The sequence below is a fragment of the Typopeltis vanoorti genome, chromosome 11, assembly GCF_054136105.1.
Source record: "Typopeltis vanoorti isolate ZY-2024b chromosome 11, IOZ_Tvanoo_1.0, whole genome shotgun sequence".
NCBI lineage: Eukaryota > Metazoa > Arthropoda > Arachnida > Uropygi > Thelyphonidae > Typopeltis > Typopeltis vanoorti.
The window spans coordinates 98,393,987-98,682,344 of record NC_143559.1 but is presented as its reverse complement, the minus strand read 5'-3'; the positions used below and the strand labels follow the sequence as shown (position 1 = coordinate 98,682,344).

At 35.2% G+C, this 288,358-nt stretch overlaps 1 protein-coding gene across 2 annotated transcripts; it reads left to right on the top strand.

The window, feature by feature from the left end:
- Positions 1-65,900: 65,900 nt before the first annotated feature.
- On the top strand, positions 65,901-281,492 carry Elp1 (elongator complex protein 1). Of its 2 annotated transcripts, none has more exons than XM_090400177.1 (34): positions 65,901-65,926; positions 67,849-68,050; positions 70,994-71,140; positions 73,654-73,735; positions 79,846-79,926; positions 82,642-82,727; positions 86,462-86,561; positions 96,330-96,420; positions 98,598-98,721; positions 99,937-100,024; positions 107,870-108,100; positions 111,814-111,981; positions 113,224-113,323; positions 121,239-121,400; positions 126,348-126,451; positions 129,583-129,680; positions 136,414-136,570; positions 139,383-139,566; positions 155,224-155,302; positions 162,932-163,011; positions 174,677-174,817; positions 181,398-181,483; positions 189,158-189,312; positions 203,832-203,955; positions 204,273-204,367; positions 216,100-216,301; positions 219,763-219,824; positions 236,400-236,462; positions 241,909-242,086; positions 246,090-246,180; positions 252,691-252,833; positions 266,972-267,120; positions 280,500-280,572; positions 281,351-281,492. In XM_090400177.1, the coding sequence occupies exons 2-34, from the start codon at positions 67,904-67,906 to the stop codon at positions 281,413-281,415; spliced, it is 3,936 nt and encodes a 1,311-aa protein (XP_090256303.1). In that variant the 5' UTR covers positions 65,901-65,926; positions 67,849-67,903; the 3' UTR covers positions 281,416-281,492. The 2 variants fall into 2 exon arrangements, with proteins under 2 accessions (XP_090256303.1, XP_090256302.1); XM_090400176.1 differs by having other exon boundaries at positions 86,462-86,570.
- The last annotated feature ends 6,866 nt before the right edge of the window (positions 281,493-288,358 follow it).

The window sequence follows — 288,358 nt, the reverse complement described above, 5'->3', positions numbered from 1 at the left end:
TTGATAATGTATTTTTAAGTTTCAATAAAAAAAAACAAATTAAATTGCTTATTTTGGGTGGCTGAGAACAGTACTCTACGTTAATTATCTACATCCTGGGTATCTATTTTTTCTTTCTTTAATTTTAGTAAAACATGCAACTGTTAGTGAATGCATTATAAATTTTCAATGAATATATAATTTTTTCCTTGTATTGGGTCGGTGAGAATAGTATTGAACATTAATTATCCAAATGGAGAACTCGATTTTTTTTTAAATTTTACTGAAGCTGTAGTAGTCTTTTGGTAACACACGTAACTGTTTGAAATTTACAATATGTTTTTCTTTTTTTTTCTTTTCTTTTTTTTTTTCATAGATCGGATGTTCAGGAAAATGTCTGTAAATGTCAGCAGGATGTTATTATCAGCAACAAATTTAATTTCAATAAAGTGAATCCCATAGGCTGTGTTAAATTTGTTGAAAATTATTGATATTTCTCATAATGGATATAAATAACAATCGATAACTCATTTATCAAATAATAAATGAGTCGATATTCACTCATCATTTTCGCATTATCTGTGGATATAATGAAAAATCGATGAATTAAAGAAGATTGTTGGATTCCTTCGTAAAGAAAAATCAGATTATGATTTGAAAACAGAACTTTTAATGTACACATAAAATGGAGCGTAGTTATTATGGAATAATGGTGAAAATTCTCTTGCGTTTCCTGTTTTTATTACGTATTTCCGCATACAAAGTCGTCTAGCCTCTTCAGTGGTACCTATAGAATCGCCTACATGTGAAATATGGGGAAAATTCCAAATAGAATGCTATCTGAACGATGAAAGTAATAAAAGTAATATACCGAAATGTCGAGCAACCTGTGCGATTGATTTCACGACAATTAAGTATCATAAATTACCAGGAAAGACGATGATATCAGGACATAGCCCTTGTCGCTAAAATGAAAAGATAACGGCAGAAAAGTAAAAGGAAAAGTCTTCGAAATTCCACCGGGTTCTTTGCATTAGCTTTAGTTTTAATGTGATGGTTTCAGTTTATTTTATTTCATAATCTTCAGTGATATTTGCACTCACATTTCTAAAACCACATAACATTCTTGATATATTAATAGTTTAATAACCCATCTTCTATGATTGTTCGGTAATATAGATACGTAGAAAGGATTAAAATATTATTTAATTCTTTCAGTATTTTATCTCAATCACGGAAACGTCGTTAGAGGGTACAATATGAAACTTATAGCGCACGCTCACACACACACAAAGGCAACGCAAGTGAAACGCTTGGACGAAAGCCTAGAGTCCTAACACTAGGGGGGGGTCGTCCTCTATGGACACCTGTTGGAGCCTAGGATGTAAATTAAGATTTCGAAGTATTAGTCAAAACACATACGAAGAGACTCATCAAAATTCTATCAAATCAGTGATCTTATTCCCTTCCGAAATTTTTATTCAAGTAGCTGCAGCTGTAGTTTATTCGAGATGAAAACATTCGGGCTGGTGATGTTTCTCATATTTCTAGAAGTTTAATGCAATTCTGTTTATTTAAATTACGCTGATTTCTGAGAACAGCTGTAGATTCCAAAAACAATCTTTTCCTTCTAAATTTACTGCGATGGATTACGGTGGTCATTTCCAATGGGTTCTATGAGCCGTATCCAAAGCATGTGCCGCAAGACCCGATTGACCATAGTCATGACCACAAATATATTTTTTGTGTTCCATGCGAATGTTGGATAATCTTCCTGTCTGTTCATAGTAGGACAACCTTTATATGTGCATATAAAGTTGCCTGGTGCATATGACTGGGCACTTTATATGTTCCAGGCACAGAGAGAGAGAGAGAGAGAGAGAGAGAGAAGACGAAGGTGATCTTTAGTAGAACGTATAAGGGTAGCAAGCTTTAGGTGGGGCTTGAAAGTCTACTGTTATTCTTAATACCAGTGAATACAATAACAAATAGACATCATTCTCAGAGACCGTTCCACCTATCGGCATTCAGATTATGATCTCATTAAATCTCAGATCAAAAAATTGAAACGTCTGCTCAAAAAAGTTTCTTCCATGCCTCCTGAAATCACAAAAAACTCAAACCCTTCAGTTTTCGTTCCCTCCAGATATACGGATTACTACAAATTCACAACTTTTGGTAATCCCCCCCCAAAAAAATGACTATAGTAGTGCCACAGAATCCCCATGCTATAAATTAGCAAAACAGTTAGCAAGCACTGGTAATACCACTTCCTATATAAAAAAAAAAAATTATCCATTTTAAAATTTCTTTGAGAATTTAACGTTAAACAATACAGATAAAAAAATTCTCTATAAGTGATAAGTGTCATGTAAAGGAATACTGATGAGGTGATATATCAAAACCAACAGCTTATCACTTATAAAGAATTTTTTTTGATATTACTGATTTGTTTTCTTTTGCTATCCATTATATATATATTTCCCCAGAAGCACAAAATTTATAAACAGTTATAGGGTACTATGAGTTTTTCCCCCCTCTCACTCCCTTGCCAATTTTAATGGAATGAGTGAGAGGGGAGGGGGAGAACTCATAGTACCCTCTGTTTATGATGTGGACTTACAGTGCCTTCTAACTGTAAATGTTCTCCATTTGATCTCATAGCCCAGAAAGATTTTAATTATGCTATCATTATCATCCTCTATGTCCGAGTTATTTCAGAAAAAAGCCAGTATTAAAAAAAAAAATAATTTTTTTAATACTTTTTTTTAATACCACTTCTGAAGAATTGAATAATTCTTCAGAAGTGTGTGTGTGTGTGTGTGTGTGTGTGTGTGTGTGTGTGTGTGTGTGTGTGTGTGTGTGTGTGTGTGTGTGTGTGTGTGTGTGTGTGTGTGTGTGTGTGTGTGCCTGAAGTGTATAAAGTGTCCTCTGTTGGTGCAAATTGACCCACTGCGAACAGACAGGAAGATCAGCCAACATTCGCATGGAAGAACACACACAAAAAATATCATGGCTATGGTCAATTAAACCTTGCGAACCGTGCTTTAAATACGGCTCTTAGAATCAGTTGAAAAAGACCTCCATGTTCCATCGAAGTAAATTTAGAAGAGAAAGATTATTTTGGGAATCTGCATGTGCCCTCAGAAATCACCCTAATTTAAATAAATATGATTGCTATTAAACTTCCCGAAATACGGGAAGCAATAATACTTTTAGATCCCAGTTTAAATCCTACACCGCCAAAAGAGGACGTCTCACTTAGTGTTAGGACTCTAGTTTTGCGTGCACGTGCTTTACTTAGTTTTGTGTTGCCTTTGTATGTGTTACAAGACTCATATTGTACTTCCTGATGATGCAATGTCTCAGTGATTGAAATGAAATATTGAAAGAATTAAATAACATTGTAATTCTTTCTCGGTGCTGTTTCCACTCTATTAAACCTCTAACATGAGTTTTTCCCAGCACTTAACACACGAATTATTTTATTAAAAACATCAAGTGAGTGTAATTGTCTATTATCTCATTTAAAAATGACATAGCTAGTAAGGAGCTTTCCTTACTGAGCACATGAAATAAAGAAAAAAGATTGTATTAGCATTGCATACCTTTCTATGAAAAGATCTATACGATGATTTCATTGCTGTTTTCAATATATTCATATATTCTAGTGGAATAGTCCTAAGTAAATAACAAGGGTTATTTGTACCCAAGAACATTCAAATCCTAATCCTTCTCAAAAAAACTTACCCCCAGTTGAAAATCGTTTACTATAACTTGATGCTTCATGCATCTTAAGTTTATACCCATAAATTCCCTTAAGCTGCTATTCAAGAGAGCAACACAATCGCTGCTCGCCTTTTATATGGATAATCGATAATACACAAAGTCCTTAAAAAGACTGATTTAAAAGGGCAAAGCAAGAATGTTTTTCATATTCCCCGATATCTGTGGAGGACAGTGCAGGGATAAGGTGTTATTGAGCTATAAAGCTCTGATCATGGCAGGAGGGTAACAGCAATAGCCGAGCCTCAGTTAGAACTTGATTGGCTACAGCATTACCCTCCAAGCGTATTAATCACCGCATCTCACGGTCGACTATAACTCATTTCGATAATACACACGCAGAACGAAGAACTATACTGACTTGATGGGTGAAGCATAAATGCTTTTCATATTCCCCTTTGTCTGAAAAGGAAAGTTCTTTGAGTGGAGAATTATTGAGCTTTAAGCTCGCCCTGAAATGGTAGTGAGATTAACTGTGTTCAGCTGAGCATAGAATTGATTTGGGTTTCTTGTATTTGCAGAAATCTGTTTCATTATAGTCTGAAGCTTGCTGGATCAGTGGGTTCGGATGATTAATTGCCTTGATGAAGAACTTTTCACCTAGGTCGTGAAGGAGGGATATGATGTAGGGAATGTTGACTTCTCTATAAATCTGGGAGTTTCTGATAAACCATGGGGCATCCAAACTCATTCTCAGACATTTGTTCTGTATTCTCTGCAGCTTTTGAATATTTGCGTTCGAGGTATGACTCCATGCAGGAGATGCGTACGTGATGACTGGGCGTATTACCATCTTGTATATGAGTAGTTTGTTCTGAGTATCCAATTTACTTTTTCTGTTGATCATGGGGTAGAGCTGCGCTATTATTTGGATGTCTTTGAACTTATGTGTTTTATATGATTGGTGAATTGTAGATTTTTATCGAGAATTACGCCGAGATATTTGACTGTATTCTGCCATGGGATTTTAACTCCTAGTAAATGTATATCTTTCTTGATTTGAGGCTTTTTTCTAGTGAACAGTATGGCTGAACTCTTCTGTGGGTTAACTTGGATTCTCCAGTCCATCAACCATTTCTCTAGTGTGTGAATACTGTTTTGGAGTCTTTGGATAGCTAGTTTGGGGCTGAGAGATCTTGCTAATAATGCAGTATCATCAGCATATAATGCAGTGATTGGTGAGCTTGGGTTTTGAGGGATATCAGCAATATAGATAGAAAACAGCAAGGGGGCCAAGAGTGAGCCCTGCGGCACTCCCGCCAGAACCTTGCGTCTGGTTGAAACAGTTTCATTTATTTTGATTTGCATATATCTGTCTCTGAGGTATGAGTGAATTATTTTAACTAGATTAGTAGGCATATTGAATATGATAAGCTTGTAGAGAAGACCCTGATGCCACACCTTATCAAAAGCCTTTGCAGCATCTAAAAAGACTGCAGCTGTGTGAAGGTTCCGGTTGAAGCTTTCGGAGATGAATTCGATCAGCCTGTGGATCTCCTGAACGGTGGAGTGGTTTTTTCTAAATCCAAATTGCTCATTTGGGATTATACCTAGTTTATCCGTTTCTGATTGACGTCTTGTAAGGATTACTTTTTTTGCGATATTTCCAAGGTTAGACAGAAGACTGATGGGCCTGTAGCTTTCAGGGAGCTGGATTTTTTTTCCAATCTTTTTGATTGGTGTGACATCTGCTATGTTCCATGTTAAAGGGAAATACTTGAGTCTGAGGATGGCATTAATTATGTTGACTAGATGTCCAATGACTTTTCTGAGGAGTAGTTTGATTATTTTGTTTGTAATTCCATCTGCACCTGTTGCTTTATTGTTGTTCAGGTGGGTTATGATATTTATAACTTCTGTTGGAGAAGTGGGTGTGACAGGTTCTAGGTCATCCTTTTGTTGTGTTATAGCCTGCCTGACTCGGCGGTGAATCTTTTAGATGAGATTGATGTTCAAAATTTCATAAGAGGGGTTGCATTGAATTTCCAAGATGTCTGCCAGAGCCTCTGCCTTTTCCTTGTCAGTATGGGCTATTCCCTTCGTGGTCTGAATTTGGGGCTAAAAGTTGTCTTTTAGTGCGGAAAGTTCTCAGGAACTTCCAAATGGAGTTATCTTCTAGGTTTAATTTCGTTAGCTTAGATTCCCATTCTTGGTTTCGATCTTTTTGGAGGGACTCTCGGACTTGTCTGTTTAATTTATTCAAATTTGTTTTATCTTGAGGGGCGCTTGTGTTATGGTACCTCTTTCTGGTTTTGTTTTTCAGTCTGAATAAATCCATGATTTCCTCGGGGATCCGACCACTTGGGTGAAAGACTGTAGTTTGGGTAAATGACTTTATTGCTTTTTTTATTTGAGTGGTAAGGTTGTTTGCAGCCAATTCTATCTTCTCTTTAGTGTGAATAGCAGGTACTGGGCCAATGTGATCAGGGAGGATTCTGGAGAGTTTGTCCCAACATATGAAAGAGTGGGGAGAGGAGAATTGTTCTTGTGTACCGAGTTGAAGCAGAATAGGGTTGTGATCAGACGAAAGTTCATTTAATGTTTCCAGCTGATATTGGTATCTGATGTTTTTGAGGATGACTATGTGAAGTACATCTGAACTTCCAGCTGAGCTGTGATGGGTGGGCTCCGTGGGTCCGGTTACAACAATAGAATGTTGTGATGAAGGGGATACAAATCCTGTGATGTTTATCTGCCAGTAAGCGAAACTCTAAGAAGTAGGACTAAGATCTATGAGTTTCATACCGAATAACTATCGGCAAATGCAAGTGTAAGTAACCACTTGGTAGTACAAAGTATCATTATTATTAAGGTTGCCAGAAAAATAACCTTTTGGTAGAAATGTTGTGTTGAGTAATGGTTTAGAGTTCGACCTTTGTCGTTGATTGTGGAGCTATGCCAGACTGTATGTTTGGCGTTAAAGTCACCAGCCATGATGATGGAGTCTGTGAAGCCGAGAATGGTGTCCAAGTCAGATACCAGTAATGTAATGCTGGGTGAATTATATACAGCATAGATTTTGATACTGCCAGCATTGTTGGTATGAACTTCAATGCCTGTTATCTCTAGGTTCTTGATTTGCGGATTGGTCAGAACATTGTAGCTTAGGTAGTTTTTAATGTATATGGCTGTTCCTCCTCCACTGCTGGTGAGTCTATCTGTTTTGTACATAATATAGTTCCGTAATTTGGGGTTATTAGCTGGCCTGAGATGTGTTTCATTTACTAGTATTATGTCACGATTGTGTCTGTGAGTGAACTCTTGTAGTTCTAGGATTTTGTTATTCAGTCTATTGGCGTTCTATGCAGTGATCATGAGAGAGTTGGGATGGAATTTTCTTTTATTCATTATTGAGGGCTGTCAGAATTGAGTGGGTACTTTGTAGGAATCTTTTTGTGGAGGAATGCGAAGGATTTGTCATGCTGAATTCTTGTAACATAGTAGCTAGCAAGGCAGTTAGTACTGATGTTAGATTTCAGCTTATTTGATCATCAGATGGAGCAGCCTTTTTTCGTGCTGCCTTTGCATACGTTTTGGGCATTTGTTTCCTTTCTTGAGATGTCAAGCTGATAATTTGGACCGGGTGCGACTTGCGCGGCTGTCTTGAGCATCGCTGAAATGTGTTGGAAGGGTAGTTTTTGCTGGTCCTCGTCGCATTTTAAACACGTGTAATTTACTTGGCAAAGTTTTTGGGCATGCCAAACCTATGGCACTGTCCAGCTGACGACTTTTTCCTTAGTGGTTCGGTAGAAATTCTGAGGCCACAGATCGTAATCAGTTCATATATCTCTTTCTGTGCCTTATCAATTTCTACGAGTACCAGTAGCATTGGCCGTTTATCTGACCTGAGCATCCTGCTCACTTTCACTGGTGTTAGGCTCCGACTCATAAGGTCAGCAGTGATTTCTTCACAGGTGACACCTTCGGTTACTCCGCGAAGTACTATTTTGAGATTCTTTTCACTGGGTAAAGCAAAAGTGTGATATGGAAGATTTTGTTATCCATTAATCCTGTCAACTGTCTGTAGTCAGTGAATGGGGCTGGCTGGATTTTGACTCCATCTTTCGCCCAGGAATATGAGATTTTATCTTCCCTAAGAGCTGATGTGACAGTGGTCCATTTGTCCTTGTCCCTTAGTATAACAGGTGGAACCTTTTCCGTGTTCCTCGGTACATCTGATGTTGGTATGTCTTCATCCATCTGGTCTTCAATAGTTCTTCTTTTGTTAGAGCGCTCTCCCTGAGAGTTGTTTTGACATGGGCATTTTGGTGACAGAGCAGTAATGAGATCATCTTGTGATATCTCATTCTCCTCCTCATCTCTATCCTGATAATTAGAGTGAATGTTCTAAGAGTGAATGTTTTATAAATCCTGGCCAGTCAGATTCTGTCTTGCCTATTATGAGTTTCAGTACCTCTAGGGACTGCTGGTTATTAAGGATCTGGATTTGTTCTTTGATGTTTTTCATGTCAAAGTGGCGATTTCCTGCCAGCAGAAATTGGTTGACAGCACTATAAATAATCCCGCAGGGCTAGGGGCCTGCCAGCAAAATGTCCTGTAGACCTAGATGGACTACTAGCAGTATATAATCCCGCAGGGCTTGAAGCCTGCCAACAAATGTCCTGTAGACTGAGTTGGTCTACTAGCAAATTAGGTCTTGTTGCAACCTACTAATTGGGGAAAAGTAGTACCAATATCTCACTTGGCAATTGTTTAGAAACTTTGCTCCCTATAAAACCTTAAATCCACCCCTGGTCCTCATTGCGGGTGGGGCCTGCCGCCTGACCTCTAGCATGTTTCCTGCAGAGGGGGGACAGTAGGAATCTAACTGTGTCAGCGCCAGTGCAATGTGAGATTACTGAGAAACCTTGTAAACAAATTAATCAGGCTCAGTCTACAATAATACGTCAGTTCTCATCAAAAGCCAGAAGCAGAATCTCGATAATACACGCAAGACGTTGCTGACTATAAGGGTGAAGCAAAATGCTTTTATAATCCCTGCTATCTGATAAGGTTGCTGTGTAGTGAAAAGTTTATGAGCTAAGTGCTCTGCCTGAGTGGGTGCGATTTAAAGATCTTCATTTGGAAGTAGGATGGCCTTGGGTCTCCTATATTTAGAGAAGTCTGTTTCATAATAATTTGCTGCTTGTTTTACTAATTCATTTGGATGTGAAGAGGATTCTGAGAAGAACTTTACTGCTGAAGACTGCTGGAAAGAGTAGATGTAGGGGATATTTGTATCCCGGTGGAGTTTGGCATTTCTGATATACCATGGTGCGTTTAAGATCATGCAGAGACATTTATTTTGCACTCTCTGCAGTTTGAGAATATTTGTACTTGAGGTGTGGCTCCAGGCTGGGGATGCCTAAGTAATAATTGGTCGAATCATCAACTGATAAAGGAGCAGTTTTATTTTGAGTGAGTGTGATTTAAAGATCTTCATTTGGAAGTAGGATGGCCTTGGGTCCCTATATTTGGAGAAGTCTATTTCATCATAATTTGCTGCTTGTTTTACTAATTCATTTGGATGTGAAGAGGATTCTGAGAAGAACTTTACTGCTGAAGACTGCAGGAAAGAGTAGATGTAGGGGATATTTGTATCCCGGTGGAGTTTGACATTTCTGATATACCATGGTGCGTTTAAGATCATGCGGAGACATTTGTTTTGCACTCTCTGTAGTTTGAGGATATTTGTACTTGAGGTGTGGCTCCAGGCTGTGGATGCCTAAGTAATAATGGGTCGAATCATCAACTGATAAAGGAGCAGTTTTATTTTGGTATCCAGCTTGCTATTCCTATTGATAAGAGGGTAAAGCTGTGCAATTATTTTTGATGCTTTTGTACATGAGGCTTTTATATAGACTGAAGGTTAGTTTTTTGTCCAGCATTACACCCAGATATTTGGCTTCTGCTTTCCAGGGAATCTTGTTATTAAATAGGAAGATGTCATCTTTGGGAGATATTGAGTTTTAAGTGAAGAGCATGGCGATACTCTTTTGAGGGTTTACTTGCAATCTCCATTCCGAGAACCAGTGCTCTAAGCTCTGCAGGTTTTCTTGCAGTTTCTTGGTGACAAGGTGCGGTTTAATAGATCTGGTTAGAATAGCTGTGTCGTCTGCGCATAGGGCAATGATAGATGACATTGGATTTTGCGGAATGTCCGCCATGTAAATCGTGAAAAGTATCGGTGCCAGCAGTGACCCTTGAGGCATTCCTGCCAGGATTCTTTGCTGGGTAGATAATATATCATTTAGTTTGACTTGCTTTCGTCTGCCACTAAGAAATGACTTTATAATTTGGACCAGATCTAATGGAATGCCAGCTAAAATCAACTTGTATAGTAGTCCAAAGTGCCATAATTTGTCGAATGCCTTTCCTAAGTCAAGAAAAACTGCTCCGGTGTATTGGTGCCAATTGTGACTTGTGGTAATTAATTCAATTAGTCTATGAATTTGTTGGGTGGCACTGTGAAACTGGCGAAAACCAAACTGTTCTGAAGGAAGGATGTTTAATTTTTTTACTGAAAGTTGAATTCTGGAAAGGATAGCTTTTTCTGCTATTTTGCCCAAATTAGAAATCAGACTTATGGGACGATATGGGATTTGAGGCTGCTGAGGATCCTTGCCAGGCTTGTATATAAGAACTACGTCTGCCAGCTTCCATGCAGAGGGAAAGTACTTAAACCTGAACATAGCATTTATTATTGTTGTAAGATGTACGATGGCCTTTCGGGGTAGCAGTTCAATAATTTTGTTGGATATGCCGTCAGGCCCTGGAGCTTTTTTATTCTTTAAGTTCTTTATAACGTCATAAATTTCAGCTGGAGGAGTAGGTGTGAGTTGGCTGGTACAGGTATCAGGCCGTTTTAACACGTGTCTGACGTGGCGGTGAATTTTATAAATATGATTGAAGTTTATGTTATCGAATGAAGGACCACACTGTTTTTCTAAATTTTTAGCTGTAGTTTCGGCTTTTTCTGCATCTATGTAAACAATGTTCAGGTCTGATTTGAGAGGAGGAGAAGATTTGTTTTTGTTTTTGATGTTTCTCACGAACGTCCAGACGGTTTGATCACCAGGTGATATGGAGGCTAATTTGTCTTCCCATAGTTTGTTTCTGTGGGCTTTAAGTGCATCTCTCACTGCACTGTTCATTTTGTTGGGATATTTTTTGTCTTGGGGTGCTCTGGTGTTGTCGTATCTTTTTCTCGCTTTATTTTTTTCCCTGATTAAGTGCATTATGTCATCTGGTAGTCGTTTAGGCTTAAAAGCAATTGAATTTGAGTTGATAGATGCTATGGCTGTGTTGATTTGATTAGTAAGTTTATTGACTGCAGAATGAGTTTCTTCCTTGGAATTAATATGAGGACGGAATCAATGTAGTTTGAAATCATTTTGGATAGTTTTTCCCAAGGAATTAAGGTGTGAAGCGAAGGGGGAAGTCCTGTTTGATAACCCAGTTGGAGCAGAATATGATTGTGGTCTAATAATAATTCATTCAATGATTCCAGGGTGTACTGCAGGTTGACATTCTGAAGGACAGCTATATCCAAGACATCGGATCAGCCAGTCGGACTATGGTGAGTTGGCACTGAGGGGCCAGCCACAGCTGCGAAATTTGAGCTTGTAGTTAAAGAGGATGGGATGCGGCTATTCCTATTTATAGACCTGCTGCTTCAGGCGTGATGCTTTGCGTTTAAATCTCCGGCGATAATAACCGGTAGTTTAACTCATAGATTGCATCCAGATCTATGGTCAGCAATGTTTTTGATGGTAGGTTATAAGCAGCATAGATTTTTATGTTTCCGACAGAGTTTGTGATGACATTGATACCTGTGACTTCGAGATTAGTGGTTGTAGGAAGGGCTACAGCATGATGGTTGATGAGCAACCATCCTCATCGTTTTTGATTAGGATGGCTATACCACCACCTCTGTAATCCAGCCTATCATTCCTGGAAAGTTGATATCCTTTGAATTTAGGATTGTCAGCAGGTCTCAGGTGAGTTTCATTAATTAATAATATATCCGGATTATATCTGTCATTGAATTCCTGCACTTCTAGTATTTTATTTTTAAGGCCGTTGGCATTCCATGCAATAATCATTAGAGAATCTGGGGTGAATTTTTCCCTATGCATTGGAGAGTGCAGATAAAATGGACTGTGTTTGCCGCAAGAAAATGTTTTGTAGTGCTTAGTGATGGATTTGCGTTACTGAAAACCTGTAACATATTTACAAGAGAAGAGGTGATGATGCTGTTATATTTGAATGTGGATTTAGCATATTCGGGTCATGGACTGCTTTTTTGGGGCGGGCCACGTCAGCATATGTTCTTGTTTGGTGTTGAAGATTTATTTTTTTTTGGGGGGGGGGGCTCAGTTGATGGTGAGTGAGCACCTGTCATCTTGTTCAAACTAATAGGAGCCTGATGAACTTGAGCTTCTGGGCTCTCGTTTCTGATAATGAGGTAGATTTACTGATTAACTCAGTTTGCCTGTTTTTTGGGTGACAAATGCACCCTCTGTAATTTGCAGGTGGTTTTGGGCTTGGAGCAGGTATGTGTGGGGTGGGTGTCATCACATTTTAAACATCTGTATTGAGCTTTGCACAACTTCTGGGCATGACCAAATTTTTGGCATTTATGGGACTTCCCAGAAAGGCCCTCTTCCTAAGTGGCTCCGGTGAGACCTTAAGCCCACAGATTGTCTTCAAGTTATAAATATTTTATAGATATTGTGTATTTCCACCAATACCAGAGGCACAGGGGTCTTGTTTGATCTGTACATTCTGCTGACCTTTATGGGAGGCAGATCTTGCATGTTGAGGTCAGCAGCTATTTCAGCTGTTTCAATGTCTTCTGATACTCCTCGGAGTACCACTTTTAAATTTTTTTCCGAGGTAAGTATGAAGGTATGGTATTGTATACCTCTTACATCCAACTCCTTGGAAATTTCTATAGTCAGTCACCGTAGCGGGCTGAATTTTGATCCCCTCCTCTGTGTTCTTGGCAGTGGAGTAATTTATCTGCAGGTTGGCCACGGTGGTTCATAACGCTGTCCATCTCTGCTTTTCCCTAAGAATGACTGGAGGCACCTTTTCATTGGTGGAGGCAGAGGAATCTGTGTTGGGGACATCTTCATCCATGCCATTTTCGTTTGCTGACTCCGAGGCGAGAGTTTTGCGCGCATGCGTCTCTCCTTGATCTGAATGAGTAGAGTCCGAGATTACTAGATTTAATTTTTCCTCCATTTCAGGAGCGTCTTCATTTTGATCTTCATCAGTCTCGGATAAAGAGTAAAAATTTAGGAAGCCGGGCCATTCAAGCTCGAACTTCTTTAGGAGTTTCTTTATGAAGCTGAAAGCCAGCCCTTTATCTAGAGAGTTTATAATGATGTCAGGATCCATCATGTTTGATGGCCATTTGAGCTTAAACTTCCTTTGAAGTTTATTTACAAGAATAAGCGCTGGCTCTGCATCCAGAGAATCTGTGAGCGCGTCCAAATCGAACACATTCATCATTAACGATTTGCGTATAAACGCAAGTAAATCCTGGAAATATATGGATCTGAAATAGATGTGCTAACAATGGCGATTCTAGCGGCTGTTAGGCCTAACGAATCGCCCTCGTTGCAATTACAGTCCACTTACCTGTGCTGCTGTTCTTAAATACAGTATAATCCGCAAATTAATAACTTTACTCACGTCTCTGCTAGTTAATCTAGCAGCTACACTACAAAACCAGAGTTTCTCATATTTGATTAACACGTTCTACCGAGAAGAAAATCCACAACACGCGCCCTAAATCACAAGCCATCTTAGTTACCTTGCCCTTTAAAGTCCTTAAAAGGACTGGTTAAAGGGGTGAAGCAAGAATGCTTTTCATATTCCCCGTTATCTGTAGAGGACAGTGTAGGGATAAGGTGTTATTGAGCTATATAAAGCTCTGATCATGGCAGGAGGATAACAGCAGTAGCCGAGCCTCAGTAAAACTTCATTGGCTACAGCACTGCCATCCACTACCCTCCAGGGATATTAATCACCGCATCTCTCGGTCGATTCTAACTTACCTAGTTACCTTTCCCATCCTTATAAGAACTGGCTAAAAGTCCTTATAAGGACTGTCTAAAGGGGCGAAGCAGGAATGCTTTTCATCTTCCCCGTTATCTGTACAGGACAGTGTAGGGATAAGGTGTTATTGAGCTATTAACACTTTCATTGCCAAGCTGAAAATTGGAATTTCGTGTGGTAGCCAAATTTTTTTTATTTTTTTATTTAGTTAGCGACGTCCACGCGATGACGCGTGATCGGCCGTTTGGTGAGCACTCGCATCGCGTGATATCGTTCATTGCCAAGCTGAAAATTGGAATTTCGTGTGGTGGCCAAATTTGTTTTATTTTTTTATTTAGTTAGCGACGTCAACGCGATAACGCGTGATCGGCCGTTTGGTGAGAGGCCGATATCGCGTGATTGGCAATGAACGTGTTAAAGCTATGATCATGGCAAGAGGATAACAACAATAGCCAAGCCTCAGTTAGAACTAGATTGGCTACAACATTGCCATCCATTACCCTCCAATCACCGCATCTCACGGTTGATTAAATTTCCCATCCCGACGCAGGACGCCCATATATGGCGCAGAGGGTGAAGCTTGACTCTTTTCATATTCCCTGTTGTCTGTTTCGGGAGCAGTGATGGGAGAGATTTGTGAGCTATTTTAGCTCGCCCTGAGTGGGCAGAAGTGGTTATTCGTCGTTGAGTGTTAGGATGGCTTTCGGTCTTTTATGTTTCCAGTGGTCATTACCGTCATAGTTTCCGGCTTGCTGTATTAGTTGGTTTGGATGCGTAGATATTTTCATAAAGAATTTTTCTGCTAAGGAGCGTAGTAGTGCAGAGATGTAGGGGATATTTATGCCCCGGTGGATCTGGGCGTTCCTGATGAACTATGGGGGGTCCAGTATCATTCGCAGGCACTTGTTCTGTAGTCTTTGTAGATTGAGGATGTTTGTCTTGCAGGTATGGCTCCATGCTGGGGAGGCGTATATTTTAATAGTGGGACGGATCACTGTCTTGTACAGTAGAATTTTGTTTCTTGAGCTTAGTTTGCTGTGTCTGTTGATCAAGGAGTATAGCTGGGCGATAACTTTTGAAGCTTTGGTGCATGTGCTCTTGATGTGGCTGTTGAAGCATAATCGCTTATCGAGAAGTATTCCGAGGTACTTTGCTTCAGTTTTCCAGGGAATTTTATAGTTGAACAGGGTGATGTTTCCTTTGGGGGATGCTAGTCTTCTTGTGAAGAGTATCGTGGTGCTTGCTTTTCTGGGGGTTTAATTGTAGTCGCCAGTCTGTAAACCATTTTTCTAGATTCAGGATGGTGTCTTGTAGTTTTTTGGTTATGAGATGAGGTTGGCGGGATCTGGATAGTATAGCCGTGTCATCTGAATAAAGGGCAATGGTGGATGTGAGAGGATTTTGAGGGATGTCTACCATATAGATGTTGAACAGGATCAGGGCTAGCAGTGATCCTTGAGGAACTCCAGCGAGGATTTTTCGTTGGGTTGAGACTATTTCATTGATTTTGACTTGCATCCTCCTGTTGGAGAGGTATGATTTGATCAGGTATCATGTTTAGTGGAAGGTTAGCGATGATAAGTTTGTAGAGGAGGCCTTGGTGCCAGATCTTATCGAAGGCCTTTGAGATGTCTAGGAAGACGGCTCCAGTGTGCTGATTCCAATTAAATCCTGTGGTGATGTATTCTACCAGTCTATAGATCTGTTGGGTGATGCTGTGATTTTGGCGGAAGCCAAATTGTTCTTGTGGAATGATATTTAGTTGGTCGACATGATCTTGGAGTCTGATGAGGATGATTTTCTCAGTCATTTTCCCTAAATTGGACAGCAGGCTGATGGGACGGTAATTTTCAGGTAGGTGTGGGTCTTTGCCTGGTTTGTGAATTGGGATGATGTCAGCTATTTTCCATGAATGGGGGAAGTGCTGCCATTTGAGGATGGAGTTTATGATGTATGCCAATTGTGCTATGGCTTTGCGTGGTAGTGCCTTGATGGCTTTGCGTGGTAGTGCCTTGATGACTTTCTTAGTGATGCCGTCAGGAGCTGGGAATTTTTTGATCTTGAGTTGGTTGATGATGCCGATTATTTCGATAGGTGAGGTAGGCATTATAGGGCTTGGATTGACATCGGAACGATTTACTGTGAACCTGACTTTACGATGGATCTTGTATACATGGCTGATGTTTAGGTTCTCATATGGGACTGCATTGTTTCTCTAGGTTTCTTGCTATGGCTTCAGCTTTGTCAGCATCTATGTATGCAAGGTGCTGTTCTGCTTGCAGAGGGGGGAGAGGGATTTGCGCTTGTTCCTGAGGTTGTTTAGGAATTTCCATATGGAATGATCTGCTGTGGAGATGGAGGTGAGTTTGTTGTCCCATTGTTGATTCCTGTGGTTCTGGAGAGCTTCTCGGACAGATTTGTTTAATCTATTGAGGGCTGTTTTGTCCTGGGGAGCACGAGTGTTGTGATAACTTTTTCTTTGTCTGTTTTTTCCCTTATTAAGTCCATGATTTCTTCCGGGAGACGGTTTTGATTGTGGGTAATCGTGGATACTGTGGCTGCTGTTATGGCTTTATTGATGTGATTGGTGATATTCTTTATTGCCGTGTCTATTTCTTTCTTGGCTTTTATATGGGGAACCGGACCAATGTGTTCTGGTAGCACTGTCCTAAGTTTTTCTCCCAGACAATGAAGGTTTGGGGGTGAGGTGACTGGTCTTTGTTCCCTAAGTGAAGTAGGATTGGGTTGTGGTCTGATGATAATTAGTTCAGTGCTTGAATGCTGTGCTGGTATTTGATGTTGTGTAGGCTGTGCCAGTTGGGCTGTGGTAGGTTGGTTCCATGGGTCCTGTTACAACAGCGTTGTTTAATCCTGTGTAGCTGAAGAGGATACGGCCATTTTTATTTCTGGTTCTGCTGTTCCAGGAGGGATGTTTGGAGTTTAAGTCCCCAGCGACGATGATGGCTTCATTTATGCCTAGTACAGCATCCAAGTCAGAAAATAGCAGGGTCTTAGCGGGGGAGTTGTAGATTTTAAGCCTTCCAGTTGAGTTTGTGTGGACTTTGACACCGGTGAGTTGGGGGGAGGGGGGGAGTATTCCATTGTGCCTGATGCAGTTCCTGATAAATATGGCTGTACCACCGTCTCTGTAGTCTAGTCGGTTATTTCTATATAGTGTGTAGCCGCTCAGTTTTGGATTGTCTGCAGGTCTTAGAAAAGTTTCATTAATTAGGATTTCCCATCCTTATATCCTTATAAGGACTGGCTTAAAGGGGCAAAGCAAGAGTGCTTTTCATCTTCTCCATTATCTGTAGAGGACAGTGTAGGGATAAGGTGTTATTGAGCTATTAAAGCCTCTGAGCATGGCAGGAGGGTAACAGCAATAGCCGAGCCTCGGTTAGAACTTCATTGGCTACAGCACTGCCATCCATTACCCTCCAAGGGTATTAATCACCGCATCTCACGGTGATTCAGATCCCTCGATTTCCCATCCATAATAAGGCCCCTATAAGGACTGGCTTAAAGGGGCGATGCAAGAATGCTTTTCATCTTCCCCGTTATCTGTAGAGGACAGTGTAGGAATAAGGTGTTATTGAGCTATTAAAGCTCTCATCATGGCAAGAGGGTAACAGCAATAGCTGAGCGTCAGTTAGAACTTCATTGGCTAGCATTGCCATCCATTACCCTCCAAGGTTATTAATCACCACCGCATTTCACGGTCGATTCAATCCAGATTTGGTCAATCACGATTTCCCATCCTTATATAGTCCTTATAAGGACTGGCTTAAAGGGGCGAAGCAAGAATGCTTTTTATCTTTCCCGTTATCTGCCGAGGACAGTGTGGGATAAGGTGTTATTGAGCTATTAAAGCTCTGATCATGAGGGTAAGCGAGCCTCAGTTAGAACTTCATTGGCTACAGAATTCCCATCCATTACCCTTCAAGGGTATTGGATTCAATGAATCAATCACCGCATCTCACGGTCGATATTCCCCCTCCTATTTCCCATGAAATAATCAATCACCGACTATGTAAGTAAAGGTGAAATCTCAAAAAATCGGACGATCTCTAGGCCACTCCATAGTGGGCGAAAGACCGTCTATATCTCAGCGTTGGTTCCACTCAATGACGGGCTCCCCCACCACCGAGCAGAACCACTCAAATTCCGAAGAAAATAATTCACCGACAAAGCCCCTCAGCGGGCCGTGCCGGAGAACACCTTTCCCGGAGACTCATATTGCTCCCTTAAGGCAAAAACCTTAAGAGAGCGAACTCAAAAACTCATCGCCCAAGGGGGTAACAGCAACAGCCGAACCTCAGTTAAACTTCATTGGTACAGCATTAGCATTGCCATCCATTACCTCCAAGGGCAGTAATGAATCAATTACCGCATCTCACGGTCGATTGTCTCAAAATCCAATTTCCCATCAAGTCCTTATAAGGACTGGCTTAAAGGGGCGAAGCAATAATGCTTTTCATATTCCCCGTTATCTGTAGAGGACAATGTAGGGATGAGGTGTTATTGAACTATTAAAGCCCTGATCATGGCAGGAGGGTAACAGCAATAGCCGAGCCTCAGTTAGAACTTCATTAGCTACAGCATTGCCATCCATTACCCTCCAAGAGTATGGTGTCAATGTTGTATATCTTTTCTCCGATTTCCCATCAAGTTCTTAAAAGAACTGGGCGATGGACTGAGTCCTTGACTCTTTATCCCGTCATCTGAATGAAGTAAATCTGTGTGGATTGAGTGTTGTTGAGCTAAAAAGCTCTAGTCATGGCTGGGTAACGGCAATAGCCAAGCCTCAGTTAAAACTTCATTGGCTACAACATTGCCATGTGTTACCCTGAAAGTCCTAAAAAGGACTATTCCTTCTCATCTCCTCTCCCATCGATTTCCCATCAAATTTTCTGAAAACTAAATTATAAGCTAATTCTCTAAGATTAATTATGGTGTTTTAATATTTTATTAATTATAAGAGACATTGTCTAAGAAATTTGATTTAAGATTATTTTACTCAACTAATAATTTTAATTTATATCACTAAGTATAATTAATATATTTTTAAAATTTAAACTATTTTAATGAAATATTTATTTTTAACACTGTAATTAATGGAGTTTTTTGAAATATAATGTCGCCATCATTAATAAATTAATAATGGCGCCTCCACAGCTCATTCGGTAATCACGATGCCCTCTGGTTGGAAAAACTTAAAGCAAATGAAGAGCAATTAACCGATCTTGTATGGGGTTTGCATAAATATTCCTCCGGAGAACGCAATTGTTTTATCCAACAAGACAGACAAACTGGCCAGAGGAAAAACATGTTACTGTTGAAAGGAGACTGAAGATAGGATTTACTGTGTCAGAATGGTAATTAGATTTCTATGAAACCACGTGATTTAGCTGATAGGTCACTGAAGTATATAAGCGGGAAATGCAAAAATACAATTAATTTGAAATACATATTTTATTTATATCGCGTAATTTTATAAATAAAATGTATTTAAATATAAATAAACTTAATTTAATTATTTTTGAATTAGAAATATTAAAATCGGAAATTGTCTTGTACCTCAATATATGCAGTTTCTTTACTCAGTTGAAATCGTTAATTTACTATTCCTTAAGAGAGAGAGATTTAAAGAATTAAATTTGCGACACTGTAATGCAGATTACTAGTGGATAATGTATCAAGAATCTGTTTTGTTTTGTTTTTACTTCGCAGGTCTATCTATATACAGTATATACATTGAACGTTTACCGTTTTCATTGCCATGGAAACGTACTTTACGTTTCTATGGCAATAACACAATTAGCATGAATGTAATGTAGTCAATGTAATGTTAGTTTTTTTTTTTTTTTTTTTTTGAAAGGAATCATAGAAATGTATTCTAGTATCATTATGTATGAATTTATACCTATAAGTACGCAGTTCTGTGTTTAATAAATGAAATTAAATTTAAATTTAATAAAAATAAATTTAATAAAAAGAAATGTATTCTAGTATCATTATGTATGAATTTATACCTATAAGTACGCAGTTCTGTGTTTAATAAATGACTAATTTCAGTGAAGAAACTTCTTGCATTGCTAAAGCATACGTTTGGAATTATGTTTCACTTATCAACAGAATATTTAAAAAACATTTGCATTTTTTAGCTAGCGATAAATCTCTGGAACGGAGACTATTTAGCGATATTTAGTAACTTTTGAGGACCTAGAGATATTTTCAATTTAGAAAAGTAGAAATCTTCAACCTATTTTTTTTTTCTATGATTCAAATGAAAAAAACAATTTAATCTCATACTGAAGCCTATCAGAAATGTCGGTGAATTTTTCTTCTCTTCTCGAATAAAAGTTAATTTAACGAGTCCTCTTTTAATGAGGCAGCTGAACATTTCTCAATAATTAAGTTCATGATTAAGGTTCATAAGGACTTTTCAACTGAAGGTGAGTTTGTAGGATTCCTTCGGATGAGGATGGGCTTTTCATCTCGTAAAACAGACATGACGGACAGAAGAACACACGTAATTAACAGACACCATACACAAGCTTCGTAACCTCAGTTTCTTCCAGATAACAACAATCACAACAGCGAAAATTAAGAAAAGTTTCTGAGTGACATCAAACTTCATTTTATAATCTTTATTACCCTGGTAGGACTCCTTACAGCAATATTGTTGCATAGGCGTAAACTGTTGTAGCTGTTTGTTAACCTGCCTTCGTATGCAAAATTGATTTTCAACTTGAATATCAACGGAATTTTATGAAATGAAAAAAGTTTATATATTCTTTCAGTGGTTGAAGCTTAAAGAAGACTGGAAACATCTTAAAGATGATATCTTTATCAGAAATAACATCAAGTCATATATTATTTGAATTTTAGATAAGGAGTAATGATTTGTGATTACACACACACACACACACACACACACACACACACACACAATGTGTGTCATAACTACTGTACGCCCACAGATGCGAGACCCTTCGACACTTCTGCGCATGTGAAAAGAAGGAGAATCCATTCCGATAATAGGGTAATTAATCAGTCTTGTGGGATGAGTTGTTTATTATTACACGTCGGAAAGTTAACTTTTCTTTTATGAACATTGTAGTTTTTAAAATGGTAACTATTTTGTTTGTATAACAGTTTGTATAACTGATCATGGCAGAAGGGTTACAGCAATATCCGAGCCTCAGTTAGAACTTCATTGGCTACAGCATTGCCATCCATTACCCTCCAAGGGTATTAATCACCGCCTACCTCAACCAGCCTATTTATATTTATAACTCTTAAGTTCTTAAAAGAACTGGGAGATGGACAGAGTCCTTGACTCTTTATTCGGTCATCTGAATGAAGAAAATCTGTGTAGATTGAGTGTTATTGAGCGAAAAAGCTCTAGTCATGGCTGGGTAACGGCAATAGCCGAGCCACAGTTAAAACTTCATTGGCTACAGCATTGCCATTTGTTACCCTGGAAGTCCTAAAAAGGACTTTTGTCTTGTCTCTCCAAATTTCCTCCCGGCATTTATAACTCTAGCTGCAACCAGGATATAATATAATATTTTTAATTAATAAAAAAAAAAATTTAAAAATGAAAAAAAGTGTCTAATGATTTTTTTACTTTTAGAATACATAACAGAATATATGTCACATAAATGGTCATTTTGATAACAGAAATTTAATATAACACATTATATATATTTTTTAATATTTTATTGTACTTATTAACTTTTCTTCTTTGAATGTTTCTCACATAGACGAGTTCAACAATCACTTTATCCAACTCCTATTGACTTATTGAGACTTATTAAAAATGGGGAGAGGTAATATGGCGAATAGGGATTTTGCATAGCGGAAAGGATTTTTGGTGGGATGTATGTTCACCTGAGTCTGAAAATCGTCGACTATACATGACTATTTCCCTTTGAGAACGGTAGATTATTAACTAATTTAACTAAATAGGTTTTCTGAATATTAAAAAGGGAAGGCAGAATTAGTTAAGTTTGTAAAAAAAAAAAGAGAGTGAACTGTTCCAAATATTAAATATTCATCTTGCATTTTTGATCCAGAGTACAGACCATCTTGCGGACTCGGACACATTCCTTAGAAAGTTGGTTTAGAGTTTAAGATGCACTTGATTATTTCATAGAAAGCTCAAGAACTATGGCTGATACCATTGACTTCGAAATGCTTCACTTCCAAGTTTCATAAGATGTTAACAGACGTAAATCTTTATTTCTTTGTCTTTTCAAAGAAGATTAAGCTGGTGTATTCTAATTTAGTAGGGGGAAAAAATAAACTTCGGTGGTCATAGTCTGACAATGTAGAGATAATTGTCTTAATCTAAGTAGGGTGGGCAACAGAATTGTTGTTATTGAAAAAAACTGCTAAAGTTTCCTTTGGTTTATATAAACTAGTATACCACATAATATCAGAACTAAAACCACATAATATCAGAGTAGCATTCAAGCCAGTCAACACTATTCGGAAATTTTTAAGATCACCGAAAGACCCTCATCCATTCTATAAGTACTCTGGAGTATATAATATACCTTGTTCATGTGGTATTAGTTAGGTAGGTCAGACCTCTAGAAGCTTCGAAACGAGAAAGAAAGAAAGAACACATAGGGTATGTCAGAAACAACAGACAATACATTTCAGCCCTTTCTTGCCACTTTGCCTCTACCAACCATCACATTGAGTGGGATAAGAGCCTTATGCCCTATATAGAAGAGAACTACCATTCAAGAACCTTCAAGGAAGCAGCTACAGTCGCCCGCACAACTGAAAACCTAAACAGGAATCAAGGTCTAACCTTACCAGAAATTTGGAAAGCTTTAATCAGATCATTAAACATCAAAGAAATGAACTTTCATAACAATTACATCATGAGTCATAACAAATAAATCACGTTCCCGAGACACGCGCATTGTCTCGCACAATACTAATTTTTGTATGAATTAGAACCATCAGTTATAACCTAGTCTGTTACCTTCATATAGCTTACTAATTTTGTATTCCCTGAAGATGCCGATAGAAAAATTGGCGAAACATGTAGGACGATAAATTAAAAGCAACTTGACTAACATTATAAAAAAAGTGTAATAGTTTATATACATAATAGTCAAGAAAAAAATGCCACACAATTTCCTTTGGTTTATTTGTTTGCTTTTGAGTACAGTGATATCATTTATGTGGTAAGAGTCCCAATATACAGTAAAGTTTTTTTTTATTTCATTACACTAATAACTTTAAAAAAATTCATTGATTATGTTTCAAAAAGGAATTAAACAAGTTCTTATTAATAAAATCATTGGTGAATCAAAATAGTACTATGACATTGTATTAGACAATATTTGAATTTTTTTACGTTTTGCTACAACAAACAATTTTTTCCACATTCCAATTCGACTCTAAATTATCTTTGAAAGTCCGACATTACGCTTTGTTTATTAGTACTCTGATGAACTGTAACAGACAATATTTGATTTTTTCTTTGTCTTTTGGTACAACAACAACAAAAACAAAATTCACTTTCCTACTCTCGCTGCAGTAAAAAGCACCTTCCAAAGCCTTTGAAAACCCGACACAGCACTTTGTTGATATTTAGATATATATATTTAGATGGAGACACGAACACAAAAACGGAAAAAGAAGATACCTAATATTTGGAAACTGGCAACATGGGCTGTTAGAAGTATGTACCATAAAATACTAGAATTAGACCAAATCCTGTAAAAACAATATAAATAAACAAAAAAAATAAATAAAGATAGCTACAATTACAGAATCAAAGAAAAAGGAACAGATGAAACCGAGAATTATATCTATCTTTATAGCGGAGTAAAGATGTAAGAAAGGACAAAGTCAGGCGTATTGATGTTCATACATAAAACTTTAAGGAGAAATACATTACAACTACTGGAACTATAGAATCAGAGACTCACAGACCTTATAACACACTTTGAACAAATAAATATAATACTTTTTGAAACTCGTGAACATAATATTCGACACAGGCATTATTCCACAACAACTAAAAACTGCAGTAATTACGCCAATATACAAACACTACAAAAGAAACGATACTCAGAACTACAGACCAATAGCTACACTACCAGTCATCTCAAAAATTCTAGAAAAAATAACACACACCAGACTACAGAACTATTTACAGAAGTACAACATCATCTCACAAAACCAATACGGCTTTCAGAAAACAAAAAGCACCATTTCTTTATTAGAAGACATCGCCGACACAATAAACAAAGCTCTCGACAAAAACAAGTACGCCGTCCTTATACTGTTGGACTTAACCAAAGCATTTAACACACTTAAACATGACATACTACTCACCAAACTATACTCAATAGGTATAAGAGGAACACTGCATACATGATTCAAGAACTACCTCTCAAACAGAACACAAGTAACAAAAATAGGTACATGTCACAGTCGGAGTATACAAGTAAAACACGGTGTACCTCAAGGTGCCATATTATCACCCACTCTATTCAACATATACATTAACGATGTTCATAACATATCCATAAGAAGTCAAATATTTCAATACGAGATGACACTGCACTACTAGCAATCCACACAGACTCCCTGCAAAGCGCAACAAGACCTAAACGACACAACATACTTCCATCAAAACGCAATTCTAATCAACGGCACCAAAACACAGATGTTGATAATACACAACCCAAGAATCATACTCCCTGCATATCTATCGATACATTATCACACATACCGCTGCATTAACAACAAAAATACCTGCCAATGTTCCGAAATCAAGCCTGTAACACACGCAAAATACCTCGGTCTCTATATCGATTCCCACCTTAAATGGACAAAACATATAGAATACCTACACACCAAACTCCGGATCATCGCAGCAAAACTCTTCCAAGTTAAAGACATTATTCCACCCAACATAAAAAAATCCTATATCACAGTACCTGCGAATCCCTGCTCAGATACAGAATAACAGTCTATGCAAATACATGAAACAGCTACCTAACAAAATTAGAAACACTACACAGGAAAATCGTGTCAACAGTGATCTGGACACCTTACATGCGACAAGCACATGGCGATTCACAGAATTCTGAGCATTAAAAACCTGAAACACTACATGACATTAACAAGGAATTACTTCAACATTACCTATCGAAACAACAGAGACACATATCGTATAACACGACCTACAACAACTCTCTACATCCCAACACCCTTCAACAACTCATACGGTTCTTTTGTGAGATCGCATGAGATACCCACGGAACTCAACAACCTACCAAGAAAGTTAAAACACGTAGATAACTAGAGAACTTTAAAAAAAAAAAACTCTGGAAAATATACCAACAAAGTTAAGAAACCATTAACACTAATATACACATCACAAATCACTAGCATCCAATGCCAACATCCCATACATAAACAGTAGCAACAACACAAATAGTGAAGGCTAAATCCCACTCTCTTCATAAAAGCTAACCCAAGCTTCGAAGTAGGTGGGATTAACTTGCCTCACTCATCTACAAGTAATCCTTATAAGCAAATACAGAAATTTGTATGTATAATCACTCTTTCTCAAACTTTAAAAAAAATAAAAATAAAATAAAAATAAAAAATTTAAAAAAATTAAAAATTATACAAAAAATTTTGTATAATCTTCATTGTTAATATTAGAGAACATGTGTTGTAAATACAAAATATAAAGGCAAAAAAGTATGATTAAAATTTTTAATTGAAATCCAATGTAGGAATTGCAGCACTTAGTGCTGAACTCTGTAAAATTATAAGGTGCAATGTCACACAAGATGTTTATTGTATGTATAAATATTTTAGCAATCAACAAAAAAAATATTATTAAAAAAATTATTATTATTATTATTATTATATTATAGCTTGCATATAAGCTTCGAGGTTGAAAATAGAGAATTTAGTTCTCATCCAAGATGTATTATATGTAACCAAATGCATGTAATGTACGTATCACATGTAAACCAAAGTATGTATGTATTATATGTAAACAAATGTATGTAATGTAAGTAACACATGTAAACAAATGTAAGTAATGTATATAATAACTGTAACAAAAGTATGCAATATATAGTGATTATATCCATTGATATTGTATATATTGAGTGAAAAATTGCAAAGAACCATTGGAAAGAAAAAAAGAAACTACACAGGCTTGGAGCCTGTGTAGCTCAGTGGATGTGGCCTTTGCATACCACGGCGCTTGGCCGCACGAAGGAAGACTTGGTTTCGAGTCTAGTCGGCGACTAGAGGAAATTTTTCTAAGCCTTTTTTTCGACCGGTTCCCGAGTTAGTCGATCTCTGGCACGGGCAAGCGGGTTTTTCCTCCGGAAACTCGGGTTTTTCGTCCCGTAAACTCAATAAAATCGACCGTAGAACCCACATTATTTCAGACATTAAAATATATTGTGTTAGGGTTAGGGACCACGAGATGGCGGCACATTTGAGCCGTCTCTCTTCACTGTGTACCGCTTAATTAGCGATAGCCTTGGGCCATCTATCTCTGATTGGTACCAGTAGAGATTGAACTGCCCACTCAGTCTCCAAAAGTTAGATAGGGCTAAATCTCCTCGCCTACTCCCCATATACGGGAATAAAAAGGCGTTAGCTGATTTTTTTTAACGTTGTAAACAGTTATTGTTATTATTATTATTTAAAAAACTTTATGTACGAGAAAATATTTGTTATGCATAATTGTGTTCCTATAATGTATGTAATTTATCTGAGAAATAATAATAAAAAAAAAGACACCAGAGTATACATAAGAGAAGAGATAGAGTCAGACCACTACTTGCTGGTCCGGAAAATTAAATGGAAACCAAGATGGGAGGGAAGCAAAAAGCAAAAGAAAATGGAAACACTATACAAGATTAAACTATATAAGATTAAACTCTTAGATGATGAGAATATCAGAGGCTTGTATCAGAATAGAATTAGGGATTCGGTGAGTAAAATCGAGGAAAGTAGGACAGTGGAAGAAAAATGGTCAGACATCAAATGTATATTAGAAAATGCTGCAAGAGAGAGTTTGGGAACAAAAAGAATATCAAAAAGATAATTGAAGAAAAAAAGATAGCATATAAACAATGGCTAAATTTAAAGACAGATGAATCATTGATTGAATATAAAAGGAAAATAGCAATAGCAAAGAAAGACTGTAGAAAAAAAAATAAAGAAACATATGAAACTTTTATAGCAAAATTAGAACGGGACTGTACATTAAAAATACCTAAAACATATAGAATCCTCAAACAAATGAATAACGATTTAAAAGAAAGAACAAAAACACGATATATTAAACCAGAAACCTGGCAGGAGTATTTCCAGAAGTTATGGCATGATACAATAATTCCCCTTGAAATACATCAGTAATATAGATGAGTTTACATGCGAAGAACTACAAAACACCCTCAAACAAACCAGAACAGGCAAGTCACCAGGAGAAGATAATATAAACACAGAACTTATTAAATTTGCAGGTACAGAATTTAAGAGCAGATTTCTAAAACTTACAAACCAAATATACGAAGTGGGATAATCCCCAAAAAGCTGGGGTAGAGCTCTAGTGATCCCAATTTATAAAACAAGGACAAAAAAAAAAGCACGCAATAACTATCGTGGCCCAGCCTCCTCAACACAGATTATAAAATCCATGCAAAGATGTTAACAAATAAATTAATATCCTATATAGAATCACAGCTGGGAGAAGAACAGAACGGTTTCCGTAAGGGAAGATCATGTATAGACTCGGCTTTTATTTTAAAAATAATTATAGGAAAACATAGAGAATACAATATCGAAACACATAAAGCTTTCATTGATTATATAAAAGCATTTGACAATATTTTGGGAAATAAACTATGGGAAACTCTAAAGGAATATTACATTCCAAACCAACTATGCAATGCTCTATACCACAATAATGAAATATCAGTAAAGCAAAACGATACTATATCTACTTGGAAACCAATAAATAGAGGAGTCCGTCAAGGCTGTCCTTTATCACCCATATTATTTAACATATATATGGACAATATTATCAAACAATGGAGAAAAGTAATACATGTGGCTTCCAAATTAATCGACATACAAAAATAAACACGCTACTCTATGCTGATGATCAGATCATCTTTGGAAAGACTGAAGACGAACTGCAGAAATCAATCTATAATTTAAATAATATTATACAACAATATGGCCTGGAAATATCAACGGAGAAAACTAAAGTCATGGCTTTTCATGGAGATAACCCTGTCAGGAGTAAAATAGTAATAAATAATAAAATAATTGAGCAAGTTAATAATTTCAAATACCTAGGCTGTAAACTATCTTACAGAAATGAAATAGATATTGATTTTAAGATGACAAGCTTTATAAAAATCACTGGAGTAATTAGCAGAACCTTTAAACCTAATTACGCACAGAAACACACGACTTAGAGTCTACAAAACAATAGCCAAACTTACACTGTTATATGGAAGTGAAATCTTGACCTTTTGGAGAAAGAGATATACAGAGAATACAGGCAGCAGAAATGAAATTCCTTAGAAAAACAGAAAACCTAACCCTATTAGATAAACAAAAATAGTGAAATAATTAAAAATCTTAAAATTGATTCCATAACAGACTCGGTGATTAAATATAGAAAAAACTGGCTAGACCATATATCAATAATGCAGAGAGAAAGATTACCAAAAAAAAAGATCTTAACATATAAGCCTAGAAGAATAAGAAATAGGGGACGACCAAGAAGAAATGGTTCTAATCCACTTGGCTTAAAACCTGGATAGGAAGAAGAAGAAGAAGAAGATGTATTGAAAATTATTCAAATCTATGAAATTTGAATAATCTGTTAAGATCAATGGAATCCGAATTGCTAATGCAATTCGAGGTCTCTTAGAATACCCACCTAATATAGACATACGAAGAATACGAGAGAAGAAAATAGATGATTGCTATATTCTTAATTAAATCAAGAGGATTTTTTTGTTTATATACTAATAAATATATTCTCACATTATCTACAAATAATGTTCATTGTAATAATATTTAAACAATTATTTTTTATATAATGAAAAGTATTTAATCGTAAACTAGTCTTATTTTAAAATGATTTCGTTCACAAATATTCTGAGCTCAGGTAGGGACAGCGCTTTAGAATAGTTTTCATCGTTTGGGAAATTTAAAATTAAAAACATATCACTTTTCCGTACAAAGTGCAAAGACACCCATGCACTTCCTGTTATTCCTTTGTTTGTAACCTAGCTATGTTTTTCTTTCGTGGAAAATGTGAACATACAAATATAGTTCCGGAAAGAATTTTGTTCTCTCTCCTCCTCCCCCCTACTCCTAGCTTTTCATGCCTTATGTCTCTTAGCGTTAAAGTGAAATGGCGAGAGTAAACTAAAATCAAAAAAATATCCTATTACATGTCACTCATTGCTACAGTTTATATCTATTACATTTTATAGATATAAAACCAGCTTTAGCAATAAGGCAAATTTTAATACATCTCTCAACTTAACAGACGAATTCGCTGATATTTCTATGTGACCAAGCATGATGGTGAGGTTACAATATTTACTATTTGCTTGGAAAAACCTGAGTTCGAATCGCGAATGAAAAGGAAGAAGACTTCATAAAAACATAGATTTTTTTAAGAACGAAAAATAAGTACACCCGAGAACACACGAAATTCAGACTCAGTTTTAAGTGTATTATGTCTTAATTGATCCGGTCATAATTCCAAATAATCCAACTTATCTCTGTTTTAAAGAATGAAAAACTCCATCACCTTTGTCTAAAAGTAGATGCTGAGATAAACGTATAAATTGTATATAGTAATTCCTTGTTTCCTTGATGGACTTCGAATTGGGATTTTTTTCAGACCACGTGGTGTTTTCACTACCAAAATAACTAATGCTTTGGGACCAGAATATTATATCCTAATTGCATTTATTCTTCTTACTAGTCCACCTCTGTTAATGGATGAAAAACCCTGCTACAGGATGAGACTGGCTAACTCACCTTCAAATGAAAAGTCCTTAGATGGAATTCGAATTCAGGTGTTGATAGGTAGCAAGCTACCTATCGTTATTCCCTACCTAACACCGTGCTAGGTAGGGAATAACGACACCAACATTGAGTATTGGCGCATCGTCGTGTTTCAATAGCCAATCATGTAATGTGTTTCCTGACAACTTGCACGTGAAATACTAAACGGGATCATAATACATCAAAGTCCTCTATCATTCTACTTGTACTACGTAAATTATAACAATATATATTAAGTTGCAAAATAATTATACCGACAACCCATTTTTATAGAATACTGCTTACCCATAAAAAAAATAAAAATAATGTAATAAATGTGAAGAAACAAAGTATGATTTTTACATCGATCCCATACACAAGACCATATTGCACATCATTTCGGAAGGTACAAATGACGGTTGGGGGAAAAAAGCTTATTGCATTTTTTTCTTGAAGAGTTGGAGGTTATAGTTGAGACACACTTCGTGAGGAGGGCTGGAATGAAAGAGGAGAAGCAGGGTCGGTGTATTGGAAGTTGTGTATAATACCTGCCATTTCAGTAAAGTAGTGAACCATGAAAGTATCTCCAGAAACGTCACAAAGCTGAAGTTGTGTCTGTAAGATAGAGGTCGAAGTGAATCCATGAGGAAGGATCATCTATGAGCCGAATTACTCTTCGTTGGACATCATCAAAATATTTAGGGAGGTTTTAGGTACGCCACTCCAAACATAGTGAGTAGCCAACATTCTAAGGATGGGAAGATTTGAGATTTGTGTAGAATTATTAGCTGGATAAGCAAAAAATAGCATCTTGAGCTTGACGAGTCACTGTGTGTGTGTGTGTGTGTGTGTGTGTGTGTGTGTGTGTGTGTGTGTGTGTGTGTGTGTGTGTGTGTGTGTGTGTGTGTGTGTGTGTGTGTGTGTGTGTGTGTGTGTGTGTGTGTGTGTGTGTGTGTGTGTGTGTGTGTGTGTGTGTGTGTGAAAGAGAGAGAGAGAGGAGGAGGAGGAGGAGACATCTGTAATTACAAGCAAATAGCTGCACCCTGTTTGCTAATGTTTAGGAAATTAAAGTGTTTGTGAAAACACTCAACGGTCCGCATAATTTTTACAATGTAGTATATATGTAAATATTTCGAATGAAATTTTATTTACTGTTCGGATGGCGTTACAATCAGCGCAAAGAGACTTTAACAAATGGATCACATGACACATACGTTGCGTCTAACGTTTGTCAACAATTAAAAAATAAACTCGAAGTAGAGAGAACTTTGCTAAGTGGCTTCTCTCATTTCCCTTGCTTGATTAACTACTAAATTACATAACGTTTCGCCATTTGGGACGAAATTAATCAGTCTACATCTATTTGCACTCACGTGCAAGTTTAACACGGGTATTAAGTAATGGAGACAACTTAATTAATTGGATGTGTCTTGTGCGTTCGTTGTTACAAAATGAAATGGATATCGCAAGTTAAGCGAGGGGATTCATACCCGGTTTCAACAATGTTCAAGTTGTAACAAACTTGCTGACATCGAAAAGCAAATAAACTTTCTTGGAAAGTGATTCGTCTCGTTCATTAGAATAACAAGATAATATTGATAAAAGATTTTTTTTCCGGAATAATAAGTCTTAATACTGTGTCCATAGAAGGAGATTACATACAGGATGGACAAACCTGAGATATTTTGCACAGAGAGGATATAGAATTAATCTAATATGCCATGACTTGCTGTCCATCATTATAAGGGTGGTTTATAATTCGTCGCCATGTCCTGTGTGACTTCCATCTCACCGTGGCAAATTTAATTAATGCAAATGAAGTGTGGACAGCATCTTTTGGTCCATTAAAGCAATGCCCATACATGCTCTGCTTGATATAAATCCACAAGGAATTGCCATTATGTCCATAATTCTGAGCTTCTTGGAGGTCGCCGTAGCTGTGGTGAAGGAGCTTTTAGTGTTCATCAATCAATACAGTGCTTAGAAAATGCAATTTGGCGTAATATGAAGAAGAATTGCCTCTTATGCCCAAAGTATCAAGATAGGAACAAGTCAGCTGGCTGGTATCCGCGTATGAGTACTGACTCTCAGCTGCCACACATGAAGTTTTGTTCAATCATCTTAGCATAATAGTCATTTTATTGGGGATAAAAAAATATATTTTGCGAATGATATCGTACATTCGTCTGGCTTTTTAACAGAATTGCAGTGCTAAACGATTAATAAGTATCTCCTGACAACAATTCTGATTTTTGTTCCAATCTGTAAGTTCGCTGAGGAAATGTGAGGGGGTTGCAAATTTTTCTTTCTTGTGGGGGTTAAATCATGGTTACAGCTTTCGCACTTTTATATCAAAATATCCCTGACATAAAATAGATGTCTCCTGTCTCATCCTATAATTAGTGAACGCCCGCTACCAACTCACTTTGAATCCAGATACCACGATATTGATATCTAATACTGCAATTTGTTATTTCGATTTCGCTTATATATTCCTTCTTCTTTTATTATTTTTCGATTAAGCATAGTACGATAAAAAAAAAAAGTATCGTGAGTGTTTTGTTTCTCGAATCAACCACATTTGTTGTTGTTAACTGGCACTCTTTTTGATAACTCCTTCACTTTCATAATGCTAGATTGCCATAGGAAAAAATGTTATAGTTTTGATTCTAGTCTCTGACTAGAGGAACTTTTCCCTAGTCATTTATTCAGCCTGTTCCCGAACTAGATTATCTTTGGCGAAGGCAGGTTCCCTCTCCCCTTTGGAAACTCAGGTTTTAAACCCCGCAACTGAGAAAATCGACTGTACAGCTCCACGCTGCTTCAGTTAATAATATGTCACTTAGGTTGAATGAAATACAGGATATTAAAGATCCAACCTTATTTCAAAACCGAATAAATATAGAAATTTTGAAAGTTTCAAAATTTTGACTAGCGAGTTTATGAGAATACAATCCTCGGTATCAGAGTTGCCTTATTGTACTCTTAATAGACACAAGCGCTGCCCAAACGTCCGTATATTCGCGTTTTTATTAGTGCTTTTCATAAAGGTTTCACTGGCCTGAGAGCTGTTTCGAACTGGTTAGTTCTCTTCAGAGACCAGCAGAAACTTTTAATAAAAGGTGAATAAACAGAAGGCTCGAGTGTATTTTAAGTAGTGCAAGCTAAGGCAATTCCGATGCAGATGATTTTATTATTTTGATAAATACGAGTTAGGGTTTAGGAACACGAAATAGCTGCAATGCTAGCCGTCCTTTCGTCTTGGTGTCTTAAAATCATCGGTTATCCTGAACTCAACTACCGGCAATAATTAAGGGTGGAGACCGATTCCCTTCAGTTTTCCAAAAGGTTATTTTGGACTTTAAAAAAAGACCTTTTCTTCTCTTTGCAAATAAAAAGCATTAGAAGATTTAGATAAGTTATATTGCCCGCTTGGCGCAATTCAGATATCGATCGGTGGATCAGTAATATTACTGCATGCAAGGACAAGTTTCACTAGTTTATTGTCAGCATTGTAATCCAGTGCATTGTATTGCACTTATCATGTTAATAATTGGTAATCAGAAAAAAATGTATGCATCCTTGTGTAATTTATTAACTTGGTAATGAAACACATCAGTTTTGAAGGTGCCTTACACCTCCAGCCTGTCCTGATATAAACACATAACAATCATTGCTTCTTCAGCCTTCAAAAAAACTTGTATTCTTCCTTTCAAAGGACTATTTCTCGCTTGTGCAACTTCTAATGCTGTATAAATCCCAAATCCGTCCAGCCCTGGAGTTCTGCTCACAAGTTTGGTGTGACTTACCCGAGAGTTCTCTAAGACTGTTCGTTATTATACAAAACAGAGCAATCCTATTAATCAATGACACCCCCTCCCCCATCTTTTAAAGATTCGCTGCGGTAACCTCTCTTTCATAGACTTTCGATTTCTTCACTATGTCTCTTCTGTAGGTATCTTCATCGTCAACGCCTTTCTGCTACCATTTCGAAGACCGTAATAACAAGAATAGCTGCAAGTCAACATTAATTTTCCGAATCAACGTCTCTTTCTTCTCTTTCATTATCTCTGTTCTTTGGAATAATCACTCACTCTGTCTTCCCAAAATAATACAAACTTCTCAAGTTCAAGAAAAACATCAACAGGTCCCTTCTTATCCCATATACGGTACTGTGGTGCTATAGGTCTTGTGGCCATTCGTGGGTGGTCTGACATAAAATTGCATACATAAAAAAAAGACATCATATTAATACAGCAATGGTTTAAATCTCAAAAGATGGGAAGCAATACATTTCTCTGTAACTCTAGCATATTGTGCAGACATTTGAGGCGTAAAGCGTTTGTGGAAGTCTAGTCATAACAGCGCAGTAAAAATGATAGATTCCATAAGCGTGGAAGTCAAAACGAACCCCCATGTGTTTCGGAAATAGAAGAGAGACAAAGCTAGAGATATGACTGATTCTTTTGGTTAGTGGTATTAGAAATTAATGACAGATGAAGCGAGAGTTTATCGTGGAATGTTTGTGATTCCAGATGGCAGTCGGGAGATAGTGAAGGACGTCATTAAATATATTCTGGGTGTTCGTATTTGTTCGTAGGTGTTTTTCGACTACTAGAAAGGAAGAAACAACGTTGAGGTTGTGTTGCGTAATTTAGCTTCAAATTATCATACAATAAAAAAATATTTCCATTGAAATCACCATGACAACGCTCTTTTGCACTTAACTTGTGTTGCAGTTTTTGATCAACTACAAAACAACTTATTTGTTTAGCAAGTCGTGTGTTCTAGTCGACACAGCTACCATTGAGTTTTTTCCTTCAATTTAAGAGACCCAGAAAGACAGATAGTTTTAAAATTTTAAAAGAAATTCCTTAAAATTGCTCTAAAATACATATATTTATGTTATTTTCAACATTCTGCTTAGTGCTAGAAGGGCAACAAGTGGATAGAGAGAGAGAGAGAGAGAGAGAGAGAGAGAGAGAGAGAGATTATACAAGTACATTTTCCCCCTAATGTTATCAATCAACAGTCAGGCTTCTTTGCTGCATTGATTATAACATTTAAGATCGTTAAGAGATTGGTGTTATTCGCGCAGAACAAACAACTACTAATTTCTAAGCCTGTGTTTTTATAAATGACTGTAATTTGCATCTCATTATACATTTAAGCCTGATTAAATCAAGACTCCTTAAAATTAGCTGGCTAAACGAAAAACAACCAAACTTGAAAACAAGCACTCCCCAGATAAAATACGAGTCTATCCTAAAATTCAGATTTTTTTTTTTCAAGTAAACATCTCGTTTTATTTTTAATAACGCATTAGTCCCAATGGCTTGTTATCTCCAAGTAACTCTCCTCTAATATAATCATGTTTTAATAGAAGATGGTTGAACCAATATTTATAATGAGCTATGTTTGCCATTATAAATATTGTTATTATAAATATTATAGGTTTGTAAAAGTCCTGCCATCTCTGTTTATGTTGAACAGATCTTATAAAGGTTCCTTGAGTTCCTACACGGAATTCAAACTCAGTTCTTTCCATCCTGGAATAAACTATTTGTTATAATTCTTCAAAATGTACAGAAATGCTTTCAAGTATACGCGTTAAGCTAATAATCGCTCACTTTTTTTTTGTTTATCTTAATATTTGTAAATAATTAAGAAAGAAAAATCATTGAACCAACAGATGCATTTAGCATTACTTTCTATAATACAAAAATGTGAAAACTCAGGCTGGAAAATAAAAGACGTAACTCTTGGAAGTGTGATGGCAAAAATAAATAAATAATAATAATAAAATAATTTAAGAAACTTAAATATAAAGAGCCAATAGGCTCTTTATATTTAAGTACCTTAAGTAACTTTAAGTATAATACCTTTTGGAATTAATTTGGTCTAGCTACTCACTGATGAAGCCCCAATAAAGGCTGAAACCGGTCTGGGTAGTGACTTCCCACCATAATGTAATAACAGCATACATTTCCTAGGAAATGTGTTTTTACATTATGGAAAATACCAAGAATAGCGATCAGAACTTTACCACCTTTGCTGCGAGTTTCCCGAGATTGTACTACGTACTATGACTACTTGCATTAGCTCACGCTAGTAATCGCCGATACTTTTATAGTTTATTATACTATATTCGGCATGAAACTCTCTGATTCCAATCTTTGAGTTTCTTATTCGGTTTTAAAACAATGTGGGATTTAATATCCCCTTAATTTAAATAATTTAAGAAAGTTGCCTATCCCTTTTTTTAAGGGAATGGTAACTTTATTAATCAAAATCCGTAACTCCTCCTAGGATGATTCGGTTTATACCACTCGAGCCATTCCATTCTAGGAATATTCTGTTTACATTATTGGCAAAAGTTATTGCTTGTATCTGTCCTCAATATCAGCTTCTTCACAGCAAATTCAGAAGAAACTGCCGAAAGGCCTAGTGTTTGTTGTTATTTAGGATTACGGCCGAAGCAACTAGGGAGAGCTCACTATGTCTGCGTGTTAAGTGTAGTTACATGATGAAAAATCTTACTTTCTGAGAGTAAATAAACCCTATTACCTTCGTATGAAACCGGAGAAACTAAACTTTAGTTTGATTAGTCTGTATTAAGAGACCCGAATAGAAGAAAATGATATGCAAATGTACACCAGTAATGGAAACGACGTATAGAAGCCCATGTTGTTCCATATTCCTGTAGCGCATTTGATTCAACAGTACAAGCGCGATATTGTAATATCTTCTTCAATGATCCAATAATATAACAAGTCTATAGAAAATAGACTTACACGTCTTAACTGGACAATGTCTCATATCACAAACCTGTTGTGTGTGTGAGAATTTGGTATTTAAAGAGAGTTCGAAGATGGCAGCAATGGATCTATCTGAACGTTTTTTGGAATTAATGGTAGTAATATGAACAACGACTAGAGCAACAGCTGTCCAACATCCTTCTTACAATCGAACTGCTTACTCACCAAACTTGCTGCTCCCAGTCGTCTTTCATTCCACCTTAGTTCTGTGGAACAGTCTTCCCCATGAAATATTTCCAAAGGATTACAACTTTCAACTGTTTAAGAAGAATATCAACAGATCGCTCTGCTTCCGTTTATACCCTGTGATTATTTGCTATAGGCCCTTCTGCCTCTCGTATATGGGAGCGATTGGTGAGAACATATCACAATGTACTGTATTCACAATGTATAAATTCAGGCTTACTCCATATTAAAATGTGTTTGTAATCATGTTTGAATTTCTCTGTTCTTTTAGTTTTAGAATAGTGTTAAATAAAATATACTTTCCTCATATAAATTTTTTAAGTTGGTTGAAATTCTTGTATGAACTTCCGACCTTGATAATTTTAGACGCGGTAAAGAATTAAGTTGCTAAAATGAAACTATGTTGTAGCAGAGATAACCTGTGAGTCAGTCATTGTTTTAACAGCTAACGAAACGGTTTAATCATCTACCATGTTTATTAGCAGAATAATCTAATTTACAGTTTTGTTACTTTTTCTTTGTCGTAGTAAACCAAATATTGAGTAGGCAGCGCCCCCATTTTAATAAGCTGTTGCTGTAAAGTTTTCTAAACAAGTAGAGGAAAGAGAAACGTAAACAAGCGAAACGAGTTTGAAACAGCATGGGAGATTTAAAATCATGCAAATGCAAAATCATGGGAGATTTAAAATCATTAAATATAACTGACAAATTGCAGAATTTGTCAGTTATATTTAATGGGTTCAGTTTTGAAAATTTGGTACTTCAAGTAATTATCATCTCCCCAAGAAAAGTATAAAAATATTTCTTGTATATTTTAATGAGAAAAAAAAAAAAAAAAAGAATGGCAGTTGACGTTTAGCACGTACTCACGCATTTCCGGTTTGTGGAACATCTGCCAAACGAAGTTTATCTGCATTAAATCATGTGGTATTCTAACTACAACATAATATCCCTCGAGGCTTAGCTAGTTAATTTTAATGCATATAAACAGAAAGTTTGATATGAATATCTGCAATATTATTAATACATTTGGGCAATCCAAAATCAGAATCCTAAAATTAATTTTTGTTGTTCATATATTGTAAATTTATTTTTACATTAAGAGTTTCACTTAATTTAACTAAGAAAACTGGATTTATCCTTGTTTAACTGATTCAAATAATGCTTCCTGAGAAGTATAGCTAATACTAATATTTTAAATAAGAAAAAATGAAATTTGTTAAATTACTAATTCACTGATACTTTAATAATAAAAATAAATTTCATCATTAAAGTTTATAATTGAAAATCATAATATATTTATATGATACTAGAAGAAATTTTCATGGAATTGCTGCAAATTTCAAAAACGTATCCTCTTTTTTTAAGTAATTAACTATGAATAGTTTATATCAGCTATAAATGTTTACCAGGTTGACTCATAGAGCTTTATTCATTAAAAACTTTTGAATGTTACCCTAACAGGTTTCCATCTTTATGATTAACAGCACCTTCAAGAAGATATTTAACACAAAAAAATAATAAGAAAGAAAGAAAGAAAAAAATAAAAGCCATCGAAACATATTAGAGTAATATTCAGTTTTTAATGAATAAATGTCTACGAATCAAACCTGGTTAATCATTTATAATTAAGATATCCTGCTGTTTAAAACGATTGCCTCTGATTTTTCTCTATTTCTCTCTATATTTTTCTATTGACAGCTCATATGTTGTTGTTGCCTGCCATTGAAAGTATTAATTAAAATTCATACATTGTTTACAAAGGAACGCAATAATATTAACGGTATGAAATTTAAAAAAATGAACATTTCTAATTAAACCTTTGCAATGATTTGTGTTTTATTCATATGTTTTTCAAACTTCAGGACTCTGCCTTCACATAGGAAATAACTCGAATCTGGGTTAAGAACTGGAAGTAATCTTCCTCCAAGTGACAACCTCCGGTACAACATTTGAGGGGAAGTACAATGTACTAATTTAAGATCTAAAGAGTAAAAGGAACCAATTTAGCCTGAGATAATTACTATGTTTAAGTGAAGTTATAACGTCAAAGTAGCGATTGAGCCTTCACTCCCACTCACTTCTTTTATTGGCGTTTCTTGGAAGACATTTTATTAACATGAATAGGAAAACAGGGAAGGAAGTTACATTATTTTCTAAAGATTTTATACATTGGTTTGAAGATTAAAATGACTGTGCAATCACAGGCATCAACATTTCTTTTTATCTTTACGCTATTTAAAACCTCTAGAAAATAAAGTGCTAAGGCACTTTATTTTGCTACTTTCCGCCTTCTCTCTCTCTCTCTCTCTCTCTCTCTCTCTCTAACTGTTCACCTTTGGTGAGTTTCTTTCATCACAATAGTGGAGTAATTATGTATCCATCAGATCAATCAGACTTTTCATGAAAAAAAGAATGTCAAGCCCTGTTTCTCGGGCTAAAAGTTCCCTTGTCACACTTTATCTAAACACTTTTAGTGTTCACAACTCATACTCCTCCCTATCTGGCTCTTTTTTTTTCTCTTAGCAGTGACTTAACACGAGTATTCCATCTGTCCACTTTTATTTTTCCCATCCTGCCAATACTCGTGACCTTTTCTGCCTAGCTTTCCTTCAAAATGCATTATACGAGGGGCGCGAGAAAATTTCTGATAAACATCTAAAATAAAAATAATGCTAAAGCAACTGATATAACCACAAGAAAGAACATATCTTCAAACTCTTTAAACCTCATGTTTCATCAAATTGCAATAATTTGTTCTTTTTCTTTTAGGATATATAAAAAGACTTGTCAGACATGTCAATTCCTTCATGGTGATTATCACAACATTTCAACACACCCTCGTAGATGTTATTAGTTACTCAAACCATAATCTCTGCTAAGTTTCCTCTAGCACAGGGCATCCTTAACTAAACCATTCCTATTCCTAGTCTTGTGTCCTTTATTATTACAGTGGTATTAAAAGAATTCGGTGACTGACGTGTACTCCGTTGGCTGATTATTGTTTTTTTTTTCTCCTGATCCAACAGATGTCCAGGCCAAATAACACAAATCATCTAACTGAAATAGTCTCCATCCGCCATTCTACCTTAAATAGCAGGTTCTTATCCATGTAGTTTCTCCAATAAGTGTGCTAATGCAGTTCAATAAATAAATAAATAAAACTCAGCATATCATAAATTGCTTAAGAAGAAAACTTCAGCTTCTTACTTAATATACACTAAAACTCACAAAAATTGTCAAATATATATATATATATACATTCCATTGCCTCATCTATTCTTGGCATTTAATCAGTTTTAAGAAACTAGCATAAATGGACTAAAAACATTAGTCTATAGTACCACCCGAAAACCTTTCAAGAGATCATTGAGCGAATTTGCAAGACCGACATAAATATAAGATTTTAATTTTATATTATCCATTATATTACTTATTATGGGACTCTGAATGAACAGCTTTCCATTAGAATTTGGAAGATTGCAATAATTTGTTGATCCATCAAATTTTTCAATCAGTGGACATTTGCATGGGCACAAAGGAACAAAATGTAGTCAAATTATATATTGCAAAATCTCCATTCTATGTAAATAGAATTTAATCAGATTTTCTACTCGGGATCGCATTAAAATTTCATTTGGTAGCTATTCAATTTTGGTTTTTCAATTATCTTGTTTTTAGCAACAACATTAGAGAAAACAGTACCATTATATCTAGATTACATTTACAAAATAATGACTTAAACTCCTTATAACTTTCGACAGGTTTGTCGGATTTTTTTTTAAAGTATCACTACTTGATAGCATTATCTCAATAACATAACTTTTAAGATTTTAAAGTGTGTTCCAGATAGTGGCGGCTCGTGGCTTGAAATCGTGAGGGGGGTGGGAGGGGCTGCAACTTTCGAAATACAAATTAAACATGAAAAAAAAATTAAAAAAATTAAACATGAAAAAATATTGTTTATTATCGATAAAATTATACAGTTTGGTATAATTCAAAATTACTTAAAATAAAATCCATTCCTTTAATTGTAATTAGAGGAATGAATTTACAATTTTTGGACATTACAATTAAATCCTTTGATTGTAATGTCCAAATATTTAAAGAGACGGAGTAAACACGATAAGCACTACGAACACTCTACTACTGGCGCAAACTCCATATAAACAACAGTGGAACTGCCCGACGGACAGTGCCGCATTACGCTAATAGCTCGCATGTCACTATGACGTGCATATGTTTGCGCGAGTAGCAATATGACACTGTGGTAAGCATAGTGCTACTAGCGTCGTTCGCCCTCCGAAGTGCTACAAGATGGATTTTTATTATTTTTTATACAAAATAAGAGAAGTGTATAGGATTGTTGATAATAAAAGTAAATATTACAAGCAAATATAAATAAATTAATAAATATATTTATATATCGAGAAAAATTGGGAGTGCTGCAGTTCCGCAGTGCCTATGAACGAGCCGTCCCTGGTTCCAGATAATATTTATGCAATCATACCTGAGAGGAAGTTAAGGAGAAACGTGGAAAAGAAATCTAGAGAAGTGCAAGCTGGGTTCAGATCAAATATGGCTTGTTAGGATTACATTTTCACTTTATGGCAAATAGTTGAAAAATCGTAAGAATATAACAAGGATCTGTACTTAAGTTTCGTAGATCTGGAAAAGGCATATAACAAGGATCAAAAAGAACAGCAGTTCAAAAGGCTACAATTATATGCTATAAATTGAACATTGTATAGAGCAGTGATGGCGAACCTTTTTACCTAGGTGTGTCAAACTTTTTCTTTTTTTAATATTGACGTTGTTGATGTGCCACTTGCATACATGCATTATAAATGTAACTACATAATCATAGATGGTGAATTATACATATCAGGCTATTTATTTAATAGGACATTGATATAAAATCTATGAATTCATATTATACAATTAATTTAATAAACTGAAATTACAAACTTACATTACATTTAATGACTTTTCTGTTGCTGACTACCGGTAGAAAGTTCTTTCAATGAACAAACCTACCTTCGCCTTAACTGAGAGCGATCTTATACGATTTATCGCAGTTTTTTCATCAGAATACCAATATTTTTCAACATCCAAGGTGTGTCACCTGAAACCCTCAAGTGTGTCAGTGCTGACACGCGTGTCATTGGTTCGTCATCACTGGTATAGAGCAATACATTGTCTATACTACTATAAAGAGCCTATAGAAAGTAAAACATTTCTGTATTTACCACAGTTTTAGTGAATATGAGAAATTAATTGTGGAAATAGGCAACAGAATAAGCCAAGCTAATATAATGGATAGCTAACTGAATAAATTTATATATAATAAAAATGAAATTAGCCAAAACACTAAACTAACTGCATACGCAGTGACGTTCGAACCAGTTTGAGGTTAGGAGTAAAATAATCAATCAAAGACTAAAGAATACAGGTATGCCAGTTCTTTCTGAAAAAAATAAAAATAAAATTAGAGTACTGAACAGATGGTCAATGGCAGAATAATATTAAAAATAAAGATATAAAACCACTTGATATTATTAACATTGAGTAATGTGTCAGCAGAGCTAGTCTCAGTCTCGCTTCAATTTTCCTTACAATGAATTTAAACCTTTTTCACAAAGGATGTAGTAGTCGATTTTTTACTAAGTGTGGAAAATAGAATTAAGGGTAGTTGAGATCTAATTCAGTCGGCTTACTAATTATCACCATCCATTTACAGTGAAATTTACTTGGTTATGGTTCATCCGCGATCTTCTTTTAAAATGAAATCCGAAAACAATTCAACATTTTTGGGATTTTATTTAAAAATGCACATTTGTTTTATTTTATTTTATTATAGAATTCATAATACGTTTGTAAAGAACTTCTGGAAAGGCCAAGAATCTTATCAGGCATAAAAAGGATTTCCCTGTCACCTGTGTTCATAAAACTCCCCTGTAAACAAATAGACACATCGTAGACTTCACAACTGGACGTCATTTTTTCATCCCTATTTGGAACTGGGTAGGAATAAGAACAGCCAGTGATATAAAAAACTTGGCCTTTTATTCCCTATAGGGATTAGGCGAACCGGTTTAGACTTATCAGTAGCCAATTGAAGAAATCTGGATCAATACTATCACTAATCATAAACGGCATCCGATGAAAACATGCTGACAAATGTCGCCATTTCGTGATATCTAATAACCTGATATATTATTTGTCTGAAATAGTGTGGGTTCCACGGTCGTTTTTCCTGAGTTTAAAGTGCAGAAAACCCGAGTTTCCGGGGGGGAAGTGCTTGCCTTCCCCGAGATCGACTAGCTGGAGGACTAGGCGAAGAAAGCGTTAGAAATAGTTCATCTAGTTCACGACTAGATTCGCACTGACAACGGTTTTCTTTGGTCGACCTAGCGCTATGGATTATATGGATAAAAACGTCACTTCTACTGGTTTACACAGGCTCTAACGAAGAAGTTAAAGTGCAAACCTTTCAATAGCTACCAGTAAAAATCTCAAAGAAAAATCACAGGATCAGAAAGTAAAACTAGCAGTGATAAAAGTCTATACAGATTTCACAACAGATCAAAGATCCAAAATTCCTACAACCAGTTTCTAACTCACATCAGCGGGTGCCTCTCTACCTTTCCTACCTAACAACTACAGGAAACTCCACCGCTCTTTGGGGTCACTGGATCCAGTCCTCCCATCTGCACCACCTCTTCACAACTACGCGTGCCATCCAACTTCCAATGAAACCTTCCTTACAAGCATCAAAGCTGAAGCAGAAATCAAGTGAAGGCTGTGGCACAACACACTACCAACCCCAACCACGCTGCCAGATTTTGCTGTGCAGCGTGGAACACACTTGGAATGCTGAATACAACTATGATTAGATATTCCCTGGAGACTGCCATCACTACCTACATCAATCAATCACACAATCTATAAGACTACTAGCATCAGTTTCACATATAAGCAGAGATAGAATTTGCAACTATCCCTTCATCGCTGCAAAAGCCATTATCTACAGTTTCCAATTAAACCACAAGAAACAAGGATCATTTATCACTCACCTAATCCAGGGAAAATTTTCAAGTGAAGCCTACGTCGAAACAGACTACTCATAGAATACCACTACCACAGAGAATGAACATGTTTATCGCACTTCACGGAAGAATGAAGCTAACCAGCATCCTATTCAACATGAAAGAGGTGACATGAATGACATGAATATTCTCATATAGCGTGTTCACTTTAATCACATCCAAAAGCAGTGGAAAATGCTCTCTCTCTCTCTCTCTCTCTCTCTCTCTCTCTCTCTCTCTCTCTCTCTCTCTCTCTCTCTCTCTCCTAGAGCAATAACGAACTCTAGGTTTCGTATTATGAATTTATGAATGAGACACAACCGAAAACTGTAGAGTGTTCTCGGCATCAAGAGACCTCATCCTTCCTTTCTTCTTGATTTTTTTTTTTTTTGAGTTCAAGTATTTTATCATTGGCCTTTAGAGTATAAAAGAAGTGCTGAGGTCTAACAGAGTCAAAAGGAGATGGGAGGAAGAAAAAAGATAAAGGAAGATAGCAAAAGAGGAGAGTCTTCAGTTGGCAAGTGTAGCTGTTTGCCCACGGGATGGTTTACTAAAAATCTTAAATAGCAAAAATTAAATAAATATAAAAATGGATATGAAAATGTAAATAAAACGTAAAATGTGATAAATGAAATATTTTAAGAAATTATAAAATTGAGAAATCAAGAGAAACGAAGTCAAGGAAGACCTGGCCCGGGTAGTCCCGCCCCTCAAGAAGCTAGGGACCGCTCAATGTTAGTATTTTTGCTGTCTACATTGATTTCAAACCAATCTCCAACTACCTCCATAGAAAACTCAAATGAAATGAATAATGCACTAAGATTAAAAAAAAAACATAAAATACATGATGATTATAAAAAGAATCTCAATTTTGATTTTCTTCTGTTCAATTCTATATGTCAGTGGTATGTGCTATTTACTTAAGCACTGTTCTTCTCCTAATAGTAGATTTTTTTGTACCGAGAAACACATTCCTATCCTATCGGTGGTCCTAACAGACACTTAAGCACCCATCACCTTTTCAAGCATTCTTGGACTTCGCAACCGCAATCGTAACTCGAGGATAAGGTGGTTAGCCCTATGCCTCCCGATGTGTCCCATGTCTGTAGATGCGTGTGTTCAAGAGGCCGTTTTCCTGTTCTGGGGAACGAAATCGCGGGTTTCCAGATGGAAAAAAAAAAACCTACATACGTATGAGACCGGCTAACTCACCTTTGTCGAAAGAGACCAGATAAAGGTTCCTCACGTCACTGACGGGAATCGAATCCAGGTCTTTCTGACCAAAGGGCTTCGTCTATACCGCCTGAGCTACGAAGGCTCACCAAGAAACCCAGTAAATAGGCGAATAACTAGTTCTTTATCATATGGTAAATTTCGTTTTTGTCTATAAGCAGATTTTTTTTTTTTCGTTTTTGTTCATGCTTGAATAGTTTTATGAGGAAGATTAGGTATTTTTGTTTCCTCACCGGGAGAGGAAACTGGTTGCCACGAACTATTTCTAATGCTTGTAATGGGAACCTTCTTGTTTGTAGCCAAATCTGGAGTTTCATGACTGAAGCGGTCAAAAAAATTCCCGTATATTTGTTTTGAGGTCAGCTAATGCACCTGCTCCCCCTCTTCCTGAAATCGTCTTAGAGTGCTACATGTAAAATAGCTCTCTCGTACCACATGCACACACACTGCGCAGCACAACCAGTAATACCAAAACAGGGCAGGAAAGATTCCAAAGGAGTATTTAATTGAAATACTAAATTGTATTATTTGAAACCAATCGTTCCGTATGGGTCGAATCGTGTTATTAAAATAGAAATGATTTAATATTGGAAGAGTAACTCTCCCTTGCTTGTGTCGAAGATTGAAAAGCCCTTTCGCGTTTCATGTTTCCAATGATTTTTAAAAAAAAAATTGTTAGCGTCTTTTCCTGTGCTTCCAGTACGTTTGTTATATCTGCAAATACTATTGTTTTAATTACTGTTACTTTTCTGAAAATTTACTCACACATCTCATCTTGAAAGGTGTCAGTTTCTTGACACAACAGCTCACTAATTTGTATATAGTCATTACTTAGTTCTCAAGGCAAGGTGTTCTTGTTACTATTAAAGGACCCCTCCTCAACGACGTCTAACAAACCGAAAGCTTGTCTGAGTTGAATTTTCCCAAGGGTTTGATGGTTATTTGTTGGATTAGAGCAAAGACCTCTGACTACATTGAATTACAGCAATATGTTGAAAAAAATATGGATGGAGTAGAAATCCAAAATACAGGGGACATCTTCAGCATACGCGATTGTCATGCTCTACTTGGAGACTATGAGCAGCGGAACACCTCTCATTCCACGAAGCACGAAAGATCAGAGCAGGAACGACGAGGACCAAAGCTTGTAATCTCACGTTGCCTCAAAAATTAAGTTATCTGCACACACACACACAAAAAAAATAAATAAATAAAATAAAATAAGATATTAATAATTTAAAAGAAAAGTATAATATACAGTATAATATAAATATAAATAATAGACGTTTCTCAATGTAAAATCTCTCGATCTTACAGTGCAGGCTGCCAGATACCCGAGTGCATTATTTCACGTAGTTTCAAAAATTATAAATAATATACATAAACAAATAAATAACAATAATAATAAACATTTCTTCAATTATTATTATTATTATTATTATTATTATTATTATTATTATTATTATTATTATTATTATTATTATTATTATTATTATTTCGGGCGACTCCAGGAGTCCTTAGACTCATCGAGGGAGGTCCTAAACATCATGTCCACACAACTATGCGATTACATTCTCACAGTATCTATCATACCTTGTCTTGAACTCATTCACCGTCATAGCACCCACAACAGACTCTGGCAGCTTATTCCACTCATTTACCACTCTAAAAGTAAAGAACCCAGCTCTAACACCCCTGCTAACCACACTCTTGCCCAGCTTCCATAGGTGTCCCCTAGTTCTCTCACCACCAGTCCTGATCTCAAAAATATCCTCTGAATTAATCCTATAGAATCCCTTTAGCAATATGAATGTCTCAATCATATCTCCCCTCCTCCGCCTATCAACTAGTTTCTGCAACCCACAAATCTTCAACCTGTTCTCATATGGTTCATTCCATAGACCTGTTATCATCTTAGTCACTCGCCTCTGGATCCTCTCCACCTCCTCCCCATCAAGAAGGAACCGAGGTGACCAAATCTGGGCACAGTAGTCGAGATGAGGTCTTATCAAGGCTTGGTACAGAGGTACAATAACTTGCTTGTCTCTGCTCGTCAAGGTATTTTTCAACAACCAAGTGAGTTGATGAGTTGATTTAGCTACTTTTGCAGTGTGCCCCCTAAACTTCATCTCCCTATCCACCAACACTCCCAAGTCACTGGCCTCATCAATCTCTTGGAGTACAGTTCCACCAATGTGGTATACTGCTGCTAATCTTTTCACCCCAAAATGCATAACCTTACATTTTGTCACATTAAATTGATATCCATTCTCCTTAGCCCAGAACTCCAATCTATCTAAGTCATCCTGCAAGACTTTGACATCTTCTGCATTCACTATTGCCCTACCCAACTTTGCATCATCAGCGAACAAATGAATTGTTCCACTTAGATCCTTCCCTATATCGTTAATGAACAGATTAAACAGCAGTGGTCCAAGAACAGAACCCTGCGGCACACCACTAGTCACAGGCAGTCTTTTGGACTCTACTCCTGAATAAACTACTCTTTGATATCTCTCCATCAACCAACCACCTATCCATCTCACCAACCCTATATCCATTCCCATATGTTGTGGTCTGCGGATTAGTATTCCATGTGGTATCCTGTCAAACGCCTTTGCCAGGTCCAGCAGTATCACTGTAAACCCATTTCCCTTATCCAGTTCAGCCGTCACCTTGTTATAAAACTTGAGCAAGTTACTGAAGCATGATCTACCCTTCACAAAGCCATGCTGTCCCCTGTACAGTATCTCGTTTTCATCAATCCATTCCTGTATTTTTCCCTTGACTACTTTCTCTAAGACCTTGACAACGACTCCTGATATGCTGATCGGTCGGTAATTTGCAACCGTAGTCATGGATCCTCCTTTATGCAGTGAAACTATTTTCCCCTCTTTCCACACCTTCGGGACTAAGCCAGACCTGAGACTCAGATTAAACAACATGGTCAAGGGCACTGATAATTCTTTAGCCGCTTCACGCAAGACCCGTGCCGGTATACCATCCAATCCCACAGATGTGTTCACATTAAGGTTCTGTAATAGACTAGTCACCTCCACTTCATTCATCACTATTCCCGTATAAACTAATGGTTCCTTCATTTTTTCAATGTCACCACCTGGATGATATGCTTTTGCAAAGTGCGCGCTCAGTAATTCCACTATATCGACTGATTCAGTGACCTCCTTACCATCGTCATTCCTTAAAATCATTTTGCCGTGTACAGTTTTTTACTTGCTTGCAGCATATTGAAAGCACTGTTTTGGATTCTCTTTTGCTTGCAAAGCTAGTTTCCTTTCATAATCCGCTTTTGCTTTTTTTACCACACTCGTTACCTTTCTGGCCTGCACTTTGTACCGTTCGTGTGCCTGCAGGTCACCTCTTTCTTTAAATTCCCTCCACAGTTGTTTCTTTTTTTGCAGCTCAAGCTTAATGGTGTTATTCATCCATTTAACCCCTCCTTGTTTTACTATTCGGACCCTAGGTATACAATCAGCCATTACTCCTGTAAATGCTCCTTGACCACTTCCCATGCTCTATCGACGTCCAGCCCTTGCAGTTGTACATGCTATGGCACTGATCCAAGCAATCTCCTACGCTTGTCATACTTGCCAGCACGGTAATTCCACATATACCCTGTCTTAATCGAAAATTCCACACCTTTAGCCACCTCCCAGGTCAAGACCTTATGATCACTCTCACCAATAGGTGGCAACATGGTCATATTCATTACAGTCAAATTCTCAGATGCTATTACCAGGTCAAGCACTCTCACACCCCTAGTATTTTCAATTACATGCTGTCTCAGATAGTTATCCCTTAATAATTGAATAAAATCCTTTTCCTTCCTCACATGTGTCCTCTCCTCCTTCCAATCAATGTTACCATAGTTGAAATCCCCCATAATAATTACCCTCCTTCCACTCATTTCATCAATTTCCCTATGCATACTATCTCCACCATCTATTCCATCACCTGGTCTATAGCAGCACCCAACTGTATATTTTATTCTGCCAGTCTCAATCTCACACCAAATAGCCTCAAATGAGCTCCTTTCACTATCCTGCGATACAACTTCAATTCTCCTTGGCTGCAGTTCATCAGCTATCATCAATAATACCCCTCCCCCATTTTATTCTCTCTTTCCCTCCGAAACATTATTAATGACATATATAAACAAATAAATAACAATAATAATAAAAGTTTCTTCGGAGATTATAAATAACATATGTAAGCAAATAAATAACAATAATACATAAATAAATAACAATAATATATGAAGAAATAAATATAAACAAACAAATAACATTCATAAAATATTTATAAATTTAATCTTATTACTCTTACATACAAACAGATACAGAGATGGCCGCACGTGACCACCATACCCTTGGAGGATAATGGATCGCAATGCTGTAGCCAATGAAGTTCTAACTGAGGCTCGGCTATTGCTGTTACCCTCCTGCCATGATCAGAGCTTTAATAATAGCTCAATAACCTTATCCCTACACTGTCCGCTACAGATAACGGGGAAGATGAAAAGCATTCTTGCTTCGCCCCTTTAAGCCTTATAAGGTCAGTCCTTATAAGGTCAGTCACATACAAACATCTCTATGGAGTCCGTAGATTCATCATGGGAGGTCCATTTCCAAAAACATTAATCGACAATAATTAATAACTTAATCATTCACTGTCAAAGCACACACATCTGAATCTGGAAGTCTGTTTGTTCCACTCATTCTCTAAGCAAAAAATCCTGTTCGTGTAGTTGTTGGCTTTCCCTCTTTACCGTTGATATAATGAATTTTGGTAAAAGACCCAAACGACCCAACATGTTAATATTCACAATCATACGTGACTGTAAATATTAAAATATATATCTTATTAATAATAAAATATATTAAATTACTTTCTGGTTTCAATTTTAATAGTTTAATTATTATTATTAAATAATTATAATATTCATTAATAATGATTAAAGTGTTAAATTATAAATTATAAAATAATTATATCTTTTATTATTAGTAAAATAAACGAAAAACTGCTTCGTTTTCTTCACAAAACATAGCAAGCAATAAATAAGATTTTTTGTTATTATTCAAATAGTAAGTAAGGATTAGTAGTAATAATACCTTTTCGATAAAGACTTCCAAGTGTACTAATTTTGAAATATCTCTATATTTTACCAATTCAATACCATTAGTTACAAAACGATTTTTGAGAAATATTCGAAGTGATACTTTACTTATTGTTCGAGTGAATGTCAGGATAATTTGCTCAGAGAACAGCGCGAAACTTCGGTGTTAAATTACAGATTAAATCGCATCCACTTTAACGTTATGACGCAACTAGTTTACAGTTGATAGACAGAACTCCTAACCGAAAATTAGTCATCAGAGAAAATAATACGTGAGCGAAATGATGATCGCTTGTAATTATTGAACAGCGCTCCCGGTTGAAGTTATTTCAACTGGCGAAATGCACTATAGCGGTTCGTAGATTATTGCCTGAGATTTGTTTTGTCTGGAATGAACTTTGTGATCGAATGTACTGGTCGAAGACCTGGAAAGACATATGATACTTGCTGTTAAGTTTTATTCTCGTGTTTCTGTCAACAGCAACTGGAAATATTCCACACAACAACTCATTTATCATAAATAATGTATGTTAGCATATGTGTATTACTATCGTTCTGTTTATTTATTTATCAACTGTAATATATGTTAAACAACTTGACGCTTATTGATCAAATATTACAACTATTAAATTAGTAATTCTACGTTCGTTTTTAAAGTATTTATTGTTTACCTGAAGTTTAGCAATAATTATAAAGAGATTTTTATTTCTTTACTTGTCTTCTTATTCTTCCGGATAAGGATATTGATCCGTCTGTTGGCCTGGCAATTGACGTAATAAAATTAATTCTTCTCATTAAGTTGAAATTATAAGAATCAGTATTACCAGAAAAAATTCAACAGTAAAATTCTCTGACATTTAGCTTATTCTTTCCTTTCTACATTCTCACACATATAAAAAAAGTATATAATTCTTTCTTTCTTATCCGTTCATATACGGGTCGAGTCCTCTGTGTAAGAATCTTCTCCATCTAGTTCTGTCTTTTGCTAACTCGGTCATCATAGTTAACTGTAGTCAATTCTCATTCTTACTGTATAGACGGTTTATTGTTTTCTCTAATTGTATCTTGGTTTCAACCAAAATGATAATAATATCTGCATATTTAATATGGATTATGTTAGTTCCATTTATTTGTAGTCCTGGTTCTTCATCATTGCATATTTCTTCTAGCATTATTTATGAATACGTAAGGAGGTGAGAGTGGGCATCCTTGCATGACTTCTTTTTCTACTTTAAATACATCGGTCTTTATTCTATCAGTTTTAATAAATGCTTTGGTGATTTTGATGAATGTTAAGATTTCTGAGTCTAGTCTTTTGTATCCTCAAAGATTGTGAAGCAGTTTTTTTTCTGTCTATTGAATCGAAGGCCTTTGAAGTCTATAAAGCAGTAGTATATAGGCATATTGTGTTCCCAGTATTTTTCACCTATGTTATTAACAGATGTGATTTATTGTTGATCTGCTGGCTCTCTAAAGCCTGCTTGGTCCACTCTTATGATTTCTTCTTTTATGTTATGAATTCTGTTTTGAACGATATGTGTGCAAATCTTATAGCTATGGTTTAAAAGAGTTTTAGCATTGCATACATGTTCTCACCAACATTCCACACCCATTTGTAGATACTTATACTGTACTTATACGGCTAACACATGCAGAAAAAAATATAGAATTATATCCAAAAATTCACATATATTTCAAATTAAAGATGCTAAAAAATTATATTTTTGGTTTGGTCCTTTATCCAAGTGTGAGCAAATGTTTGCGTGTTCAATGTTCACACATACCACAACCATGGTATGTGTGACTTCCTGAGTGTGTGCATGAGCTGTGTTTGATTTTGTTTGTTTTCAGTGGTGGCTTATGGATAATAGTTCCAGAATGGAATTCTGGGTGATGGTTAGAGTATGGAATCCTTGGAATTTTCGTGGGGACCCATCCATCACTGACATCACGTTATGTCTTTGTTTTGAGTGTGGAATTGTGGGTAAAGGTACAAGTATGGAATTCTGGGTGATAGTTAGAGTATGGAATCGTGAATAATGGTTAGAGTATGGAATTCTGACAAGATTGATGTTGATAAGATAAGAATTAGATAAGTGACATCATGTTGTGCCTTTGGTTCAAGTGTGGAATTTTGGATATGGAATTCTGAAAAGTGAGATGAGTTTTTTGTTCGCGTGTGGCATTATGGTTTTTTTCCCATTTACAGCATTAATTTCACAGTAGTGATATTTTTTTAATTCAGTTATTATGTTACGTATTTTTTCCAACACAACTGAATATTAGGTCTGGTACTATAATTTTCAACTTAATTCCTCTGGTACCACTTCCAAAGATTATATGTTAGAACTGCCATATTTTTCTTTAGCATTAGTACGTTTTAACTCTCTGAGCAATTCACAATTGAATTCACTTATTTGAAGGAGGTGATTAGTGTTTTCAGCTTAAAAGCAAAATAATTAATTTCTAGATATCTGTTTTCCCCACTTTTTTTCCTTTCGTTCCCTGCATTAATTTCACAGTAGCGATGACACATGGCAGTACGATTTGGTGATTTTAGTGTGTGTGTGTGTGTGTGATATTTCACACACACACACACTAAATCACATATCTACATCTGATAAGAACAGACAGGGAATGACAGTGACATTTCATCCCCACTCCTTTACCCTTACTCCTATTTGATTTTTAGTGCCAGAATTGTATTAAGGGATAAAATTATGAATTGATATATCAACTTCTAATAATAGTTAATTATTATTATTTCAACTGAATATTAGCTCTGTAGTATACATTGTTAATTTCTATGTTACAAAGTTCCAACATTTAAAAATGTAGACTATAGTGTTATCTTTATGTGAGTGTAAAAGTCAATGCTGTCTAATTGATTCACATCCTCCCTTTTGATATTTATGTGCAGTCCTTCTGTTATGCTAATGACACCAACATTCTAATTGAGATTATCAGTTCTGATAGAGTATATGGACGAAATGTTTACAGTAGGGTACCACAGACAACCAATATCGATTTTTAATGAATAGATTTGCGTATAAATTTTGATTTTTATCCTTACCTTTTTATCCTTATCCTTTTATATGGTTCTTAGTGACAGGCGTTTATTAAGGGATAAAATTATGAAATGATATATCAACATTTAAGCAGAATAACAGAGTAAAAAAAAATTAAATATTTTTGCATGCATAAATAAGCAGAAATCTATGTTTCCAATAATCTTTTTACATATATAACTCAAACAATGTCATTAGGTAGCATGAGACATTTTTTCTAAAATAATTAATTACAGGATATTTGTGTTCCCCACTTTTTCTGTTCCCTGCATTAATTTCACAGTAGTGATATTTTTTTACATTTAGGTTTTCTTGTATTATGATGTATTATGAACTGTGTTAATAATTCTGCTTAAAGATTTCATTGTCACCGATTTTTACACATATGGTCTTCATATAGATGCCATTTCTAGATCTTAAAAGTTCATTACGTTTTCCTAAAGTCATGTTAACTTTTTTTACAATAATTAAACAGAATTGCATTATCTCGAACTGATAAGCACAGAGGTTATCAGTTTAAGATAAGTGACATCACTAACAGATATCCACAAATGGAGAGGTCAATCATCTCCCCTTTATTGATCAGACATCTTCTGGAGGAAGGAAGGGTAGGCAGGTCATTTTGGGAAGACTGCCTTCACCTTCTTGACTACCCTGCCCTCTCTCCACCACCTAATGCTATATTTTTTTTCCATCCCAACAATTGCAGACATATGAGTGACAGAACTAGTCATTTGCTCTTACATCAAAAACGTGGTTTGAGCAAGTAATATTAGTAACTCTCGATGGTGTTTTCAAAACTAAAGAAGACACATTTTCTTTTCTTTTCATGCAGTTGTACATGATGGAAGTTTAAAATCATGTGGCTGACAGTCAAAACTTATTTCAAAACTTGACAACCCTACAATTCTACAGGCAGAACAAAAAAGACAGAGCTGGCAAATAACGTAATTGTGGGTTTTAATGGATAAAGTACAAAATGAATTAAATAGTGATAATATTGTTACTATATTAGATGTATCCAAACAGATTACAATAGAAAAACCAAAAGAAATTTGTGAGTTTGCAGACAAATCTTGTGAAATTTCTTCCCGCAAACTAATTGGAAACATTTTTGAAAATCCATTCAGTGAATTATTAGTCTTTTTTGTTCATGCCAACCTTCAAATATTTCAAGAAACTCTGTCAACTTTTTTGGGGGAAAAATCAGCTACAGAAGCTTGGAAGCACAAGGAATTGGATTTAAAATTAATAGCCAGAATTTTTAGTGCAGAAGATTTAACATGAAAAGTATAGTATCAGACCTATTGTTCAGTTGAAACAATAATAACAATAATAAATAATTACTTTAGTTGTGTTGGAGTAAAATAGTTAGCATAATAACGATAAATAATATAGAAAACCATTCGAGGCATGGAGATAAGTTTTGCCCTAAGATAAAATCACATCAACATCATATCCACCAGCATACGAAAATATGTCCAAGAGTCATCTGTGCAGATGTTACATTTTTGAAGAAACGGTCAGGGTAAACAGTATAGAAATAACAGTCAAATCAAGTGCCTTTTCAATTACAGCAATCGTTCATACAGTGTAGCTATCATATTGTGTTCTGGTGTTTTGTCTCCAGTAAAGTAAAATAATGGGTGAGCCAGAAAAGTCTTTGAAATTTTTCTTTCTTCAGGAAAATAGCACGAGACAAAACTCTCCACATACCTCTAAAAGGATGGAAACCGATTATTATTTTAGAGATACGTACATTGTGATGTGTTTATTCAGGGCCACTTCGGAAAAGTTACACAGGAAGTGGTCTGATATCCTTGTCTACTTGCAAAGAAGAGTTGACTACGAAATTGACCTCGGTGAGTGTTATATTCTGAAATGCCAAGCTGGGAAACTAATACTTGATGATACAGGAGCTGATGGAAGTAAAGTTTTCTCTATTAGTTGGGAAGAAACTGAGAGATTTTCACCAAAAATGTACAACATTGATAACCATTTACTATTTTTGGAACTGAATTACCAGCTATTTGTATCATGGGAAGAATTATCGCTATCCATTTAAATTTATTGATGATTAAATTAGACCTTCAAGACTTCATTCAATTCGATAGAGATTCTTTATTTTGGTACATTTACAAACACTATATGGAGACTGCTTGTGTATATCTAGTGACAAAAGAATAGATGGAAAGTTAAGGGAGGTACGGTGTCACATCCAGACTAACACCTTATCAGATGTATGGAGCTATGCTTCTTATGGTATCCGATCTTAAGACTCTTTTGTGTGACCAGCTATTTTGATGTAATGTAACCAAGAAACAGTGAGTAACGAATATCTTCTTTATTGAACTCATTGGAATATGTTAAGAGTGCAAACTAAATCTTGTGAAATATTTCTAGGTAATTACATGTTCGAATTTTTCTCTATGAATATAAAAAAAAAAAAAAATCAGCTAACGCCTTTTTATTCCCGTATATACGGGAGTAGGCGAGGCCATTTAGCCCTATCTAACTTTTGGAGACTGAGTGGGAAGTTCAATCTCCACTGGTACCAATCAGAGATATCTGGCCGAAGGCTATCACTAATTAAGCGGCAAGGAGTGAAGAGAATGGCTCAATAAATGCCTCCATCCTTGAAAAGAGAAGCAATGCTGATGGATACATTGCCAATGGGTGAAATGGTGATCAAATATCTAAATGGAACGTTCTGGTTATGAAGAAAGGGAAGGTTTGAAAACAAAATCTTTCCAAATGTTTTTGGAATAACTAATAAATAGTAACTAATAAATTTTAGTGGGCTTGAAGTTCTTTCTTAAGTTGATCTTCATTTTGTAAAACTGAACAAACTCTATTCTGGAGGGTTAGATGGTTCAAAGATGATTCAAAGAATGAAACATAAAGATAGCGTTCCTTGTGAATAGGCTTACGAGACGACTCCAGAGAGACACCAGTATCAGTTTCTATATGATGAGGACATCCAGGAATGGGAGTTTTCCATCCTTTTCTCTTGAATTTCGAAAGGGTTTTAAGTTTCGAATTCATAAGTCGGTGTTTTACAATAAAAAATGAGTTCAAGTTTACAGAATTGGCTGATATGTACATATATTACAGATGTGCCAACAGAAATATACATGAAAAATCTAGGACTTTATCAATTGGCTTTCCGTGAGTATCAACTTCCATGCTGTAAAATGTTCATTCTTCTTTATCACTCCTTTTGTGAACATGACACAGTTGTTGTACAGCAAATGAAGGAGGAACATAAGGTTACAGAAACTGAGGATTTTATTATATATATAATAAAGGTCTGTACACCACTGTTTGAAGTTATGGAATATTCCAGGTTTACTAATAACATAAAAACGGGTGTACAGATAGTTAGAAGCAGTATTTCATTGTAGCAGTTGAATACAAGTGGTATGGCAACACGACGTTAACTCATTGACTTCGAGAGACATGTCATCGTGGGCTGTCATATTTATGGCATCTCCAAACATGGCATTTCAACATGCCACCATCATCGCCAACCGTTAATTTTGGATGCTAACAACAAATGGAGACGTTCTGGCATCACCAGTGCAGAAAAACATCTGGTTCAAAGAGCATGTGAAGTGGATAACTGACCAGTGGAAAACGGTACTCTGGAGCGATTAATCAACGTTCACTCGTTTCCAGTTCAAGTTGTGTGTGTGTGTGTGTGTGTGTGTGTGTGTGTGTGTGTGTGTGTGTGTGTGTGTGTGTGTGTGTGTGTGTGCGTGCGTGCGTGCGTGCGTGCGTGCGTGCGTGCGTGCGTGCGTGCGTGCGTGCGTGCGTGCGTGCGTGTGTGTGTGTGTGTGTGTGTGTGTGTGTGTGTGTGTGTGTGTGTGTGTGTGTGTGTGTGTGTGTGCGTGCGTGCGTGCGTGCGCGCGTGCGTGTGTGTGTGTGTGCGTGCGTGTGTGTGTGTGTATGCGTGCGTGCGTGCGGGCGTGCGTGCTGCATCTGGTATCACAGAATCCACACACTGGAATAGTGTTTCCTAAACAATGGTATAGTTGATCATATAAGAAAATCGTCTTTACAGTATCAGTTCGAAGTGGGGTTGATGCTTTTACTAGACGGTCATTATCAGCAATTGGTATTTTGTCAATGGTTTGTACGACAGTTTACTTGGGACCAACGATGTTCACTTGAGATGGTATCTGCAGTTATCACAATAATCATATATGAGCCATTCAAAATCGACATGCAGTTATTTAGTCAAGACATCAGCAGTAATTTTCAATCAATTTGTAGGATGTCTTTCGAGACATACACGTCTTTTTGCTAACTAGACTTAAACGAAATTTTTACCGTGTCTTTTTGCAAAGTGTTACAAACATCTTTCCTGATGTGCTCGTTGATATTCTCTCACCGTGGAGGAGAAACACGCAGTTCATATATGACAGAGCACTACCAATTTTATTCTCCTACTCGGATCAATCTTGATCAAGAGTTTCCTGAAAGTCGAATTGGTGGACTAGGACCAATTTCATGGCCTCTTTGATCATATGCCTAAATCCTGCAGATTTTTATTTATGGTACTCTTTGAAATCTACAGAGAAATGACTAGGGCATAAATGCGGCATTTTGGAGTGGTTTTTCCATTTCGTGTCTGGGGTTCGCCTAAGACATTTCTAATAACAGAAGAAGGTTTGATTGTTCTGTGCATACTTCGTACTGTGTTACTGTTGTTTTTATTTCCCTACTGACCCAGTGTTTGAGTTTTGTGTATTACGTACTTTGGCACTGGTAGGGGTAAGAGGTATTCCCACCAGCGAGAGATTACTTTAGCTACAGAGCTAATTTCCTATTCTTTCTTGCCTTTATTTGCTAGTAGCTTCTCATGCCAAGATCTTGCGTAAAGTCTTAGGACGTACTTCAGATTTAACACAGAGTAAAAACCATAGTAACAATAAAATGGTCCCGGAAGAGAGTGTCCACGGCTCAGTACAATTAGCATAGACATTCTAGAGTGTGATCAGCCCAGTGCTATCATAAAGATACTCAAAGTGACTATTGGAACTTAAAAGATCTATTCCTTCACCTCATACAGCAGAAATTAAGTGCTTTGTCGCTGTCATATATTTGGATTAGAGAGAAACTGTTTGAGGGTTTCTGCTTCCATGCTAATCAAATAACACCAGTAAGGGTAGAGAGAAAGTAAGAACTGCTAAAATAGAGAGGTTGCCCATTGAGTATTTAGAAGTTGGTTACATCTTAATCCTGACGTTTTCAAAATGGGGAAAAGTGAACAACGTGAAGAAAAGAATCTCCAGTGAAGACCCTTCCTGGTACTCCAAAGAAATCTCGTTTATAGTGGACATGAAAACACTAGTGTTGTCAAATTTAATTATTATAGGAACCTGCAGAGTTATGGTAAATTACTGGAGTGCAGAGACAATATCTACGTTGTGGGTCTACCGACCATCTGGGCAAATAATTTCCTCAGAGCCAAGTGCCTTAACCGTGTGAACATCGGGCACATTTCCAGCCATTGTCAGAATGCCAGTAGGAAGTGTAATAGCATGGATCCCAAAATCACCACCTATCCGTTGATTACCTTCGGCGCACGCGCAGATGATGCAGTTGAACCAATCAAGACGCAGTCTACCATCAACAGCAATGAATTTCCTGACACCCATCAGAAAAAGTGGAGAAAAACATTTGTACAAACTGTCCTCAGATATGTAAAGAAAGTAGCCTCATCCACCACTTCTTTAGTTACCTATTCTCCATCCACTTTCCCGTTAGCGGCATCTATCAAGCAACCTGGGTACACAGTTGTCCCTATATTAGTTATATTTGACAATATCAAAAATTAGTATATGGGATAACTCACCTCATACAACTACAGAATATCCAAAGATAAAATCACAGAGATTTAAAGTAAAGAACAATAGGCACTAGTTTGTGTTCTATGAAGCCTGTACATCAAGCTATAAGCAGATTTGCAGGGGGATGATATTCTGCTTTCCCCTACGTGTAGAGTCCATAATCATGTTGATCAAGCAGTTTAAAATCAAGAGCCGATCGGAAATAACATCCTAAACTTCTTCACTCTCTTTGCATTGCTTCCCTCAACATTGTAGGGCTCCGTTCTCCATCAAAACAAGAAGTGTGGAAACTGATTCTAACTTTTAACGCCTGGCTTTGTTCCCTGCAAAAACCCACTTTTGTCACTTCAGAGATATGCAAGAACTAGATCAAAAGTACCCAATAACATCTACAAACGTTTTGGTTCTTCCCACCGCACTAGTGTTGGAGTAATACAACAGATAGACCAGTATACTTCGAGATCTCTAACTATCTCAATGGCATCCATCATTTTGATGGGAGACTTCAACTATTTGGTGGATCCGATCTTAGGCAAGATAGAGACTCTACCCACATCTTGAATACATGGCTACTAAAGCCTAAATATCCAACTCACTGAAATCTGAAGAGCTCATAACCCCCTCCCGCTCAAGAATACATATGATGAGGCTGAGGAGTTGCTTCAAGGCTCAACCGGTTCCATGTAAAACCGTCCCTTCTTTCGAAACTCAAGAAGATTAAACCCATAAATTTCAGCAATAACATGACAGCTCACAAGTTAGTTGTGCTCTCGTTTCATTGCCTTGATAAAACAAAATTTCGTTCCTGCTCCTGGAAGTTACTACCAGACTCCCCATCCGTCTTCGGTGTCAAACTTCATCCTCTGCTCCGGATGGAGTAGCATTGACTTAGATTGGGACATGTGGGCACAGCTAAAATCCACCATTAAACAATACATGATATACAGCAGTACAATAACGAGGGAATGAAGAGCCTGTGACAAGTGTCTAACTTGTGCCCCCCGACCCAAAAATGGCAAAAAGTTTGAAAATTTTAAATGTAACAAGTTAAATTTTACTAAATGCAATATGTTAAATACTTACTATTAGCCCCCTTCAAAAGGAGTTGCAGTGTGTTGCAGAATTTGTGTGTCTAAAGCGGCGTATTGTCAAAATTTAAAAATACAATATAAAATAGCGGACTTTTATATCTATCTATATATTTTTATTTTTTATGTTTTCCGCCCAAATCCTAGATGCGCTCCTGGCGGGCGCCTCTTTCGCCATGCCCTCGTTGCGGCACTCTGATACAGTGAGACCAAAAGCGTGCTTACTGTTATCTATCTTGACTGAGATATCTACATAACAAAAGAAGCTGGTTCTTAGCCAGCCAGGATCAATACGTATCCTGTGACTTCATTATCAGGGGCTTAATCTCCAGATTGATGCCAAAAAAAAAGTATGCGGAAGAAAATAATCCCATGATCATGCTCCAATTATGCTCAGAGGAAAAACCTGAGCTATTTTTACAACAGTTTTTTTTGTCAACTTTCTAGAGGAAACAATATTCACCAACATCCAAGAAGGATGACAAAAGAAGATAATATCACCTGACATCACAGGGTTCTACAATGTCAAGTGAGATATTACGTGGCATGAGGTTAGCGTTCGACAACCTTCCAGTAAATATCAACATATGGAAGTTTAATGACATCCAGAACCTATTCTGTGAACTGTGCTGAGATATGGACAGCATGCCTTTTATGAGTGTCTGTTCTCCTACGAGGTGTGTGGTAAAGCTTACAGATGCACTTCACATTCCCTTCTCTGACAAGAACAAATTTCCCATCTCCAGTTCCCAAGGCACATTGGACAACAGGTGAACTACTCATAATCATTATCAACTAATTAAAATTCCACATCCGGAGGGCCAGGAAGAAAAATATTATCACCAACAATCCTTTTATAACTTCTATGGCTCTGTATGTTGCTTGGTTAGAGAAAACGGATCTGGGCAACACCAAATTTAAGAAAACGATAAAGAACGAGGCCATCAAATTCTGCTTGTTATTTCTGTAATACATTTAATTTAGCAATCTAACATCCCTTTTGACATGTACTTAGGTTTAAGGTCTCCCACAGAGGTGACTCAGAGATGAAACCAAGGTCAACTCTAGGCAGTTCACATGTAACGAGCTGACACTTGGGAACAGACTACCTTTGTGTTTCACTTTCCATCAGACAGACCCTTGCTAGCTTTGAAGAGCGATAATGTGATAGCACTGAGATAGAAAGATTAAACCAACTCTTATTCTACTTCTTCTTCTTCTCTTTCCACCTCTTCCACTTATGTTTCAAAAATATGATACAATAAACGTATCATATGGAGCTGACTCGCTACAAGGAAATTCAGATGATTAATGGAAGTAATGATCAACGTGTTTGTCTCTGTGCAGGACTAATAGCTGATACTATTAGTCCTGCACATGGAAGCCGGATTAGCTACATTCCTGTGTAGCCAATCCGGCTTCCATGCCGCACTGGCTACACAGGAATGCAACTGCTCTGTTGACAGGTTTCGCACAAGATGTGCGTTTGTCTTTCAAATCTGCCAGATGAAGAACTTCGCCCTACCATTCTTTCGAGGTAATCCCAAAGCCGAAAGTCACAAGGGTTAAGGTCTAGTGAGTGCGGTGGCCATTTCATAAAAAAAAACGTCAGTCTCGCTCCTCTATTTATACTACCTTTCGGCTCGTGTGATATGTAAAATTCGCTATTTTTTTAACCTCCGATCGCCATATTTCTCCTATTTGTAATTTTTCAACTGATTTTTTTTTTATTGCTTAAATTTCTTCTCTATAAGCTGGTTAGCTGAGTGCCCATCAAATTTGCGAGGATATTTCGTCTACTAGCTTTCTCTACAGAACACTCTGGATATGAATATTTTAATTTATAGATCCTGTATATAGCAGAGCAATAAATCTTTTCATTTTTTTTACATTTAACTTACCAGACTCTTTAGTTAGTCGAAGATCTAGAAATGACACTGAACCATTACATCCTAACTTATATGTAAATCTTAGGATGTTGGCTATCATCGACACACCTTTTTTCATAATTTTGGTTTAGTGGTAATTCTTCTATGACCTTATTTGGAAATGTTTTCATATAAAAATTTCATATTTCTCTTTGGCAGATTTCGTCTTCTAATTAGTGCAGTCCCAACACAACTCAAGCGGAGCGTTATTTTCTATGCGTCAGTCACTTTGAAAATTTTAATTTCAGAGCTAAACATAATAATAATAATTTTTTTTTTTTTTTAGTTTGTAAACCACATTTTTTTTTTTTAATAATAATAATTTTTTTTATTTATTGTTCTTTCAAATATTTACATATGTACAATAGTAATGATGATAACAGTTTTTTTTTATGTAACAATCATAATAATAATTTACAATTATATTGTTCAGAGTTACATAAGTTGTATAATATTACATGTTGTGGTTTACTATTTTTTTTTCAAGTTTGAAAAGGTGTGATTACACAACAGTATTTACAGATATGCAATCTGAATATTATGTGTCCTTATTTTCACAAACATACGGTGTAAACTCATGATTTACTTTTAAAATATATATATATATATACAGGGTGTTCGGGATAAATTTGACATATTTATAATTAATTATATTTTTCCGTAAGTTACATGTATTAACACACACTTCTCTTCATTTAAAAGTTTGGACCCTTCTTCATTCATATACAAGATGTCAGAAAGGATGGATAGCTGGAACCCACCTGAATCATGGAAGAGAATAACTTGTATCATGATGATTCGTGCCCGCCATCAAAATAAGGATATTACGACTGCTGCCCAATGCTCCCTGAATACAGTAAAAACAATCAGGCATGAACTAGAGACTTGCAATGGTGACTACGAGGATGTAGCAAGAAGAAAGATCCCTAGCAGACGATCTGATTGCGTTCGTACAGCAGAATTCCTCGCAAATCTGCAGGAACAGGTGTTGAAGAACCCTGGCATTGGAATTCGGGCTTTGTTCGTGGAGTTGCTAACTGTAGTCAAGCCCTGGATAACAAGGGTAGCCAATGGTAGGCCGTATGTATGGCAGCAGGATTCGGCCCCTTGCCACACCTCTGGGAAAAGTCAAAAATGGTTGTCTGAAAATTTCTACGACTTCACCAGTCCAAATGTTTGGCCTCCAAACTCCCCAGACCTTAACCCCATGGATTATTTTGTATGGGGCGCAGTTGAAAAAGACACCAATCGCACTTCCAGTAATACAAAAGCCCAGTTAATGGATAAAATTAAAACAGTTTTTGCGGCCCTTCCCAAGGAGACTGTAGCATCACTTGTTCGAGGTTCCGAAGCAGAATTGAAGCTGTGATCGATGCTAATGGTGGTTATTTTGAGTAAATCTTGTTGATAGTATTGTAATTAACTCTGCCTGTAATGTTTATTAAATTAAATTTAATAGATACAAAGAAGATTTTCTTTTTCCTTACGAAACTGTCAAATTTATCCCGAACACCCTGTATATATTTTTTTACATTGCATACATTTGTTACAGTTATTATATACATTACATACATTTGTTATAATTATTATATACATTACATTTTTTTTTGCTGTGTTAGGATGCTACGGAATCTATGATTGAGAAATTCGCGCGCGCGCACTCACATGCACGCACGCACCCCCCCCACACACACACACAATAAATTGGAATGTGCTGATGCGTCGCTGAACTGGAAGCCTGAGCGGATATATTGTGTTTCATTAAGTTTGTATGGTATTTTGAGGTGCGTGTTTCTTGTTAGTAGTATGTCCTTAGAGCTCTTTTCAGGCTATCGTAGTTTGTAAGGTTTCTGTATTCAAAAAGTGATTTGTTTATCATGTCTGGGATGTAGAAGTTTCGCGTGGCCTTTCCGTAGTGATTATTGTATTTATATGTGATATAATTAGTAGTCTGAGGTCTTGTTATACGGTATGTATTTCTGACTGTCCTGTAGTTGGCATCAAAATAATGTTTTAGCAAGGCTGCATAGTGACATAAATGTTTTGCTGTCAGTATTTTGTGTTCTGCCATTGCAATGTTTATAAGGTCGTGATTTTCTCTTTGTTCCCAAAAGATCAGTTTTGTCATTTTGTACTGTAGCGACATTAATCTATTTAATTTGTAGGGTGCACAGAAAGCATACGTTGTTATAGCGTATCTTAGTATATTTTGGCATAGTGCTTTGCATATTAGTGTTTTTAGGCATATGGGAATTATGTCTTTTAATCTGTAGAGTTTGCCACTTATTGTTCGGAGTTTGTTGTGTAGATGTTTTATGTGGCTATTCCAGTTCATATCTGCATCGAGGTAAATTCCAAGGTATTGTATTGTTTCAACCTGAGTGATTGTAGTGGTTTTGCTGTTCTGTGTGTTTTTTGTGTTGGAAAGTGGATGTTGGATAGTTATATGTTTGTTATCAACTGGTCGAGTCAGTGGAGTTCTGAATATCATTAATTTTGTCTTTTCTGAGTTTAGGTGTATCGAGTTTTCGTGAACCAGTCTATAATCAGATTTATATCATATTGCATATTTGTTTGGGGTATGCTTGCGTTATTATGGATGGATATTATTGCTGTATCGTCTGCGTACTGGAATATCTTACCTTTGAGTGGTAACTGATTAATATCGTGAGTGTAAATGTTGAATAGAGTTGGGGAGAGTACAGCTCCCTGTGACACTCCACAGGTTACTGGTAGCTCTCTGCTTCGGTTTGATCCGATACGTGTGATATGCTGTCTATTTTGGAGTTTGAGAATAATAATAATAATAATAATAAAATCAGCTAACGCTTTTTATTCACTTATAGGGAGTAGGCGAGGCCTTTATACCCTATCTAGCTTTTGGAGACTGAGTGGGCAGTTCAATCTCCATCGGTAGCTAATCAGAAATAGCTGGCCCATGTCTATCACTAATTATAGCAGCCACCAATGAAGAGGCTGACAAACAAGTGCTGCCATCTCTTGGTACCTAACCCTAACAAGATATGTTTACTGTCTGAAATAATGTGGGTACTCCGGTCGATTTTCTTGAGTTTACAGGATAAAAAACCCGAGTTTACGGGAGGAAAAACCCGCTTGCCCATGCCAGAGATCGACTAACTCGGGAATCGGTCGAAGAAAGTCTTAGAAAAAGTTCCTCCAGTCAGCAACTAGACTTGAACTTAAGTCTGACTTCAAGCGACCAAGCACAGGGGACACAAGTGCCACTTCCACTGAGCTGCACAGGCCTTACTACTACTAATAATAATAATATTCCACTGAGCTGCACAGGCCTTACTACTACTACTACTACTACTACTAATAATAATAATAATAATAATAATAATAATAATAATAATAATAATAATAATAATAATAATAATAATAATAATAATAATACGCAGCTGTAAAATTACAAAAAATAATAATAATAACGCCAATGGACATTTATTCATCCATTTGTTTCGTAATTAGGCGATTTATTTTCTCTTTAAAGTAATAAGTCGTATTTCCACCAAACGAGGGCGCTGTGTAACCATGTGTACATGGAGTCCGTTCCATGTGTTGTGTTAAAAGTAGGTAAGTGTTGTAAATATACCTCTGCTGTATTGCCCCGTGCAATACATTTATATCTGTGTGTGCTTGTATTGTAGTTCTCTTGTTTTCACGAACTGTGCGCATTTACGATCTCAGATTTTGACACATTTAAACTTAAATATGTCAAAATTGTAACTGTTGTTTCTGTCTGCGCAGATAACCGTAGAAGAGTCTGTCTCTCTCACACATACACACACAAAATATTCACTCGTGTGGAATTATAGTATACTAGCTAGAAAACATGGTAGTTGGCATCTTAGATTATTCTAAAAATCAGTAGTAAGCTTTGATCCAGCCGATGGCTGGTGTATATAAAAAAAAAAAAAACTATTCTATTAATCAGTTTAATTTTTCTTACTAGTCACTGCGAAGATTAGTGAATGCTGCAGAAAATCGCCGTTCTTTCTGTCTCGGATATGCTTTTAACACCCAGTGTTATTAATATTCATGATGTTGCATGGAAATCTGCCAATAAGGATGCTTTGTTTATTCCATTAAAAAATCAAGAGTTCTTGAAAAAAAAAATTCGTTTGTTTCCATGTTATTCTGTAGGCCCAAGGATGACAGATGCTGCAGCATCTGTCAAAAGATAGTTTGTGCTTAGGAGAATAGATGAAAATTAGTAGTTGAATGTGTGGTTTCGAAGTGATATGAAGATTATATAGTTCTTTAGCATTCTTTTCAAGTATACCTGAAATATAGCATTTGGGATGGTTTTGCAGTGATCTTGTATCACAAGGAGTACAGGTAGTGCATATGGTATTTTATTAGTTTTATGGTGATTTTAGCAAAAGTGTTGCTTACATAATTGAATTCTGTGGCAACAGTTTTGTCATGGAACAAATAGTCCTGGGTCTGTGCCACTATTTTAAGGATACCATATTGTTCAGATGATTAGTCAGTTCACACCATGTAATTATTGTGTGATTGCTCAATTGCTTTCTTATCTGAGACTTCTCTAAGACACTCATAATATATATATATATATATGTTAAGGATACTAAGAAATATTTTATACTTGGTTTTAATCCTTTTTCCAAGTAATCAAAACAAAGTTTTGTGTGTGAAATATATTCACGTCTGAGCTACTTGTATATAGAGGCAAATGACTTCATTTCACTTGCCTTAGTATGCATCCCATAATGCAAAGCACACTCCTTTCAGACATGTATAATGCAATCATAATGGGAAGGGCCACTACCCAGACCGGTTTCAACCTTTATTGAGGTCTCTTCAGTGCGAGCCAGACCAAGGTTGAACTAATGCAGAAGTCATATATATCTTATGTACAAGTAGACAAAAGGTGCTTGACTAATGATTCTGAGCATTTGTTGGAAATGCCTACAGTTGTATCAGGATCTTGGCAAGCTTTAGCCTGATAGATCCATGATTCCAGATCAGCCATGAAAGTAGCCCTAGCACAATACACACACACACACACACACACACACTCATGCACACATAGCTCTCTCAATTATCAATCATGTGAAGAAATTGATTTGCTGACTAGTTTGACTGAGAGTATAGTAAACAATGTATGGTTTCATAGTGCTATTCCTAAAATTATTTGACATGCTAATTCATTTAAAGACTGGCTAACTAATGTTATGGTTGAGGATCAGATAATTTATTGATCACTGCCTAGGTTGAAGTAATCTCAGAGGAAATCATTGGAATAGTTATAATTCTTCCATATGTGAAATTCAGTATCCAGTATTAGAGTACATATTTTTGTTACATAAGTGTGCACTAAATGACTCTGAGACATATAACTTTTTCCATTATTATTGATCCATTGAAATTTGTAGTGGTTATTAGTAATCATGCTAACATCATCATGCAGTATATGATAACTGTGAAGGCATAGTATATATGTTATTTAATAATATAATTTATTTTTGCAGATTCATTTTCCCAAGTTTTGTATGTATATACTGAAAATAGGTAGTAATCTTAAAGATGCGGAATCTGAAGTTGCTGACAACTTTCTCTCTCCATGAAGAAAGTTTGCAAGAAGTTACACATCTTTGTGTGGATAGTGATACAGAAAATATTTTTGTTGCTTCTCTGAATTCCATATACTCTATAGATGTGCCTACACAGAAGGTATTTTGCCATTGACCTGTTAATGAGTATTTATGAATGTTTTTGAGATTATATATATACACACACACATATATACAAATTATATAAATAATTTATATTATTTGTATACAAATTATGTATTTGGTTTAATTCATAGCATAACCAAGTCGGAAAAAACTTTTATCATCTATATATATATATATATATATATGTAGAAAGTTTTTTTAACTTGGGTACATGATATGCCCAAGTTAAAAAACTTTCTACATCTATCTCTCATCCTGAGATTTTATTTAATAAGATCAAAGCACCTTGTGGCAACTTGTTTAGGTAAAATTCATATAAACTCTGCATTACTTCAACCTTAGCATTGTCTGGTCTGGCTCCCACCAACTAGACCTCAATAAAGGTTGAAACCGGTATGGGTAGTGACCATTGCCTTTAATGCATAGCATCATACATCTCTGCAAGGGGATGTGCTTTACATTAAGGGAAAAATACTAAGGAAAGTGATCAGAGCGTAATCCACCTTTACCATGAGTTGCCTCAGACTTGCAATACGTGCAGGCACAAACTTGACTTAATTGTCTGTTTGCTCACTTGGGAAATAGGATTTAAAAACCAAGTTTATATAAAATTGGTATCTTGAATATACACACACACACACACACACACACACTGAGATTAAATATATATATTTATTCTGCAGTAGGTAAAATTCATCACAGAAGTTTAGACTATATAATGAAAGTCACTGTTTTTTGAAGTACTTGTGTAAAGTCTGTTGTAAATGCATAGGCAGCAGCTAAACGGATAGTAATTATGGATGCTCCCAACTGCTACAGCTTATTTAGGTGATAATTACTCAAGGTAGTAGGATTTGGTAGACCCAAATCCTACTACCATCCATTTGTTATTGTCAGTTAAAATAAAAATAATAAAAAATAAAATAAAATAAATAAAAAATATTAAAACATAAAATAAAATAAATAACATCCATAAACAAATAAATAATAAATAACATTCGTAATCTTTATGAATACTCATGCAAATATACATCTGCACACAGCAACAAACACTGATAATTGATTAAAAAAAAAAAAAATGTGCATTAACAATGCAGCACAATTTTTCTTCTCCTTAGTCAAATTTTTTGTGATACCTAACAAGTTTCGAGGAATTTATTGATATAGGATCTTTTGTTAAGGCAGTCACTCCTGTGTTCATGCACGTATTTCTGGTAACCTTGTTATCTTCTTTTTGAGAATTAAAACATGGGTTCCAAGAAGATGAAGTCCAGATGAGATCCACATCTCATCTGGACTGCTTTAAAAACTTGAGTACTATTGGCAGTGAACATGGTGAAACATATCACACACACATATATTAACAAAAAGTAAATGCAAGTTTAGACTTGTATATTGTTTTACACATGACTTTGAAGGTTTAAAGGCTTATCACGAGAATAAAGGCTGCCAAGAAGGTGTGAGGGCTAGACAATTCTATCAGAGGATGGTGCATGATTGGAATGGATTGCCTTTGGATGTTGTGAGTGAAAGCAGTTTGAATGAATTCAAGAATAAGTATGATAGCTGGTGTGTGTAGTATGTGGCCTCCCTCGATGAGTCTCTGACTGCCTGGAGATCTGTCTTAATAATAATAATAATAATCACAACACAACAGCTAAAAGAAGCAAATACTTTAGTTCCACAGTAACTTGAGTATTTCATCTCCAGTTACTGTTGAATTCTTAAGGTTTGAGTAAGCAAAGTGTAATCACAAAGGCACATGATGCAGAAATGAGTAAGAGTACAAAATCAAGTTAGTGTCTTAATGCCCTGAGTGCAATAAAGAATAGCTAGTTTTGTTGTTGGCAGAAGATGGTCTCTCAAATCTTTGGCAGTTTCTTGCAGCCAGATTTATTTACATTAGCAGAATGATGTAAAAACCTTGTATAGAGACCACACGTAACTATCCCAACTATCCCAGCCACTTCATGCCCCTGTGGAGTAGTGATCTCATGCCAAGGCAGAGAAATTTGTCTTCCTGAAGACTTTGCAAATATCCATGCTACAATTCAGTTTGAATCCATAGTCAGTTGGATGGAATGTAGATGTCTGTCTTCTGTTTTCTAGCTTCATCCCACAACCTTATTTGATATTTTTATAGATAAACTGCTGTCTCTGATGAGGTATGTAAACATGCAAAATCAGACATATATTGTTCCATCTCATTTTCTTTTATGTATTGAGAATTAAAACATGGGTTCCTAGAAGAAAAAAATTGCTCTCTTTCATCTAGCTAATTTAACCTAGTCTGAAAAATACCTAATAACAGTCTTTCTGTGACAGTTTTAACCTGAATCCACATCTCATCTGGACTTCTTTAAAAACTTGAGTACTATCGGCAGTGAACATGGTGAAAGATATTATGTTATTAACAAAAAGTAAATGCAAGTTTAGACTTGTATGTTGTTTTACATATGACTTGGTAGGTTTAAAGGCTTATCAGGAGAATGAAGGCTGCCAAGATGGTCTTATACCCTGTATAAGACCATTCAACTCACCTTCTGTTGAGTTGTCCCCTTATAAATGCTCTTCACATCCTAGATTAGATTTGAATCTGAGTCTTTTCAAAACAAGGGAATTCTTGTTATAGAAACTTTAAGTTAAACTGATTAAATAATTTTTTTACTATTTCATCTGCTGATTTTGTCTTGAATAATTTCTATACTACGAATAAATTGTATGTTCATCAACATGTTCCTGACTTCTAGCTCACTTTTTATGTGAATCTCATAGTATGTTGTTGGAGACCAGTGATATTACCTACTCAGCCAACAAGGTGGGTAGATAACTTACTGATGTAATGTAAATATAAAAAAAAAAAAATTTGTAAATTGTATTCATTAATATCATAAAATATTTCTAAAGCTTCAGTTTAGAATTCTCTCATCAATTTTAGGTGAACTTCTGCACATCATTAAATTTGTCAGAATCTACAGATGAAGCAGGCACTATTGTAGGAATTGCTTATCTGTCAGAAAAGCATTCAGTTTGTATTGGATTCAGCTGTGGAAACATTCTTTTGTATGATATAGATTCTAGCAAAGTAAGTTGAATCTCACAGTTGATATTACATGTAATTTCATTATATGTTTTATATATATATATATATAAAAAAACTGCATAACAGTTGTCACCTTTGTTAGTCACCTGAAGAAATCATGTGCAATTAGGATGAAATATCGTGTTGTCAATTTGCTTTTACTTAAGTTAAATTTCAGCAACCCTGAATTGTTATACAGCCATAGTAAGGTTTTACTTCTGAAATCTCCAATTTTTCATGCAAACTTGCCAGAGAATATGCATAATTTATATTATAATAAGATGTTTCTTATATCTTTAGTTGCTTTAATTTAATCTAAACAATCAACATTTGGAGAATTCAGGAACAGTTTGCAGCCAAATGTGTATTAATACTGTTAATTAATGTGTGACTACTATTTAGATGGATTTAGAGGAATGTCATTTATAAAAATTCTTTGCCTTTCTGCTGAGATAAAGGCAAAAAAAAATTATATGCATTACTCATGATAAAGAGCTTCTTGGTTGTGAACCAAGCATTCCTTTGCTGCTGAACTAATCTCTAAGTTGGGTTACTCCTTCATTTCTTTAAGAAAATAATGAGATGTTTAGGCTGCTGTTTTTACTTGATATTTTCGCCTAAACATCATAGGCATCCTCCGTACAATAACAATAATGAAACAAAAATTAAGTTATAATAAAAGAATCAATTTCAAAAAGCACCACTACAGCATCAATAAGACAACAGATGTCCAGTAAATTCTCAATTATTAAAAAAAATTGCAATAATACAAGAAATAGGAATTTACATAAAAATGAAATAATAACATTTTCCATAAAGGGAATAACCGAAGTCCATCAGATCTGTTTAAGTTCAGCCAGTATAGAAATGTCTCACACCAGTCTTTATATAACTACTCTATAAGGAATCTGCTTTTATGTAAAAGCTTAGTTTTCTTCCAAAAGGCTATGCTTAGTTGAGATGGCATGTTCTGCTATGCTAGACTGCTCAGGTTTCAGAATATTGGATATAAGATTTATGTTCTTCATGAAGGATAGCTGCAGATCATGCTAAAGTAAGACAAACCATAGGAGCATGGGATCTGGTAGACACCTGGAAAGCTGAGTTGAGAAAGCTTGTCTTTAGGTGTGGAGAAAGTAGCAATCTCCTTGATGATGAAAGGGTGCTGCAATATTAAGAGGTTTCAGAACTTTAGCAACATGTTCAGAAACTCCTTTAATGTATGGGAGTGGAATCTGATTGATAAAGGATTCATATAATCATTTTCATAAGAGCAGATTTGATATTATTCAACTCTTGCTGTAAAAGGCCTTCAGTGAAATTAATATTATAAGCAAGATATAATAAGGTTTTAATGATTCCAACCTTTTGACTAGGATGATGAGAACTAGCATGGATATAATGATTACTATGAGTTTCTTTTCTAAACACTGAAAATTGTAAACTACTATCTGGTTGACATATTCAAATATCTAAAAAAAGACTAGTTGATTTTTTTTTTCCTCTTTTAAGATAAACTGAATTCTCAGATGAATAATATTTATTTTTGAAATGAATAGCTTTAAATCTGATGGTGAACCTTTCCATATAGCAAAAATATCATCTTCATATCTGCACCACACTGTAGGTTTAGGAGAAATATCTTTAAAGAGATGATCCTCAAATGCTCCATGTAGTAATTGGCCAGAGTAGTAGAGATAAGACTATCCATAGCTATTGCTTGAATTTGTTCATATAAGTTGTCTTGTACACTGAAATGTGGTTGCATAACTTTTTGACTCTAGATTACAATGTCAAAAAGTTTGATAATATCAGGAGGAAAATCTTGTTTAAGTAAATTAATAGTATCTGTCATAGGAATGTTTGTGAAAAGAGATATGATATTAAGACTAAACAAAACTGAATTGTCTAAATGTAAATTACAAACTTTCCCTTTAAAATCTATGGAGTTCTATGAAGTAGATTTTTCTGTAAATGAAGTTAATAATATAGACTAGTATTTAGAAATTTTATATGTGGGGCAGCAGATACAATCTACTTTAAAATCTGTAGATTTTAAAGCAAAAGTTTGGTTATTCTAGTGTGCAAGGAAAATTGTATCGACAAGTTGAAAGAACAGCTATGATTGTCCTGTAGTGGTACCTTTTGAAATTGATTCTTTAATTTTATTTTTGTTTCATTATTGTTATTGTACTGAGGATGCCTATGATGCTTAGGCAAAAATTTTACAGCTAATAAAATTATTTCACATAAGTTTAACTTTCTGTCTTTAATTTTCTGTACAACCCTAACTACCAGACATCTAATATTTGTACCACAGTGGAATTTGAACATATAGACTATTGCTTGGAAAATTGCTAGCTTAGCCCAACTAGACTGGCAATCTTGTCCTAAATTTCATTAACATTTATTAACATTAAAATTGACATTTTTAATTTTTTAAAAAATTATTTTTAAATGAGTACCTCTATTTTGAATATGTTAATTTTTCATTTTACATGGTTTCATTTTTATAGGTTGAATGTGTTGGATTTGTTTCTTGTGGATTACATTCCTTGAGCTGGAGTCCTGATGAAGATCTTTTAGTTCTTTTAACAGGTAACATCCGAATATCCTCTTTGACATAAAACATAAGTCAGTTAAAGTTAGCAAAATCACAGCACTGGCTCTTAAGCCAGTATACCACAAATGTAAATAAATAATATTAAAATAAAATCTTAGCCCACTCATGATGCTATCATCTTATAAGTTATAACATTAGTCTAAGAATGAGTATGTAAGCTGTCCTGATTGTTTAAAATTGAGATGGAAATAACTTATGTGAAAATTATTTTAACGATGTAAAAATTTCGCCTTAGTATCAAAGGCATCTTTCAGTACAATGACAGTGGAACCAAGAAGCATTTTAAAAAAAAGCACCATCGTGGCATAAGTAAGACAATCAGTCAATAAAATTCCTAATTAATTAATTTAAAAAAAATGATGCATGTGTGTGTGTGTATATATATAGGTTATCAAAAAATAGTTATTAAAAAAGTTATAACTATTTTTATAATTAATATCGCATAATGTAATAAGTGATTGTTATAATAAGAGTAGTCAGTAACCTTATAAAAGAAAAGTACTTCAGCAGGTCACTGACTACTCTTATTATAACAATGATGAAGGCCCAAATTTTTCCTACTCTGACTCTAGTTCTGAGTTGATCATTATAATTTTTTGCCATTTATTTGATAGAACATATCTTGCAAAATTTGAACCATTATATCTAATTAATAAAAAAAAATGAGAGTACTTTGAAAATAGTCAAATATGCCAAAAAATACAATATTTTCTCCTCCTCTGTAGACAACATTACAGGTCACATCATTCAGTCAGAACTATATCTAAAACATTTTTCGATATAGTTCCTTATGTTGCTAAAGATCTCCTGAAAAATGCCACAGTCTCGATAATTTGAAAATGAATAAAGAATCAAAATAGTTTGCAAATAATCTGTGGTAGAATTACATCATCCATCATTAAATTCCTGATATGTATTATTCATGGGGGGGACAGCATATTATAATAGTACTATGTGAAAAGTTAACATCATTACTAACTTCCTGTTAACAATTTCCCATCAAATTAATTTATTTGTGAGGACTCAAATATTGTCAGATGTTATATTTTGGTCTTCTAAACGTGCTTCCCAAACTTCTGGATGTCAGGGCCCCCTTTGGAAAAATTAAAATATTTCATGGCCCCCCTTGAAAAAAAAATCTTAATATAGACATGTTACGATTGCAAAACATACACAGCGGATATTACAAAAATCAAATCAAATATTACATTTTTAGCATCTTACATACACATTTGACATGGCACATTATCTCATATTTTTATATAGATAGATATATTGTTATTGTACATTTGCAGTACACAAGCACATGAAATGTAAAACGATTAGTAATAAAGAAAGAATTAAAAACATAAAAGAATTTTAATAACAATTTAATGTGATGGATTTCAATACTGCTATGCTAAAAGTCAATATCAAGTGAAATATTTGAAACTGCAATTCTTAGATTTCTGCTTTGAAATTTAACTTATATGAATAAGCATATATTTACTAATATTCATTAAGCGCCAAAATATGTAGGAAGCAAAATTTGTAAACCAACACCAATGTGGGATTTTTTTTTCCATTAAAACATAAAAAATAACAAAAAAGAAATAATAAATAAAAATTAAATGGGTTTCTTTTAAGATAAAAAAAAAACTACTTAGTCTTAAAACATTTTAAATTTGTTTTCATTATTTTATGGCCCCCTCAACAAAACCCATTATTCCCAAAGGGGTTGTGGCTCACAGTTTGGAAAATGCTGTTCTAAACCATTTCTTATTGTATGAATTCATTGAGATCTTGGTCCTCCTCAGGATCTTTTTCCTACTATTTTAGGTAAAGAAAAAAAAATGTTATTTTTCTAACATTTGCTCTCCCATTTTGTTTAAGTGACCATACCACCCGAGATTAATTCTGCTCAGACATTCCTGAATGCCTAGTAATGGAGAGTTCCTTCCTAATAGCCTCATTTTAAATATGATTTTGCCAATTGATGTTATCTATTGTCATCTTGAGATTATAATCACTCAAAATCAAGTGCTTTATTTATTTTATTATTTTTTTAATATGATTTTGCCAATTGATGCCATCTGTTCAATCCCAATCATTCCCAGAATTCTCATGTGTGGTCCTTGATGAAGTATTTTATTTCTTATCCTGCTTTCAGATCCATAAATTAAATGCTAATAGCCAAAACCTTATTATTATTATTATTATTTAAGAGAGACCTCCACGGAGTCAGAGACTCTTCTTAGCAGCCTTCATTCTCAGCTTCCAAAGATGCCCTCTTGTTCCTTTCCCCATCCTCCATAAATTGAAAATTTTCATCAACTGAAATCCTGTATGACCCTTTCAGAAGTTTGTAAGTCTCAATCATATCACCCCCCCCCTCTTTCTCCTGTTTGCTAGTGTCTGCAGTCTACAAATTTTCAATCTGTCTTCATAATCAGTATTCCACAATCCTGATATCATTTTTAACACTCTCCTTTGTACTCTCACCAATATATCAGAATCACAACGGAGACCAGACCTGCACACAATAGTCCACGTGAGGCTTATCAAGGCCTTGTAAATAGTCAATAACATCCTTATCTTTACATGTGAACATTCGTTTCAGCATTGCAATTATCTTTTGAGTTGTATTTGCAATCTTTGCCACATGGCCCCTAAACTTCAATTCCTATCTATTAACACTCCAAGATCCCTAGCCTCATCGGTTTCTTCTAGCCTAATCCCACCAATATAATACGACTTTGGATATCTAATCATGCCGAAGTGAATGTCTTTACATTTACTGACATTGAACTGACACCCATTTTCCCATGCCCACAATTCCAGCCTATTCAGATCATTCTGCAAAGACTGCATATCAGCAGCATTTCTGATTACTCTACCTATCTTTGCATCATCAGCAAATAACTGTATGTCACTTGTAAAATCCTTCCCAATAATGTGCAGATTGAATAACAGTGGACCAAGCACTGATCCTTGTGGTACACCACTTGTTACCTTAAACCTTGCAAACTCAGATTCCCCCATATACCACTTTTTGATATCTGTCAGTCAATCATTCTCTTATCCATGCTAATATTGTATAACCCAAATCCATTTTCTCCAATTTATGCAGCAGTCTGCCATGCTTTATTCTGTCAAAAGCCTTAGCAAAATCCAAAAGTATTATGGTGTATCCATTCCTCTTGTCTAGTTCAATGGTAACATTGTGATAGAATGTGAGCAAGTTGCTAAAACATGACCTTTCCTTAGTAAACCCATGTTGTTCATTATAAAGTAGGGATTCACTGTCAAATCCATTAGCAGTCTGGAAACAAAAGATTGGGAGGGGGGGGTTAGCTTAGAAAAGAATTTTGGCACTCTCAAAGTGAATTCTGTAATGAACAGAACAGGAGTCTCTAATACATAACAGGGAGTACATGAATGACAAGTTCTTAGAAGAAATGATGTAATCATGACTTAGATTATACAAAAATTTCATCTTGAAAACAGTGAACCAAATATATTAATGACTTATCAAGGTCAATGTAATGCTAGAAGCAGGGGGGGGGTTTCTGAAACGGATGACAAATAATTCAGATTTCTGTTTGAGATTGCATGATTGGTATTAAAAACATGTTTGTAAGATACTGACTAAAGTATTTGTTTTTATTTTTGAAATTAGGAATTGGTTGATTGTTTATGACTTTACTAAAGCTATTTTTTTAGTTGTACTGAAATTTAACATTAAAATTATTTTATTTGGCATAAATTGTCCATTCTTTTATTTCTAGGAATATTTGAAAATGTATTAAATGAAAATTCTACCACCCTGCCATCAGACAAATTGACAGCAGTCTGTAGTATCTTCCTGTGTTGTACTTTCAAACACACATTACCTAGTCTTGAAAGTGCTAACCCTTGGCCTTTGAACTTTGCATGTCCATGGACAACAAATGGTGTTTATGCCCTTTCTTTAGAAATACCTAGGTTGTTCATTTCCTATTATAAGTATAAAAGGAACCCTTATAAGGGCTTTTCGACTAAAGGTAATATTCTAATAAATCAGATAGCTTCAAATGGAAGTGATATTTTTTTGTTCTGGAATCTTGAGTTTTGCATCTTGCAGAATGACTTGAAAATACACAATTAAAAAGACAACATTTTGCTCATAATTTTGAGGAAACTAGTCTTAATGATTATTGATAATGAATAATAATAAATCCTTTATCATGGAAGTCAATTATCTGAACCATAACATAAGCATATGTTTCAGTTTTGCAGGATTTTTAATAACACTGTCAATGCCCATATGATGGGCTAAGCAAGTTTCGCATCAGCAATAAGTCTTAAAAATCTGGCACTGATGTTACTTACTTATTACACAAATTACTAGCAGACAACAAAAGATTGTTATTGAATTATAAGCTTTCAGAAGTTGCTATGATTGCATGTATGATAAAAAAAAAAAAATTTAATGCTTGTGGAATAGCATTAAATTTAATAATGTTTAATATCTTCAATTCAGATTGTTGCACCCATGTCACAGATGTTAAAAGATTTGAAAAAGGCCTTTATTAATCAGTAAAACGTTATTGTAGTGCACACACACAGTGTGTCCCATAATTCTTAGTGCAGTTTGATCTTTAACTACTTCAAAAATATCACAGTTACAGAGTTGCAATAAATATCATTTGAAAGTATAACTATTAGAACTGGTGTGATTGAAGATGGGAAATGTTGATGAAAAAGTCAATTGTCCTCTGGCTTGCTGAACTCAAGTCCATAACAGCAGTAAGAAGAAAATTCTCTGCCCATTATAACAAGGAGGCTCTCCACAGAAATTTAATATTAATAACTGGATGAAAAAATTCAAAGAAACTGGATCAATTCGGGACAAACCCATATCAGGGAGGCGTCCATCAAGGGAAGCGAATGTGGTTGAAATTGAAAGGACATTTGATAAGAGTCCCAAGAAATCAGTGCAACATGCTGCTACTGAGTTAAATATACCAAAAACCACAGTGCACAAAATTCTAACTAAACAACTCCATAAACATGCTTACAAAATTACGACTGTTCAAATGCTACAAGAAGAGGATTATCATGCCAGGTTGGATTTCTGTCAACTGATGAAGACACAAATGGAAAATGGCAGAGATGTTATTGATATGTTGACTTTTTCAGCTACAGCAACGTTCCACATAAGTGGGAAAGTTAAGCATCATAATTGCCATATTTGGGGTACAGAGAAGCCTCAGGAAATGTGGCAACACTAAAGAGACTCACCAAAAGTTAATGTGTGGTGCGCGGTTAGGAGGTGTTGCATTATCAGGCCATTCTTTTTCGATAAGCCCGCTGTCAGGGTGAATCTTATTTAGAAATGCTTCAGAATTTTTTTATTCTCGAATTAAAGAGATTAAATCTTATGAATAAAACCATTTTCCAACAGGATGGGGCACCCTGTCACTATGCGATACAGGTACGAAAGTTTCTGGATGATACTTTCGCAGACAGGTGGACTAGTAGAGGAGATACTCTTTCGTGGCCACCCTGGTCACCAGACCTGACTCCATTAGACTTTTTCTTATGGGATCGCATCAAAACAGTAGTGTTTCTCTCGATGACCTTAAGATTAAAATTACAAATGCATCAATGCAGTTACTGCTCAGCAACTGTTAAACGTTTTCTGGAACTTTGAAAATCACCTAGTTACATGCATTGCACAAGATGACGGTCATGTTTAGCACTAATATGAAACAAATCATTGTAGATAAAACTTAATTACATACTTTTTAAGCTATTATATACTATAAATCTGTAACTTTTATAATGTTGGACCTATTAAAATTTAAAACTGCACTAAGAATTATGGGACACTCTGTGTGTGTGTTATTATTTTGTTATGGAACCAGATCAGTTTGATTAAAGATTGATGAGAAATAAAACTGCATCCTCTGTAAATTGGAAATGCAACTCAACAAGAAATTAAATGCAGAGCACATTATATTATATTCTTAATGAAGACAGCAGTTCCTTTTATATTTTACATCTCTGAATTTGTTATGTTATTAAAATTTATTTTCTAATTTGTTTATTACTTATATTTCAGAAGAAAACATGCTGATTCTAATGACTAAAGATTTCGATCCTATAACAGAAAAGCATCTTGAGCCTACAGAATTTGGAGAAAGTAAGCCTTTTTGTGTCATGTAAATGTGTAACAGACTTTTTATTTTCAAATATCATTTTTCATTGTATAAATTGCACTTTTTTATAGCAATTACACAAATTTCTTAACTTTTTTAATGTCATTCAGATTTTGAGTTTTTAGTAATTTCATAAACAACTCACATTAAAACTCTTCATTGGAACCAGAATATTATATTCACTAGTTAAGATTTCAATTAGTATATGCATGAGCTTCATTAAAGGCAGAAGATAAACACCTCAAATATATCATCTGATCTCATAGAGCGGGCAGCATTTTCATCCTTAGAACAAACTGGCCCCTCGCACGGTTAGCCTAGTGGCTATGCACTTCGCAACCATATGCCTGGGGAAGGGGTGTCCTAGGTTCGATTCCCACCGGTGACGTGAGTAGCTGAAGGATCTTCCTCAGCCATAGCCAAGTTAGCCGGTTAAGGCAGTAGGTTTTTTTTCCCCAGTTTATCCTGGGGTTTTTCATCCTGCATCAGGCAAACCGGCCTTGAGAACTCAACACTACAGACATAGGATACACTGGGGCATAGGGCTGACCACCTTATCCTGTGAACAGTTTGAGGTCTGATGATTAACTAACCCTCTACATCACAAGGTAAAAGAGAGAAATATGAAGATGAGATGAGAACAAACTGACCAGAAAAATCCACAGTACATTAAACCTTATAGATTTTGTTGGTTTGGCTGGTTGGATGTTATAGCTTGTTTTATTACAATATCTGTTAGCTAAATAATGTTGATTTTTGAATGTCAGATCTTTCTATAATATCCAAAGGATATATTGACTTCAATGGACACTTTGTATCCATGTTATTATGGACATATATATCATGGTCAGGTATGGTGGTTAAATCCTTGAGATTTAAAGAATCGTCATCTGATAACCATCTTGATGGAATATTACTAAATATAGATATATATATGTGAGTGATTATGTAAGAAAGCGAAGCACTGTGTAAAACTATCCTGTGGTTCCTGTGAGATTACCATAGTGAGAGTTGAAGTAATAGAGATAAACTTTTATTTTCATTTTAAATTTGAGTAATTCATGATTCTCTATCTAGCTAACCAACTAACCCCTGAAACATTTCCATTCAAATTATATTTGCTATATATGGATCACATTATGAAGGAAAGTGGTATTAAACCTGATATCAAAATTGGAAATGTTAATCTCAGCCCTTTGCTTCATGTAGATGATGTTATACTTCTAAATAAGTCCAGTATAAGTCTACATATATTGTAAAAAAAAAAATTGGTATGTGAATCAGCAATAAAAAAAACAAGGACAGTGAAAATATAAAGTGGTTCTGGAATGGGTACAAAGAAAAGTTACAAAGATTATATCAAGATTATGGAATGCAAATTATGAGGGTAGATTGAGCGTATGTGTACTGCTGATCCTGTGAACAGCAGAAAGAGGGATGATATGATAGAAGTCTATAAACTTCTGAATGGGTGACAGGATATCATCTGATGGATGGTTGGGAGAGGACACAGGCATCCATAGAAGTTAAGAGCTATACTCTTCTCTCACAGAGCAGAACGAGTGGAACAATTTGTCTGTTGAAGTAGTCAGTACATCTAGTATGAATGAGTTGAAGGGAAGGTATGGCAGCTGGTATGAGTGATGTATAGCCTCCCTCAATGAATCTGTGACTCCCTAGAGGTCTCAGGTAACACAATAAGAATAATTTTTTAACAGGAACAATGGTATACACAAGTTGGTAGTTTCTCGGGATTTTTGAGATTGGTTTAGAAGTGCCAATAATTTAGGGGATTAGAACTTTGTCTTCAATGTTTAGTTGTGAGAAGTTGGATTATAAGCATCTATAATGTTTTGGATTTTCTGGCGGATGAAAATCTTTTAGTTGAATAATCCATTTTAATCTTATTCAGTTCTTGTTGTAGATTATTGTGAATTGAAATGAGCCCTATTCAGAAGAGTTTTCACTTTATTTGAAGGATAATGCATAGAATCTTGTTGGATATATCAACCAATAAAGGTTAAATCATTATGACCCATACTCTCACTGTCAGTTATTTTTTGCTTTATGATATACAGAAATATTTAGGATGCTTGATGGAAAGCAGATTGTTGTCAAGGAAGGCTAATTGTCCATCTTTTCTCTGTCATCAACATAGTGTACCCAATATGAAGACTAAGGCTATATTGAAAGAATAAGATTTGGTAAATATAGCTGTATAGGAACAGCTTACAGTTTACAATAGAGATAAAAACTTTCTCCAGTTAAACTGGGTTTATTGTCATTAAGTAATGTATAACAGATATTACCAACACGTCACAGTAAATTGCTAAGAAAAATAAAATTCACACTGAATTTTATTTTCTGAATGAAATACACTGAAATAAATATATTTTGATCATCATTCATCACTATTAATAAAGTCAGACATACCCATATCAAACATACCCAACCTATTATTCTTAATATTCTTAGGAATTCCACAATGAAATATATTTAATTAAAATAATAGCTGAATAATTTCCATGAATGGAACCCACCCAGCTTATCTTCAGTTATATATACTGGTTATGTTTTTGCATATTTCTGATGGGTAATGGTGATATCTTGAAAGTTTTTGGCACATTCATTATATCTTTACTTATTTAGATATTGCTATATAAAGATTTTCATTTTTTTGCTGAAAATTTTCATTTTAGATAAATTAATTACTGTTGGTTGGGGATCCAAAGAAACACAGTTCCATGGATCTGAAGGAAAAGGAGCTGCAAAAATAAAGAAAAAGGTGATATTTTGTCATTGGTGATTCTTATCTCTTTTAGTCAACTTTTATTTAAAAAAAAAATTGCTATCATTTGTAAATGAATAGATAAATAATAAATCATCTAACCTTATTTCATTTACTATAGGAAGTAGGCAGCACTCATTTAGCCCTAACTTTTTTTTAAATCTTTTGGCATTATTTTGCTAAATTGAATGGAATAATTGGATTATGCCAATGCATTTAACTGTGCCAAGTGGGAGGATCTGTGGAAAATACTAAGTAAAATGGCATCCCAGAACATTTGAAACACCTTTTAAAACAACTCTACAAGATGAATCAGGCTGTGTTGAAGATGGATGGAAAAACATCTCAGTGGTTCAACGTCGAGAAAGGTGTGAAACAAGGATGCAATACTCTCCCCTGATCTGCACAATCTTTACAGAGAATACATTATGAGAAAGGCACTTAACAGATACAATAGTGGTTTCTCAGTTGGTGGCAAGAAGATAAATAACCTTAGGCTGATGATACCATTCCTGTTGCCAGCAGCAAAGGAGAACTGCAGTCCCTCATGAAAAGAGTTGAATGGGAAAGCCTGAAATATGGTTTAAGAATTAATCGTGATAAAACAAAATACATGGCCATAGATGAAAATGACAATTTTGCCTACAAAATTGACTTCAAAAAGGTGGATCAATTCATTTACTTGGACTCTAATAAGTACTAAGAGTAGATGTCAACCAGAAATTAAAAGATGCAATGGTGCAATTGCAGAAAATATGGAAAGACAGAAACATTTCTATTACCACTGAATCAAGACTGGTCAGTAGCTTGGTGTTTTTGATTTTCATTTATGGCACAGAATCTTGGACACTCAGCAAAAAATATATGGACAAGATAAATAGCTTTGAGATCTGGTATACTGGAAAAGGATGTTGAGAATCACCTGGTTGGATAAAAGGGCTAACAAAAGTAATAAATCAACTAAAAATCAAGAGGTGGCTATATGACATTGTAAATTGAAGACTTCGCAAATATTTAAGCCATGTTTCAAGACGTGAAAATGACAACCTGAAAAAAAAAAAACTTATCATCCAGGGAAAAGTGAAAGGACAAAGAAAATAATGATGCTAAGGCCACGATGGTTGGACCAGATTAAAAAGATCACCAGACTTACTTTGGAGTTGGCCACTGGCGCAACAAAAGACAGAAAGAAATGGGGAGACATTGTGGCTCGTGACCCTAGCCACAATGTCTCCCCATTGTGGCTAGGGTCACAAATTCTCAGGCATGAAGAGACAGAGTAATAGAGAGAGAGAGTGGAATAAAACTTGAGTTATTAAACGTCATTAAAACATTAAAAAATATAACTTGAAGAAATTGAATTTTTTTTTTAACTATTTGCATTTTATTCTGTTGTTTATTGCAATATACAGTTTGTATACTTAACATTGGAAGTGCTTTTATTCTGATATCTGTTTTAATTTATAGTATTTCATTCTGATATCTGCTTTAATTTATAGTATTTCATTCTGATATCTGCTTTAATTTATAGTATTTCAGAGAGAAATTAAAAGTCCCTGAAAATTGAAGAATGAATGGGAAGAGTGGGATTGGAAACTGTATGCTTAATAATGGTGTCTTATTGTTATGGTGTTAAACTTGAGCTAGTTGGTTGGAAGAGTGTAGTAATGATCTGTACTGTAATATAATTTTAAAAATCAAATCATGCTCATTTTGCATATCAATTTCATTACCCTAGAAACTTTTCATTTTTGCTTTTTTCTGTATGCTAAATAATTCCTTGGCTTCCATAATTGAGTTGTGAGAAAATGTTACGATGTTTTATTCTTGAGTAGGAAATACCCAAGTTCTTGAATGATGTGAAAGACCTTAATTCAAATGTGAAAGCTTTTTAATTGAAAAGTCAATTTCATATGGAGGGTGGCAAGAGTTTCCTTCCTGGAAATTCAGATTTTTCTTTCTGCTTAATGTGCAAAACTACCCAGAGAACATAAACACATATTTATACAAACAGCAGATAGAAAAGTTGTCACTGTGGTGCCTGAATGATGACAAGCACATCCATTCCATTACTTCACTATGAGGATACTTGTAGCTATAGCTTGAACAGATCAAAGAGAATAAGGAAAAAGAAGAAATGATAGTCTTTCATGCTTTATAATGTATGATATCATTCTCTCTTCTCTTCTACTTTCTTTAAACCAACAAATACACAAATATACCAAAAATTGAACAGAGTCATAACTCAGTCATATGACACACTAGGTTCAAAACCACCATCATATGGCAAATCATTACTTTTTTTTTTTTTTTTTTTTTTTGCATTTGTAGATGCCCATAATGGTTTAATAATATTTTTAAGCAATCATAAATGTGTATAAATGTTGTAAACATTTATTTATGTCAGATATGCAAAGAATTTTATTTATTTATTTTTTTGAATAGCTTAGCAACCAGTTTGGTCATCGCTCCACAGTGTGATGACCAAACTCTTAATTTCTTCTTTTCACTTTTAATCTCTCTCAATCCTGTCTTCCACTATGCCATCACACACATTTGCACATGTATTCTCTGTTATGCCTATTACTTCAATCTCTCGACCTGACCTGCACTTCTAATGTGCTTGCTTTTGTGACATTTTCGACACACTCTTATCACCATTAGCTTTCGAACCAAAGTCCATTCACCTGAGTACATTTCACAGACATTGCATTAAACAAAGTCTCTCTGGTTGAATTCCTCGAACAGTGATTCATTGGATGCCATTGTTCTGTTTTGCATTGTGCCATGTGCCACTCTATGTAACTTACTATACATATAGTATTGCTCTGATATGTTACTTGTTTAAGAAACTGTACATTTAATAAAAGAAGATTTCCATATAATAAGTAGCCTCTGACTTACTGTATGGTACTGATGGCCTGAGTAACTTGCCTTTTCCTAATTGTCATTTTGATTTGGTAGTATTGATCTTAGTCAAATGATCTCACGATCACCAAGTTTTATTTCTGTTGAAGTCGGGTTCAGCCACCCAAGATGCCCAAGTGCATGGATCAATGAATTTTCCAGAGATGCCGATCTTTTAAAAAGTTTTTTTTTTTTAATATTCATTTTAAATATGAATTTTCCTTGATACTCTAGATCAGGGGTTCCCAACCTTTTTCCACTTGTGTACCATTTTAAACCCATTTCTATAAATTGTACCCCTCGTTTATAAAATAGCTGTTTTTAAATACTGACATTTATTGTTCCATAACTAACGTTTTGCATTTTGTTTACTTTACTTGTTTTTTGGCCATTACTGATTATTTTTCATGTACCTGAGGGGGTACATGTACCACCGGTCAGGAACCGATGCTCTAGATTCATGTGAAAGAAATTTCTTTAAAATTAATTTTTCATTCCCTTGCAATACAAAATGGAAAAATGTCTTGAGTATCCACCCCTTTAATATCTACCAGTTGCATGTATTCCAAATAGTTTGCCTATTTCATAACAAATAAATTCTAGGGTAGCTTAATGAATTTAATGGAAAAATAGTAGAGTGCATGTAATGACACCTCTCCCACCCCTTTGAACGATTCAACTGGCACATTCTGGTATAAGAATATTTAAATGCTATTACTAGCTGTGTAAGATACCCATATCATCTTAGACTGTTGGAGAGTTAACACAGAATAACTGATAAATAATAACTTCGCTTCATTTCTTTGTGTAATTTTGTTTTTCAGCCTGCTCAAAAGGCTTCCTCTTGGGATGATAAGAAACACAGAATATGTTGGAGAGGAGATGGAGAGTTTTTTGCCACATCTTCTGTTGATTCTCAACAAGGTAAGAATGGTAAGATGTGAAAGGTTAATTTGAAATTACCTAAAGTGTTTTATACACTGAAGTATATAATACTCTTAAGCTCACAACGTTTATCAGTTATCTCATGTTAGAGTAACAAAAAATTAGGTGTCTGTCTTGTTCACTTCATTATTATATGTTTAAATTTAAAGCCAAAAATGATGCTTCGTTCTTGTTTTATATTCTTCATAATAAGGAAATAAATGTCCATTTTTGGTTTATTTATGTTTCAAGTTCTTAACATTTTTTTCCTCCCTTTTGATGAGTTGCGGTTAACTGAATTTTAGTTTATTTGTGGTTGAGCTGAAAATTTTGAATTTATCCATAATAAAGCTTAATGATATAACTGACACCAAGAGAGAAAAAATACATTTATTAAACTCACTATTATTTTGCTGGTTTTCTACCCAGCATCATCAGAGCATAATGAAACTGTGACAGGCACACATTACTAATCCAAGTAATTGTAGAAACAATTTAAATTCTAGCTGATACCTGATGTCCTGTCAAAGATACATTAGCTTAAAGTGAGATGATATCAAAATTGACTATGATGTCAAATCTGATATCACCTCACTTAAATTGTCTATTAATGTTTTAAAGCATAGTTCAGAAAGCCTGGACAGAGGGACGAATTCCCGATGATTGGAGTAGAGCTCTCATAGTACCCATATATAAAAAGGGAAATAAAACTGCATGTGAGAATTACAGAGGTATTTCCCTACTGAGTGTTCCTGGCAAGATCTATGCAAGTATACTTGAGAAACGGTTGAGAAGAATTGTGGAAGAAAAGCTTGGTGAAGAACAAGCTGGATTCAGGCCAAATAGAGGCTGTCAGGATCAGATCTTCACTTTACGACAAATAGTCGAGAAAGCATGGGAATATAACAAAGATCTGTATTTAAGTTTTGTCGATCTGGAAAAGGCATATGACAAGGTGCCAAGAGAGAAGCTATTCAATACGCTGCAGTTATATGGTGTCAATGGGACATTATATCAAGCAATACTTAGTCTTTATTTGAGTTGTAAGTCAGCAGTTAGAATTGAAGGAAGTACAGGAAGATGGTTTAATGTTAAATCTGGTGTGAGACAAGGATGTACGTTATCCCCTCTGTTATTCATTATCTATATGGATCACATTATGAAGGAAAATGGTATTAAACATGATATCAAAATTGGAGATGTTAATGTCAGCTCTTTGCTTTATGCGGATGATGTTATACTTCTAAATAAATCCGCTACAAGTCTGCAAGATTCTCTGACTAAATTGAATAGCTCTTGTAATAGATATGGTATGAAGGTCAGCAATAAAAAGACAAAGACAATGAAAATAGGCAGAATCATTGAAAATGTCAACTGTGTTGTGAATGGAGAACCTGTGGAACAAGTAAAACATTTCAGCTATTTAGGCACGATTTTTACTGAAGATGGTAAATTAAATATAGAAATAGACAACAGAATCAACAAAGGTGGGAAGTCAATTGAATAAATTCATATGGAATAAGAGAGAAATTAGTCGGAACACTAAATTAGCTGTATACAAGACTGTGTTCAAACCAGTTTTAACTTATGGATCTGAGAGCTGGGTCAGAAGTAAAACATTTGATGAAAGACTAGAGACCACAGATATGAGAGTCCTGAGAAAGATTATAGGCGTGAACAGATGGCATCAATGGCAGTATTATATTAAAAACGAGGATATTAGGAAAGAACTTGACATTGTCAGCATCCAGGAATGCGTTAGCAGAGCTAATCTCAGGTGGTATGGTCACTTAAACAGAATGGGCGAGGAAAGATTAGCAAAACAAGTGTTCTCTGCCAGGTTGGCAGGAAAACGACCGAGAGGAAGACCAAGATATAGGTGGATTGATACGGTACAAAGTGCTTTAGACGATAGAAATATAAGATCTGATAATATTGGAATGTTGACAAGTAACAGGCTGATTTGGAGGAAAATTGTAGATAGGAAATTAATAATGATGTAATTTTTTTCATGTAGTACTATCATATCCTGTACACCCCTTGAGGGTACATGGCAGGAATTTGATGATGATGATGTTTTAAAGTGCAAAGAATTTTTAATAGATGAGGGGGGAGTTGCCTAAAAGAGGAAAGTGATTTGGATAAATGCTTAGCCAATTTGTAGGTGGGGCTGTCTATGCTATGCATTCTGACATCATGGTCAGTTTTGATATCAGCTCACTTTTCACTAATGTACTTTTGACAGAGACCCTTGACCTTTATCAAGTCACATTTTTCCCCTGATATATTCAGATTCCCCATACAGTGTTTGAATAGTCCTACAGTGTCAGTGGGAAAAGATTTACAAGTAGATCCACTGTGTCATTTCTGTAAGGGAGTTGCAGAATCATTTGTAAAAAATAGTTTACATTTTATTGAAAAGGTAAAGGATATAAATATAGAACATTCAGACATCTTAGCAAGTTTAGATGTAATCAGTCTCATCACCAATGTACTCAGAAATAACACATTGGATCTACTTGTAAATCTTTTCCCACTGGACACTGTAGGACTATTTAAACACTGTATGGAAAACACTTATTTCATATTTCAAGACAAATATTGGGAACAAAAAGGACCTGCCATGGATTCTTGCCTTAGCCAACCTGTTTATGGAAATTTTGAAAATAATGCATTAAAAAACTATCAGAAGAAACCAAAAATTTGGTTATATTACATCAATGATATTTTTGTCATTTGGTCAGGAATGGTGGATCAGTTGATTGCTTTCAAAGATTATCTGAATGACTTGATATCCTTGTTGAAGTTAATGAAGAGGGAAAAAGGTTATCCTTTTCTGTATACAGAAAACTTACACAACGGGAAGATTTTCAAATGCTGCTTCACACCACCCATTACAAAAGATAGGCATAATTAAAACTTTACAAGACAGGGCATACAATATAAGAAGCTTGTCAATTAAAAGGAATGAAGAACTGGACTACGTGAAACAGAATCTCGCATTTAATTGTTATGAACCCCAAGACAGTCAGAAAAATTCTTAAAACACCTCCTGCAATTCCCTTACTTAAACAAGATTTCAAGAATGCAATCACACTTCTTTACATGAAGAATGTCACAGACAATGTGGTTGTGTTGCTCTGCAAGTACACATAACTGTGTTTTTTTTTTTTTATCTTTACAAAAAATATTAAGATTCCTACATCCACCAAAACCTCCACATCGCCCCATGAAAAACAGGTGTCTATGAGATTCATTGCTCTTGTGGCATATGTTATGTAGGCCAGACAAGAAAGTGAGGAGAGATTGGCATGTCTGAACACGTAAATGATGCCAAAAAAAGAAGAGAGCATAAATCAGGCCTGGCATGCCATACAACCACTACTGGCCATCAAATACTTTGGCAACAAACAAAAATGTCATATATTGATTGTAACTGTTTTACAAGAAAATTTAAAAAATCCCTTTTTTTGCAAATGTTAGGACCTCTACACAATGCAATAAAAATCAAAGCTTACATTTTACATTAAGTGTGGTATGCTTTCATCAAAAATTTAACTGCCGCAGACCTAGGATATAACATGCATGATACCACAGGACATGATAGCAACAACTAGCAATGTTCCAACACGCATGCAGTAACAAATTTACCATTTGTATTCTGGTTTATCAGTTATATGTAGTAGTTGTGAAGTTAAACATCTAATATGTGTAATTAATTGTTAATAGGTTTTTGTTGTGTAAAGCTTTTGTGTACCAGTACCCCTGATGATGTAAGTCTTATGACTTATGAAACTTGTTGGGTTTTAATTGCTCATTTTTATTAAACTCTTTATTAACATCATAATGTGGTCTCAATACTGAAAACTTCCCACAGAACCACTAAACCACAGAAACTTATGTTTGTAGTTTTCATGCTTGTTAAATATTCTCTAGGTTTAATAAATTCAGACAAAATTTGTACAGTAGACCTTCGATTTAATGGACAAAAAATTTCTGTTCCTAAAGGAAAAATTTAGAACCTTGTTTTTTATTCGTGAATAGAACATACTAAAATGTTGGGTCGATGAGTTCAGCATTATCTTATCATGCATGTGGTTTGGGCTTTGGGTATTATGTCATCTAGGTGAGGAAGGAGGTAAATAGTGAACAGGGATTGATTAGATGTGTAATAATATTATTTTATTCATAATTATACATCATAATAATATTTTAATATATTCTGTACATTGTAAGTTTATTGTTAATATGTTTTTAAAATACATTTCATTTAATGGACTTTCAGCAATATTGGACACCCCCTTTCCCCAATTAGTCCATTAAATTGAGAACTGTATTTATAACCAAAGCAAAGACAAAATATTTCCACCTACAGAAAGTTTCTAATATTAATTGTATAACTAGCTTACCAGAATCATCTCATAATATGTACTACTTTACATTAAAAATGTGATTCCTGTTGGAACATATTTTATTTTACATACAGTTGACTCACTGTAAAAAATTACAAAAAAAAAAAAAGTCCCAATTGAACCCAGTCAGCCACTGTTATAAAGAATCTCACTGTAACAAACTATTTGTGTGATCTGACAAGTTTGTCAATGATGGCATATAAGATTTCATTGTCTGATTATCATTGTAAATCTTATTGACTTCTGTTCAAAACTACTGATAAAACACACAGTATGCTTCCGAGGATTTCATATTATTACTATTATTATTATTTACATCAGACCTCCATTGAGTCAAAATACTCATTGCAAGAAGTCCACACTCGCATGTAAAAGATTAAACTTAGCCTTAAACCCATTCACAGTTTCTGCACTGACCACACTTTCAGACAATGTATTCCACTCACTACCACTCTCCATTCAAAGAACCTGCTTGCTCATGCCCTCATACAGCTTCTATGGATGGCCCCTTGTTCTACCCTTGTCTTCCTTTACTCTATGAAAAATCTCCTTTACATTAATCTGGTAATAATCCTTCGCCAACTTATATATCAATCACATCCCTTCTCCTTCTTCTACTTGCAAGGCTCTGCAAGTTCATCATCATCATCATCAAATTCCTGCCATGTACCCTCAAGGGGTGTACAGGATATGACAGTACTACATGAAAAAATTACATCATCACTAACTTCCTATCTACAATTTTCCTCCAAATCAGTCTGTTACTTGTCAAGACTCCAACATTATCAGATCTTATATTTCTATCGACTAAGGCACTTTGTACCGTATCAATCCACCTATATCTTGGTCTTCCTCTGGGTCGTTTTCCTGCCAACCTGGCAGAGAACACTTGTTTTGCTAATCTTTCCTCTTCCATTCTATTTAATTGACCATACCATCTGAGATTAGCTCTGCTAACGCATTCCTGGATGCTGACAATGTCAAGTTCTTTCCTAATATCCTCATTTTTAATATGATATTGCCATTGATGCCATCTGTTCACGCCTCTAATCTTTCTCAGGACTCTCATATCTGCGGTCTCTAGTCTTTGGTCAAGTGTTTTACTTCTGACCCAGCTCTCAGATCCATAAGTTAAAATTGGTTTGAACACAGTCTTGTATACAGCTAATTTAGTGTTCCGACTAATTTCTTTCTTATTCCATATGAATTTATTCACTTGACTTCCCACGATACCAGCTTTGCTGATTCTGTTGTCTATTTCTATATTTAGTTTACCATCTTCAGTAAAAATTGTGCCTAAGTAGCTGAAATGTTTTACTTGTTCCACCGGTTCTCCATTCACAACACAGTTGACATTTTCAATGATTCTGCCTATTTTCATTGTCTTTGTCTTTTTATTGCTGACCTTCATACCATATCTATTACAACAGCTATTCAATTTAGTCAGAGAATCTTGCAGACTTGTAGCGGATTTATTTAGAAGTATAACATCATCCGCATAAAGCAAAGAGCTGACATTAACATCTCCAATTTTGATATCAGGTTTAATACCACATTCCTTCATAATGTGATCCATATAGATAATGAATAACAGAGGGGATAATGTACATCCTTGTCTCACACCAGATTTAACATTAAACCATCTTCCTGTACTTCCTTCAATTCTAACTGCTGACTCACAACTCAAATAAAGACTAAGTATTGCTTGATATAATGCCCCATTGACACCATATAACTGCAGCGTATTGAATAGCTTCTCTCTTGGCACCTTGTCATATGCCTTTTCCAAATCGACAAAACTTAAATACAGATCTGCAAGTTACATTCCCTCAATCTGTCCTATCCCATTCTCCATTGACCTGAAACTGACTTAGTGAACCTTCTGAACTTTCTCTACTTGAAAACCATACAACCAAATCTGTGCACAGTAGTCCATATGTGGCCTGATCAAGAAACATAACTATAATATTGTGATTATGTTTCTTCTCTTTGACATCTCTTTGCTTCTACATGTTAAGGTTCCTATTCAAAACAATCCTAATGATTGTTTTGAGATATCAATTCCCCATGCACAACCCAATGATACCTACCTAACTGCCAATTACATATCCAATTCACTAATCTCTTATCCAATCCATTTCAATTTAGTTACCAGCTTGTTGTGTGGCAATCTGTCAGATACCTTTGAAAAATCCAAGTATTAAATATGGAACAGAAAATAGAATTAGCAAAGTGAGTATGGTAGGGAGCGAGTTGAATAAATTTCTATGGAATAAGAGGGAAATCAGTCAAAACACTAAAAACTAACTGTATACAAGATGGTGTTCAAACCAGTTTTAACTGGGTTAGAAATAAAACACTTCGAAGATTGGAGACAAAAGATATGAGAGTTCTGAGAAAGATTAGGGGAATGAACAGATGGCATCAATGGCAGTATTGTATTAAAAATAGAGATATTAGGAAGGAACATGACATTGTTAGCATTCAAGAATGTGTTGGCATTGCTAATCTCAGGTGGTATGGTCACTTAAACAGAATGGGTGATAGAAAGAGGTTAGGAAAACAAGTATTATTTTCCAGAATGGCAGGAAAAAAATCCAGAGAAAGACTAAAATCTAGGTGGATTGATACAGTAAAAAGTACTGTAAAAGAGAGATATATAAAATATGATAATATTGAAGTCTTGACAGATAACAGATTAATTTGGAGGAAAATTGTCAATAGGAAGTTAGTAATGATGTAACTTTTTCATGTGGTACTACCATACTATCCTGTATACCCCTTGAGGGTACTAGTCAGGAATTTGATAATGATGATGAAGTATACCACTGTATGTGCATCTCCCCTATACAGTGAATTTATCACCTTGTTGTATTACACAAGCAGATTGCAAAAAAATTATCTCCTGATTACGATCCCCCATAGCTTACTCGGTTTGGACAATGCCCTTTTGTTGGAAAGACCTGGGTTTGAATCTCATCTAGGACATGAAGAACTTTTATCTGGGCTTTTCAGTTGAAGATGAGTTAGCCAGTCTCATATGCAGGTAGCATGCAAGCAGGCGAGCCAGCCATTAGACTATGCACAATTAACAGACATAATAACACTTTCCTTATAGCTTGAGTTGCTTCAGTCATAAATCCAAATGAACCAAACCTCACTTTAACAAACCCATTCTGACCATGGAGAATACTGCTATCATCAACACAGTTCTGAATCCTAATCCTCACCAATTTCTCTAATGCCTTAACGACATCTCCAGACACAAGATTGGGCTATAATTTGTTGCCTCGGTCTTATCCCTCCACTTTTGTGAAGTAGAACAATTTTTCCCACTTTCCACTCTTTTGGGATTTACCCTGCTTCAAGATTCATGTGACAAGGTTGCTGTTAGTTCCCTGGAGCATTTCTTCCAAATGCACAGTGATATATTGTTAAGTTCTACTGTTTATTAACATCAAGTTTACTTAATTTCTCGCATACCTTCAGCTCACTTGCCATCTGTCTCTCCTCCACCCTGATAAACAGCTCATTAAATACTTTGATTATATCCTCTGCATCAGTTACCAATCTACTGTTGTCATCAACTAACATCATCTTGTGATTTCCATTCTTTCTTGTCTTGGCTGGCTAATTTCTGCTCATACTGCAAAAGTTCAGTATGAGCAAAAATTAGCCAAGTCACCTTCCTGGCCTGTTCCATGCAACTGGGCTATACCAACATTCATCTTGTGTTGCTTCTAGAGTGCATTCTTTGATTTCACCCTTGCTGTTTATCACCCTTGGAATGCACTGAGACATTACTGCTGTTAAATAGTTCTTGATCAATGTCTAAGCAACATCTGTCTCCTTTCCACTCAACTTCCCTTTTCATGTTATAGCTCTTAGCAACCACTGACCCTATAATTCCACATTATATCCCTTTTCACAGAAGTTCTCATATGACTGGCAACAGCCTAGGTGATTACTTCATGGTCATGTTCACCAACTAGGAGGAAGATTAGACACCCATTCACAAGCACATCAGATCTATGACTCAACCCTTGTGTGCCTCCATTGCATATTGCATTACATGTTCCTTAAGAACTCAAGAAATTCATTCTCCTTATGCCCTGATGCTAGCTCTTCATTCCTGTCAATATTGCCATAATGATGACCTTTCTCTTGCTCACCAAGCCAAGCTGTCTATATTTTTCTGTCTGCACCCTCAGCATTCCCAGGTCTGTAGCAACACCAACTAAATATCTTATCCTGTCAACCTCCACCTCACATCATACTGCTTTAAAACCACTGCCACTATTTGCTCCTTTTATATGTCTACTGGAGACATAATTCCTCTTCTATCATCAGAGTACTCTCCTCAAGCAAAACCAAGCCATTCCTGTCAGGATATCATTCTCATCCAAGCATGGTTTACTTATTCCAGCTATTTGTGGGTAAATAAACTCAATCATCTCAACAATTCCATTTCCTTTATTTCTAATACTCCTGGCATTCACAAATAAGCATAGCAATTTATTTCTTGGTCTATAACTAGCTCTACCCCATGCAACCCCTCATCTGTGACCATATATCTTCCCCATCTGAACTACTTTCCATGCATCTCAGGCCATCCCATGCTTATGCTGACAATCCCCATATATGCTATATTTATACAGAGCAGTTTTTCCCACACTTTCACTACCCACATATCCTTTTTGAAATTTTAGTAACACTGGTATATCCTCCCTCCCCTAGGCAAAGGCAGTTTGAGAGAATTTATACATATATTTCATTTTTAAAAAATTATTAAATACACTGCAATAAATACAAACATGATTAAATATGTATAGATGCATGTAGGGGTGGTGAAACAATCACCGAGGACTGTTATAATTTAAGATACGAATTATTCCAAAAGTTAGCAGAGAGCTTTGGCTATGTTATTCAAACTGTTTAGATCTAAGCTTTTAAAGCAAATAAATAAAGCAAAATAACATTCCATGTGGTTGGAATGTTATTTTGCAATCAACCAGAAGCTGCTCTAATGGAGGTCTGTTGATACATGTCAAGACATATTTTATTTAAAACTTCCTTTAAATTTTTTAATTATTGAAAAATTAACAATGAAATAGATGACATGCTCTAATATGTGAAAATATGGCCATAAATATATAGAACTAAAGAAAGTGCTGCAAACCTCCAGGGATGCACATCCCACACTTTGGGAAACACTGATATAAAGAAAATTAAAATTAATTTCTTTATTTTTAATTTAGCTCATCTGCATTTTTGGATAGTGTACCATTCTTTGAATCTTTGTTATGGAAGTAGTGAAATAAATTTGAATAAAATGTAAATTCGAATACTATTATAGGTTGCAGAAGGATAAGAATATGGAATAGAGAAGCTGTATTGTTGTGCACTGGAGAGGAAGTGGATGGTTTAGAGCAGACTTTAAATTGGAGGTAGTTTTTGCATTTCATTATGCATATACCTAACTATTTTAGTAAAGTTAGATCTTTGTATAGTTGATTCTCAGTATAGCAGACTAATGGAGGACCATGGGAATAGTTTTACTGTGTAGTTTGCTATAGTGAAATTTTTTTTAGCGTAACATTGTACCTGTGGAGCTTTGGTGTAGACTTTTCAGTAGTTTGTTATAGTGAGAGTCAACTGTACTTCTAAATATCTTAAAATTTGGACAATTTTAAGATATTTAATTATTTATTGAACTTTAAGTTTTGAAATTCTGTAATAGAAACATGATTAGGTAAAGCACTATATATACACCTGTGATGAATTCCAACAGATGATCATAGTAAGCATTTTGAAATATACTATAACTACACATTGTTAAAATAAATAAAGATACACACAAGCTATTGTTTCAGAACATAAATAATATAATCAATTCTCACTATAAGCAAGCTCATAGAGACCACAAGAATAGTTTGTTTAATTATAATGTATTATCCCATTTTCTCTTGCATGTTAGGCCCAGTCACCTGTTGTGGCCAAGCAACTTGGCTTGTTTGAAACCTAATTAATGGTCTTATAAGGTGGTTAATCCTATTTGCTTAGTATATCATGTCTGTCAATTACATGTGTTTTTCTACCTGGTTTGCCTGTTTTGTGGGAGGAAATCCTGCCATCCCAATATGAGACCATCTGACTCACCTTCAGTTGAAAAGCTCTGATACAGGTTCTTTGCATCCTAGAGTGGATTCAACTGGTCTTTCCTTCCAAATGGTATTATCAAAACTGTTTGAGCTATGCAGTCTCTGTAGTTTATTATAGTGAATTTCTTTTAGCACAGTATTATACACAGAGAGATCTTTGGGTCTAGGATATCTTGGTCATTTTCTATAGTGAGAGTTACTGGTTACTGTATTTTGCATCAAAGCAATATTAATTTTGTTATTCGTCATAAACATATTATTAACCTCATTATTTCATTAGAAATACTGACACAGTAAAAGCTATTTATATTAAAAGAATGAGTAGGTTTTAATTTAATTTAGAAAGAATCCATTAAGCTGCATAATATTAAGATACCATCCTAGCTTTACATTGAACTAATGCCAACATCATAAGGGAACAAGGAAAAAAAAAACAAAAAAAAACTAATTACTGATAGAAAGCAAAAAGTAGTTACTTTAAAATATGTGTAAAAGACAGACCTGTGACCTAAACCATTACTACCAGCTGTATGTTCATTTATAGTGTAAACTAGGGGGCTCTGACGCCTATGGTACCTCCCCCCCGAGTTCCGGACTGGTAGACCGGTTCTCCTTGAATTCTGATGACTCGAAGGCCCCCCGACTTCTGGACTGGTAGGCTGGTTCTTCTTGAATTCTGATGACTCGAATTTTGAAAACTTGAAAGGGGATATCCTCCAATTCCCCCCCCCCCCCAAGTTCCAGACTGGTAGGCCGGTTCTCCTTGAATTCTGATGACTCGAAAGCGTCCTCAGTACCTACGCCACCCAACTCCCTGAGTTCCAGACTGGTAGGCCAGTTCTCCTTGAATTGTGATAACTCAAATTTTGAAGACTCGACACTCAGGGTAGCCCTGTGTTTCAAATAACTTGACAAAAAACATGACACAAAAACATTACAAAAAAATCTTATCATTTTATATTATAGAGTAGATTCTGAGCTGATTCCCAAAATGTATATAATTGGAAACAGCAAATCATAATGAAAGAGTTCTCTAGTTTGTGTATATAGAAAAGTTGTGCCTTTGACCACTGGATTTTGTTTTTTGCTCTAAATTCATTTTATTCGTGATAGAAAATTCAGTCATATTCTGATCTTAGAGAATATGAATGACTGTTGATTTGATTTGGATTTGTGCCAAAGGAATTCTTTTGCACACTCCAAATTAAATTATGTTCACCATGCGTAATACCATTATAGTCTCCTCACTGTTTATTAATTTCAGTAGTGGGTTAAGATTTATTAATGAAATGAGACTCATGAAATAATTTTTTGGTGATTCATAATTATTTAAACGACGTTTCAATTATTTGATTTAAAATCGATGTGTAATTTAAATGTGTAAAAGCTACTTTTATATTCAGTGAGTTTATTTCAGAAATGGAATTTAATAATGAGTTTTTATTTTACATTTGTATTTCCAGGCCCTCAGGAAACCTTATTACGTCAACGCAGCAATTGCCAAATAAACATGAAGTAATATTTTTTGAAAAGAATGGCTTAAGACATGGAGAGTTTACTTTACCTTTCCCTCCTCAAACATTCTGTGTGAGTTTTTATTTCTTGTATGATATAATGTTTTAAATATAGTAAATTGCAGTTTGGATGCATTATCCAAATTTCATGAAGAAGGGAAAGGAAATGTTTATTGGTATAATTTTTACCTATATATCACAGACATTATCAGTACAAGAAAAGGAGGGGGGGGGGCAACATACCAGACAACTTCAGAGAAAATAACTTTAACAAAGCACATACTACCTTACCATTAGTAAGGTAGCAAATGATCAATAAATTCTTATAGTTAAACTAAGAAATGTTAGTTTTCTATTCACTTCTTTCTGCAAGAACATAGATCATCTACATTTCCACCCTGGTTGGCTAAGTGGTCGATGCATCTGCTCTCGAAGGTCACAAGTTCAAATTCCATCATGGGCATAATGATGGAATTTAATGTTTCTGATTGTCTTTAGGTGGAAGGTGAATTTCATTGCCTTGTGTGAAACCACTGCCCTGCTTATTGGAGACCTGAAGTGGCTTGAGAGGTTCCATGTTTGGTTTCTAGAGTAGGGTTTCTTGCTTATGTAGAAAATAAATTAAGAAAATTATGAAAATTAATAAATATAGAATAAAAAATTCATAGCCCACACACGGTGCTAATGTACTATAGGCTTAGAATGTTTCATGAGTGAAAATCACATAAAAATAATAATAATATAACAATGCAGATGCTCTTCTGTGGCAAATCCTGATTTTTTTTCATATTCACAAGTTATTCTCAGATGACCAAAAGAAGTTATTTTATGTTTCAGCTATAACAGTTGATTCTAATGATTTACAGGAGTGGAATAATCCCCAGATCATAAAACAACTACATTTCATAATTGAATAAAAATTGTCTGATTTAAACAATATATTTTTTAAATGTTAATAAATTTAACATCAAAATTTCTCAGTGTCCTGTCACAGCCAAGTAACTTGGCTTCTTAGATATCCCAGTTACTAAATATCTGTCCAGTCAGTGCAGTTTGTTTTATATGGATGGGAGAAAATGCATCGATGCTAGTTTTTTTTTTTTTTTTTTTTTTTTTTAACAGTACAAAATTCATTTACAACTGAATTCCTTCATATTTCTTTTGAACATTTATATATTCCTAAAATTAGATTGTTCGAGACACTTACCTTTCATAATTATGAATTAAACTGTTTTTAAGGAAATTAAAAATAATAGTATGGTTAATGTTCATCTTATTTTTATTTCAGATAAAAGATATATTATGGAATAGTGATTCTTCTGTTCTTCTAGTGTGGGGTTACAACATTTTGTCAGTTGAGAAATCAACATCTTCTGGTAACTTGTTTTACGTAATTGAAACTGACCTTGTGTATTATTATTAAAATAAATAAATTAAAGTTGCTTAACTTAACCGAGTGCATACTGTTGTATTATAATCAAAATAATAATCTGCTTGTAGTAATAACAATTATGTAACTAAATAATAATTCACTTAATTATAACAATTTATCAATGCTATAACATTGCTTAATTGTTATGATGATAATCAAGTGTCATAACATTCAGTTTATTATAACACTGAATAATTCTTGGATCAGTAATATTTTGATATATAGCTTATAATATTTGGTCTATAATCCATGTAGTAATTTTTCTTTCATTTCTTTTTTTCCATTAATTATGTTATTGTGCTGATTTAATCTAAAGACCCTTTATGAATATAGCCAACAATGCTCTTTGGTTTGGAAAGACCCGGGTTCAAATCCTATCTAGAATGTAAAAACCTTTGTCATGATTTTTCAGCTGAAGGTGAATTAGCTGGTCTCATACAGAGGTAGCAGGGTTTTCCCCTCCCAGAAACTCAGATTTTTCATCCCACAAAGCAGACAATGTTTATAGCAGGTTTGTCTTTCTAGCAGCTAGCAATAAACAGTTTGTTTCTATTTTAGGCACATAATATTTTTTGCTTTTTTATCCTTTTCAGAACCAAACGGAATTTTTTTTTCCCTCTAATTGTTGTCATATGATAGATTTTAAGATCATATCTGAAACTTATAGGATAATGCTATCCTGTAAGTTTCTGATATGCTCAGAACTTGGAACTAATTTTTATCATAATTTGAGGTTGTTCCATGAACTCCATCTGACTATGGCATATTTCCAACACTTAACAAAATACAGGTAACCCTCATATAATGCAGTACTTATACAATGTGGTCTACAAATTGTAGTAACCCTTATTCATCATGGTACTTATACAATGCAGTTTCGATATAACACGGTCTGCAAATTGTAATAACCCTTTATATTTTCAGATGTTTTCCACCCCACGACTTAAAAATCAAATTTCATCTTCGTTAAATTTTTGTCTGCTTGTATCATGCATGTAGTTATAAGTAGTGAATTTATATTAGGGGAAATACCATTCAGCAGGTTACAGCTAGCATATTTGAAAATTGTTTTTTCAAATGTTTTGTACCGATGTAGAAAGTTACACAAAGAAAAAGAATATCGACTTCAAAATTCTACTAATTTTAGATAACACACCAGGCCACCTAACAAATTTAAGCCATCCGAATGTTAAAATAACTTTTTTGCCACCTAATAATACTTCACGTATTCAACCAACCACTCGAACCAAGGAATAATATCAACATTTAAGTTATATTTGTCGAACATTCCAATTAATTTTGAAAAAAATGGAATCTAATCCAAACATGGCACTGCTTCAAGCATGGAAAGAGTTTTCAATATTGAATTGTGTGAAAATTATTTCTCTGTCCATTAAGGAATTACAAACCTCTACACTGAATGCTTGCTGGAAAAAAATATGGCCAGAAGTCGTTCTGGAACAAAATTTCATACCTCCAGTGGATGAAGAGCTGAGTCATATAATAAACGTCACACACATTTTTGATGGAGAGGACTTTTGATAATGAAATTAGTGAATTAATTGATAGATTATTAAATGAAACAGATTTAATTGAGGAGGAACTGTTACAATTAATAGATGACATCAAATCAAATGGTGGGGGAAGTCTATCGAAAATTCTGATTGTGATGAATCCGTTGAAGAATTCAGTTTAAAGAAATTAGCAGAAGGATTGGACTTGGCAAGAAAGTTAGGAAGTTATTTTATGGATAATGCTCCCTCAATGGAGCGCTACAGAAAATTCATGAGAAAATTGGATATTTGTTTAGCTCCATATTATGAACGTAATAAAAAATTACAGCATAGTGGTAAGCAAGGTCTTATTACTAACTTCTTGATAACTAAACCAGCCAAAGTATGCAGTGAGAATTATACAAATGATGTCCAAGAGATTTCAAGTGATGACATCTGGCCACTCGTAAATAAAGTTACGAAATGTTATATTTGAAGATAGTGATGATGATTAAAATATGCATTTTATTTTATTTTGCCTAAAACATTTATTGCATTATGTGCAATGAAGTTTACATACAATTTTTAATTTTTATAAAATTATAAAAATTACAAAAATTATAAAAATTTTTGTTGGTTATGTCATTGTTGTTTATATAATTTAACAAAAAAAAACGATTTTGGAACATAGCCCTACTTTTTCTATGTGATCTGAGTCTCATATAACATGGCATTTCTATGGAACCTAACATCCGCATCATATGAGTGTTACCTATTAGGTAACCTATACTAGTAGGCATTCTAGCTGTCCATTAAAAAAAAAAAAATATTTTCTCTCAGTGATAGTCCTTTTGCAAGTGCACTGCATTGCAACAGCATCTAAAATTATGAAAAAGGAAGGCTTGTATTGATTAAAAGGATCAGTTTGACTAATACAATCAAACAATATTTTATTATTGTTATGTGGATATCTCCATGGAGTCCAAAGACTCGTTGCAGGTGGTTCACACTAACCATTATTTGCACGAACCTGTAATATTTCTCCTTAAACTCTTTCACTGTTAAAGCAACCCATTTCATTCACCGCTCTCTAAGCAAAACATCTTGTTCTCTGATCAAGAGGATGAGCATCAGCTCCACCGCAGAGACTGAATTCCTGGTTACATTATCATTGGAGCCACTTACCATCATGCACGTGGCCTTGCCACCTATGTACATAATACCCTAGAAGATACTCACCTCATTACAACTAGCATTTGGTGGTGTGCATCTGATAACAACTATGATAGAGAACATAACCATTACCAACGTGTATAAACCCCCTGCCGTCTTGTGGCCTCCACAAGAGGACAGGGGATTTATACACGTTCTACCAGTGTACCACCCTGCAATGCATATAGGACTTTAATAGCCATCACACACATTATGGAAATATGTTTCCAACAATGAATGCTGATAGACTTTGACTGAATGGGCAGAAATTCACAACATGCACCTAATTTTCGATGGAAAAGGCGCTTCTTTCTTCAGGTCAGCACTTGGAACATGGAGTACAACCCCGATCTCTGCTTCATCACTCAAGATAACAATGGATGACCATTACCTATATCAAGAAGAGGTCTCTCCAACTTTCCCTGAAGCCAACATAGACCAATTTTATTAGAGTTAGGCCCACAGGTACCCCTTGTCAGATCCATCCACCATTCCTGCTGGAACTTCCAGAAAGCCAACTGGGATACATTTGCTGCCTGTCTTGACAAATATGTCCATTGGATCCCTCCAACAAGCAACAATTAAAAGAGATTCGTGGAAGCTGTATTAGCTGTACCAAGAGGCTTTTGGAAGGAATATATCCCTGGATGGGACGATGACAGTAATAAACTGTATCAAGAATAATACCTAAAGTGTGGCGATCCTGACATTGCAGATGAACTCATTCACAGACTTGACACTAGCCGACAGAAGAAAGACTCGATTTTTGGCACTCCAGTAGAAAAGCATGGAGCCTTCTCAGAAAACTAGGTAGTGGCACCCTGACTGCCCAGGAACAATTGGCTGTTTCTCCTAACCAATATGCATCACATATTGTCAATACATCAAGATATACCACCAAGGACAAACAATACACTCTTCAAATAAAAAGAGAACTTACATATTTGAAAAATAGCATCAGACCCTTTATATTCATGACCTTCAACAGGCTCCAGGTTATTCATCCTGATTTCCTGTTGAAGACAGGCCAAAAAGCTCAATAGTGGTTGTCTTGCTTTTTCTCTGACATCCTCCAGACTGGTAGACTTCCGAAAGAGTTTAAGAGGACAAAAATTATCCCCATCTTAAAACCAGGAAAAACCAACAACAAACCAGAAAACTACCAACCAATCGCCCTGCTTAGCACCTGTTATAAGCTCCTAGAAAGGCTGATCCTCAATAGAATTGACCCTAAGATGATAGAACAAGTCCCAGTGGAACAGGCTGGATTCAGACATAAACAAAGCTGATGTGATCAGATTCTGTCACTCTCCACACATATAGAGGCAGGCTACCAACAATGTCTGAAAACAACTGTAGCTTTTGTAGATCTTACCACAGCTTATGATACAGTCTGGAGGCATAGCACAGTCTACAAGTTGCTCCGTGCAGTACCATACAGAACAGTAGCAAAACTAATCGATAACATGCTAAGCAACCACCTGTTCCAAGTGTGTATGAACAAGAACAACAGTAAACAAAGAATACTGGATGATGGATTACCACAAGGGTCAGTTCTTGCTCCCCTCCTTTTTAACTTATACATCGCAGATTTGCCTAATACTGCCTCCAGGAAGTTTTGCTATGTTGATGCTGATAACATTGCTCTAGCCACCAGACACACCAATTTTACTACAATGGAAGATACACTAACAAACGACCTTGCAGTCTTAGATGAAAAAAAAAAAAATCAGCTAACGCCTTTTTATTCCCGTATACGAGAGTAGGTGAGGCCATTTAGCCCTATCTAACTTTTGGAGACTGAGTGGGCAGTTCAATCTCCACTGGTACCAATCAGAGATAGATGGCCCAAGGCTATCACTAATTAAGCGGCGCACAGTGAAGAGAGACAGCTCAAATGTGCCGCCATCTCGTGGTCCCTAACACAATATATTCAATGTCTGAAATAATGTAGGTTCTACAGTCGATTTTCTTGAGTTTACAGGACAAAAAACCTGAGTTTCCGGGAGGAAAAACCCGCTTGCCCGTGCCAGAGATTGACTAACTCGCGAACCGGTCGAAAAAAGGCTTAGAAAAATTTCCTCTAGTCGCCGACTAGACTCGAAACCAATTCTTCCTTCGTGCGGCCAAGCACTGTGATGTGCAAACACCACATCCACTGAGCTACACAGGCTCTCTGTCTCTGTCTTAGATGAATACTTCAGCAAATGGAGATTATGCCCAAATCCTAGCAAAACAGAAGTTTCATGCTTCCATCTAAACAACAACCAGGCTAACAAAGAACTCGTGGTCTATTTCAACCACAAACTGCTACGCTACAACAGATTCCCGAAATATCTGGGTGTCACTCTGGATAGAACTCTATCTTTTAAACCACATCTCATTAACAGCATCCAAGCTAAAAACAAGAAACAATATACTGCAAAAACTATGTGGAACAACTTGGGGTGCCTCAGCAACAATGTTTTGCTGCTGAGTTTACTCTGCAGCTGAATACTGCTCACCTGTATGGCTGAACAGCACCCATGTGTATTTGGTTGATGCTCAGCTTAACACCACTATGCACCTTATTTCTGGAACTGTAAAATTAACCCCAACCTACTGGCTCCTAGTGCTAAGCAACATCTGCAGATCCAACTTTCTTCTACATGAATACAGCAAAATCGTGGAAATCCAAAATCTTCCAATCCATGAAGACATCCCACCCCTAGAAATAAACAGGCTAGAATCAAGGCACCCTCCAATCTTAACAGCAAAAACTTGCAGAGATAAGTTTCAACATGAAGGAGAAGTGGAAAGAGTCCTGGTGTAACACTTCAACAAGGTCTTCCATGAATTAGTGGGCCCAACACAGATGCTTTCAGGTTTTGACTTACCTCTGAAAACTTGGTCTACCCTTAACCGAATTCACACCAATCATGGCAGATGTGCAGACCACCTTCGCAAATGGGGCATGATTGCCTAACCCAGGTGTGACTGTGGCTCACCCCGCCAGACAATTAATCATATTACTACAGAATGTGTCTAACATGCATACAGTGGAAACCTGTCAGACTTTATCCATGCTACACCAATTGCAGTTGACTGGATAATCAACCTAGACATACAGTTGTAGCTTATTCTTGAGTGTCTCTTATATGTCTATTACTATGTCCATATATATTAAGAATTAATGTAACATAACTTTTCATGTGTGGGCCATATGCTAAATAAAATAAATAATCTTTTTCTCTCCCATCATATATTGAAAAATTTCTTCAGCATCTACTGCATTCTTTTTAGTAACATATGTTTCTATCATATACCTTCTTTTCTGCTTATGGTCTGTATTTTTTAATAATCCACAAACCTTCAGTCTGTCCCCATAAGGAGTATGCCACAGACCAATCACCAATTTGTTCACTCATCTCTGGATCTTCTCCACTGCTTCATCCTCGAGAAATCCTAGACAACTAAATCTATACACAGTAGTAGTTTAGATCTGATCATATCAAAGTCTTATAAAGAAGGAAAATAGTTTCCTTATCTTTTTGTTATTCTGATTATTAACATCCAGAGGCAACATGTCCTCCTCTGAATTTCAACTTAGTCCCTGACCTGTCAGTTTCTTGTAGTTTATTTCCATCTGTGTAATTACACAACTTGTTGTCTTTGCCATTATCCTTTGTCCAAAGTATTTAAATCAACTTTCAGAATCTCTTTATTGCCTTTATCAACTACTGTTCTCCTTCCCCAGTTCAGCAATTTGAATTCCTTTCTCAAATCATTCTTAGCATCATTGATGTACAAATTAAATGGCTGCAGCCCAAGTACAGAGTTCTGTGTCACTGGTCATGTGCCTTCTCCTTGATTTGACTTCACTATATACTCCTCTCTGATCTTTGTCATAAGCTTTATGACCATTCCCATTTGCTTCAGTGTATATAATAGGATTTTTTCATGTCACATCCTGTCATATGCCTTGGCTAAGTTTGGCAATATCATGGAATAGTCATTTTCATTATTCAATTCAGCTGTTATTACAAAGTGAATAAATTACTGAGATAAACCTCCCACTTCATAAAGCTATGCTTTCCCCTCCATATTCTTCTTTCCAACACTTTGACTTTTCTTTTCATATCTTTTCTCTCCTTTAGGACCATGTCAATGCTGAAACTTAAGCGGTCTGGTTAGGAACACTACTACTATTTCTTTTATGCTTTCTTGTAATAATACCTGGGCCTATATCCCATCCTGTTCCATAACTGTATTCACATTGATATTTCTTAATATCTTAAACATCTCCAGTTCACCTACTGCTATTTTTCTCAGTCCCTGCATCACTACATTATCTCTACCTGGATAATGCACTGTCACAAAGTGATTACTTAGTAATTCACTTATTTATTCTGCCTCTACCATCCCCATTCATCTATATTCATTAAAGTTATACTTCCATAATCATTCTTTGTTTTATTCACTGCATAGCAAAAGAATCCTTTTAAGATTTCATTTGGCCTGCTTGGCTAATTTTCTGTTATAATCTGAATTTTCCTTTCTTACTGTGCTTCATTATGCTTTATACTGCTCACAAGCTTGCTTATCACCTTTCTAAATTCCTTCTGCAGCCTTTTTTTGCAGATGCTGCTTTTCTCAAATGCTCCTTGACCATTTCCTATGCACTGCTAATAGCCTTCCTTGCAGTTTCTTATGCTGTTTTCTGAGTTTTTCATAATCACTATCTTTGTAGTTCCACATATCCATTAAACTGAAAATTTCACATGCCACCCCGAGATTGCATGATCACCCTCTCTTATCAAGAGGCATGGTTAAATTCTTTATCATTTGATCCAGTATTTTCAGTGGCTGCATAAATTTCCATAATTACTTGTCCTTCGAATGATCACCTTTGTATCAAAATAAATATTGATATTAAGGTAATCTTAATTGAGGTATCATTAAGTTTGAAAATAGTTGAAGAAATTATTTTGTAAATTATTATAATTACATTTTTGGCTGAAATATTTTTGCAGAAGTTGTATTTGTTGTATTATCTTTCAAAATAATTTTTGATAGAAGTAATACATCTGTTTTTTTCTTTCTAGTGATGTTATGGATTGTGAATAATTATCACTGGTATCTGAAACAGATGCTTCAGTTTGATACACAGTTGCAAGGGAAATTGTTAGCTGTTGTTTGGGATCCTATTCATGCTTATAAACTCCATGTGATTTTGGATGCAGGAAGGTATATTCAGTATAACTGGGCTTGGAATGTAGATCGTGAGTCTGCAAAATCACAATCAGATAAAGCGCATGTGGCTGTTATTGATGGAAGTAAGATTTGTTCAAAATTTTTTTTTATTTAATTTAAGAATTAATAGATAGTGTACATTTTTTTAAAATTTGGATTATACATCTAATGCAGTCAGTAATACAACCAAAATATCTATCCAATTTTTACACAGAAACTATAGAGAGGCCATTTTTGTATGTAAACTCATCCTGTGTACACTCAGCTCTCACTATAGTTAATTCTTAGAGACTAAAGAAATAGTATGTGCACTAAATATTTTTATTATTGTTTATTTATTTTTTTTAATTTTTATATAATATGGAAACCTTGTTCTAGAGGCCAAACATGAACTTTTCAAAGCCATTTCAGCCCTCCAATAAGTGGAACAGTGGTCTCACTGGATGATGAAATTTATCTCCCACCTAAAGACAATTGCAAACACCCATGCCTGTAGCAAGATTTTTACTTGCAGCCAGTTGGTTGGAGAGCAATACATTAACCAATTAGCAAATCAGGTTGGCATATTGTATATTATGTAGTTCGTTTAATTGGAAGGACATGATTTGAATCTTGACTGAGACAAAAAGAACCCTTCAGGATTTTCAGAAAGTGAATTAACTAATTTCATACAAAATTAGCAGGTTTTCCTTCTGAAAAAATCTTACTGTATATCCTAAAAGACAGACAAACTAGCCTAAGAAAACACACAGTTAACAAGCATAGCAAACCAGGGTAATAAGATTAATTACTCTATCATAGTATTAAGTAGATTTCTATGAAGCCATATTACCTGTGACAGACTGTTGAGATCACATATTTAAGGGGAAGATGATGCATTGAAACTTTTTATTAGTTTGTTATAATGAAATGAGTTTACTGTAATGGTATTTGCTATAGTGAAAGTTGGCTGTTGTCTTTTTCACACAGGAAACAACTTCTAGTTAGAAAAGAATCTGTTACCCAAGAGTCTTCAAAACTTTCAGATGGCATATTGTGAATTTAGCATACCCTCTCTACATGTAATGAATTTTTTCATATATATCAAGAAACTGTTTGTACTTATATATTTCATTTAGCATATTACTTTCAGTGTACTCTGCATAGTACACACACTATACCAAGTATTTTATTAGACTGGTTACCAAGTCTATTTTTTGCCAGTTTTGCTTGACTTAAAAAAGCCAGAACCTATAAGTTTATAAGTTTGATCTAACAATTATTTTAACTTCAGCACAGGATTAAAAATAATAAATAAGTAAATAAACACAAATCCAATACAAAAAATTTGAAATTCTGTAAGGAATTTGAAAAGGACCTAATGCCAAAAACTTGCATCTTGTTTAAATAACAGTTTAACCTTCTGGTTCCTTGCTAAGGTTGTTGGGCACAATTTCTGTCTTCTGTTTTTCCACCATTCTTTTATCTAAATAGCATCATGGTAGCATCACCCAACAATAAAGCAGACTTTTTAGCATTAGTCTTTTCCTCCAACTTTTGTATAGATGACTAAGGACAATCACCTCCCACAAACAGCCCACAAACGTTTGCCTGTTTTGATTCAGAAAGCCATCAAAAGTCTAAATAGGCATCAATAAGTTCCCTGTCTACATAGATACCTCACCTGCAACTGTGCTCAAAATTTATTCTCCAGAATTAATAATTTATATTTCATATTCAGGTTCTCATACTTGTATAGCATCTACTCAGCATGTCTGTATCAATCATCTCTAAAAAAACATGAGATAAAAGTCAAGATTAGCCACCAATCTCTTATCTCATTGTCCTTACCTTAGGCCTCTTGAAAAAAATGGTCATCAACAGGCAAGTTCTTCACCACTTGGAACTTATCAATTAATAAGTGATTCCAATATGGATTCCACTGCACTTGTTCTGCAGCAAAGCTCTTAGCCAGTCTTACCCACTTTTAGACATAAGTCTTGGAAAGATTTGGAGAAACCTATGCAGTCACTCTTAACTTTTTCAGGGCATCTGGTATAGAGGCTTCCTTAGCAAACTACCATCATATGGCCTGCCTTCAGTTCTTTGTCATTGGTTTCTAAGTTTCTTTTTTTTATGTTCACTGTCATGGTGGATGGTTTCCTTGCTTCAGATTTCTTTATCACTGCTGGGGGTACCCTAGAAAATTATTTGAGCACCAACATCTTCCACAACCAATGTCTTAAACAGCAATCTCCTTGTTATTCTCCTGTGAGGTGAGACTAATGTAATGAACTTCGTTGGTGTCAAAACACATTCTGTTTTATTCATCATAAGAAAGATCTCACCTCACTCACTTCCTTACTTTTGATAATATTTAAGTCTCCAATCAGGATTATATTTCTCTTCTTGGATTGACTTACACCCCTAAATCAAAAATACATTACATCCTTATCCACCAAAAGACTTGGTCTCCTCTTCTTTTCAGGACACTACTTCTCACTTGTGCAACTGCTAATACTATAAATCAAGGGTAGCCACAATGTGGCTCGCGAGCCACATGCTCTTCACAATCTACCAGGAAAAAATAAACAAAAAACGAGAAGAGGAACAAAATAAAAATGAGAAAACAGAGAGAGAGAGAAAAAAACAGGGTAATGAAAATTACTGCAATAAAAAATGTTCAATCTGAAACACATTAAATGAAGTTTACTTTGAACAATTAGAATAATTTTAAAGTTGAAACACAATAATTTTAGTTATTTATTAGTAGAGGCTTTCCCTATATCCATTTTCTTAGTAAGCTCCTTAAAATTAGTGTGTAATTAGTCAAGGCAGTTCTTACAAGCTCGTTACAACCTTGCCATGCGCACACTCACTTACTCCCGTACCATCATTGAGGCTCTTCTAAGTCTTACAGGAATTATTTTGACTCCAAAGGGATGCATAGCTGGCCACCCTCCACTCAACCTTTGAATACTCTTCTCACATTTTGAGTAGTACATAGTACACCAAAAATGCTTCCAGAAGAGGGTAATTCCTCTTAATAGATGACCTCTCTTTCTCTTCCCACATTTTTTTTCTTCAATCATGCAGACTCTTTTGTGCCTTATCCATTTTCTGTATGTATTTTCATGCACTACTGAACTAGTCACCACCATGATTCCTCCACTCTCCTCTAGCAAAAACAAGTAGATTATGGCAGCATGAGTATACACATTTTGCCTTCATACTTTGTAAACCACCTTCTTATTCTCTTATTTCTTTCCTTTCTTTTTTGGAACAGCTTTTTCTATACCATTTTCCCAAAGGAATAAACCTCCACCTGTTCAAGAAGCACATCAACAGATTTTTTCTTTCTCTCTGACTACTTGTCCACATACAGTACTCTTTTATTTACATTATTTAACCTCACATGCATATGTCATCATGAAATTCCTGATGTGTACTATCAAGGAGTGGTTGATATAGAAAAACTGTATATGGTTTTACTTTGTTTGTTTGTGTTGTTGTTGTTTTAGTTTGCTTGTTACACAACTGTAGTTGTTTGTGCATGAATTTATGCATAATTTTCAACAAATGAATTTCTATGTTTGTTCCACATTTGGATCAGTTAATTAAAAAAATGCATGTTTTGTAACTTCTGACTATTGATGGATCTGAGATTTGAATGAATATACATTATATTTATATACAATTATATATTTATATATCAAATATATATATATATATGTGTGTGTGTGTTGTGTGTGTATACATATATATATATATATATATATATATATGCTTATTATTCATTAAGTTCTATTTTTAACAGATAAGGTGCTGATCACATCTTTTAAAAAAATGGTCATTCCACCTCCACTTTGTACATACCATCTTCAACTTGAGAAACCACCTAGTCAGGTAATATTTGCACCACCACCAAATACAAATGACATTATGATAATATTCCCTGACTACAGGCTTGCCTTTTATAAATTTGGTAAGTAATGTTAAAACTAAATGAGAAAAGACTTATTTTTAAACACCAGACAATTTTTCATTCATAAATAATATTTAAAATCATTTAGTAAATGGAGTTTTAAAGTGTAAATAAGTATTAATTATTTTTAGTTTATAATTAAGCTCAAACATGAGTATATATTTTTCACTTATTTTATCTTTTTCATTAGTTGGCATATCTAATAAGAACATATAAACAGTGATTACTGATTAATTTGACATTCACTTCAAATGAAACAGATTTGAATTATATGCACATGTCCACAAATTTTGCTCATGCCTACCTACTTTCTGTCCTATTCACATTGGAAATTAGAAGAGCAGTCTGAAAAACTACAAGCAAGTGACATTTAGAAAAAGTTACATGACCTATGTTTGCATAAAGATTGTGTTACCCATAATTTTATGGGTCTGTCTGATTGATACAGCATACTTATACAGATCATGTCGTTTATAATTGATTTTGTGGTTTATATTGATGTGTAACTTTTGCTAAGGAGCATCATCCACTATATATTCTCTATAGAGTTTATTAGATTTTACATTTGCTATATAACTTTCTCTCCATACAGGTGAATAGTGACATAATATGTTAGTATTCATCAGTAGTACATCACAAAATTACCAACTCGAAAATTAAGAATTATGATCTGACTTTTACAGAAAATAGACATGATACTATGGTCAACAGAACCTAAACTAAACTTAAAATTTAAAAGTTTAAATATTTAAAACTTAAAATATCTTGCAGCAGAATTCAAACCCACAGCTCTGTTGGTTGGAAAGTAGTGATGCTAACCCAGCTCTTCAACTAACCAGAGCTGGCATTTTAAGTTTAATACAGCTTAAACATTATTGGATTCTACCATGCAGCGTATTATCATTGATATCAGCACACTTTATAGTCCTTAATTTTTGAAAATAAGTAGGTCCATACATAATTTCAAAAGTTTAAGGACTATAACATGTTCATATCAATAAGTATACATTTCCAAATATAAATCGGAACAATTAAATAGTAGTGTTTTGTTCTATTGCACAGCTACTCTATTTAAATGACATTTAGTAATATAAGTAATATTAGTAATATAAAATTGGAGGTATCAGGAATAATAATAATAATAATAAATCAGGATCATATATAACAGTATAACATTCTAGTATAATATAAAAAAAAAATACATATTTTCATTATGACTTCCGTAAAAATATTTTTTTTAAGACTCTTATGAGAGCCAGGTGGCTGATGGTAATTTCCTAGATGATACAGAAAAGAGTAGGAAAATGGATGTGCTGTCTCATAAGTGTTGTGATGTTTACAAGTAAGTTATGTTTATTTTCTTTCATTATATCAAGATGTGCTTTAAAATCTTTTTCTTTGTTAAATCTTCATTATATTATTGCCACTGAATGATTTTGTGAAAGATTATTTAATTTTTTTCCTCTCATAAATAGTCATTTTGAAGCTGTCTTTTTAAAGGAACAATGCAAAAAAACTCAAGAAACAACTTGTTAATTGTTACTTATCAAGAAACAACTTATAAATTCTTGTATTTAAGTTGTAATTGTTCCTTGATTTTGATAAATATTTAATTGGAATTCAGATATCACATAAGAGGGAAAGAGAGAACTCATCATCATCAAATTCCTGCCATGTACTCTCAAGGGGTGTACAGGATATGATGGTACTACATGAAAAATTTACATCATTACTAACTTCCTATCTACAATTTTCCTGCAGATCAGTCTGTTACTTGTAAAGACTCCAATATTATCAGATCTTATATTTCTATCATCTGAGGCACTTTGTACCCTATCAAACAATCTATATCTTGGTCTTCCTCTTGGTCGTTTTGCTGCCAACCTGGCAGAGAACACTTGTTTTGACCAATCTTTCCTCACCCATTCTGTTTAAATGACCATACTACCTGAGATTAGCTCTGCTGACGCATTCCTAGATGCTAACAATGTCAAGTTCTTTCCTAATATCCTCATTTTTAATATGATATTGCCATTGATGCTATATGTTCACGCCTCTAATTTTTCTCAGGACTCTCATATCTGCAGTCTCTAGTCTGTGGTCAAGTGTTTTACTTCTGACCCAGCTCTCAGATCCATAAATTAAAAGTGGTTTGAACACTGTCTTGTATACAGCTAATTTAGTGTTCTGACTAATTTTTCTCTTATTCCATATGAATTTATTCAATTGACTTCCTACTATACCAGCTTTATTGATTCTGTTGTCTATTTCCATATTTAATTTACCATCTTCACTAAAAATCGTGCCTAAGTAGGTGAAATGTTTTACTTGTTCCACAGGTTCTCCGTTCACAGTGCAGTTGACATTTTCAACGATTCTGCCTATTTCCATTGTCTTTGTCTTTTTATTGCTGACCTTCATACCATATCTATTACAACAGTTATTCAATTTAGTCAAGGAATCTTGCAGACATGCAGTGGATTTATTGATAAGTATAACATCATCTGCATAAAGCAAAGAGCTGACATTAACATTTCCAATATAGGTAATGAATAACAGAAGGGATAATGTACATCCATGTCTCACACCAGATTTAACATTAAACCATCTTTCTGCACTTCCTTCAAATCTAACTGCTGACTTACAACTCAAATAAAGACTAAGTATTGCTTGATATAATGTTCCATTGACCCCATATAACTGTAGCATTTTGAATAACTTCTCTCTTGGCACCTTTTCATATGCCTTCTCCAGATCTACAAAACTTAAATACAGATCTTTGTTATATTCCCATGATTTCTCCACTATTTGTCGTAAAGTGAAGATCTCATACTGACAGCCTCTATTTGGCCTGAATCCACCTTGTTCTTCACCAAGCTTTTCTTCTACAATTCTTCTCAAGTATACTTGCATATATCTTACCAATAGCACTCAGTAAAGAAATACCTCTGTAATTCTCACATTCAGTTTTATTTCCCTTTTTATATATGAATGCTATGAGAGCTCTACTCCAATCATCGGGAATTCGATCCTCTGTCCATGCCTTCTGAACTATGCAGTGCGGCCACTGCAAGACTTTTATACCACCATACTTCAGCATTTCTGGTTGAATATCATCTACTCCTGCTGCCATTCCACATTTTAAGCCTTTGATGGATTTTTCTACTACAAGTATGGATATGCATTCCTGACTGAATACCTGTTGAGTGTTTTTTACCACTGTGCTGTCATCACTCCTTGTTTCATTTAGCAATTTCTCAAAGTAATTACTCCATACTTCCAGGATATCTTTTTCTCCCATTTTCATGTCACCTTTATCATCTCTAACTCCTTTTACAGAACTCTTTCCTCCATTTCTAAGCTTCTTCAATAACCTCCAAAATATTTTGTCACCTTCTGGATATTTATTTTCTATGTTCTTGCCAAAGTCCTCCCATGACTTTTGTTTAGCTAGTTTTACACACACTGTTTAGCTTTCTTACATTTGTCTCTGTATTCTCTAAGAGCACAAGCTGACTTATTTGCCAAGAACTTTTGATATGCTTTCTTCTTTTCCTTCACTGCCTCTTTAACTTCCTGTGTCCACCATTGAGTTCTGAATTTTCTATCCTTGCAGACAACCTCACCACATGCCTCGCTGGCTGAATCAATCAAGGTTTTCTTCAAGACTTGCCACTGAATCTCTAAAATTTGGTTCCTGTTCTCAAACTCTTTCATTTTTTCTTCAATAATCTTTGTGTATTTTAGTCTACAGTTCAAATCTGAGAGCTGCTCAACTTTTGTTTGCTTTAAAACTTTCTTACATGTTATTCTTTTCAATATGAAATTCAATTTTATCCTGCTCAAGACTAAAAAGTGATCACTTCCGATTTCAAATCCTCTGTACACTCTGGTGTCCTGCACAAGGAAGAAAACATCACTTTCAACAATATCATAGTCAATGAGACTTTTCTTATTTCTTGCCTTTTCTTTCCATATGAATTTGTGCACATTTTTATGTTGGAACATGGTGTTAGTAATAACCAGTCCATATACTGAGCAGAAATCCAACAGGTATTTGTCATTATTATTAGCTTTGCTTTTTTCTCCAAATTTTCCCAAAATATTTTTGTATGTCTGATAATTACTTCCTACTCTGCTATTTAGATCCCCAACAAGGACCAACTTTTCCTTTTTCATTGTGTCAGATGCTTTCTCTAAAGCATTAAAAAAATTCCTGCACTTCTACCTTAGTAGAACCCTCTGTGGGACCATAGGCACAAATAAGTCTCATTGACCAGTTCCCCATTCTGATATTTGCCCACATCACTCTACTTGAGACTGCCTGCCATTACAGAAGATTAGCCTCATATTTAGTGTTCAATACAATGGCTGGGGTGCTTAAGGGTCAAAGCTGTATAACTGATAGGAGACCTCCACCTAGCCTTTAAAGGAATGCGGAGAAACGACCAGGGCTTCTGACCTAATGTCCAATCCTCACCTTCTCGTGGTGCACCCTGTTGGGTATCTACTTGGATACTGAACAAACAAGGATGGGCTGGCAATTTGGGATTTTAGCCGACCAAATTGTATTCTTATTGGTTAAACCAAAATAAAAAAATTGTGGTACAACATGACAAAATTTCATGCCGGCTGGGGCGTCGCCAGTTAAACAAGGCCCCCGCTGTTTTTGCCAGGGAACCAGGGCGAACAGCGAAAAGTCAGCTACTGGAACAAATCTGAAAACAAACCCCAACTCAACATTACCAGAGTTAAAGATCGGTACTATCAACGTAAGAAGCCTGAATGGCAAAGAAATGGAGCTAGCTGAGGAATTAGATAAGTACCAGATCGACATAATAGGGGTGACCGAAACAAAAAAGACCAAAACTGGTGAGATCTTTCTGAGCAATAAATACAAAATGTTATATTCAGGCAATGACAATCAAGGAAAAGAAGGAGTAGCCATAGTATGCTACACAAAATATGAGGCTAATCTTCTTGAATGGCAGTCAGTCTCAAGTAGAGTAATGTGGGCAAATATGAGAATGGGGAACTGGACAATGAGACCTGTTTGTGCCTATGGTCCCATGGAAGGTTCTACTAAAGCAGAAGTGGAAGAATTTTTTGAGGCTTTAGAAAAAGCAACTGACACAATGAAAAATGAAAAGTTGATCCTTGTTGGGGATCTAAATAGCAGAGTAGGAAATGATTGTGAGACATACAAAATTATATTGGGAAAATTTGGAGAAAAGAGCAAAGCTAATAATAATGGCAAATACCTGTTCGATATCTGCTCAGGACATGGACTGGTTATTACTAACACCATGTTCCAACATAAAAATGTGCCAAATTCACATGGAGAGAAGAAAAGTCTCATAGTACCCATATATAAAAAGGGAAATAAAACTGAATGTGAGTATTACAGAGGTATTTCCCTACTGAGTGTTCCTGGTAAGATCTATGCAAGTGTACTTGAGAGAAACGGTTGAGAAGAATTGTGGAAGAAAAGTTTGGTGAAGAACAAGCTGGGTTCAGGCCAAATAGAGGCTGTTAGAATCAGATCTTCACTTTACGACAAATGGTCGAGAAAGCACGGGAATATAACAAAGATCTGTATATAAGTTTTGTCGATTTGGAAAAGGTATATGACAGGGTGCCAAGAGAGAAGCTATTCAATACACTGCAGTTATATGGTGTCAATGGGGCATTATATCAAGCAATACTTAGTCTTTATTTGAGTTGTAAGTCTTCATCATCATCAAATTCCTGCCATGTACCCTCAAGGGGTGTACAGGATATGACAGTACTACATGAAACATTTACATCATTACTAACTTCCTATCTACAATTTTCCTCCAAATCAGTCTATTGCTTGTCAAGACTCCAACATTATCAGATCTTATATTTCTATCTTCAAACGCACTTTGTACCGTATAAATCTACCTATATCTTGGTCTTCCTCTGGGTCGTTTTCCTGCCAACCTGGCAGAGAACACTTGTTCTGCTAATCTTTCCTCTCCCATTCTATTTAAGTGACCGTACCACCTGAGATTAGCTCTGCTAACGCATTCCTGGATGCTGACACTGTCAAGTTCTTTCCTAATATCCTCATTTTTAATATGATATTGCCATTGATGCCATCTGTTCATGCCTATAATCTTTCTCAGGACTCTCATATCTGCTGTCTTTGGTCAAGTGTTTTACTTCTGACCCAGCTCTCAGATCCATAAGTTAAAACTGGTTTGAACACTGTCTTGTATACAGCTAATTTAGTGTTCTGACTAATTTCTCTCTTATTCCATATGAATTTATTCAATTGATTTCCTACCATACCAGCTTTGCTGATCCTGTTGTCTATTTCTATATTTAATTTACCATCTTCAGTAAAAATCGTGCCTAAGTAGCTGAAATGTTTAACTTGTTCCACAGGTTCTCCATTCACAACACAGTTGTCATTTTCAATAATTCTGCCTATTTTCATTGTCTTTGTCTTTTTATTGCTGACCTTCATACCATATCTATTACAATAGCTATTCAATTTAGTCAGAGAATCTTGCAGACTTGTAGCAGATTTATTTAGATGTATAACATCATCCTGAATAAAGCAAAGAGCTGACATTAACATCTCCAATTTTGATATCATGTTTAATACCACTTTCTTTCATAATGTGATCCATATATATAATGAATAACAGAGGGGATAATCTATATCCTTGTCTCACACCAGATTTAACATTAAACCATCTTCCTGTAATTCCTTCAATTCTAACTGTTGACTTACAACTCTCGGGGTGCTTAAGGGTCAAAGCTGTATAACTGAGAGGAGACCTCCACATAGCCTTTAAAGGAATGCGGAGAAACGACCAGGGCTTCTGACCTAATGTCCAATCCTCACCTTCTCGTGGTGCACCCTGTTGGGTATCTACTTTGAAACTGAACGAACAAGGATGGGTTGACAATTTGGGATTTAGACGACCAAATTGTATTCTTATTGGTTAAACCAAAATAAAAAGTGATGGTACAACATGACAAAATTTCATGTCGGCTGGGGCGTCGCCCGGTTAAACAAGGCCCCCGTTGTTTTCACCAGGGAACCAGGGCGAACAGCGAAAAGTCAGCTACTGGAACAAATCTGAAAACAAACCCCAACTCAACATCACCAGAGTTAAAGATCGGTACTATCAACGTAAGAAGCCTGAATGGCAAAGAAATAGAGCTAGCTGAGGAATTAGATAAGATTGGAGTAGAGCTCTCATAGTACCCATATATAAAAAGAGAAATAAAACTGAATGTGAGAATTACAGAGGTATTTCCCTTCTGAGTGTTCCTGGCAAGATCTATGCAAGTATACTTGAGAAACGATTGAGAAGAATTGTAAAGAACAAGCTGGATTCAGGCCAAATAGAGGCTGTCAGGATGAGATCTTCACTTTACGAGAAAGCATGGAAATATAACAACGATCTGTATTTAAATTTTGTCGATTTGGAAAAGGCATATGACAAGGTGCCAAGAGAGAAGCTATTCAATACGCTACAGTTATATGGTGTCAATGGATCATTATATCGAGCAATACTGTCTTTATTTGAGTTGTAAGTCAGTAGTTAGAATTGAAGGAAGTACAGGAAGATGGTTTAATGTTAAATCTGGTGTGAGACAAGGATGTACATTATCCCCTCTGTTATTCGTTATCTATATGGATCACATTATGAAGAAAAGTGGTATTAAACATGATATCAAAATTGGAGATGTTAATGTCAGCTCTTTGCTTTATGTGGATGATGTTATACTTCTAAATAAATCCTCTACAAGTCTGCAAGATTCTCTGACTAAATTGAATAACTGTTTTAATAGATATAGTATGAAGGTCAATAATAAAAAGACAAAGACAATGAAAATAGGCACAATCATGAAAATGTCAACTGTGTTGTGAATGGAGAACCTGTGGAACAAGTAAAACATTTCAGCTACTTAGGCACGATTTTTACTGAAGATGGTAAATTAAATATAGAAATAGACAACAGGATCAGCAAAGCTGGTATGGTGGGAAGTCAATTGAATAAATTCATATGGATTAAGAGAGAAATTAGTCGGAACACTAAATTAGCTGTATACAAGACAGTTTTCAAACCAGTTTTAACTTATGGATCTGAGAGCTGGGTCAGGAGTAAAACACTTGACCAATGACTAGAGACAACAGATATGAGAGTCCTCAGAAAGATTATAGGTGTGAACAGATAGCATCAATGGCAATATCATATTAAAAATGAGGATATTAGGAAAGAACTTGACATTGTCAGCATCCAGGAATGCATTAGCAGAGCTAATCGCAGGTGATATGGTCACTTAAACAGAATTGGCGAGGAAAGATTAGCAAAACAAGTGTTCTCTGCCAGGTTGGCAGCAAAATGACCCAGAGGAAGACCAAGATATAGGTGGATTGATACGGTACAAAGTGCCTTAGACGATAGAAATATAAGATATGATAATGTTGGAGTCTTGACAAGTAACAGACTGATTTGGAGGAAAATTGTAGATAGGAAGTTAGTAATGATGTAATTTGTTTCATGTAGTACTATCATATCCTGTACACCCCTTGAGGGTACATGGCAGGAATTTGATGATGATGATGAAACTCTTAATTAAGTTATATAATGTAATGATGTGAAAAATAGTTCATCTTGGACAAGCCAAAAAGATTATCTGTATGCTTGATTCTCTGGTTTTTGTTTTTTTAATAACAAAATAAAAAGTAGGCTTCTTTGCCTAACAAATAATATGCTCAGTACATCTTATTCACGAGTTATTTACTTAATAACTTGAATGTGTATAAAATATTTGATACATGGGGAATTTTCTATAATAAATGAACATAGTACTTTTACCATGATGAAATATTGCATTTAAGAAATTCATTTATTTTGTTCATATTTGAATCAACATTTCTTGATTTCTTGACCCCCACCCCCTTGTCTTTGTCCTGAAAAACAGAACACTGCTGCATGAAATTAGTGATACTTTAGTTGAATTAATCCATTGTGTGTGTGTGTGTGTGTGTGTGTGTGTGTGTGTGTGTGTGTGTGTGTGTGTGTGTGTGTGTGTGTGTGTGTGTGTGTGTGTTCTGATTTGTGGAGGAAAAAAGCTTGTAATGTTGTAATGGTGAAATATAGAGTTATAAAAATTGCTCATCACAAACTTTTCCACTTTTTTTTCCCAGCAATCTTGTACTGTATTCTGCATTTGGTATACTTATATTCAAAACATTTATTCTTTTACAGTGTTATTTTTACTGAAATTGTCACAAAAGGATCCTACCCATTCCATGTTCACCATTGGACCTGGATCTCTGAAGAAAGTCTTGCTGCTGTAGTCCATCAGAATCAAACAACCTTGTTACTCTATATGGAAATACAACAGAATTCACAAAACATCTTGGAAAAGTAAGTAGTTTATTTATTTATTTTAAGAGAGACCTCTAGGGAGTTGGGGACTCATCATGGGAGGCCACATATCACTCGCACCATCTGTCACACCTTTTCTTGAATTCATTCACACTTACTGCACTTGCCACCTCCGGTAGTAATCCATTCCAATCTCATACCAACCGTTCTATGAGAGAAAAATCTAACTCTTGTCCCTTCTCCCCCCCCTTTCTTGACTGCATTAATTCTCAACTTTCATGGATGCCATCTTTCCCCCTCTCCACCCTTCATAAAATGAAAAATTCCATGTACTGGTATTCTCTGAGACTCTTTTAGAAGTTTGTAAGTGTTAATCTTATTATCACTCATCTTTCTCCTGTTTGCAGTCCACAAATTCTTTATCTGTTTTCATAATTTGTATTCCACAATCCCAATACCATCTTTGACACTCTCTCCTCTCTATGAGCGACTTGCTCACATTTTATAATGTTACAACTGAGTTAGACAAGGGGAATAATTCTTTTTGACTGAGCTAAGGCTTTTGACAAGATGCAGCTTAGGAGACTTGTATAAATTGGAGAATGTGGGATTGGATTATAAAGTTTCAAGTTTTTTTTTTATTATCATTATATACCTTTAAAAATGGGTGAAGTAATTAAGAAATTCATTTGTGTTTTTGTTTCCTCACATAGAAAATTAGTGGTGCAGTGTCAAGTAAATTTGGGATTCATTACAATATAGCTTCTTACTATATAGAAATTAAAAAGTTGACAATGTTAGTCTTTTTTTAAAATTCATTGCATGTGTTATATTTTGTGTGTGACATTTCTTTTACTTTTCTTTAATTTATATTTTATTGTTTTATTGTGTTCTTCTTCTTATATCACTTATCTTATTCACAGTTAAATCTATCTACACAATTTGACCGATTCTTAGAATGATTAATTGTGTATATTAAATAAATTGACAAAGGATTGACTTATGAATAGAGTCCGATCCTCAGCAATAACGGTTTGGAGTTACTTCCTATTCAGGTTCTGGCAATATTTATTTGATGAAGCTGCACCAGCCAGATCCCTAGGTTAGAAATTTCTTCCAACCAAGAAGTAACCCTCAGAAAACATTCTAAGTAAATCAATCTATTAATTACTCCTCATATCAAATTTTATCTATCTCTCTTAAAACACTTTAGATTGCAGTCATGGTCTCTGTCATATATTTCTCTCCCGCTCAGATTCAAATATTAGCAAGCGGTGCATTGGATTCAAATCGAGACACAAAACAGGTTAAGATAATCAAGATAGGTTTATTAGATTTTAAAGATTGCACATTTACAATAAAAAATACTCAATAGGAATGGAGTTATCTCAAGTTATAAGGTTAGACATAACAACTGTAATTCACATATCACATCTAAGAATAGGTTCATTTCACTACACAGAATTCTAGCTGGCATCCTTTACATATCTTACACATATTCTTAAAACATTCACATCGATAATTCTATAGATCATTACTTATAGCAAATTAACTACTGCTCATTCACACAAATGCTAAGGAATCAGCCATTAGATTCTAAACACTGGTGTCTAAGAATTTGTTGTTTTAAGGATACTTGCGACATAAGACTGAATGATATAATCACGTAATCACAAGAAAGATATTTATTTAACCAAATATTTCGGTCTGGAAATAGCAGACCATCGTCGGTGGTATTACAAGAACAGTTTAAAAAATATACAAGCTAGAATACTAACAATAGATCGTTGAAATTAGAACATGCCGCGTGATGTTATATCAGTTATATAACCTAACATCTCGTTTCTTTCATAACACATTATTCCGTTCTTTCTTAACAAAAAAATATATTTTATTACATTTTCCTTGCAACTGTGATCTCTCTTACTTTGGACAGACTGGACGTTCTCTTGAAAAAAGAATCCAAGAACATCAATCATCCATTCTTCACAATAAACCTGAAAAGTCTGGTTTGGCTCAACACGGGATTGAAACTGACCACAGCATCCTTTGGTCCAAAACGCGCCTCTTACATAGATCCCGTTATAGGTTCGAACGTTTGTTCAAGGAAAGCGTGGAGGCCTTGCTCCATCATCCCAACCTGAATCGTAATGACTGCATATCTATATCAAAAATCTGGGAAAGCCTAATCAAGATTACCCATTAATTTTTTTTTTTTTTTTTTTTTTTTTTTTTTTTTTTTTTTTTTTTAATAGCAAATTCAATCATGTTTCTACTTCAAAATATTTCGTTTCATACTTAGTGATATAACATCACGCGGCATGTTCTAATTTCAACGATCTATTGTTAGTATTCTAGCTTGTATATTTTTTAAACTGTTCTTGTAATACCACCGACGATGGTCTGCTATTTCCAGACCGAAATATTTGGTTAAATAAATATCTTTCTTGTGATTACGTGATTATATCATTCACTGGTGTCTAAATCTCACTATAGTCCTTCCGACAAGTTTAGAGTTATATAACCTAACATCTCGTTTCTTTCATAACACATTATTCCGTTCTTTCTTAACAAAGGAATTATAAAGGGTTTTACATTACCACATTCCTGTAACTTATTCCGTCTATCCTTTCGTTGTAATTTCCCTCCAAATGTTTGATCTCGTCCTTGGCAATTAACTCATGGGCTAGGTTTGGCCTTCATTGTTCTGTCCTTTCATCACATTCTCGACTGGAAACAGCATGGATTGAATCAATCCACGTGGACGTATGTGGCAGCCAGTTTCTTCAGGCTTACTCAGAAAAGTACCTAATATTTCTTCGTCTATTCCTTCCGCCCGACATTGCGAAAATACTAAATCTAATCGATAGTGGGCAGCAGAGAATAGCTGCCCACTATCGATTAGATCTCGAACTAGAACTCTTCCCAACTCCACCAAAAATTCTCCAGCAACTCCCGATGAAAAAAACTAAAAAACCCTGAAAGGGGGTGGGGGCAAACCCGTTGTATACCTCATATCTCTAGTGCCCTCTTTCACCCAAAACTTTCCTTTTTTGCACCCGGCTCCTATTTCATTCCTATCTTCCTGGAATACTCCGTACGATTACCGCGTCTTCCTGGAAAAATACTGTGCGCGTGCCGTTCGCATGTAAGCAATTTAGTGTCGGCTATACAATTTATCCGAAGTTGTCGTTAATGGACTTTGATCCTTCGTTATTATGCTCTAACATATATCTTATAGAGAAACTTCTTATTTTATATAATCTTTATCTGGACGACTTCAATCGAAGGTGAGTTAGCGATCTCATACGGAGGTAGCAGGGTTTTTCCTCCCGGAAACTCGGGTTTTTCATCCCACGTACAGACAAATCGGTACTTCAGAACACATGCAATTTACAGACAAAAAAATACTAATTGTTTTGGTGGTGGAGGTGGGCAGTTGATGGAGATGATTCGTAGTAGAGGTTCCGTGTAGTGGTTGAGACAGTTATAGGTGTCCTCCCGCGATGAGTCTTCAGACTCCTTGGAGGTGTCAGGAATAATAATAATCTTTTTACAAAAAAATGACATCTTTCACCTTTAATTAATATTACAAAGTTTGTATTAGTATAATTCTTTAAACAAAATTGGTATCTTCACTTATTTATTAGCATTTCCTCTTTTAATTTTTTTTTTTTTCTTGTTAAATTCTGAATCAGATATTTCTTAGTAAAAATATTTTCATTCAAAATTCAACACATGGCAAGTAACCACCTAATCATCAAAGTATTATTCTGTTACAGAATGTAAAGATGCTTTTGTTAGTAAAAAAAAAATTTTCATTATTCTAGCTAGTTATCATTGTGACAATTTTATACTTTGATGTTAATATGTTCATTAAGGATTTTTGTTATCTGTAATCAGCTCATTATGTAATGAAGAATGATGCCTATGACTGCCAATTCTTTAAGTTTTCAAGCATTCTTTCCTCCCTTATTTTCATAATTGATTTCAGGAAAAACTGCAGACAACATTCCTAACCTTCGTCATTTACTTTGAACTTTCATTTATTTTTTTAAAGTTTCATATCCATATAAATAATGTGTAGACTTAACTGAATTCATTGTGTCCTGTCCCTGCTTTCCATTTAATATTGCTGTTAAAATATTTATTATTATTATTATTATTCCTTAAAATATCAAGAAAATTTTTAATGTTTTTCATAATAATGTTTCATGGTATAAACAACATTGAGAGAGGAACAAACACATTTATTAAACTCACTAATATTTTGCTAGTTTTCTACCCAACCTCATTGAAGCATTATTATAGCTGTGACAGGCACACGGCACTGAACTAAGTAGCAGTTAACAATTTGAAAACAATTCAAATTGTAGCTGAAAACAGAAGTAATCTCCTTATGTGGCATCCTCTATGGACCAGATAATCATAAAGTTAATTTAGTGACGTTTCAGACTATCAGGTCTTAAAATGATAGATCTTTAGTAAATTAATGCAGCCATACTTGTTGAGATTGAGAGAGTGCTACATAGCTGATGCTGATTCTAAAAATAGTCTCTCAGGCTTATGACTTCTATGTAATATAGATGTTTTCCATCATCTAGTCCTTTGTGAAGTAGCACCCAGAGTATGGTATGCCATTCCCGATTTTATGGTTATCTGGCCCGTAGAGGGTGCCATGTAAGGACCTTAGTTCTGTTTTCAGCTACAATTTGAATTGTTTTCGACATTCACTTAGTTCTGTACTGTGTGCCTGTCACAGTTATAACTGTGACAGGAACACAGTTACATAAGAAAATGAGCGAAACCTTTGATGATCAGATTGTTAGTAAGTTTTATACACTGCAAAGCAGTTTCTGTTTGAGCTTAATTTGTAATACAGCCAACAAGATCCAAGATCTCTAATTTGTTTGTAATGTTGAATGTTTTTTACTACAAGTATTTGGGAGATGTTTTTTTGTTAACTTTTTTTTTTTCTTTTCCCAGACACTTCACTGTTTTAGAAGGTCTTGTTATTGGTATATATGTTAATAGAGGAAAGGAAGTAGCAATTCAACTTCAAGATGGAAGGGTTTTTAAATATGACTGTGGTAAGTAAAATTTCCTTTATAAAATTTTAAAAATAAATCTTTATTTCAGTAGTTGATGCTCACATTTCCCAGTGAATTGAGAAAAATAAGTAGAAAATACCTTTAACACACTTTACATATGTATATATTTGATCATATCAGGTTGCACATTGTATGTTAGCAATCACAGATGCCAGTATTGTTTGTCATAGAATTGCACCTCATTCTTCCTAGTTAACTAGTTTGCAATTAGGAACATTGTATTACTATGACACCTTAAATTTAGAACTTTTAATATATTAAAGATTTGCATTTTCTCTCTCTCTCTCTCTCTCTCTCTCTGCTAACCTCAAAACTCAGGTTTTTACTTTTACAAAGCTAAGACAGGGCCTGGAAACAAACACATGCACACACACACACACACACACATATCCCACACACACTAAGCAGACATACACTCACCTTCTAATCTTACATACTTGGACATATTCCTAAATAACACAATCACTAAAGTAATCCATTGGTAATGAAATAATAATAGTGAAAAATGATTGGCTGATATTTAAAATAATTTATTATCATTATTCAGAGTAATACTGTAAAGAATTGAGAATAATAAGTAAAGAAATTATTAAATCATCAAAAAGGTGTTTCATAAATAGCATTATGGATATATTTCATTAGTAATTAATATAAAATGAACCTAGAGCAGTTCTTGGCCACTAAAACAGTGCATTTGAAACATTATACGAAAATTAAATTTACCCACCAAATTTTATCATTGTAGATTATCTTCTTCTGTATACAATCAAGAATTCTTAGGAAGGTTTTGAGCCAAATGTGAGAAAAGTCTTCCAGTGTTGGTTGAATTTGAGATTTAGGTTGGAGATTTGGATTTATTTTGAAATTCTGGTATAAACATATTTTTTTATTATTTTTTTTGTTTTTTTTTTTATTATTATTATTTTATTTTGAAAGAAAAAAAAATACCAAGCTTTTTGGTTGCTTGGGAGACTTATGGATATAATATGTTTATAACAGAATAAGCTGGATATGAAAATCAGCCCCAAAAAAGTAGGAACTATCCTGAATGGAAATCAAAACATTATCAAAAGGTAAAGAGTTGGTGAAGTAGGATCTCTCTTCCAAGTAACAAGACAGAACTGTGTTTTGATTGCATTCACATTCGTTCTAATCTTCATCCCTTGAGAATGGTAAGAAGATCAGTGTTTGTTATTGATTATGGAAATCTTGAATTGTTTGAGTATTACATGGTTTCTCAAATGAAGAAGAGGAATTGGAGAACACAGGTCATCAGCAAAACTATGAATATGATTTGAAGTTAGAAGGTCATTGATTTGATTTATAGGGAGAGGCATGTGGAGAGTACAGAACCCTGAGGTTTTCCAGCATTGATAAAGAAATCTGAAAGAGGAAACATCCACCATGGAACAATAAATGACCAGAGAGGAAGCTGGAAATCTGATCTCACAAAGAATAAGATGGAGACCATAAGATTGTAACCTGTTGAGAAGGACACAGTTAAATGTTAAGTGACCACATGAGTTTCTCCAATTCTTTCCATGGCTTGTGTCCAAAAGGTTTAAGAGGATCAAAAAAATTTAAGAGGATCTGCTGTGGAACAAGAATGGCAAAATCCATATTGGTGATCAGTAACTGACTAGCTTCCAAGAAAGAAGCTGGTTGTTGATAGCCTTTTCATCACTTTTGGAAGTACTGAGGTGAGGGCTTTTTTTTTTTAATGGATAGGCTGTATGACATCCATACTTTTGGGTAGATGCCAGACAAATATAATAGTTTATATAGGTGATACTGGATGGATGTTAATTTAGAAGAATACCATCTGAACCAGAAGACATTAGTATTAAGACTAATAAGGATTTTTCTTATGTTTGTCTGGTAAAAGATCAGAGGAGACATGCAGTGAGCAATTTGGTATTGTTGGAGGTAATTTTGCCTTGGTTGTCTATACAAGAGTTGGAGATAAAGATTGATACCAAGAGGTCTGCCTTATCTTTGGATGATGTTACCTTGATGCCATCAGGATATGAGAGAGAGGTGGAAACAAGAAGGGCAGAAGTTACACCCAACAGCCTTAGAGATTGACCAGAAGGTTTGACTTATGGTTAAGCAGGAGGCAAACTGATTTGCATTTGGCCCTTATATAGTCTGCTTTGGAGTTTTTGATACTTTTCTTACCCTTGTTTTGGGATGTAGTGTAAGCTGGGTGACTAGCTGGAGTTTTTGACTTGAGCCATTGAATATATACTGTATTTTTATCAAGGACAGCAAAGGCACATTTTTTTTTTTTTTTTTTTTTTTTTTTTTTTTTAGAGAACCTGGGCTTAGATAGAAATTGGGGAATGAAAGCCCAATTTCTAGTAAAGATTATCTGTTCTATTTTGGTTTACAGAGTAGAAATTAGTAATCAAACCATGGAAAAGAGGTATAGAAATCTTGGAGGTCATTCCACTTGGCAGTACTTCAGCACTATAGGGAAATGGGAATGAGATTGGCTTAGAGGAGATTGATCTGTAGAAAAGGAGTTGTGGATAAAGTCACGTTGGAGTTGCCAAGAGGAGAGCAGACATTAGTGATGTATTTGAAGAGAGAGAGAGAGGGATAAGAATAAGTCCACAGGGGTGTTGGAAGAATTATTCTTCACAGTCAAAATAATCATTTATTCAACAATGAAAATGTTTTGCAACATTAGTGAAGAAAATGTTGCCAACTATCCATATAGCTCATCCTTGAAGCATGGACCTTGCTACCAGTTGGTAGCATAGGATAATAGAGCATATAATCTGAGAGTTTGTCATTTCAGTATGTCAAGCAGTTTAATTTCTTTAATTCATTACATTTTTTGTTATTAAATAAAATGAATGTATTTAAAAATAGGCTGCTATTAAGTGGAAAATGCTTTCATTAATTTTAGCAGATGACTTAGATTTTACAGGTGTCCTCAGTCTACTTTAGAAGAAAAATTCAATTTATTTAATTTTTTTATGAAATATAAGGTAAAACATTAACTTTTTTAAATTTAGATTATATGTTTCGTAGATTAATATTTATTGTTATTATATATATATATATATATACTGCTAAAATGAACTGTATTAATCTGTTTGTAGAAAAAAATGTTCTTCAACCTTGGCAAGTTGGCAGAGATCAAAGTCTACAATTTCCACAACCAGCTGCTCACATTGCAGTTTGTCAAGTTCAAGGAGAGGTAAACCATATCCTACTTTATTATGTATTAGGTCCAGTCGCCTGTTGCTTTTTAGAAACTTTAACTTTGGTGGTGATGAGTGGTAAATCTTATTTTCATAGTTGGCTGTTCCTATCAATAATGTATTCTCTGACCAGTTATTCTATTTTATGAAGGAAGGAATGGTAACATTACTTAAATTAAGGGGATATTAAATCCCACATAGTTTTAAAACCGAATAAGAAACTCAAAGATTGGAATCAGAGAGTTTCTTGCCGAATATAGAAAACTATAAAGTATCGGCGACACTAGCGTTAGCCAATGCAAGTGATCCTAGTACGTAGTACAATACCGGGCGACTCGTTGCAAAGGTGGAGGAAGTTCAGATCGCTATTCTTAGGTATTTTCCTTTATATAGTTTAAATTTACTGTATTAAAGTTATAGTTTATAGTTCTCCTCCCCATTATAGTTTTCTATATTCGGCAAGAAACTCTCTGATTCCAATCTTTGAGTTTCTTATTCGGTTTTAAAACTATGTGGGATTTAATATCCCCTTAATTTAAGTAACGTTTTCATTGCCGAAATGAAGCTTATTAGCTCTTTATACTTAAGGAATGGTAACCAGAATTTCTAGGAGGAAATTCTGCTGCATCCTCCATATGAGACCAGCTAACCTTCAATTAGAAAGCCCTTATTTTATTTTTATTTATTATTTTGTGTGTGTGTGTGTGTGTGTGTGTGTGTGTGTGTGTGTGTGTGTGTGTGTGTGTGTGTGTGTGTGTGTGTGTGTGTGTGTGTGTGTGTTGTTTCTAACTTATGGATCTTGCTTGAGTCTCAAGAAACTGAAACTTATCAGCTCTGAATTAAAATTATAGCCCTACCAGAGCAGCATGCATATATATATACATATATATATTTATTTTTTTCAAATTCATGATTATATAAAATTCACACAGTGAATAATATAAGCACGTAAACACAAGAAAGATATTTAATTAGCCAAATATTTCGGTCTGAAAATTGCAGACCATCTTCAGTGGCACTACAAGAACAGTTTCAAAAAAATACAAGGTGGAATACTAACAATAGATCATTTAAAAATAGAACAAGCCGCGTGATGTTATATCACTAAGTATTAAAGGGAATATTATTAAGCAGAAACATAATTGAAGTAAAGATATTAATTAATAATATTAAATAACATAAAATTAATATGAATTAATGAGTTATCCTGATTAGACTTTCCCAGATTTTTGATACAGATATACCTTTGGTCAAAAACTCGCCTCTTACATAGATCCTGCTATAAATTTGAATGTTTATTCAAAGAAAGTGTAGAGGCATTACTCCATCATCCTAACCTGAATCAGAATGACTGTATATCTGTATCAAAAATCTGAGAAAGTCTAATCAGGATAACTCATTAATTCATATTAATTTTATGTTATTTAATATTATTAATTAATATATTTATTTCAATCATGTCTCTGCTTAATAATATTCCTTTTAATACGTAGTGATAATTTAAAAATAGAACAAGCCACATGATGTTATATCATCATGTGGCTTGTTCTATTTTTAAATTATCTATTGTTAGTATTCCACCTTGTATTTTTTTAAAACTGTTCTTGTCGTGCCACTAAAGATGGTCTGCAATTTTCAGACCAAAATATTTGGCTAAATAAATATCTTTCTTATGTTTACGTGCTTATATTATTCAATCTTTATGTCACAAGTATCCTTAAAATATCAAATTCACACAGTATAAAAATTGCCTTATCAGATATCTTCCTAAAAAAAAAAAGTATGCACCATTACCATTAAACTGCAGCATATTTGGGTCTGAACACAAGCACACATACCAAAACACCACCTGTCATCGGCATTTTGGTGGCCCTTGCAGGTGACTAATTACACACCTTGCTCTTTCATATATAAAACAGTATACATTTTTTGTATGCATTTCTGTAGAGACTGTAAATTTTATCACCAGCTTAATTTCTGAGAAATTAATATGCATTCTACTAACGAATGTTACAGATTCACCTATTGCATAATCATCATCATCAAATTCCTGCCGTGTATCCTCAAGGGGTGTAAGGGATATGATAGTACTACATGAAAAAAATTACATCATTACTAACTTCCTATCTACAATTTTCCTCCAAATCAGTCTGTTACTTGTCAAGACCCCGACATTACCAGATCTTATATTTCTATCGTCAAAGGCACTTTGTGCCGTATCAATCCACCTATATCTTGGTCTTCCTCTGGGTCATTTTCCTGCCAACCTGGCAGAGAACACTTGTTTTGCTAATCTTTCCTTACCCATTCTGTTTAAGTGACCATACCACCTGAGGTTAGCTCTGCTAACATTCCTGGATGCTGACAATGTCTAGTTCTTTCTTAATATCCTCATTTTTAATATGATATTGCCATTGATGCCATCTGTTCACGCCTCTAATCTTTCTCAGGATTCTCATATCTGTAGTCTCTAGTCTTTGGTCAACTGACTAATTTCTCTCTTATTCCATATGAATTTATTCAGTTGACTTCCTACCAAACCAGCTTTGTTGATTCTGTTGTCTATTTCCATATTTAATTTACCATCTTCACTAAAAATCGTGCCTAAGTAGCTGAAATGTTTTACTTGTTCCACAGGTTCTCCATTTACAACACAGTTTACATTTTCAACGATCCTACCTATTTTCATTCTCTTTGTGTTTTTATTGCTGACCTTCATACCATATCTATTACAACAGATATTCACTTCAGTCAGGGAATCTTGCAAACTCTAGCGGATTTATTTATAAGTATAACATCTTCCGCATAAAGCAAAGAGCTGACATTAACATCTCCAATTCTGATATCATGTTTAATACCACTTTCCTTCATAATGTGATCCATATAGATAATGAATAACAGAGGAGATAATGTACATCCTTGTCTCACACCAGATTTAACATTAAATCATTTTTCCTTTACTTCCTTCAATTCTAACTGCTGACTTACAACTCAAATAAAGACTAAGTATTGCTTGATATAATGCCCCATTGACACCATATGACTGCAGCGTATTGAATAGCTTCTCTCTTGGCACCTTGTCATATGCCTTTTCTAAATCAACAAAACTTAAATACAGATCTTTGTTATATTCCCATGCTTTCTCGACTATTTGTCGTAAAGTGAAGATCTGATCCTAACAGCCTCTATTTGGCCTGAATCGAGCTTGTTCTTCACCAAGCTTTTCTTCTACAATTCTTCTCAACCGTTTCTCAAGTATACTTGCATAGATCTTGCCAGGAATACTCAGTAGGGAAATACCTCTGTAATTCTCACATTCAGTTTTATTTCCCTTTTTATATATGGGTACTATGAGAGCTCTACTCCAATCATCGGGAATTCGTCCCTCTATCCAGGCTTTCTGAACTACGCAGTGCAGCCATTGCAAGACTTTTATACCACCATACTTCAGCATTTCTGGTCGAATATCATCTACTCCTGCTGCCTTTCCACATTTCAAGCCTTTGATGGCTTTTCTACTTCAAGTATGGATATGTATTCCTGACTGCATGCCTGGTCAGTGTTTTTTACCACTGTGCTGTCATCACTGCTTGTTTCATTTAGCAGTTTTTCAAAGTAATTACTCCATACTTCAAGGATATCTTTTTCTCCCGTTTTCATGTCACCTTTATCATCTCTAACTCCTTTTACAGCACTCTTTCCCCGATTCCTAAGCTTCTTCAACAACCTCCAGAATATTTGGCCACCTTCTTGATATTTATTTTCTATATTCTTGCCAAAGTCCTCCCATGACTTTTGTTTAGCTAGTTTTACCCAGTGTTTAGCATTCTTGCATTTGTCTCTGAATTCTCTAAGAGCAAAGCTGACTTATTTGACAGGAACTTTTGATATGCTTTCTTCTTTTCCTTCACTGCCTCTTTAACTTCCTGTGTCCACCAGGGAGTTCTGATTTTTTTATCCTTGTAGACAACCTCACCACATGCCTCTCTGGCAGAATCAATCAATGTTTTCTTCAGAGTTTGCCACTGAATCTCCAAGGTTTGATTCCTGTTCTCAAACTCTTTCATTTTTTCTTCAATAATCTTTGTGTATTTTAATCTACAGTTCACATCTGAGAGTGCTCAACTTTTATTCGCTTTAAAACTTTCTTACATGTTATTCTTTTCAGTATGAAATTTAATTTTATCCTGCTCAAGACTAAATAGTGATCACTTCCAATTTCAAATCCTCTGTACACTCTGGTGTCCTGCACCAGGGAGAAAACATAACTATCAACAATAACATTGTCATGACACTTTTCTTATTCCTTGCCTCTTCTCTCCATGTGAATTTGTGCACATTTTTATGTTGGAACACGGTGTTAGTAATAACCAGTCAATGTCCTGAGCAGAAATCCAACAGGTATTTGCCATTATTATTAGCTTTGCTCTTTTCTCCAAATTTTCTCAAAATATTTTTGTATGCCTGACAATCATTTCCTACTCTGCTATTTAGATCCCCAACAAGGACCAACTTTTCTTTTTTCATTGTGTCAGTTGCTTTTTCTAAAGCCTCAAAATGTTCCTCCACTTCTACCTTAATAGAACCTTCTGTGGGACCATAGGCACAAATAAGTCTCATTGTCCATTTCACCAGTCTCATATTTGCCGACATAACTTGAGACTGACTGCCATTCAAGAAGATTAGCCTCGTATTTTGTGTTGAATACTATGGCTACTCCTTCTTTTCCTTGATTGTCATTGCCTGAATATAACATTTTGTATTTATTGCTCAGAAAGATCTCACCAGTTTTTGTCTTTTTTGTTTCAGTCACCCCTATTATGTCGATCTGGTACTTATCTAATTCCTCAGCTAGCTCCATTTCTTTGCCATTCAGGCTTTTTATGTTGATAGTACCGATGTTTAACTCTGGTGATGTTGAGTTGGGATTTGTTTTCAGATTTGTTCCAGTAGCTGACTTTTTGCTCTTCGCCCTGGTTACCTGGCGAAAACAATGGGGCCTTGTTTGACCGGGCGATGCCCCAGCCGGAATGAAATTTTGTCATGTCATTCCATCATTTTTTATTTTGGTTTAACCAATAAGAATACAATTTGGTCGGTCAAATCCCAAATTGCCAGCCCATCTTCTCGTAGTGCACCCTGTTGGGTGCACTACGAGAAGATGAAAATTGGAGATTAGGTCAGAAGCCCTGGTCGGTTCTCCACATTCCTTTAAAGGCTATGTGGAGGTCTCCTCTCAGTTACACAGCTTTGACCCTTAAGCACCCCTTTCCAAAATTATTATTACTATTATGTAACCAAAATTATTATTATTATTATTATGTGCCCTCCCTCGATGAGTCTTTATACTCAACGAGGGAGGTCACCTACTCTGTGGCTCTCCACCACTAACTACAATGAACCACAACTATCATCATCTACGCCACCTCAACTAGTGTTTTGATGGACAATCACAAACATCCATGCCCATGGTGTGATTCCAGCCTGCAGCCTTTTGGCTAGAGTGCAGATACGCTAACCACTCAGCCAACCAGGCTAGCAATTGTCAATGAACTTGGATTTTCTCATACAACAGTTTCAAGAGTGTGTCAGGAATATGAAAATTCTGAAAAACAAGCACTTTGACAAACTGAAAAAGGCAACTTTTTCAATTTGTCAATTTCAATAGCCTTGAATGATTATGGGCTTCACTGTCTGACTTGCATCATACAGACCAATAGTGGCTAGACATTATCACAAATCATCTCCCATCTGAATGAGGATTCTAGTCAGAAAGTCAATGCAAGGTCAGTGCAATATTCCACTTCTAATGTCATGACACCAGACTTTTTGCCTTGCCTGGGCTAAAGAACATCGAAACCGGGCAATTGGAAATTGGCGATGTGTAGCCTGGAGTGATGAATGACAATTTAAACTTCATAGCAACGAGGGGAGACTGAGGATATGGAGCCAACCCCATGGATCCTGCAGTCAGGTCGGAACTACACATGCTGGTGTCAGCTCACTGATGGCCTGTGATGTCTTCAGTTGGGACCTTTGGTATGTGTACCAATGACTCAGTGTGTGGAATTCATTGCCGACCATTTGGAAATTTATGTCCATCATGCATCCCAATGGAGATGGCATCTGCCAGCAAGATAACTGTTCATCTCACAGGCCCAGGCAGGCTACAGCTGATTCCCAGGAGCATTCTGTTGACTTTGAAATAATGAAGTGGCCACTAGAAGCCCTGATTTTAATCCTATTGAAAATCTTGGTATACCATCGAACAGAGTGTTCTAGGGGCCCATGTCCCATCACTGCTGAACTTATGCAAATTGTGGGCAGCTCTGGAAGATGCATGGATTGCCATACCAGTGAAACATTTTTGCAAGCTTGTGGAGTCCTTGCTTCATCGTGTGGCAGCCGTTATCAGGGCCAGAGGGGGGTCCTACACGTTACTAGATAGCTATCCCTAATCCAATGGCACTTCAGTGTAATGATGTATATGTAATAAACCATTGTTTCTATTTACAAAATTTCTGTTTTTATAAAATATACTTTTCATGTTTTAAATTTCTTTTACTTCTGTTTGATATGATCAGCTTTATCATCTGTTTTGACTTATGGATGGTCCTGTGGAACACAACCCATTCCATAAGTTGGACTGTCTATAATCACTTATCTAATTTTAATTTTTTTTAAAATTTCATTTAAAATAGTATAAACATTTCTTTATATCTTTATTAGGATGTTGTTTTAGGACTTACAGACAGGCATCGTTTATACTGCAACAATAAACTTGTGTGCTCAAATTGCACTTCCTTTTGCTTACATGATGAATTCCTGCTTCTGACAACATATGAATGCAGTTTGCGCTGTTTGTTAATAGATGTGGATTTGCCTGGTAAATAATAAGTATATTTTTATTATGCAGTTTTATTCTATAATACAAATATATTTTCTGTATAATAGGTTCATTCTAGTAATATATGGTTGTTGTTTTTTTTTTAATTACCATGATATGTTTGGGTTGTTAGCATTGATATACTAATAATACACCCAATGGGAAGCACCTTTTTTTTTCTTTTTTAGATCCACGTTCTAATCTCAAGACTGAAATTCAGAATTTCCAACAATCATAACAGTATCAAATGGTTATCATTTGGTGATAATCTTTCTACAAGAATATGGATTTTTATCATTTAAATATTCCTGTTTCATAAAAAAAAAAAAAAAAAAAAAAAATCAGTTAACGCTTTTTTATTCCCGTATACGGGAGTAGGCTTCCTGTTTCATTAATAACAGAAATTTAATGACATTCTTTGCAGAGCACAAAGTACAATAGATGGTAACTTATATAGAGCCATGTAATCTAATATAGCATTGGGTGGCTGGCACTAAATATTTGATGGATTTCAATGAATTTTGATGTTAGCAAACACCTGTTTGTTAGTGTCCTAGTAACAGAAGTTAAACCAGGACTTCCCAAATGGCAGTCTGCATTCACATTGCCAAGAACAATTCAAGGACTTTTTTTTTTTAATTTTTCCTCAAATAAATATGAGGTAAAAGAACCTTTAGTTCATGTGCTGTTTGTAGGTCACAGGTGAGAATTGAGAAAGAAGAAATCCATTGACATTTTTATTGACAAGTTGGAGTTTGTAGTTGTTGGAAAACACTTTATGAGGAAGTCCGTTCCAGAGGACAGAGAGAGATCGGATAAATGAGGAGGAGAAGCAGACCCATTGTGTTTGCTGTTATTATGAAGAAGAGATGTTGGACAGATGCTGCTCTTGCTTTAACAGGCCCAACAGAAAGTGAAGGCATAATAGAGGTAAATGGCAGTCCAAAATGAGATATCTGATTCGGTCTGGTGGTTTATGCATTACTGAGGATAAGGCAAATAGCTGAAAATGCTTTTGTGAGAGGAAAGGCATGACTGCATTTTAGTGTCATTGAAGACAACCAGGTTATCCTTATCCCATTGAAGGATAATATGGACATCAGTGTTGGTTGTAGATGATCTTAAAGCTTGGGATGCTGGTCACTGCATGTTTATTCAAGCTATAAAAAATGGTAAAAACTATGTGAGGGAACTCACATCTCTTGTTAAAGAGTAGATGCTGTACACCTGACTAACCAAGTGCCAGCAAAATACCATAGAAGATGAGATAAAGTTCTTTATTATCATCATCTAGCTATTGGAATTCTATTTTTTTTTTGTTTTAATTTCTGTTTCATTTGAATTAGTGTTACATACTCCATTTTAAATTTTATTATTAATATTTCATCAGAATTTCAAATCTCAAAAGGATCTAAACCTTAAGCTTAATAGTGAGTTAGCCAAGAGCTAAATAATCAGAAAACAATGCTCAAACGAACCATACATTAGTTGTCAACAATTAACTGCTGACAGCTAATGCATGTCTTGTGTTTTCACATTAATTGTCTAACATAAATATACTTATTTGTTGTATTGTAACAGTTTTTCAATTTTTATTCAACTTAATGATTCATCTGTTTATAGTTTTTGAGGTTTTAACCCTGAAGAAGCCATCAGTTTCATTTGAGGTAGTGAAGCCAGGTGTATTTTTACTTAATGTAACAACTAATAAATTTCCTATTGTTTCATCAAAATGCATCAACTTTGAAGATACCTAAGTTTGAGTATCCAGCTTACTCCTTGGAAGGATGAAAAGAAGAAACTTGCTGCCACCACACCAACCCTGAAATTCTCTTATACTAAGTGGCAGTTAAAAAAAATATCAAAAGAAACAAATACCCATATATCTAGTCACGCCATCCATTTTTTTGGCATACCTGAACTTTATGGTGTCTACTTCTCTTTGGAGTGCATTAATCAGCTGCTATTATTCCTGAAATAACTTCAAAAAATAATCCTGCTGAATGAAATTCAGTGAATACAGTACTGCTGCATTCACTGAATTTAAAGTAAATGCAACAAATGACCAAAATATATCGGATGTATTAAACATTTTTACTTCCCATACTTCCTATAATAAATGACAAACACACGCTGGACAAAAGTAAACTCGGAAGTTTTTACAGTGGAACTCTCATGAATATTGATAATATCAATGTCCTTCTGCAGAAACATAAACCTGTCTGTTCCTATCTGCAGAGACATATTTAAAACCCAGTCAGGAGCCCACCTGACTGGGTTTTAAATAAGTAAAGTCATTTTACTCTATTTTGTATTGACAGAACTGGGCATAGATCTACTCATGGAGTGGTCATTGTCCTTGCTGCCCACCCCTTTTTGGTCAGTTCAACTTAGCACTACTCTGGAAGCTGTAGCCATCTACTTCTCAATGAGATTTTTTATTACAATATGTTCCATTTATTTACCACTGGGTTCTAATGTTGGCACTACCCCACAGACTCAGTGGGAGTGCCAACACAAATGGGTAAGGCCAGAGTTTTGAGCAGATGATTGATAAGAGCAGTGTCTCCCTTCTTAATAATGGATTTTTTCTTGAATCACACTACCAGTTTGTTTTTGTAGAAATGTAAATACACCAAGCTTAAAACTCTTTAACCTTAGATCTAGAATAATAATTCATAACTTTTGATTTCACACACACACAAAAAAAGAAATTATACTATTACTTGATAATATTTTAAAAAATACTTTATTTTATCATTTAGATATGTTTTTAACAATAAGTTATGAATGGAACATTGAATATTTTCAGCTGTTTTGAAAGGCTTATCTATAGAAGCAGCTGAAGATTCACCTAGAAAACTTGAAAAAGGATCAAGATTAGTGATTTCAGATCCAAAGGATACAAAAGTTATATTACAGATGCCTAGAGGAAATTTGGAAACTATTCATCCCAGACCACTTCTCCTTTCTAGAATATGCAAGCTTTTGGATAAGTGAGTAATTTTCAGTTACTCACTTATAATTCAATAAAATTCAATTTTCAAAACATTTGGCTCAGTAGATATTATTTTCATAGGTTACTAGTTTAAATCCTACTGTGGATATAGATGTTTTTGAATGCCCTTAGGGGAGAGATGAATTTCATTGCCCTGGTGTGAAACAAACACCATAATTATTGAAGACCCAAAATGGCTAGAAAAACTAATGTTTGAACTCAGGACAGGGCTTCCAGATTTGCTATCCTTTAGTCTATCCTGTAATGTACTATTGAATATAGGATTGCAACCTTTCTCAGGTAAAATACGAGGGTGGTCTGAAAAGTTCTCAGTCTCACCAATAGATGGCAACACTATCAGCAAGATTTTTTTTTTCAAAGTTTGTACATATGTCTTAAGCATCCATGTGAAATTGCAAGTCATTCTATCAAGTAGTTTGTTTTATACAGCTGCCTGAAGCAAAAGTGTTGTCTGTATCCCTTGAAATGGATAAAATTGAGTATCGTGCAGTTATAAAATTCTTTGTAAAAGAAGGTTTAGCGCCAAAAGAAATTCATTTGAAGTTCATAAAAGTTTAAGGGCACTCTTCTCCTTCATTTTCGACAATTAAGAAATGGGCTGTCGAGTTTAAATGTGACCGTACCGGCCTTGAAGATGATTCACGTTAATGACGTCCAAAAAGTGTAACAACACCAGAAATCATTGATCAAGTGCACGATATGGTATTGGATGACCAGCGAGTCAGAGTGCATGAAATTGCTGAGAATATAGGCATTTCAAAAGAATGTGTAGGATATATTTTGCATGAAGAATTGCAAATGAAAAAGCTGTGCACAAGATGGGTGCCATGCTTGCTCACAGCAGATCAAAAACGCACTCACATGAAAATCTCTGAACAGTGCTTGGAGCATTTTAACAAGAATAAAACTGATTTTATGTGTCAATTTATTACTATGGATGAGACTTGGATTCACCATTACACACCAGAATCCAAACAGCAGTCTAAACAGTTGACAGAAGCAGGTTGTTGAGTGCCAAAGAAGGCAAAGTTGGTTCCATCAGCAGGAAAGGCCATGGCATCAGTGTTTTGGGATGCTAAAGGCATTTTGTTTATTAATTATCTTGAAAAGGGTAAAACAATAACCAGGGAATATTATTCCATTCTTATAATCAGACTAGACGAAAAAATTTGTGTGAAAAGACCCAGTTTGTAGAAGGAAAAAATCATCTTTCATCGGGACAATGCACCTGCCCACAAAGATGTTTCGGCTATAGGAAAATTAAGAGATCTGCACTATGGATTGTTGGAACATCTACCCCTATTCCCCAGATTTGGCTCCCTCTGACTTCTATCTCTTCCCATAACTAAAACTCTTCCTCACTGGTCAGCATTTTTCTTCAAATCAAGAGGTGATTGCAGCTTTAGAGGTATTTTGCAGATCTTACTGAGAACCACTACAGGGATGGGATAATGGTGCTGGAGCATCGCTGGAATAAATGTATTAGTCTTAAGAGAGAGATATGTTGAAAAATAAAAATAATTTTCATTTTCATTTTTAGGCCAAGAACTTTTCAGACCACCCTCTAACACTGATTAAAAAAAATAAAATATAACTTAAAGATAAATAGTCTGAAAGGTAACTGCATTTAAATATGTCAAAAAATAAAGTTGACAGATTTAGTTTGTTGTTCACAGCTTTCAAGTTATTTACAAAGAATGAGATGTGAGATGCAACAGAGGCTACTTTTAGTTTGAAGAAGTTTCCTTTAAATTGAATAAAATTGAGTAAAGAGATAAAATTGAAGATGTGAGAAGCCAGATAAAATTTTCTTTATTTATAATCTGCTTTAATAAATAATTTAAGAAAAGTAAAAAATTGCTTGTCATCATCATCAAATTCCCGACATGTACCCTCAAGGGGTGTACAGGATATTATGATAGTGCTACATGAAGAACTTACATCATTACTAACTTCCTATCTACAATTTTCCTGAAAATAAGTATGTTACCTGTCAAGACAGCAACATTATCACATCTTATATTTCTGTCTTCTAAGGCACTTTTTACTGTGTCAATCCACCTACAACTTGTTATTCCTCTGGGTCTTTTGACTGCCAACCTGACAGAACACTTGTTTTGCTAATCTTTCCTCTCCCATTCTGTTTAAATGACCATACCACCAGAGATTAGCTCTGCTAATGCATTCCTGGATGCTGACAATGTCAAGTTCTTTCCTAATATCCTTGTTTTTTAATATAATATTGCTGTTTATGCCCCTAATCTTTCTCAGGACTCTGATATCTGTGGTCTCTAGTCTTTGGTCAAGTGTTTTAAATTTATTCAGTTTATATACTCAGATAGAAATTTTGTCAGTTGACTTCCTTACTGGCTTTGTTGATTCAGTTGTCTATTTCCATATTTAATTTACCATCTTCACTAAAAATTGTGCCTAAGTAGCTGAAATATTTTACTTATTCTGTAGGTTCTCCATTCATGATTTCATTGTCTTTATCTTGTTATTGCTGATTTTCATACCAAATTTATTACAATAGTTATTCAATTTAGTCAGGGAATCTTGCATACTTTTACTGGATTTATTTAAAAGTATACATCATCTGCATAAAATAAAGAGCTGAGATCAACATCTGCAATACTGTTATCGGGTTTAACCAGTGGTGAGCTATGGAAATTTTAACAAAAGGGGGTCACACCGTCGAGAAAAAAAAGCTGTATTTCACACAAAAACTTTTATTAATACAGCTTGTGTGCAAATGCCAATCAAAAAGTATGAGAGGACAATCAACCCGTAAATGCTATCATTTTTAAACAAATATTTCATGATCTAAACATGAAATATTTGCACACAATCATCTGTGTTAATTTATCTTACATAAGAAAAACGTTATTTAACTATCAAAATATAATAAGAATAAAATCTTTTATAATCGCACATATGAAATAGTCTGCATTTTTTATAAACAAAATAAATTTCTTTTGTTTGCGATAGAAGTTTTTATGACAAACAATCTATAAAGAATAAATAAATATTATCTAAACACAATAATATTGAAGTACGTTATATTTCTCTTTTGTTTTTATACTTCAAGTGATAATCAACTGTACCAATCAATGGACATTATTTTATAGTCCTATTTATTTATATGGGATTACCAAAAGTGAATTCTTATTTGTAAAATGGTGGTAACAGTAACTATAATATTTTATTTAATAAATCGCTCTGTTAGGTTACCGTATGAGTTTGTCACTTAATATATTTCAAAAAATTATGTTTGTTTTTTTGGAAAAACAAATAAAAAAGTAAACAAGAAGAACAAGGGACTCGCAAATTTGAGAAAAAATTAACAAACGGCTCGGGGAAGCACCTTATAGCTCACCACTGGGTTTAACACCCCTACTGGCCAAGTTGGATAAATAGTGACACCAAATTGCATTTCTTATCCATGTTATTCAATAGGTGTTACAGAATCATATCCAGATTTACCTGGATGTCTATTGACGTCCTGGCCGGTTGGGTGTTAATACTGCTTTCCTTCATAATGTGATTTATATAGATAATGAATAACAGAGGGGATAATGTACATCCTTGTCTGACACCAGATTAAACTGTAAACCATCTTCCTGCACTTCCTTCAATTCTAACTGCTGACATACAACAAATAAAGACTACGTATTGCTTGATATAATGCCCCATTGACCCATACAACTGTAGCATTATGAATAGCTTTTCTCTTGGCACCTTGTCATATGCCTTTTGCAAGTCTACAAAACTTAAATACAGATCTTTGTTATATTCCCATGATTTCTCAATTATCATACAGTAAAAATCAGATCTTAACAGCCTCTATTTGGCCTGAGTCCAACTTGTTCTTCACCAAGCTTTCCTACAACCATTTCTCAAGTATACTTGTGTAAATCTTACCAGGAACACTCAGTATTCCTGGTAAGATTTTATTTTATTTCCCTTTTTATATATGGGTGCTATGAGAGCTCTACTCCAATCACCTGGAATTCATCCCCCCTTGTCCGGGCCTTCTGAACTGTGCAGTGCAGCCACTATAAGACTTTTATACCTCCATATTATCAATTCCTTTTACAGCACTCTTTCCTCCATTTCTCAGCTTTTTCAACAACCTCCAGAATATCTTGATATTTATTTTTTATGTTATCATGACTTTTGTTCAGCTAGTTTTACATGGTGTTTAGCTTTCTTACATTTGTTTCTGTATTCTCTAAGAGCAGAAGCTTGCTTATTTGTCAGTAACTTTCAACACGCTTTCTTCTTTTCCTTCACTGCCTCTTTAACTTCCTGTGTCCATCATGGAGTTCTGATATTTCTATGTTTGCAGGCAACCCCACCACATTCCTCTCTGGTTGAATCAATCAATGTTTTCTTCAGGGCTTGCCACTGAATTTCCAAGGTTTGGTTCCTGTTCTCAAACTCGTTCATTTTTTATTGGAGATTCAGTGACAAACCTTGAAGAAAACACTGATTGATTCAGCAAGAGAGGCATGTGGTGAGGTTGTCTGCAAGGATAGAAAAATCAGAACTCCATGGCAGACACAGGAAGTTAAAGAGGCAGTGAAGGAAAAGAAGAAAGCGTATCAAAAGTTCTTTGCAAATAAGTCAGCTTGTGCTCTTAGAGAATACAGAGACAAATGTAAGAAAGATAAACACTGTCATGGGAGGACTTTGGCAAGAGCATAGAAAATAAATATCAAGAAGGTGGTAAGATATTCTGGAAGTTGTTGAAGAAGCTTAGAAATGGAGGAAAGAGTGCTGTAAAAAGTTAGAGATGATAAAGGTGACATGAAAACGGGAGAAAAAGATATTTGAAGTATCAAGTAATTATTTCAAAAAATTGCTAAATGAAATAAGCAGTGATAGCACAGTGGTAAAAAACACTCAACAGGCATTCAGTCAGGAATACATATCCATACTTAAAGTAGAGAAAGTCATCAAAGGCTTGAAATGTGGAAAGGCAGCAGGAGTAGATGATATTCGACCAGAAATGCTGAAGTATGGTGGTATAAAGGTCTTACAGTGGCTGCACTGCATAGTTCAGAAGGCCTGCACAGAGGGATGAATTCCTGATGATTGGAGTAGAGCTCTAATAGTACCCATATATAAAAGGGAAATAAAACTGAATGTGAGAATTACAGAGGTATTTCCCTACTGAGTGTTCCAGGAAAGATTTATGCCAGTATAATTGAGAAACGGTTGAGAAGAATTGTGGAAGAAAAGCTTGGTGAAGAACAAGTTGGATTCAGGCCAAATAGAGGCTGTCAGGATGAGATCTTCACTTTACGACAAATAGTGGAGAAATCATGGGAATATAACAAAGATCTGTATTTAAGTTTTGTAGATCTGGAGAAGGCATATGAAAAGGTGCCAAGAGAGAGGTTATTCAAAATGTTACAGCTATATGGGGTCAATGGAGCATTATATCAAGGAACTTAGTCTTTATTTGACTGTTGTAAGTCAGTAGTTAGAATTGAAGGAAGTAAAGGAAGATGATTTAATGTTAAATCTGGTGTGAGACAAAGATGTACATTATCCCCTCTGTTATTCATTATATATATGGATCACATTATAAAGGAAAGTGGTATTAAACGTGATATCAGAATTGGAGATGTTAATGTCAGCACTTTGCTTTATGCGGACAATGTTATACTTATAAATAAATCCACTACATTTTTGCAAGATTCCCTGACTAAACTGAATATCTGTTGTAATAGATATGGTATGAAGGTCAGCAATAAAAAGACAAAGACAATGAAAATAGGTAGAATCGTTGAAAATGTCAACTGTGTTTTGAATGGGGATCTCCACCTATAGGAATTGCCAATTGGTGTGCCACCCTTTTTTAATAAATTACTCTGGATTTAGAGAAAGATGTTGAAAGTTTATTTTCCACTTGGGCCTGGCTCCCACTGAAGAGACCTCAATAAAGGTCGAAACCGGTCTGGGTAGTGGCCCTTCCCTTAATGCATAACAATAGACATATCCGCAAGGAGATGTGTTTTGCATTATAGGAGATACTAGGATAGGAGTGTTGGTAGCTTGCTCCACCTTTGCAACGAGTTGCCCTGGTGTGTACCACCTTAACCCAGTCCTGAAGATACTTTCAGGCGCAAACTTTGTTTGCTCACACTTGGATAAAGGATTAAACTAAATTTATTATATATCATAAATGTCTCACTATCATCTTCAAAAATTCAGTATTTATATATAAATAAAAGTTTTAATTATTTTAATCAATTTGAATAGAAAAGACTATATACAGTTACACCCCAAGTTATGTAACACGCGACTTACATAAATTCGCAGTTGCATAATAAATCTACTAGCGTGTATGAACATGTTTGTGGCTTTGCGCAGGTGCATTTTTGACAGCCATATTGCAGTACAGTAGTAGATGCCTCGCACGGTTAGTTCAGTCACTTGTTATCACTGCTAGTTTCATTGTTTTTTTATCCTTAAAATGGAATGCAAATGCAAAACCGAATGCACTGGTAATAAATCTAAAAAACAAAGGTCTGCAATTACTTTAAGAACATTGGCGCGAGTATGCTGCCCGTAATCTGGTAATCCAACACCAAGGTTTGGGTTATGTATGCACTGTTCGTAGACTGGTTCAATGACCATTTTGTTCACCAGGTGAAGGAATATTGTGCCGAGTAAGAAATCCCATTTAAAGTGCTTCTCCTCCTGGACAATGAATGTTCCCGGTCACCCAAAAGAGTTGGATGACTTTCATCCTGACATAAAAGTTGTTTACCTTCCTCCTAGAACTATCTCACTATTCTTAAGGGAAACTTCCCAGAACAGCCAACTTAGCTGTCACAAGACATTTTTTTTATTTGAAAAGTGAATTCAGTAGAATCTCTCTTAACTGGCAACAATGGGACTTCGCCGATTCCGGATTCGAGATTTTGCCAGATAATTGAATGTATATTTCAAGAACTTACCTGTTCATGTTTTGTGATATCATCTGTAGAAATTGCAGCATGTGAAGTTCGTTGGTTGTGTTTTCTGATCTGCTGGCCATAATTAAATAAATAACATCAAAAATCGTGCGGATTTTTTAAAATTTAAAACATATACACATAATTTTATATTTCACAAAATCAAATTTAAACAGCATTTAAAAATTACAGTACAAATTATCAAATGAAAGTTGTGAATTTCTTAGTGTGATGACATAACATAACTTCTAATGTCTGCCTGCTTACAGGATTGTCGCCGGAGCTTTAAAAATTGACTGTGTATACAATGAAGTTTCATAACATCATGTGCTGACATAGATTAACATTGCTTGGCAAATCTTATGAAAGTCTGCTATTCTTCGTCTGCTGCCTTCCACATAACTTTCTTGGTCTGTGTGTCATCATCCTCATCTTCATCCTCCTCCTTATCATCATCATGCAAGCCCATTGCATATTTTTCTTATCCCAATGGCTTAAATTTTGGGTTTAAATTTAGACCTTCGAAAGTGCCATTGTTTTGTTATTGCTGGTTAATTGGGTGCTGGTTATGAGAGATTTTACTGTATTTCAGTTTGTTTTTATATTCTTTTATATTATGTATTTTTCATATTTACAGTATGTATATTATTCAAATACAATTGATTTTTTTTTAATCACCCCAAAAATGAAAAATATTAAAAATGGAAAATATCTGATTAATGGCCAAAAAATTAATGTAAGACAGCGGTATGAGTAGCCATTGAACATTTTATTGTATGTATGTAATTTACAAATTCGAGTTACGTAAAGGTTTACGGAATGCATTACTTACATAACTTGGGGTGTAACTGTATATTAAAGACATTAAATTGTGCAATAATATCCGAATAATAATCACAACAAACCTTTAATGCATTTGTTCAAAGCATTAATATGTCCATACTGCTTGAAATTTGATTCTCATATATCTGTACTATGAGAAGCATATGCTATTATCTATGTATAATACTTCTAAGAATTTCATCATTTCCTGATGTATACCTTAGGAGATTCAAGATACCCTGATAGTATTACATAATTAAGTTTACATTGTTACTAGATTCCTGCAATACTTTTCTTTCAAATTAAGCTGTTATTTGTTATATCTCCAATATTTTCTTGTCTTGACTGCTATTAACTGCACATCAATCCACCTCAATCTTGGTCATCCTCTTTGCTTTTCTACCATCATGGCATCAGATGCTCGTTTTTTTTCTAAACTTTTTTACTTACATAACTTGGGGTGTAACTGTATATTAAAGACATTATATTGTGCAATAATATGCAAATAATAATTACAAGATACCTTTAATGCATTTGTTCAACACATTAATATGTTCATACTGCTTGAAATTTGATTCTCATATATCTGTACTATGAGAAGCATATGCTATTATGTATGTATAATACTTCTAAGAATTTCATTATTTCCTGATGTATACCTTAGGACAGTGTTTCTCAACCTGTGGTCTGCAGGCAGACTTAAAATTAATTAAATAAATATATATTTTTTAATTATCCAAACAAAACAAATTAAAATTGAATAAATAATTAAAAGTTATTGAAATCAAACGGAGACTTAAAAAAAAACCAACAAATAGCGTCAGACTGTTTAAAGGCAGAAGCAATAAAACTAAATTGTTGTTCGCTTCCCCCCTCTTTTATTATTCATCATTCCACCGCTAAATTTGTAGCGGCAAAATGACGAATAATAAAAGAGGGTTGAAGTGAACAACAATATAGTTTTATTGCCATTGACAGTATGACAAGATTTCTTAAATGCCAAAAAAGTGCTGCCCAGGGCAGATCCCCCCCCAGCTACGCCTCTGTAATTTAGTGGTCCGTAGAATTGTTTTAGGCATTTTACTGGTCCTTGGGCTTAGGAAGGTTGAGAAACGCTGCCTTAGGAGATTCAGGATACCATGATAGTATTACATAATTAAGTTTACATTGTTACTAGATTTCTGCAATACTTTTTCTTTCAAATGAAGCTGTTATTTATATCTCCAATATTTTCAGATCTTGACTGCTATTAACTGCACATCAATCCACCTCAATCTTGGTCATCCTCTTTGCTTTTCTACCATCATGGCATCAGATGCTTGTTTTTTTCTAACCCCTGCTCTCCCATTCTCTAAATAATGTAAGTGATCTTACATTATTTCTGCTTGCATATTCTTGAATGCTAATAAGTTATGTTCCATTCTGAGATTATTTTTTAATATGACTCTGCTATTGATGCCATTTGTTCACCTCTGGAACTTATCTCAGAACAGTATGGTATTCTAATCTTTGATCAACTCTCAGATTCGTGAATTTAAAATTTGAACCTTTTTTATACTGCTCATTCAGTGTTCTGCTGATTTCTTATTCCATATAAATCTGCCATATATAATCTGCCACTTTCCTTCACAATATCTTCCATCAAAGTGATGGATGACTGTGAAAAGAGCACTCTTGTTTTCCGCCTGAGTTTACTTCAGTTCTTCCTGCATATTCTTTGATTCTACCTGCTGATTTTCAACTTAAGTATAGGTTTATATCACTTTGTGTAATGTTCCATATACACCATATAACTAGTTTTGAACAGCTTTTCTCTTGTCATGTTATGTGCTTTTTCCAGATTTATGAAACTTAAATACAGATCCTTGTTTATTTTCCCATGATTCCTTGACTGTTTACCCTGAACCCAGCTTATTCTTCCTCAGGAGAGCCTCCATATTGAAATTCAGCCAGTATTGACAATGCCCTTTGGTTGGAAAGACCTGGATTTGAATCCTGTCTAGGATGTGAACTACCTTTATCAAGACCCATTAACCCACTTTCAGCTGAAAAGAGGGAAAGAACTTTTCATCACTTTTGCCTGCAGGACAGGCAATGTGGCCAGAAGAATGTACAATTTATAGACACAATGCACCAGTCTCTTAGCCTTAGTTGCTTTGGCTATAATCTCAAATAACTCAACTCAGCACAAGAAGCATGTTTAGTCTATTTGGGTGTGTGTGTGTGTGTGTGTGGGTGTGTGTGTGGGTGTGGGTGTGTGTGGGTGTCCTAACATGAAAAGTTATAAGCTTATAGTACACTAATACTGTGAGTGGACTAAATAGAAATACCAAGAACTAAATGTATGGTTGAAGTCACATTTTGCAAAATGGTGTATAACCATATATTTACTATAATCTGGATTGAGATAATCACTGTAAACTTTTCCAGTAGACTTGATAAGAATGAAGGGATTAAGGGTTTTTAATTTCTTTTAAAATAATTCAAAAACCCACTCTAAATACCAAACATGAAACATTTTCAAACCTTCTTCAGACCTGCAGTAAGTGAGACTGTGGTCTCTCACCAAGTGAAGAATTTCATACTCATCTTAAAGATCTGTGCCCAGCAGGATTTGAACCTACAGCCTGTTAGTTGGAGAGCAAGTACATTGTCAGATTCACTTATCAGGCCAGCAAAATTGTCTACAAAGATAAAAAAAAAATCAGAATTCCATAGTGTACATAGGAAATTGAAGAAGCAGTCCATGAAAAAGAAATTACCGTATTTTTCGGACCATAAGACACATTTTTTTACATAGAAAAATCAACTTAAAATTGGGGTGCGTCTTATGGTCCAAAGGTAACATTAAAATACGAATCTTTACAGCGTACCAAAGCTGTTAGCAAAGTTCAGTTACTTGCGCAATATGTCATAAAATTATTAAGTACGCCACTGAAGGTAGGTACCTAAGTTATCTCACTGCATGTGGGTGAATCACCGATTTAGATCGTCAATAGTCATTAGTGTGTAAACATATGTGCTTTTGTACGGTTCATTTGAATTATTTTTTATAAGTCGTTAAAATTTTTATCTTAAAATTAGAAAAAATGAGTGTAAAACAAAAAAAAAGACTTTCAGATAACGTGAGTTATAAATTCAGTGTGATAAATTATGCAAAACAATATGGAAACAGAGCAGCAGAAAGACATTTTGGTCCACCACCAACAGAAAAAATGGTTCGCGAGTGGAGAAAACAAGAGGAACAATTAAAACTGCTATGTAAGCACGAGAAAACATTCCATTTGCACCTAGAAAAATGGCCAAAATTAGAAGTACAAATGAAAAATTGGGTAACAAATTATCGAAACATGGTAATATCTGTTTCTACGAAAATGATAATTTTTGAAGCAAAACAATGGGTAACTGCTAATGGAATTTTAGATTTTACCAGATCACCATCTTGGTGCTTTAGATTTATAAAAAGATACGGGTTATGCATGCATACAAAAACCAAAAAAATGCCACTGACTATGAAGCTAAAATTAAAGAATTCCATAGATTTGTCATATCAGCGAAAAGGAAATTTAACTTTGAGCTTAATCAAGTTGCGAACATGGATGAAATGCCTCTAACTTTTAATATTCCTGTAGATTCAAAAGGCACCAAATCAATAGTGATCAAAACAACAGGTCACAAAAAAACTCACTGTACCATAGTTTTAGCTTGTTGCTTGGATGGAACAAAACTACCCCGATGTTAATCTTCAAGAGAAAAACGTTACTGAGAGATGAAATTGCTCGTGGCATTATTATCCACGTTCAAGATAAAGGCTGAATGGACGAAACAGGAATGAAATTATGGATACAGAAAATATGGGCAAAATGTCCAGGTGCATTATTTAAAAAGCCTGTGATGTTAATGTGGGATCAATTCAGAGCGTATAAAACAGAATCATCAGACGCTTCTAAAAGAAATGAATACAGAATTAGCTGTCATTCCTGGAGGCCTTACCAGTCAATTACAACCCTTGGATGGATCAATTAATAAACCATTTTATGCAGGAAGAGTGGAACAAATGGATGGCAAAGCCAAATCACTATGTTACAGCAACAGGACGTATGAAACGGCCAACAATTTCAGAAGTATGTACCTGGGTGAAAAATTCATGGGAAGCTGTGAAAGAAGAGACGATTATAAAGTCATTTAAGAAATGTGGGATAAGTAATGCGATGGATGGTACTGAAGATGACAGTTTTTGAAGGGGGTGACAACAATAGTTCAGACGAAAGTAATATGAACAGTGATTAACGAGACGAGTGATAGTACCGAGAGTGAAGATGAACTGAATATGCTAATATAAATGATTGTAACAATAAATAAAAATTAAGTAAGAATTTGTAAATATCGTTATATAATAAAATATTTTTTTCTAAATATTGTCTCATAAATTTGGAGTGCATCTTATTGTCCGAAAAATATGGTATATTAAAATTTCTTGCTAATAATTCAGCATATGCTCTTAGAAAATGCAGGAAAGCTAAGTTATGTGTAATCATAGCTAAACTAAAGTTATGAGAAGATTCTGAAAGGATGTTGAAGATAAATACCATGAATGAAACTAAAAGCTATTAAGACATTTTATAAATGGAGAAGAAAGCACCATGAAAGGAATCAAATATCATAAAGGTGACAGATGACATAAAAACTGAAGTAATGATAATATATTATCAGGAGTCCACATCAGTGCTTGAGGTAGAAAAGTCATCAAAATGTGCAGTGTTGAAAGGCAGCTGGCAGAGATGATATTAATTTAATTTCAGGTGATTTAGAATAAAGCTTTCATCAAATTATAAAGGAATTATTCTGCCGAGTATCTCAGAAAGATTTATGCAAGCATACTTAAGAAAAGGTTAAGAAAAATTGAAGAATAGGCCAAGATGAGATTTATACAACCTTATACAAAATAAAGAAATAATAACTATAATAAGAATATTTATGTAAAACTTGATCTTAAAACATGGGGGGGGTGGGGGGGGGGGGGGGTGGGGGGGGGGGGGGGTGGGGGGGGGGGGGGGTGGGGGGGGGGGGGGGTGGGGGGGGGGGGGGGTGGGGGGGGGGGGGGGTGGGGGGGGGGGGGGGTGGGGGGGGGGGGGGGTGGGGGGGGGGGGGGGTGGGGGGGGGGGGGGGTGGGGGGGGGGGGGGGTGGGGGGGGGGGGGGGTGGGGGGGGGGGGGGGTGGGGGGGGGGGGGGGTGGGGGGGGGGGGGGGTGGGGGGGGGGGGGGGTGGGGGGGGGGGGGGGTGGGGGGGGGGGGGGGTGGGGGGGGGGGGGGGTGGGGGGGGGGGGGGGTGGGGGGGGGGGGGGGTGGGGGGGGGGGGGGGTGGGGGGGGGGGGGGGTGGGGGGGGGGGGGGGTGGGGGGGGGGGGGGGTGGGGGGGGGGGGGGGTGGGGGGGGGGGGGGGTGGGGGGGGGGGGGGGTGGGGGGGGGGGGGGGTGGGGGGGGGGGGGGGTGGGGGGGGGGAAATGTAAACTATTCTGAATGTTTATTATCTCAAGTTCTACTTCAGCTTGGTTTATATCAAAGAGTCCATTAATTTTATTTGAAATTTCTGTGATGTTCAAGTTTTCTTGAAATGGATTATTGATAAAAGATGCAATCATTTCATTTTTATTAAAATCTTTAAATCTTGAATTTATTTCTTCCTCAACTTATTCTATTTCACGAATAAATTCTTTTAAATCATAGCGAAGCATTTCTTGATTTTGTTCAAAAAATTTTAATAAATATGGGACTTGTCTAAATTCACAGTCATTTAAATTTTTCTTTAATAAAAGTAAGTATTGTTGGAAAGTTTTTATTGAACTTAACATGTCAATTAAATTTTTATCTCTACCTTGAAAGTTTATTTTTTGCTTGGTTAGAATATAATAAATTTAGTTTAATCCTTTATCCAAGTGTGAGCAAACAAAGTTTGCGCCTGAAAGTATCTTCAGGACTGGGGTAAGGTGGTGCAACACCAGGACGACTCCTTAGCAAGGAGTCGTCCTTACCCCAGTCCTGAAGATACTTTCAGGCGCAAACTTTGTTTGCTCACACTTGGATAAAGGATTAAACTAAATTTATTATATCTCTACCTTGTAACTCTAAATTTAAATAGCTTAATTTCGTACAGAAATCTGCTAAAAATCATAAGTGTAACAACCATCTTTTATCACTCAATTGTGGATAAATATCTCCTTTTTCATCAAGAAAATTTTTATATCGTTAATTAATACAAGAAATCTTTCTAAAAATTGACTTCTGCTGAGCCAGCGAACATTATTGTACAACAGAAGTTCCCTATCATCATCTGCCTGTAATTTAAATAACCGCCATTGCAGAGCTTTTCCTCGAACAGAATTTACAATTTTAAATGTAATATCCAAAACATCTTTTGTGTTTAATCTTTTACTACACAGTACTTGTTGGTGAATAATAACGTGTACGTTAAAAATCTGGATATTTGTCATCATTTTTACATAATGAAATGAAGCCTGATTTATTACCTATCATTGCAGGAGCACCATCAGTAGTAATAGACACAAGTTTAAAAAGAGGAAGTTTGTGTTGTTTCACAAATTCATCAAATGCTGAAAAAATGTCTTCTCCCCTAGTCCTTCCCAATAATGGTATAATTTTCAAAAGTTCTTCTTTACTTGAATAATCTTGAAATACCATGCGAATAAATAGCATTAACTGAGCAATATCAGTGAAGTCATTTGATTCATCAAATTGTAATGAAAACACAACACACTGGTGAATGTCTGACATTAACCTGACCTGGAAACTCTTCGTTTCGGTAATTTGAAACCTTGTCTGTGGCCTAGAAGTAATCTCGAACCGAGAAGCTCCTTTCTGGAAGCGAGAAACTCCTCTCTCAAGCAATGTGGATCCAGGCAGTCTCTCTCTCTGACACCAACTCTGGACCAGGCAGCCTCCTCTCTGACAGCAATTCTGGAACCGGGACCCCTTCTGCTTGCTTCAGTCCCTTTTTATTAGGCCCTCCTCTGAGACCTCGCATGAAGTTTGGCAACCCCCAAAGAATTGGTATGAGTCTTTCATCTTAAGTTTCAAGTTCGGCACACCTTTTACAATCAAAAGAAAGCGGAGGAGAAAAAACAAAGGCAATGTTTTTGTCACCGAAGCTGCCATGTACAGCTTCGGTGACAAAAACATTGCCTTTGTTTTTAACACTCTAACATATTCTTATTAAAGCAATATATACAGTTAGCTTCAAAAGAGTTATTTGCTAAAACATCTAATACAAACTATACCGAGACAAAGTTAATTTTTTTACAATATTCACATGGGACTTAACCTAAGTAAAAAATTGATGTAATGTGCTTTGGAATATTTAAGCTACAATCGAGTTTTTAACTTTACTTATAAGCGTATTCCTTCGGCTCGCTGTTTGACTTCCACTGATCCAAATTAATTCCTTTATCTGGACTTATAAGAAAATTACTGATTTGACAATTTTAACAAAAAATAAATAAACAATAGCAATATACTTAAAATGAATTAAAAATAATACAAAATAATGATAAATAAAATATTGTTTCCAATTTTAATTAAAATTGTAAGTAAGGAGGAATACACAAGATATCGACCAAAAATCGCTCCGCGATCGATGGGTTGAACACCCCTGCTGTAGACTTTTTTGCAAGTTTGTTGCTGTTCACTGTAATGGTATTTACTTTGGTGGAGTTGATTGTATATGGATCAGTATATATCTTCCTCAAAGATGTTGTATGGCATTGTTTTAACACAAGTTGGTCAGAGAATTCTACAACCACATCTTAAATTGTATATTTTTGTTTTGCAGATTGGAATTTGGAAAGGCATTACAAATCATGAAAGTTCATAGAATCAACATGAACCTCATTTATGACCATAATCCTCAGGTATTATACCTTTCTTGTTGTTATGCTTACAAAGAACAGATTTAGTCATTAATGCACATGTTTATCTTTTTTTTAATGTTTCTGATAATATTCATCAAGTTAAAGTATGGCAACATGGTGAAGCTTTAATTTGATGCTTTTTTACAGGTGCATGAAGAAATTAAGTAAACACCATTTATGATCTTATTGTCTTTCTATTATTGATACTAATATTTACTGATATTTTCATGATTTTTTAGTTTCATCCCAAGTTGTAACACTTCATTCACTGTGTTATTTATTGACAACCTTCTGCCAGCAAACTGTATCCAGCTCGGATGATAAAGGTGTAAACTCACAAATTACCCAAATTCATTTTTTATACCTTTACAATATACATGTAATTATTACCAGATATGAGGTTAGCTTTGTTTGTGCAGAGAAAATCAACCTCCAAAGCCACAATCTGAGACTAACTCAGCTCCATGGATTAAAAAAAGATCACAGATGAACCTTATTATGAAGTAATCCATCCCAGTGGCCAAATTTATGCTTAACACAAAATTGCCACTTGTGGCAATCTCGTGTTAAGCCTATAATTAAGCATTTACACAAGTCAGCAAATAGGTTGACTTGTGCATATTATTATTGTTATTAGCCCTCCAGCAGGAGACTTAAGTCCATTTAAAGTGGCAAATACATAGTCTATGAATTATCCAGACATCTAATTTACTATCAAATATGGTCAAGGTTTGTTTTATATCTGTGATAGGAAAACTGGAACACCTGAAGGGAAAACCAGGCCCACAGTTTGAGACTGACTACTCAGAGCTTGGGGGGGGTCAAACAGTAGGCAAACTTCTTCATCTTCCACCTTAGGTCTTAGATCTGTGGCAATAATAGGAAAACTGGAATGCCTGAAGAAAAATCAGGCTCACAGTGAGATTTCCTCCTTCTCTCAAGTGCTGGGGGTGTGAAATAAACAGTAAGAAAATTTCATTTTCCACCTTAGTTCTTAGACCTGTTGTTGTAACACTACTTATTGCAATCCATGTCTCCACTATTTTCATGGTCGTCTTGTATTTGATTTCCATTCTGTTTGTCTCATTATTATGCTTTTTTTGCAAGCTATTAACATGCTTTTACCATTCCTTTTTCCTGTTTGCCTGTGCAGTTGTCTCCTAAAAGTCTTCATTTCTATAGTAGTGTTTAATTATTTGATCTTAACTTTTTCAGCTCTTTTTTCTTTTGATTTTTATATTGTTTCACTGCAAATATTGCATCATTGTTGTTCATCATTTAATATTATAGATTCATTTATAATATCTTGATTAAGTTTGTACAGATTTTCAAGGCAGTTGGTAATAGATTGATCCCTCTATAATTATTTGGATCTGTTTTATCTCCTTTTTTTAAAAAATTGACACTGATATTTTTCCTCAGTTCATTTGGTATTTGTTTTTTAGAAAACTTTTTTTTTCACGAGTTAACTGAAATATTATTTCTCTTCCTGCATATTTTAACTCATTCTGTATTTTGTCTATTCTAGCTGTCTGTTTCTTAATTTTTTTCTATTTGTTGTGATGTTATTTCTATGTCTTCATCTTTCAGGTTTTCAGTAATTTTTTTTTCTTCATCTCCATACAATTTAGTAAAGTGTTCTTAGAATTTATGTTTATACACTCACATGATGCAATTCTTTGGTTTCTAATTAATCTCCATATTTGTTTCTGAATGCCATAAGTCATGCATGAGCTATTTTGAATAGTTATCCTAGAATTCTCTTTGTATTTCCCAAATTTTGTTACTTATTTCATTGCTTAAGCTTTTGTATCTTTTATACTTTTACTTTTCTTCATTAGTTTTATCATATAGATATTCCAAAAAGTTTTTTTTTTTCCCCCAACAGTTTAACTTCTGAGTACCAAGGAGTCCATCTATCCTAAGGCTTCATATGCTGCTTGTTTGACATAATTTTTAAAGATTTCCCTGCTTTGATTCAGTTCTTTGTGTTCGTTAAAACTTTTTTAATTGCCTGGCATTGCACTACCAGGTGTTGGCTTACGCTTGAACTCGCCGAACTTTATATAGTTTCTATATTCGGCATGAAACTCTTAGATTAGATTTCTATCTTTGAGTTTCTTATTCGGCTCTGAAATAATGTGGGATTTAATATCCCCTTAATTTAAATAATTTTTACGTCGCAGAATCGAAGCCTCTTGGCTCTTTATTTTAAATAATTTATTGGTACACCTTCTTGGCAATTCGTATAGCAGAGCATATGTAAGTTCTGTTCACTACCATCTTAGTATTATTCAGGTCTACCTACTCACTGATGAGACTTCAAAAAAGGTCAAAATCGGTCTGGGTAGTGACCTCCCATAATGTAGAACAGTAATACATCTCCTAGGAGCTGTTGTTTTACATTATGGGTAAATACTAAGAACTGATCGGATCTTGCTCCACCTTTACAACGAGTTGTCCTGGCATTGCACTACCAGGTGTTGGCTTACGCTTGGCCTCGCCGAACTTTATATAGCTTCTATATTCGGCATGAAACTCTTAGATTAGATTTCTATCTTTGAGTTTCTTATTCGGCTCTGAAATAATGTGGGATTTAATATCCTCTTAATTTAAATAATTTTTACATTGCCAAATTGGTACACTTTCTTGCCAATTTGTATAGCAGAGTATATGTAAGTTCTGTTCATTACCATCATAGTATTATTCAGGTCTACCTACTCACTGATGAGACCTCAAAAAAAAAGTCGAAATCGGTCTGGGTAGTGACCTTCTCTCATAATGTAGAACAGTAATACATCTCCTAGGAGCTGTTGTTTTACATTATGGGTAAATACTAAGAACAGTGATCGGAGCTTGCTCCACCTTTACGAGTTGTTCTGGCATTGCACTACCAGGTGTTGGCTTATGCTTGGACTCACCGAGCTTTATATAGTTTCTATATTCGGCATGAAACTCTTAGATTAGATTTCTATCTTTGAGTTTCTCATTCGGCTTTGAAATAATGTGGGATTTAATATCCCCTTAATTTAAATAACTTTTTTAATTGCTCTTTTATTCTTCATTGATATAGGATTTTAACTTTCTCTTCCTGTAACAGTTCTACCTTAAACTTTTTCCCTTAATCTGTTACTTTTTTTATCTCCCCACTCCAGAATTATAATTTTCCAATAAGTAATGCATGGTCAGATCCTATATCAGTTGATGTTAGAATCCAGATATCAGCAGTTGTTTCTTCAGATCTAGTGTCTTTGGTATTATATAGTCAATTGTGGATAGGTTTCCTGCATGTTATTTTATAATTTTATTTTTGTTGATAAAATGTGTTACTTATTCTCCATCTAAAATGTCAAATGCATATGAATTATCCAGATTCCTATTTTACTAGCATGTATGTTCAGAGTTTGTTTTATAGTTGAGATAACTGGAATACCTTCAAGAAAAGCAGACCCACAGTAGGTGAACTTTTTACATTAGTATTGTGGGTAGGGTTTTCATTTATTCTTTACATGGTTTGGAAACACTTCTCTAGAGACTAAACATGGAACTTTTTCAAGCCACTTCAAACCTCCAATAAGCAGGCCAGTGGTCTTATGCTGGACAATGAAATTCATCTCCCACCTTAAGATAGGCACAAATATCCCTGCCCGTGGCAAGGTTTGAATCCACAGCCTTGGTTAAAGAGTAGATATGCTAATCACTCAGCCAAATTGATATGCATGAGGTTCTGTCCCATATATGCATGTCAGCATATATATATATATATATATATATATATATTTGCATTCATAGCTTATATTCTCCATTTTCTCATGTCTTTTTTATGTTATACATACATTTTTTAAATATTTTTGTATATATTTATACTTAAACATATAACAGCAGTATTGACATAGTCAGTAGTGCTAAATTAGCTGATCATTATGCACCAATTTTTAATTAGCCTATCCTCCAACCGAAACATTAATTCTGTGTTAAAGCTACATAAATTCACTTTATCTATAACTCATTGTTGAAGGCCATTCTACTTGTTTTCAAATCGTAACACAAACAACCTCTTTGCTGTCTTTTTTGCTACTTGCTTTTTTTTATTATGATGTCTATCATAACCTGTCAACTAAATGCATCATATCTTATAAATGAACTAATCAACCAACTCTTTTAATTGTTATGATGCATTCTCTTCATACACTTAATGAATATTTTTAAGTACCTTCATTCTGTTGATATCCATTAAAAATCTGTTCAAGCAAAGTTGAGAAAGAACCATAATCCAGTATAAGCCTAATCAGAGACCAACGGTATCATAACTTCCTTTCTCTTATAAGTGAAATTTTATTTAAAGAAAGGCTCTCTGAGCTTCGATAGGTGTTCTTAACAATACAGTTGCTGAACTTATTCTCCCAGGGAGTCAAGGGCTCATCAGCTCTCATATCTTCTCTTAAACTCATTCACACTAGATGCACTCACCACTGCAGCAAACTGTTCCACTCCTCACTGCTCTGCAAAAGAAATATGTGCCAACTCAAATTCCAGGATGCCTTCTGTCCTCTTCTCATCTTCCATGTAGCATAAAATTCTATCACTTAATATCCTCTAACACTCTTTCTGAAGTTTATAGTTATATCACCCCTCTTTCTTCTCTCTAGGTGTCTGCATACTCTCAGTCTGTCCTTATAATCTACATTCCATAATCCTGATATCACTTTTGTAACTTTTTTTTTTACAGCTTCTTTATCTGCTCAGAATACAGGAGAACAATCTCTGCACACTAGTCCTCCAGGTATGGTCATATCAATGCCTTGTAAAGAGGCAAAATAATTTCCATCTTTATGCATCAATGTTCATTTCAGCAATTATACTCTGAATTGTGTTTGCAATTTTTGCTATGTGATCTTTGAATTTTTTTAACTTCCAATCCACCATAACTCTAAGAATCCTGGCTTCATCAGTTTCTCCAAGCATATTTCTGCCCATTATAATATGCCATTGGAAATCTCATGACACCAAAGTGTATAACTTTGAAATGAGATGTCCAGTTCCACCTTATTTAGTTCATTCTGTAATTGCTGCATACTAAGTAGCATCACTGATGGTTTTACCTTCTTTGCATCATTAACAAGCAGTTGAACATTAGTTCCTTCTCGGTATCACTAATCTATAGCTTGAACAACAGTGGTCCATGGACTGATCCTTGTGGTACACCACTGGTCACCTTAAATCTGGCAGATTCATCCTCTTCATTTACCACTTTCTGATACCTGTCCATCAGCTTATCCATGTCAGTAGTTTATATTCCAATCCCATATCCTCCAGTTTATGTAACAGCCTTTTATGTGGTTTCCTCTCAAATGCCTTGACAAAGTCCAACAGTCATAGTGTTATATCTCGGGGGGGGGGGTTAATATTTGTTATCTTTTATTCCTTTCTCCTTATATATATATATCTTTTATCCTATACACTCAATTGTTGTTTTTCCATCTATCAACTCTCTAACATGCAGTCTTAGTACACACCTGTGGCCTACTTCTTATTATAATGATTCTTATTATTATTATAATAAGAAGGCTTCTTATTATATTTCTGGTGCGAATAAAGGGAGGTGGTATTCTTATGGATGAACCAGCCCTTCTATTCATCTGATAATTGATTCCTATTTCGACACAGAGAAAATTTATTTGTACTGCGCCACCCTGCGTTTAGATAATCGAAAGCGTAATATTCAGGAATCAATGATCAGAGAACACAATACACTATTACTTTAAAAGACTTACTATATATTTATTTCTATCCTCAAGCACATTACAGTCATGGTCCTATATTAATAAATTGTGTTCCAGCTTTGATTCGAATTTTTTATGAGTAGTAAAGATGAAATTAAGTCAGGCAAGCATATACTTTAAATTAACACAAAACATTTATTATACTTAAAAACATAGAAATTACACACACTTTGAGATCTTAACTCACATTTAAATATCAAGGTTAAGCCATTTCTTCTAGAACAACACAACTCAAACTTCGTTAATTCATCTGGCTACTTAGTAGATTATGTCAGGATTATGCTTTGTTCACACCAATAGAACACACAAATTTTTGTGTGTTCTATTGGTGTAAAATTTGTGTGTTCTACTGTATAAAATTTGTTACTTCAAATAAATCTTACTAACCCTTAACACGTTCTCAAGGAACTAACATCATTTCGATTTATACAATTTTATGAGCTTACATTAACTAAACACACATTCTCAAGGAACTAATTAAGATATCACAATCCGTTCTCGAGGAACAAAGAAATTACTAATTTCTTTGTTATTAAACTCTCGCATTCGTTCAACATGAACACTTAGTAAGATTACACACGTCCCTTCTTTATGAATCCAAAATGTGAAGACAAAGAATTTCTTACTGGGACTAAAGTCATACTTTCCTTCTTAGCTCGATATCTGGAATGGTGGTTCCTTCTTTCCTGTTCCATAGACCTTTATATTGGGAGACCATACTGCATACCGCAGGTGGACGTTGAGTCTTCGTCAGTAACATACAGCATGGCCCTGAGGTTCCTTATCTGCCTTGGCTATCACAGGAGTGCATGTTTTCTGACTACACAACATCATTCCATAGGTTTACTACCTTAGAGGTCTCCGCGAGTTTCGGCGTCTGAATACTGGAATACAGGAACACGAGCTGGCACCAGAGCAAAAGCTCAGAGCTAGGAGATGAGAGATAAGAGAATGCTTTCGGCTCTGCCCTTCCGTTTTGTATCTATCGCTTTCTTCTGCTATTGGTTCTTCTCTTTTCGTGAACAGTGCATGTCTCTTTGACAACTAGCACCAAATTCACTGCCGACTATCGTCCTTACCACATTGCGCGATGAGCAGCGCCAAATAGGACTCTAGCAGATGATACATCTTTTGTGTGCGTTACTCATACTCGGACCATCGTGTCTTGCCCTAGGCAGGCACTCTAAATAAGGGGATTAAGTTCCAAGGTCCCGTGCATAGTTTACAGCATACATATGGATTACTAAGAATTCCCTTTTGTGAACAGTACAGCTTACATTCTGTTTCTGGAACAAGCCCTGGCATGTCTTTTTTTAATAAAGATTTCTTATTAGATGGAAATTTTTCTTTACTATGAGTATTTTTGAAATGTTTTAATTATTTATTATGTAGTGGGACAGTAGTGTTTGTTAATGAGTGAAATGAGCTTGCAATTCCATATTCTTTAAGTACTTTTTTAAATTAGCCTTTTTGTGCTATTATCTAGTAATAAAAATTAAATGCATTATCAGGGAGAATCAGTACTGTACCTACCACCCCTCTCCAACTTCAGATATCACTATCATTTACATATATACATTTTTAAGTTTTTTTCTTTTTTTTTTTTTTCCTTTCTTTTTTTCAACATTCATAAAATGCTATAATTTGTTGAAGAAACAAATATAATATAATAAAACTTTGCTTATGAGTACAATATGTTTCTCTCCTGGTCTGGTAGGAGGTAATATTTTTTACAGTTTCAGTTATTTTTGTTAATGAATTTTTAAAAAATACATGTAAAATTATTAAAATTTTGATTTTATTAAATGGCACAATTAAAATATACTGTATTCTGTTGCTTAAATAGGCATTCCTCAGTAATCTCAAAACATTTGTATCTCAAGTGGATTCATCATCAGATATAAATTTGTTTCTTTCTTCATTACAGTAAGTTTATTTGTTTTTATCTTTTCTGTCTTCTGTGTTATTATTAACAGAAGATTACTAATCTTTCAGAGATATAATACAAGAATAGTCACTCTAAGCTCATTTGTATTTATTTATTATTTTGTATAATAATTCAAGGATTGGGAACATGGTGCCCTGAAATAAATTTGTTATGTAGGCACTAAAAAACAGTCTTTTAAAATGTCATTGTTTGGCACTGGGATGTCCTCTCCACCACTGTTTGTGGTGGAGAGGACATCCTGGTGATGTTACTGGCCTTTTCGTTCCTCCACTTAGCTGTGCACTTTGTCCTATATTCTTTACTTCTTGAGTCTTTTTTCTTTCCTTTTTCCAACCCACCATCACTGGTCTCCAATATTCTGCTGTCATGTTTGCCATGCATTGCAACCCATCAACATCCAGAAAGGGAGATTCTGTTGGTATTTATGCACTACTTTCACAGTGATGGGAGAAGGGGTCCAGGCCAGGGCCGATAGTGTTGTGATAAGTCTCCTTCCATCATTATGGAACAGGACAATGGGAAAGAGGCTTGCTCCTTGGGTAACCTTAGCTTTCCACTTCTAAGTGCATTTATTGATTGCCAAATAATGATCATCCATGCATGGTTCCATGATGAATTGGATTTCTAGCACTGAATCCAGAATCCTTTTAAGTATAAATTCTTCATTCTCAAATTTAAACAAGACTTCACAAGGGCCCCAATCAAGTATGTACAGAAACTATAGATAAATCATCTTCTAAGAAAAGTAAAAAACAAAAAATGTCTGCACATGTAAATGTATAATCATTTTCATCATCTATACAACAGGAGTATGGTGAGTAGCATAAATGCCACCTTCTTTATTCAGAAGAATAAAGAAGGTGGCATTTATTTTTTCTTTATTCTTCTGATTATTCAGAAGAATAAAGAAGGTGGAAAATCCTTCTAAACTTAGGAAGTTTAGAAGGATTTCCCCAAATAGTCAACGCTTGGGTGATATTCTTGTAAAAATATTATTATGATAATAGTTAGAACCATTCTGAAGTAATCATAGGAGCAATACCAGTTATAGTAATGCCCAATAAAACAATAATTCTAGAGAAATTATAACATAATGTGTCTCTTTGATGTTCCAAATGAGAAGCTGTGTTCATGGCCTTAAAAACTAAGGAGAGACTCTATAAAGTGGTCCTGATGAATAGGATGATAATGTGATGCTGACCAAGGAGTGTTATTATTATTATACTGAATCTTAAAATCCTTAACACTCCCTGCATTAACAACATATTCTGGTAATGCATTCCATTCACCCATAATTCTCCATGTAAAAAACTTCTCACATCCCTCTTCACCACACTCTCACATAACTTCAGCAATGGCCTCTGGTTCTTCCTTTCTCACCTTCAACTTTTTTATATAATCCCTTCTGAATTAAACCAAGAAAATTCCCTTACTAACTTTGAACATCTCTGTCATATTACTTCTTTTTCTCCTGTCCACCAAACTCTGCAATCCCCATTCCTTCAGTGTCTTTATATCCCTAATCCACTTAGCTGCATTAATTGTCAGAAATATGCATTTCCAAGCTGCCTGCTATAGTTTTGTCATTTATTCTCATGATCTGTACATGGAAATAAAGACCATGAAAATAAAACAAACTCTATTAAAATGCTAACTGCATAGTAAAACATCCAGCATATTTCCAAGCATGCAAAAGGTAGAATGATGAAGAAGAGATATAAAAGCTCTAGACTAAGCAAAACATTTCATATTAAGAAGTATAGAGAAAGCTTTCCACCAGTTCACCTGGCATTACACTAAGAAGATGACAGTAAAGAAATATCAAAAGGAACACAAATCTGTATGACATTTTCACCTTTCAGCAGTTACAACATACATGAGCATTGTAATCATATCTGTCTACATGTCTGTAGAAAATACATGAGCATTGTAATCATGTCTGTCTATGTCTGTAGAAAACATATCGAAGTTACTGTTAAAGGACAGAACCAGGAATGGACTGGCTCATGGAGGAGTCATTATCCTTTTGGGAAACCAAACCCCATTCTAGTATGTCCAACTAAGCACAATTCTAGAAACTGTGGCCCATTGATCTATCAGTGGAATTTTTTATTGTGTTGCATTCCTTACACTGGGTTCTGTATTAACTGAGAACTGTAATCTCCATATTCTTCTTATGGGTAACAGCAGATATAATACTCTGTGGGATAATGCAGATACTAATGGGAAAGGCTGGATTGTTGAGCATGTGCATAATAATAATAATGACTTTACCCCTTTTGGACAACTGAAACAATATCTTCTCTCATATGTACTGTTCATATTCTGCAATAAACCTTACAGTCTGCTTTCCTGCTATTCTTTTACTTTGTATGTGAGAGAGTGAAGAGAACATACATGGAAGCAGTTACTTTCTTATGCTTTTCAGTATATCATCAAAGGAAGTCTTTAACAGATGCCTGGTGGAAAATTGACCAATCTGACCAGAACACTTTTTCACAATTGGCACAAATTTAATCCTGAGAAGTGATACATGAATCAAATTTTATTATTAAGGCAGCAGCAAAATCAATTCCAGAATTATCTTGGTTTCCATTTCATCCAAAACTATGTTGAACCACAAATGCCAAGCAGCAGCAAGGGAAAAAAAAAAAAAAAGTTATCAAAATAGAGTATAGGGTATATTTAATAGATAGATAGGAGCCCTACCATATCAAACCTTTTAAATGTGTATGTCCCAAGGCACATTGTGTTATACATCAGAGAATTCCAAAGCAACCAGTGATCCAGTTTACTTCATCTTATTCAGACAACCACTGTAAAAGGGATATAGAATAAAATTTTTAAAATGTAGGATAGATATACAACATAACATTTGTAAATCTAGATTATAATGGATGTCTGGCTTTTGATTTCAGGACAATTGCAGATATCCTTGGTTCTTGAATATATCAAAAATGGCTTTTTGGATTTAAAATCTTGGAGAAAATCTGATTTATCTAGAAAGTGGCAGTCTTCTTTCTGATGTTCAGCACAGCTTCTCTAAACATTGATCAACATTAGATCAGTTGGTCTATTTAGAAACGTCTCTCAGAGGTACAGTACTGAAACACAAATGCCTGGTTTTAATTCTCTTCGACATGGAAAACCTTATGAGACATCCTAGAAATATGGTTTATTAAAAGACCTTCATAACTTCTCTTTTAACCGTCGCCCAGTTAAACAAGGCCCCCGTTGTGTTCGCCAGGGAACTAGGGTGAACAGCGAAAAGTCAGCTACTGGAACAAATCTGAAAACAAACCCCAACTCAACATCACCAGAGTTAAACATCTTATCAACATAAGAAGCCTGAATGGCAAAGAAATGGAGCTAGCTGAGGAATTAGATAAGTACCAGAACGACATAATAGGGGTGACTGAAACAAAAAAAAGACAAAAACTGGTGAGATCTTTCTGAGCAATAAATACAAAATGTTATATTCAGGCAATGAGAATCAAGGAAAAGAAGGAGTAGCCATAGTATTCAACACAAAATACGAGGCTAATCTTCTTGAATGGCAGTCAGTCTCAAGTAGAGTAATGTGGACAAATATGAGAATAGGGAACTGGACAATGAGACTTATTTGTGCCTATGGTCCCACAGAAGGTTCTACTAAGGTAGAATTGGATGAATTTTTTAATGCTTTAGAGAAAGCATCTGACACAATGAAAAAGGAAAAGTTGGTCCTTGTTGGGGTTCTAAATAGCAGAGTAGGAAGTGATTATCAGACATACAAAAATGTTTTCGGAAAATTTGGAGAAAAAAGCAAAGCTAATAATAATGGCAAATACCTGTTGGATTTCTTCTCAGTATATGGACTGGTTATTAGTAACACCATGTTCCAACATAAAAATGTGCACAAATTCATATGGAGAGAAGAGGCTAGAAATAAGAAAAGTCTCATTGACTATGTTATTGTTGATAGTGATGTTTTCTTCCTTGTGCAGGACACCAGAGTGTACAGAGGATTTGAAATTGGAAGTGATCACTATTTAGTCTTGAGCAGGATAAAATTGAATTTCATATTGAAAAGAATAACATGTAAGAAACTTTTAAAGCAAACAAAAGGTGAGCAGCTCTCAGATTTGAACTGTAGATTAAAATACACAAAGATTATTGAAGAAAAAATGAAAGAGTTTGAGAACAGGAATCAAACCTTGGAGATTCAGTGGCAAACTCTGAAGAAAACATTGATTGATTCTGCCAGAGAGGCATGTGGTGAGGGTGTCTGCAAGAATAAAAAAATCAGAACTCCCTTGTACACACAAGAAGTTAAAGAGGCAGTGAAGGAAAAGAAGAAAGCATATCAAAAGTTCCTGTCAAATAAGTCAGCTTGTGCTCTTAGAGAATACAGAGATAAATGCAAGAATGCTAAACACTGTGTAAAACTAGCTAAACAAAAGTCATGGGAGACAAAAACTTTGGTAAGAATATAGAAAATAAATATCAAGAAGGTGGCAAAATATTCTGGAGGTTGTTGAAGAAGCTTAGGAATGGAGGAAAGAGTGCTGTAAAAGGAGTTAGAGATGATAAAGGTGACACGAAAACGGGAGAAAAGGATATCCTTGAAGTATATGGACTAATTACTTTGAAAAAGCTAAATGAAAAAAGTAGTGATGACAGCACAGTAAAAAACACTGACCATGCATGCAGTCAGGAATACATATCCATACTTGAAGTAGAAAAAGCCATCAAAAGTTTGAAATGTGGAAAGGCAGCAGGAGTAGATGATATTCAACCAGAAATGCTAAAGTATGGTGGTATAAGAGTCTTGAGTGGCTCCACTGCATAGTTCAGAAAGCTTGGAAAAAGGGACGAATTCCCGATGATTGGAGTAGAGCTCTAATAGTACCCATATATTAAAAGGAAAATAAAACTGAATGTGAGAATTACAGAGGTATTTCCCTATTGAGTGTTCCTGGTAAGATCTCTGCAAGTATACTTAGAAACGGTTGAGAAGAATTGTGGAAGAAAAGCTTGGTGAAAAACAAGCTGGATTCAGACCATATAGAGGCTGTCAGGATCAGATCTTTACTTTACGACAAATAGTAGAGAAAGCATGAGAATACAGAGATCTGTATTTAAGTTTTGTCGATTTGGAAAAGCATATGATAAGGTGTCAAGAGAGAAGCTATTCAATACGCTACAGTTATATGGTGTCAGTGGGGCATTATATCAAGCTATATGTAGTCTTTATTTGAGTTGTAAGTCAGCAGTTAGAATTGAAGGAAGTACAGGAAGATGGTTTAATGTTAAATCTAGTGTGAGACAAGGATGTACATTATCCCCTCTGTTATTCATTATCTATATGGATCACATTATGAAGGAAAGTGGTATTAAACATGATATCAAAATTGGAGATGTTAATGTGAGCTCTTTGCTTTATTGCGGACGATGTTATACTTCTAAATAAATCTGCTACAAGTCTGCAAGATTTTCTGACTAAATTGAATAACTGTTGTAATAGATATGGTACGAAGGTCAGCAATAAAAAGACAAAGACAATGGAAATAGGCAGAATTGTTGAAAATGTCAACTGTGTTGTTAATAGAGAACCTGTGGAACAAGTGAAACATTTCAACTACTTAGGCACGATTTTTACTGAAGACGGTAAATTAAATATGGAAATAGACAACAGAATTAGCAAAGCTGGTATGGTAGGAAGTCAACTGAAGAAATTCATATGGAATAAGAGAAATTAGTCAGAACACTAAATTAGCTGTATACAAGACAGTGTTCAAACCAGTTTTAACTTATGGATCTGAGAGCTGGGTCAGAAGTAAAACACTTGACCAAAGACTAGGGACCGCAGATATGTGAGTCCTGAGAAAGATTAGAGGCGTGAACAGATGGCATCAATGGCAATATCATATTAAAAACGAGGATACTCGGAAAGAACTTGACATTGTCGGCATCCAGGAATGCTTTAGCAGAGCTAATCTCAGGTGGTGCAGTCAAAGCTGTATAACTGAGAGGAGACCTCCACATAGCCTTTAAAGGAATGCGGAGAACCGACCAGGGCTTCTGACCTAATGTCCAATCCTCACCTTCTCGTGGTGCACCCTGTTGGGTATCTACTTTGATACTGAACGAACGAGGATGGGCTGGCAATTTGGGATTTAGCCGACCAAATTGTATTCTTATTGGTTAAACCAAAATAAAAAATGATGGTACAACATGACAAAATTTCATGCCGGCTGGGGCGTCGCCCGGTTAAACAAGGCCCCCGTTGTTTTCGCCAGGGAACCAGGGCGAACAGCGAAAAGTCAGCTACTGGAACAAATCTGAAAACAAACCCCAACTCAACATCACCAGAGTTAAAGATCGGTACTATCAATGTAAGAAGCCTGAATGGCAAAGAAATGGAGCTAGCTGAGGAATTAGATAAGTACCAGATCGACATAATAGGGGTGACTGAAACAAAAAAGACCAAAACTGGTGAGATCTTTCTGAGCAATAAATACAAAATGTTATATTCAGGCAATGAGAATCAAGGAAAAGAAGGAGTAGCCATAGTATTCAACACAAAATACGAGGCTAATCTTCTTGAATGGCAGTCAGTCTCAAGTAGAGTAATGTGGGCAAATATGAGAATGGGGAACTGGACAATGAGACTTATTTGTGCCTATGGTCCCACAGAAGGTTCTACTAAGGTAGAAGTGGAGGAATTTTTTGATGCTTTAGAAAAAGCAACTGACACAATGAAAAAGGAAAAGTTGGTCCTTGTTGGGGATCTAAATAGTAGAGTAGGAAATGATTGTGAGACATACAAAAATATTTTGGGAAAATTTGGAGAAAAGAGCAAAGCTAATAATAATGGCAAATATCTGTTGGATTTCTGCTCAGGACATGGACTGGTTATTACTAACACCATGTTCCAACATAAAAATCTGCACAAATTCACATGGAGAGAAGAGGCTAGGAATAAGAAAAGTCTCATTGACTATGTTATTGTTGATAGTGATGTTTTCTCCCTGGTGCAGGACACCAGAGTGTACAGAGGATTTGAAATTGGAAGTGATCACTATTTAGTCTTGAGCAGGATAAAATTGAATTTCATATTGAAAAGAATAACATGTAAGAAAGTTTTAAAGCGAATAAAAGTTGAGCAGCTCTCAGATGTGAACTGTAGACTAAAATACAGAAATATTATTGAAAAGAAAATGAAAGAGTTTGAGAACAGGAATCAAACCTTGGAGATTCAGTGGCAAACTCTGAAGGAAACATTGATTGATTCTGCCAGAGAGGCATGTGGTGAGGTTGTGTGCAAGGATAAAAAAATCAGAACTCCCTGGTGGACACAGGAAGTTAAAGAGGCAGTGAAGGAAAAGAAGAAAGCATATCAAAAGTTCCTGGCAAATAAGGCAGCTGTTACTCTTACAGAATACAGAGACAAATGTAAGAAAGCTAAACAGTGTGTAAAACTAGCTAAACAAAAGTCATGGGAGGACTTTGGCAAGAATATAGAAAATAAATATCAAGAAGGTGGCAAAATATTCTGGAGGTTGTTGAAGAAGCTTAGGAACGGAGGAAAGAGTGCTGTAAAAGGAATTAGAGATGATAAAGATGAAATGAAAACAGGAGAAAAAGATATCCTTGAAGTATGGAGTAATTACTTTGAAAAACTGCTAAATGAAACAAGCAGTGATGACAGCACAGTGATAAAAAACACTGACCAGGCATGCAGTCAGGAATACATATCCATACTTGAAGTAGAAAAAGCCATCAAAGGCTTGAAATGTAGAAAGGCAGCAGGAGTAGATGATATTCGACCAGAAATGCTGAAGTATGGTGGTATAAGAGTCTTACAGTGGCTGCACTGCATAGTTCAGAAAGCCTGGACAGAGGGACGAATTCCCAATGATTGGAGTAGAGCTCTCATAGTACCCATATATAAAAAGGGAAATAAAACTGAATGTGAGAATTACAGAGGTATTTCCCTACTGAGTGTTCCTGGCAAGATCTATGCAAGTATACTTGAGAAACGGTTGAGAAGAATTGTGGAAGAAAAGCTTGGTGAAGAACAAGCTGGATTCAGGCCAAATAGAGGCTGTCAGGATCAGATCTTCACTTTACGACAAATAGTCGAGAAAGCATGGGAATATAACAAAGATCTGTATTTAAGTTTTGTCGATTTGGAAAAGGCATATAAGGTGCCAAGAGAGAAGCTATTCAATACGCTGCAGTTATATGGTGTCAATGGGGCATTATATCAAGCAATACTTAGTCTTTATTTGAGTTGTGAGTCAGCAGTTAGAATTGAAGGAAGTACAGGAAGATGGTTTAATGTTAAATCTGGTGTGAGACAAGGATGTACATTATCCCCCCTGTTATTCATTATCTATATGGATCACATTATGAAGGAATGTGGTATTAAACCTGATATCAAAATTGGAGATGTTAATGTCAGCTCTTTGCTTTATGCGGATGATGTTATACTTCTAAATAAATCCGCTACAAGTCTGCAAGATTCTCTGACTAAATTGAATAGCTGTTGTAATAGATATGGTATGAAGGTCAGCAATAAAAAGACAAAGACAATGAAAATAGGCAGAATCATTGAAAATGTCAACTGTGTTGTGAATGGAGAACCTGTGGAACAAGTAAAACATTTCAGCTACTTAGGCACAATTTTTACTGAAGATGGTAAACTAAATATAGAAATAGACAACAGAATCAGCAAAGCTGGTATCGTGGGAAGTCAATTGAATAAATTCATATGGAATAAGAAAGAAATTAGTCGGAACACTAAATTAGCTGTATACAAGACTGTGTTCAAACCAATTTTAACTTATGGATCTGAGAGCTGGGTCAGAAGTAAAACACTTGACCAAAGACTAGAGACCGCAGATATGAGAGTCCTGAGAAAGATTAGAGGCGTGAACAGATGGCATCAATGGCAATATCATATTAAAAATGAGGATATTAGGAAAGAACTTGACATTGTCAGCATCCAGGAATGCGTTAGCAGAGCTAATCTCAGATGGTATGGTCACTTAAATAGAATGGGAGAGGAAAGATTAGCAAAACAAGTGTTCTCTGCCAGGTTGGCAGGAAAACGACCCAGAGGAAGACCAAGATATAGGTGGATTGATACGGTACAAAGTGCCTTAGACGATAGAAATATAAGATCTGATAATGTTGGAGTCTTGACAAGTAACAGACTGATTTGGAGGAAAATTGTAGATAGGAAGTTAGTAATGATGTAATTTTTTCATGTAGTACTGTCATATCCTGTACACCCCTTGAGGGTACATGGCAGGAATTTGATGATGATGATGATGATGATCTCAGGTGGTATGCTCACTTAAACAGAATGGGCGAAGAAAGATTAGCAAAACTTCTCTTCTCTGCCAGGTTTCCAGCAAAACGACCCAGAGGAAGACCAAGATATTGGTAGATTGATACAGTACAAAGTGCCTTAGACGATAGAAATATAAGATCTGATAATGTTGGAGTCTTGACAAATAACAGACTGATTTGGAGGAAAATTGTAGATAGGAAGTTAGTAATGATGTAATTTTTTTCATGTAGTACTATCATATCCTGTACGCCCCTTGAGGGTACATGGCAGGAATTTGATGATGATGAACTTCTCTTTTGATTAAAAATTTTCTTTCTAGCTCTACTTTCTAAGTCTATTATTAAGTTACAGAATAAAATGATCTAGATAACCTGCCAGCAAATGTCAATTTTGCTGTCAGGTTATCATTGACATTTTGCTGTCAAAGAATAGCAGACTTAGAAAAGCATTCTTCCCACTATAGAATGCTCTTTATGTTGATGAATCTACAATTTGTTTTCATTCATGTATCAATGAGGTCATTGAAAAACAGCTGCAAAAGCAGTTGATCATCTAATTTGGTTTTTGACAAGAGGCTGACATCCTTTTTTGCACATGCTTGTGAACTAAGAGAAAAGTGCAAGAATATTGATCAGCACAGGTTGCAGACTGATGCTCTTTACTTAATCTATACCATGCATTCATTCAGTCAGAGCTTGATTATGATTCACAAAAATGTGCTTCTTCAAAGGAGAACTCATTTAGATGGTTGGATTCTGTTCCATCAGGAAACATAATGGTTACTGATGTATTTCACACATCACCCATTCTGAACCTTTATGTTGAAATAAACAAATCTGCCTTTCTTGTTTCAATGGAAGAATTGAACTATGCACTCAAAATAAAACCCTTTTCCAACATCCTACATGACCAAAATTTTTACTCCTGCATTGGAATTTCATTATAACACATATCAAATAGGTATGTATGCATGTGAAAAGTTATACAAGCTCTCAGCCTTACCATAGACAATAGCACTCACATGTGATAGTCTTAAGCACCTCCACAATGCAATTGAAATAATGATGGGATAACATACCCTTTGATTGGAAAGGCTACAGTGTGATTCTGGTCATGAATGGCTTGAGGAATCCTTATGTCATTCATAACCTTATGACTTTTTCATATGAAAATGAATTTAGCTGATCTCATTTGGAGGTAGTAGAAATTTTTCTGTTGGAAAGTCAGTTTTTTTCATCCTTCATTTAATAGATGAAAATAGTGTTGTGGACAATAGGTGACATAGTGCAGGTGGTGAGGCATCACATAATAACAATAATAATCTTCTACCATGGGATGTTTGCTCTCATTCTACCAGCTGTTCTTTTGCACATGCACACACAGCAAAGCACTTCATTTTCTAACCTATAGATGGTTCGAGATCTGAGTCAGACCTGCTGCTATTTCCTCTGATTACATATCTCCAGTCAGATCCCAGCTTGCACATCAGCACATAAAAGAAAATTGCTGATGCCAAAGATATATGATTTATATTGACTCTAAGTTCTTCACAGTCTTATACATTTTTCTTGTGTATAAAATTCTAGTTATTCTGTCAAATAAAGGCTATTGATCTAGTTTTCTTATGCTGCATTCCAGCCACCTCAGAATTAAGCAAACGAGACTGCTGATGCAACATTAGTTTGCTCAGATTTTATCAACTTACTCTTTGTCGATCCCCTGTACTGACAGTTCGTGGAAATAGTTTTGGCCCATCATTGGTAGACATTGTAGCAGACAACCACAAATTGCATTCAGTCAAACCAGAAATTATTCGTTGGCAGGCCTATCTATGTAGGAACAGAAGTTTTTGCTAGGCTCCTCATAGTTCATACTTATCTTAAGCATTATTTTCTATGGAAAGCAGATAACCAACATATGTTGCCATGTTCTGGTGAAGTGTCTCCATTTTACTCTAGATTGGCACATATTTTATTCTTCTTTAGCTGAACCTTATATGCCCACTTATTTCCTTATTGAACACTGAAAAATTCTTTAATTTGTAGTTTTGTTTTTAATTACAATATAAAATTATCCCACATCTTAAAAAACTCTTCCATTTTCTCTTTTTTCAAAATAGATTTTTGAATGAAAGACATTCTATTATAAATATTCTACATTCTACCATAAAACAACCTTCACATATTCCAATTATATAATACATTTTTAATTTATTTTTCTTTCATTGTAGTTTATAACTGATATGAATAAAATAACAAAATTATTAACCTGAAGAATAATATACATGTTACTTATTTCAGAGAGGAAGATACTAAAAAAATGTACTCTTGTGCCTACAGAGGTAAAATTATACCTGATTATAAACTTTCTGAGAATGGAAGTAAAGTTGAAAGTATTTGTGATGCTCTAAGGCTTGTGCTAGAAGAAGTGAATGCTGACAAGTTAGTTTTTGCTGTACAGTATATAATGATTGTTGGTGTTTGTTTTCTTTTCCAAATGTGTTTACTTTTTATTAAATATTTTAATTTGTTCTGGAAGAAAAATTGTAGTTGGTGTTTTAAAGACAAATCCTTTTTGTCTTTATAACACCAACTTTTCCTAAATACTGGTTTAAAAAAATAAATAAATACAGTCTGCTCTCACCATTGCACTATTATAACAGTAGTGTTTGCAATGGGGGGAGGGGGGGGCTCCACACCCAAGACCAGCTAACTTGGCTTGGCTATGGCTGAGAAAGATCCTTAAGTTCCTCATGTCGTTGAAGGGAATCGAACCTAGGACACTTCTTCCCCAGGCATATGTTGCGAAGCGCATAGCCACTAGGTTAACTGCGCTGGCCTTCTGATTATATCTTGTGATTTATCTTTTCATAATAAATGTAATTAGTGGTTACCTATAGCAGCATCCCTTGATTACCATTTTTATTAAGAAGAAAATTATGAAAATTGTTATCACAAATTATGAAATTACTTTTCAACACTAGCTTCAGAAATAAGTTTAGCTGTAGCAGGTTCTAAAATTTAACTCGTGTTACTGTACGTAACGTGAGTTAAAATACTGTGATAGCATTAACTCACACGTATGAGGACAAAATGTACTAGATTAAGTTGCTGACATTTCATTGGATTTAAATCAGCAGCCTTGGAGCATGGATACACTTGTTAGTAAACACAAAACACTACAATAAAGCAGCATTTTTTTTTTTTTTTCATATAAATCCCACTCATGAAATGATTATAAACCTACAATACATTAGTACTCACAGTGAAGAATTTATAGAGACAAAAACTCACATGCCGGAGTAATGACTTATATTTAAGAAAATAACACTCGATGTAATTTTATTTTAATGATCATATTTTTGCTCATTAAAATGATTCAATAAATATAATCACAGCAAGCTTGTTCTTCCACTGTGCTTCACCTTAGAAAAAGGAAATAATTTTTTCTGAGTTCATATATTTTATGAAACTGATTAATTTTATCCATATTTAATTGATCGATATTCAATTTAGATTTTTACTAAATTGAATATCATTATATATTAAATAAGTTGTAATACTACTACTACTACATGTGTAAATCTTTTATTACTGTACCGTAATGTGAGTTAAAAAACCGTGGTAGCCTTGTTTTTTTGATAGCATTAACTCACACATATGCGGACAAAAAATACTAGATTAAGTTGCTGACATTTCATTGGATTTAAATCCAACCTTGTAACATGGATGCACTTGTTAGTAAACACTACAATAAAGCAGCTTTTTTTTTTCATATAAATTCCACTCATGAAAGGATTATAAACCTACATTAGTATTCATGAAGAATTTATGGAGACAAAAACTCACATGCTGGAGTAATGACTTATAATTAAGAAAGCTTAAGGGTCAAAGCTGTATAACTGAGAGGAGACCTCCACATAGCCTTTAAAGGAATGCGGAGAACCGACCAGGGCTTCTGACCTAATGTCCAATCCTCACCTTCTTGTGGTGCACCCTGTTGGGTATCTACTTTGATACTGAACGAACGAGGATGGGCTGGCAATTTGGGATTTAGCCGACCAAATTGTATTCCTATTGGTTAAACCAAAATAAAAAATGATGGTACAACATGACAAAATTTCATACCAGCTGGGGCGTCACCCGGTTAAACAAGGCCCTTGTTGTTTTCTCCAGGGAACCAGTCCAAACAGCGAAAAGTTAGCTACTGGAACAAATCTGAAAACACACCCCCAACTCAACATCACCAGAGTTAAAGATCGGTACTATCAACATAAGAAGCCTGAATGACAAAGAAATGGAGCTAGCTGAGGAATTAGATAAGTACCAGATCGACATAATAGGGGTGACTGAAACAAAAAAGTCCAAAACTGGTGAGATCTTTCTGAGCAATAAATACAAAATGTTATATTCAGGCAATGACAATCAAGGAAAAGAAGGAGTAGCCATAGTATTCAACACAAAATATGAAGCTAATTTTCTTGAATGGCAGTCAGTCTCAAGTAGAGTAATGTGGGCAAATATGAGAATGGGGAACTGGACAATGAGACTTATTTGTGCCTATGGTCCCACAGAAGGTTCTACTAAGGTAGAAGTGGAGGAATTTTTTGAGGCTTTAGAAAAAGCAACTGACACAATGAAAAAGGAGAAGTTGGTCCTTGTTGGGGATCTAAATATCAGAGTAGGAAATGATTGTGAGACATACAAAAATATTTTGGGAAAATTTGGAGAAAAGAGCAAAGCTAATAATAATGGCAAATATCTGTTGGATTTCTGCTCAGGACATGGACTGGTTATTACTAACACCATGTTCCAACATAAAAATGTGCACAAATTCACATGGAGAGAAGAGGCTAGGAATAAGAAAAGTCTCATTGATTATGTTATTGTTGATAGTGATGTTTTCTCCCTGGTGCAGGACACCAGAGTGTACAGAGGATTTGAAATTGGAAGTGATCACTATTTAGTCTTGAGCAGGATAAAATTGAATTTCATATTGAAAAGAATAACATGTAAGAAAGTTTTAAAGCGAATAAAAGTTGAGCAGCTCTCAGATGTGAACTGTAGACTAAAATACAGAAAGTTTATTGAAAAGAAAATGAAAGAGTTTGAGAACAGGAATCAAACCTTGGAGATTCAGTGGCAAACTCTGAAGAAAACATTGATTGATTCTGCCAGAGAGGCATGTGGTGAGGTTGTGTGCAAGGATAAAAAAATCAGAACTCCCTGGTGGACACAGGAAGTTAAAGAGACAGTGAAGGAAAAGAAGAAAGCATATCAAAAGTTCCTGGCAAATAAATCAGCTTTTACTCTTACAGAATACAGAGACAAATGTAAGAAAGCTAAACAGTGTGTAAAACTAGCTAAACAAAAGTCATGGGAGGACTTTGGCAAGAATATAGAAAATAAATATCAAGAAGGTGGCAAAATATTCTGGAGGTTGTTAAAGAAACTTAGGAATGGAGGAAAGAGTGCTGTAAAAGGAGTTAGAGATGATAACGGTGACATGAAAACAGGAGAAAAAGATATCCTTGAAGTATGGAGTAATTACTTTGAAAAACTGCTAAATGAAACAAGCAGTGATGACAGCACAGTGATAAAAAACACTGACCATGCATGCAGTCAGGAATACATATCCATACTTGAAGTAGAAAAAGCCATCAAAGGCTTGAAATGTGGAAAGGCAGCAGGAGTAGATGATATTCTACCAGAAATGCTGAAGTATGGTGGTATAAACGTCTTACAGTGGTTGCACTGCATAAAGCCTGGACAGAGGGACGAATTCCCGATGATTGGAGTAGAGCTCTCATAGTACCCATATATAAAAAGGGAAATAAAACTGAATGTGAGAATTACAGAGGTATTTCCCTACTGAGTGTTCCTGGCAAGATATATGCAAGTATACTTGAGAAACGGTTGAGAAGAATTGTGGAAGAAAAGCTTGCTGAAGAACAAGCTGGATTCAGGCCATATAGAGGCTGTCAGGATCAGATCTTCACTTTACGACAAATAGTCGAGAAAGCATGGAATATAACAAAGATCTGTATATAAGTTTTGTCGATTTGGAAAAGGCATATGACAAGGTGCCAAGAGAGAAGCTATTCAATACACTGCAGTTATATGGTGTCAATGGGGCATTATATCAAGCAATACTTAGTCTTTATTTGAGTTGTAAGTCAGCAGTTAGAATTGAAGGAAGTACAGGAAGATGGTTTAATGTTAAATCTGGTGTGAGACAAGGATGTACGTTATCCACTCTGTTATTCATTATCTATATGGATCACATTATGAAGGAATGTGGTATTAAACCTGATATCAAAATTGGAGATGTTAATGTCAGCTCTTTGCTTTATGCGGATGATGTTATACTTCTAAATAAATCCGCTACAAGTCTGCAAGATTCTCTGACTAAATTGAATAGCTGTTGTAATAGATATGGTATGAAGGTCAGCAATAAAAAGACAAAGACAATGAAAATAGGCAGAATCATTGAAAATGTCAACTGTGTTGTGAATGGAGAACCTGTGGAACAAGTAAAACATTTCAGCTACTTAGGCACGATTTTTACTGAAGATGGTAAATTAAATATAGAAATAGACAACGGAATCAGCAAAGCTGGCATGGTGGGAAGTCAATTGAATAAATACATATGGAATAAGAGAGAAATTAGTCAGAACACTAAATTAGCTGTATACAAGGCAGTGTTCAAACCAGTTTTAACTTATGGATCTGAGAGCTGGGTCAGAAGTAAAACACTTGACCAAAGACTAGAGACCGCAGATATGAGAGTCCTGAGAAAGATTAGAGGTGTGAACAGATGGCATCAATGGCAATATCATATTAAAAATGAGGATATTAGGAAAGAACTTGACATTGTCAGCATCCAGGAATGCGTTAGCAGAGCTAATCTCAGGTGGTATGGTCACTTAAATAGAATGGGAGAGGAAAGATTAGCAAAACAAGTGTTCTCTGCCAGGTTGACAGGAAAACGACCCAGAGGAAGACCAAGATATAGGTGGATTGATACAGTACAAAGTGCCTTAGACGATAGAAATATAAGATCTGATAATGTTGCAGTCTTGACAAGTAACAGACTGATTTGGAGGAAAATTGTAGATAGGAAGTTAGTAATGATGTAATTTTTTCATGTAGTACTGTCATATCCTGTACATCCCTTGAGGGTACATGGCAGGAATTTGATGATGATGATGATCACTTGATGTTTCGACCTTTGTATTGAGGTCATCATCAGGAAAACATACATATACGTAGGACACAAGCTACCTGACACTACACAAAAGAAAAGTAAATCTAAATGCTTTAATTGTTTACTCTAGCCTGATCTCTGGTGAAAAGAAAAATTAAATAAATAAATAAAAATCATAAAATAATAACTAAATAAAATATATACAAAAATATAAATTAACAAAATAAAATAATTTTTATACATATCACTATAATAATATACAGATGATGGGAGGGGGATCTCAATTAATAAAAATAAAGTTTTATAGTGGAACTACATTAAGCATCTCTCTATAGTCCTCGCTTATATTATGTTTTCTTATGTCTTGGGGTTCTGCCATCATGTTATGGATGCTAGTCTATATAGCATCCAGAACATCAATTTTATTTCACTCTTTTGTAGATAGGTACTGTGAGAGCTCTACTCCAATCATCTGGAATTTGACCCTCTAACCAGACCTTCTGAATTATACAGTGCAGCCACTATAAAACCTTTATACTTCCATATTTGAGCATTTCTGGTCACATATCAGGTTTTTGATGGCTTTTTCTACTTCAAGTGTGGATTTGTATTCCTAACTGCATTCTAGTTGGGAGTTTTTTGCCACTGTGCTGAAGCTGCTTACTTCATTTAGCAATCTTTCGAAGTATTTACTCCAGACATCTAGAATATCTTTATCTTCAGTTTTCATGACACTTTTATCATCTCTGATTCCTTTTACAGTACTCTTTCCTACATTTCTAACTTTTGCAATAGCCTCCAGAATTTAATTTGCCACCTTGCTGATGTTCTTGTATTTTCTTTTCCTCTGTATTATGTAAAAGCACGAGCTGACTTATTTGCCAGGAACTTTCAATATATTTTCTTCTTTTCCTTGATTGCCTCTTTAATGTTCTGAGTCCACTACGGAGTTCTGATTTTTCTATCCTTACAGACAACCTCATCACATTCCTCTCTTGGTGAATCAGTCAATGTTTTCTTTAGGGTATGTCACTGAATCTCCAGGGTTTGGTTCTTGTTTTCAAACTCTCATTTTTTCTTGAATGGTGTTTGTATATTTGAGCCTGCAATTCATTTCTAAAAGCTGCTCAACTTGGATTCATTTTAAAACTTTCTTACTCTCTCTTCTGTTCAATATGTAATTCAATTTATCCTGCTCAAAACTAAGTAGTGATCACTACCTATTTCAAATCCTCTGTGTACTCATGTCCTGAACCAGTTCGAAAACATTACAATTAACTATGACATAGCCAATGAGACTTTTCTTATTTCTTGCATGTGAATTTGTGTACATTTTTATGTTGGAACACATGGTATTAGTAATAACTAGCCCATGTCTTTAACAGAAAACCAGCAGGCAGTTACCATGATTATTATCTTGCCCTTTTCTCAAAATTTTCCACAATGTAAAATATGTTCAAAGTTTAAAACTTTATTTTTAACTTTCATGCAGATTTTTTTAAGATAATGTCACCTACATTAAGGAGCTGAGTTTAGTACTCCTGCAGCACTAAAATTTCATATAGATTATAAATAAATAACATCGACATTGTGTTTAACTTTACTTACCTGATTTAACATCTTACAGAATTTCAATTTCAGAGTATATCCTTTAATTCTAGACTAGCAAATTAATTATGGTTACCTTTATATCATATTGTTGAGTATTATGAAACATCCTTCTCTTCTTTTAATGACTTGGACTTACCAAGACCAGTGTGTTACAAAGAGAGATTTTTTTAATGCTATTTGTTTGTTTCATTTTTCTATTTTCAGATACCTTTTATCCATTCTTACAACTTTTGCCAAAAAAACTGTATCACAGCTAGATATTGCTCTGCTACGAATTAAAACTTTAAGAGGTAAAGATTATTATTACTTCTGCATTAGTTGCTTTTGTGATATAAAATGAACGTACTTTAAAATTATTTTAATTACTTTTATTGACATTTTATGCTTGTTATATTTGCATGGAATGGAATAAGCCTAATTTTTCAAATTATAAAATTATTTCATCTTCCATATTCAAATATAGTTTTAATTTTAGTTACTGAATTCACTCACTTATGTAATGTTTTAAAAAATATGTCTTACAACTGCAAGTGAACTTGTACATATGAACTTTCAAGAAATTAACATTGCATGAACTAACCGATTATGACCCAAATTCATTTAATGAACATAGAACCCCACACTTATGAGCATTTTACAATCTGCAGTGGAGTCTGATACTTTTTTCCCCTTTCCATGTCAAATGAGTGGAGATAGTATCCACCCTTGTCTTGCACTTGATTATATATTAGACCATTTTTCTCTATGTCTCCTTCAATTCTAGCTGTTAAGTTAAAATTTAAATATATACTATATATTACTCTGTATATTGTCTTATTTACCTCATATAATTGTGGCATGAATTATCTTGGAACCTTGTCATATGCCTTGTCCAGATCTGGAAAACTTAAATACAGATTGTGTTAGATTTCCATGATTTCTGAACTACTTATCTTAAAGTGATGGGATTGGTAATACCACTCTCCTCTAAATCTTATTTCTACCCAACCATAGTATGAATGTACTACAGACAGGTAGAAAAGTGTAATCATAAGATTAACAGTCTTTCATTTTTGAAATTACCATTAAAAAAAAAGATTCCTAATGACATCTGTAATCATCATGATATCTCACTTTTTTTTTTCACACAAATTTCAGCCTAGTTTGTGAAATATCCCCTTTTATAGGTAAATTTTCCAAAATATACATATAAAAGTGGTTTGTTTTGTTCGTTTGTCTATACACAAATGACTCCTGGACTCTAGTAGAACGGCATTGCTGATATTCCAAATTTTAAATCCTTGCATTTGTTGTGGCATTGTAATTTTTTTGTTTGGATGATTTGCAGAGACAAACATTGGCTGAACATTTCAAATTTGTATATAGAATGTAAACTAGAATATGTGTAAGTGATTCGGTTTGGGTTTCCTTTGATAATTTTTGTTAGCAGAATGATTTGAACTGAATATTAATAATGTGCACAGATTGGATGGAATTTAATTAAATTTAGGAACTGGACAATGACACAAATGTGTTATTGTCTGGTTCCCCATTTTGAAATTCATCCACTTCACTCTAGTTAATTTGGAGGAAAATTGCTGATAGGAAACTTGTAATGATTTAACTTTGGTAATGTAGGTCATTGTTACAATAAAAAGTTCCTTAGAAGAGAGAACTATAAGATCTCATAATATTGGAGTCTTGACAGATAACAAATTAATTTGAAGGAAAATTGTTGATAGGAAGTCAGTAATGATGTAACTTTTTTAATGTAGTACCATCATAATATCCTGTACATCTCCCCCATCCCCCACTGTGGGTACCTGTCAGGAATTTGATGATGATGATGAAAGCATTGGGTAAAGTCCAATTCAGCAGAATGTTTGAACATGAAAAAAAAGTTTCTGCAAAGATAGGATTTAAAAAATCTACTTTTTTTCATATATAACTCAGAATGACTTCAGACTGACTTCTGGAAAGTATCTTAATCGGCAAAGACTTGGCAGCTCTGAGGACATGCAAAAGAAAGTGATACGACTCTTAAGAAAGTATTTAATAAGTATGTTGTTAAGTTCAGCATATAAAGGGAACAGAAAGTTATAATGTATCAAATGTGTGTTTGTCATTTTATTTATAGCCACACATCTGTATTATTTTGATGGACTTTGTGTGTGGGGGGGAGGCATTCATCTTAAATTGTTAAAATGAATCATTTACTCGAATATAACTCACACTTTTTTTTTCTCTCAAAAATTAAAGTTAAAAAATCATGGTGCGAGATATATGTGGGGATTTTTGGAAACTAAAGTTTTTCAAGAAAAAATTAAATTGACATTTATGTAGCTCAGTGGATGTGGCGTTTGCACACCACCGCGCTAGGCCGCATGAAGGAAGTCTTGGTTTCGAGTCTAGTCGGCGACTAGAGGAAATTTTTCTAAGCCTTTTTTCGACCGGTTCCCGAGTTAGTCGATCTCTGGCACGGGCAAGCAGGTTTTTCCTCCCGGAAACTCGGGTTTTTCGTCCTGTAAACTCAAGAAAATCGACCGTAGAACCCACATTATTTCAGACATTAAATATATTGTGTTAGGGTTAGAGACCACGAGATGGCGGCACATTTGAGCTGTCTCTCTTCACTGCATACCGCTTAATTAGTGATAGCCTTGGGCCATCTGTCTCTGATTGGGTACCAGTGGAGATTGAACTGCCCACTCAGTCTCCAAAAGTTAGATAGGGCTAAATGGCCTCGCCTACTCCCGTATATACGGGAATAAAAAGGCGTTAGGTGATTTTTTTTGATTTGATTTAAATCCTCAGAATTCATTATAATTTATAATTGCTCACATTACAGGGGGATCCTCGAGTTACGTCGGAGATCCATTCCTACGGACCAATGTAAGGCGATTTTCGATGCAAGTCAGAATTACCTAAGTTACTTACTTAACCTAAAACATCTTAAAGTCATACGTATATATCAAGAAACAGAACTAGGCCATAGGAAAATGAAAGGGAGAACATAATTACTGTATAGTACAGAAAAATGACAAAAATGAAACTGTAATTAAAAAAACAAACATAAAAATGAGAACAATCCCCAAAGTGACAAAAGAAACTGTACAGGTGATTAAAAAAAAAATTCTTGAATTAACATGAGGCTAATTGGGATATGGCATTGATGCTGGTCTTCCAGCCAAATAACAAGAAGCCTTTCCATCTCAGTCATGAGCCTACTACGTTTTTTTGCAATCACAGTCGATTTCATAGGCGCTAATCCTTTCACATGTTCAAGGATGCGAACTTTATATCCTTGATAATAGTCCCAACTGTGGTACGACTTAAGTTCAACATGCGGTCGATGTTGTTGGAGTTTCTCCCTTTTTTGCACTTTTAATAATGTCTAATTTCATTTCTAATGTAATGGCTTTCCTTTTCTTCGACAAACCCATCGTAAGAGTCTGCCTTACGTTTTGGAGCCATATTGAAGGGTAAAAAGTCACAAAAAAACACAAACACAAAAGTGAGAGAGCAGATGTAAGCAAAGCACGTGGTACCCAAAGAGCATGCTGGGACCCAAGCGACGCCACCTCTCCCAAACAAATGCTGCGTAACGCCGTATTCTTCTGCCGCGCTCACAAACAAGTTCACCCGTGACGTTTGAATTTTACGTTGCGCTGCTTCAAGTCGAAATTTATTTTTTAAATTATTTATGGGATTACCGCCGTAAAGTCAAAACAACGCATGTCAAGTACGATGTAGGTCGAGGACCCCCTGTATTTATAAAATGAATGCATTTAAATGTTAATTAATAATGTTATTTACGTGATCATTCACTCACCTTCATCATGCAATATATTTGAATCTTTAATGACAATGCTTCTGTAATTAAATTAAAACAAACAGTTTCGCTGTTGCTAGTGCTTTTATCATTTCAGAATCCATAAGATCACCATGATTTTAAAAAACTGAAAAATGGTACAACTAACCAAGAATCTCCTATTCGCTATTGCTACTTCTGGTCTCTAGAATGGTTTCCTACTGGCTCGACTGGTTGCTTCCATCTCTATGCATATGATTGATGTGGTATTAACAAAAGATTCCATGACTCAAAGACAAGCCGACAATTATTGAGTTGAAATGCCGATTCTCTTCACCCAAAATCCAAAATATTTGAAACTGCGATAACAACATTCACTATCTATTTCTTAAAGTTTGAAATATGCGAAATTTTTAATTTTTTTTTTTTAAAAGTAAAATCAGGGGTGCAAGATATATGCGAGAGCAAGTTATATTCGAGTAAATTCGGTACTGATTAAATCTTTAGATCCCAAAAAACCTGGAGAATCTTGTTTTGTTTAGACTAAGTTTAGTGATTATTAAAGCCATTTGTTCCTTTAACTGATGTTATCTGTGTAACATCAGTTAAACAGGAGTTAATTTACTGATACTTCCTGAGGTTTGTTGCAAACAAAGTCATATCATTTTGCTCAACCAAAAAATAAAATATCTGTTTATAGCAAGGGTTTACTCGCTACATTCCTTTTAACATATGGTACACATAATTGATTTGCATTTCAGAAATTTTGTGGTAGAAATTTCAGATGAATAAATGAATCACATTAAAACAGTTATAAAAAATTAAAATATATGTTATTTTATAACATATATTTTAAAATGTATAATACATATAATTTAATGTACAACTGAAACATATTATAAATAAAATGTTTCATTGGCAATCATAAAATGGTGCATTTTTATTACGAATTTTGTTTTGCCTAATTTTGCAATTAAAAATGTTTGGACTGAAACCAAAATTGCAGTACATCAAATTTTGTTAAATTCCATTCACCCGGAGATGAATAATAATCATTTCAAGTTATTTTTCCAATTAAAATATTTTAATTATTTGGGTGGAGTGGGGGAAAATAACAATCAGTCATGAGCATACCAACTGAAAATTACTATACAATAATGTATACCTATGATGAAACTGTAATATATGCACGTGTCTTCTATTATTCTATCTACTTCCTTACTTAGTATTACTTCTTGCACCCCCCCCTTTTTTTTTTTTTCTGCTGCTAGACAGGCCTTGTTTTGAAGATCTATCTGGCGTGGAAATCCCTGAGCAATGATACACAAATCAATTAAGAAATTTATTTTTACTTCCGACTGCACCACTTAATTGATCTAATTTATGTTAACAGTCAGGGCAAGAAGAAGACAAAATGTAATCTTACACTTCTACATGAATATCCTAAAATGCATGTCGTGGTTCACCGTTATAATTTACTCCCGCAGGTTCATTAATTATTTTCAGGATAGTGCATTGGCTTAGGAATTAGAATCAGGCAGTTGAAAAAAACAAAACATATTTATTTTGACTTCAAAGACATGATACATAGCATAGAAAGAATGATTAAATACTAACTTAAATAAAATGCACCATATATCACACTTTAACTCACTATCTGATTATAACACTTTTACTAGCAAAATTACTCTATCTTACTTATCACAGAATATCCTCTATGGGACAAGTATAGCTCATAAGCATGCACAATTGTTATAGGAATGTTAACACAGTTAATTCTCTTCCATTACATTTACTTCTTAATTAAGGCTAATTCAGATATTGTATCAAGCATCCCGAGAATCAGATAACATTAACAAAACAAGTTCTTCAAAAAAACAAGACATTCAGTTCACATATAGCCGCCAGTTAACAATTAACCTCTTTCTTTCTATCTACGATTTCTACATACAAATCGTATTACAATCTGCAAAACAAAATGAGGGCTTACTTGTTAACAATTTCCCGAGAGGAAAGTTCTATTCCTTAATGATACACATGGACACTTCTGTCAGGTGTCAATTCCTCGATAGTCTTCCTTCGAGTTATGAACTGGAGTTCTGCCGTGGCTATCCACAACCTAGAGCAAGCGGGTGGCAAAAGTACATCAGGTATCGGCGGCAGGAAAAACAATCATCCTTCTACTCCGGAAGGAGCCTTCATAGGTGCTGAGCTAAAGTCCAGGAAAGGTCAGCCACAGGTCGAAAAAAGCCCTCAACCACATGCTGTATTGCCCTTTTATTCAAATCAGAGTTCTTTGTTCTCAGTTCGGAACGTTCTAGGATTAGCCATGAGCAATGAATAAACCTACATCATCGCAGGCCATTTGACCTTACGATCTTTGTGGTGCTCGGCACTAATCCGACTTATGTCTTTTTAAGCTCTTAGTAACGTTTCTATAGGTGCAGGTGCACTTTTAACAGCATATACATCTTTGCAATTCTTTTATTATTGCAACTACTTAGTACATTCTTATATTTTATTATTCTAGATAAAAATTGTATTGTAAAATAATTAGCGAAAATTCTTTAATAAAAACTTATTTCTTGCGATATTTTACAAAACCCTGTGTTAATGTGTTCTTATTGAATATTTTCTTACACCATAATTTGAAAAATTTTCACAGATGAATTCTTTATTGTCACTGTTTCCTTGTGGATTACTTAAGGGATCAATCAAGATACTAAAAGATCCCCATATACTTAAGGAATGCAGAAGACAAATTAAGGCTTTTGAGCCACTCTCCAATTGTCACCAATTTGTGATGTTCCTCATTATTAAGTATCAATTGGATAATAAATAAAGCTGATTGGGCTAGCAATTTGGGACTTAAATGACCAAACTGTTATCATGAGCTTAAAATGTAGACTTCCTCTTTTGGCCTACCTGTCTGTGAGCTATCATACTTTGGCCAAACTGCAGATCTGCTGCTGTTTATCATGAGGAACATCTCATCATCAACACTATTTTCTGTCCACTACTAGATGAAGGTTTCTCCCAAAGTCCTTCATTCAGTCCTATTTGTACTTTTCTGTACCATTGAGATTCCATCCATTTCTTTAATCTCAACTTCCCACTGCCTCTTTGATCTTCTTGTTATTCTCTTTCCATCTCTGGAATACCATTGAGATATCAACCTTGTCTATTTAATGACTGTTATAGTGTCTCTCACCCTAGTCTGAGCTCTGATCCAAGTATTATGCTTTGTATCTAGAATAGTAATACCGAGTAATGAGCTTTTCATTGTCCTCTGGGTAGGACTACTCAGATTAACATAGGCACTTGTTATCTCAATGATGAAGTTTGGAGATATGGATCAGAGTTAGGGCTCAACAAATTGTGTAAAACTTTACTTGCCACTCAAAAAATCTACTTGCTTAAGAACCTCCCATTTTTTTAATTATATACCTCAATAAGTCAGTGGGAGTTCTATAAAGTGATTAGAGGTGTTATACTAGGAATGGAGAAGTTATTTTTTATTAAATAAAAAAAATTCTATTTTGTCCAATCTGCAGCTATTTGTCACCTAACAAAATCCACTTACCATGGATAAGTGTGGTTGTTGAACCCAGGTCACAGTGTATGGAATCATGCCTGCTAGATCCTGGAGGACATGTCACAATGTAATACATGCACAACTGTTCTAAATAGTTGTGCATGTACTATATTTTGGTAGTTTTTACCATTCTTACATCTTCAAATGCAGTAGTGATGTTCCATTCAAAGCAGTGACTTTAAGCATGCAATTTGAGAAAAAACAATATTGGAATTGTAGCAGCCAGCAGAAAACAGCCCAGCCTAAACCAGTAGAAAATATACATGATGGCCATATTGGTGGAACTTACTTTAAAAAATAAGCAGAGCACAGTGCTACCAACTTTCTATCAGAAATTAATTGAAAGTCTTTCCTGCCACCTGAAGAGTAATTATTATGGTTTCCTGTCAGTAAAGAAATTTTTTTAAATATCTGAATATGTATATAGATTATATTTTTAATTCATTATTTGCCTACATCCAATGTTAAAATTTTAAGTAATATTCAAAAATACCAATTTTTGACAAATCAAAATTGACGGAAATTCCAATAACTGTAATTCATAATTAACAATTTCCATTCTTATTTATTTCTTCTTAGATGCTGAATTAAAAGGTGAACAGAAACATCAGATTTCTTCTGATGATGCACTGAAATATTTGCTGTATATGGTAGATGTCCAAGAATTATTCAAAGTTGCATTGGGAACTTATGACTTTGAAATTACAGTAATGGTGGCAGAAAAATCTCAAAAGGTATGTTAGGGGAATTCTTGCTTTTTTTAATTTGGTTCCCACCCACAAAAGGTTATTTTTATTAACCTATACATTTATACTGTGGGTGGGCTAAGGATTTTTATTTTTTACATAATCCAGAAACCCTGCTCTAGAAACCAAAATGAAAAAAAAAATTTTTTTTTTTTCATGCAACTGTTACCCACAAAAGATTCTATGTAAAACATTATATTTATACTGTGTGTGTGTGGGCTATGGCTTTTTATTTTTTATTTAGTTTTTTTAATATATATTTTGTATATGTTTTTTCTTTTTTTTTTATTATTCTAATCATAATCGAGAAACCCTTCTCTAGAGACCAAACATGCAACTTTTTCAAACTACTAATCAGGTCACTGGTCTCACGTTGTAGTAAAATTCATTTCCCACCAAATCACAAGCATCTGTATCCATGACAGAATTGAAATCCAAAGCCTGTTAGTTAGAGAATGGGTACACTAACCACTCTGTCAACCAGTCCAACTTAATGTACATAAGTATATTAATATAGGATAGGATTTCTGCATCACAGTTTATAATCATCATTAACAGTAAAATAGCATCTGTTGGTTTTATTGAAACAGGTTTATTTGAAGGTGGGCTGTCTTTTCCTGGTTTTAATTAATAACTTGCAATAATACTTCCTAACTTAATATACTTGTTTTTGGTTAAACATCTCCTCCTTCTCCTTTGGCTTGTCACAGATAAACGAATTATCTTCACATAAACATAATTAATGCTAATTTTAGGCAACCTATCTACATAGCCTGTTAATTATACATATTCTCTGGCTGATTTGTCTTGTGTAGATGATAAACCTGAGTTTCTGGCAGGAGAAACCTTGCATTTATTGTATGCAACAACTCATCTTCATTTAATTTGCAAAATGCTCATAAAGGTTCTTGGCATCTCAGAGAGAGCATGAATCCATGCATTACCAACTGCTGCAGAGACTATTATCTGAAAACGATTATATATAGTAGTTAATTTTTGGTTTGTAAAAAATTTGTTTTTAAGTATATCTTCTATGTCTCTTGAATTGAATTACCATATTCTCCCATATGCCATATAGTATGTAGGAATCAATATAGGTCAATGTAGACTTATTGACTACACTGAGCTGATCTTCTATTTTCTTCGTTATTGAATAGTTTCTTCAGGCTACAAAGGTAATTTAAGATATTACAAAAATTAAACTCAGTCTAACCCTGCTTAATGGAGACCTGAAGTGGCTTGAAAAAGTCATGTTTTATTTCAAGCAGGCTTCCTTGATTATCTAACACTTCACCCATCCATGATACTAAGGGATTATAGGTTTATGCTGTTTTGTGAATAGGACTGTCGTGAAAAATAAATTTAAAAAATCCTAAAAGTAATTAACATTTAGGTTGCTAAATGTTAATTACTTTTTATAATTAATCATAATATTGCTTCGTATAATTCATATTAATGAAGATAATCCAAATGCAGAAGATCAAATTGGAATTCAATAAATATTGAATATTTGTGATTTAACCTCAATAGTGGCTTCAGACATTATACCACTATGTGAGATGAGAGGAAGCATTGTGACATAAATTGGAATGTGAACAGAGTTCCAGCTATTGTTTTTATTACTAGAAATGGGAATCGCTTTTAATTTCATGGGATTCCCAGGGTGATTTAAAATTGACAATTTTATTAAAATGAAAACCTTGTTAATTTAACCTTTTATTTTATGCCCAGCCAAATTAAGGTGAAAAATAATACAATATTTTTATGATCACAGCAAAGCAAACCTGGACTAAAATCACGTATGAGGCAAAGAACTTTATAAGGGCTTTTCATCTGAAAGTAGGTTGACCATTTTCATATGGAGCTGGAAGAAATCTCTTCTGGAAACTTGGGTTTTTCATACTGGTCTGTCTGTTTTTCAAACAAACAGGTCATAATATATGTACCTTGTTGCTAGATGCCTTGCATGAATAAAAAAAAAAAAAACCTGAGGTTTGGGGGAGGCAACTTACACTTTTGAAAAATTGAGTAATGCTTTCACATGAAAAAGCACTTATAATGGTTCATTGCATTATAAACAAGATTGGCCCTATGTCTTTCTGATGATGGTATGGTTGTTCAAGTGGTTAACATATCCGCTCTGCAACCAACAGGTCATAAGTTTGAATCCCACTGTGGGCATAGATGTTTGCAGTTGTCTTTAGGTGGTGGATGAATTTCATCACTTAGTGTGAGACCACCACCCAACTTTATTGGAGGCCTGAAGTGGCCTGAATAAAGTTCCATGTTTAGTCTCTGGAGCAGGATTTCCAGACCAGGTGACAAATTGAATAAAAATACAAAAAATATATATAAGATCAATAAAAAATAGGAGGTTAAAATAATCTAAGCCCACCCACAGTACAAATGTACTATGGTTTATGAAAGAACTTTCATGGGTGGAAACTACAAAAAAATGGTCTTTCAATTTCAGTGAAATATTATGACAATTTTAATAATTTTTCTGGTGTATAACCTCAGTGGATGTACAGATATTATGATAATCGAACACGATATTTTATGATTAGTTTCTGGTTATCAACTTTTTTTTCCAAATTAGGCTGTTATCTATCATCTCTGATTTAATTAGCTTTTACATATCAGTCTTCTAAAGCACACTCTTAACTACATCACTTCACCCATATCTTGGTCATCATCATCTTGGTTTTTAATAAGCTATTTTTGTCTCCAACACTTTTTTATGTTGCTCCCATCTATAAAAGGTTATTTGCTAACCTATATCACATTTTTGTACCATGAGTGGGCTAAAGATTTTTTTTTTTTCATTTTTATCAATTTTATATTTTTTGTATTTTTAATTTATTTTTTACATAGTCCAGAAACCCTGCTCTAGAGACCAAACATGAAACTTTTTTCAAGCCACTTCGGGCCTCCAATAAGCAGAGTGGTTGTGGCAATCTCACACCAGCTGAGAAATTCATCTCCCAACTAAGGACAATCACAAACATCCATATCCACAGCCTGTTGGTTGGAAAGTGGGTATACTTACCACTCAGCCAACCAGGCCTACTACTTGTTTGGGTAATCTATAATCTCCCATTCTGTTTGAGTGATCATACCATATTAATTAGTTCTGATTAACACATTCTTGAATATTAATAATGCTAAGCTATTTTCTGGTATCTTCATTTTTAATATGGTTTAGCCTCCAAAAGATTATGCCACCTTTATGATAATGCTAAGTATCATAACATTCATCATAAGAGTGATTGCTCTATCATAGCATTAATTATGTTTCTAGAAAGTCAAGTTACTTGATTTGAGTCCAACATATAAAGGGTATGATAGAGCAATCACTCTTATCCACATAGTCTGCTATGTCTGTCAGTTATGTGTATTTTCTTATAGTTTGCCTTTTGCTGAATGAAACACCAAAAACAACAAACCTGCCATATGAGAACTGAGCTTCAATTGAAAAGGACTCAGTATATAGGCTCTTTATGTCTTAAATGGGATATGAACAAATGTCTTTCCAACTAGAAGGCATCAGCAATACTGATTGAGACTTGCTTTGCCACTGAATGCAATGGAATCTTGAACTATATTAAGCACACATGTGTGTTCCAGGATAGATTGCATCTTTGTAGAATGTTGGCCTACACCAACTTTTTTTTTCTTATTATAGTTGTATTACTTGTGAATCGTTAAATGGAAGTGAATGTGCTTATATCATAAGGGGAATTGTCAATAATCCAAGGAGTCCTAAATGCTATCTAAGACAAAAGGGAAAAAAAAGCTGTTACAGTCTTACTGACAAGGCTTTGTAGTACTCTTCCTTTTTGTCTGTAACCATTATATTAATTCAAAAGGTGCTTAGGTGGCAAATGATTTTCATTGCCAAAAAAGCAATGAAATCGCCACTATGTTTATTGGAAGCCTGAAGCAGCTTGGTAAAAGTGCAGTTTAGTCTTTAGTAGAGCAGAACTTCCTGATTATCTTCCCTTAAATCACTTCTGGTACTTAATAAGCTGTATGTTTGCAGACTTCAATTTGTTGTAGATGTCCAAGTAATTTTTCATTGATAGTAACTCTCCTAGAAAATAAGTGAATGGGCTTTTTTTGTTGTTGTAGGTCTGGTGGTAAGGCTTATACATTGACCATATGTAACCTTTCCTCTAAAGAATAACAATTGAAATTAAGAATAATAATAAGATAGTAATTGCTACTTCTGATAAGGGCAATGCCACAGTAATTCTAAACTACTTAGATTACACGTTTAAACTTGTTTCTTTACTCAAAGGTCACTCAACCTACCTTCCTTTTGATACTAACATCATTACACAGATCAAATCACTTCATAGACTCCTTAAAAAGGTCACTTCCTGACCCACTGAAGTTACCAATAAGCTAAAACCATATAATTCCCCCCCCCCCCCTGTATATATGGACAACCAAAAATTCATAAAAACAGAATGTGTCATTATACCCAATTGTAGATGCCATTGATTCACCCACATACAAATTAGCCAAATATTTTGCAGAAGTGCTTTCCCACTATACTGGCAATAGCACCCCCCCCCCCCCTCACACACATAAAAAAACTCAGCTTACTTTAAAACCAATATAGAAAACCTCACACTCCAACACGCTGGCATTCTGGTCAGTTTTAATGCCTACTCTCTCTGTTCACAATTGTCCTGCTTAAGTTAATTATGAATTATGGCTATTCTGTTTTGTCTAACTGTTTGTAGAAAAAATTCTACAAACAGTTAGAGATGACAGCCATGGACTCTCTGCTTCTCCCCCCCCCCCCTAATTTCCTCATGGAATCATTTGAGGAAAAAGCTCGAAACTCTGCCCCATATAGATCCACTGTTTGGGTATGCTTTATTGATGTTTTTTCCATTTGGTCGCATTGCCTAGATGCCTTCAACATGTTTTTAACACCTATAAACAATCAACATCCCAGGATTCCAGTTCACATTAAAAAAAATGACAACCGTCTCCCCTTTCTACACACTTTAATTACACACCAGCCTGATGGATCCCTGGCATTTTCTGTTTACAGATAACCCAAACGGGGTGCTTAAGGGTCAAAGCTGTATAACTGAGAGGAGACCTCCACATAGCCTTTAAAGGAATGCGGAGAACCGACCAGGGCTTCTGACCTAATGTCCAATCCTCACCTTCTCGTGGTGCACCCTGTTGGGTATCTACTTTGATACTGAACGAACGAGGATGGGCTGGCAATTTGGGATTTAGCCGACCAAATTGTATTCTTATTGGTTAAACCAAAATAAAAAATGATGGTACAACATGACAAAATTTCATGCCGGCTGGGGTGTCGCCCGGTTAAACAAGGCCCCCGTTGTTTTTGCCAGGGAACCAGGGCGAACAGCGAAAAGTCAGCTACTGGAACAAATCTGAAAACAAACCCCAACTCAACATCACCAGAGTTAAAGATCGGTACTATCAACGTAAGAAGCCTGAATGGCAAAGAAATGGAGTTAGCTGAGGAATTAGATAAGTACCAGATCGACATAATAGGGGTGACTGAAACAAAAAAGACCAAAACTGGTGAGATCTTTCTGAGCAATAAATACAAACTGTTATATTCAGGCAATAACAATCAAGGAAAAGAAGGAGTAGCCATAGTATTCAACACAAAATACGAGGCTAATCTTCTTGAATGGCAGTCAGTCTCAAGTAGAGTAATGTGGGCAAATATCCAAATGGGGAACTGGACAATGAGACTTATTTGTGCCTATGGTCCCACAGAAGGTTCTACTAAGGTAGAAGTGGAGGAATTTTTTGAGGCTTTAGAAAAAGCAACTGACACAATGAAAAAGGAAAAGTTGGTCCTTGTTGGGGATCTAAATAGTAGAGTAGGAAATGATTGTGAGACATACAAAAATATTTTGGGAAAATTTGGAGAAAAGAGCAAAGCTAATAATAATGGCAAATATCTGTTGGATTTCTGCTCAGGACATGGACTGGTTATTACTAACACCATGTTCCAACATAAAAATGTGCACAAATTCACATGGAGAGAAGAGGCTAGGAATAAGAAAAGTCTCATTGACTATGTTATTGTTGATAGTGATGTTTTCTCCCTGGTGCAGGACACCAGAGTGTACAGAGGATTTGAAATTGGAAGTGATCACTATTTAGTCTTGAGCAGGATAAAATTGAATTTCATATTGAAAAGAATAACATGTAAGAAAGTTTTAAAGCGAATAAAAGTTGAGCAGCTCTCAGATGTAAACTGTAGACTAAAATACAGAAATATTATTGAAAAGAAAATGAAAGAGTTTGAGAACAGGAATCAAACCTTGGAGATTCAGTGGCAAACTCTGAAGGAAACATTGATTGATTCTGCCAGAGAGGCATGTGGTGAGGTTGTGTGCAAAGATAAAAAAATCAGAACTCCCTGGTGGACACAGGAAGTTAAAGAGGCAGTGAAGGAAAAGAAGAAAGCATATCAAAAGTTCCTGGCAAATAAGTCAGTTTTTACTCTTACAGAATACAGAAACAAATGTAAGAAAGCTAAACAGTGTGTAAAACTAGCTAAACAAACGTCATGGGAGGACTTTGGCAAGAATATAGAAAATAAATATCAAGAAGGTGGCAAAATATTCTGGAGGTTGTTGAAGAAGCTTAGGAATGGAGGAAAGAGTGCTGTAAAAGGAATTAGAGATGATAAAGGTGAAATGAAAACAGGACAAAAAGATATCCTTGAAGTATGGAGTAATTACTTTGAAAAACTGCTAAATGAAACAAGCAGTGATGACAGCACAGTGATAAAAAACACTGACCAGGCATGCAGTCAGGAATACATATCCATACTTGAAGTAGAAAAAGCCATCAAAGGCTTGAAATGTGGAAAGGCAGCAGGAGTAGATGATATTCGACCAGAAATGCTGAAGTATGGTGGTATAAGAGTCTTACAGTGGTTGCACTGCATAGTTCAGAAAGCCTGGACAGAGGGACGAATTCCTGATGATTGGAGTAGAGCTCTCATAGTACCCATATATAAAAAGGGAAATAAAACTGAATGTGAGAATTACAGAGGTATTTCCCTACTGAGTGTTCCTGGCAAGATCTATGCAAGTATACTTGAGAAACGGTTGAGAAGAATTGTGGAAGAAAAGCTTGGTGAAGAACAAGCTGGATTCAGGCCAAATAGAGGCTGTCAGGATCAGATCTTCACTTTACGACAAATAGTCGAGAAAGCATGGGAATATAACAAAGATCTGTATTTAAGTTTTGTTGATTTGGAAAAGGCATATGACAAGGTGCCAAGAGAGAAGCTATTCAATACGCTGCAGTTATATGGTGTCAATGGGGCATTATATCAAGCAATACTTAGTCTGTATTTGAGTTGTGAGTCAGCAGTTAGAATTGAAGGAAGTACAGGAAGATGGTTTAATGTTAAATCTGGTGTGAGACAAGGATGTACATTATCCCCTCTGTTATTCATTATCTATATGGATCACATTATGAAGGAATGTGGTATTAAACCTGATATCAAAATTGGAGATGTTAATGTCAGCTCTTTGCTTTATGCGGATGATGTTATACTTCTAAATAAATCCGCTACAAGTCTGCAAGATTCTCTGACTAAATTGAATAGCTGTTGTAATAGATATGGTATGAAGGTTAGCAATAAAAAGACAAAGACAATGAAAATAGGCAGAATCATTGTGTTGTGAATGGAGAACCTGTGGAACAAGTAAAACATTTTAGCTACTTGGGCACAATTTTTACTGAAGATGGTAAACTAAATATAGAAATAGACAACAGAATCAGCAAAGCTGGTATCGTGGGAAGTCAATTGAATAAATTCATATGGAATAAGAAAGAAATTAGTCGGAACACTAAATTAGCTGTATACAAAACTGTGTTCAAACCAATTTTAACTTATGGATCTGAGAGCTGGGTCAGAAGTAAAACACTTGACCAAAGACTAGAGACCGCAGATATGAGAGTCCTGAGAAAGATTAGAGGCGTGAACAGATGGCATCAATGGCAATATCATATTAAAAATGAGGATATTAGGAAAGAACTTGACATTGTCAGCATCCAGGAATGCATTAGCAGAGCTAATCTCAGATGGTATGGTCACTTAAATAGAATGGGAGAGGAAAGATTAGCAAAACAAGTGTTCTCTGCCAGGTTGGCAGGAAAACGACCCAGAGGAAGACCAAGATATAGGTGGATTGATACGGTACAAAGTGCCTTAGACGATAGAAATATAAGATCTGATAATGTTCGAGTCTTGACAAGTAACAGACTGATTTGGAGGAAAATTGTAGATAGGAAGTCAGTAATGATATAAATTTTTCATGTAGTACTGTCATATCCTGTACACCCCTTGAGGGTACATGGCAGGAATCTGATGATGATGATGATGATGAGATAACCCAAACACATCTGCAGATACATTCACAAACAGTCATCTCCCCTTCCTTTCAACATTATGGAATTATTAAAACTTTATATAACAGGCTAAATTAATTGGTTCAGATAACACTGCCCTCTCTACTGAATGTGACCATCTTCACAAAACCTTCTTAGCCAATATGTATAATTCCTATTATATCCAAAAAATATTAAAACTCCAAACCCACACACCCTCTTCCCATCTCCAGAGCAGAGAGCACACCAAAGCTCTGAATATTCCATATATCCAAGGTGCATCTGAAAAACTAACAAAAATCTTAAAAAATACAACCTTTCAACTACTTACAGGGGTGCTTAAGGGTCAAAGCTATATAACTGAGAGGAGATCTCCACATAGCCTTTAAAGGAATGTAGAGAACCGAGCAGGGCTTCTGACCTAATGTCCAATCCTCACCTTCTCGTGGTGCACCCTGTTGGGTATCTACCTGGATACTGAACAAACGAGGATGGGCTGGCAATTTGGGATTTAGCCGACCAAATTACAAAATGATGGTACAACATGACAAAATTTTATGCCGGCTGGGGCATCGCCCAGTTCAACAAGGCCCCCGTTGTTTTCACCAACTAACCAGGATGAACAGCAAAGTCAGCTACTGGAACAAATCTGAAAAAACACCCCAACTCAACATCACCAAAGTTAAAGATTGGTACTATCAACATAAGAAGCCTGAATGGCAAAGAAATGGAGCTAGCTGAGGAATTAAATAAGTACCAGATCGACATAATAGGGGTGACCAAAACAAAAAAGACCAAAACTGGTGAGATCTTTCTGAGCAATAAATACAAAATGTTATATTCAGGCAATGACAATCAAGGAAAAGAAGGAGTAGCCATAGTATTCAACACAAAATATGAGGCTAATCTTCTTTAATGGCAGTCAGTCTCAAGTAGAGTAATGTGGGCAAATATGAGAATGGGGAACTGGACAATGAGACTTATTTGTGCCTATGGTCCCACAGAAGGTTCTACTAAGGTAGAAGTGGAGGAATTTTTTGAGGATTTAGAGAAAGCATCTGACACAATCAAAAAGGAAAAGTTGGTCCTTGTTGGGGATCTAAATAGCAGAGTGGGAAATGATTGTCAGACATACAAAATTATATTGGGAAAATTTGGAGAAAAGAGCAAAGCTAATAATAATGGCAAATACCTGTTGGATTTCTGTTCAGGACATGGACTGGTTATTACTAACACCATGTTCCAACATAAAAATGTGCATAAATTCACATGGAGAGAAGAGGCAAGAAATAAGAAAAGTCTCATCGACTATGTTATTGTTGATAGTGATGTTTTCACCCTTGTGCAGGACACCCAAGTGTACAGAGGATTTGAAATTGGAAGTGATCACTATTTAGTCTTGAGCAGGATAAAATTGAATTTCATATTGAAAAGGATAATATGTAAGAAAGTTTTAAAGCGAATGAAAGTTGAGCAGCTCTCTGATGTGAACTGTAGACTAAAATACACAAAGATTATTGAAGAAAAAACGAAAGCGTTTCAGAACAGGAACCAAACTTTAGAGATTCAGTGGCAAGCCTTGAAGAAAACCTTGATTGATTCATACAAAGAAGCATGTGGTGAGGTTGTCTGCAAGGATAGAAAAATCAGAACTCCAAGGTGCACGCAAGAAGTTAAAGAGGCAGTGAAGGAAAAGAAGAAAGCATATCAAAAGTTCCTGTCAAATAAGTCAGCTTGTGCTCTTAGAGAATACAGAGAGAAATGTAAGAAAGCTAAACACTGTGTAAAACTAGCTAAACAAAAGTCATGGGAGGACTTTGGCAAGAATATAGAAAATAAATATCAAGAACTTGGCAAAATATTTTGGAGGTTGTTGAAGAAGCTTAGAAATGGAAGAAAGAGTACTGTAAAAGGAGTTAGAGATGATACAGGTGATATGAAAATGGGAGAAAAAGATATCCTTGAAGTATGGAGTAATTACTTCGAGAAATTGCTGAATGAAACAAGCAGTGATAGCAAAGTGATAAAAAACACTCAATAGGCATACAGTCAGGAATACATATCCATACTTGAAGTAGAAAAAACCATCAAAGGCTTAAAATGTGGAAAGGCAGCAGGAGTAGATGATATTCGAACAAGAAATGCTGAAGTATGTTGGTATAAAAGTCTTGCAGTGGCTGCACTGCATAGTTCAGAAAACCTGGACAGAGGGACGAATTCCCGATAATTAAAGTAGAGCTGTCATAGTACCCATATATAAAAAGGGAAATAAAACTGAATGTGAGAATTACAGAGGTATTTCCCTACTGATTGTTCCTGGTAAAATATATGCAAGTATACTTGAGAAACGGTTGAGAAGAATTGTGGAAGAAAAGCTTGGTGAAGAACAAGGAAACTCTCATCCTTTGCACTTCAGCCCAACAGCCGGGATGCCCAATTTAGTCCACTAGAGGGCATTATTTAGGACTTTAGGCCTACTCTCAGTTTGGATTCAGGCCAAATAGAGGCTGTCAGGATCAGATCTTTAGTTTACGACAAATAGTGGAGAAATCATGGGAATATAACAAAGATCTCTATTTGAGTTTTGTTGATCTGGAAAAGGCACATGACAAGGTGTGAAGAGAGAAACTATTCAATACGCTACAGTTATATGGTGTCAATGGGGCATTATATCAAGAAATATTTAGTCTTTATTTGAGTTGCAAGTCAGCAGTTAGAATTGAAGGAAGATGTTAAATCTGGTGTGAGACAAGGATGTACATTATCCCCTCTGTTATTCATTATCTATATGGATCACATTATGATGGAAAGTGGTATTAAACATGATGTCAAAATTGGAGATGTTAATATCAGCTCTTTGCTTTATGCGGACGATGTTATACTTATCAATAAATCCACTGTGAGTCTGCAAGATTCCTTGAATAAATTAAATAACTGTGTAATAGATATGGTATGAAGGTCAGCAATAAAAAGACAAAGACAATAAAAATAGCCAGAATCGTTAAAAATGTCAACTGCATTGTGAATGGTGAATCTGTGGAAGAAGTAAAACATTTCACCTACTTAGGCACGATTTTTAGTGAAGATGGTAAATTAAATATAATAAACAAACAGAATCAATAAAGCTGGTATAGTAGGAAGTCAGTTGAATAAATTCATATGGAATAAGAGAGAAATTAGTCGGAACACTAAATTAGCTGTATACAAGACAGTGTTCAAACCAGTTTTAACTTATGCATCTGAGAGCTGGGTCAGAAGTAAAATACTTGACCAAAGACTAGAGTCCACAGATATGAGAATCCTGAGAAAGATTAGAGGCATGAACAGATGGCATCAGTGGCAATATCTTATTAAAAACAAGGATATTAGGCAAGAACTTGACATTGTCAGCATCCAGGAATGCGTTAGGAGCTAATCTCAGGTGGTATGGTCATTTAAACAGAATGGTGAGGAAAGATTGGTAAAACAAGTGTTCTCTGCCAGATTGGCAGGAAAATGACCCAGAAGAAGAAAACCAAGATATAGGTGGATTGATATGGTAAAAAGGGTCTTAGATGACAGAAATATAAGATCTGATAATATTGGAGTCTTACCAAGTAACAGACTGATCTGGAGGAAAATTGTAGATAGGAAGTTAGTAATTATGTAAATTTTTCATGTAGTACTATCATATCCTTTACACCCCTTGAGGGTACACGACAGGAATTTGATGATGATGATAATGATGATGAACTACTTATAGACCATATAAAAAATTAACATCCCTTATCAGCTCCACTAAAGACCAGCCATACTCTTTAGACCTACCAGGTGTTTACCAGGTCCCTTGTAGTTGTAAACTATCCTACTATGGCCAGACAAGCAGGACAGCAAACATCACATCGGCTGAACATAAAAACTATATTCATTTCCATCACTACATCCACTCAGGACTTTCTGACCATGCTTTAGACACCCACCATAGTATATGCTGGAAAAAGTCACTTTACTCCATCGCAGCAAATATAAATATGAAAGACTTTTCCTTGAATCTGCATCTGCCTTCCAAAACTATCCTAACCCTGAGAAATTTGGTTACATGAAACTGCCCCAAATTTGGGAAACTCTTATCCTTTGCACTTCAGCTCAACAGCCAAGGATGCCCAATTTAGTCCACTAGAGGGCATTATTTAGGAATTTAGGCCTACACTCAGTTGACATGCTTCACTTCATTACTTAGGAGTGGAGTGCCTGCACGTATCTTTCCTGAATGATGGCAATTTGACTTTGCCGAAATATAGGAAGTATTAATTAAATTTATTTTAGTTAATATGGTAGTCTACGTTGTAATTTCCTTAAAAAATACAGCTATGTCTTAGGTTAGTCATTGATATGGATGGGTGCCCTAATTGTTCTTTTTTTCAGTGATACTTTTTCAACTTTTTTTGAACATACAATTCCACTTGTATAGGCTTGGAATAGGAAAATGCTCTCACCATAAGTACATAATAAAATGAATCACAAGGTATGATTCATTTAGCATATTCTTACTCGCTCATATCTTAGTCACAGCTGAGTTAATATATAGGGATGATAACTGTTGATAATTTTCTAGATGGTAGTTTCATTATAACCATTAGTGTATTTCATTTTTTCAACAGAAACAATCTTCTAAACAAGAGCAAATTGCATGTGCTCTGTTTACAAAACCATTCATAACACCTATCTTCTGCAATGAATGAGTGTGAAGATAGGTGGATATATCTGCCAGTGAAGGGATGTTTCTATAAACAGAAAATTCAATGTTGCCTGTAGAAGAGTGGATTATTAAAGTATCTAAAAAGAAGGAAGACTGTTGTAGAATTAATGTTCAGTAGTGCATTAAAGATCTTTGTCTACTGGATAATGAAATAATGGTTTCCTTTGGTGTAGTTTCCTATTCACCAATGTATCACTTCAAGAAACTCTTCTATAAGCTAATTTTCCTGAGGACGTTGTTAACCTGTTTCAATTCACCATCAGTGCATCCTGTTTTACTTTTGCAGAATAATCTGTACAAGGAGACCACTATGGGCAATCCTATCTTGCCAACTTTGACTGATTATTTTATGGAACATAAAGAAAACACTCTTATTACAATTTCCCCTGAAACTCATGTTTGGTTACAATTTGTGGATGATATCAGAATAATGCTGTTGGAAGAAAAATAAAATAAAAAACACTTTGATACCTAATGGTTATGACGAAACTACCATCCAGAAAATTATCGACGGTTATTATCCCTCAGCAAACTACAATCTGATGTACAAAGAATCTGTATACCTTACCTTAAAGGAACATCAGAACAAATAGCATGCATTCTTCACAAGTAATCTATACACTACCTTCAAAGCGGTTTGAAAACTGTCTTCTTTTCTTCCATCTCACAAGGACAAATTACCACCTCTCTTCCTGCTGGGTGTCTATCAAGTGTACCTTGTTCATGTTGACTTTGTTATTTTGGACAGATTGGCCATTCTGCTAAGATTAGAATCTAAGAATATTAAGACTATATTAAATTTTAAGAATCAAAGTCTGGCCTTACTTGCCATGCCATTTGACACAAACACCAAATTCTTTGGAACCAATGCAAGATTCTTCAGTTCAGTAGATTTAAATTTGATTGTCTGTTCCTTGAAACATCGAATTACAAATCTCTGCATAGAGTAATATTGAATAGAGTAATTGTATACTTATTAGATAATTCAGTAAATAAACACTTGATTATTCAAGGTTAAATACTTTACTTGAATAATATTGGAGTTTTGTGTTGATTAGAAAATGTATAATGCATTTTCTAATCATTCCATAAAAAAAAATAAAATTAAAATCATTGATACTTTTCTAAATTGCCCCCATCATTATATGGATTTGTCTGGAATGCATGAAACAATACTCTTGTTATATATTTGTATAAAATGCAGTGTCTAAAATACTTGAAATAATTTTTGTAATAAAGATTTACTGATGATATATCAAAAAGCAATTTAATTTTTATTTTAAGCTAATTTTGATCCTATGATAACATTATTGTAAAATGCATGTCATTGAGAAAAAAACTATTTTCTTAGGATCCCAAGGAATATATTCCTTTCCTAAATGAACTTCGGGAATTAGATGAAGATTATCGAAATTATAAAATAGATATGCACCTTGAGCGATACAGAAAAGCTTTACACAATATAAGCAAATGTGGTAAGACATTACAAATTCAATTTTTTATTTAGAACTGCTATTTTTGATTTCTTTTACATAACTTGATCTTTGTTAATTTGATTGAAGTTTATAGGACAATTTAGTAATCTTAATAATGTATGCTGCTTCTCTATTTACTGTGTGAGTGCATAAATAATTTTTTAAATAATTAAAATATAATACATCTTCATTGCATTCATTCATATGATATAAGTTTGCAGTACAAAGTACAATAAAATTCATTAATGAAGATAATTAAAATTATGTTTTTATAATTCTATTTGTTTTCTTTGCTTTCTAACTAATTTATGTTTTAGAACAGCATTTTGAAGAATGCCTCAGTTTAATCAAATCACGAAGACTTTATACAGAGGCACTTCATCTCTTTCCTCCCGCTTCAAAATATTTTAAGGTAATTATCAATTAGCCTTTTGTTCCATAATAAACATTAAAAGAGAATACTTTGGCAAGTAACATATCAAATGTGTTAATGACTTTTCTTCCAGAAACCCAGAGTATAGAAACAAACATCACTTACACAGAGCTATGCAGACACTTAAAGCATTATGTAATTTTTGCATAGGTCTGACTTTTATGTTAATTTTCTTACGTTGAGATAATTTTACATTTAATAATTTTATACTATCATATTTTAAAATCAGATTGATTAGTAATTTTGAATTTATTCATATTCAGCAATTTTTCTAATTATTTAAAAAAAAATTAAATATGTTTTATTTGTATTCCAACTTGTCTTTTGTAGTATACAAATTATGTAAATATTTTCCTCACATTTCTGGGAAGGACAATCATGCTGCTTATCTGAAGTGTAAGATAAATATCTGTGGAGGTTATAACAATTGAAGCAGTGCAGAACTTCCATTCACAATTGAAATTACTTACAAAAGATTGTGGTAGCATCAGCTTTAGCAGTCGAAATGGACTGTTAAAGCTGTCCATTTTGACTGCTTTCAAGACATGAAGAACTTTCTTCATGTCTTGAATTATGTATTTTGATTTGTTCAATATAGTAAATCACATAATATTTGGTCACAAATTTTCAGCATCATCATCAAATTCCTCATATGCATCCTCAAGAAGTATACAGGATATGATAGTACTACATGAAAAACATCACTACTAACTTCCTATCTACAATTTTCCTCCAAATCAATCTGTTACCAGCCAAGACTCCAACATTATCATATGTTATATTTCTATCTTCTAAGGCACTTTTCATTGTATCAGTTCACGTATATCTTGATCTTCCTCTGAGTCTTTTTCCTGCCAACATGACAGAGAACGATTGTTTTGCTGATCTTTCCTCTCCCATTCTATTTAAGTGACCATACCACCTGAGATTAGCTCAGTTAACATATTCCTGGATGCTAACAATGTTAAGTTTTTTCCTAACATCCTCGTTTTTAATATGATATTGCCACTGTTCATGCCTCTTATCTTTCTCAGGACTCTCATATCTATGGTCTTCTAGTCTTTGGTCAAGTGTTTTATTTCTAACTCAGCTCTCAGATCCATAAATTAAAATTAATTTGAACACTGTCTTGTATACAGCTAATTTAGGGTTTTACCTAATTTCTCTCTTATTTCATATAAATTTCTTCAATTGACTTCCTACCATACTGGCTTTGTTGATTCTGTTGCCTATTTCTATATTTAATTTACCATCTTCACTAAAAATTGTGCCTAAGTAGCTGAAATGTTTTACTTGTTCAATAGGTACCCCAGTCACAATGCAGTTGATATTTTCAATGCTTCTGCCTATTTTCATTGTCTTTGTCTTGTTATTGCTGACCTTCATACCAAATCTGTTACAATAGTTATTTAATTTAGTCATGGAATCTTGCAGACTCTTGGATTTATTTAGTAGTATAACATCATCTGCATAAAGCAAAGAACTGAGATTAACATCTCCAATTTTGATATCAGGTTCAATACCACTTTCCTTCATAATGTGATCCATATAGATAATAAATAATAGAGGGGATAATGTACATCCTTGTCCGACACCAAATTTAATGTTAAACCATCTTCCTGTTCCATTTCAATTCTGACTTCCAACTCAAATAAAGACTTAAATATTGCTGGATATAATGCTCCATTGACACCATACAACTGTAGCTTTTTGAATAGCTTTTCTCATATACCTTTTCCAGATCTACAAAACTTAAATACAGATCTTCGTTATATTCCCATGATTTCTCAATTATTTGTAGTAAAGTGAAAATCTGATCCTGACAGCCTTATTTGGCCTGAATCCAGCTTGTTCTTCATCAAGCTTCCCTTCCACAATCCTTCTCAAGTGTACTTGCATAAATCTTATCAGGAAAAAACACTCAACAGGCATGATTGCATGCCTGTTGAGTGTTTTTTTACTAAGGTGCTGTCATTGATCATTTCGTTTAGCAATTTTTCAAAGTAATTACTCCATACATCAAGGATATCTTTTTCACCAGTTTTCATGTCACCTTTATCACCTCAAATTCCTTTGGGGTGCTTAAGAGTCAAAGCTGTATAACTGAGAGGAGACCTCCACATAGCCTTTAAAGGAATGCGCAGAACCGACCAGGGCTTCTGACCTAATGTCCAATCCTCACCTTCTCGTGGTGCACCCTGTTGGGTATCTACTTTGATACTGAACGAACGAGGATGGGCTGGCAATTTGGGATTTAGCAGACCATATTGTATTCCTATTGGTTAAACCAAAATAAAAAATGACGGTACAACATGACAAAATTTCATGCCGGCTGGGGCGTCGCCCGATTAAACAAGGCCCCCGTTGTTTTCGCCAGAGAACCAGGGCGAACAGCGAAAAGTCAGCTACTGGAACAAATCTGAAAACAAACCCCAACTCAACATCACCAGAGTTAAAGATTGGTACTATCAACGTAAGAAGCCTGAATGGCAAAGAAATGGAGCTAGCTGAGGAATTAGATAAGTACCAGATCGATATAATAGGGGTGACTGAAACAAAAAAGACCAAAACTGGTGAGATCTTTCTGAGCAATAAATACAAAATGTTATATTCAGGCAATCACAATCAAGGAAAAGAAGGAGTAACCATAGTATTCAACACAAAATACGAGGCTAATCTTCTTGAATGGCAGTCAGTCTCAAGTAGAGTAATGGGCAAATATGAGAATGGGGAACTAGACAATGAGACTTATTTGTGCCTATGGTCCCACAGAAGGTTCTACTAAGGTAGAAGTGGAGGAATTTTTTGACGCTTTAGAAAAAGCAACTGACACAATGAGATAGGATAAGTTGGTCCTTGTTGGGGATCTAAATAGCAGAGTAGGAAATGATTGTGAGACATACAAAAATATTTTGGGAAAATTTGGAGAAAAGAGCAAAACTAATAATAATGGCAAATATCTGTTGGATTTCTGTTCTGGACATGGACTGGTTATTACTAACACCATGTTCCAACATAAAAATGTGCACAAATTCACATGGAGAGAAGATGCTAGGAATAAGAAAAGTCTCATTGACTATGTTATTGTTGATAGTGATGTTTTCACCCTTGTGCACCCAATCCTATATCAAGAATAGTCAACATTTTGTAAATAAACTCCAAGCCATTACGATTGCACCAACTGACATGCTAGCCAGCCTAGATGTTGTATCCCTTTTTACCAATGTTCCAGTAGACGAGGTAATAAACATCATCCAAGACCTCTTTCCTCTAGACATCACACAGATGTTTAGACACTGCCTTCAATCTAATTTCTTCAAAGTTAACAACACCATATACCAACAATTAGAAGGCCTAGCAATGGGAAGCCCACTATCACCATCTTGTGCAGACCTTTTCATGGAAAAACTTGAAAAAGAAATTCTCTCTGCAATCTCTCCGAAACCATCTACATGGTGGAGATATGTGGATGATATATTCATCATATGGCAAGACAGCTTAGACAACCTTAAATCGTTTGTGGATAAAATCAACTCAATACATAGCAAGATAAAATTCACTCTGGAAGTAGAAAACAACAACCAACTACATTTTTTAGATATTTTGATAAAAAAACAACCTAACAGTGTCAAATTATCCATTTACAGAAAGCCCACAGATACTGGAAGATATCTTCACTATACTTCAAACCATCACAAGTCACACAAACTGAGTATTATCCACATGTTGAAACATAGAGCCAAAAAGTTTATATCAGAAGAGGAGGATACACAGAATGAACTCTCACTAATAGCCAACACATTATCACAAAATGGATACCCTCAAAATATCATCAAAAAATATCTATACAATGACAACCCCAGACAAGAAGAATCCCACCGTCAGCACGTTTCTACTGTAGTGATACCTTTCATCAAGTCAATTTCTTATCAAATAGCAAGAATACTAAGAGCCAACAACATCAGAGTGGTCTTCAAACCAACCACCAACATCAGACAAGTTTTAGGATCTCCAAAAGATAAAGTTCCTTTCTACAAATATCCAGGAGTATATTACATTCCCTGCTCCTGTGGTCTTGCCTACATTGGACAAACTTCACGAAGTTTAGAAATTAGACAAAAAGAACATGTTGGTGACGTAAACCACAACAGAAGCATTTCTTCCGGCTTAGCACGTCATTTCTGCACGTCTAACCACACGATAGATTGGCAAAACAGCTCCATGCCATATCTCGATGACGACTACAGGCATCGTGTTTTTAAGGAAGCCACAATAGTACTAATAACCGGCGGAAACCTCAACAGAAATCAGGGTATAATTCTCAACAGTTCGTGGAAAAACTTGATCCTCTCTCTCAGTCAATCTGAACTGCAGCTGGCCAATAATCACATTGCAAGTCTACAACAAACGCGCATGCGTGATAATGAATAAGAACAATAAGCCATCTCTGTCACGCGAAACGTGTAACCATAGATACTAGTTTGGTTTACAACGTTTTTTATGTTCCTTTTAATTTGCATTTACTTTCATATCTCCGTAATACCTTGAAAAAGCCAGACAGTTTGCTGGCGAAACTGGTAGGTTTTAATAAATGTTTATTTGTAAAATACTGGTCTGTATTAATAAAAGTGTATTTCTATCTATAAAAACGACCAAAAATGTATACCTTGAATACAGAAAGATTATTGTAAAGAAAATGAAAGAGTTTGAGAACAGGAATCAAACATTGGAGATTCAGTGGCAAACTCTGAAGAAAACATTGATTGATTCTGCCAGAGAGGCATGTGGTGAGGTTGTGTGCAAGGATAAAAAAATCAGAACTCCCTGGTGGACACAGGAAGTTAAAGAGACAGTGAAGGAAAAGAAGAAAGCATATCAAAAGTTCCTGGCAAATAAATCAGCTTTTACTCTTACAGAATACAGAGACAAATGTAAGAAAGCTAAACAATGTGTAAAACTAGCTAAACAAAAGTCATTGGAGGACTTTGGCAAGAATATAGAAAATAAATACCAAGAAAGTGGCAAAATATTCTGGAGGTTGTTGAAGAAGCTTAGGAATGGAGGAAAGAGTGCTGTAAAAGGAGTTTGAGATGATAAAGGTGACATGAAAACAGGAGAAAAAGAAATCCTTGAAGTATGGAGTAATTACTTTGAAAAACTGCTAAATGAAACAAGCAGTGATGACAGCACAGTGATAAAAAACACTGACCAGGCATGCAGTCAGGAATGCATATCGATACTTGAAGTAGAAAAAAACCATCAAAGGCTTGAAATGTGGAAAGGCAGCAAGAGTAGATGATATTCGACCAGAAATGCTGAAGTATGGTGGTATAAAAGTCTTACAGTGGCTGCACTGCATAGTTCAGAAAGCCTGGACAGAGGGACGAATTCCCGATGATTGGAGTAGAGCTCTCACAGTACCCATATATAAAAAGGGAAATAAAACTGAATGTGAGAATTACAGAGGTATTTCCCTTCTGAGTGTTCCTGGCAAGATCTATGCAAGTATACTTGAGAAACAGTTGAGAAGAATTGTGGAAGAAAAGCTTGGTGAAGAACAAGCTGGATTCAGGCCAAATAGAGGCTATCAGGATCAGATCTTCACTTTACGACAAATAGTCGAGAAAGCATGGGAATATAATAAAGATCTGTATGTAAGTTTTGTTGATTTGGAAAAGGCATATGACAAGAGAGAAGCTATTCAATATGCTGCAGTTATATGGTGTCAATGGGGCATTATATCAAGCAATACTTAGTCTTTATTTGAGTTGTAAGTCAGCAGTTAGAATTGAAGTAAGTACAGGAAGATGGTTTAATGTTAAATCTGGTGTGAGACAAGGATGTACATTATCCCCTCTGTTATTCATTATCTATATGGATTACATTATGAAGGAAAGTGGTATTAAACCTGATATCAGAATTGGAGATGTTAATGTCATCTCTTTGCTTTATGCGGATGATGTTATACTTCTAAATAAATCAGCTACAAGTCTTCAAGATTCTCTGACTAAATTGAATAACTGTTGTAATAGATATGGTATGAAGGTCAGCAATAAAAAGACAAAGACAATGAAAATAGGCAGAATCATTGAAAATGTCAACTGTGTTGTGAATGGAGAACCTGTGGAACAAGTAAAACATTTCAGCTACTTAGGTACGATTTTTACTGAAGATGGTAAATTAAATATAGAAATAGACAACAGAATCAGCAAAGCTGGTATGGTGGGAAGTCAATTGAATAAACATATGGAATAAGAGAGAAATAAGTCGGAACACTAAATTAGCTGTATACAAGACAGTGTTCAAACCAGTTTTAACTTATGGATCTGAGAGCTGGGTCAGAAGTAAAACACTTGACCAAAGACTAGAGACCGCAGATATGAGAGTCCTGAGAAAGATTAGAGGTGTGAACAGATGGCATCAATGGCAATATCATATTAAAAATGAGGATATTAGGAAAGAACTTGACATTGTCAGCATCCAGGAAAGCGTTAGCAGAGCTAATCTCAGGTGGTATGGTCACTTAAATAGAATGGGAGAGGAAAGATTAGCAAAACAGGTGTTCTCTGCCAGGTTGGCAGGAAAACGACCCAGAGGAAGACCAAGATATAAGTGGATTGATACGGTACAAAGTGCCTTAGACGATAGAAATATAAGATCTGATAATGTTGGAGTCTTGACAAGCAACAGACTGATTTGGAAGAAAATTGTAGATAGGAAGTTAGTAATGATGTAAATTTTTCATGTAGTACTGTCATATCCTGTACACCCCTTGAGGGTACATGGCAGGCATTTGATGATAATGATGAATTCCTTTTACAGCACCCTTTCCTCCTTTTCAACAGCCTCCAGAATATTTTGTTACCTTCTTGATATTTATTTTCTATGTCCTTACCAAAGTCATCCCATGTTTAACTAGTTTTACACAATGTTTAGCTTTCTTTCATTTTTTTCTGTATTCTCTAAGAGCACAAGCTCACTTATTTGCCAGGAAATATTGATATTCTTTCTTCTTTTCCTTCACTGTTTCTTTAACTTCTTGTGTCTACCATGGAATTCTGATTTTTCTATCCTTGCAGACAACCTCACCACATGCCTCTCTATCTGAATCAGTCAATGTTTTCTTCAGGATTTGCCACTGGATCACCAACGTTTGATTCCTGTTCTCAGACTCTTTCATTTTTTCTTCAATAATGTTTGTTTATTTCAGTCTGCAGTTCACATCTGGGAACTGCTCAACTTTTATTCACTTTATAACTTTCTTACATGTTCTCCTTTTCAGTAGGAAATTCAATTTTATCCTGATCAAGACTAAATGGTGATCACTTCCAATTTCAAATCCTCTGTACACTCTAGTGTCCTGCATCAGTGAGGAAAACATCACTATCAACAATAACATAGTCAGTGAGACTTTTTTCTTATTCCATGCCTCTTCTCTCCATGTAAAATTTGTGCACATTTTTATTTTGGAACTTTGTTTTAGTAATAACCAGTCCACGTTCTGAGCAGAAATCCAATAGGTATTTGCCATTATTATTAGCTTTGCTCTTTTGTCCAGATTTTTTCAAAATAGTTTTGTATGTTTGACAATCATTTCCTACTCTGCTATTTAGATCCCCAAGGTGACAAAATATTCTGGAGGCTGTTGAAGAAGCTTAGAAATGGAGGAAAGGGTGCTGTAAAAGGAGTTAGAGATGATAAAGGTGACATGAAAATGGGAGAAAAAGATATCCTTGAAGTTATGGAGTAATTACTTTGAAAAACTGCTAAATGAAACAAGCAGTGATGACAGCACAGTGGTAAAAAACACTGACCAGGTATTCAGTCAGGGTTACATATCCATACTTGAAGTAGAAAAGCCATCAAAGGCTTGAAATGTGGAAAGGCAGCAGGAGTAGATGATATTCGACCAGAAATGCTGAAGTATGGTGGTATAAAAGTCTTGCAATGGCTGCACTGCATAGTTCAGAAGGCCTGGACAGAGGGACGAATTCCCGATGATTGGAGTAGAGCTCTAATAGTACCATATATAAAAAGGGAAATAAAACTGAATGTGAGAATTACAGAGATATTTCCCTACTGAGTGTTCCTGGTAAGATCTATGCAAGTATACTTGAGAAATGGTTGAGAAGAATTGTGGAAGAAAAGCTTGGTGAAGAACAAGTTGGATTTAGGTCAAATAGAGGCTGTCAGGATCAGATCTTCACTTTACGCCAAATAGTGGAGAAATCATGGGAATATAACAAAGATCTGTATTTAAGTTTTGTCGATTTGGAAAAGGCATATGACAAGAGAGAAGCTATTCAATACGCTACAGTTATATGGTGTCAATGGGGCATTATAATAAGCAATACTTAGTCTTTATTTGAGTTGTAAGTCAGCAGTTAGAATTGAAGGAAGTACAGGAAGATGGTTTAATGTTAAATCTGGTGTGAGACAAGGATGTACATTATCCCCTCTATTATTCATTATCTATAGGGATCACATTATGAAGGAAAGTGGTATTAAACATGATATCAAAATTGGAGATGTTAATGTCAGCTCTTTGCTTTATGTGGACGATGTTATACTTATCAATAAATCCACTGTGAGTCTGCAAGATTCCTTGACTAAATTGAATAACTGTTGTAATAGATATGATATGAAGGCCAGCAAAGACAATGAAAATAGGCAGAATCATTGAAAATGTCAACTGTGCTGTGAATGGAGAACCTGTGGAACAGGTAAAACATTTCAGCTACTTAGGCACGATTTTTAGTGAAGATGGTAAATTAAATATAGAAATAGACAACAGAATGAACAAAGCTGGTACAAAGTCAATTGAATAAATTCATATGGAATAAGAGAGAAATTAGTCAGAACACTAAATTAGCTGTATACAAAACAGTATTCAAACCAGTTTTAACTTATGGATCTGAGAGCTGGGTCAGAAATAAAGCACTTGACCAAAGGCTAGATACCGCAGATATGAGAGTCCTGAGAAAGATTAGAAGCATGAACAGATGGCATCAATGGCACTATCATATTAAAAACGAGGATATTAGGAAATAACTTGACATTGTCAGCATCCAGGAATGCGTTAGCTGAGCCAATCTCAGGTAATATGGTCACTTAAACAGAATGGGTGAGGAAAGATTAGCAAAACAAGTGTTCTCTGCCAGGTTGGCAGGAAAACAACCCAGAGGAAGACCAAGATATAGGTGGATTGATACGGTACAAAGTGCCTTAGACCAGCGCTTCCCAAACTGTGGGCCGCGGCCCCCTTGGGGGCCGTGAAATAATGAAAACAAATTTAAAATGTTTTAAGACTAAGTAGATTTTTTTTTATTTTAAAAGAAATGTATTTAACTTTTATTATTTATTATTTCTTTTTTGTTATTTTTTATATTTTAATGGAAAAATTCACACATTGGTGTTGGTTCACAAACTTTGCTACCTGCGTATTTCGGCACTTAATTAATATTGGTAAATATTGCTTATTCATGTTTCATTTCAAAGCAGTGGTTAATTGTATTTACTTCGAATGCTCACCAGGGAAGCTCCAAATCTTCCTGTCCCTTTCATCATGCGTTCGTAATCAGGGACTGTTGATATTGACTTTATATACATATCAAAACTGTTTTATATTATCACTGTCATCCGAGCTAGTGTTCTGTTACCAATAAAGGTTTCGCATATACTTCACACATGAAAAAAAGCTTAAACAAGTTCATGTGGGGAGATAGTAACTTGCTTGCAGTGGTAAACAACACGCCCTCCCTAACAGCCACTATACTGCAGAAGCAAATAAAAACAAGTACTTTTATTATGCTAGTGAATAAGGTATGAGGAGTCTATGTAATATATTTCTCAACAAATAGTGCAATTAGAGACAACTGGGATAAAAACACACTATTTAATGAAACAGATGTCCCCTCATACAGAAACTATGCTGTATAGACTGAAACAAAACCATATGTTGCATGGGCAAACACAGTATCTAACTAAAACCTATTGTTATTAATTAGATGCGTGTGAGTTCGATTTCCCAAGGCAGCAATAAAATTCAACCGAACGTGTTAAAATTCGTAAAAGTGTTAAAACTAAGTAATATATATATATATATATATATATATAAAATGAATGTTATGGCAGTTTCACATATGGAGTTCGGTTGAAGAGAGTTAGCATTTCAACTCAATTGTCAGCTATGCTTTTATCTTTCGGTTGCACAATCTTTTGTTAATACCGCACCAATCATATGCACGTTTTAATAACTTGCTTTTACTGTCGCATTAGGCTTTATTACCGTAAAGGGAGAAAAGTCACAAAAGTGAAAAATGTTCCTGGTCCGGGGATTCCCTTATTCAGGTAATATTCACTAATTTCATGTTATCAGTCTGTAGTGTGCCAGTATCGGTAAGTAATGATATTATTTGATCTATTCTACGTTAAAAAATTTAACCCTGAGATGGATAAGTGGCTGATAAAAAATATAAAAAAATCCCGCAAACAATCAGAAGAAGCGGAAACAGACTCAAAAAAAAAGGACAGTATTTGATATTTTACCAGAACAGCCTGAATCGTCTTCAGAACCAAACGGTAAGAGGCAAAAAATGTAATATAAGCATTTGATTTTTGTAATATTCGCTGTGTATGTTTTGTATTGAATATAAATACAATAAATATTATAATAATATATCTCTCTATTACGATTTTGTTTTGAGGGGGGCCGTGAAATATTTTAATTTTTGCAAAGGGGGCCCTGACATCCAGAAGTTTGGGAAGCACTGCCTTAGACGATAGAAATATAAGATCTGATAATGTTAGAGTCTTGACAAGTAACAGACTGATTTGGATGAAAATTGTAGATAGGAAGTTAGTAATGATGTAAATTTTTCGTGTAGTACTATGATATCCTGTACACCCCTTGAGGGTACATGGCAGGAATTTGATGATGATGATGATGACAATGACCAACTTTTTCTTTTTCATTGTGTCAGTTGCTTTGCTTAAAAAATTCCTCCATTTGTACCTTAGTAGAACCTTCTGTGGGACCATAGGCATAAATAAGTCTCATTGTCCAGTTTGCCCACATCACTCTACTTGATATTGCTTGCCATTCAAGAAGATTAGCCTTGTATTTTCAATACTATAGCTACACCTTCTTTTCCCCGATTGTCATTGCCTGAATATAATATTTTGTATTTATTGCTCGGAAAAATCTCACCAGATTTTGTCTTTTTTGTTACAGTCACCCTTATTATGTCGATCTGGTACTTATCCAATTTCTCGTCTAGCTCCATTTCTTTCCCATTCAGATTCCTTATGTTGATAACACCAATCTTGAATTCTGATGTTTTTTTTGTGGGTGTGTTTCAGGATTTGTTCCAGTAGCTGACTTTTCAATGTTTGCCCTGGTTCCCTATCGAAAACAACAAGGGCTTTGTTTAACTGAGCAACATCCTTGCTGGCATGAAATTCTGTCATGTTTTACCATCATTTTATATTGTGGTTTAACCCAATAAGAATACAATTTGGTGAGTTGGTTAAATCCCCAAATTGCCTATCCTCATTTGTTCAGTATCCAGGTAGACACCTAACAGGGTGCACCAAGAGAAGGTGAGGATGGGACATTAGGTCAGAAGTTAGAAAACTGGAAAATATTACTAAATATTGCTTGAGTCGTTCATTATTTTTTTTTATTATGCTTTTCTTTTTTAATTTCACAGGATATTTGGGAAGCTTATGGAGACTACCTAATGAGTAAAAATTTCTTTGAAGAAGCTGGTTTGGTTTATTCACGATGTGATGAGTTTCAGAAAGCTCTTCTTGCATATCAGCAGAGTCAGAATTGGCAGCAGGTTATATGTAATGCAATCAAGTTGAATTATTCATTGGAAAGATATATTGCATTGTGCAGAAATATGGCAGGTAATTAAAACTTTTAAAATTTAGATAGTAATATTTTATTGTGGTGTTAATGAAAGTCATTTATTCCTAAATGAACTTAGTTGTAAATGATTAACAACTTAAATGACTAATTTCTTGTTAATAATAAATGGATTACATACAACGAGTGGCTTAAAAGTAGTGGTAATAATTATCCCCCCCCCCCCTCATGGATCACTTTAAGGATTGAAGCTAGTTAACTGGAAAGAGACACCAATATAGCCTGTAGAGAACCAACTGACACTTCTGACTCAATGTACAATATTTAGATTCCTTTAATACACCCTATTACTAGATATTCACTTGGATAATGAAATAATAAGGCTGGATTGGCATGGTATCTGGCCAGATTGCATTTTGTATTGACTTCAATCACAAAATGTTTGAATGTTATGCTGGCTGAAATGTTTTGTCAAATACACACACACACACACACACACACACAACAGTAAAATGTCAGCTACTGAGAAAACCACAAACTCAACAGAATTGAAAATGGATACATCCATGAGAAGCATCAGAAAAGAGTTGGGACTAGCAGAGAAATTATAGAAATACCCTGCTGAAATAATTGGCATTACTGAAACGAAGACAAAAAACAGGTGAGATACTTCAAAAAAATTGTAAAATGTTAATATTCTGTCAATAGCAACATTAAGATTAACTTCTCAAATGGCACACAGTTTCAAGTAGCATGATGTGTGCTGATTACTTGCAAATGGAAATTGGACGATGTGGCTTATTTGAAAAGGTAAAGTTTTTTTGTCTGTATAGAGTGGAGGGGGGGGGACAGCTACAAAAGAAAAGTTTATTCTTCTTAGAGATCTAAACAGCAAAATAAGAAATAAATATCAGACATATAGTTGGCCAAGTGGTCAACAAACCCTCTCTCCAACTAACAGACTGTAGGTATGAATTCTGTCATGCACATGAATATATGTGTCTTTAAATGAGAGATGAATTATTTCATCACCTGGTGTGAGATCCTCCCCTGCTTATTGCAGGCTTTTCCATATTTTGCCATTTCATAAGCAGTCCTTATGGCTGAATGGCATACAATGAAGAATTACATCACTATGGCTTCAGCAGAAAGATTTATTGACTGGCTTATATTTTGCTGGATTTCAAGCTAGCATTTTCACAACATACCACATGTTACAGTTAACACATAACAATGAGTAAGTGAAACTATTCGAATTGTAATGGACAAAAGATCTCAAGTTCTAATTTGGCACCCTCTAGTTTTGTAAAAAAGAAGTATTGCAGCTATGTAGGAGTTGATCTTAAGATAACAGTCTCCCGAATTTTTGGCAAATTAATGCAGCCTTACTTATGCAGGTTATGAGAATGCTTCATACCCATGGCTGACTCTAAAAATAATCTTTCTGACCTGTAATGACTTCTCTTTAGCACATTAGTTGTTGTTGTTTTTCATCTAATGCTATGTATATGTGGGCGGTAAATGTCTTTTCCATCTTCTTTGAATGAAAATAAGTTGTCTTCGTTATATTCATCATTGCTACCCATAATCTCCAAAAAGAAACTGTAATAATAAGATGCAAACTACCTCTTCAAAAGTATTTAAAATGTGAAACTCATACTGATCATAATTTGTCATAGCTGCATTATCACAGCTATTTTGGAATTTATATTATTATTATTAAGAGAGACCTCCATGGAGTCAGGAGCTCATTGGGGAAGACTCTACTATTCGTACCAGCTGTCATATCTTTTCTTGAATTCATTCACATTACTTGCACACACACAGCATCCATTCCAATTGTGGACTACTCTATAAGAGAAAAATCTAGTCTTAACACCCTTCTTGATGGCATTCATTCTCAACTTCCATGAATGCCCTAGCATCGTTTCCCCACTTTCCATAAAATGAAAAATTCCATCAACTGAAATTCTGTATAACTCTTTCAGAAGTTTGTAAGTCTCAATTGTATCACCCTTTTTTCTGCTATTTGCTAGTGTCTACAGCCTACAAATTCTCAGTTTGTCTTCATAATCTGTATGCCACAATCCTGATATCATTTTTGACACTCTCCACTGTATCAGAATCATCACAGAAACCAGGAGACCAGACCTGCATGCAATAGTCCAATTGAGGTCTTATCAAGTCCTTGTAAAGAGGAAAAATGACTTCTTTAACTTTACATGTCAAGGTTCGTTTCAGCATTGCCATTATTCTCTGAGTTGTATTTACATTATTTTTATATGAGACTTGAACTTCAACTACCTACAACTCCAAAATCCCTACCCCCCCATCACTTTCTTCAAGCATAATTCCACCAATATAATACAACATTGGATATCCAAATTAACATTGAAATGATGTTAATTTCAATGCCCACAAATGGCATTGAAATTAACATCATTTCAATGTTAATTTCAATGCCCACAATTCCAGCCTATTCAAATCATTCTGCAAGTACTTCATATTATCAGAAATAGCAGCATGTCATGTCAAATCCATCCCAATGTCATTAATGCACAGATTGAATAACAATGGACCAAGGACTGATCCTTGAAGCACACCACTGGTTACCTTGAATCTTGCAGATTCGCCTCCCCCCATATACAACTTTTTGATATCTGTCAGTCAGCCATCCTCTTATCCATCCCAACAGTTTGTAATCTAATCTGATATTCTCTAATTTATACAACAGTATTCCATGCTGTATTCTGTCAAAAGCCTTAGCAGAATCCAAAAGTATCATAGTGTATCTATTCCCCTTGTCTCAGTGGTAACATTATTATAGAATGTGAACAAGATGCTAAAACATGACCTTCCCTTAGTAAACCCATGCTGTTCCCTGCAAAGTAGAGACTCTCTGTCAACCCATTTCTGAGTGCAAGCCCTTACTAACTTTTCTAAAATCATCACCATCACTCATGAGATACTGATCAGTTGATAGTTACACCCTTGTGCAATGGGATTACCATACATTCTTTCCACTCCTGTGGAATCTTTCCTGTTCTGAGACTCAAATTATGTAGCCTGGTCAAGAGTGTTCAGCCAGTTCAGCTGAACACTGTTTTAGCATCTGTGCTGATAATCCCATCTGTTCCTATTTACAGAATTCTTATTCAGTTTATGCAACAGCTCTAGTACTTCCTTCTCATCCACATGAGTTTCCTCATATGGTAAAGAGGTAGCAGTGAGTTGAATGTTGCATATACCAGGTTGATAGCTTTTTCTTATGAATCTCTTGTTAATTCGATTACACTTCCATTTCATTAATACTCTATATATCAGAATTTGCCTGAAAAAAATGTGGTTAGATTACAATTTTGTATATTTTTAACATAAGTGAGTTTCATTCTGTATTTATGAAGTTAATTTTATCCATATTTTAAGAATTATTTTATTTTATATTATGTATAACTTATTTTTATGTCTATATTTTATCTTCTTATTACACTGTTAATTGCAGAAATACTCAAAGAAAATAGAAGATATTCTGAAGCAGCGTTTTTATTAGAACAGCATCTACAAGTAAGGAATTAATTTTATTGAAATAATTGATTATATAACTATAAAACACCTGTTTTCCAACCCTTCAGATTCTGTTCATTGTTAAGATTATATTTGGTCATTCAAACATATAATTAAAATGAAATATATATTGATCTTTAATTGACCATTATTTATAAACATCCAATTCCAACAAGTTTCACCGAAGGGCTGTCTGGCTTCTTTGGAGCTTATAACGGTAAGAGGAAAAAACTCAAAGTGGCTAGTACAGAGAATGGATTAACACTATCGTATAAATTAAAAATTAAAACAGAACGCATAACATTACAAGCATGGAGCATGTTGTATTAGTCACTGTTATTTGAGCATGCTCTGTAGTTTTGAGCAAAATTAAATTCTGGCAGACTGTGAGTGATCTTATTAAGGTTTTCCATATGTCAGCTATTATCATTCCCTGGTTTCTGTTAAGATTTTCTCCAGAATTGAGGACCACAATGACTTCCTTGAAATTTCTACAATGTAAATCTTCTAGGTAGGCATGGAGCTGCTGTCCCAATCAATGGTATGGTTAGTAATTGCGAAATGATGGGCTAGACCTAAGTTGTCTGTTCTGTTGTTATTAACATCTCCTTTGTGTTCTTTTTTTCTGATTTCAAGGCTTCTCAACGTTTGTCCTATATAGTTTAGACCACAAGCACATGGGATGTTGTACGCCTCAGTGTGTTTGAAAAAAAGCATTAATGTCTTTGGCAATCTTAAAATGTGATGGACAGTCTTGACCGGTTTGAACGCAACTCTGATGTTGAAAGGTTTAAAAGGTTTTGCGATCTTTTTCAACACCGTACCTGCATGAAAACTAACTATGGATGATCTGTATTGAGTGATTAGGTTGTTGTTGTTGTGGGGGATTGCTATGAAGAATCTTGTTGATTAAATTCCTTGGATAGCCATTTTTTATTAATGTCTCTGATATATGAGTAAGTTCATCATAGAGTTCTTTTTCTTCTGAGATGATGTTCGTGGCTCTATTTTTGAGCATGTGTATTATGCAGAGCTTCTGGCAAATATGGTGAGTTGATTTGAAATGAAGGTAGCGTCCATCATTTCATGAATTTTTTTAAATGCCACAGTCATTTTAAACACTGAAGACTACATAGCCAAGATTGCAGAATTACTATCAGATTCATCAACGTATCGCATATTAGAGTCAGATCTAACATGGGAAAAACCACAAGGACACTAATAACTTATTACTGATCATGACTAGTTGGTCCACAGACTTGCAACAGTATCTGAAGTCACTACACCCATTGACGCCATGATTGTATGGAGCCCCGAAAGTTCACAAAAGTGGAGTTCTACTATGCCCGATCATTGGTGGAAGAAATGCTCCTACATATTTATTGTCCAAACACCTCTCCAGCCTCCTAAAAGGACATATCAGAAAATCAGACACATTAAGAATTCAAAGCAGTTTATTGAAATATTGAAAAACATCTCGATCTTAAAGACAGGTGTTCTTGCTAGCTTGAACGTGGTATTTTTATTTACCAACATCCCAGTAGAAGTTATCAGTATCCTATACACACTCTCTTCCCTGAAGATACGGCTCACCTTTTTCATCATTGCCTTAAATGTAATTATTTTAAATGGAATGAAATGATATATATGAGCAACTAAATGGCTTAAGTGGACAGTCCCCTTAAGTATGAACAGACCGCCCTGTGCAGATCTGTTCATGGAAAAGCTAGAAACAGACATCCTCTCAAAATTAGACCCAAAATCTTTAGTTTGGTGGAGGTATGTAGACAATGTCTTCATAATTTGGAGGGACACAAAAACAGTTCTTTTGGACTTTTTAACCAAAATTAATTCTTTTCATCAAAAAATGCAATTCACTTTGCAACTGGAAAAAGATAATCAGCTACCATTTTTGGATACCCTAATCAAGAAAGTAGAAGATGGGCACATATCAAACTAACAGTCTACCGCAAACCAACACACACTGGATGCTACCTTCATTTCAGATCAACTCACTATATTTCCCAGAATCTCATCACAATACATATGCTTAAAAATAGAGCCATGAACATCATCTCAGAAGAAAGATCACCAAAAGACATTAATGCTTTTTTTTCAAACACGCTGGGGTGTGCAACATCCCATGTGCTTGTGGTCTAAACTATATAGGACAGACGTCGAGAAACCTCAAAATCAGAAAAAAAGAACATATAAGAAATGTTAATAACAACAGAACAGACAACTCAGGTCTAGCCCATCATTTCACGATTACTAACCATACCATTGATTGGGACAGCAGCTCCATGCCTTACCTAGAAGAAGATTTCCATTGTAGAAATTTCAAGGAAGCCGTTGTAGTTCTCCTTTCTGGAGAAAATCTTAACAGAAACCAAGGAATGATAATAGCTGACATATGGAAAACCTTAATAAGATCACTCAGTCCGCCAGAATTTAATTTCGCTCAAAACTACAAAGTGTGCTCTCATAATAGTGACTGACACAACATACTCCATGCGTGTAATGTTACTCGTTCTGTTTTAATTTTTAATTCATATGATAGTGTTACTCCATTTTCTCTGTACTAATCACTTTGAGTTTTTTTTTTTTTTCTCTTACCGTTATAAGCCTTGAAGAAGCTGGACAGCCCTTTCGGTGAAACTTGTTGGCATTAGATGTTTATAAATCATGGTCAGTTAAAGATCAATATATATTTCGTTTTAATTAAACCTTAAGATTCTTTATTATTTTGCCGATTAATTTTTTTTTTCAGTACATTTTATGTTTCTTGGCTTTTATGTCTTTTTTTGTCAATTTTTTAGTCTTCCCTCAACCTATTTTTTTTCTTTTGAAAAAAAAAATATAAAACTTGAAACTGCTCCATTTATTTTCTGTTATTAAAAAAAAAATTGTCTTCAATTTTGGAAAATTTGTCATCATCATCATCATCATCATCAAAATTCCTGCCATGTACCCTCAAGGGGTGTACAGGATATGACAGTACTACATGAAAAAATTACATCATTACTAACTTCCTATCTACAATTTTCCTCCAAATCAGTCTGTTACTTGTCAAGACTCCAACATTATCAGATCTTATATTTCTATCGTCTACGGCACTTTGTACCGTATCAATCCACCTATATCTTGGTCTTCCTCTGGGTCGTTTTCCCTGCCAACCTGGCAGAGAACACTTGTTTTGCTAATCTTTCCTCTCCCATTCTATTTAAGTGACCATACCATCTGAGATTAGCTCTGCTAACGCATTCCTGGATGCTGACAATGTCAAGTTCTTTCCTAATATCCTCATTTTTAATATGATATTGCCATTGATGCCATCTGTTCACGCCTCTAATCTTTCTCAGGACTCTCATATCTGCGGTCTCTAGTCTTTGGTCAAGTGTTTTACTTCTGACCCAGCTCTCAGATCCATAAGTTAAAATTGGTTTGAACACAGTCTTGTATACAGCTAATTTAGTTGTTCTGACTAATTTCTTTCTTATTCCATATGAATTTATTCAATTGACTTCCCACGATACCAGCTTTGCTGATTCTGTTGTCTATTTCTATATTTAGTTTACCATCTTCAGTAAAAATTGTGCCTAAGTAGCTGAAATGTTTTACTTGTTCCACAGGTTCTCCATTCACAAACACAGTCGACATTTTCAATGATTCTGCCTATTTTCATTGTCTTTGTCTTTTTATTGCTGACCTTCATACCATATCTATTACAACAGCTATTCAATTTAGTCAGAGAATCTTGCAGACTTGTAGCGGATTTATTTAGAAGTATAACATCATCCGCATAAAGCAAAGAGCTGACATTAACATCTCCAATTTTGATATCAGGTTTAATACCACATTCCTTCATAATGTGATCCATATAGATAATGAATAACAGAGGGGATAATGTACATCCTTGTCTCACACCAGATTTAACATTAAACCATCTTCCTGTACTTCCTTCAATTCTAACTGCTGACTTACAACTCAAATAAAGACTAAGTATTGCTTGATATAATGCCCCATTGACACCATATAACTGCAGCGTATTGAATAGCTTCTCTCTTGGCACCTTGTCATATGCCTTTTCCAAATCGACAAAACTTAAATACAGATCTTTGTTATATTCCCATGCTTTCTCGACTATTTGTTGTAAAGTGAAGATCTGATCCTGACAGCCTCTATTTGGCCTGAATCCAGCTTGTTCTTCACCAAGCTTTTCTTCCACAATTCTTCTCAACCGTTTCTCAAGTATACTTGCATAGATCTTGCCAGGAACACTCAGTAGGGAAATACCTCTGTAATTCTCACATGCAGTTTTATTTCCCTTTTTATATATGGGTACTATGAGAGCTCTACTCCAATCATCGGGAATTCGTCCCTCTGTCCAGGCTTTCTGAACTATGCAGTGCAGCCACTGTAAGACTCTTAAACCACCATACTTCAGCATTTCTGGTCGAATATCATCTACTCCTGCTGCCTTTCCACATTTCAAGCCTTTGATGGCTTTTTCTACTTCAAGTATGGATATGTATTCCTGACTGCATGCCTGGTCAGTGTTTTTTATAACTGTGCTGTCATCACTGCTTGTTTCATTTAGCAGTTTTTCAAAGTAATTACTCCATACTTCAAGGATATCTTTTTCTCCTGTTTTCATTTCACCTTTATCATCTCTAATTCCTTTTACAGCACTCTTTCCTCCATTCCTAAGCTTCTTCAACAACCTCCAGAATATTTTGCCACCTTCTTGATATTTATTTTCTATATTCTTGCCAAAGTCCTCCCATGACTTTTGTTTAGCTAGTTTTACACACTGTTTAGCTTTCTTACATTTGTCTCTGTATTCTGTAAGAGTAAAAGCTGACTTATTTGCCAGGAACTTTTGATATACTTTCTTCTTTTCCTTCACTGCCTCTTTAACTTCCTGTGTCCACCAGGGAGTTCTGATTTTTTTATCCTTGCACACAACCTCACCACATGCCTCTCTGGCAGAATCAATCAATGTTTCCTTCAGAGTTTGCCACTGAATCTCCAAGGTTTGATTCCTGTTCTCAAACTCTTTCATTTTCTTTTCAATAATATTTCTGTATTTTAGTCTACAGTTCACATCTAAGAGCTGCTCAACTTTTATTCGCTTTAAAACTTTCTTACATGTTATTCTTTTCAATATGAAATTCAATTTTATCCTGCTCAAGACTAAATAGTGATCACTTCCAATTTCAAATCCTCTGTACACTCTGGTGTCCTGCACCAAGGAGAAAACATCACTATCAACAATAATATAGTCAATGAGACTTTTCTTATTCCTAGCCTCTTCTCTCCATGTGAATTTGTGCACATTTTTATGTTGGAACATGGTGTTAGTAATAACCAGTCCGTGTCCTGAGCAGAAATCCAACAGATATTTGCCATTATTATTAGCTTTGCTCTTTTCTCCAAATTTTCCCAAAATATTTTTGTATGTCTCACAATCATTTCCTACTCTACTATTTAGATCCCCAACAAGGACCAAGTTTTCCTTTTTCATTGTGTCAGTTGCTTTTTCTAAAGCCTCAAAAAATTCCTCCACTTCTACCTTAGTAGAACCTTCTGTGGGACCATAGGCACAAATAAGTCTCATTGTCCAGTTCCCCATTCTCATATTTGCCCACATTACTCTACTTGAGACTGACTGCCATTCAAGAAGATTAGCCTCGTATTTTGTGTTGAATACTATGGCTACTCCTTCTTTTCCTTGATTGTCATTGCCTGGGAAAATTTTGTCTCTTGATTAAATCAATAGATGGTAAAACAAAAAAAAAACACTATTTTGTATTAATTAAAAAGGGGGTTGCTTAGGGTCAGGTAACCTGATAACAAGAATGAACTGGCAATTTGAAATTTTGCCTACCTAATTTTATTCTTATTGCCTAAACTAAAGTGAAATGATGGTAAATTGAATTTCATGCCAGCTGGAGCATTGTCCAGTTAAAAAGGCTGTTTTTTCAGGGTGAAAATTGACTCCTGGAACAGACTCCAACTCAACATTAGCAGATTTCAAGATTGGCACCACCAACATAATAAGCATCAACAGAAAAGAAATGGAACTTGTAGGAGAATTGTATAAGTACAGCATTGACATGTTTGTTATCAAAACAAAGCAGATAAAAATGGATGAGATTCTTTCCTACAGATAGAAGATTTGATATTCAGGTATTAATAATCGGAGAAAAAAAAGTAGTAACTATAGTCTTAACAACACCAAATATGAGGGTAAGCTTCTTACATGTTCTCAAGTAGAGTACTGTAGGCAAATATCAGAATGGGGAACTGGACACTGAGACTTCATTTGTGCCTATGGTCCCACAAAAGGTTCTACCAAGGAAGAAGCAGAAGAATTTTTAGAGGCATTAGAGAAGGCAGCTGATCCAACAAAAATGAGAGTTTGAAAACAAGAAACAAATCTTAAAAATCAGTGGCAAACTCTAAAGAAAACTGACTGGCTGATTCAGCCAGAGAGACATGTGTAAGGTTGTCTGTGGGGATAGAAAAATCAGAACTCCAAGAAAATCAGCATGTGATCTTAGAGATTACAGAGAAAAATGTATGAAAATGAGGCATTGTGTAAAACTAGCTAAATAAAAGTCATGGAAGACTTTGGTAAAAACATAAAAAAATAAATATTAGGAAGGTTGCAAAATATTCTGAAGGTTTAGAAATGCAGGATCGGTTACACTAAAAGGAATAGATGTTGGTGAGATAGAAATATAAAGGTAAGATAGAAAACAACAGGAAAAAAGTCATCAAACTAAATCATGGAAAAGAAGCCGTAATAGATGATATTCGATCAGAAATGCTGAAATATGGAGTATAAGACTTTTACACACTACATAATTTAGAAGGCCTGCTCAGAGGGTCAAATTTCAGATGACTGGAGTAGATCGATCATAATACTCATCTATAAAAAAGGAAATAAAATTGAATATGACATTAATAGCTTTAATGGAACACGTGCACTAGACATATTAAAATAACTTTCACAGCATGTTATATGCATAACTTTTGTTACACAATTAACAAAATGATATAATCACGTAATCACAAGAAAGATATTTATTTAACCAAATATTTCGGTCTGGAAATAGCAGACCATCGTCGGTGGTATTACAAGAACAGTTTAAAAAAAAAAAATATATATACAAGCTAGAATACTAACAATAGATCGTTGAAATTAGAACATGCCGCGTGATGTTATATCACTAAGTATGAAACGAAATATTTTGAAGTAGAAACATGATTGAATTTGCTATAAAAAAAAAAAAAAAAAAAAAAAAAAAAAAAAAAAAATTAATGAGTAATCTTGATTAGGCTTTCCCAGATTTTTGATACAGATATGCAGTCATTACGATTCAGGTTGGGATGATGGAGCAAGGCCTCCACGCTTTCCTTGAACAAACGTTCGAACCTATAACGGGATCTATGTAAGAGGCGAGTTTTGGACCAAAGGATGCTGTGGTCAGTTTCAATCCCGTGTTGAGCCAAACCAGACTTTTCAGGTTTATTGTGAAGAATGGATGATTGATGTTCTTGGATTCTTCTTTCAAGAGAACGTCCAGTCTGTCCAAAGTAAGAGAGATCACAGTTGCAAGGAATTTGATAAACTCCAGGAAGAGATAAAGTTGAGCGTTTGTCTTTAGGAGAAGGAAAATGAGAAGACAATTTGTTAATAGGAGAATACGTAGCTGTTAAATCATATTTCTTCAAAATTCTTGCGATAGGTTCTGAAATACCGGAGATATAAGGAATAGGTACTCGACGTATTGAATCTTTGTTGTTTTGTGGAGGATTATAAGATGTAAGAAGACGTTGAATACTTTTTTCAGAAAAGCCATTGAGTTTCATGTGTTGCTGGACATAGATCCCGTTATAGGTTCGAACGTTTGTTCAAGGAAAGCGTGGAGGCCTTGCTCCATCATCCCAACCTGAATCGTAATGACTGCATATCTGTATCAAAAATCTGGGAAAGCCTAATCAAGATTACTCATTAATTTTTTTTTTTTTTTTTTTTTTTTTTTTTTTTTTTTTTTTTTTTATAGCAAATTCAATCATGTTTCTACTTCAAAATATTTCGTTTCATACTTAGTGATATAACATCACGCGGCATGTTCTAATTTCAACGATCTATTGTTAGTATTCTAGCTTGTATATTTTTTTTTTTTTTTTTTTTTTTTTTTTTTTTTTTTTTTTTTTAAACTGTTCTTGTAATACCACCGACGATGGTCTGCTATTTCCAGACCGAAATATTTGGTTAAATAAATATCTTTCTTGTGATTACGTGATTATATCATTCAGTCTTATGTCGCAAGTATCCTTAAAACAACAAATTCTTATCCTTCACGGGGAAAATGCTACCAAAATAACTGGTAAATTAGGAAAACTTTCAGTTATACAAGGTAGGTTACGAGCAAAGATTAATTTCTTTAAAAAGTGCCGCGACAACAAGATTATTCCCAATTTCGCTAAGATTAAAGAAACAATAAAATCTCCTGGAGCTCATAATATTTACCGGAACACAAGTTTATCTCTAATCCATAATCAACTTAAAGCTGCTAAACGTGATCTTGCTATTCACAGTCATCAGACTTCTGATTTACGCACCTATATATCCACAAATTTGGATCCACATCTTTCTCACATAGTTCTAAATGTAGCTAAACGTTCTACTCAACGTGCTTATAATAAACTAAGTCAACATCTTAACCGTAAATATGAGGCTCTTTCGTCTAAACAATCCAAGCCATTCATAACTCCAGATAATTGGATTGTAAATATATCCGGACGTCCTTTGACTAAAAGCGAAACCCTCATCCTTTCAAAAGGACATGATTTTTCTATTGTTCCAAATAAAATACCATATCTAGATTTCCTAGTTAACATTGAAAGGAATCTTAATCATCTAACCAGCGATAAAGCTAATGCTCTTCGCCTAGAAGTCGCTTCTTCTCTACTTAAGGCTAAACTTCCTCCTTCTAACATATCTCCTTCTGAAATGAAATCTTTACAGTCCTTGAGAAAAAATAATCACCTCATTATCACTAAAGCTGACAAGGGAAAAGCAACAGTAGTTATGGACTCAGTAAATTACAGAAGAAAACTTTCTCTTTTGCTTCGAGATCGCTCCACATATCAAGAAATTGATTATAATCCAACCAACAGACAACTAAAGAAATTAAATTCTCTCCTTGATGAAGTCATCAGTTTGGATAAAGACACAATTGAAAGACTTAAAACTCATTTTGCAAGACCTCCTAGATTTTATGGCCTTCCAAAAATCCATAAGATTGACTATCCTCTTCGTCCAATAGTAGATTGCATTGATTCTCCTACTTACCGTATAGCCAAATATCTAGCTAAATTACTGAAATCTTACATTGGCAACTCGAGTTCTTTTTTAAAAAACTCCTCAGATTTCTTAGAAAAATTAAAAGATGTCTCCTTACAACCTACAGATCTTATGGTTAGTTTTGATATAGAATCTTTATACACCAATGTACCTCTTAAGGAAACTTTAAAACTACTTGCTGACATCTTTCCTCAAGATATTATAAAACTATTCGATTTCGTTATACATTCTGGTTATTTCATATGTCAAAACAAATTTTATAGCCAAGTAGAAGGAACAGCCATGGGAAGTCCTCTTTCTCCAGCTTTAGCCAACTTTTATTTAGAACATTTAGAAAAAGTCCTCTTCACATCTAGTTTCCCTCTACCATCTTTTTGGGTAAGATATATAGATGACATATTTGCTATTTGGCCTCACAGTAAAAACACTTTATCTTCCTTTTTAAACAGTATTAATTCCTTACATCATCGCATAAAGTTTACTATGGAATTAGAAGAAAACAACCAGTTATCTTTTTTAGACGTTCTCCTCATCCGATCATCTTCAAATATTCTTACAACTACAGTATACAGGAAACCAACATTCACAGGTCGTTATATTCTGAAAGAATCAGCCCATCATCCATGTCAAAAAACAGGAATTATAAAATGTCTCATCAAAAGAGCCAAAACTAATTGTTCTACTTTTGATTATCTACAGAAAGAACTTTCTACTATCCAGCAACACATGAAACTCAATGGCTTTTCTGAAAAAAGTATTCAACGTCTTCTTACATCTTATAATCCTCCACAAAACAACAAAGATTCAATACGTCGAGTACCTATTCCTTATATCTCCGGTATTTCAGAACCTATCGCAAGAATTTTGAAGAAATATGATTTAACAGCTACGTATTCTCCTATTAACAAATTGTCTTCTCATTTTCCTTCTCCTAAAGACAAACGCTCAACTTTATCTCTTCCTGGAGTTTATCAAATTCCTTGCAACTGTGATCTCTCTTACTTTGGACAGACTGGACGTTCTCTTGAAAAAAGAATCCAAGAACATCAATCATCCATTCTTCACAATAAACCTGAAAAGTCTGGTTTGGCTCAACACGGGATTGAAACTGACCACAGCATCCTTTGGTCCAAAACTCGCCTCTTACATAGATCCCGTTATAGGTTCGAACGTTTGTTCAAGGAAAGCGTGGAGGCCTTGCTCCATCATCCCAACCTGAATCGTAATGACTGCATATCTGTATCAAAAATCTGGGAAAGCCTAATCAAGATTACTCATTAATTATTTTTTTTTTTTTTTTTTTTTTTTTTTTTTTTTTTTTATAGCAAATTCAATCATGTTTCTACTTCAAAATATTTCGTTTCATACTTAGTGATATAACATCACGCGGCATGTTCTAATTTCAACGATCTATTGTTAGTATTCTAGCTTGTATATTTTTTTTTTTTTTAAACTGTTCTTGTAATACCACCGACGATGGTCTGCTATTTCCAGACCGAAATATTTGGTTAAATAAATATCTTTCTTGTGATTACGTGATTATATCATTCAGTCTTATGTCGCAAGTATCCTTAAAACAACAAACAATTAACAAAAATTATATAGAATTTATTAAAAAAAAACTCCAGTATATTTTATCCAATGTTACATGGACATTGCCAGGGAAATAGACCATTAACTGCATTATTGCATCACTCATTATTGTGATTCAAAAGATGAATCACAATAATGACTCATAAATCATGCATATATTAGCTCGTATCTCAGTAGTTGAAGTATATGATATTACACTATTAGATTTCAAAGAAACAATTGTAGTAAGTTGCATAAAAACACCCCATACCCAACCTATAGAAATTAAATATCTCACTATCCAAAATTCTTCCTCTTATACACAACCATCACACAGGTGATCACTTCCTGAAACTTGGGAAGTGATCATCTAAACTTGAACCAAAACTTGGTTCAGGTTTGGATGATTTTGTAGCATGTTACATATTTCAAGGAAAAGACTATCAAATTTGAAATTGCTGAAATGAAGAAGTTTTGTCTGGTTCCAAAGAACTCTGTGCCTAGTGTCAATAGCATGAGAAGCAAGGCCAGACTTGTTGGATTCCAAAAATGTATTCTTGATTGTTCTTCAGTTCTAATCAAGGCAGAACAGCCAGTTTGTCCAAAATAGGAAACATGACATGAGTTTGGTACTTGATAAACACCAAGGAAAGAGGTGGTAATGTAAACTTTTGTTGATTGTAGGAAGGAAGACAGTTTCCAAGCTGGCGTGAACGAAGCATATAGATTGGATTTTTGAAGAATCCTTGCTGTTTGTTCCAAGATTCCTTTAAAGTAGGGTATTGAAATTCTTTTCACATCAGATTGTAGTCTAGTAGAAGGATGATAATTAAACATTTTTTTGAATGGTAGTTTTGTTGTTTTGTTGGAAAATGTGCTTGTCTACTCATCCATGACTGGGTAAGAATTTTTAGTTGATGAGTAAAAAAAAATTTAAAAAAAAAAGCTCATCATCATCAAATTCTTGCCATGCACCCTCAAGAGGTGTACAGGATATGATAGTACTACATGAAAACTTTACATCATTACTAACTTCCTATCTACAATTTTCCTCCAAACCAGTCTGTTACTTATCAAGACCCCATTATATATTATCAGATCTTATATATCTATCGTCTAAGGCACTTTGTACCATATCAATCCACCTATATCTTGGTCTTCCTCTGGGTCGTTTTCCTGCCAACATGCAGACTTGTTTTGCTAATCTTTCCTCTCCCATTCTGTTTAAGTAACCATACCACCTGAGATTAGCTCTGCTAATGCATTCCTGGATGCTGACAATGTCAAGTTCTTTCCTAATATCCTCGTTTTTAATATGATATTTCCATTGATGCCATCTGTTCACGCCTCTAATCTTTCTCAAGACTCTCATATCTGCAGTCTCTAGTCTTTGGTCAAGTGTTTTACTTCTGACCCAGCTCTCAGATCCATAAGTTAAAACTGGTTTGAACACCGTCTTGTATATAGCTAATTTAGTGTTCCGACTAATTTCTCTCTCTCTTATTCCATATGAATTTAAGTCAACTGTTATTTGATAAACGACATAACAGTTGACTTCCTACTGTTATGTCGTTTATCTATAATAATTTACTTTCTTTATGAATTTACCTCTCTGCAATGACTACAAGGCTTACAAAATTTCCCTGACTCTAATATCTGTATTACTTCTTACGTGTTCATTCTATAAGGAAAGCAAATTCTATATCTCTAGCCGATTCCTAATTTTACTCACGTGCTTACCCTGACTGATAAAGGTTATTCCTTGCTAAAAGAAACTAATCTTCTAATTTCTTTCCTCTTCAGATATTGACAAATTTATTTTTTAAAGCTGCGCCAGCCAATATCGTAGAATAGAGGGGACTCTTATTCAGGGAGACTTTTCCAGACTTTTGGTGCACGTAGGTGAATAAATTTAATGCTTAAACTCATAAATTAAATGCTTTACTATGGCTAAGTAAATTTTGGTTTGCAGTCGTAACCTCTATAACAACATGTTATACCTTTCTTTCAATCCCCCCCCCCCCCCCCCCGCTATGGTTCAGATTAATAAGCGGTAGTTTTGATTCATATCACAGGCAAAACTCAGATATAGAAGAAAAAACATATTTATTGGAATCTAAAGGACATATATACTTAGACCAATCTCCCTTTCAATTAGTTCAATGACATGCTGAATCAAACTGATTAATACTCTAATGCACGAACAATAAATCCTTATTTTGAGTTAGAGATTAAACACGCATAATATACACATTATACACTTATTAGTCTTGCTCATTAAACTAGTCACAATCATCTATGATCATTCCAGACAATTTGTCTTATGGACATTAGCCACTGCTAAATAATCACTTAAAGTTCTTAAATACTCTCCATACTCGGTTATTACACTACAATGATCTTTCCCTTTTACTGACCGAGTAATTATACAACAAAATCTGTACTTTACCATTTCTTGGGGCAGGATCTCCAGGTCCATCTGAATTGTCCTTCTGTGTTTGAATTACCTCTCGATACTTCCATAAGCCTGTGTCCATATGGTAGGTCACTATGGTCATCAGATTAAGCTATGCTCTGCACCTGACGTGTTTCCTCATCTATTCTCGATCTGTTTCGGGCCATCCTCGTTTCTACTGCCGGTTCCTAGGATACCTCCGCGATATTATTCCGTCTTGAATGTTCAGTTAAAGAGCGAAGACAGCATATGCCGACATCTCACGCTTTAGTATCGGCAGAAATTCAGACATCAAAGGGAAAGGTGCACCGTCGGATATCATACTATCGCCAAGAAACACCATCAGGAACTTCTGGTCCACGAGAGAAGTCGAATCATCATCCAGCAAAATAGGCGAAAAAAAGCCTTGAGGAAGGGGTGCAAACCCTTTTTATTCTCCCTTCACTTCCCCCTTTTTTAACACTACTAGCTGCGATAGCACCCTCTTACTTTCTGCAATCTTTTCCTGCTCGCTACTTTCTTTGTCCGCGGGAATTTCGGCACATCATTAGATCTCTAGCAGCGTCTTCCGGGAAATGAATGTGCATTGCTTTCCAAGATTGCCAATGCCTCAGGCCTACCCGTGACCTTTGGACTATTGTTTCATCTAATTTACCCATTCATTGTATACATGATGCGTTCATATAATACCAATTTATACACAAACTTCTTTACATGGTCTTACAATTCTACTAAAAGGAGGTAATTCTATTTCTATTTACAGTTAGTACTTTATTTCTTCTGCTCGAGTACAAGTTTTTTCTCTCAGCTGATTTTTTGACTTGTTAAATCCTGAATGAATTGTTTCTTTTTTTAAAGTTCTTCATTCAGGATGTAACACTACCATACCTGCTTTGTTGATTCTATTGTCTATTTCCATATTTAATTTACATCTTCACTAAAAATCATGCCTAAGTAGCTGAAATGTTTTACTTGTTCCACAGGTTCTCCGTTCACAACACAGTTGACATTTTCAATGATTCTGCCTATTTTCATTTGTCTTTGTCTTTTTTATTGCTAAGCTTCATACCATACCTATTACAGCAGTTATTCAATTTAGTCAGTGAATCTTGCAGACTTGTAGTGGATTTATTTAGTAGTATAACGTCGTCCACATAAAGCAAAGAGCTGACATTAACATCTCCAATTTTGATATCAGGTTTAATATCACTTTCCTTCATAATGTGGTCCATATAGATAATGAATAACACAGGGGATAATGTACATCCCTGTCTCCCACCAGATTTAACATTAAACCACCTTCCTGTACTTCCTTCAATTCTAACTGCTAACTTACAACTCAAATAAAGACTAAGTATTGCTTCATAATGGTAATGCATTCCATTCACTGACAATTCTCTATGTAAAATAAATCTACTCCTCACATCCCTCTTCACCACACTCTTACATAACTTCCAGGGATGACCTCTGGTTTTCCACCTCTCACCTTCTGCTTTTTTTATAATCTCATCTGGATTAATACGATAAAATCCTCACAATGACTTAAACGTCTCTATCAAATCGCCTCTTTTCCTGCTATCCACCAAACACTGCAATCCACATTTTTTCAACCTCTCTCCATAGCCAGAAGTCCAAAGTCCTGATATTGTTTTAGCCACTTGCCTCTGGACTGTCTCCACATCACATTGAAAACCAGGCAACCAGATTTGAGCACAGTAGTCAGATTTGATTTGAACCAGATTTATGCACAACAGTGGCATAACCACTTCCTTATCCCTACATGTTAGAGTACTTCTTATCATAGCAATATGGCCTCTAAACTTCAGTCTACTGTCAACCATCATTCCCAAATCTCTAATCTCATCCACTTCCTGCAGTACAGCACCATCGATATAGTACACAGCCTTATATTTCTGCACGCCAAAATGCAACACCTGGCACTTAGTGATATTAAAATTATAACCCTGCTCCTTTGTCGAAGTAAAAAGTCTATTGAAATCTTCCTGAAGGGAATTAACATCTACAGTGCTACTTATAATTCTTCCCAACTTTGCATCATCATATGCAGAATTTGAACTGTTAATATGTTAGAAAGTTGAGAAAGAAGTATTTATTTTCTCAAAATATTTCATTATGTTGATTCTAACCTAAATGTTTTTCAATTGTTGTGTGACCTCACTTGCACTATCCATCTGGCAAAGTTTTGGACTGATCAGAATTTATAAATGTCTAAGGGTGTAGATCTAAGGATTTAATTTTATTGAGGGTTTTATGATACTGAATGTGTTCAACATTGCTTATAATGGCAGAAAAGAAATTGTTTTCCATAAAAGCAATTTGCTAGAAGTGAAAATGTAGCAAAAAATGGTGTTATGAATAAAAAAAATAAATGATCCTGTATCACTTATAAAATACATGAATTTTTTGTTTGCTGAACTGATAACCACACTGCCACATAAGTAGTTAACATATTTGCTTTAGCCCTGGGTAGTTATGTTAAATTAGCTGTATCATTAACAAAAGCTTCTAAATTGACCAAATATAAACACATGACTATGTTAGGTGACCATGATAGAGCATACCCAGGCAAACATCTGACAGGAGATATTTGCCTGACTGATGAGCGAGCATGAAATTTTTCAAGCCCTGAATATATCACACGTGATGTTTGATTTCCAACTATCAGGATGCAAAATCAAGTTGTTTATTTTTACCATTATCAATAAAATACATGAAAAAATTTTCATGTAAATCTTGGTTTTACTTGATTTATATTATAAATAAGAAAGACTGCAACAATAGCCCATTAGAATTTATAATATTTTTATAAACATATTTGTTTATTTAAAATACATGTGAGTTGCATCCAAGGAATTTTAATTTTACTTGAAAACCAAATTGCACAGTAATGCTTTTAACAGTGGTACCATTTTAATACATAGTATCTATTGAAATGGTTTTGTTGATCAAAATTTCCCCATTTGTAGGCATGAAATTTTTAAGGAACAAATTCTTTTTGGAAGAACATTTATGAATAAAGAAGAACATGAAATGGAGAATAATCCTGGTTTATACCTGAATATATTTGTCACTCATTACTTTAGCTTAATTTAAATTAATATTTCTCAGGTTTATGTAGACTACTTTCTCTCTCTCTCTCCACTAGGATACTGAGGAATCTATTGCAACATTGATTGAAGGTCAAGAATGGGAATCAGCTGTTTGCAAGGTAATAAATTAAGTTTGAAATTATTTAAATCATACTTTCTGATATTCTTTTATATAATTCAGTTGGTTTAGAAAATCAAATTGGTTAGACATGCTTTTATGTATAATTTTATCTAATTTTTTTCTAAGTCATTCAGCTTTTTTTTCTTTTTCTTTTTTTTTTGTCAGGTTTTCACTTTCTGAGTTATGCCCAATTTTTAAATGAAAACCCCTTTTTAGCAATGTAATAATATTTGTTTATCAAAGTAATCAAGTAAAGAGTTATAAATTTTCTTGAAAAATAGCATTTTAGTCAGAGATGGGGAATCAGAAATGCAACTTTTTTGGAATAAGGCAGACGCCAATTGTTACTTAAACATTGATGCTTATTGTCTTTTCTCTTTCTAATAGAATATATTCCACCAACTACTTTTTCGATGATAATGATGCAATATGCTGTTCTTTAAGTTAGAGTGGATTTTCATCTGATGGTCATTTTCCTGTGAACACACACAGGGCTAGTTTGCCTGTGTGTGTTCACCCTATGCCTCCTGGTGTGTCCAAACATAGGACACACCAGGAGGCATAGGGCCAACCACCTTACCTCAAGATGGTCACAGTTGTAAAGTCCACAGCTAAAGAACTCAATGGTTTGTGAAAAGCATAAGACAAGATAGTCAAGTCTCTACTCACAACTTGTTATGAATTATAAATAAGCTATTTCTATGGAATCAGATTTAAAGGTTAGAATTCCTCTTCAAAATTATATAATCATTAATTATATGAACAGCCAAAGGCTTCAATTCGGCAACATATAAACTTATTTAAGTTAAGGGATATTACATCCCATATTGTTTCATATCCGAATAAGAAACTCAAAGAGTTTCATGCCGAATATAGTAAATATATAAAGTTCGGCGAGTCCAAGCGTAAGCAAATACCTGGATAGTGTTACAACTGACCCTTTAGGGAGTGCAACACTGAGGCAACTCATGGTAAGGGTGGAGCAAGCTCCGATCACTATTCTTGATATTTCCCCATAATGTGAAACCCAGCTCCTAGGAGCTGTATTACTGTTCTACATTATGAGTGAGAGAAGGTCACTACCCAGACCGGTTTCAGCCTTTATTGAGGTCTCATCAGTGAGTAGGTAGACCTAGAAATACCAAGTTTGTAGCAACCAGAACTTACATATACCCTACTATGAGAATTGCCAAGAAGGTGTCCTAATAAATTATTAATTATATGAAGAGCCAAAGGCTTCAATTCGGCGACATATAAACTTATTTAAGTTAAGGGATATTACATCCCATATTGTTTCATGCCAAATATAGTAAATATATAAAGTTCTGCGAGTCCAAGCATAAGCAAATACCTGGATAGTGTTACAACTGACCCTTTAGGGAGTGCAAACACTGAGGCAACTCATGGTAAGGGTGACGCAAGCTCCGATCACTATTCTTGATATTTCCCCATAATGTGAAACCTAGCTTCTAAGAGTGTATTACTGTTCTACATTGAGTGAGAGAAGGCTACCCAGACCAGTTTCAATCTTTATTGAAGTCTCATCAGTGAGTAGGTAAACCTAGAAATACCAAGTTTGTAGCAACCAGAACTTACATATACCCTACTATGATTTATTAGGACATTTATTAAATAATTTATTAGGACACCTTCTTGGCAATTCTCATAGTAGGGTATATGTAAGTTCTGGTTGCTACAAACTTGGTATTTCTGGGTCTACCTACTCACTGATGAGACCTCAATAAAGGTTGAAACCAGTCTGGGTAGTGACCTTCTCTCACTCATAATGTAGAACAGTAATACAGCTCTTAGGAGCTGGGTTTCACATTATGGGGAAATATCAAGAATAGTGATCGGAGCTTGTGCCACCCTTACCATGAGTTGCCTCAGTGTTGCACTCCCTAAAGGGTCAGTTGTAACACTATCCAGGTATTTGCTTATGCTTGGACTCGCCGAACATTATTATTATTATGTGACACCTCCAAGGAGTCCAAAGACTCATCGAGGGAGTGCACCTACTCTACAACTCTCCATCTCCACCACTCAATCCACCAACTACAATGAACCACAACTACTGTCATCATTTACACGAATGCCATCTACCCCCCCCCACCACCACCACCACTAGTATTGTACAGGCAACTCTTACGATAACAAATTTCCTTTTGTAATAAACTCACCTGTGATGACAAACTTTCAAAATGTCCCAACCAAATCCTCACTGGCATGGTGTTGTTTTAAAAGAAATTCATTATAGCAAACTATCCACTATATCCAATAATCGTGTAAGCTACAAATTGGCTATATTGGTAGTAACTGTAATACCATCTCATGGTCTATATTCTCATTAATTCAAACCCTTATCATTTTATTTACAGAATTTTAAATCTTCTTGAGTGTCAGTGGAGCACTAAGTTTCAACTCCTCTAAGTGTCAAAAAATGCCTAACAAAAAAAACGTGAAGACCCGTGGGCATTTATGAGAATTTAGTATTTGTGTAAGCGTGTAGTCAGGGAAATCCCACTATTCATGCAAGATTTTCTTGATTATTGCTTACAGAATACACTGCCCAGTAAAAAAATTAGGATTTCTACCTCGGTGATATAAACTCACCACATGCCATAATAACAGTTTTGAATTTTAATGGCATGGATTTTTCTAAGTGACTAAACCAATGTTCAGTTTTCACCTCACAGTGATATGGTATAGTGTCCAAGATACTCAATGAAAGAGGATAGGCTGGCAATTTGGGGTTTAGACAAACAAACCAACATTATCTGCTGGTTTGGTTGGTTGAGCAGATAGTAGTTTTGTTCTTCAACCAATAGATTATGGGTTTCAAACCCACTGCAGACACAGATATTTTTGATTGTCTTTAAGTAGTAGATGAATTTCATCACCCAGTGTGAAACTACAATCTTGCTTATCAGAAGTCTCAAGTGACTTGAAAAATGTCTATGTTTGGTCTCTATATCAGAGTTTTTGGATTATCTAACACTTAGCCTGCCTGTGATGCTAATAGTAATGTACTATAATGTTAGCTGATAGCTGCATTACAAAAATCTAAACATGCTCCCTCCTGCCTGAATTTGAACATATAAATTTAATGAACACGAGAATCACTGCTCTTCTGACTAACTCATACAACTTGGTTAAGAAGTGATAATGAGAACTGCAGATCAAGCTGTCATAGTATAGAAACTTTGGCTCATGTTGCACAATGTTTTTGTCACATACATGGAGTACATGTTAAAAAACATGGTGCATAGAATAGGTTTAAAGAACAATAGTTATATAACAGCAATTGAACCTCACTATCAGATTAACATTGTAAAGAGGGAGCATGGTCTTGTAGCATAGAGTGAGAGAGAAGATAAATTAGTAATAATTATCGACATACAAGTTGTGGGTGTTGAGCATCCACTCACTATCCTCCATCATAAGAAACTTGCTTAGTATGCTGAAAACAAAGACTTATCTACTTAGATATTCAGAAGAACACCACATCATACCAAAATTTACTTCTGGAACTATATCCTTTTGAAGTGTATAGTGTCAGCAAAGTTATGTGGGCTTACTAAGCTTTGAACTTTCTCTGGATGATTTCAAGATAGCTTCTTTGCATGCCTTGCAGGACACAGGCTGCATAACAGCTTACCAGAGAATGCCCTCTCAATTCCCCAGGTGTGGAGTTGGATAGCATAGGATATTATAGGACATAGTATATAGCACTAATTTTAGTGCAGAGGTAGAAAGATTTTTCTTCGTATGGTCATGGATGTTTGTAGATAGTAAATAAATTTCATATCTTGGAATGAGACTATCATGCTTCTTATTGGAACAGATTTCTGATTTTCTAGCCATTAACTCTCACATGGTGCTAATGTGCACTGGTTCCATGACAGTCCAGTAATAGTAATTTTAATATTTGTCTCCTTTCTGGAATCTTAGATACAGTTCATCTTTGTCAGTCTGGTTGACCAAAATAATCTATCTATTTTATAATCTACAGACTGAAAGTTTGAATCATGCTATGCCATGAATGTTTTTATAGCTTGCCTGGTGGTAAGGCTTATACATTGACTATTCATTCAGGTAGAGATGATTTTCATTGTTGGTGGTGTGAGACCAGTAGTGTTCCTAGAGTATTCAAATTATTTAATTCTTAGTCCAATCATTATCTTGTCTTGTCAGATGTCATCTCCTTCTAGGAGGTTGACTACCATGAGCTTCCACCATGTATGGTTTTGTGCTTCTCTTTTGCATTCTTCATAGGACAAAAACGGTCCAGCCCTTAATATTCCCCATCCAATCTGTTCTTTGTCTTCCTCTTCTTCTTTTTTCTTGTATCATTCCTTCTAGGAGTGTTTTTTGTAGGGATTCATGCCTTAGTGCCATTTTTCACTGATATTCCCACTCATAATACTAATGTGTTAAAACAATAAGGTGTTCATTTGTCTTTATTAAAGTAGAGTGATAAAAGCTCATAATTTTTGACCAGGTGCAAATATAAAGTTTATGACACATTCTGATTTATGGGAAAAGCAATATTTTCAGTTTTATACGCTTAAATTGGTCACTACATGTGCAGCTTATTCACATGACTCATTCTGTATCACACCTGTATCTACAGCTGTATCTTTGTGCAAGAATTTTGTACAGTAGTGCTCAGCCATTAACTACTAACCACCAATCATACTGCCACGTATGCAGATAAATTATCATGTTCTAACAGTTTTATTTAGATCAGTAAGATTATTTTTCACGTAAGTCCATTGTAATTACAGACAGTAGGACTGTTGTTCACTCATCTTCTTTAGACTCAATGGCCTTTTACAGGCCATTGAGTCTAAAGAAGATGAGTGAACAACAGAAAGAAACTAAATTAATAGTTTTCATAGAAACTAAATTAATACTATGTTAGGATGATTATTTGCAATGTATGTACATCTGTGAGTTGCTTGTATTCTGTGATTGGTTTGTCTGTCCACATTTAAAAAAGACCCTTAAAGATTCTTTGCACCTTGAATAGGATTTGGATCCTTGTCTTTCCAACCAGGTTCGTTTGTGATTATACCACATACTACCAGATGATATGTGAACCACCTACCAGTACCTTTAATACTACTAGATGGTTAGATGATTATTCTTACTTCATTTCTGCTCACACAAAAATTACTATGCAGAACAGCTGACAGAATTAATTCTATTATAATATATTATAAATATAAACCATAATTATATTATGATTTATTGGAACAATAGGATCATTAATGGATTAATTTAATTTAAAAAAAAAAAATATATATATATATATATATTGCATATAAATCTTTTTGATATAACAGGTGTAAAATGAAAGGCACTTCTTGGGACTTCTCTATTATATGAAATTAATTTACTTTTTTGTGGCTGTGTTGTAATTGTTTTCTTCTATTAATCAGATATATACATACAGGCGGCTTGACATTCTTGAAACCCATTTATACCCTGCTATTCTTGACACATGGATATCGTGTATGGATAATTTTGATCAGATGACCAAAAATTTTCACAAATACAATAATAGACTGAAAGTGTTAAGAGAAGAGGCAGAAAAGAAATGTAGGGAGGATAATATATGTAAGTTTATTTTTTAAAAATGTTTCCATATTTGTTAAATGATCTAGTGATATATAAGTTATTTAGGTATTTAGTGAGTTGAGTGGATATATACCTGGTCCCCAACTAACAGCCTGTGGTTTCAGATCTCACTGTAAACATGGATATTTGTGAAATGTTTTTAGGTAGCAGAATTTCGTTACCTGGTTGTGAGACCACTACCATGTTTTTAGAGGCCTGAAGGGCTCGATAAAGTTCCATGCTTGGTCTTTAGAGCATGGTATCCAGATTGTCTATCCGTTATTATTTTTCATAATGAAGTTCAGTTTGATGTTTTAAGAATTAATCTATATTAAATTAAATATTATTATTAAATGGGCATTTCCATGTAATCCAGTGACTTCTCTTTTTCAACAAGTCATTCACAAACAAAGCACTTGCAACCGCCTCTGGCTACCTACTCCTTTCATTTATTCTCTCCAAACAAAAAAAAATCTAGTCCTTACACCCTTTGCTAACCACACTCTTTAACAACTTCCATGGGTGACCCCCCCTGCCCCCTTTCTCTCTCTCTCTCTCTACCATCCAGTCATGTACTGAAAAATTTCTTTAGTATTCACTCTATAAAATCCCTTTAGTAACTTATATGTTTCTATCATATCCCATTTTTTCTGATGTTCTGTAACCAATAAACCTTCAGTCTCTCTCTCCCCTCCTCATAAGGTGCACTGGATCCACAAACCAGCCTCTGAATCCTCTCCACTACTTCCACATCCCTTAAGAAACCCAGATAACCAATATGCTCTCCGAATGTCAACTCTGAACTCTGTGCATTACATGTAAATATCTAGCCTCGTGAATTACTTGCAATGTAGTTTCATCTATGTAATGCCCAGTTTAGAGTCATTGGCAAGCATCTGGATATTATTCTAATTATTCCCATTGTCTGTGATGTACAAACTGAACAGCAGCTGTGATCACCAATCTTCTCTTTGATTTAACTTCACCAAACAGTACTCTCCAATTATGTCCAATCCAAATTACATAATAGGGCTCCGTGTATTATTATGTCAGCTGCTTTGCAGAGAGTCCAGCAGTATCATGGTGTGGTGATTTCCATTATATTAAATTGATCTAAACTGGACTTATTATAAAAAGTGAGTAAATTACTAAGACAAAGACCTCCCCTTTGCAAAGCAATGCTGTCCCTATTGAAAATCATGTTCCTCTCCACCCATTCCTGAATGATGTCCTTAATCAACTCTTCCAATACCTTAACCACCATTTCTGAGATATTAATTGGTCCATCATTTGAAACCTCAGTCTTGGGGCCTTCTTTGTGTAAAGGAACTGTTGTGCCTTCTTTCCACTTCCATAGTTTTCAGATCTCAGCACTTTAGATCTCAACACTTTACCAGTGCTGAGATCTAAACAGTCTGATAAAGAGTACTGCTATTTCTCTTACATTTTTCTGTAACACATGGGTTGATATCTCATCCACAGCTGTATTTACATTGAGATTTATTAATATCTGAACACCTCAAGTTTATCTATCTCTGTTCTTATCTCAATCCCTGTTACATTTATTTTTTTACATAATCCAGATTCAAGCCACTTTAACATAATCCAGATTCAAGCCACTTTAATTCTACAATTTTCTCTCATAATCTGATTTTGCCTTTCATTCCATTTTTGTCACCCTTCTTAGCTGTGCTTTGTATTGCTCATGAACCAGCTGATCATTTTTCATCTTTTGCAGCTTCTGCTTAATGAAGCTATTCATCCATATATTGCCTACCTGATTTATCCTCCTAACTTTAGGCATGCATTCTGACACCACTTTGATCATTTTACACATATTACTAATATCTTTACATTACAGTTTCATGGCACTGCTCAAAGCTGCCTCTTGAGTTGTCATGATCACCAGTTTATAGTTCTGCATATCCTTCTTAACAGACAAGACTGCATGAACACTCTCTCCCAATCAAAGGTAAAGCAGTTACCTTGGTTATAGAAACATTCTCTAATGCTGTCATCTATCCTTAATTTCACTGGACTTCAGCAGACATTGTATGATTACTTTGCACCCACAAAAGGTTGTCCTTTTGTGGATTTTTCTTGGGGTTTCAATTCCCTGAAGACCAATCACTAAAGACACTTCATCCTTCCATCTCATTAAGGATGTACCGCTTCCTTTTCTTCCAGAAACTTGACCATCTATTACTACTTTGAGTCCTCTTTCCATTCAACTTTTTCTATCATTGTTCTTTTAGAAATCTTAAAGTCCTACGATCCTTTCTAGGAACCTATCCATTTTTCTGCCTTTCAGTATATGAGGTCTCAGTTGTTCACCACATCTCAAAAGCAATTATCCTTTTCTTGTCAGACTTCTTTAGGGTCTGTTTTTTGCATCCATAAGCAGCTACTGAAAAAACAGCCACATCCAGAATTATTCAGATGTAACCCCATTAGTAACTTCTCCTCTCCCTCCCTCCCATTTTCCTCAGCTTTCTCATCCTACCTTTTTCCTGAATCTTTCAGGATAACATACTATTATCAGTGACCCTAGCAACAAGGTCTCTCTTTTGTACTAAAAAAGGCAACAACAAGTTGCGAGTGCACTTTTATTTATGTAAATTCCTGCTTTGAAATAAAATGCAATCAGAGTATATTGGTCCTTTGATGCCTGCTCCTATGCACTTAAGTTACTTTAAAATAAAATAAAAAATGGTGCATTTTCTTTAATGTGAACTGTTAAATGCAGTAATAATATAGGATTAGCCCATAAGTCACAAAGGGGTTTTAATATTTATTAATTATTTTTATTCTGTGTGTGTGTGTGTGGCTTCATGAAGATGGGCCCCTTTCCATGGCACTGTATCTTCACAAAATTATTCTCTCACCAAAAGTATGCCTTAGGAGTTCCATTGTGGCTGTGATGGAGTGGGCAGTGAAAAATCTCCAGATTCTGTATTTCATTATAAATGTAAATAAATAAATAAAAATAGTAATAAATAAAGTGGTTATTAAATGTTTAAATCCCTTCTTGATTTATGGGCCACGTTGTATATGCTGAACTATCTGATAGGTCCTATACTATTGTATATTAACATTTGTAAGTACTTCCTGTCCGACTTACATAAGGATTACGTTCCACCAACTTTACATAAGTCGAATTTAATGCCCTCTCCCATTAATTACACCCTATTGCTTATGTTGCGGTGCATTAGCATGCTTTAAAGATTATTTCTATTTTATTCACAGAATTCACACAAAATTAGATTTCAATATGTAATTATTAATGCAAAGTAATGTAATATAGTATAAATAGTATGAGAAAATAGAAAATAAAACAATGTTTAATTTGGCTATTTGATCTTTTATATCAAGAAATTACTCCTTTTCTGGACATGATTGTATTATACCACAGTGTGTGCTAACACACACACAAACACTAATAATATATGGAATCCAAACTACAAATAATCAGCACAAAAACAATAAAATATGCAGATGCAGCACTAAAACACTAAAGTATAGCATGTCCATGATCAAAGCAAGACAGCAAAGTGTACACATGCATCTCATGTGCTGTCTTCCTTGCTGGGTAAGTAAAATTTTTATTATTCACAGTTTTCTTAGCCTGTCAGGATAATCTGCATAAGTCCAATTTTATTTAAGTCAGTGATTGCCTATGTATGTTTCCATTGTCTTCTCAGTTTGCTGTAAAGATAAAGTTCCATCATTTTCTGCCTAAATGATGTAGACAAAAATCAGCATAAATGGAAATGTCTGATTTGTTTTCTGGGTATAATTATAATCTAGAAAACAGCCATTAATTACAGTTAGTTTAAAGAAGATATACCAAATTTAGAAATGCATTAATAGTGGATTAAATACTGATTCTTTACAATTATGGATTATTCCTTAGTTTCCATAATTTTTTTGTTGTTGTGTTTTTGGAAAGCAGTATGCTATCGATAATAAACTTTCTATTTATTTTGTTTACTATTTACAATAGTTGCTGAAACTCTCGACCATAATACTGATCTGAATTCTGATATAAGTAGTGTTACTGATGCTAGCATTACATCTAAATCTTCTTTACCAGGGTAAGTATTTGAAATTTTGTTATTTATTAAAGTATATATTTTTATAATTGTTATTATTATTATGGACAACTCCATGGAGTCCTTATACTCATCGAGGGAATCCGTAAATATTATGCCCAGCACTATTCAACATTTGCATAATATCTATCATATTTGCTTTGAACTCATTCACAGTCATGTCATCTACAACAGACTGGCAACTTATTCCACTAATTTACCACTCTCCACGCAAAAAAATCTAGTCCTGATGCCTCTGCTCACTATACCCTTGCTCAGTTTCCAAGAATGGCCCTAGTTCTCCCACCACCAGACCTCTTCTGAAAAAATTTCCTCTGTGTGAATCTTGTAAAAACCCTTCTGTAATTTGTATGTCACAATCATATCACTCCTTTTCATTAGTCAGTCAAATTCTGTAATCCACAAATCTTCAACCTGTAATCATAAGGTCCAGTCCACAGACCTGCTACTATCTTGATCACTTGTCCCTGGATCCTCTCCACCTCCTCATCATCCCCAAGAAACCCAGGTGACCAGATCTGTGCACAGTAGTCAAGATGGGTCTTACCAAGGCTCTATAAAAAGGTATAATAGCCTGCTTGTCTTTACTTGTGAGGGTATTCTTCAGTAACCAAGTAATCTGATGAGCTGCTTTAGCCACTTTTGCAATATGCCCTCTCAACTTTTAACTCACTATCCACTAACAACCCCCAAATCCCTGGCTTCATCAATTTCCTGGAGTACAGTTCCATGAATGTAGTACACAGCTGGTAATTTTTTCACCTAAAAATGCCAATCTATCCAAATCATCCTGCAAAATTTTAACATCATCTTTAATAACTGTTACTCTACCCAGTTTTGCATCATCAGCAAACAATCGAATAGCTCTTCTCAAACTCTTTCCTATATTGTTAATGTACAAATTAAATAGTAGTGTAAAATTCGATGCAATAGAAGTTCTTAATTTTTTGGCATCGACTTTTACAGAGGTTGTAAATATTGTAAATATAATAAAACTATGTGTTGCCATACTGATTGTAAACCCACACCTTTTTGCCAGATACCCACACGGGTATCTGGCAAAAAGGAGGAACGCTGAATTTGTTCATAAAAATATTAAGTTAATATAAATATTCAAAATTGTGAACTTTATGTAAATCCAGGAGTGATATTGAAAATAGCCTAGTGTTGAAATAGTTCTACCTCAAGTAAAAAAGAATTACAGTGAATCATGTCTGGGACTCGAAAGCAAACAACAGCGGTGAAGGTCATTCGAACAAGGAAGTTTTTTCCCTCCTACATTGAAGATCGAGACCGCTGATGTCAGAGTGATCGCAGGATGTTCGGGGTTCTCTGACTCTGAAACACAGAACTCAAAAAAAAAACCATATATAGGAGGACTTAAGGACAAGGTTCTCTCTCTCTCTTGTAGTCCTCTAGCTGCAGTCCGTAGGCCCAATTGGACTCGTCGGTACACAACCCATGGGAATCGGGGAGCCCTGGAGAAGCATTGAAAGTTTCCGCAATGTGTAGCAAGTAAGGGAACTTACCTCGTGCGCTGAAAGCAGGCCACCTTCATTCGACCTAGTCCCTTTGGCGAAGATGTGCTGCTGTTCCTGCAAGTGAATTAGGGAAGAATGGCTACCGAATACCAAACAAGAAAATCCAGTACACAGAATGAATCGGCAAAAACAACCAAGGATCTCATGTGCTGATAGGACTATATGTGTTACTAAGGACCTGTGAGTAGACCTCCTTCTGCACTTAACTATTAATAGTTAAGTGCAGAAAGGATAATTGTGAGTCCACTGGACATAGTGTTACTAGACTAATAGTATTGTCGTGGTAGCAAGGTTTGAAATCGAAATTTTAGCATAACATAAGTCAGGAATAGTAACAGTCGGTTTTGTAGAATATGAGAATCTCCTCTCACTGTAAATGGCAAGTTTAATAATGTTAGACAGTAATTGAAATTCAAGATAAGAAAGAAAGAAAGAAGTTGTTTGAAAAGTGTATAATAGTGTAGAATTAGCTTAAGTTGCAATAAATGTGTTTTGTTTGTTTAATAGAGACTATCACCTGATCTTTATACAATGCACTGCCTCGCAAAAAAAACTCCGAACCTGTATGCTAAGAATTTGGAAAATTGCCATTACTGTTAATTAAGCCCACAATTAGATTCGGCTATATCCTAAAGGTGCTATGACATATTTCCAATGCTTTACGTGAAGAACTGAAGACGCAGTCATAAATAAAATAATTTTCTTGATTTCTTTTAGCATAGGAGATAGTTATCTGTACTCTTGAATAGGCCTAGTTCACAGGCATATTCACCAGCAGTGTCACCGTTTTGTAGGAACCTTTAAGTTCAAGTGGTAGTAAAAAGGGATAGAAGAATTATCTTACGAAGGAACATCAACTTAATTAAGTACACGTAATATAACAATTATTCATCGTATAGCAAGGGTGCAATCTAAGAAGTAAAAAGGGCCACACAATACATAAGACACATAAGTACAAAACAAAGGGCATAGAACATAAGGGTAAAGGCAAAGGCAACAACAAAGGAAAGGAGAACACAATACACAAATATAAAATAAAGATATAACAGTAACAAGCCAAGAACAGAGCACTGTGGCACACCACTAGTTTACAGACCATCTACTGGACTCCAGTAGATGGTCTGTAAACTATATAAACTGCAGTCTGGTATCTTTAACCAACCATCCTCTTATCCACTTCACCAACTTTATATCCATCCCTATGTGCTGCAATTTATTAATTAGAATACCATGCAGTATCATTTCAGAAGCCTTTGCAAAGTCCAATGTATACCCATTACCTTTATCCAGTCAGCTGTCACTGTCTTATATAAAATGCAAGCAGGTTTCTGAGGCACAACCTACCCTTCACAAAACCACATTGCTCCCCTTCCATATAGTATCCTATATGGAAGGGGAGCATATAGGATATGTTTCTGTCTATTCATTTCTGATTTCTGTATTTTGCTCTGGACTAATTTCTCCAGTATGTTAACTACAAATCCTGATATGCTGATCAGTCAGTAATTTGCTACATCAGTCATGGAGCCCCTTTTATGCAGTGGAATTATTTTTCCCTCTTGTGACTAACCCAGAGCTGAGCCTTAGATTACATGGTCAAAGGCACTGCCTATTCCCTAGCACCTTCTCATAAAACTCAAGCTGTTATATCAGCTAAACCCATAGCTGTATTCACATCAAAGTTCTGTGCACCTCCTGTTCGTTTACCTTTTCAATGTAAGCTTTTGTCCTTCTTGTTACTGCAATATCTCCACCTAGATGATATACTCTTACAAAATGTTCACTTAGTAATTCTCCTATTCTACTGATTTAATTACATCTCTACCATTGACATTCATTAAAATCATTCTGCCACAAACATTCTTCCTTTTACTTGCAAGAGTATATCGTCCAGGTGGAGATTTTTTTTTGAGCTTCAGCACTTAATGTTGTTATTTATCCATTTAACTCCCTTGATTTATTCTGACTCTATTTATGTAGTATGATATTACCTCCCTCAAACACTTCTTTACCACTTTCCATACATGATAATGCTATGAACACAATAGTTATTTTTATTGTCTAAGATTCATTAGAGTCATGGGAGGACTTTGGCAAGAATATAGAAAATAAATATCAAGAAGGTGGCAAAATATTCTGGAGGTTGTTGAAGAAGCTTAGGAATGGAGGAAAGAGTGCTGTAAAAGGAGTTAGAGATGATAAAGGTGACATGAAAACCGGAGAAAAAGATATCCTTGAAGTATGGAGTAATTACTTTGAAAAACTGCTAAATGAAACAAGCAGTGATGACAGCGCAGTGGTAAAAAACACTGACCAGGCATGCAGTCAGGAATACATATACATACTTGAAGTAGAAAAAGCCATCAAAGGTTTGAAATGTGGAAAGGTGATATTCGACCAGAAATCCCGAAGTATGGTGGTATAAGAGTCTTACAGTGGCTGCACTGCATAGTTCAGAAAGCCTGGACAGAAGGATGAATTCCCGATGATTCGAGTAGAGCTCTAATAGTACCCATATATAAAAGGGAAAATAAAACTGAATATGAGAATTACAGAGGTATTTCCCTACTCAGTGTTTCTGGCAAGATCTATGCAAGTATACTTGAGAAACGGTTGAGAAGAATTGTGGAAGAAAAGCTTGGTGAAGAACAAGCTGGATTCAGACCAAATAGAGGCTGTCAGGATCAGATCTTCACTTTACGACAAATAGTGGAGAAATCATGAGAATATAACAGAGATCTGTATTTAAGTTTTGTCGATTTGGAAAAGGCATATGATAAGGTGCCAAGAGAGAAGCTATTCAATACGCTACAGTTATATGGTGTCAGTGGGGCATTATATCAAGCAATATGTAGTCTTTATTTGAGTTGTAAGTCAGCAGTTAGAATTGAAGGAAGTACAGGAAGATGGTTTAATGTTAAATCTGGTGTGAGACAAGGATGTACATTATCCTCTCTGTTATTCATTATCTATATGGATCACATTATGAAGGAAAGTGGTATTAAACATGATATCAAAATTGGAGATGTTAATGTCAGCTCTTTGCTTTATGCGAATGATGTTATACTTCTAAATAAATCCGCTACAAGTCTGCAAGATTCTCTGACTAAATTGAATAGCTGTTGTAATAGATATGGCATGAAGGTCAGCAATAAAAAGACAAAGACAATGAAAATAGGCAGAATCATTGAAAATGTCAACTGTGTTGTGAATGGAGAACCTGTGGAACAAGTGAAACATTTCAGCTACTTAGGTACGATTTTTACTGAAGATGGTAAATTAAATATAGAAATAGACAACAGAATCAGCAAAGTCTGGTATGGTAGGAAGTCAATTGAATAAATTCATATGGAATAAGAGAGAAATTAGTTGGAACACTAAATTAGCTGTATACAAGACAGTGTTCAAACCAGTTTTAACTTATGGATCTGAGAGCTGGGTCATTAGTAAAACACTTGACCAAAGACTAGGGACCGCAGATATGAGAGTCCTGAGAAAGATTATAGGCATGAAGAGATGGCATCAATGGCAATATCATATTAAAAATGAGGATATTAGGAAAGAACTTGACATTGTCAACATCCAAGAATGCGTTAGCAGAGCTAATCTCAGGTGGTATGGTCACTTAAACAGAATGAGCGAGGAAAGATCAGCAAATCAAGTGTTCTCTGCCAAGTTGGCAGGAAAATGACCCAGAGGAAGACCAAGATATAGGTGGATTGATACGGTGCAAAGTGCCTTAGACGATAGAAATATAAGATCTGATAATGTTGAAGCCTTGACAAGTAACAGACTGGTTTGGATCAAAATTGTAGATAGGAAGTTAGTAATGATGTAATTTTTTTCATGTAGTACTATCATATCCAGTACACCCCTTGAGGGTACATGGCAGGAATTTGATTATGATGATGATGATGATGAAGATTCATTAGTAATATATCATTCAAAACTATCTGTTCACTCAACATCAACAGATGTCATATGAGAGCCTTTAAATTCTACTGGTCCTGTCTAGCATCCATCCAGTATATTATATCCTCAACAGTCTTCTATAACACCACATCTCAAAAGCAGTTATCCTTTTCCTATAAGACTTCTTTAGGTTCCAAATCTCACATCCATAAGTTGCTGTTGGAAAAACAGCTGCATCCCAAATCCTCAACTCTGTTCCCATGGAGATAGATCATCCTTCCAGATTTTAGACAAGTCTCTGACTGTTGTTTTAGCCATTCCTAATCTTCTGACGTCTTCTGAACAGCAATTCTTCACGTTAATAATGGATCCCAGGTACTCAAACTTGCTGACTTGCTCAGTTCTTTCTCAATTAAGGTACACTTGTTTTTCAGGAGCTTCCCTGTCTGCATTTCCTTGAGAACCATAATCTTTGTCTTTGCTGGGATTGAGCTGAAGTCCTCTGTTCTTAATGATCTCATTAATATATCATTATGGAGATTTAATATGCATTCAGAATGAAAGCATATCATGAATCTCATTACAGAGCACTTGCACTTTCTCTACCAACTTAGTGCTTACTGCATACTAAATTTGAACTCGCACTAGAGACTTTATAGATACCAAAGAAATAGTTTTAGTGTAAAGTTTGCTATAGTATAACAAATTTCATTTAGCACAGTAGAGATTCTGTGTTCAGAAATGTTTGGTAGTTGTTCGTAATTTGTGAGTTCATTATAATGCTGTTTATGATATGTCTAAGTTCACTGTATTCAGAGCTAAATTTATTGACAAATTATTTTTCCTTGCCATTAACCTCATTAATTTTAACTTAAAACTACTAAACTGCCAATTACTCATTATTTAGTGGTGATATAAAAATTGTGGAAAACCTCCCTTTATCTAGAAATGCTTTCAAGTTAGCATTTTCTTAACTTTTTTAATAATAGCAAAACAAAATTTTAAATAAATAAAAATTCTTCTGTGATATGTGTTTTAGGTCTATTTCAACCTATAGAAGTTCTAGAAATAAAAGAAAACAAGAATTAAAAAAATATAGTCTAAAAGAAGGAAGTCCACATGAGGATCTTGCATTAATTGCAGCCTTGTCTGAACTCATCACATCAGTCGATAAGCAGAAAGGTAATTGTGTAATATTTTTATGAATGCAAGCTAAAACGACTTGTGGGAAGATTTTGAATAGAATATGTAAGATATATTTAAGCATTTATTATAATAAATTATGGAGGCAACTACTGTATTAGAATAATAACTTCAATTTAATAAAAACCAAAATAATCATCACAAGTTACATCCTTCATATCTTGGTAATCATCTAGGGCAGCGTTTCCTAAATGGTGGGTCATGAAAGCTAAATGCCTGGTCACCTAAAAAAACTCTTGGAAAACCTAGATGTTTCACTTTGGGGTTTTCTTTTTTTCACGAAACTCTAAAATACAAGTAAATGGCGTTTAATTGGGACTAATGAATAAATAATTTAATTAATAGAGGTGAAAAATGCACTCTGTCCGCGTCGCCATTCACAGTCTCTTTGTTCACGGTAAAGTAGCTCAACTAATGATGAGGCTATGTGGCGGCAACCAAGCCACCAGCCGAATCGTTTGGTGGTCTGCCATTTGTTTTACTCGCCCACCACATACTCACTCTGCTTGTTCAGTTTGAGTTAAGCATCGAGAGAGGGCATAGTTTTTTGTATTTACTGATTACGTGTACTTTGCCCTGTGGGTTCGGCTGAACAACCGTAATTATTATAATTGTTTCTAAATAATTTATTTCATTCTTTCTTCATCTCACTTGCCATTACCCATTTAATGATGGATAAATGGGTAATTTAACAATAAACAAACAATGTGCAGGTTACAAACTCTTCGATTAGCACCAATGAACAGTCGAGTGACGTGCAGCCGGGCACGAGTTCTGAGAACAGTATTAACAAACAGCCATACAATGTGTTGTCTGCTACTCTTACAAAAAAAGATGTACTGGACCCAACAGTATTCTGAGGGTTACATACAATTCAGTTTCATCAAGGGTGCTGATGACAAACCATTATGTGTTATTTGTTGTGCGGCACTTTCAAATGAGTCCAGCCTTCAAAGTTGAAGCGACATTTGGAATTGAAACATCTGAACTACAGTAATAAGCCAATAGATTTCTTTATAAATAATAAGAGAGAACTAATAGCTACCAAGAAGACTATGTCTTTGAATTTTTCTCAGGGAGCTCAGTCTGAAAACTTTGTAATGGCTTCTTATGTAATATCAAAATTAATTGCTCAAACTGGTTATCCTCACGCAGTTGCCGAGAAATTAATAGTTTTAGCAATGAAAATGTTAGCATCTTGATTATGTGATAAAAAACAGGAGAGCCAAGTAAATATGCTGATGCTATCAAATAACACAGTGAAGTATAGAATCATGGAGATGGCAGATAATATTGAAGAAACTGTCGTAAGCCACTTAAAAGAGTGCTTTTTTTTTTTTTTCCTTGCAAGTCGATGAAAGTACAGGCATATCAGACAATGCCAATTTAATGTGTTTTGTGAGATATGATTGTGACAGTACAACTCACAGAATTTCTCTTTTGTAAACCTCTGACAACAAGAACAACAGCTGAAGAAAATTTTAATTTGATTGCAAATTACATCAATGAAAAGGGCATTGAATGGAAGAAATATGTGGAACTGAATATTGATGGAGCCCGCGCAATGTCAGGCGCACATACTGGACTTTTTCCAAAGATCAAAGCCATTGCACCAGACTGTGTATGGGTGCATTGTAGCATTCACAGAGAAGCATTGGCTGTCAAAAGAATGCCATTGCTTTTAAATGCAACTATGCAAGAGTGTGTGTACAATTTATAAACTTCATAAAATCTCGTCCATTGAATTCAAGAATATTCTCTGTGTTGTGTAAAGAAATTGGGAGTGAACATGAACATCTTTTACACTGCAAGGTGTGATGGCTGTCAAGAGGGAATGTTTTAAGAAGACTTATTAAAATGAAGGATGAAGTTTTAATGTTCTTAGACCAACATCCCCCAGCATATAGGGATGTAATATTTGAATTCAAAGACAGTTTTCATGATGTCAATTGGTTAATCAAGGTTGCCTACCTTTGTGACATTTTTGATTTTTTGAATAATTTAAATCTGACATTACAAGGTAGCAATTGGACTGTATTTAAAGTGCAAGAGAAGGTGGAAGCTGCAACAAAAAAACTCAAACTACAATAAAAATTTGTGGTCCCATCGTGTGGATGCAGGGAATTACAAATCTTTTACAAAGCTAACAGAATTACAAAAAGAGTATAATATGAGTTCCATGTTGGATAAGATTTCAGCTGTTATCAAGGAACATATACTAGGACTGCAGGCAAGTCTGAAGGAATATTTCTCCCCAACCAACAGCAACAAAGTGTGGATAAGGAACCTTCTTACAGTGAACGAACAATCTATAATTAAACTGTCGTGTGATATGGCACTCAAAGACATCTTCAACACAATACCACTGATGGATTTTTGGTGTATGTCTTGTCGTCAGGAGTACCCACTTTTAGCAGAAAAGTGATAAAATTTCTAATGCCTTTTGTCACAACCTATAAGTGTGAAACGGCTTTTCACACTTATAGGTTGGTTTTTAAAACTGGTTTTTCTAAAAAAAAATAAATATAGACACCGATTGGAAGTTGAACGGATTTAAGAATAAAGTTATCATCTTTTTCCCCAAACCTGAAGTTTCTAGGTAACAAACAACAGCATCACACTTATCATTAATAAATTACTTGGCTTTAGTTTAATTTCTTTATATTTTTGTAAGAGTAAATGATTCTTTATTATAATAATAATAAATGAAAACTCTATGAACATTCAAATCTGTTTTATTTTACTTATTGGCCATAAAAATTTTAGTGGATCACGAAGATAAAGTATTAAAATAACCGGGCCACGGGGAAAAAAAAATTGGGAAACCTTAATCTAGGGTATACATCAAGCTAAAAAAGAAATTTACTTTAACAAAGTACTTTGGATCTATATCCTAACAGAGAGAGCAATACTTAAGGAACAAACTCAAGCAGCCCATAAAAACTTAGCAGTGTCCCAAAATCAAGTTATGAATTTAAAATCTGAACTACCTAATTACATAAATCCAGGTATTGGAATGTGCTTGAAAGAATCACTGATAACTCAGCCAAACATATTCTGGAAACTAATGAAAAAAGCTAAATTCCATAGACGGTGAGATTTCAATGACCATCTTACAAGTGTAACTAATCAGGATATCTCTTCCTCAGTAAAGAGCTCAAGGAACAGCTGACCACCTGCATAACTGCCATGTGATCAACCTGTCCAGCCACACCCTAGATAACAGCGAACTTTTGCTACTTAATAAAGAAGATATTAACTTTGCAGTGCCTCCTCGAACTGTTAACACACTTAATGTTATAGTATATCATATTGAAAGAGGGATTAAATTTTTTCCAACTAATATAGCTGATAAAATTCATTTAGAAACTTGTAACATTTTGAATAATACCATAGCAATATGTAGCAATTTCTCCAAAACAGAACTAGCAGTTGTCAAGTCATTAAAGGCTGACAGAAGTAATTCTGTGCTCATTTTACACAGATCAACTTACCTTCATCGATATTGAAAGAAGGATTCAATTTTTTCCAACTAATATAGCTGATAAAATTCATTTAGAAACTTGTAGCATTTTGAATAATACCAAACAATATGTAGCAATTTCTCCAAAACAGAACTAGCAGTTGTCAAGTCATTAAAGGCTGACAAAAGTAATTCTGTGCTCATTTTACACAGATCAACTTACCTTCATCGATATTGAAAGAAGGATTAAATTTTTTCCAACTAATATAGCTGATAAAATTCATTTAGAAACTTGTAGCATTTTGAATAATACCAAACAATATGTAGCAATTTCTCCAAAACAGAACTAGCAGTTGTCAAGTCATTAAAGGCTGACAAAAGTAATTCTGTGCTCATTTTACACAGATCAACTTACCTTCATCGATATTGAAAGAAGGATTCAATTTTTTCCAACTAATATAGCTGATAAAATTCATTTAGAAACTTGTAGCATTTTGAATAATACCAAACAATATGTAGCAATTTCTCCAAAACAGAACTAGCAGTTGTCAAGTCATTAAAGGCTGACAAAAGTAATTCTGTGCTCATTTTACACAGATCAACTTACCTTCATCGATATTGAAAGAAGGATTAAATTTTTTCCAACTAATATAGCTGATAAAATTCATTTAGAAACTTGTAGCATTTTGAATAATACCAAAGCAATATGTAGCAATTTCTCCAAAACAGAACTAGCAGTTGTCAAGTCATTAAAGGCTGACAAAAGTAATGCTGTGCTCATTTTACACAGATCAACTTACCTTCATCAAATTAATTAATTAGTCTCTGGCAGCAACACTTACCAACTTGTGAACTATTATCCAACTAAAATGATTAAGAAAAAATTGTTAAATTACTTAAGTCTGTCACTTTTTGGTTATCAGATACTGTTAAAAAGCTAATGCCACATTTTGTACACAAACATAGTTCAGCTGAACAGTTGAAGGTATAGGCAGTCCCAATTATTACCTAGCCACTAGTATCAACAATCAAGGAGTTGGTTGGTCATTGTCCTTCCTACATAACAAGCCATATGTTTATAAATAATAGTTGTAGCAAAAGTATCATAAATAAAATTCTTCACAAAACTACACCTAAAAATGGAAAACAGACATAACAGAGAATTAGGTAAATCTTGTTTTGTCAAGTCAAAACTTATCTTCCACCTCTACATTAAAGATGCCAAGAAATTATATTATTGGTCATCATCAAATTCCTGACATGTACCTTCAAAGGGTGTACAGGATATGATAGTGCTACATGAAAAATTGGTTTCATTCTTTATCCAAATATGAGCAAACAAAGTTTGCATGTGAAGTAACTTCATGGCTGGGCTTCTTGTATATAGAGGTTAATGACTTCACATCAATTACCTTATCCCATAATGAAACACACATATCCTTACAGACATGCATAATGCCATGCATTATGGAAAGGGCCACTACCCATACTGGTTTTTTGACCTTTATTGAGGTCTCATCAGTGAGAACCAGACCCAGAAGTGATACCAAGGTTGAAGTAATGTAGAAGTCATATTTCCATATACAAGTAGTTAACAGGTGTCACACCTTATTACTAAAATACTCTGGATTAGAGATAGATGTTGGAAGTTTTTTCACTTGGTTACACTATAAATTAAAGATGCCAAGAAATTATCTTGATTTCATCATTTATCCAAGTACAAGCAAATTAAGTTTGCCGTGAAGTAACATGACTGGGCTACTTGTATATAGAGGCTAATGACTTCATCAATTGCCCAGACCTGATGAAACCTCAATAAAGGTTGAAACCAATTTGGGTAGTGGCCCTTCCTGTAATGCATTGCATTATGGGACACTAAGAAGGCAATTGATGTGAAGTCATTAGCCTCTATATACAAGTAGCCCACTTTGGAAGTTACTTCACATACAAACTTTGTTTGCTTACACTTGAATCCATCTCAGTCCTTACGTTCTCTAAGGGAAATAGCAGTAACAAATTTTCTTGCACACCATCCCTCAATAAAATTACAACTCATACCTGAATCTCCAATATTCACTCTACTTCAAGAATATTCAATTTCTAATTAAAACCAAAAAACATTAACAGTTTACTTCATAAAATTCAATTATCCAGCACTGGAACAGAATACAACTATTTTGGAATGTTCATGTGTTTTTAAGTGACAGTTGATAGTTCCTCAAACAGAGAATAGATTTCCATCTAATCTTCACTTTTAAAAAAATTACAACAGTGAAGATACATTAACTTCTCAATAGGAACTTTAATAAGGAATCCACAAAAAAAAAAAAAAAATTCATTCCTTTTTTATTATTATTTCTTAATGAGAATCAATCACCACTCTCCCTTCTGTTTTTCCATCTGCTTCATTTTTTACAACACATCTATATATGATGAGGCAGCTGAAAAGTTCTCATAAATACCTAGAACAAAAATGATATTAAAGCAACTGATATAATCACAAGAAAAGACAATAAATAAAAACACTGCAAGATATAATACAGGTGAATACAGTTTTGAAGCTGTAGATAGTTTTAAATGCTTAGGTTCATTAAACAATAATGAATAATATAACCGAAGAAATTAACTGTTAATAAATGGAAATAAGTGTTATTATATTTATAAAAAGTTAATGAGTAATAAGATTCTTAATCATAATTCAAAATTAAAACTTTATAAAAGAATTATAAGACCTGTAACAACATATGGATGTGAAACGTGGCCGTTAACTCAAAAAGATATAAACTGAGAATCTTTGAAAGGAAAATATTAAGGAAGATAAATAAAATAAATTCCATATGATGGTGCAATGACTGTGAAGTCCCCTTTTACGGGGAGATACGGCATCATCTATTCCCCCAAATTTTATCCGGGCTCCGGAACTGCCATCGGCTGATAAATCAGGCCTATGGCTGGGTCAGTATTCCTGACTGTAATCCGTGTGTGTTCACGGGACTGGTTTGCCTGCTTGGGGGATGAAAAACCCCATATAAACTGGCAGGAAAAACCCTGCTATCCATGTCCAAGACTGACTAACTTGGCTATGGCTGAGGAAGATTCTTCAGCTCCTCACGTCATCGGCGAGAATCAAACCTAGGACACTCTTTCCCCAGGCATATGGTTGCAAAGTGCACAGCCACTATGCTAACCGTGCAGACAAGGAAGATATATGGACCAATAAAAGAAGAAAATGGAATATGGAGAATTAAAACAAGTAATAAACTCGAACAACTAACTAATGATGAGATATAGTAAGATATATAAAGTCACAAAGAATGGCATGGTTGGGCTATATAGAAAAATGGAAGAAGATAGAGGAATTAAAAAAAAAATATTTGTATAAAAACAATTAGGGCAAAGGAAGAAAGATAGACCAAGAAAATGATGATATTAAAGGTACCTGTGGCATAATTATAAATAATAAATTACACGATAACCACAGTAATTAACTTTAATGAAATAAAAGTGCAGATATTTCGTACTGAAATTAACAATATATCATCAAAAATATAAATATTTCAGTACAAAATATCTGTACTTTTATTTCATTAAAGTTAATTACTGTGGTTATTATGTAATTTATTATTTTTTCTCAGAGGATTGCAAATGATGCAGCAACAGTGTAACAAGTGTATAACACTTTGTGCAGAATATGTAAAATAATGTGTAAATTACATGGTTCTACCTCAATTCCTTCATTGGTGATTATCACAACTTTTCAACACACCCACGTGCGTGTATGTGTAATACAGATCTATATATATATATATATATATATATATATATATATATATATATATATATTCTCTCTGCCCATCAGCTGTTTGTTTCATATCACAGTTGATTTTTTGAGATTGCATGAATGAAATTATGACAGCCAGATATCACAAAAATAGGACAAGCCTTGCAGTGCTCCAATATCTCGTGTTTCAAGATTATTTGTAATAAGTGCCTTCTGTCCTTGATCTTCACAGTATCCTTGATTGGGGTGAAAGCAACCTAGTCAACTTTAATGCTTCCAAAATACAATTTTGCTTTTTTTTCCTATTTAAAAAAAAAACTCTCAGATCTTCTTTCTCTCATGCAACATCAAGAGCTTCTTTGATGTCAGAACTACATGTTGTATCTTTCAATGCTATCAAGTCCAATAGCTCTTCCTTGATGTCCAGGTCGTGAGATACAAAGCAGACAAATGTAGCTAGTTGTGGTTTGTCCTAAATATCTATAGATTTATCCAAAGCTAGACTAAATGCAGCATAGTGTAAGTTTTTTACATTGTCAGCATTGATAACAGTCCTTTCGGTATGCCTGGAAACTGGCATCTGTTCAATCAGTTTGAGTAGTTTTGTTATTATCCTGGTCTAAAACAAATTATTTGTGCAATATTCTTCTTGACAAATTCACCTTCCGTATGTGGACATTTTGCCTGTGCAATTTAAATGCTAAAATAAAATGGCGGGTTTTATTTTAGCCTCTTCAGTAAACATGGACATCACTTTACTCTGACCATGGATTTGTTCTTTCAAAGTTGAAAGTTTAGTTCGTCTCAGATCAGAGCCAAGAGGAAATTCATTACTAAAATTACTGTGATGCACGTTATAATGATGCTTGAGATTGCTGGCTTTGAATTGTGCAAGTGTTATTTAGCATATGGCACACATTGGTTTACTTTGTCGTTTCACAAAAAGAACTTCTCTTCCCACTCTGGTCTAAAACTTCTGTGTTCCTTTTGATATTTACTTTTATTATGCAACATTTCTAAGCACTTGAAAAAGAGTTCAACAATAACAATCACTGTCAATGGATTCATGCAACAATATGTTGAACGATACTGATAGATGAGCGCTGGAAGTGTAACTAATGTGTTGTGGAGAGCAGGCATAGCTTCTGCATCCCCACCACCCATCTCGCCAGGTGCACACTCACTTACTCCCATACCATGTTATTGGTCAAAGGGTGTGGCTCTTCTAGGTCTTACTGGAATTATTTTGGCTCCAGAAGGACGCATAATTGGCCACCCCTGTTTTATAATCACAATGATATTTTTATACATCTTTTATTTCAATTTTAATTAACTAAACTGTTTTTCCTAAACAAAACTGTAAAGAAATTTAAATATCTTTATAGTATACTCCAGATGAAGTGCGAAATGTCAGGTGATTATTTAGGTTTATGTTAAATAAGTTATTATTTTAACGCAGTAGTGATCTCCATAATTTATTGTAATGAATACCAGTCATCATGTAACTAGAAGGTATTCAGACATTAATTGACATAAACCTCTTCTGATAATTACACGTGTTTAATTGTTTTTGAAATTTTGCTAATTGTTTGAAATTATACTGGTTTTTGGTTTAAGTTATATAAGTTAATAAAACTAGATAAAACGTATTATGTTCTGTATGAAATTGGCATAATTAAAAAAAAAATAAAATTAAAAAAGGTGAGAGTATCAGAAACATAGAAATAAATGCATGCGACTTTTTATATAAGCATTGTCTGTGCTACAGCATCATTGGTTATGTTCCAATAAACTCTTTTAGGATCTAGAATTCTAGTAAGGTGCACATCACTAGAATACTAGAATGTTACTGACAGAAGTGCATATTGCTGTCATTTCACCAAGCATTCATCTGGCAGTACTGTTTTGTATAGGTTTTGTGACCTCAGGTATATTGGGTGGATATAAAATATATAGTAATCCTCCAATTATCCAGCCACAGAGGGAGAGTAATTTAAAGTCCAATAATTGAAGGGTTGGATATTTGAAAATATAATTTTAAGAAACAGAAAAGCAATTTCAACATGATCAGTTGAAATTGCTAACCCATTTCATGTATTGAAGTTTCATTCATTTAGAGGTCAGATAGTTGAGAGATCACTGTATTACTATTGTAATGTGATTGGACTTTCCTCAGCCGAATTGGAAACATTGTCTTTGCCATTGGGTTTCAGAATAATTTATGGAACTAGTAAATATACCAGGCTTTTCTGGGAAATTCCGAACTTTTGAATTATCACGCTAACAAGTGCTACTATCTGCATGCTTCATATGCAGCAATTTAGCAACAACATTGGGAAATAGCCTAGCAAAAATCGCAACATTTTATTTTGCTGAGTTATTGTATTACATCCATATCTGTTTGTGTCAACACGTTTGGTGCATCTGATAATTTTTGCTTGTGTTTGGGTCAGACTCAAACGTAAAAGTGGTGGAAATATTTCAAAGGTGGCCGAACTTCAGTTGACAATGATCCTCATTCAGGATAACTGTCAACATCAAAAATTTTCCAAAATGTTGCAAAAAGCAAGACAGTGAATAAGGAGTATTATCTGGAGATAATGCAGTGTGTCTTTGTGAGGCTAGCAGAAAAAAAAGGCTTGATGCTGGGAGGGAAAACTGATGGATGCTTCATCATGATAATGTGCCTGCACAAACGTCATTACTAATCTGTCAATTTTTGGCGAAACATGAAACAACAGTTGTTTCACAGCCTGCTTACTCACCTGACCTCACACCTGCAGACTTTTTTTTATTCCCCAAATTGAAATTGGCATTGAAAGACTGATGTTTTGAGTCGACTGATTCAATAAAATAAAAAATTGTTAACTGAACTGTGCAGTATCCTGAAAAAAGCGTTCCAGATATTTTAAAGGATGGAAGAAATGCTGGCAGTGATGTATATATATGAAGTGGAGGAGAGTACTTCGAAGGTGACAAGGCTTAATAGCTTCTAATTTAGACAGGAAATTTTTATTTAAAAAGTTCTGGAATTTCTCAAACAAACCTCATATACTGTTTTACATTACAGGTATCCTTGTTTAACGCGATTAATTAATCCCTCGATGTTAATTTGTATATCAAAATCACATTAATCAAATCTATTAATCAATGTTAAAAATTCAATTCGTCCATGATCAATTACTGTATTAATAATTCGTTTTATATGGTACTCTTTTAGGAAAGATAAAAAATGAATGCAAAGTAAATGTTTAATAAATGCTTGTACCTACATTAGTTACTGCAATTTTTTTATCAAAAAAAGTTATCAAAAGTCGTTTGAACAGTTTTAATTTTTTCTTATCAGCATAAATTCTACAATAACAAGTAAAATCTCTAGACCTCTGCAAACAAGCATTCTTCGATTAACATCTGGATCCATATCCATTACTTGCTGCTTAAGCGATTCTAAACTGTGAAATATTCCATCCAGTTCTTTGATTGTTATCTCCTTTGGAACTTCATCTTCACATTCCATTTGTTCTTTGTCTTCATATACACATTGTTATTCAATTTCAAGAAGATCATTGTCGCTGAAATCTTTTGAATTTGAATTCAATAATTAACATCTTCTGCATCAACACCATCAAAACCAAGGTCTTCACCAAGTGCAATGATTTCTTCGACAACGTTGTTCACAGGATTTTGAAAACAACCTAAGTCATTAGCACATTCTGGCAAAAGGTTTTTCCAAACAACTTTCATGCAGCAAGAAGACACTTGCTCCCACGAGTCACGAATGTTTTCAATTGCATGTTTAATGTTAAAATTTTTCCAAAATTCTTGGAGCATAATCACATTTTCTCCCGTTGTTGTTGCAATGCCACCTATGTCCGTGGGTTGTAGCAACGATGTGGAAATTGTAACAAATTTAGTTAAAAAAATAAAACTTTCACATTCTCACACAGATCATTAAGAAAATTTGGATGAACAGGTGTGTTATCTAAAAGCAAAAGAGCTTTGAAAGCTAAGTTATTTTTCTTGCAATGAACTTCAACTGCTGGTCAAAATAAGACTTAAACCAATCTTCGAATAGGCTTTGGATAACCCAAGCCTTCTGATTCATGCACCAGATTACAAGTAAAGAGTTCTTGTTGCATTCTTTTAAAGCCATTGGATTCTTAGTTCGATAGACAAACAGCAGCTTCAATTTAAAATCTCCATTAGCATTCCTTCCAAGCATAACAGTTATGCAATATTTTGATAGCCAGGCTGTGCTGCTTCTTTTTTTTGATATAAAAGTTCTAGATGGCATTTTTTTCCAATAGAGGCCACTTTCATCTACATTGAAAATTTGGCGGTAATCGTAATCATTTTCTTCGATAATTTTCTGCAGCTCAATAGGAAATGTAGATGCAACAGCTTCACCTGTTATTTTCACATTCTATTTTAGTCCATCCGTAGATTTAAAATTTTCAAGCCAGCCTTTGCTAGCTGCAAATTTTGAATTGTCTTCTTTATATTTAGTCTCTTTAAGTCTTGAAAAGAGACTTAGAGCTTTGCCTGTGATTATAGGCACTAATTGGAATTCTCTTTTGATTTATTGCAGTCTTCCAGCCAAATAATCAACAGATCTTCCATTTCAACCATTATAGCACTACAGTTATGTTCATTGCATTCTTTCGGATGTAGATGCAACTCTACCTTGCTTGCAATACTCATCAGCTTTGGATAAAATAGTCTGTATTGTAGGCTCGTTAAAACCAAATTCACTTCCAATCTTACTTTCACTTTCATCACGTTTAAATCTTTTAATTACATCAAGTTTTGTATTTAAGGTAATTACTTTCCTCATCTTTTTTTCACTTAATGACCTGTATTGTGTGTTATTTCTTTTGTTTTCTTTGTTTTATATATTATCCTCCCCCTTTTTTTCTTACACTACATATTCTGTTCGTTAATGGCCCTTAGACTACCTACTCTCTAACTTGTGTGAGGCATCTCCCTTTTCTCTCAGACGGATTTATATACTGCACCAGCCTGAGCTTAGGTACAGAGTATATCTTAACCTGGGGTGGGGGGTCACAGAAACTTGATGCCACCAATGTAGTTACAACTGAAACAGAGACTGCAGGTGTTCTAATCTTGCAGTCATAGCCCTTCCTTCTTAACTTACTCTGGGTATCCCCACGTGCATATACAAATAAACAGGTTCATAACTTTTATGAGTGGTAAGAGTCAGTCTACATGGTCAGATCACACATATAAAAACTATAAAACATATTTAATGAACTCATAAGTAGTACAAGGTATAAGCATGATGTAAGCAATACTAAGTTAAAATCATCTAAGGATTCACTCACTCTCTCGTTCCTTAAACATACAATTTCTCATTTTTTACATAGAATGTTCCCTTCAAAAGGTTATAATACTATACACAGTTGATCAAGTGCTCGTTAGTCACAAAACACATCTTGTTTCCTTTTCATATGGGTCTAAACATTGGTTCTTAACAAATTCTTGATTCTCGGACAGTCAGTCTAATGAGAATTAAATGTCTACAATCTGCTTAATCCTCAGAGTTCAATTTTCATTCTTAAACACAAAATTTCTTCCATTCACAATCATCCTAATGTTTAAGGGACAAAGAATATGTAAGGTACTTATCTACACTGCATAGGATTTTGGGATTCCTTCTGTCCTTCCTTCGTGGTGGGAGACTTTGTTGTTCAAGATCTGCTGCCACGTGGGAGTCACGTGTACTCTTCGAGTCTGGCGCTCGCTTCTTCAAGAATTACATCAGTGCACTTTCTTTGCCAATGGCCCACAAGTTTATCTGCCGTTCTCTGCTGTGATGCCTTGCCGGGACTTACGGTAGTCAACTCTGGAAACGTAGGAGTTAGACATCGTTGACCACTGAGGAGCACATGAGAGAAAACCGGAACAAACAAAATGGGGGGGGGTTGCAGACCTGTGTTGCTGCATATATATTCTCCCTTTCCAGCGCCCTGTTTTCGAGTTAGATTTTGCATATTCGGCTTTTCAATTCGTCCCCGACTGGGTGACCTCATCGCACCGCCATACGGGGCTTTCCATTTTCGGGAAAGCATGCCTCTAGATATTTTCCATGAACTAGCACCCACGGGCGCTTACAATACTACGGTGGCATTTGAGCGACCTTTGCCCTTTCTTAGGCAGCATACTGACATTCTTGCATGTGTAGTTATAAATCACTAGTAATTATCTTTACACATATTCTTTGATTATTTTACATTTACAATTTTAATTTAGATCTATCAAAACTCATACTAAATATTTCTTTCGTCTTATTGATCATGATATTAATTCTTCTTTGACATGAACTTAGTTGCTGAAAAGACAAGTATGCTCTTTTAATGGGACATATTTTGTTAGATTCTGGATGGGTGACTTCAATGTAAGTGAGGTTGCCCATTTCAGATCTAACACCTGGTTGTGGGATTGCTCTTATTCTTCGCATGATTAATGGACTGTAAAATTTATGAAGAACGTAATTTGTAAATACAGCAGAACAACTGGAGCTTGTAATACGTCCACTCTTAATGCTGGCAGCGAAGTAACTGATTGGCTCTGGGAGCGCGGCTGCGTGGGAGGAATGGCATCATCGCTCACAACTTTCTTTCTCTTCAAGGCTTGCATGTTTTTGTGTGGTAAATTTAAAGGCACATTAATTAAAACTCTTGTCATGTATATCAAGGGATAGTCACAATTTATTTCACTGCGTTAATCAAATCCCACATTAAACAAGGGGTACCTGTATTTTAGCTGTTTAAATTATTTAATAATAATTGAATATTAATAATCTAAATTTAATATCTTAACGTAAATATTTGTTTCTCAAATTTATTCAAATAGATGGCTGTAAAAGTTTATTGAAAACCTTGGTCCAGTTTGGTTATGACAATCAAGCAGAGAAGTTACAGAAAAATTTAGATTCCTTACTAAGGTTAATTGTGAAAGAAATACCAAATATTTGGCCTTCCCAGACTGATGGCCCACCACTTGTATGTATTATTTAAATTTACTTAGTAGTTTGAAAAATTAAATATTAAATGTTTTCTGTATTTTGTATCTGAGTAGTTAGAATGATAATATTTCAAATAAATAAAAGTAATCTGAATTAAAGGTCAAAGTAGATAACCAGGAAAGGATTTCCAATCAGCCTGTAATCTGCATTCCTGTAAGGAATTTAAGGACTTCTGATCCAGTGTACAATTCTTACCCTCACGGTCGGGTCCCTAGAGTCCCAAATATGCCTTGTGATTTGCTCCATTATTAGGTATCCTCTTGGATAATGATCAGACAAGGATTTAGTCCAAAACAGAAATGATGGTACAACATGATCGATCATCATCATGCCAATTGCTGGGCATTGCCTTGCTAAACAAGGACTCTGCTGATTTCATCAGAGTACAAGGACAAAAGTGAAGTCACTACTTGAACAAACTCAGACTAAGCAGAATTGAAGGTAGTTACCATTGATATAAGATTTTATTATATTATATTAACGTTAATTATATTAAATTATAGAAAGTATTTTACCTTGGGTATAATAAATGTTAAATACATTTAACATTTATTGTACCCAAGGTAAAATACTTTCTACATTCATATCTCCTCCAGAGATTTTTATTTAATAAGGTTAAAACACCTTACGGTAACTTGTTCTGGTAAAATACTTATAAGCTCTGTATTACTAAATCTTGGTATTTCTAGCCTGGCTCCCACTGACGAGACCTCAATAAAGGTTGAAACCGGTCTGGGTAGTGGCCCCTTGCCTTTAATACAAAACATCATACATCCCCTTCTTGGAGATATGTTTTGGCATTAAGGGTAAATATTAAGATTAGTGATCAGAGCTTATGCAACCTTTACCACGAGTTGCCTTGGTCTTGCACTACCTGTAAGATCAGCTAGCCTTGCATCACTTGCAGGCGCAAACTTGACTTGTTTGTCTGTTTGCTTACTTGGGAAATGGAGTAAAACCAGGTTTAAAATTGCTTGGTATTTTTAATATATTAAATTATATTAACTTGAATACTTTCCTATATTGTGGCAACGTTACATTGTCATCATCAGGGATCACAAAACAATGATATGTGCATGCAGACACTAACACTGCACAATGGAAAAGAAGTGGAGCTAGCTGGAGAATTAGAGAAAGTACAGTGTCAATAATTGCCATTACTGACAAAAACAAGAAGACTAAAATAGGTGAGATACTACTTACTAATGACTAAGATGTTACATTCACGCAATAGCAATCAGAGAAAAAAAGGAGTAGTCATGATATTCAACACTAAACACAATGATAACTTCTTAAATGAAGGGCAATTTCAACTAGAGTGAAGTAAGCAAATTTCAAATTTGAGTATTGGAAATGATGCTTATTTGCATGTCTGGTTCCGAAGAACCTTCTGATTAAAAGAATTCTGTTAGACATAATAGTTACTTGTAACTATTATTTTTCAGGAAATAACAATGTATACTAAAATATTAATTATATTAACTTTAATGATTACTTTCCTGTATTATGGCAATGTTACTTGTCATCATTAGGGATCACAAAACACAATGATATGTGCATGCAGGCACTAACACTGCACAAATGACAGAAGAAAAGCAACTAAAGTCAGGCCTAGAGTTCCCCCTCCTCCCCAGTGGTCTTGGTCATTGTGCTGAATATCTAAGGATGAGTGCTTCCATATTCGGGGCAGTCTCATGAACCCAAATTTGTTGAGATTTGGAAAGTTTCTCAGGGCTGAGGCACATTCAAGTAGTTTCTACAGTGTAATAGAGTGGCCTTCTTTCAGTGTATCCTGTGGTGGGTATTCAAAGCATGGTCAACAAGTCCTGAGTGGCTATAATGGTGGAACTGGATGTAGTTCTTGTGTTCAGAAATTCCGATATTTGCTATCCTGCCTGTTTGGCCATAGTAGGACTTTGCTACTGCAAGAGACCTGATAGGTCTAGGAAATGTGATTGGTCTTTGGTGAAGCAGATAAGGGATCCCAATTTTTATGTGGTCAATAAGTGGTTGTAAGGTTGTAGTTCCATGGGTTTTTGTTAATTTTTTAGATGCGACCCAGATATATGGAATGGTGATAAATTTTGTGTAATCTCTGCTCTGAAGGAGGGGATGTGGTTGCAGAGTTTAATTTACCCTGTTATACTGTATAAGGTTTTTATAATCCCATATTGTTGTGGGGGGGGGGGGACTTCTGGTGAGTGTATCTACCAGTATGTATGGATATATATACTGGTAAGAAATATACAGGGATCCATCAGGCTGCTGTGTAATCAGAGTGTCTAGGAATGGAAGACTGTTGTTATTTTTCTTTTCTAGGGTAAACTGGATCTTGAGGTGTCGATTGTTTACATGTGTTAAGAAATAGTTGAGCACGTCCAGGCCTTGTGGCCAAATGGAGAACACATCATCTACATAGTGTAGCCAGACAGTGATTTTATGTGAGGCATAATTTAAGGCTTTTTCTTTGATCCTGAACTCCTGAATCACTTGGTGATTCAGGAATTCTTGAGGCAAACAGGCCCACTTTGGAGCAAGGACTTATTTTTTTTTCGGAGAGGAATTTTGAGCAGCAATTAATCTCTCGATGAGGTTGAAATCTGGGGAGCATGCTTGCCACTCAATTCGATTAATATCCTCGGTCTCCAGAAATATCTCCACTGCTCATGTACAATGTGTTGTAGGATTACTATCGATAAAAATGAATTATTCACCCTACAGCACCAGGAACAATCAAACATGACACATTGAAGGACGTCATTGCAATATTGTTCACAAGTCATAGGCACTTGTAGCTTGGTGAGTTCATTAAGCATAATGCCTCTCTATATCATGACCCCAGCACTGCCATATCTATCCCTTTCAAAACCATTCTCACAGTGGTAAGAGTATCACTTTCACGCCAGATCAGTTGTCATCTAGATTCAGAGAAAAGACTAAAAAGACTCATCTGTAAAGAGTACGTTAGTCCATTTGTGTCTTGTCCAGTTTTAATGGGCACAACACCACTGAAAACCTGCTCTATGATGATTTGTGAATAAAGGGATGCAGACTGCAGGTGTTTTGCTGTTATAACCAAAATCTGTGTTCGTGCTCTGTGGTAGAGCAAGGGCAACCTCTTATAGCAAACGTCTGGAACATATTCTATTGGTTTGCAATGCTGACCAGAGCCTGAATACAATGCTATGTGAGATTCCAAACTGTCTAGCAATATCAGTAATTCTGCTGCCTTCTTCAAGCTCTCAAATAATTCTTCCCCATGTGTCTAGATGATGTCTTTGAAACATTACAAGACATCCAACTTTGCAACTTTATTCCTTCAAACACAATTCACTTAGCGCAGCCTTTGGCTTTTATCCTGTTGAGTGCTACCACGTGATCTCTTTGCACACAATTTGAAAATTTGAATGTGTACCTACTTTCTACTCAAAAGCGTCATTTATACAAATTGCCACAATGTGATTCATCTGAATTTTCAGTTGTAATCTTCAGAAATATGTTAGGTCATATTTGCTTATACTTGGAATCATTGTAGAGACTAGGATAGATATTAAATCTATGAATGAACTAAATATGGATTTCGCCACATATAATCAGCATGCAATAGAAGGGACACGGGATTTGTTGGATCTGGTCATCGGTCAGAAGATCTCGATCCAAGGTGATCTCATTGCCTCAATTATATGTGTGTGGGGGGGGGTATGTGGTCTTGACTTGTGAAGTTGTGAAATGTGGAATTTTCAGTTAAGAGGTGGACAAGTGATTATAACAGCTTAGGAGGCAGCTTGAAGCAGTACCATGGCATAAGAATCTGCAAGTGAAGGATGTTAGCAATGCATGAGAGTTAACCAAGGGGTGTCTAAAGGAAGCAATACAGATTGTATACCCAAGATCAGGAGGATAGACAAGTAGCGTTTTTTTTTTTTTTTTTGTCTATTTTTAATTTATTTTTACATGGTCCAGAAACCCTGTTCTAGAGACCAGACATGGAGATTTTTCAAGCCTCCAATAAGCATGGCAGTAGTCTCGCACCTAGCAATGAAATTCATCTTCCACCTAAAGACAATCACAACATCTATATCCATGGTGGGATTTGAACCTACAGTCTGTTGGTTGGAGAGCAGGTATCCCACCATGGTCAGGGATGTTGTGATTGGTGAGAGATAAATTTCATCGCCAGGTGTGAAATCACCTCTCCATTTATTGAAGGCCTGAAGTGGCCTGAAAAAGTTCCATATTTGGTCTCTAGAGTATGGTTTCTGGATTATGTAAAAATAAATTAAAAATACAAAAAATATATGAAATTGCTAAAAGAAAAGAAAAAAAAATTCTTATCCTACCCACAGTACAAAATGTACTATAGGTTTGCAAATAACCTATCATGGGTGTGAGCAACATAAAAAAAAAAAAAAGTAGTGAGATGACAGAAGCAGACAACAGTAACTAATAGACTACTTTGCTCTCTCATCCAAGTGAGAATATTGTAACAGGAACTAGTGTGAGAATTGTTGTGTTATTATGTTCCATCAAGTCGTTTTCGACTCCTGGTGATTCTATGACCATACATTCTCCATTCAGATCTGTCCCTGGCCATATCTTTCAGACTTTCCAAGCACATTCCAGTTGCTTTTTTTTTAACTCCATCCACCCATCTAATTCTTGGTCTTCCTCTTCTCCTGCTTCCATCAACTTTAGCAAGCATCATCATCTTCCCCAGACTGTCATTTGCTCACATAATATGTCCGAAGTATGACAATTTTTGCTTGATGATCATAGCTTCGAGGGGAGCAATCTGGCTTTTTTCTGTCTATCACGGATTTATTGGTTTGCTTTGCAGTCCATGGTATTCTTAGTAAGCGTCTCCAAACCTATAATTAAAATGTATCTATCTTCCTTCTTTCACTCTTTCTCAGAGTCCAACTTTCATGTCCATACAGTACCTCAGGGAATACCTTTGCTTTCACGATTCTGATTTTTGTTTCGAGGCTAGTATCTTTTTATCAGAGTAATTACTTCGAAAAATTGCTAAATGAAACAAGCAGTGATAGCACAGTGGTAAAAAACACTGAACAGGCATTCAGTCAGGAATACATATCCATACTTGAAGTAGAAAAAGCCATCAAAGGTTTGAAATGTGAAAAGCAGCAGGAGTAGATGATATTCTACAAGAAATGCTGAAGTATGGTGGTATAAAAGTCTTACAGTGGCTGCACTGCATAGTTCAGAAGTCCTGGACAGACGGACGAATTCATGATGATTGGAGTAGAGCATTATAGTACCCATATATAAAAAGGGAAATAAAACTGAATGTGAGAATTACAGAGGTATTTCCCTACCGAGTGTTCCAGGCAAGATTTATGCCAGTATACTTGAGAAACGGTTGAGAAGAATTGTGGAAGAAAAGCTTGGTGAAGAACAAGCTGGATTCAGGCCAAATAGAGGCTGTCAGGATCAGATCTTCACTTTACGACAATTAGTTGAGAAAGCATGGGAATATAATAAAGATCTGTATTTAAGCTTTGTCGATCTGGAAAAGGCATGCGACAATGTGCCAAGAGAGAAGGTATTCAATACACTACAGTTATATGGTGTCAATGGGGAATTATATCAAGCAATACTTAGTCTTTATTTGAGTTGCAAGTTAGCAGTTAGAATTGAAGGAAGTAAAGATGGTTTAATGTTAAATCTGGTGTGAGACAAGGATGTACATTATCTCCTCTGTTATTGATTATCTATATGGATCACATTATGAAGGAAAGTGGTATTAAACATGATATCAGAATTGGAGACATTAATGTCAACTCTTTGCTTTATGCGGACGATGTTATGCTTCTAAATAAATTTGCTACAAGTTTGCAAGATTCCCTGACTAAATTGAATAACTATTGTAATAGATATGGTATGAAGGTCAGCAATAAAAAGACAAAAACGATGAAAATAGGTAGACTCGTTGAAAATATCAACTGTGTTTTGAATGGGGAACCTGTGGAACAAGTAAAACATTTCAGCTACTTAGGCATGATTTTTAGTGAAGATGGTAAATTAAATATGGAATAAGAGAAAAATTAGTCAGAACACTAAATTAGCTGTGTACAAGACAGTGTTCAAACCAGTTTTAACTTATGAATCTGAGAGCTGGGTCAGAAGTAAAACACTTCAGCAAAGACTAGAGACTGCAGATATGAGAGTCATGAGAAAGATTAGAGACGTGAACAGATGGCATCAATGGCAATATCATATTAAAAACAAGGATATTAGGAAAGAACTTGACATTGTCAGCATCCAGGAATGCGTTAGCAGAGCTAATCTCTGGTGGTATGGTCACTTAAACAGAATGGGCGAGGAAAGATTAGCAAAACAAGTGTTCTCTGCCAGGTTAGCAGGAAAACAACCCAGAGGAAGACCAAGAAATTGGTGGATTGATATGGTACAAAGTGCCTTAGATGATAGAAATATAAGATCTGATAATATTGTAGTCTCGACAAGTAACAGACTGAATTGGAGGAAAATTATAGATAGGAAGTTAGTAATGATGTAAATTTTTCATGTAGTACTGTCATATCCTGTACACCCCTTGAAGATACATGTCAGGAATTTGATGATGATGATGAGTTTAAGACCATTTAGCAGTTTCTTCTTTAACTTTCATAATAAGTTCCTCCAAATCTTCCTTGCATTTTACTAGCAAGGTGGTATCATCTGCATACCTCAAATTGTTAATATTTCTTCCACCAATTTTAATTCCAACTGAAGACTCCTCCAGCCCTGCCATTCCTAAAATGTATTCGCTGTACAAGTTAACAGGTACGGAGATAAAATACATCCTTGTCGCACCCCTTTACTTATAGTGAAATAGCCAGTTTCTCCAAGATCTGTTCGTACAGTAGCTTCTTGTTCATAATAAAGATTCCTCAAAAGGATAATGAAATGCTCTGGTGCTCCCATTGTTAACACATTCCACAGTTTCACATGATCTACATAGTCAAAAGCCTCGCTATAGTCAAGGAAACAAAGGTAGACATTCTTTTGATATTCCTGTGCTCTTTTTATTATCCATCTCACATTGGCAATTTGATCTCTTGTTCCTCTGCATTTTCGAAATACTGCCTGTTCATCTGGTATTTCTCTCTTCATGATTGGTTCCAGTCTTTTCTGAATGATCTTAAGTAAGACTTTACTTGCATGAGAAATCAGTGCTATAGTTCTGTAATTTTCGCACTCTCTTGCATTGCCTTTCTTCAATAAAGGTATATAAACTGATTTTTTCCATTCCCTAGGCCATGTAGTTGTGATCCAAATTCGCTGACATAGAGTTGTTAAAATTTTAAGTGCCTCTTCTCCCAGGGCTTTGAGCAGCTTAATAGGTATTCCATCTCCCCTGGTGCTTTCTTACTGGATAGCTGTTGCAGTGCCCACCTCACTTCACTTTCCAGTGGTACTGGCTCCTGTATATAATGCTGCTCTTCAAATTTCTCAGTAATTTTGGAGTCCTTTCTGTAAAGGGCTTCTGTGTACTCTTTCCATCTTTCTTTGATGTTTTCAGCTTCTGTAAGATATCCTTTGTGTTTACTTTTCAATATTGTCACCTTGGCATTAAACTTCCCTGTTAGTTCTCTGACCTTTTTGAAAAGATCTCTTGTTTTTCCTTTCTTGTTTTGGTCTTCTATTTGTTGGCATTCCTGGTTAAAGTATTTTTCCTTGTCTCTTCTGGCTTGTCGTTGAAACTCTGCATTCAAATGCCGTACTTCTTGCCTGTAGCGTTCATATTCCTCCTTTCCTGAGCAGTTTTGATGGCATCTTCTGACAGCCATTTAAACTTCTTTTATCTTCTTACAAACTGTTGGAATATTTTTCTTTGCTTCTGTTTTAATTATATCTTTAATCTCTTCCCACAGTTCATCTGGTTCTCTTTCACACAAATTGAGTTGTTGAATCTGTTCTAATATACTAATATTGTATTCAGCTGGTATGTTTCCAAGATCATATCTGATTGACATTTGTGTTGTGTTCAGTTTTCATAATTTCACATGTATCGTAGACACTAATAACTCATGGTCTGTTCCACAGTCTGCACCTGGAAAAGTCTTGACAGACTGAATTGCACTTCTCCATGTTCTTTATCCAAGTATATAGTCAATTTGATTTCTGTATTGTCCATCAGGTGATATCCATGTGTACAATCTTCTTTTGTGCTGTTTAAAGCAGGTGTTAGCAACAAACAAAGAATTCTCTGCACAAAATTCAACTAGTCTCTTCCCTGCAGTGTTATGAATACCTAAACCAAAACGACCTGTTATTCCTTGTTCCTCGTTCTCTCTCACTTTTGCATTCCAATCTCTGATAAGTAGACATAAATCTCACTTGGTGATCTATCACTTCTTGTAACTTGCCATAAAATTCTTCAATGTCTTTTTGTAATGCCTGTAGTGGGTGCATAAACCTGAATGATGGTCATATTCATTGGATGTCCACTCATTCTGAGAGGAATGATTCTGTCACTCACTGGATTATAACCTAATACATACCTAGCCGTCTTTTTCCTGAGTAAGAAAGATACTCCATTTTTACGACTTTTCTCATGTCCTGAGTAATACACCATATTGTCCCCTGACTGAAAATGGCCCATTCCTGTCCATCTAAGTTTACTTATTCCCAATATATCCAGCTTCTTGCACTCCATTTCCATTTTTATTATTTCCAGCTTACCTTGGTTCATACTTCTAACATTCCAAGTTCCAATCCTGTGGTTTCTTGTGAAATAGGGAGCCTCCCTTTTCCAACCAGCAACATCCGTGACCAAGCTTCCTTCCGGGTTTGACCTGGACACATCATAAAAACTAGTTCTACTTGGGGCAGCCCTCTGTTCTTCCTCAGTTGCATGTTGGATGCCTTCAGGCCTGGGGGGGGGGTCTTACCATCCAGCACCATATCATACTTTCTCATTGTTGGCATGTTCATAGAATGCTCTTGGCAAGGTACAGAGGTGGTTTGCATTGCCTTCCTCTGGAATATTTTTTGACTTTCCAGTCTAGATCCGCACTGTTCTGTGAAAACGGGGGCACCTCTGGAAGGATGTGACTCTTTGCCATGCAGTGCGGTCTTGGTAAAGAAGAGGCTAAGTCTCTGTATTAGAGATGTATTGTGCATATCTTTACCATGGAATAATTCCCAGCAAAGAAATTATCCCTTATCCCCAATGTGAGAATAGGGACTAATGAATTGGAAATACTTGGAATATTGCAGAATCACAATGGAAATCATGGGATATCAGCTTGCATTTTATAAGAATATGCGAAGGTATTGATATTGCCTCTGGCTAGGTTGTTTAAACAAAGTCTTAGCTCTGATAAAATCTCAGGGGAACAGGAGGAATACAAAATGGTTCCAGTAAAGAAGACTCCAAGACGCGATGGTAACAAATTATATACCAGTCAATATCTTGGGAGTGGTGACAGAAGTACTGGAAAAGTTGGTCAAAAACAGAGTTCAGTGGATAAGAATATAATACTCAGAGATGTATTGTGCATATCTTTACCATGGAATAATTCCCAGTAAAGAAATTATCCCTTATCCCCAAAGTGAGAATAGGGACTAATGAATTGGAAATACTTTGAATAGTGCAGAATCACAATGGAAATCATGGGATATCAGCTTGCATTTTATAAGAATATGCGAAGGTATTGATATTGCCTCTGGCTAGGTTGTTTAAACAACCTAGCCAGAGGCAAGGTTATTTAAACAAAGTCTTAGCTCTGTGGGGGACAGCATAGCTTTGTGAAGATGCAGTCATGCCTTAGGAATTTGCTAACTTTTTATAATAGAGTTACTGGATAAAGGGAATGGCTACCCGATGGTACTTCTGTGTTTTGCAAAGTCATTTGACAGGATAACTCTCTTAAGCAAATTGGAACAAATTGTGATGGATATGAAACTAAGTGAAAAGGATGGTTAATGGGCAAATATCAAAGAGTAGTATATGGAAGAGCAGAATTCAGGAGAAACCAGGTGAGTAGTGGTCTGCTGCAAGCTCTGTGCTTGGACCACTACTGTTTAATTTACACATAAATGATATGGGAAATGATTTAAAGGAAAATGTTATTTGCTGATGATGCAAAATTGGGTAGCATAATACTGTAGTTAATCAAGAGAGTAGTAGAGAGCTTGCAAGTTGATTTAAATAGGCTTGTAGTATGAGTAAAAGATAATGGGTGACAGTTTAACATGTTTACTTAACTGCCATTGGCTTAATGTATAAACTTGTCGTCAGTGCCAGTGGGTTGTTAGTGTTTACTCTTCAAAAATATATAATTGCTGATATATTTTTCACTTTCTCACTGTACCTACAAACCTTTCTTTAGTAAAAAATAATAATTTCAAGACTTGTATGATTATATTACTAATTGAAAGTTTCTAGTTGGTGGGCTAAGGATTTTTTTTCCCCATTTTTATCAGTTGTGTATATATATATATATATATATATATATTTTGTACTTTTTTATTAATTTTTACATAGTCTGCAAACTTTGCTCTAGAGACCCAACATGGAACTAGTGATACCAGTGTTGCACTAACATCTCTCTTCAGCTACCATAAGCCAGTTACCAACTTGCCACTAATTATATATTTGGTTTAATCCTTTATCCAAGTGTAAGCAAACAAAGTTTGCGCCTGAAGTATTTTCAGGACTGGGACAACTCATGGTAAAGTGGTATAAGTTCTCATCACTTGCCTTAGTATAATGCAAAGCACATCTCCTTGCAGACATGTATAATGCTATGCATTATGGGAAATGCCACTACCCAGACATGTTTCAACCTTTATCGAGATCTCATCAGTGGGAGCCAGACACAGAGATTGTGATACTAAGGTGGAAGTAATGGAGAAGTCATATTTACCTATACCAGTCCAAAAGGTGTCACACTTTATTATTAAAATTTTCTGGATTAGAGATAAGTTGATGGAAATTTTTTCGCCTGGCTATGCTACCAATTATATATTTGGTTTAATCCTTGATCCAAGTGTAAGCATACGAAGTTTGCACCTGAAGTATTTTCAGGACTGGGATAACTCTTGGTAAAGTGGTATAAGTTCTCATCACTTGCCCTAGTATCTCCCATAATGCAAAGCACATCTCCTTGCAGACATGTATAATGTTATGAATTAAAGGAAGAGCCACTACCCAGACCAGTTTTGACCTTTATTGAGGTCTCATCAGTGGGAGTCAAACCCAGAGGTGGTGAAACTAAGGTGGAAGTAATAGGGAAGTCAGTTGCCAAAAGGTGTCACACCTTATTATTAAAATTCTCTGGATTAGATAAAGGATTAAACCAAATATATAATTGGTAGCATAGCCAAGTGAAAAAACTTCCATCAACTTATCTCTAATCCAGAGAATTTTAATAATAAGGTGTGACACCTTTTGACAACTGGTATAGGTTAATGTGACTTCTCCATAACTTCCACCTTAGTATCAACACCTCTGGGTCTGGCTCCCACTGATGAGACCTCAATAAAGGTCGAAACCAGTCAGGGTAGTGGCCCTTCCCTTAATGCATAGCATTATACATGTCGGCAAGGAGATGTGCTTTGCATTATGGGAGATACTAAGGCAAGTGATGAGAACTTATACCACCTTTAACATGAGTTGCCCCAGTCCCAAAAATACTTCAGGCGCAAACTTTGTTTGCTTACACTTGGATAAAGGATTAAACCAAATATATAATTGGTAGCATAGCCAAGTGAAAAATCTTTTATCAACTTGCCACTACTGCCAAAATATTCTTATCATTTTCACTGCAATAATCTATAATTTCTGTTATTTTTTTTTACACTTTGTCGCTGTAGCTAAAAACTTTTTAGTAAAGAAACAAGAATTATCTTATAGTTGGCATATGGATAAAGACTTCTTTAATATACACCATCTATGAGATATCTCACCCTGCATTTTATATTAACTCCTGAAACAAATAAGAAAAGTGACATGTTAACTGCCTGTTAACATAAATAGGTGCCAACTGTTTCCAATAAGCTGAACACTCCCTTTCCCTACAGGTCTAGAATCTAAAAAAAAAAAAAATCAGCTAACACCTTTTTATTCCCGTATACGGGAGTAGGCAAGGCCATTTAGCCCTGTCTAACTTTTGGAGACTGAGTGGGCAGTTCAATCTCCACTGGTACCAATCAGAGATAGATGGCCGAAGGCTATCACTAATTAAGTGGTACTCAGTGAAGAGAGACGGCTCAAATGTGCCGCCATTTCGTGGTCCCTAACCCTAACACAATATATTTATGTCTGAAATAATGTGGGTTCTACGGTCGATTTTCTTGAGTTTACTGGACGAAAAACCCGAGTTTCCAGGAGGAAAAACCCGCTTGCCCGTGCCAGAGATCGACTAACTCGGGAACCGGTCGAAAAAAGGCTTAGAAAAATTTCCCCTAGTCGCCGACTAGACTCGAAACCAAGTCTTCCTTCATGCGGCCAAGCGCCGTGGTGTGCAAACGCCACATCCACTGAGCTACACAGGCTCTTGGGTCTAGAATCTTTGAACCAGTAATATAAACATGCAAACTCCATAATCATGTAACTCCATATTGCAATATTTGTGTTATCATACTAACCTGTTTAGTTCTATTTCACTATAGTTACTATGTACACCAATCTTCCCTTCTTCCCACCCCCCATATTTGAAATATCCATATCTGCATTGAATTATCGTGTAGTCTGCAACAGTGTTTGATATGAAAAATATCAAATATGAGAAATATGAGATAACTCGTAGTTTGCGTCCTAACAGACAGCCGACTATGAATTATCTCATAGTTGGCAGTCAGCATGTTAATGTGGAAAAGTGTCAAGTAGTGCAATTTTGGATGAAAAGCTTACAAGGTATTTACCACATTGATGGAACTGCACTCCAAGAAATTTCATGTAGATAAATTGTCATTGGCGCAAAGCATGCAGTGTTGTAGTTTTGTTTCAACCATTGGCTGTAATTATTTCTGTTTAATGAAAAAACATTTACAAAATTTCAGTAGGGTCAACTGCAAATTAGTATATCAAACCATGTTGATCATGACTATGAATCTTATTTCCATGATTTTTAATATTCTCTGTATTATGTACATTCCTGCAAATTTATCTTTTAATTGCTTGCAGTTCTCTCTGCATCTAATGAATTCATTATAATGCCTCATTTCATTCAGATGTGGTCTATATAGCTGACTACACCATTATTTATCATTTATGAATCTTAGTAGATCCTAATAAAGAAAATTGGAAGTTTGTTTAATACATATAAATTTTTGTGTTTCATAATTTACTTCTTTGTAATAACAAAACATTTTAATTATTTATAGGTGTTTGGACCAACATTAACATCTAACACCATAGCTGCTGCTGTACAAAGGAAACAAAACAAAACTGTTTTAGGTAAGCATCAGTTTAAGTTTTTAATTTTGGAAATGCTTTTCATCTGAGCATTGCTCTCTCTCTCTCTCTCTCTCTCTCTCTGTGTGTGTGTGTGTGTGTGTGTGTGTGTGTGTGTGTGTGTGTGTGTGTGTGTGTGTGTGTGTGTGTGTGTGTGTGTGGTTCGGTCAGTTCAAGTTGGAGGGCAGGGGGTGCTTGAAGTCTGTTACTTTTGGAACCTATTTGTAAGTAATTATAAAGAATCTCATTTACTAGCACATTTTTAGTTTTAGGATTGGTTTGAGGTAAATTGCAGCCATTCAGTTAAAACTGTTATTATTTCATGGCCTCCATGGAATCACTGAACTCATTGTGGGAGTTCATTCTCCCATTCTGCATATAGCAATATCTATAATATATCACTTTGAATTCTCTTCCCACTGGCTCACTCACTACCCACTCTAATAATATATTCCACTCACTGAACATCTTCCATGCAAAGAATCTGCTTCAAACCCCATGTTTTGAGAATGACTTGTAATTCTCCCATTGGAAACTTTCTAATTGGATATTCATTGGAAAAGTTTCCCAATGGAAACTTTCTAATTGGATATTAAACAAACATAGATGGGCATGGCAATTTAGGATTTAGCAGACCAATAAAACCAATTAAACAAGACCCCCCCCCATTGTTTTCATCATATAATCAGGGTGAACAATAAAAAAAAAGTCAGCTGTTCTAACAAACTTCAACTCATAATGTCTAACTATTGAGGATTTTGACATATTTTTTCTCTTTCAGACCCTAAACTTTCTACCCCACCAACCCTCAGGAATGATGCCTGGATGCTTCATATGCTGCAATGACAGGATCTGTTGCATTGAATTTCTCTCATTGTAAATAACAGAAATCATGTAGTTAAATAAAGATGCTTTTTAATTTATTTGTTGAATATTTATCCATAACTTAAGAATACATATTAGTGTTGTTGTTTTTTTATCTATTTTTACTCAAATGTTTTATAATTTGATCATTGGTTAGTTGATTTCAGCAGTTATGTTATAGTACAAATGATTTAGGATTAACACTTTCTGAAACTTGATTAATTAATTTATCCTCAAACTTACCAAACTTACCTCCAGTTTAGACTTATTCTATTTGCTGCATGCAAAATAAACTTACTGATTCTTTATTTTTTGTGTACTTTCCTGCTCTCTCACAAGCTGGAATTGGTGATATTATTGTATACTCAGAGTATAAATTGTAAATGTGGATCAAGTTTTGCTGTTTTAATGTGGGGTACATAAATGTATTATGTGGGGGCAGCTTGTGCTGTTGATTCTGAAAAGATGTCAGCATTATATTTCTTTGCTACCACTAGAAACAAGTATTAGCCTAACATTCATTAAAAATGCAAGCAGCGAACCTTGCCAATACTGCTGCTAATTTTTTTAACAGAAATAGTAGTTGAGGTCAAAAGCACTTCTGTGAGAAATGTACTATTTAATGGAATATTTTTCAGCTTTTCGTGTAATATTAATTAATATTCAGTGAAAAGAACATACATATACACTGTTGGCAGCAGGTAATTGTACATTTCTCCATAGTGAAACCATTGTCAAGAAATGGAAGTATTTTTTCAAGAAGAAAAGGTGCCTAAGGAAGAAAATAATAAGTAGAATTAATGAAATTAAAGTCATGAGATAAAACAAATTTCATTAAAAGATTACAGATATTCAAAGTTGATGATCTCCTTGCTCCATTTCACCACCAGAATCCTACCTCTTACACCATTCTTTCCCCAACACACTTGGAGGAAGAGTAGGAAGTGGAATGATGTTGTTTAATGAGTTGGACATGCCCTAGTTCCCAGAACTACAGAGTGTAATATCACAGGTCAAAGAAGAGGTCAAAAATTCCTCCAGTGGATGAATTTATACCAACTCTTACAATGTTACAAAAGTAAAGCATTTGAAGAATAATCAGTATCCTGGATCTCTGATTAAGAATCTCTTGTACCCCAATATCCCCCCCCTTTTTTTTTTTTATGGGGGCTTCATTAGATGTGTGGTTTCACTATGTCATGTGCCTAGACAATCAGATCTATCTATCTATCTTTGCATCCTATTGAGGCAGGAATTTTGTTACACCTTTTCAAGCAGGGTAGTTAGTTGGTCTTAGCTGGATCAGTATAGTTTTTCCTCATCCCTGAAACTTAGCAAGCTAATCTGAGAACACACTGATTTTTAGAAATACTGCACAAAATATGCCACTGGTTACTCTGACCAGCAAGTAGCTCAAAAAAGGAACAGGCCATAGGATCACCATAAAAGTGATCCTATGGCCAGTTGGGTAAATGATGATTTCACTTATACAAGAAATTCAAACCCACAGGCTCAGCTACGTTAACCACTCAACCAACCAAGCTGGCTTTGGGATAGTATGAAAAAGTGGAGTAAATGATGATTTCACTTATACAAGAAATTTTAGATTATTGAAAAATGTAACATGTTGTTGGAAAAAGATTTAGTTAAATGTTGTTGAAAACGTTAGTATAAATATTTTCGGCTAGTTCATAAAATCACAATTCCTGCTATGGTATTTAGTAGGCCTTCGTGTACCTTGACATACACTTTTTTGCAATCCATCATGCTAATCAGCAGCTGCAAATTATTTTAGCCATACATTTGCTACTCGTATACATTTGCAAGTGATTTTATTCAGTGCTTTTTTGAAAAACAATGTGCCAGTACTCATTCTTTATTGGCAGGAAATATTGAAAATTAAGAGTATGAAAAGGAAACTAAAAATTATTTAGTGATAATTTTTCTTTTTAGCACAATAATTTTTTATGGAATAAAAACAAATTAAGTATATAATACAGTTTATTAAGCATAAATTGATTGTACAAGTATATGAAAAAATAAGTAAAATGTATAAGACAATATTAGTAAAAATTTTATATAGCAAATATCTTAGCAAGCGATGTAATAATTTTTTTTTTAAATTTCATTAAATAATTTGCTTAATCGTGCACTAGGTAAACATTTAAAATATTACTGTGTGACGTGTGTCTCACATCGCTATTAACAAAGGTGCCAATACAGTGTGCCATTTCATACCATCCCAAAGCCAGCTTGGTTGGTTGAGTGGTTAACGTAGCTGAGCCTGTGGGTTTGAATTTTCCAGCCAGGGAGCATGGATGTTTATGATTGTCCTGCTAACCGTTTACCAAATGTGCTGGTGGAGTATGATCTTTGATGATGTCTTTGACCATAAACATCAAAAATAACTAACTGTCCCCCCCCCCAAAAAAAATAAAGCACTTGATGTATTATAAGTGCCATTTTAAAGGATGTAATTAAGAGGGTTTATTTTGATTTTTAAATTAGTCATGAGTTATTCTCGATACACCAGTTCAGTAAACCATAATTGTCTCCTTCACAAAGTTAGAAAAGTTCAACATTGAGATCAGAAAATAAAGATCATGTAAGGATTATTCATAGTTTTAATTCCTGAAATATGCATCGGTCAACAAAGATTGTGCAAATCGAGACTAATTATCCTAGAAATACATTAAAATTGATAAGAGGGGGAAAGTGTTCATGGATGTATAAGTAATTACCAAGGCAATAGGTTTGACATATTTTATGCAGGTAAATTAAAATTTAAAAAAATTAATAACACAAGATAAATTTATAACAAAAATATACATGTACTGTACGAGAAAATGATTTTGATAAATTCCACTGAAAGTTACTTATAAAAAAAATAAACATGCAAATTAAGGAAAATGCATCAGGAGATGATGCTTTTGGTCCTTAATCAGCAACTACATACCTGATTTTACAGTGGAAAGCAGCTGGGGTAGATATTTAAACAGAAATGCTAAAATATAGAGATATAAAAGTTTTACAATAGCTATACTGAATAATTCAGAAGACCTAGTGAAAAGATTGAATTCCAGATGATTGCAGTAGAGCTCTCAATACTTCTCATCTCTAAAAAGGAGAAATGAAACAATGAGAATTACAGATGGATTTCTCTACTAATTGAAGTTTTAAGTCAGCAGTTAGAACTGAATGAATTACAGGTAGTTTTGATGTAAAATTAGGTGTTAGACATGGGTACATTCTATCTCCACTGTTATTTATCTAAATGATCACATGGGGGGGGGGGGGCATAAAACGTGATATCAGAATCAGAGATAGCAAACAGAGCTCTTTCCTTTATTATCTTTATGTATCTAAACTGAATAACAGCTGTAACAAATTTGCCATGAAAATTAGCAATAAAAAGACCAAAAATATGAAAATATGCAGGATCATGGAAAACTTCAGCTACATTCTCAATGGTAAATAATTTGGAATAAGTAGTCTTAAGACTAGAGATATTTAAGTGCACTTTATCCAAGTTTTCATCTCTGGAGATAGTATTTTAGTGTGATTGAGTGAGCCATTATACACTGCTTGGAAAGAAGTCACTGGACACAATAGTGTGAGGGAAAAACAGCTATGGTACCCACCCACCTTAAGATGTTGGACCTTCTTTTGCTGCAATGACTGCAGCAGTCTTATAGGGCATACTTTCCATGTGCATACAATAGCAATCAATTGGAATTTTGGACCATTCTTCTTGGAGGCATGTAATGAGGTCCTAGACTATTGTGAAATTCAAGAATTTCACAATGGTCTAGGACTCACCTGATGCTCCAGTTCATCCCACAGATGTTCAGTAGGGTTGCGATCAGGGCTCTGTAAAGGGTCAAGTGCGGTGACGCTCACATCCACAAGCCATGCAGTTACAGCAGCAGTAGCCCGATGACGTGGTGCATTTCCTTGTTGAAAGAGACAATAGTCCAAGTGCGGTGATGCTCACATCCACAAGCCATGCAGTTACAGCAGCAGTAGCCCGATGACATGGTGCATTTCCTTGTTGAAAGAGACAATAGTCAGTTCAGTAGAAATGCCACAAAGTCGGAAGCATTGCATTGTCCACAATATTCAGATACCTCTTGGAGCTCAATGTTCGTGGCACCACAAAAAGAGGTCTGAGGCCAAACTAGGGAAAAACAGGATCATATCATCACACCACTACCTTCAAATTTCATAGTTGGCGTTACGCACTCTGGTAAGACATTCACCAGGCATCCGCCACACCTGCATCTGTCCATCTGCTCAGCAGAGGGTGTAGCATGATTCGTCTCTCTCCATAACACAGCTTTCCAAGCTTCCACGTCCCACTGTACACACTCTTTGCACCGCTGAAGACAATACTGCATTTTGGTTCAGGTAATGGAGCTTACATATTCTGGTCCACCCATGGAGATCCATGTTGTGAGCCTCTGTTCTGAATATTTGGTGTAGTTTCGTGTTCCAGTCGCCTGGCACATTGCATTCAATGTGTCAGCCAACGAATGGTTGGTTTTACATATGCTATCATGTTTGATGAGTCATTCACTATGGGTAGCACTGCAGTTGACTCCTTGCACTTCCATCTCAGTATGATCTCATTTATCCAATTAGTGCCAGCCTTGTTGGCTGAGTTGATTGTTGACCCGGAGTGGCCCAATTTGTCAGTCAGGCCTGCAAGATGGCATCCTATCAAACTCCATCAGTTCCCTTCTCGCAACCATTTTAAACAGACACTTGGGAGTATCATATTCCTCCAATTTATCAAGTCTGCAAACTTGGCTCATTACATATCACGATGCACCTTGGCCATGGGAGTGTCCATTGACTTCTTTCCAAGCAGTGTGTGTGTGTGTGTGTGTGTGTGTGTGTGTGTGTATATATATATATATATGCTCTCTTAAGCTTTGTTACTTAGAAATCATGTCTTGCTCTCTTGAGCATCATAATTGGTTAACAGAACTAATAGTAATTAATTCTGTTAACCAATTAGTGCCAGCCTGGTTGGCCAAGTGGTTAACGTATCCGCTCTCCAGCCAAGAGATTGCAGGTTCAAATCCCACCATGGGTGTTTGTGATTGTCCTACTAACTCTGTGTGGAAAGGGAATCTGCGACCCTACCACTTTTTCTAGCAGAAGACTTCACTTTCGAAATCTGATGAGGTATTGGAGTGACCATACAGCATCTATGGATGTCAAATGTGGGGGGAAAAAAAAAAAAATTAGTCACACTACATACAGACTTCCAGTCTGATAGACATGGTATAGTACCTGCTGTATAGTGTAATGATGTGGAATTGCTTCTCATTTTCTGGAATTGATTACGTTCGCTGCATGTAATCATGGCTATTAGGTCCCATATTAATTTGCTGACAACTGTGTGTTTCCCATTTGTGATGGTGACATGATAATGTGCCATATCATATCATGAAACAAATTGTAAACATGATCCATACAGAAGAACATAATGATTAAGAGGCTAGTACATTTTCTCAATACTATTAGAACAGTTCTAGGCTGTTTTGTCAGGGTTGAAACTTGATGTAATATATGTGAGTTGAACTGGAATTGTAATTAGTCTTGTCTGTGTCCTAGTTGCCTTCATTAATAGGACTCATCAATATTTTACAGGAGAAATTGAACAAAGTACCACAGAGACTCCATAGATCAATGGTTAATGGCAATGCCCTTTGTTTGAAAGGGAAAGAAATCCGCTAATACCTTTTTTTTTCCCTTATAAAAAGTAGGCGAGTCCATTTTAGCCCTATCTAGTTTTTGAAAACTGAGGAGACAGTTTAATCTCCACTGGTAGCCAATCAGCAATAGCTAGCACAAGACTATCGCTCATTTTAAGTGGCTAACCTAACACTATGGTGTCTGTAATAAGTGTGGGTTCTGTGGTCGATTTTTTTAAGTTTCCAAGACTAGAACTCGAATTTCTGGGAGGGGGAAAAGCCAGAGAATAAATTAGTGTGCAGTATGGAACAACTGTATGATTTAGATTAGCATAGTGTGGAACATTTCTCTGACTTCACAGAAGCCAATAAAAAAAAAAAAAAAAAATGGCAATATAGCTATTTGCTGCCAAAGGAAGGAAAACATGTTTTACTAACTCATGCCAGTTAAATACAAATTTGGGCATTTTGTATCTGCATGGGTACCGTGACTTGTTATTCGATGGATAATAATATATAATACAATAGACTTTGGCATAATAAGCAGAAAAGACCCTCCTCTGAAAGGGTTGCATAATAGGTGAGTCTGACACAAGTTTTCTGTTAATATAAATCTTCAAGGAAATAGAAATCTCTGATGCTTGTGTACCCCTGTAGAACTGACGTTTACATCCATAGCACTAGAACATCCAAAGACACAAATTTTTTAATTCCACTCAAAAAAAAAAAATCGACGGTTGATTGGTATTGCCTCTGCTACTAATGGCTCAGTTAAGTAAGTTTGAGCACGGTTAGTAGTTGAAAGGGGACCAATCGTTCGATGCTGTTGGCACACTCTCCCTCGATGAGTCTTTGGACTCCCTGGAGGTATCGAATAATAATAATAATAAAATTCACTATTACAGAAAAGAATACAAGTGTTATGGTTTAGGGCCACGAGATGGCGGCAGTTGTCTGCTGTACTCCGTCTCTTGAAATGCATTGATTCGTTGATAGCGTAAGCTTATTATGTGAAAGCTTCAAAGAGTTACGGCTTAAAGGAGCTCTGCCCATTCCTTTGGGAATAAAAAGTGTTACGATAATTTATAAATCTCATGCGAAACAACTTGCGTACATTTTTAGTAACTACACATGATATAGGAAGAAATATAAAATATTAATAGTTAGGTAAATCAAACCTTTGTACACTTAGAATCAGAATTGGCTCCAATGAAATTCTGGTG

Bases quoted from the DNA above. Each gene is read 5' to 3' on its own strand.
- Elp1 (XM_090400176.1), top strand. From the start codon at position 67,904: ATGCGGAATCTGAAGTTGCTGACAACTTTCTCTCTCCATGAAGAAAGT. The intron at 73,736-79,845 runs GTAACATCCGAA...CTTATATTTCAG, and splicing joins TCTTTTAGTTCTTTTAACAG to AAGAAAACATGCTGATTCTA. The intron at 242,087-246,089 runs GTAAGTTTATTT...TATTTACAATAG, and splicing joins ATGTAGGGAGGATAATATAT to TTGCTGAAACTCTCGACCAT.